At 44.5% G+C, this 288,358-nt stretch overlaps 4 protein-coding genes, 2 long non-coding RNA genes and 3 pseudogenes across 12 annotated transcripts in view; 4 read left to right on the top strand and 5 right to left on the bottom strand.

Moving 5' to 3' along the window:
- Positions 1-14,469, top strand: part of TGFBI (transforming growth factor beta induced) — a 32,459-nt gene extending 17,990 nt beyond the window's left edge. Inside the window, exons 7-17 of the mRNA XM_027096833.1 lie at positions 895-1,036; positions 3,606-3,818; positions 4,653-4,790; positions 5,355-5,500; positions 6,093-6,229; positions 7,070-7,200; positions 9,581-9,705; positions 11,147-11,249; positions 11,834-11,913; positions 13,308-13,332; positions 13,807-14,469. Coding sequence (XP_026952634.1) covers positions 895-1,036; positions 3,606-3,818; positions 4,653-4,790; positions 5,355-5,500; positions 6,093-6,229; positions 7,070-7,200; positions 9,581-9,705; positions 11,147-11,249; positions 11,834-11,913; positions 13,308-13,332; positions 13,807-13,847 — 1,281 coding nt within the window. The 3' untranslated portion in view covers positions 13,848-14,469. The remainder of the gene's footprint in view (positions 1-894; positions 1,037-3,605; positions 3,819-4,652; positions 4,791-5,354; positions 5,501-6,092; positions 6,230-7,069; positions 7,201-9,580; positions 9,706-11,146; positions 11,250-11,833; positions 11,914-13,307; positions 13,333-13,806) is intronic.
- Positions 14,470-75,046: 60,577 nt separating this feature from the next.
- Positions 75,047-125,611, top strand: SMAD5 (SMAD family member 5). 4 transcript variants are annotated; one of them, XR_003430774.1, is made up of 9 exons: positions 75,047-75,186; positions 94,673-95,226; positions 101,777-102,028; positions 105,392-105,511; positions 116,861-117,082; positions 118,847-119,103; positions 120,549-122,524; positions 122,858-122,896; positions 125,450-125,611. XR_003430774.1 is itself a non-coding variant. In XM_027096778.1 (7 exons), the coding sequence occupies exons 2-7, from the start codon at positions 94,824-94,826 to the stop codon at positions 120,690-120,692; spliced, it is 1,398 nt and encodes a 465-aa protein (XP_026952579.1). In that variant the 5' UTR covers positions 75,047-75,186; positions 94,673-94,823; the 3' UTR covers positions 120,693-125,611. The 4 variants fall into 4 exon arrangements, 1 of the variants encoding a protein (XP_026952579.1); XR_003430773.1 differs by having other exon boundaries at positions 122,858-125,611; XR_003430772.1 differs by having other exon boundaries at positions 120,549-122,896.
- Positions 125,612-134,248: 8,637 nt separating this feature from the next.
- SMIM32 (small integral membrane protein 32) lies at positions 134,249-135,466 on the bottom strand. The gene has a single exon (XM_027096793.1). It carries the CDS (start codon positions 134,828-134,830, stop codon positions 134,519-134,521), a length of 312 nt encoding a protein of 103 aa, XP_026952594.1. The 5' UTR covers positions 134,831-135,466; the 3' UTR covers positions 134,249-134,518.
- Positions 135,467-135,483: 17 nt separating this feature from the next.
- LOC113614934 (uncharacterized) lies at positions 135,484-166,254 on the top strand. 4 transcript variants are annotated; one of them, XR_003430785.1, is made up of 7 exons: positions 135,484-138,821; positions 152,916-153,015; positions 153,374-153,461; positions 154,204-154,366; positions 154,763-154,891; positions 165,727-165,824; positions 166,209-166,254. It is a non-coding gene; the product is annotated as an uncharacterized LOC113614934 (long non-coding RNA). The 4 variants fall into 4 exon arrangements; XR_003430780.1 differs by lacking the exon at positions 135,484-138,821 and adding an exon at positions 141,256-151,415; XR_003430778.1 differs by lacking the exon at positions 135,484-138,821 and having other exon boundaries at positions 141,256-153,015.
- Positions 163,047-244,344, bottom strand: LOC113614908 (short transient receptor potential channel 7). The gene is made up of 7 exons (XM_027096769.1): positions 244,183-244,344; positions 211,239-211,403; positions 205,735-205,951; positions 190,646-190,879; positions 185,039-185,303; positions 169,565-169,760; positions 163,047-164,408 (listed from the first exon to the last, which is right to left on the bottom strand). Exons 1-7 carry the CDS (start codon positions 244,342-244,344, stop codon positions 164,121-164,123), a joined length of 1,527 nt encoding a protein of 508 aa, XP_026952570.1. The 3' UTR covers positions 163,047-164,120.
- Positions 193,208-233,021, top strand: LOC113614942 (uncharacterized). Its single transcript, XR_003430786.1, has 3 exons — positions 193,208-195,461; positions 202,097-202,228; positions 232,929-233,021. It is a non-coding gene; the product is annotated as an uncharacterized LOC113614942 (long non-coding RNA).
- Positions 244,345-249,988: 5,644 nt separating the features above from the next.
- LOC113617625 (40S ribosomal protein S4 pseudogene) lies at positions 249,989-250,590 on the bottom strand (annotated as a pseudogene).
- A 25,240-nt stretch (positions 250,591-275,830) lies between these two features.
- On the bottom strand, positions 275,831-276,907 carry LOC113617624 (short transient receptor potential channel 7 pseudogene; annotated as a pseudogene).
- A 9,028-nt stretch (positions 276,908-285,935) lies between these two features.
- LOC113614903 (neuronal vesicle trafficking-associated protein 1 pseudogene) lies at positions 285,936-288,184 on the bottom strand (annotated as a pseudogene).
- Between the last annotated feature and the right edge of the window lie 174 nt (positions 288,185-288,358).

Genomic DNA, 288,358 nt, shown 5'->3' with positions numbered 1-288,358 from the left:
GGACACAGGCAAGAAACAGACAGGGCAGTCACAGGCCATGCTAAGTGCTGTGAAGTCAGGCAGTAAGTGGTGAGCAGAGGAGGGACCGGCTGGTCCAGGAAGGGTCTGTCTGGAAGAGGTGACCTTTCAGCTGAGGCCTGAATATTGGAAATGGCCAGTTATACAAGACACAGGGGCAAGAGCTGAGCTGGCAGAAGGGAGATCGAGAGTAAGGCTCCGAAGCAGGATGAGCAGGAAGGAGGCCTGCAGGGCTGAGTGAAGAGTACTAGGCAGCCGACAGGCGAGGTGGGAGTGGCCAGGCTGGTGAGGCCCGATCCTACGGGGCCTTGCAGACCCTGCGAGGAGTGTGTCTCATCCTGGGAGCAGCCGGACGCTTTTAGAAGATCATTTTCCTGCTCTGTAGAGAAGGGGTTATGTCATCCTTACGCTCACGGAGCCCACACAAATAATTATTGCCAGTAACGATTGACTCGCACGACGTGAGAAGGACAGCAAGCTGTGCAAGTGTGTCTAATAGACTCATTTTCATCTAGGGGCGGGGGCAGGGGCTGGGCAACGCCAAGTTGACTACCTAGAGAAACGACATTTTCGTCAAGGCCCAAGGAACGAATAGGAGTCAGAGAAGCAAAGAAGGGGGAAAGGGCAGAGGGAACAGCAGGACAACAGCCCCGGGGTGGAAAGGAGAAAGGCAGGGCAGCAGCTAAGAGGTGGTCAGAGCGGGCGGAGCTCAGGCTGGCAAGGCTCCTGGAGGCCGTGGGAAGATGTCAGCCTTGGTTCAGCCTATCTTTTCATCCAGGGCTTCTACAGAAGTCTGGATCCCTCCAGAGGAGCACTGGTGAGACCATGTGTGCCCAGAGCATTCAGGGAACGCTGCGTCTTCTCCCCTCCCCACAGGCTGCCGTGGCTGCATCGGGGCTCAACACCCTGCTCGAAGGTGACGGCCAGTACACACTCTTGGCCCCGACCAACGAGGCCTTCGAGAAAATCCCCGCTGAGACCTTGAACCGGATCCTGGGGGACCCAGAGGCCCTGAGAGGTGAGCACCCCTGGGCTTCTGCTGCCGCCTCATTGGAGTGGCCAGACTAAGGCCAAGGCCTGCTCTTGTCCAAGATAGACACGCTGCCTGCCGTCCTGTCCCATTGCGCCCAACTGGCTGTATCTCTGCAGAGGCCACAGCAGAGCGCTGGTCAGAGGGGCGGGTGAGGAATCCAGCAGCCTTTTTCCAGGGACACAGCTGGGCTGAGGAGGGAGGTGGAGCTGGAGGTCCAAAGCAAGCTGTGGCCAGAGTCTGGAAGAGTTCAAGGCCCAAATGATCAAAGCTAGAGTGAGGCTGCCAGAGTGGGCAGTAGCTTGGAGGTGTGGGGAGGGGGTGGCAGGTGCTGGCATCCTCGAAATGGAATCATCATGTTGACCCTTGAACTCTTCCTGTGTCTGGCCGGGGGCCTCAGGGATAATCCAAAATTACAATGAAAAACCCGAAACAGTCAACTCTTGACTCTTCATTGCTGAGTCCTTCCTAACCTTCTCAGTGAGCTGATAAGTTAGGAGGAGTATCGATTATTGCTAGAGGAGAGGGAAGGACCATGTGAGGGCATGTGAGGGAGATTAGGAGGGGAGGCCAGGCCCTGCCACCCCAGCTCCCCAACTCCAGGACCACTGAGATGCTGCTTGCGGGTCCCTGGGTCCCCTTCAAAGGGGAGTAGGCCCCAGGTCCCCTGTGCACTCCAACCCTCCAATCACACTTCCTCCTCCCAAATATAATCCAGGGATGACTTCATTTCTTTTGAATCTATTTAAACCCACCTTCGACATGCCTAATGCATTTCAGACACCCCATAAATGTAAAACGTTCTCCTTCCAGCTATGCAGGGCTGGGAAAGGGCACATTTCTGAAAGCACAGATGGGGATCTCTTATGTCCAGATATGGTGGTACCAGGAACCCAGGCCGCAAAAGTGAGCATGGTACAGTCAAGGAAGTTTAAACCTAGTTGGTGTAACAGGCTTAAAAACGGGTCACTGGGGATCTGATGTGCTGAGCGTAGTACTCAGAGATACTCCCAAGGTCACGGGGATGAGAGCAGAGGTGGGCACCCGCAGCCTGAGGGTCCTGAAGGCTTCCGAGGAGATGAGACTTGGGTGCCTCTCAGCATTTTAGCTGTTTAGTTAGAACCGTTTTCCCCCTAAAACATGTTTTGTACGGAGCACATTTTTATCTTTGTAGCTATCAGAACACCTTATTATAAAGTGAAAAAAACACCCCAAGTGTATCCCTTTTGCACATCTGCCTTTTCCCACTTTAAGCTGTTTTCTCAAAGCGAGGGAGCTGTGTGTGGGGCTGCCACTGCAGGCCGGAGGGCGGGCGGCCACGGTCCACCTGACAGCCTCCTGGTTGCTAGCGGGTCAGCAGATGGACGAGAAGTGCCCGTTCGCAGACTGGCTTCCAGCCCTGGCCTGGCTCACCCTCCGAGGGGCCCTGGCAGGTCACCCACCTCCCCACCCCCGGCCTTCAGCTTCCTTCCCTGAGAAATAAATCCCCAAGGCCTCATTCCCACCGCGATCTTGCCGTCCTTTGTCTTCCCCACCGGCTGAATCGGGTCAGCACTGGCCTTCAAGGCCCTCAGCACTTCTGCAGGGCCTCAGAGCTTCCTCCTGCCTGTGACAGTGCGGTTTTGGTTCCCACACTCAGGACACATTGGAACTCGCCTCCGTGGTGAGCACACAAGACAAAGGGCCCCAGGGACCCTGGTGAGCGACAGTCCCGGAACGGCTCTGCCTGGCTGGGGCTGGGGCACGTCCCCTCCACTGCTCCTGCAGCCTCAGCACCCCCAGCCCCTGCCCTGTCCCTAAAGCAGCACTTGGGCAAGTAATTAAACGATTCTATTTATGATTTACGGGTGGGGTGAATGGGGCTGCAGAGACCATGTCTTACTGATCACCATCCCCAACCTCTAACAGGCTCTGACAACTAAGTAGACCCTTGGGGTAAAATGAACAAAAACGAATAAAATGTATAAATAATTCAGAACTTTCATTTGCTACAGTTTTCATCTTTTTCTACCACACTTTACATTTTCATAAAGGTCATAGATAAAAAAAAAAAATCCCAAGGTAAACTCATTTGAGTTTTCCCCCTATCTGGGAAGTTCAGATACAAATAAGAGAATTTCACCCTGAAGTTCAGGTACTGAGAAGCTAATCACGAGCATTTGCTGGGCGTTTACTCTGTTGTCAGCCGCTGTGCTGGGTGCACACATTCAGAGTTTCATGTCCTCTTTACATCAGCCCTAGGAGATGAATGCTGTGCTTATCTCCACTTGACTGATGAGGAAGTTGAGACTCAAAGAGGCTCAGTGACTCGCCCAGGGTCCCCCAGCTGCCAAGTGGCCGAGCTGGGATTCAAACTCAGGTAGACTGCACGGAGCCCAACTAGTTTTAGAGGCTAGGAGGAGGAGAGAAAGAGGAGCATCCAGGCCACGTGGTACCCCAGGCTCGTCTGCTTATTGGCCTTGGAGAGAATGGAATCCTAGCCAGGGCAGGCGGCGAACTGGCGCCTCAGGTCAGCCCGGCTGGCACTGACTTGACCTGTGTCCTGTTCGGCCCCCAGACCTGCTAAACAACCACATCCTGAAGTCGGCCATGTGTGCCGAAGCCATCGTGGCGGGGCTGTCCTTGGAGACCCTGGAGGGCACCACGCTGGAGGTGGGCTGCAGCGGGGACATGCTCACCATCGACGGGAAGCCCATCATCTCCAACAAAGACGTCGTGGCCACCAACGGTGTGATCCACTTCATCGACGAGCTGCTCATTCCAGACTCAGGTGATCCAGGCCTCGGGGGCTTTGGGCCTGCCAGGTCTCCTGTCCCCTGTGCCGTCCACGGTGGCGCGGCTGGGGGAATTTGGGGATCTTGGGAGCCGCTTCCCTGTCTGCACCCAGCTCACAGCCTTCCAGGAGGGACAGCCTGGGCACCTGGCAGGTTGCAGTCAGATTTTGGAGAGCTGCAGGCTTGGGAGTCCAGGCGTTACCTTGTGGGCAGGGGAGAGCCATTGGAGGTGTCTGGGGAGGGAGCGACTCAATCACGGAAGCCTTTCGGAAGATCTGCCCGCGCTGGTTGGGCACAGAGGGCATCTACTGACTTCAGAGCATTTGCCTTCTCAGTCATGCGCAAGGATCCCAGGGGCACTGACCCAGGGAAAAAGGACTGAATGGACTTTGGCTTGGGTCCCCTTCAGCATCCTTGCCCCATCCTGGATTTCCAGGCAGTTCTACTGCTAACGAGTGAGGGAATTTCACAGGAAAAAACAAACCCAGAAGAACACTTTCTGTGGGTGTGGTCACTGGCATTGTCAGCTCTTCAGAAGCCATGACACAGACAAATGCTTTCTTCCTCCCCAGCATTGGACAGGACCCTGACCAAGGGCTGGGACAGAGGCCCTCTGCCCAACTGAGCCTCACCTCACTTCCCCAACCGGTGAGGTTTTCTGGGTGACCATTCCCCTGATGACACAAACCCGCTGTGCCCCAGCAGTGTTTAGAGGGGTTGTTGACTCAAGAGATGACATTCCTGCTGATGTATGTCATGCTCTGGGATGGACGAATAATAAATGAAAACAGTACTTCTAACTTTTGAACCCACGTTCTCCTTCCTTATAGCCAAGACGCTATTTGAGTTGGCTGCGGAGTCTGATGTTTCCACAGCCGTTGACCTTTTCAGACAAGCTGGCCTTGGCACTCATCTCTCTGGAACTGAGCGATTGACTCTCCTGGCCCCCATGAATTCTGTCTTCAAAGGTATCGTGGGGAAGGCATCCCTGTGCGTTTGTCTCTGGGGACAGCTGCCCCACCGCTGTCACCTCCACGGCACCCTCCCCAATTTACAGCTCCCCATGCACCATTCGTGCTTCCACCCAGCTCAGCCAGAAGCAGATGTGACTTCACCAGAAAGTGAAGAGGCTCTGCGATTTCATTTGGTAGAGCAGAGGATGCACGTGGCAGTCTTGTCCTCAGAATTCAAGAGTGTGCATCTGTTGGGAGAGCAAAGCACTCCCTTGTCTTTTTATTTGCGGGGTCAGTTGCCAATGTGATAGGCAGGACGTCAGAGTGAGGATACAGCTGAGCCATGGCCATGGGGAAGGCAGAGAAGGGCCAAGTTGTGTCCGTGCCTACCCCTCCCTCTTAGGGCAAAATTCCAAACACCCTTGATTATCTAGACATTTTTTTTTTTAGTTCTCAGAAGATGCCAGATGTTAAGGAATATTGGCAGCCTTGCTTGATTTCTCAATTTCTATTTCCAAATGGAAGGAGGGACGGGCTTTCTGCTGCATTGTCTGGATCTGACCACACCTTGTCTTGCAGATGGAACCCCTCCAATTGATGCCCGATTGAAGAATTTGCTTCTGAACCACATGATTAAAGATCAGCTGGCCTCCAAGTATCTGTACCACGGACAGATCCTAGAAACTCTGGGCGGCAAAAAACTGAGAGTTTTTGTTTACCGTAATGTAAGTTCTGGGTCCTAAATCGTGCTCTTTCTTTGTCTCAGCTCCAAGAAATGCAAGCTATATTCCTGTTAAAAAAAAAAAAAAGTGTTGAATAAGCAGGAGCTACACTCAGCCCTCCTTGGTCCAGAAGCTTCTCTTCCCTCTTCTCCTGTTTCTTCTCTCTCTTCAAACCCAGTAGTTACCCTGGAATATCAAATAGGAAGTACGACACAACATAGCCCTCGCTCGGGACCAGCCAGCACCATTTGGCTAAAGACGGTTGTCATCTGTTAAATAAATAAATGAAGAGACTCGATCTCTTTATTTGATCGTTGTCAACGGCCCTCTCGTGTCACGCAATAATCCCATTATGGGCCCTCTCTGTACATTTATTGGGGCCTCTATAGCTCTTCTTTCTTTGAGGAACGCCATTTTTATTTTCTTCTTTCCTGGAGGAAACACATGCTTTTATCCTAGTCTTGATGCTGCAGCCCCATATATATTCACTGATCTCTGCGGATGAAGCCGTCAGGACATGCCCTGAACAAATCGGGAGGCCCCTGCTTTGGGTTGGGGGGTAACCTGGCCTCTCTCTGCCCCTCTTTTTGTACAGAGCCTGTGCATTGAGAACAGCTGCATCGCCGCCCACGACAAGAGGGGCAGGTACGGGACCCTGTTCACCATGGACCGGGTGCTGACCCCCCCAGTGGGCACCGTCATGGACGTGCTGAAGGGAGACAGTCGCTTCAGGTAACCGGCCCCATCCCAGGGCGGTGCTTCTGCAAGTGGCCGTGCTGGGGCAGGACGGTGGCCTCAGCTGTCTGTCGAGCTCCCCACTTCCTCGGGGCTCCAGTGAACACCGGCCGTGCGCCCATGTGATCTCCCAAGCCGGGGATTCGGAAAGGACGAGGGTCCCCTTGGAAACTTAGGTTGAGAAGAAGGGTCGCTTCTGGGAGTGTAATCCTCACACCCGTGGGAACAGGGAGGGGGCTGCCCCTGTATTCCCGAAGGGCAAGGGAAACGTCCTGCTCTCCTTTTAAAGTCCCGGGGAAGCTGAGCACACCTGGCTTTGCGCGCGTGGTGAGTCTCGCTCTGTCGTGTCTGCTTACTGCCCCTGAAGTTTCCTTCCTTCTCAGGCTCCTGGTGTCCCTTTGTTTTCTCGCCTCGCTCTCTCCATTTCTGGTTTGCTCACTCACCCCTGGGTGCTGTGACATCGAGCATTTCCTGTCACTGAATTCAGTCATCTGCACAAGAGCCTAGGAGACCACCCACCCTCTTCCCCACCCCCATTCCCCGGAATCACATCCCTCGGGCCCTGGGGCTCAGTCAGTCTCTGGGTCAGCCATGGCACTGACCTCTCCCTACCTCCTTCCGCCTCTGGCCACTGACTTCTGGCTTTTAACTGAGCTTAGCATCTATGGAGAGAAGATGCAGACCGGAATCGTTTCCCGTCTGTACGAAAACCAGCAAGGGGTGCGAATGCCAGTGCTCTGGGCTCCACCTCCCCACAGTGGTGCGGTATTTGGGCAAATGACAACCCCCCCTCACACACACGGAGGGAGGTGACCTTTTCTGTGTATGTGTCCGCAGCATGCTGGTAGCCGCCATCCAGTCTGCAGGGCTGACCGAGACCCTCAACCGGGAAGGGGCCTACACGGTCTTCGCCCCCACCAATGAAGCCTTCCGAGCCTTGCCGCCGGGAGAACTGAACAAACTCTTGGGTAAAGAGCAACCTAAGTACATTTTTCAACTTCTCTAAAGTAACTGTATCGGTCAGGGTTTCAGCAGGAAACAGTTGGCACATTAGGAAGGGTTTGACTGTAAGGAATTTAATGACAAGACTATTTGCAGAGGTGTGGGCAGGGTCAAGGGAACCAGCAAAGGGTGATGGTACCCGGTGTTTACCGCTCCAGGCCTGGGGGTGCTGGGGGCAGGGGATGGTGGGGGGAGGGCCGGTCCAGGGAGACCCTAGGAGGAGGGGCATGGCACAGTGGCTAGAGCCGCAAGCAGCTGCTGTCAGAACCATGACAGGGAGGCCACTGGGTGCCTTGGCCTCCTTCAGCGGCCGCCTGGCGGCTGACCGCAGGAGGGTGAGGGAGCCTGGATGATGCACTTGACGGTGGTCGGCTTCCCCGGGCAGTGAACAAGCCAGAGGAGAGTAGAAGGGAATTGAGGGTAGATGACAACCAGCCCAATCAACAAGGCATGGCTTCCCCTGCGGGCCTGTGAGAACCTGCTCGTGAAGCCATTTACCTGCATCACATGTACCTCAGGATGAAAGCTTTACCGAGAAGCTCCTCAAGGCCCTGAGCAATTATGTTGAGTATGTTTGAGAGACAATCTAGTGGTGAAGAGCTTGGGCTCCCAGATTACCTGAAAGCAGACCAAACCCTGGCTCTGGCGTTTACCAGCTGACCTCTTGCAGGTTGCTTAACCTCTCTGGGCCTCGGTTTTCCCAGTAGTAAACTGGAGGTGGTAAGAGTACCTTGCTCAGAGTGTTAATAAGGATTAAATGAGCATTGCCCACAATGCTGGGCACACGTCCCCCATCGATAATGGGATAATGGCTATGATCGTGCGGAGGTAGGATGGGCCTGTGGTGTTTACTCTGATGCGTGCTTGTGAACGACGCATCCACCCAGTGCGGAAGGGTGAGTCTGAGGAGGAGGAGGAAGGATCCTGGCTGAGCCTTGGGACCCGAATCGTCTGCACCTCCCTTCCCGCTCTGGAGTGCAGAACAAAAAGCTCGGGGAGCTGTGAACTGAATTTGTGTCCTGTTTAATTTTCCTTATTGCTAAGTGAATGCCTGTGTCTGTGGTGCTGACGTATGTTCCTGAGGAGAGGGGAGACATTCATCCTGGACATAAACTTGCCATTCTCTCTCTGTTCAGGAGGAACAGAATATTCCCCAGGTGTCCCAAGCCTGCTTGGCTTGCCTTTCATTTTCATCTGTGCGGGAGCTGAGGGAGGGCTTGGGCAAAGCTCCCCCTACACGCCCTCCCTCAGGCCTGCGGGCAGGATTAGACCCCAGCACGCCTGGGGCACGGAGCCCACCCCCCGTGTTAGAGGTCTATCCAGATGTTAGAGATCTCAGGAGAAGGAGACCCCTCCCCTCCTGGGGGCTGGCTTGGCTCAGCACCTCCAGGCTGTATTTTGGTGGAAGGGAAACTCTTGCCAGCTCCAAGCTGTGGACGTCTGGAAATCCCTTTGTACCTGGTGGCTCCATCCCGTGGCACTCATGTGGATTCGTCCATAACCAAGTGAACTCCCCAAAATACTTTAAAACTTCCTCTGTTCTCAGTTTCAAGTTGCTGGAAATAGCCGTCCATAAGCCCTGGGGATACCCAGCCATTTGGCTGGTAACATGAGTATCAGGGGCAGCCCCGATGCAGAGGAGAGGGCAGCTGGCAGCCTTAAGATTGCCTCCCACTCTTAATTTGGGGACTGCCTGTGCACCTTTATGAGTAATTGGCTGCTTTCCGCAGTGGGTGGAGGAGCTGATGTGGGCCGGAAGGAATGCTGAGACGTGACGAGGAGGGACGCTGCGGAGGGATCTCCCCTTCGGCCCTGACCTCATCGGCTCCATAGCTCCTCCAGACCGCAGCTGTCGACTCTTTTAAGTTCTCCCTTCAGGAAACAGCCGTCTCAAAATATGCATTTGTGGGCAGAATGTGTAAATATTTCACTACTGTGTTATAACTATTGGGAGCCACGTTGATGATGAAATGTCTCAGATGCCAGTGCTGTAAAGGCCCCTGGCTTTCCAAGCAAATATTTAGTCATGGAAACATGAGTCATACTCACAGAAGAGTATAGATTAACTCCTTCTCAGCATCACAGAAGCGTGTCCTTAACCTAGCAGCCCATCCAGTGCACAGGTAGAGTCATGGCCACGGTCATATGCCTTGTTCCCCTGACCGTTATGCACATGGTGGGTCGGAGGGCTGAGCACACAGTAGGTGCTCAATAAGTGCTTATTACCTGGGCAGGGCGTCTTCCCCTCGGGGGTGACTGCTTCCATCTTCTCCTTTGGGCCCTCTCTGACCACACCAGTTACCAGCCTTTGGATTAACTCTGCTTTCTTTTCCCACAAACCTGCAGGCAACGCCAAGGAGCTTGCCAACATCCTGAAATACCACGTTGGCGATGAAATCCTGGTTAGCGGAGGCATCGGGGCCCTGGTGCGGCTGAAGTCTCTCCAAGGTGACAAGTTGGAAGTCAGCTCGGTGAGTACGTTGAACAATTGAAAGGCTGGCCGTGCCCTACCGCTGGGATTTAGGGCACATCTCATCCCTAGGATGGCGTTAGACACACACTCTGTGTTTAAGAAGCATCTTGAATCTCTGAGTGTATTTTGAAAGAAAAGAGAAGAAAAAAGGAAAGAAAAGAAAAAAGAAGGGGCTTCCTTGGTGGCGCAGTGGTTGAGAGTCCGCCTGCCGATGCAGGGGACACGGGTTCGTGCCCCGGTCCGGTAGGATCCCACATGGCTGCAGAGCGGTTAGGCCCGTGAGCCATGGCTGCTGAGCCTGCGCATCCGGAGCACAGAGGGAAAGGCCACAACAGTGAGAGGCCCGCGTACCGCAAAAAAAAAGGAAAGGAAAAGAAAAAGAGTCTTCAGGGAAATCAAGGGAGATTGTGGTTAGACCGGAATAAGAACTTCCAGATCTTCAGGGGAATGAAGCATCTGATTGGCATCTGGGAGAAGCTATTAAATTTCCCTTTCCTTAAGGAAATGACAGTTACTTACAAGTCTTGAAAGATCAATTCCCAGTCCCCTTCCCACTCTATCCCCCCCAAGTCCAGGGGTTCACTGAGCTGTACCATGAACCAGATCAACCCAGGAGGCTTTTTCTTCTGACGCTTGTTCGTGAACCTTCCCTTACTCTGCACATTCCACTTTGGAGCTCCCTCTGAGGGTCCCTACCTTGAAGAGAGGGAACAGATAGGCAGCCCAGCTCTGCGAAGCTGCCTGTGGCCTCCCTGGCTGTACCAGCCAAGGCCACTGACACCCCGTGGAGGGACCACCCTTGCAGCATGTGGCTGGCTCAGCTTCTGCTCCCTGCGCCTCTCTCCTGGCCTCCAGCCATCCCTGTGCTCACCAGCTCCTCCCGGGAGCACGGGAAGGCAGGCAGGGATGGCATGACTTGTTTGACTTCTGCAGGTCACCTGAGAATCTCCCAGCTCCTAGTTTGGGATGTCAGGGTCCTGTCGGTCTCAGGCTCCAGTTCCCCCTTCCCCCTTGGGTCATTCAGGAAAGCCTGAGACAGATTTACCCTGTGAGAAACTCTGAAGCCAGGCATGGAGGAAATGTGGAAAGAGCCCTTCACCCAGAGCTGGACGCCTGGCTTCTGTTCCCAGCTGTCCCCCCTGCTCAGCTTAAAGGAGGCCATAATATCGACCTCCTCACCACGCGCTGCTGTGAGGATAAGGGAATCACACAAAAGAGCACTTTGTAAATTGCAACACGCTGGGTCCACACAAGGATGAAATTGAGTCTCCCAGACCGAAGGTCTGTAGCTGACAGGTTCTGTTCCAGTCACCAGAGTGTCCCCAGCACTTAGCACAGGATCTGGCATCCAGAAGTGCTCAGTAAACATTTGCTGGGTTTAAGAATGGATAAGGGAAACGTGCTTGGTGTTCAACAATTGCTGTCTCTTTTTCTCCCAGAAAAACAACGTGGTGAATGTCAATAAGGAACCTGTTACTGAAGTTGACATCATGGCCACCAATGGCGTGGTCCACGCCATCTCCAGTGTCCTGCAGCCTCCGGGTAAGGCCCTAAAGAACCACGTCCCCGCTCATCCTGCTGCTGGCCCTTCTCGACACACAGCCGTTGGTGCTCGATAGACACCCTGCTGTAAGCAAAGATGAGAATGATGTGGGATGTGTGGACTGAGCATCTGTGGACGGCATTGCTGGGTCTGGTTGAAAAGTAACTTAGGAACTCTTGGTTCAAAGGCACTACACCCAGCACCTCAAGGACAGATTTCTCTTTGCTGAATTGCCCGGCTGTCCTAGCCCTGTTCGAACAGAGCCCAGTTGTTTGTTACATGTGAACGCTGTGAACGTGGGTCAGAGCACCCCTCCTGCAGCATCCCGCCCTGGGTGAGCTCTCTTCACCTCCAGCAAAGCTGCACTGGAGCCTAGCCTCTCTCCTCAACCTGTGCATTCACCTTTCTTTGAGCTCTCTCCCCACGGGCCAAATTCCACCACGAGTTATGGAAAGTTATAAAGGAAGACTTCCTCTGAGAATGTGAGCCAGAAAACCCAGCAGTGTCCCCTCAGTCCTGGTGGTTATGAATGACACGCTAATCATTTCTCTCTCATTGAAGCTGCCTTTCTTTTTATCTGCAGCCAACAGACCTCAGGAACGGGGGGACGAGCTCGCAGACTCTGCGCTTGAAATCTTCAGACAGGCATCCGCGTTCTCCAGGGTAAGATGCCTGCCTACACTGGCTCCTGCCCTGAACAGCCTTGGGTCCTGTGCTTGGGCTCCTGTCTTCCTTGGCTGTCCTCCCAGGGCTCTCCCGTAATTTCTCTCCACTCCCATGGGGCATCCTTAGCCCTGGCCCGTGTGGAGTTTGGAGAAAAGAACCCAGGCAGCTCCGGCTTCCTTTGTGGGCGACAGCCAAGGCCTTCCAAGCGAGGCCTCTGAGCCTCAGTGCATGGGGAAGCTGTAGCTGGTGAGAACGGACACAGCTCTGGAATCCAGCTGACCGAGAAGGGCACTCCATCTTGAATTTTCCTTACAGCGGACTGGCCTGCCCTGAGCCTGGGCTCCGGGTCACTCTTCTGTTTTCTGTGATGCAGCCCGCCATGGCCAGTGCTGGGGCCCTGCTGGGCAGAGGTGTGGGTGCCGGATCCAGGGCCCTGTCTGTGTGGGGCACCTCCCTTCCTTGCCTCAGCGCCACCTCCCTCTCAGAACCTCTCGGACTTTCTGTGCTTTTCCTCCCGTTCCCCAGCTTGCCCAGGGCCCAGGGGTCCCACTCAGGCTCCCTTCAGGTCAGGTGGAGCCCCTTGGGAATACGGGTCATGTTACAGAACGTTTGCATTCCCACAGAAGAGCCTGCTGGAGGTAGTCTTTAACCCAGAGGTATGGAGCTGGCATACGTCCCTTTACTTTTGGACATAGGGCTCTCCTTCGCGCCCGTTGAGGAGGGTTCTTGGCCCAGAGTTCCTATTCCTGAGAGCCACCCCCTGTACGGTCCCAGCTCCGCAAGCTCCAGCGGATAGTCTGGGGGGAAGCCTGACTTCGGGGCATCCCAGGAATGTCCGCCTCAGAGTCCCCTTGGTTGGGGCTAGCGCATCATCACTTGCGGCTGCCACAACTGACTGAGTGGCTCCCTGGGGCCCAGCAGTTCCACATTCCCCTTCCTCTTCCTCATTCCCACCATTTTTTCTTTTTTTTTAAGAAGATGTTGGGGGTAGGAGTTTATTAATTAATTTATTTATTTTTGCTGTGTTGGGTCTTCGTTTCTGTGCGAGGGCTTTCTCTAGTTGTGGCGAGCGGGGGCCACTCTTCATCGCGGTGCACGGGCTTCTCACTATTGCAGCCTCTCTTGTTGCGGAGCACAGGCTGCAGACGCGCAGGCTCAGCAGTTGTGGCTCACGGGCCTAGTCGCTCCGTGGCATGTGGGATCCTCCCAGACCAGGGCTCGAACCCGTGTCCCCTGCATTAGCAGGCAGATTCTCAACCACTGCGCCACCAGGGAAGCCCCCATCCCCACCATTTTTTCTGAGCAAGGATGGCAATGGGCAAAGCCACTGCCATGAGCAGGTGTAGGTATTACATCCACTAGAAAACTTGACACCTTGTGTTTTCTTTCAGGCTACCCAGAGCTCTGTGAAACTAGGTAAGTGTGGTCTGGGTTTGAAGTCCTTGTAGACTTGTTTGGGTCTTACCCCCAAGCAGGCCCAAACCTGCCATCTGCTGTCTATAGCTAAGAACATCATGGTGCAATAAAACATGGCTTTTGGGGTCAGACACAGAACACCTAGTTTCCTTCTCCCTAAGATGGAGATAATAAGAGTGCCAACCTTTTTAGGGTTGATATGAGTTTTTAGGTTTGAGAACCTGGGAATATTGCACAGGGGCTTGGCAGGAGCCCATGATGAGGTCGTGGCCCCAAGCTGGTAGACGTAGAAAATCCCGGTTCAGAACATCACTGAGTAAGATACGAAGTTTCACAAGCCAGAAAGCACCTGCTCTGTGCAGGAGAGGATGGCAGAAGAAGGCTGCTTGGCCCTCGTGCTCGTGATTCTGACAGTATCCTAGACAGACATGGGAAGCCTGCCCCTTTTTCACCTTTCACATCTCTCTCTTTCAGCCCCTGTCTACCAGCGGTTATTAGAGAGGATGAAGCATTAGTGCGAAGGACCGCAGGAGGAATGCATTTCAGCAGCTCCCCACCAGTTTCTCTCAGTTTGCCAAAGAGACTGAATGTCTTAGAAACCAAATATCACACTTCAATGTACCTGGGCCATAATGTACACCGTAATGAGATCTGAGCCTTGGGAGGGTGGGGGGAGGAGGGAGAGAGAGAGACTTTTAATTTTTGCCCCCTAAACGACACTGTTAGCCCCATTGCATGCAGAGACCTGGATGTCACTGCCTGACATTCAGTTCCAGGAAGGACCTGTCCCAAATGTGGAACTTCCTGCCTATGCTACTTACTCTGGAAAAGGGAGCCAAAGTTTCTGAAGCTCACAAAACATGAATCAAGCAATCCAGCATCATGGGGGTGTCGTGGCACTGTTTCTGTAGAGCTCTTTCACAGTTGGAGAAGTAGAAATGGCATCCTTATAAGCTATGAGTTGAACTGCTCTGTCAAACATTTCTTGCACCCACATGTGGCTTGGACCCTTCTGTGTGACCTGTCCAGGTAGAAAAGAGAGGGTAGGTAGAGTACCCAGAGCTCAGGCTTCCCCCGGTTGTGGTAGAGACATGGTGTGTCTGTAATAATAAAACCAAAGAAACGTATGCCGCTGTGGATGGGAACTGTGTGCTGGCTCGGGTATTTTACAGGGTTGGGTTTCTGCTTCTTGGGGCTGTGATGTGCCTTCCACGGAAATTCCACCAGGAGCAGCTAGGCGAGAAGCCCTGAGGGATGGTCTAGGGACGACCATAGCATCAGCTTCATAGGTCCGTCGCGAGGATGAAGGGACATGATTCTTGTAAAGCACTCGGCACAGCATTAAGTATCCTTATTCTTATCACGCTGTCTGGAGCTGCTCAGGATCAGTGTAGCTGAGAGCCTTTTTTTAGTGTCTTTCCCACAGGCAGCCCCCTTTCCTGGAGACTGGGACGCCCCGCCTTCCCCCACATCACTGCCAAGGCTGACTGAGAACTCATTTCACTTAGGGGACCAAATACCCAAAGATGGTGCTGCCGGGAATAGAGCAGTGGCGCGGCAGACAGCCCCTCCCTGGTGTGGCTTCCGGTCTGGGGAAAGACAGCCGTTAACACGGCATCCAATACGATCGTTCATCCATCCATTCCTCAGATGTGAGTGTTAGGCCTTGGGGAGCAGACATGGCCCTGTTCTCATGGGGAGGAGACTCATTCGTCAGCTAATGGCAGTGCTGCCTGCCCAGACACGTGGAGTCGGAAGGACAGCACCGTGGTTCTGTGACAGGAAGGAATCTGAGCACGTGGGGGCCGGAGGAAGGGACACCCAGGAGCTCCTGGATGTGGGAGGAGGTAAGAGGAGTTGAGGGAGCTGACCTGGAGGGGTGGAGGTCAGGCTGCGGGGGGCTCGGGAGACATCCCAAGAGGTGAGGTTTAGCCGCCTGCGTGCTCCCGCCACTTTCCCACCACTCTGCCTGGCTCCCCGCCCCCAGGGGCTCGTACAGGCTTGGGCTGCCTGGGATGCCCTGCTCCCCCTAGAGGTGCTGCTCTTAGAGCACCCAGAATTGTACACACCTGGACTCTACAGGATGCCATCAGAACCCAAAGAGGTGATTAGTATAACTTCTATAGATCCTTTCATTGAAAACAAAAATCACCACACATTTCCTTAGCAATGCCAAAGCCCCTCCACCTGTCCCTGTGACCCCAGCCCTGTCCCTACCCCAGCCTCCCCAATACGGGGGGCTCCATCCATTCTTTCAGTTGGAGAGCCCTCCTTGTGACTGAGAAGCATGCACAGTCATGGCCCTGCCTCCCCCTCCCAGCCAAAGAGGATTGAATTCCCTGTTGGGGTCCTAAACATCCCCACCCCTGTTTTTCCTGGAGACTCAGGCAAAGCATTAGGTGCTGCCATCTGAGGATGGACGCCCAGGGCCGAGGGGTCGGCCACTGGATGTCTCCAGGGAGGGGTGATCGCTGGAGGGAGGGGTGTGCTGCCCTATGTTGCATCAGAAGGTCAGAGAGCAGCCCAAGCCAGGAGGTTGCCCAGGCCTCTCTGAGCACTGCCTGTTGAGCACCAGCCAGGTAAAGGAAGGCGAAGGAGAAGGGAAAGGGGCTCTGCTTGGCTCCCTTCGCTCCCTGCTGTCACTCTTGGGCTCCCAGGGCTCTGGGCTAGAGAGGACCACAAAGACCCTCAGCACTGGGGCCCCGGGGCCTTCCAGGCTAGGGCGTGCGTTTCCCACACACAGGCCAGCTCAGTGATGGTGCCAGGGCCACTGCGTTGGGCTCTGCTCCTAAACGCGTTATCTTTTCTATTTCTTACATCAGTCCTCCTGTGAAATGGGTGAGGACTCGTGGAATCTCTATTTTACTGCTGTCGAAGTGGAAGGTTAAAGGGGTGAGGTAGTTTGCCAGGTCACAGAATAGGAAGAGGCCGGCGCACAAACCCTACACGCTTAACCATCCCTTGTGTCCCACCCGCCCCAACGTCCATTGAGGAGGAGCCCCGGCAGCCCCGGGCCAGCAGGACACGGGTGGCCTCCTGAGAAGTCCTCTGCTTGCACAGCCTAGACCATAGCTTGTTTACGTGCTGCTGGGGAGCCAGGAGTGGGGTCAGCGCCAGCCATGGACACCCCAGACACATGTATGTCAGCAAAGAAGGGAGAGGAGAGGGATTTCCCATGCAGAGGAAAGTACCTCTGTGCTTGAAACCATAATTCAATGTCATGGTCTGAGAGGAGCTGCCCGGAATATTGTGCTCAGAAATCTTTCTAAAGCCAGGAAAGAAGGCCACGGAATGAGGGTTGGGCGCGGTGCCCTGTCCTGGAAAGTCAGCTGGGGCCACCTCCCTGGCCGTCCCTGCCTGGCGAGGAAAGGAACACACCCGCTCCACGGGATCCTTTGTTCAAATCCCAGATTGAACCAGTTCAGAGAAGAAGCGGAGTGGCTGTGGGAGTCTGGTACAACCCTCTACACACACACACCCCTCCAATGGCCTGAGCGGCCCAAGACGGAGCCTCAGGCACAGACACCTTGCACTCCACACCTACTGCTGGGTTGGGGGAGGACTCTGGGTGGGGAGGAAGACAGCAGCTGAGGTCTGGTTGCCCCACAGGAAACTTCCAGCTCTGGCCTGCTGGGGGCGGGTTCCACAGAACCATCTGTACCCCAGGCAACGGAGCTCCTTGCGTGACAGGGGCGGTAGAGTTGACGCTGAGACCTGAAAAGTGAGGGGCTGGGGAAGAGAATTTGGGCTGAAAGAACATGAAGTGCATAAAGTCTCCAAGGCATGTGCCGGAGAGATTTGTGCGGCCAGAGTGGGGAGAGGAGAGGAAATTGCTGAGATAGATATCTGGGATCAGACCATGCCTGGCCTCGTGGGCTGCGGTAAGGATTTTAGACATTATCTTTCTGACAGGAGCCACAGTGGGCTATAGCTGGGAGAGCTGCGCCATGGTCAGATTTCTTTTATTGTGGTAAAATAGACATAGCGTGGAGTTTACCATTTTAACCATTTTTAAGTGGACAGTCCAATGGCATTAAGTACATTCACACTGTTGTGTGACCCATCTCCAGGATTCTTTTCATCTTTCAAAACTGAAACTATATCCGTTGACACGAATTGCTCATTCTCCCTTTCCCCCGGCCCCTGGTAACCACGGTTCGACCTTTTGTCTTTATGAATTTGACTGCCCCAGGTACTTCATATAAACAGAATCGTACAGCGTTTTCCCTTTTGTGACCAACTTATTTCACTTAGCATAATGTCTTCAAGCTTTATCCTCCTCGTAGCACGTGTCAGAGTTTCCTTCATTTTCAAGGCTGAATAATATTCCATTGTGTATATACCACATTTTCTTTTTTCATTCACTCATCAGTGGGCAGTTGGATTGCTTCTACCTTCTGGCTGTTGTGACGAATGCTGCTATGAATGTGGGTGGACAGATATCTGAGTGCTGCTTTCAGTTCTTTTGGGTGTATACCCAGAAATGAATGGGGGAGAAGCTGCCAGTGGAAGAAAAGTGAAGGTTCTGTTTCGGATATTTTACTTTGGAGAAGTCGTTCAACATCTGAGTGGGATGTCAGAAAGGCCTTTAGAGCTCAGGGAAGAGGTCAGGCCTGAGATGGGGTGTTTGGGTGTCATCAAATGCTGTAGGTGCTGTTCAAAAACACTGACTGGGTGAGATCACCTAGCGAGAGAATATGGAGAGGGACAGTGCCTCAGACAGAGCCTGGGGCTGCCCCAGCATTTAGAGGTTTGGCGGAGGGAGAGAAAGCAGCCAAAGGGGTTGAGAAGATATGTGAGGAGGCCTGGAAGTCACCAGAGGACAGCCTTTCAAGGAGGGAGCAACAACCGTGTGAAATCACTGGTGTGCCCATTGGATTTGGCCACGTGAATGTCATCAGAAACCTCGGCAAGAGGACTTGAATCTGGAGTGAGAGGGAAAGAGGGGTGAGAAGGTGCATTTTCCGGTTTGAGTGCTTGAAGGGATGCCATTTTCAAGGACTGATAAACCTGTAGGTAAATGAAAGACTGGAAATAATCTCTTTGTTCAGAAATAATCTATTTGTTCAACCTCATCCTTTATGCCTGGATCAGAAACCCCTCCCCTTATTCCCTGTGAATCCATTATCACAGCCCTAATAGCTTATTTGGAGCAATTCCCTAACTTCCTTTTCGGCTTCCCCTGCTAGCGAGTGATCTGCTGTGAGGGAGGGACTCTGTCCCACCCCGAGGTCGCAGCGCCTAGCACAGGGCCTGGCACACAGTGAGTATTCAAATGGTGTCACCCCAGAGCCTGGTTTCCAGAGCACAAATGGTCCCTTCATTCAACGTGGCAGGCTCATGGCCCTGTTGCTCTCTGAAAAGGAAGAGGAGGCTTCCTAGACAGTTGGGGTATCCTTCTGGGGGGCTCTCATGGATGTAGGTTGGAGGAAGCCTGCATCCAGCACCCTTCTCAGGTCTCTTCCAGAAAAGCAGACGGTGGCCTCGTGGGCATCCCTGTCCCCGAGGCAGCTTCAGTCCACTTTGGCTAAGAAGACTCCCTGAGAGAGCACACTCATGGGTCACCAGGCCCCAGGTCAGGGAGAACATCTGGCTCCAGAGAACAGACATATGGCTACTTAATCACATCGAAGGAGACTCCCCGCTCCCAATGCAGGGGGCACGGGTTCGATCCCTAGTCACGGAACTGAGATCCCACGCTGCACGGTACAGCCAAAAAAAAAAAAAAATCACACCACAGAACCAGTAACTTCATCTCAAGCAGGTGACCTGACCTTCTAACAACTTCGGGGAGGAAGTGTCATGCTCAGAGAGTTACTCCCCCTTTCCAGGATCCTCTTCCTCCAGTTCTGTTACAAGGAAGAAGGTCTGAGATTTGGGAGCAGCAGAGAGAGAGAGAGGAGAATTAAATATCCTTTAAATATCCTTATTTGGGTGGAAATGAGTTTTTAAATGAACAGATGGAAAACTACTCTCTTCACTGTCAGGAGGGCCAGTGAGTCCCTGTGGCTTCTTGGCAACAGCTCATACATAATTCAAGTTCAAGGAAGCCATCTGTACGCAGGGCCCTTTCCCTGATGACAGCTCTCAGTCGGGCTCCCAGACGTGAGGATGACGGAGGTGGAGGAGAAGGTCAGTCCCACCGTGGTGGGGGAGGAGAGTGAACACAGGGCCAATGTGTAAGCACCCTGTGACCTCCGTTCTTCAGTCATGCAGCTCCTCCACACGTGCCTGAGAACGAAGGAAGAAGAGTCTCTGAAGTGCCGAGATGCAGCTTCCAATCCCAGCCCAACTCGGAGAAGAAACACCTTCATTCAGATCCTAGTAACTTCCAGCCTAGAGCAGGTATTCCGAATCTTCCATAAACCAGGGACTCCTGACAAAAACTGGGGACCCTTTCCTCAGAGGAATGCACAGGGACCTACAACAGAGTTTTGATGACCACTCCCCCTTGAGTCCTATTCTGAACACTTTCACACGGGCCTGAATTCCACAGCACTGCACGCTTCTTGGTGCGGCAGGCCAGCCTGCCCCAAAGCATCTAGCTTAGATACACAGTAGGTCGTCAATAGATATCAAATGAGTAGGCCATCAAAGCACAACCCGTTTATGAGCCTACAACAGGGCATCGTGGCTGTCCCTCAGTGGGACAGTGGCAGCTTGACAGCAAGAGAGGAGGGAAGTCGTAACCCGGTGTGATGTGGAAAGGCCTTCAGAGAGCCTTCACAGAGCAGCCCACCTGGGCAAACCTGCAAACACACACCGGTGAGAAACCCTGCGGGTGTCAGGAGTGTGGGAAGACCTTTACTCAGAACCTAAACAGTTTGCAACATGGGAGAATCCACACTGCCGGGAACCCCTGGGCACCTGAGTAATGTGGAAACACCTTTATTTGTGGTTTACAGTTTACATACTTGAGACATTCATCTAGGAGGAATACCCCCTACAGAAAATAGATCTTTGAAGGTATTTATCAACCATTTTTGGAGATTATGGAATTTACACCAGTGGATGATTAAAAACAAAAGCCCTTTTTCATCTTTCTAACCTTATGTTTAGCTTTAGGTCTTAGTTGTACATTTAGTTTTATTTCCTAATATGTCTATCATTTTCGTGTTAACTTTTCAATCCAATTTGAATTTGATTTAGTCTAAGACTGGGAATTTCACCTCCAAATTTTTCTCTCAGCCCCAGGAAGCCAGCAGTTCCTTCCTTCCCCAACATTTTGTTTTGCCTTCTTGGAGATACATTTGATTATTGGTATCAGCTTATGTCTCGACCACATTTTTCTGTTCCTTTGATCCACATATCTGTGCTTGTACCTGTATCACACCACTTAAATTTGTGTTAATTTAGCATCTTTTAACATCTAATAGAGTCAGATGTCTCTGCTTTTGAAGATAACTTTTTCCCTTTTGTAAAATTAACACTTCCTCCTTGCAAAAGGTTCAGAAAATATAGAGAAGCAGAAAGAAAAAGTAAAGATGACTTATAACTCTAACAACCAGTGATAGTCTTTGTTAAGTTATTGCCACAGATTCTTCCAGATTTTGTCTTTGAGGAAAATGTGAGCATTCATCACATACTGTAATCCTCCTTTATTGTGCCCAAATAAATTACTAATAAGTTTCAAGATAAAACAGGCATTGTGGTAGGCCAAATTATAAGACGGCCTACTTGACCTCCTCACTCCCTTGATGGCCAAAGGGAGATTATCCAGGTGGGTCCAATGTAATCACATGCCCCTTATTTAAAAGCAGACTTTCTCCAGCTGGTGGCAGAAGAGGCAGTCAGAAGTTTGCAGCGTGAGGAGTACTCCGTGCGGAGTTACTGCTTTGAGGATGGAGGGGACCAAGTGAGAAGGCACACAGGCCACTCTAGGAGCAGGGAGCAGCCCCACGAACAGCCAGCAGGGAAATGGGGCCCTCAGACCCTCAACAGCCGCTACCTAAATGAGCATAGAACCCAATTCTTCTCCAGAGCCTCCAGGTAAGAGCCCACTGACACTGTCAGTTCAGCCCAGGGGACCCTGAGCAGAGAATCCAGCCATGCCCACCCGGAATTCTCATAGAACCGTGAAATAGTTGGTGTTGTTTTTTTGGTTTTTTTTGTTGTTTTTTTTTTGCGGTGCGCGGGCCTCTCACTGCTGTGGCCTCTCCCGTTGCGGAGCACAGGCTCTGGACGCGCAGGCTCAGCGGCCATGGCTCACGGGCCCAGCCGCTCCGTGGCATGTGGGATCTTCCTGGACCGGGGCACGAACCTGTGTCCCCTGCATCAGCAGGCAGACTCTCAACCACTGCGCCACCAGGGAAGCCCAGTTGGTGTTGTTTTAAGCCACTAAGTTTGCAGTAACTTGTTACAGGGCAATGGAAACTAACATAGGCATTTAAACGGGTAAACGATTAAAACGAAAAACCCTTTGATCAACTTTCTAACTGTATTTTCAACATTAGAAAAATCATGTTTGGTGATAAGCCTGAGTTTAGTTTCATTTTCTTTACTCAGCATCTGCGGGGGCCTCTGAATTGCCCTCGCTCCGTGAAAAGCCTGTGTCCTGGACCAAGATGGGGGTCTCTGGGGCTGGGCTTCAGGACCAGGCTCTGTGAAGCCCCACCGGGCAGGTCACGGCCCTTCCTCTGGAAGTGGGGTGATCCCCTGCCTCTAAAACTGTCCCAGACCCACAAGAGACCTGCTGAGAGCTGGGGGTGTAGAACTACCTTGGGTTGGCCACACCCCCTCCTCACATGTTCTAGGGCACCCCCCCTGGTGGGTTCGCTGTCACCCCAAGGGCACCCACACACAGTGGAACTACACTTGACTGTCAAATTATGATGCCCATCAGCTGGGCCTGTGCGTGTTCACGGGGGCTTCTCGGAACAAGTGCCCACCTTTGCATTTTAACATTCTTAACAGCCTGCAAGTTTCTAGCCTATAGTAGCCACAGGTGGCTGCAGAGCCGGCTAGTAAGAGGGAAATTGGATCACAAAGGGCCCTGGAGCTCCTCCAACCCGCGCCGCCCCCCCCCCCCCCGCCATGCCAACTATAATAATTTGAACGCTAGGACACATTCTCTTGGATTCCGACCCAGCTCTGACTCAGAGCTCTTCTAACCACTACTTTGGGTAGCCAAGGGGAACCCATACATCCAGCAGGGACCCAAGACCAGTGGTTCTCAATTCTGCTGCCTGTTAGAATCCTGAGGGACTTTTTAAAATCCCAAAGGCTAGACCTCATTGTCAGAGATTCTGATTTTAGTTAGTTTTAAGGGAATCAGGACCTCAGTAGTTTCAAGACCTCCCCTGGTGATTTTAATGTGCAGAGCAATGGTTCTCTACCACTGCCCTGCCTAAGAACCCCCTAGGGACCTTGTTACAGATGCAGATTTCCACACCCTGCCCTGTGAGATTCTGTTTCAGCTGGTCCTGGAGAAGACCAGGAATTAGCATATTTAACACACCCCAGGTCGGTTCTTCTCGGACTTGTTAAAATATGGCCTCTGATTTAATGGTTCTAAGATGGAAGCTCAGATTCTGCGTTTCAAATAAGTTTCCAGGTGACACTAATGCTACTTGACTGGGGGTTACACTCTGAGTGGCAAATGTCCCATCAGATTTGGAAGAACTGCCATAGACGAAAGTTCCTAAACTCGTAGTCCTGGGAAGTGTGGTCACAACAGCAACACCTGTGAACTGGTCAGAAATGAAAATCTGGGGGTGCCCACCTCAGACCTATTGGATTCGAACCTCGGGATGGAGCCAGCAATTTGAACAAGCCTCCCAGGTGATTTTGATGCAGGGCAGAGTTTGAGAACCACTGTTAGATAAATGGCCACATCTGCTGGGGCAGCAGCTCAGGGCCGGCAGAGAAGTGGTGTCTGGTTCTCTGTCTTCTCTGCTTTGGGCTCCAAAGGCAAAGGTTTGTTTCCCCAGGGGGTCAGGTCAGGTTGAGCAGGAAGCAGACGAAGGTCCTGCCAGCCTCATCTGGAACCCAGCATGAATCCCTCAGTTTCCAGCCATGTTGGTATCATCATGCAAATATGCAAAAACAACATTCTTAAAAGGAAGCCACTGACTTTATGATTTTAATGAGATCTGGCTCAGCCCTCTCTCAAGATGTCTATGTAGTGGTTCACCAACACCTGCCAGGGAGAGCAATACAGAGTTTGTTTGTTTTCTCAATTGAATGCATCAGTTTTTTGGAGCCTAAACATCCACTTCTGGAAAGCAAAGGGATTTCCCTGGCCTGAGGAAACAGGGAAAGTTAACACCTCCCTGAGAAGAGGGGGTGGGATTATCCCTCTGAACGTTCATTCTTTCAATTGATATATATCGGGTGCCTGTTGCATGCCAAGAACTATGCTAGGAAACGGAGACATGGCTCTGGTGGCAGGAAAGTGCGGAAATTCTCCTGGGTGTACGTGAACTTACTTTATGAAGTATAAGACGGGGCCATCGGTTGGGGAGGAGGTATGAAATAATTCTCCTAGAGTTCTTTACAAATGCAGACTCCAGAGCACCACTGAATGATCCTGATTCGGCTGCCTGAGGTGCAGCCCAGGAATGTGAGGTTTTAACAAGATCCTCTTGTGATGACGGTTGGGGGTGAGTCCTCTGAAGCATGGCAGTAAGGGTTTGCTGGTTTGTTTTGTTTTGGTTAAGTAATTTGTGTTCTTCAGGTAAAATTAGAAAATAAGGATTGAATAAGGTCCAGTTTAATCCCTCCCCCCTCCCCCATCACAGCTAACAGCTCAGCTTCCAAGCTGGACCTAGCGCACCAGTTCCCCTCTCACTCAGTTTCTCCCCCTTGCATGGTTCAAGGTCCTGTGGTTGGTGGGTGGGTGAATGGGAGAAGAGAGGGAAGCTCCTCTTTCTGCGCCAGGACTATTTTCCCCCAGATGAGGGGTGTTTGCTTTCGGGCTGTCCGCTGTTCCCAGTCCTCTTTCAGGATCCTGCTGCCGATCTGGTGGGGAGAAGAAGGGGTGCACGAGCCTCAGCTTTCTTCGTACCCACCAGCTTGAGGGGCATCAGGGGACCACACGAGGCTTGGTCACCCATCGCCCGAGGGCACGCAGTTCCAGGAATTCTCTCTGCCTGGGTCGCCCACAGGCTGAAGGGAGGTGCTGGGAGCCCCAGGCCTGAACCAAGCCTGCGGGCTGAGCAGTGTGAGGCGAGGGGGTGGGGGCAGCGGCCCCTGAGAACACTTGAAAGCGGGATAGATGGTGGCGTGATCCAAGGCGCGCCAAGGCGGGTGGAAGGCAAGGTCGGCTGGTGCGCGATCCCCATCCTTCAGAGCCAAGAGGAGAGTTGGAAATGGAGCTTGAGAGTGCCTCCAGGAGACCCTCTCCGTGCCCCTGGCCCCCTTCCCCCAGCGCGCTGTCTCCTCCTCCCCGGGGTCGCTGGGATTTCCTTCCCCAAGAACCAAGGACCCTCATAGCAACCGGCCTTTCCGGAAGGTAGCACGTATCTAAAGCCCTGAAGAAAGCAACTCCACTTCCAGGCATTTCATCTCAAAAATACTTGTGCGCGTTTGTGTGCTCAATCTGGCCTACAAAGTGCTAGATGGGGCAGACACTACGAAGGTCGAAGGTCCTACCTGAGTGCGGCTTAACCCCACATTAAACCATGTCACGTACAATGTCTGGAGATCATGATGGAAACCAGGTGGAGGAAAGATAAGGGCAGAGATCTTTTAATTGGGAGGGAGATGCGCAGCCGATCGTTCCACGGGCATCGTTCCACGGGAGTACAACCGCGTTGCAAGGGAGGGCCAGCTGAGGTGTAAGGAACGGGAGATCTCACTATGTGGTCCACTGACCGCAGCACACACAGAAAAAAAGTCGGCAAGGATAAGATAAATGGCAGTGATTGTATTAAAGTTGCAGAGGCGCTTTGTTTGTACTCGTACATGTAGGATATCCGTAATCCACACCATGGCCTCGAGGTCGGGGGCTCTGACCTTGACTGTAAACCTCTAGTCGCGTGCATTTCTTCTTTTTTTTTTTTTTTGCCGGCACCTATCCGACCTTGCAGTAGATGTTGGTCAGTCGGTCATCTAGGACCAGACTGACTTGGAACCCAAGAGTGACCCATTCCATGCACTCCATCCAGCCATCAAAGGATTTTTAATTCAGTAGACAAAAGGGTGAGACAGCACCCACGGGTCTCAAACCCCAATATAGGAATCAGAAAGTCCAATGGAACTGAGTAACCGCTTCAGCTAAAGCCAACCGGGATAGCTAGTAGCGATCCTAACCTCTAAAGGCTTAAGGAGTGACGATTGAGGGGCGGGGCTACATCTGCGCCACGCCCCCGAGTGGTTTGCGTCACCCTGTCCTTCCCTGCCCCCAGCTCCGTGCCTGAGAGCTTGTCCCAGGAGTAGGGAGGCCTCTCAGCCCCGCACACCCGCCCTTCTATTGGCACCACGGAAAGGGCCGGGAATCCGTGGCGGGAGGACGGAACCATAAAATAACCCATGAGCAGTCTCTGAGCTTGCCAAGGGCTGAGGCCAGGTTGTTTTAGCTCCGTGTTAGGCACTGAGCTGGGCCCTGGGGACACAGAATTTGTAGTCAGCAAGTGCTTTTTGTGTGGGAAGGTGAGTGAATTAATCAGGGTTTCGAAGTCCAGCCGAGATGGGGCCCACAGGCCCAAGAGTTTAAAGGCCCATAGCTCAGGAGAAAATCCATGTCTAGGATAAAGTAGCGGGACTTGTTTTTCCTTTCCCCCACCCCACCCCTTTGTCTCCACTTCTTTTCTTTTGGAGGATTCGGAAGCTAGATGGAGACCTTACCATAAATTGCTAACACAGGGGCTGAGACCTCAAGGATAACAATGTCTCAGTTTATTGAGCGCACACCAGGTACCAAGCTCTGGCTTAAGCATTTTCCTCATTTAATGGCCAGAAAAACTCGGTGAGGTTGTTAATGATGGCCCATTTTGCACATGAATAAACTGAGACTCAGAGCTAAATAACTGAAACATTAGAAATTGCAAAAAGTGACAGACTTATTCGGGAACACAACCAAAGTTTGGACTCTCAGGAACGGGGAAGAGTTATCTGTAGAATCTGTCTTTTAAAATATTTCAAATAATTAGTAAGCTCCACTAGACAGATCTATCATTTTGCTCTTTACTGTTTCCCTGTACCTAGCAGAGTGCCAGGTCCACAGGAGACACTCAGTAAACATGTGGTGTGTGAATGAGTGAGTGAGGACAGTAGAAACCCATTATGTAAGAAACCGTGCTGCCACCAACCTGAGTTGAACCCCAGTTCCCCCTACTTCCTAGCTATGTGACTTCAAACTCACACTTTGCACTGTTTTGTTTTGTTTTTTTGCTTTTGTTTTAGTTTTTTTATAAATTTATTTTTGGCTGCATTGGGTCTTTGTTGTGGTGCGCGGGCTTCTCAATGCAGTGGCTTCTCTTGTGGCAGAGCACGGGGTCTAGGCGCATGGGCTTCAGTAGTTGTGGCACACAGGCTCAGTAGTTGTGGCTCAGGGGCTTAGTTGCTCCGCGGCATGAGGGCTCTTCCCGGACCAGGGCTCAAACCCGTGTCCCCTGCATTGGCAGGCGGATTTTTAACCACTGTGCCACCAGGGAAGTCCCTGCACTGCTTTTTATATTCATGCTGTATGAAACAAAAACCACATGAAAAATTAAAACCATTACAGGCAATAAAAGCTATACTTGACATATTCCCGGCTACCAATACAAACCCCTCCCCAGAGGTGACAGCTATTTTTAGAAAGTTTGTTGTGCCTCCTTCTAGTCCTCTTTCTGTAAACTTACATATAGTAGTAAATAAAAACACATAGCTTTGTTGGAGTTATGGCTCTGTTTTGCTTTATATGATAGGACTGTACTGCACCAGCTTTGTGGGAAACTTCACTGTGTGTCTGGGAGATGTTCCCACAACAGCATCTGGGGAGATCTCATTATTTATAATAGTTCCCCAAGAGAACATGAACTATGATTTATTTTGCCATTCTCCTTGTAGGACTGGACATTGAAGTTGTTTTTGTTTTCTGCACCAGTTTACAAATACTGTTCCAGTGAACATGTTTGCCCAAGCCTCCTCACGAACAGAGGCAAATACATCTTGAGGATAAATTCCCAGAAGTGGAATTGCTGGGCTAACATACACATTTAAAATTGTAATTGCCGTGTTGCCATCCAAAAATGGCCTACTAATAGTATCTACCGGATGGAGGCCTGGGAAGATACACTGTCATAATGGGCTTCATTCAGGCCAGGCACGCGGTAGGCTTGGTAAGCATTTACCAAAGCAATTGCCAACGTTCATTTCTATCCATTCCCAGCCCCTGATCTGAGCCAGCCCTGGCTGTGGTGCCTTGAGCCAGGTTGAGGAATGAGAACTGGCCAGCAGAAAGGGGAGGACTCAGCGGCTGCGTTCCAGGCGCTCCCCCTGGTGGGCAAATGTCCCTGGACAGTAAGAAATCCCCCATCTTTGTAAACCCTAAAGCAGATGATACTCATTCCCGCTGAGAACCCTGATAGACCTCCTCTCATTCTTAGAATCCCACCCAGACTTCATTTTGCTGGCTGCTCTGGTGCCTTTGTGCCTGTCTCATAGTACCTCGTGCCACTCTCCTCTTCCCTTGTTTTGTTGCAAAACCACATTGCCTCCTCTAGTTGCTCAAGCATGCCCTTTCTACCGCCTTCATTCTTTCTCAGAGATCTCCCCACCCTACAAGCTCGTCTCTAATACTCAGCTCATATGCCACCTCTTCAGAGGGCCCTCCTGTAGACACGCTGTCTAAAGAGCCATCTCTCTACTCTCCGCATCCCCGTTCCCCACCCCTTACTCTTTGTCTAATCAGCCTGTGTATTTCCTGTACTAGCAAGTTCACGCCTAAATAAACCCAGACGTTTCCAAGTGTGGCAGAGTGCAGTGTTATGAGGGCAGGGACCATATCTGTCTAACATGTGATCCCCATCTCCCAATGCCTGCCAACAGCACCTGGCAGTAGCAAGCACTCAACATTTGTTGAATGAGTGGATGAATGAATAACTAAATAATACTAACAAGCAGGAATGGAATTGACATTGAGAGCTAACAGGGGCTAAGGCAGAACACGCTTCCCAGGGTTTTGGCTCCGTTTCTCTTTTAGATGCCCTTTATGATCAATAAGAAACAATTTTCCTGGGGTAGGTTTTAGCCAGGGCTATCATCCTGTGTGCTGTGCGGTGGAGTGAAGGCGCCAAAAGGCAGGGGTGGTTTTGACATCTTTGCCTCAATAATCCTTGCCTTAGACTACAAGGTAGACCATATTTTCTGGATGAGCAAACTGACACTCAGGTAGAGTAAGATTCACAGCTGGTATCAGCTCGAAGAATGGGAGTGTCTGGTGAGAGGAGGGTTAGCAAACAATCTTTTCCTCTAGTCCAAAAGGACACATTGTCTAAAGGAAGTACAGCCCCACACTTATGGCATGGTGGCCCTTGTCAGTGGAGAGATCTACACTGACTGGGATTGAGTGGTGGACACACCCTTAAAATCATCTACAGTGTGCCAGGCCCCTCAGACATGATTAAGAGGTGAATTCAGCCTTCAAAAGCCTCACAGCCAAGAGATGTAATAGACCATTGTTCTGTAGGATGTCAAGTGTTATGTTTGGACCGTGGACAAGCAGGGAAGCCACATGGCCATGTTGTGCATACTTCAAATCTGGGCATTGCCTTTCAGAATGACCACAATGTGAATGGGGCTCTCTGGAGCTGAGCAGTGTACAACCTGAGCAAATGTATGTAGCTCCTGATGGGGATGGAATAAGTCATCTGGAACTAGGTGATCAGTCTGAGAAGAGAGACTAGATCTCAGGGGAGCACCAGTATGTAGGAGACTGTGGAAGAAGCAAAAGCCAGAGAGGCAGGAGGAAGACCAGGCTGTTAGAGAAATCAACAGAAGAGGAATCAAGATGGAGAGGTAGCTAACAGCACCAAAGGCCCTGAAGGGTCAAGCAGAGAAGGGGTCCCAAGTGACTGGCAACAAGGAGTTCGTTGGTGACCTTGGCAGGAGTGACGAGGATGAGAGTCAGAGTCATGTTTATTGAGAGGTGAATAGGCTATGCGGACAGAGTGAGGGTGTTAAGTTCTTTCTGGAAGTTGGGCTGTGAAAGGAGAGAGGAAGCAAGGGTGGTGAGGGAGTGAGGAGAGCTTTGTTTTATTGTTGGGCTTTCAGATGAGAGCCTTGTGCGTGTCTCAAGGCTGTTGGGGAGGAGGTGGTAGCAAGGAGAAGTTGAACACTCCTCAGAGAGTGTCTTTACCTGCGTGATTCACAGAGGACAGTGGGAGGGGGGTGAGATTCAAAGTGGGCAAAGGTTCCAGATGATGGCGAGTCAGGATTCCAGAAGACTTCTTGGAGGTGGTGTGCCTTAGACCTGGGCAAAAGGGGCCCCTGCCCTACGCCTAGTGCTTTAAAGAGCCTTGTCTGCAAGGCTCTCCACGAGGCAAGAAAGAATTGTTGAAGAACCAAGGGAAAATGCATCCCCAGGACTCTTCTAGATCATACTGTAGGTGACTGGAATACCAAAAATCACCTGCCAGAAGGACCCTGATGGTCTTCCAGGGTCTATGTGGGCCTTTTTCTCAGGATATCCTCCCAAGAACAGACCCCACCCAAAGAGAAGCCAATTTATTTTTACATTGCTAGCATCACTCTAATACTACACCAGAAAAACTCATTATTAGAAAACAACAGACCGGCATACCCCATGAACATAGATAGATGTAAAAATTCTAAACAAAATCTTAGCAGAATCAAACAATCTGTAAAAGGGATAAAATATCATGACTAAATAGGGTTTATCCCAGAAATGGAAGGTTTGCTTAACCTTCATATAGTTGGTTAACTAACATATAGTTCACTATATTAACAAACTAAAAAAATATGTATACACACACATACACATGCACACACACAGATACATAAACACACATGAAATCATAGCAGTGGATACAGAAAAGGCATTCAAAAATCCAATATCCATTCCTGATTTTTAAAAAATACTCAGTAACCTAGGAACAGCAGGGAACTTCCTCAACCTGATAATGGGGATCTATAAAAGACCAATATCCAATATCATACCTAAATGTCAAAGACTGAATGGTTTCCCCCCTCTAAGATGAAGAACCAAACAGGAATGTCCAGTCTTATCACTTTTATTTAATATTACACTGAAGGTTCTACTCAATGCAATAAGTCAAGAGAAATAAGTTATCCAATTCAGAAAGAAGTGAACCTGTTCTTATTGGCCAATGACACAATTGTCTATGTAGAAAAGCCAATGGAATATACAAAAAGCTACCAGAACTAATAAGTGATTTCAGCAAGGTTACAGGATACAAGATCAGCATACAAAAATCAATTGTATTTTCATCTACAGCAATAAACGACTGAAATTGAAATTTTCGAAAATACAGTTTACAGTAGCAACAAAATTTATGAAATACTTCGGGATGAATATAACATGTGCAAGACCCATAGACAGAAAACTGTAAAACGGTGCTGAGACAAATTAAAGAAAACCTAACTAAACGGAGAAACATACCTTGTTCATGGCTCAAAAGATTCGATGTTGCTGTCAATTCCCTCCAAATTGTTCTATAGAGTCAATACTCTCCCAGTCAAAATCCCAGCTGGATTTTTTGTTGATAATCTGATTTTTTAAATTCATATAAAAATTACAGGACCTAGAGTAGCCAAAACAACTTTAAAAAGGAAGAATAAAACTAAAGCACTAACACTACCTGACTTTAAGATGGCAATAGTTAAAACAGCGTGATATGGGCATCAAGATGGACAAATAGGTCAATGGAACAGGACAGAGACTCCAAAAATAGACCCATGCATATAAAGACAACTGATTCTCCACAAAGTTGCAAAGTTCAGTGGAGAAGGTGGTAGTCTTCTCAATGAATGAGGCTGAAATAACTGGTTATCCACATGCCCCCCCCCCAAAAAAAAAGTTTGAGCCATTCCTCTCACCATATACAAAATGGAATTATTTTTAAAAGCTAACTAATGATGGATCATAGTAAAATCTAAAAACCATAAAACTTTTAGGAGGAAATATTTTTGACCTTGAGTTTGGCAAAGGTTTCTTAGGTGTGAGAGCAAAAAGCATACTTCATAAAAGAAAAAACTCATCAATTGAACTTCATGAAGATTTAAAACTGCTCTTTGAAAGATGCTGTTAAGAGAATAAGAAAACCATGGACTGAAAGTAAAATCTTTGCTAATCATGTACCCGATAAAGGGCTTGTGTACAGACTATAAAAGAACCCTTAAAACTCAGTAATAAGAAAACAAGGTCATTTTATTTTAAATAGGCCAAAGATTTGGACAGCTCACCAAAGAAGATATGTGGATGGCAAACAAACACATGGTAAAATATCCTCAACATCATTAACCTTTAGGGAAATGCAATTAAAACCACAGTAAGGGCTTCCCTGGTGGCGCAGTGGTTGAGAGTCCGCCTGCCGATGCAGGGGACACGGGTTCTTTCCCCGGTCCGGGAAGATCCCACATACCGCGGAGCAGCTGGGCCCGTGAGCCATGGCTGCTGAGCCTGCGCGTCCGGAGCCTGTGCTCCGCAACGGGAGAGGCCACAGCGGTGAGAGGGCCGCGTACCGCAAAAAAAACAAACAAAAACAAAACCACAGTAAGCTATCACTACACATTTGTTAGAACGGCTAGAATGAAAAAGCCTGACTATTCCAAGTGTTGACAAAGATGGGAAGGAAATGGACAACTCATGCACTGCTGATGGGGATGTGAAATGGTATGGCCACTCTGGCAGGGAAAGAGTTAGGCAGTTTCTTAAAAAAGCTAAATATATACAAATCATATGATCCAGGCCTTCCACTACTAGGTATTTACTCAAGAGAAAAGAAAGCATATATAGAAACAAAATCTTATACAGGAATATTCCTGGAACTTTCATTTGAAATAGCCCAGCACAGGAAACAACTCAAATATTCACAAACAGTTTAATGGATAAACAATCTGTTATATCCGTACAGTAGAATACTACTCAGCAATAAAAGGGAACGAAATATTATTGGTACCTGCATCAACATGGATGAACTTCAAAATAATTATGCTTGGCTGGAGAAGCCAAACAAAAGGGGTACATACTATATAGTTCCGTTTATATAAAACTCTAAAAGGCAAAGGCAGGGGCTTCCCTGGTGGTGCAGTGGTTGAGAGTCCGCCTGCCGATGCAGGGGACACGGGTTCGTGCCCCGGTCCGGGAAGATCCCACATGCCGCGGAGCGGCTGGGCCTGTGAGCCATGGCTGCTGAGCCTGCGTGTCCGGAGCCTGTGCTCCACAACGGGAGAGGCCACAGCAGTGAGAGGACCATGTACCGCAAAATAAATAAATAAATAATAAAAATAAATTAAAAAGAAAAGGCAAATTAATCCATTTTGGCAGAAAGCAGAACAGCGGTTGCCTGAGAATGGTGGGGGGTGGAGTGGGAAGTATAGGAGAGTGGAACTATAAAGGGCGGAAATCTTTGGGGAGTATTAGATGTTTTCACTATGTGATTGTGGTTCCATGGGTGTATGCATATATCAGAACCTATCCTGTGGAGTTTATTGTGTCAATTATACCTCAATAAAGCTGTTTAGTATATAGGCCCATAGTATACGGACCTCCCTTAATACTCTGCCTTTTGGTCCACGAATGTTAGGAACGAGCTTAATGATAGCCCATCAAAAGATAAGCGTGAAACATTTAGAAAGATGAGGAGCATATAGCCTTTTCTAAGCATGTATCTGTGAGTGTGCTGTGTTTGTGAGTGACAGAAAAAGACATTTTTCTCAATTGCCCAAGCAGCCAGAGATTTCAAATAGTTACCAGATAAACATAACTTAGAGCAAGTATTTTTTTACTTAAGTATAGTTGATTTACAGTGTTATATTAATTTCTGCTATATAGCAAAGTGACTCAGTTATACATATATATATTCTTTTTCATATTCTTTTCCATTATGGTTTAGCACAGAATATTGGATATAGTTCCCTGTGCTGTACAGTAGGTCCTCATTGTTTATCCATCCTATATGTAATAGTTTGCATCTGCTAACCCCAAACTCCCACTCCATCCCTCCACACCCCACCACTTGGCATCCCCAAGTCTAACAGCAAGTATTTATTTAGCAACCACCATAACGCCAGGCTTGAGTTTGATTCTTGACAAATATGTACAGTAATCCTTTTGACCCTCTCAGCAAATTTACAATATTTTGACGGTTTAGAAAACTGAGGCTCAGAGATCTCAAGTCAACTCTCCAAAATTACCCAGCAAAGAAGCAGCAGCACCAGGACATGTGGGGCTTGAAATGGCTGGACTGGTTCCCTCGCTCTTTGTGGACCCCTCCCTGCAGGCAGTTCCCAGTTGGGTGGCTATGGCTTGTGGCTGCATGTGGGCGGGTGTTAAGACAATAGACCAAGCCTGTCCAAGGGTTCAGCCCTCCAAGGTTTGCTATTGTATGTGGAGCTATATATAGCCAACGGTGGGGAAGAAAGAGAAAATAAGATTTACTTTTTGGAGGCTCAGAGGTTTGAAGCAACTTGAAAGGTCCTGACAGCTTTTGCAGACCGGAACTGAAATGTCTTTGGCTAAGCACTCTAGGACTGTGGTGTTTTGGCAAGGGGGGAGATGTCCTGGCCCCGAGGTGTGACACGTCCCTCCGCTCAAAATAGAGACCAGCCATTTCCCAGATCAGAGTCAGCTGGGGGTGGGAAGACAGGCCTAGCCCTAAGGCCTCTGACCATTGGAGGGTCTGGCAGCCCTGCTGGAGAGTGGGAAATGGGGTGAACATTCAGGGCCCCTGAGGGCCTCATGCTGGGTTTAGGGGATGGCAGACAAGGGCAGTGAGAAGGCTGCTGTGTCGCAGATGAGGGAGGTGCCTGGTATGGGGGGCGGGGAGAGAGGGGAACATGGAGGGAGCCTTGAGGACTGGGAAGGGTTTCCAGGGAGAGGCCAGTCCCTGCCAAAGTGCGATGGTGGAGGTGTCGCTGAGGCTACAGGTCGCTGGGTATGGAGGGAGATGATGTTTCCTATGCGGGTAGTGAACAAAGAAGGGTCCAGAGGCTGGATGGATGATGACCCTAGAGGTGTGAATGAGTATTCAGAGGTGATTTTCTAACTGGGCGAGAGTCAGTAGTGCCTGTGGGTTGAGATCCCCTGCGAGATCTAACTCAGTCCCAGCTCCAGGGCTGACTGTGAGCTGATTTGCCACCCTGTGGGTTAAATGCAGAAATATTTCTGAACTGTCTGGTAAATAGCCACTGCCCAGATCCCCTAAAATGACCCCCCCCACAGCCATCCCTGCCCTCCCCTGACCCATGGTAGCCTGCGCCTCGCCTCCCACAAATCCAGCCACCAAAAGGTAAATGCTTAGCCCCCCTCTGATTGGCTGGTGCCAGAGGAGTTAACTATTTGGATACCACCTTTGATGAACCCCAGAGAATCACAGGAGTCAACTGCTATTTGCTATGTGCCAGTTAACCACCATTCTAGATGCTTTACCTACTTCTACAAGAACAGCAATAACAATGAGATAACAATAGCTAACCAGTACTGGGGGGTCGTTAGGTGCCGGGATTATGCTAGGTGCTTTGCTTTGATTATGACGTTTTAATGCCCACTCATGAACTGTAACCCTACGTGGTAGGTTCTGATATTATATTATTCCTTCCTCCATTTTGGAAGGAAAAAGACAAAAACCCCAAGGCCCAGAGAGGTTAAGTAACTTGCTTTGGGTCACATAGCTAGTAACTGGCAGGTCTCGATTCAAACCCAGACCTTGCTGAGTTTAAATCCCTCGCTCTGGCATTAGTCTCTATTTGAGAAATAATTTGTAAAATGCTCAAAAAATGGAAAACCTTGGTTCTAATATTAAAAGCACTCCCTTCCCTTCTGGTCTGAGAGTCTAACACCTTAGTTAGGAAGTTTCTCCAACTTTGCTGCTTAGATGTTTCTAATGCATCCTCAGAATTTGATGGATACCCTCTCCTGGTATGAAAACAAGTTTGTGCCAGGAATTTCCCAGTTAATCTGGTTGAACAGTGGCCCTGAAACACTCTGTACAGAGGATGCAAGTGAGTCCTGGCCAAAGTCTACAAGAGACAGATGGGAAGATGGAACCTTCCCCAGGTCCATGCCATCCATTTGCTCTCCAGACTCTAGGCTGTTCCTGGAAACACTCCTTCCTGATTCTTTTTTTATTGTTGGACTGAAGTCAGTGTAAAGGCCATTAATCTATGCAGCGTCTCATTGGCAAGCCTTATAAGAGATGCCCTGTTCCTGAAAGCAGGCCTCTTTGTGACTGTGTTCCAGGAACTGTCCAATGTATTAATGGCTGGTCATTAGCCTGCACTCATCCATTCACCAACCATCTAGGGAGGGCCAACTATGTGTCAGGCACTGTTCTAGATACTGGGGATAGAGCCCTGAATGAAACAGACCCTGCCACTGCCATCACAGGACTTGTTGTCTAGGGAAAGGAAGAGATATTAGACACGTGATAGCAGAAATACAGCTAACCGTGTAATTATGCTTTATGATCAATGCTGTGAAAGAAAAGTAAAAGGTAAAATGAAAGTTGACGCCAGATCTTAGATGAGATTGTCCTGGAAACAGGAAGAAGGAATATCACGAGTAATATTCAAGCTGACACGTGAAGAGGCAGCCAAGTGCAGGAAGGAGGGGATCTCAGAAGAAAGAAAGTCCCAGGCAGGGGGAACAGCAAGGACGAAGGCTCTGGGGTCGGGTAAAAGTTTGGCACTTTTGAGATCATGATAGAAAAAAAACCCAAAAAACTCACATCGTATCTGGAGTTTAGTGAGCAGGGGAGAAAGTGAGAGGGGATTATGAGGTGGAACAGTGAGAGTGGGGGCAGATTTTCTATGAACAAGAGTCTCTATTTAGGAAACGCAGATGAGGATTTAGGGCTTGAGGAGGGCAGTGGAACCATCCCAAAACAACACTCTTGGGCGGAACAAAGATAATGATAAGAGGAGGAGCCCCCTCAGATTTTTTATACATAAGGAGAATGAGGACGGCCGTTGCTTTCATTAAAAAAAAAAAAATTATCTTGGGCTAAAATCATATCATGCTGGCAAGGGAAAGCATTCTTGATTAAAATAAACCCAGACAGGTCAAGTTAGTAACATATCCTGAACTTTTAGGGGCTGGGACATTGCCTTAGTCAGGTTTCTTTTAGTTAACAGTGACAGAGACCAACACTAATTATCTTAAGTTAAAAAAAAAAAAAAAAAAGGTATGGATTTAAACAACTGGGGAGCCTAAGGAGTAAACTGGCAGGGTAGAGAGAGTCAAGCTTGTCATTGTCTGTCCCTTTCGGTCTTCTTAGCTCCGTCTGTTCTCTCTTTCCTTCTCTCTCCTCACTGATTTACTCTGACGTGGCTTCATTCTAAACTAGGCAACGATGACATCATGCTACTTCAGATAAAAGAGCTAGATTATTGTGTGCATTCTGAGTCATAAAGTCACATATTCATGGATCTTATACCCATCCCTGAACCAACTGCCAGGAGGACAGAGCCATCTGATTGCCCGGGATCAGTTGCACCCAATCATGTGGATCAGGGAATAGGAGTGTGGAACTGGAGAGGGGTAGTCCCCAAAAGTGTCCTGGCAAATGAAAACAGATCCCTTGTACTTAAGGGGTGCAAAACTTATCCTGCCTCCACACATAGAATTTAATTGTTCCATTGTTTTTATAAATTAAAAAAGAAATGTTACCCATAAACCTACCATCAATTGTTAATATTTTGCTGTTTATCCCATCAATCATATACACACTTATGCACATAGAGATACACATATTTTATTCGCTTCGTTTTCCTCTTTTTTTTTTTTTTTGTAGTCATTTGGTAGGAGAATTTAACTCCAATGGCATTAACTTTTAATTTTTTTCCAAAGAAACTTAAACCTCTATTCCTCTAATCAGAGATCTCCCAAATGAAACTCTTGTTGACATTCCTCTATGTAAACCTCAATCCAAAGCTTTTACTCCTTCCCATCTTTCTTAACATTTAACACTGATATCAAAAGCCCCCGTCATCATTTGATTTTAGATTCAACCATAAAGGTTACAGTGCTCTTGTTCCCAAATGTTTTTGTACTTTTCATCTTACCATAGCTTACAATCTTTATTTCTGATTTAAATTTAACCTAGAGTACTTTCCGTAGTCCTTTCTCCCAGAAAACATGAGTGTATTTCTGAGTCCTCGCATATCCAGAAAAAATAGTCTTTACACATAAATGACAAGTTGTAGGATTCTTGGAATGTAGTCCTTTTCTTTCAGAATCTAGGATCACTGTTTCACTGTCTTCTAGTTTCCACTGTTGCAGAAGTTTAATACCAGTCTGGTCATTTTCCTTTGTAAGTAAGATTTCTGTGTGCCTGGAAACATGTTGGATTTTCTCTTTAACCTCAAATCTGAGAAACTTCACCAGGGTATGATGAGTTTGGAGTTCTTTGTGCAAGCTGAAAGTTGATGAGCCCTTTAGTTCTAAAATTGCAAGTTTTTCTATAGCTGATTGTTTTCTTTCATTATTTCCTTAATTATTATTTTTCTCCTTCTATGCCTTTTGCCTTAAGGCTCTCCTGTGGTATGCACACCACATCTCCCAGAGCTACCCTTTATGAACCTTATCTTGTACGCATGATTTGCATTTATGTGGGTTATTTTTGTTTTGTTTTGTTTTGGGTCTCTGGGTACATGTGCTGCTTCCCTCACTTGATTTTCCAGAACACCAATTCCATTCTCAGCAGTAACTGGTGCCTTTTCCAGTTTCTTGGTTAATTAAAAAAATTTTTTTGCAGTCTTCAGGCTATATCTTCTTTACAGTTTTCAGTGTTAGATATTTCTTGTCCTTTTTCCATTGGAACTTCTTCCATAGGTGCATCAGTACCTGCTGGGGACTTGGCTTCTCTCCTTTAAATGGCTGTGAGCTTTCTTTCCTCAAAACATCGACAGTTTCACTCCACTGTCTTCTGCTGTATTGTATTGTTGAGGAAAATTCTGATACAAGCCTGATTTTCATTCCTTTGTAGGACACCAGTTTTATTTCACCTGAGTACCTAGAAAGCTGCACCTATGCTGAGGTTGGTGACGGGGTGTCTTCTGTCTTTAGTTAGGGAAGGTGACATCTAACAAGCAGTGGACCACCCTAAGAGCAGTTAGATATCCCCCATTATCTTTTTTTTTTCCCCCCTACCCGTGACTCCAGCAATCAGTTATTGGGCTTTAGCCAGTTTACCATTAATGGAGAGTCCTCCTGATGTCTATGACCACTGCCCAGTAGTCTGGTGTGTAATATTCAAAATAGTTATTTTTCTGTTTGCATGGATAGTTCTGTGAGAAGATGTTGGGGGTGGGGGAGAAATGATTACAGACAGTAGTTAAGCTTCTTTATTGCTAAAAACATAAACTCTGTTTCCGTTGTGTTATTCGAAAGCCGTTGGGGAGCTCCAAGACTTGATGTTTGCATTGGAGAAGTAGGCTTGGAAAATTGGGATAAACCGATGGAGGTAGGATGGCTGGGGATGAAACGGGGAAAAGTCTGGTTACTACACTTTGCCAGCTCTGCTCTCCTGAAGACTCATCATGCTGCTGGATTCTTAACCTAGCTACTGCCACCGTGAATTGTTCCTGACGGTCCCTGGATCTTTGCACCACTCATTTGTTGCAAACACAGCAGGCAGGGTAGAAACATTCCCCATTTGGGCTTTCATGGTAGAAACGGGAACTATAGTTCCCTCCGGGAACTATAGCATAAAGGAGTCTCTCCCAAAAGAAAGGGGTTTTAGATGCTGCCAAGCCAAATAGGGCATGTGTCCATCTTAGCAAACATCAGTGGGTTTCTGATTTCTTCCACTAAGTAGGAGTTTTTAGTTCTGTTTGGGAATCGTGACACTTTCTCAGAAATGATGAAGCAGATGCTGTCATCGCCTTGCCTGCACCCTCTTGGCACTCATCTCTGCACAGCACCTGATTACTCCAAACATCTGCAGCTCTCTGCCAGCTACAGGGATGCACTTGACCTCTACCCAGGACAAATTGGAAGAGCCAGATACTTAATGCCCCTTGATTCACTTCTCAACCAAAGACAGGGCATAGCCATAATGGATAAGTACACCAGCTTCCATGTTCCATGGTTGGGGTATCTCTGGGATGTATTCCATACTCTTTCCTAGTGTTACCCAGCAGGGTTGAACCCCAGCTGCCCACAGTGGGAAATGGTTTGATAACACAGCCTTTGTTTCCTGTCTCCCTTACCCATTCCCCTACTTGTATTTCCTGAGATCACCTTCCAAATAAACTACTTGCACTTAAATACTTGTCTTAGGGTCTGCTCTCGGGGTTACGCAAACCCAGACCTTTGGTGAAGCCCTGTTTGGAGTGGGTTCAAGAGTACCTGGAATGAAGGGACAGGGCTGAGGAGTCCTGATCCTTTTCCCGCTTCTCACTTGGAGCTGCTGAGGAAGTATTAAGGCTTTATCCTGAAATCCCACCCTCTGTATACCTTTTGACCCAGTGTTTTCACTCCTACAAGTTTATCTTACAGAAGGACGCCCACTTGTGTGCAAAGACACAAAATGACATTTGTTTTTTGACTGTGATAGAAAACCAAATGGAAACACTAAAACATCCATTGGTTGTGTCAAACAAATTACAGTGCATCCCTACAATCTAACACAATGTAGCAATTAACAATAATGCTACCAATTTCCAGGAACTAATATGGAAAGATGCCCAAAGTATACTGTCGAGAGAAAAAGATCAAACTGTAGTTTTAATTTGCAAATCGGTATCTAAGTAAATATTTATGAAATGTCTATGTGACAGGCTTTCATTGTCCTGGTTTTTAAAAATTTCATCAGTTGCCTTACCTAGTTGTGTTTTACTTAAAAAATGGCTTCTTTTCTAAACGTATTCAAAGAAGATAAGAAAAGGAGGATTCAGGGTACCTTTTGAAAACTGTTTAGAGTTGATAGTTTGAACACCTTATATAGAAGAATTTTCCACCATTTTTTATGAAAGACCTGATTTGAAGATAAATATTATATATGAATATTTGTACATATATCTGAGTTTGACAGTTATGGAACATACGTCACTGATTCCCTTCTGTGCTGTTTGAATTTTTACCCTCACCCTGCCAGGGTTTTCTAAGTCTCCCTTCCTAGTTAGTGGCTTCCTACTCTTTGGAATCCTTGCCCTTTTTTCACTGCCAGATTCTTCTGTGATCTCCTCTGAACTCTCTATCCTAGCAGGGCAAAGAGCCATATTTAACCATCCTGACAGGACTGTTTTCCTTTTTCCAGTTCCCTCACACTTGCATCTCTTCCAAAGATATTCAAAGAAGATGAGGAAGAATGCAGGGAAGCATTTTAGAACTGTTCAGAATTCATAGCTTGAATACTTTAAAGCTTTAAGACACTTTTTTTTCCATAAAAGACTTAAGTTGAAGAAAAATATACTGTGTAATATTTTCCCTGCGCCCCATCCTATGCACGACTGGCATAAAGTGTTGCTTATTGTAAAGCAATTGGTTATTATGACTCCTTCCGCAATTTAATTTACCTCAGGAAGCCGCTTTCCTCCATAAAGTGGGAGAAACAATGGAGTCTTTTACATTCTCAGTAATATGGTGCTCATTAGCTAAATGCTGACTTTGTTGGGCTCTGGAACAGAACAAAATATCCTAAAGCAAGGTCATGGGTGTAGCACACTGTAGAGAAAGGGGGCCCTCACCCCTGTGTCTGAGTCCTGGGTGGGGACAGAGCCAGGCTGGGAGTCTAGTGCGGGAGGCTTGCTGCCCAGGAGGCCTCTTCGCCTCCTCCTGGACCTGAGCCCCTAGGGAGTGATGAAGAAGGGACAGAGGGGGACATTTAAACCTCCAGGGCCAGGTGTGCCAGAGTATCTTAGAGACTGGTGGTCTCCGTGGTTTTTTTCCCCATGATTTTTTTTTTTTTTTTTTCCAGTACGCGGGCCTCTCGCAGTTGTGGCCTCTCCCATCGCGGAGCACAGGCTCCGGACGCGCAGGCTCAGCGTCCATGGCTCACGGGCCCAGCACTTCTGCGGCATGTGGGATCTTCCCAGACCGGGGCACGAACCCGTGTCCCCTGCATCGGCAGGTGGACTCTCAACCACTGCGCCACCAGGGAAGCCCCCCCATGATGTTTTGATCGCAACTACCTCTATTGGTAAAAATGTCTGAACATATACTCCCAATATAAATCATAATGATACACTATTGAATATCTTACAAACAAAAAGAAGTCAACATCTTAAAGAATGAAATTTTAAAATAAAGAAAAATTTAAGTGTAAATACAAGACCACTCGATAGATAGGTCAGGAGCAGTCAATCCTACGGTCCCCAGATGAATCATGAAATGATCCCTGGAACTTGCAGCTTTAAATTCAAGCAAGTAACCTCATACCAACCCCTACCCCCAATATTGCACCAAAATATTTGTGAAGGTACAGAAAACTTCCACAGCTTACATTGCCTGAAGGATAACCTTAAACGGAATTTGGGAAGAATTTTCACCAAATTTAGGACTAATAGAGTAAGACAGAGAAAAAAAATGGTGACAAATCTTGCTTCATCCGTGAAATAGAGTATCCTTGTTTTCTAAAAAGAAGGCAGAAAGAATCTTCAGCAACCTCTGTTTTCTACCCTTTAGGAGTTCTGCAACACCCATGCAATCAGATAGACATTTCAGAACACCGGGAGGCTGTACTTTGAGGAGCCTGATTTCCCACACCCCACAACACCGTCTGTTCTACATCCATCCAAAGACTGCAAATCGCAGAAAGGAGGGCAGGGAGTTTGGGGGTGGGCAAAAGAGAGAGAGAGATGGTATGGAGAATTTTAGAGGGCTGGGGTCCCAAGGTCAATGCTTTGACAAAAAGAAAGAGCAAAGACATCTTCACAGCGGCACCAGATGAGGGTTTGCAATTCTCATTTATTCCATCAATTGAACACATCAGAGAGCCAGGAACTGAGAAGTAAGAGAAAATCTCCCTTAGGACAAGAAGCATATGACAAGTGATATTCAGAGCCCTTATCCCTCACTTAAATCAAGCGTTTATAGATTTTTTATGTCAGAGTTCCAAGTAAGATCTTACATGAAGAAAAAGTTCTGCTGAAAATCATAACCGGTATTCCTACTGGACACTGGAAATTGGATCATAAGCTATTACAGCCACCTACTCTACTGTTTTTCATCTATTGATGAAAAGTGGAGCTGGGCAATCCACCCACTCATCTGCCCCTTAGTTCTCTCTTTGTGCAGAACCAAGTGGGGAAGGTGAAGCCCGACAAGGGACAGCTAAAACCCTCGTGAAGAGTCACAGGAACAGAAATAACATCTTAAAAATTCAGTGGAAGAATGTAACAATAAACATGACGTTCAGCAAATCCCAGAAGAAAATTTTAGAAAACTGTTTGGCACCTTCAATAAACAAAGCTTCTATGAAATAGGAGTAGAAAACCATAAGAAGAAAATAAGATGAAAGGGCTAGAAGGAGGGCAAGGAAAGTACTATATTAATGGTAAGATTAAAATCATCTGAATTGGAGGCAATAAAAAACTAAATGACCAGAAAATTGAATCACTGACATGAAGGATAAACTCTAGCAGTCTGCAAAATGCAGAGGAAATGGGGAAAAGCAATAAAGATTAAGAGAAAGGAAATGATCTACTTGGAGGATAAATAATAGAGACTAATTCCAAGAAGAGTAGGCTATCCTAAGTAAGAATCAAAATAAGTGGGTGTAGAAGCAATAAAACATAATTGAAACATTGCAGAGATTTTTTTTTAACTATAAGGATGTGACTCAAAAACACAACCACAAAAGAAGAAAATATAGGTGAATGTTCATCTGAAGTTAGGAGGGGTAAGAGCTCTCTAAATGGATGAACAACATCAACAATAACAAATATATTTATCAAGCTATCAATGAGTTTGGATATATAAATTTTTTTAAGTTTAAAGAGCATCACAGGGCTTCCCTGGTGGCACAGTTGTTGAGAGTCCGCCTGCCGATGCAGGGGACACAGGTTCGTGCCCTGGTCCGGGAAGATCCCACATGCCGCGGAGCAGCTGGACCCGTGCGCCATGGCCACTGAGCCTGTGCGTCCAGAGCCTGTGCTGCGCAACGGGAGAGGCCACAACAGTGAGAGGCCCGCGTACCACACACACAAAAAAAAGAGCATCACAGAATTGAGGTGAATTACAAATTTTGAAAGCTGTCTCTGATAACTATGATAGAGGGCTAATATATTTAATATATAAAGAGCTTTCAAAAGTAAATAAAAATACAGATGCCCCCACCAAAGAAACTTGTGCAAAGATCATAAATTCATTAAAGAAAGACTCAAATATCTGATAAATATTTGAAGACATATTTAACGTATTTATTAAAGATACACACATACAAGACAGTAACGACATATAATTGTTTGCTTTTTACATTGTAGTTTTTATTTAAAGTGGTAATACTTAAATAATCAAGGAAATTCTAATGTAGTTGGTTTTGAAGAGTATATTTGATGAGTGCTGACCTTCTCCTATTTGAAGGATTCTTCTTACCCTTTAGGTTTCAGTTTTACATTCACTTCCTCCAGCAAATTTTATCTGACCACCCAGGCAGGGTTGGTTATGTTATCCTGTTATAATTTCTCATTACACTTTACACTTTGTGGCATTTATCTCAACCATACTGTGACAATTTGTGTGATGTATTTATTCAACATCTGGCACCTCATAGAGACGATAATAATAAAGTTTATATTGAGAATTTGCTGTGTACTAGGCAGTATTTAAGTGCTTTTTACAAGTTTTATCTCATTTAATCATCCCAATAACATTATGATGCAGTGGGCTTTTTTGTTTTTTTTTTTTCAAGTACAACTTCAAAATTACTTTTTTTTTTCTTTAACATCTTTATGGGAGTATAATTGCTTTACAATGGTGTGTTAGTTTCTGCTTTATAACAAAGTGAATCAGCTATACATATACATATACCTCCATATCCCCTCCCTCTTGCATCTCCCTCCCAACCTCCCTATCACACCCCTCTAGGTGGTCACAAAGCACTGAGCTGATCTCTCTGTACTATGCAGCTGCTTCCCACTAACTATCTATTTTACATTTTGTAGTATATATAAGTCCATGCCACTCTCTCACTTTATCCCAGCTTACCCTTACCCCCTCCCCATGTCCTCAAGTCCAGTCTCTATGTCTGCATCTTTATTCCTGTCCTGTCCCTAGGTTCTTCAGAACTTTTTTTTTTCCTGGATTCCATATATATGTGTTAGCATACGGTATTTGTTTTTCTCTTTCTGACTTACTTCACTCTGTATGACAGACTCTAGGTCCATCCACCTCACTACAAATAACACAGTTTCGTTTCTTTTTATGGCTGAGTAATATTCTATTGTATATATGTGCCACATCTTCTTTATCCATTCATCTGTCAGTGGACACTTAGGCTATTGTCCTGGCTATTCTAAATAGTGCTGCAATGAACATTGTGGTACATGACTCTTTTTGAATTATGGTTTTCTCAGTGTATATGCCCAGTAGTGGGATTGCTGGGTCATATGGTAAGTCTATTTTTAGTTTTTTAAGGAACCTACGTACTGTTCTCCATAGTGGCTGTATCAATTTACATTCCCACCAACAGTGTAGCAGGGTTCCCTTTTCTCCACACCCTCTCCAGCATTTACTGTTTGTAGACTCTTTGATGATGGCCATTCTGACTGGTGTGAGGTGATACCTCATTGTAGTTTTGATTTGCATTTCTCTAATGATTAGTGATGTTGAGCATCCTTTCATGTGTTTCTTGGCAATCTGTATATCTTCTTTGGAGAAATGTCTGTTTGGTTCTTCTGCCCATTTTTGCATTGGGTTGTTTGTTTTTTTGATATTCAGCTGCATGTGCTGCTTATGTATTTTGGAGATTAATCCTTTGTCATTTGCTTCATTTGCAAATATTTTCTCCCATTCTGGGGGTTGTCTTTTCATCTTTTTTATGGTTTCCTTTGCTGGGCAAAAGCTTTTAAGTTTCATTAGGTCCCATTTGTTTATTTTTGTTTTTATTTCCCTTTCTCTAGGAGGTCGGTCAAAAAGGATCTTGCTGTGATTTATGTCATAGAGTGTTCTGCCGATGTTTTCCTCTAAGAGTTTTATAGCGTCTGACCTTACATTTAGGTCTTTAATCCATTTTGAGTTTATTTTTGTGTATTGTGTTAGGGAGTGTTCTAATTTCATTCTTTTACATGTGGCTGTCCAGTTTTCCCAGCACCACTTGTTAAAGAGGCTGTCTTTTCTCCATTGTATATTCTTGAGTCCTTTATCAAAGATAAGGTGACCATATGTGCGTGGGTTTATCTCTGGGCTTTCTGTCCTGTTCCATTGATCTATCTTTCTGTTTTTGTGCCAGTACCATACTGTCTTGATCACTGTGGCTTTGTAGTATAGTCTGAAGTCAGGGAGCCTGAGATCCTCCAGCTCCGTTTTTCTTTCTCAAGATGGCTTTGGCTATTTGGGGTCTTTTGTGTTTCCATAGAAATTGTGAAACTTTTTGTTCTAATTCTGTGAAAAATGCCATTGGTAGTTTGATAGGGATTGCACTGAACCTGTAGATTGCTTTGGGTAGTATAGTCATTTTCACAATGTTGATTCTTCCCATCCAAGAATATGGTATATCTCTCCATCTGTTTGTATCATCTTTAATTTCTTTCATCAGTGTCTTATAGTTTTCTGCATACAGGTCTTTTGTCTCCTTAGGTAGGTTTATTCCTAGGTATTTTAGTCTTTTTCTTGCAATGGTAAATGGGAGTGTTTCCTCAATTTCTCTTTCAGATTTTTCATCATTAGTGTATAGGAATGCAAGAGACTTCTGTGCATTAATTCTGTATCCTGCTACTTTACCAAATTCATTGATTAGCTCTAGTAGTTTTCTTGTAGCATCTTTAGGATTCTCTATGTATAGTGTCATGTCATCTGCAAACAATGACAGTTTTACATCTTTTCCAATCTGGACTCCTTTTATTTCTTTTTCTTCTCTGATTGCTGTGGCTAAAACTTCCAAAACTATGTTGAATAATAGTGGTGAGAGTGGACAACCTTTTTTTGTTCCTGATCTTAGAGGAAATAGTTTCAGCTTTTCGCCATTGAGAACGATGTTGGCTGTGGGTTTGTCATATATGACCTTTATTATGTTGAGGTAAGTTCCCTCTATGCCTACTTTCTGGAGAGTTTTTATCATAAATGGGTGTTGAATTTTGTCAAAAGCTTTTTCTACATCTATTGAGATGATCATATGGTTTTTATCTTTCAATTTGTTAATATGTATCACATTGATTGATTTGCATATATTGAAGAATGCTTACATTCTTGAGATAAGCCCCACTTGAGCATGGTGTATGATCCTTTTAATGTGCTGTTGGATTCTGTTTGCTAGGATTTTGTTGAGGATCTTTGCATCTATTTTCATCAGTGATATTGGCCTGTAGTTTCCTTTTTTGGGTGACATGTTTGTTTGGTTTAGGTATCAGGATGATGGCGGTCTCTTAGAATGAGTTTGGGAGTGTTCCTTGCTCTGCCATATTTTGGAAGAGTTTGAGAAGGATAGGTGTTAGCTCTTCTCAAAATGTTTGATAGAATTCACCTGTGAAGGCATCTGGTCCTGGGCTTTGGTTTGTTGGAAGATTTTTTTAAGGGTGGCTAGCATTTTTTTTTTTTTTTTGGTACGCAGGCCTCTCACTGCTGTGGCCTCTCCCATTGCAGAGCACAGGCTCCGGACGCCAGGCTCAGTGGCCACGGCTCATGGGCCTAGCCGCTCCACAGCATGTGGGATCTTCCCGGACCGGGGCATGAACCCGTGTCCCCTGCATCGGCAGGCGGACTCTCAACCACTGCACCACCAGGGAAGCTCTGTTGGAATATTTTTAATTACAATTCAATTTCAGTGCTTGTGATTGGTCTGTTCATATTTTCTGCTTCTTCCTGGTTGAGTCTCGGAAGGTTGTGCTTTTCTAAGATTTTGTCCATTTCTTGCAGGTTGTCCATTTTATTGGCATACAGTTGCTTGTAGTAATCACTCATGACCCTTTGTATTTCTGCAGTGTCAGTTGTTACTTCTCGTTTGTCATTTCTAATTCTACTGATTTGAGTCTATCTCCCTTTTTCTCTTGTTGAGTCTGGCTAATGGTTTATCCATTTTGTTTATCTTCTCAAAGAACCAGCTTTTAGTTTTATTGATCTTTGCTATCGTTTCCTTCATTTCTTTTTCATTTATTTCTGATCTGATGTTTATGATTTCTTTCCTTCTGCTAACTTTGGGGTTTTTTGTTCTTCTTTCTCTAATTGCTTTGGGTATAAGGTTAGGTTGTTTATTTGAGATGTTTCTTGTTTCTTGAGGTAGGATTGTATTGCTATAAAGTTCCCTCATAACTACTTTTGCTGCATCCCATAGGTTTTGGGTCATCGTGTTTTTATTGTCATTTGTTTCTAGGTATTATTTGATTTCCTCTTTGATTTCTTCAGTGTCCTCTTGGTTATTTAGTAGTGTATTGTTTAGCCTCCATGTGTTTATATTTTTTACAGATTTTTTCCAGTAATTGATATCCAGTCTCATAGCGTTGTGGTCAGAAAAGATACTTGATACAATTTCAATTTTCTTCAATTTACCAAGGCTTGATTTGTGACCCAAGACATGATCTATCCTGGAGAATGTTCCATGAGCACTTGAGAAGAAAGTATATTTGGTTGTTTTTGGTTGGAATGTCCTATGAATATCAATTAAGTCCATCTTGTTTATTGTGTCGTTTAAAGCTTGTAGTTATTTATTTTCATTTTGGAAGATCTGTCCATTGGTGAAAGTGGGGTGTTAAAGTCCCCTGCTATGATTGTGTTACCTGTCGATTTCCCCTTTTATGGCTGTTAGCATTTGCCTTATGTATTGAAGTGCTCTTATGTTGGGTGCATAAATATTTACAACTGTTATATCTTCTTCTTGGATCGATCCCTTGATCATTATGTAATGTCCTTCTTTGTCTCTTGTAATAGTCTTTATTTTAAAGTCTATTTTGTCTGATATGAGAATTGCTACTCCAGCTTTCTTTGATTTCCATTTGCATGGAATATCTTTTTCCATCCCTTCACTTTCAGTCTGTATGTGTCCCTAGGTCTGAAGTGGGTCTCTTGTACACAGCATATATATGGGTCTTGTTTTTGTATCTATTCAGCCAGTCTATGTCTTTTGGTTGGTGCATTTAATCCATTTATATTTAAGGTAATTATCAATATGTATGTTCCTATTACCATTTTCTTAATTGTTATGGGTTTGTTTTTGTAGGTCCTTTTCTTCTCTTGTGTTTCCCACTTAGAGAAGTTCCTTTAGCATTTGTTGTAGAGCTGGTTTGGTGGTGCTGAATTCTCTTAGCTTTTGTTTGTCTGTAAACGTTTTAATTTCTCTGTTGAATCTTTTTTTTTTTGCAGTACACGGGCCTCTCTCTGTTGTGGCCTCTCCCATTGCGAAGCACAGGCTCCGGACGTGCAGGCTCAGCAGCCATGGCTCATGGGCCCAGCCGCTCTGTGGTACATGGGATCTTCCCAGACCGGGACACGAACCCATGTCCCCTGCATTGGCAGGTGGACTCTCAACCACTGCACCACCAGGGAAGCCCTCTGTTGAATCTTAATGAGATCCTTGTTGGGTAGAGTAATCTTGGTTGTAGGTTTTTCCCTTTCATCACTTTAATTATGTCTTGCCACTCCCTTCCAGCTTGCAGAGTTTTTGCTGAAAGATCAGCTGTTAACCTTATGGGAATTCCCTTGTATGCTATTTGTTGTTTTTCCCTTGCTGCTTTTAATATTTTTTTGTTTGTATTTAATTTTTGATAGTTTGATTAATATGTGTCTTGGTGTGTTTCTCCTTGGATTTATCATGTATTGGACTCTCTGCACTTCCTGGACTTGATTGACTATTTCATTTCCCATGTTAGGGAAGTTTTCAACTATAATCTCTTCAAATATTTTCTCAGTCCCTTTCTTTTACTCTTCTTTTTCTGGGACATTTAATCTGAATGTTTGTGCATTTAATGTTGTTCCAGAAGTCTCTGAGACTGTCCTCAATTCTTTTCATTCTTTTTTCTTTATTCTGCTCTGCAGTAGTTATTTCCACTGTTTTATCTTCCAGGTCACTTATCCGTTCTTCTGCCTCAGTTATTCTGCTATTGATCCCATCTAGAGTATTCTTAATTTCATTTATTGTGTTGTTCATTGTTGTTTGTTTCATTTTTAGTTTTCCTCGGTCCTTGTTAAATGTTTCTTGCATTTTGTCTACTCTATTTCCAAGATTTTGGATCATCTTTACTATCATTATTCTGAATTCTTTTTCAGGTAGACTGCCTATTTCCTCTTTGTTTGTTAGGTCTGGTGGGTTTTTACCTTGCTCCTTCAACTGCTTTGTTTTCTCTGTCTTCTCATTTTGCTTACTTACTGTGTTTGGGGTCCCCTTTTCACAGGCTGCAGGTTCCTAGTTCTTGTTTCTGGTGTCTGTCCCCAGTGGGTAAGGTTGTTTCATTGGCTTGTGTAGGTTTCCTGGTGGAGCGGACTGGTGCCTGTGTTCTGGTGGATGAGGCTGTATCTTGTCTTTCTGGTGGGCAGGACCATGTCCAGTGGTGTGCTTTGGGGTGTCTGTGAACTTATTATGATTTTAGGCAGCCTCTCTGGTAATGGGTGGGGTTGTGTTCCTGTCTTACTAGTTGTTTGGCATGGGGTGTCCAGCACTGGATCTTGCTGGCCGTTGAGTGGAGCTGGGTCTTAGTGTTGAGACAGAGATCTCTGTGATAGCTCCCACTGATTGATATTACAAGGGGCTGGGTGGTCTCTGGTGGACCAATGTCCTGAACTTGGCTCTCCCACCTCAGAGTATCAGGCCTGATACCTGGCCAGAGCACCAGGACCTGTCAGCCCCACGGCTGTCTCAGTTCTGCTCTCCACCTCAACTTTGGAGCATGGAGAAGGAAGACTGGGTTTCATGATGCAGAGTTTTTAATTGTGCTTGTTTTATAGAGGAGGAAATTGATGACGTTTAGAGAGGTTCAGCACCAGGTCCTCCGTTATGGGACTGGTAGCTGCCTCTACATACTAGAAGCTGCTGCTCCTGATGTGAGAGCTGTAGGCATCTTTTCTAAACCTTTTTCCATCCAGACTGATCAAACAGAAGCAAAGCTCCCTCGCTCCAGGAAGGGACTTGATCTTTCATTTTCTGAGTCTCAGGAAGCACTAAAACACCATCTGAGGCTCCACCAGTAGAGCAAGGGTACATCTCAAAGATACAAAGCAAGTTAGTTTAATTAGAAAAGACTCAAAATTCACCCTCATCTTCTCGTTTTAGTGAGCAAAACTTTTCCCCATGACAACCACCTCCATATTTCAAGATGCCACATTACACCATAAAGATACAGAGCAAAGCTGGGGCCACTGAGGAATTCATGACTCAAGTGTCCATATCTTTTCTTGGATCCGAAGGAAAATATCTCGCCACTTTCACATGCTGCTTTGTAAATGCCAAATAGCAAGATAAACAGCATGTTTTGAAGATACAGAACACATTGGAATTATTAAAAGTTTAATCAAGTAAAGAAAGGATTATCTCCTCTTGTGCATCAGGAGTAGCTGGGAGTTTCCGGGAGGGGGTGAACTGGTGCGAGTGGCTTCCAATTTAGGGGAAGGAGGGGAACGGGCAGCTGGTAGAGAGAGGGTTTTCTAATTAGCATCTGTAATCAGTAGGGAGTGGGAAAGAGTTGTTGAAGGTGTGCTGTTTCGTACAACTTGTATGAACTTCTAATCTGTCACAATCCCCCTTAATGCAGGATTCACACACCAAAGAAACCAGTGCAGCTCAGGGTCTGTGTGCCAGTTTCTTAACTGGGGCCCAACTCTCGCATCATTTGGGATAATAAAAGGGACTGTTTCATAGTGTTGTCACGAGTGGTACATGACATAAGTAAGCAAAGTGCTTAGCATCGAGCCTGGTTTGTCATAGGCTTTCAGTACATGTTAAGCATTATTATTTCATAGCAGCAGTGAAAATGAGCCTTTCCTTTCTATTTTCATTATTTTTCTTCATACCTTAGTTATATTTTATGGAAACATGCTAAACTGAAGTGCACTGTTTTCCAGGCTTTTTCAATGGAACATACGAAATATAGTGAAGGCTTTTGATTTTGTTGGGCACTTGTGCTTAATATACTTCACTGTACAAATATAAGCAACGCAGGAGTGTATAAAGTCGAAATTGGAAGTCTGCTGGGTCTGCTCCTATTCTCCAGATAAACACTCTTAGAGTTTGTGGCATGTCCTTTCTGATTTTGAATTTTCTTGAAGGTTTCATCAAATGCTGTGATGCAGGGCTGCTCTCGTCTACAGCTGTGACAGTGTGTGGCACAGGTTGCCCGTATACTAACTGGTGCCGGCCAGCCAAGCCCTCCAAGCTCCAGCCTGATTCTCAGTCTTTCTGCCTCTCGATGGGAGCCTATGGCTTTCCACCTACTGCTCCTTCCCACACTAGGTATACTTTATCATCCCCGTTGTTTAGAAAACAAAAATTCAAATCTATTATAAGAGTAAGCTACTAGGATAGCCATTTCAGCTATTTCAAATACATAATATATTTCATATTATTTCTGAGTTTATGATTATACCATAAAAATAGGGGTAGCATCCCAGGAAAAAGCCTAAATGAGACTCTTCTGAGGAACTGATTTCTAGTCCTGGCCCTACTATTTAGCATATTGCATGAACTTGGAAAAGTCAGTGAATCTTACTAAGCCTCTGTTGCCCCACCTATAAAATGGGATTCGTTAATTAGCTCACCAAACTCATAGTTACTGATTGCTTCCTATGGGCCAGGCACATTTCTAGGTGTTGCACACACAGCAGTGAACAAGACAGCCAGGGTTATCAGGCCTCCCAATAAGTTTCATCAAAGGGTTTTATAAACTCTAGCACATGATATAAAGTATAATTTAATTCTTGGAAAACAAAAAAGTACTCATGTATTTGTAATACCGAGCACCCAAGGTTCTGTGATTCTGAAAGGAGTGAGAAAGGGGAAAGGGGGATCCAGAAGACACGCAGCTGAGAAACGTCGCCTTACAGTTGATAAAATGCTTTGTCCGTACTTACTTCATCCCTTAAGTTTTCAAAATGTCTCCCAAATATGGTGGCAGAGAGTGAGATGAGAAAAGGAAGAACTTCTTTCCTACGTACAAAAGCCAGCCTTGTCTATTACGTGAGCTGGACCCCTACCATTAGCACTGGAAAGCTCACCAACAGGAAATTGGAAGGTGACCCTGGACTGAAGCTCTGCAGTGTCCTTCGGCAGTGCCACCTCTCACGTGTTTACGGATCGTTTAGCACTTTAATGGTAGGAGAAATTCAAAGCAAAATGCTCCAGCCACCGCTGATGAAGACCGGTGAGACATTACGATGAAGCAAATCTGGTAACATGATAGAGGCAGGTTTGCATACCTCAGGTTAGGATTTCCATTTTATTGGAAAATAAAATAAAATGATCGTTCTCTCAAATATCCAGTGATTTTGGTATCACTCTTCAACTTTATAGGGGATAAAACTGAGGTTCATGGTAGAAGCATCCTCCTACCTGTGTTGCTGAATGTGCTTCTTTAGCAACCTCTTTCAGAGTCTCCCAGGAGCTCAGGTCACACTGGTTTTCCTCTCGAGTCCCTAGGCCCCCTGACAATCTTGCCTGTCCCCAGAACTTCGCTCCTCATGCTTTCTCTCCTGGCCTACTTCCCCATCTGAATACAGGTTCTCCTATTAATTTTTCTCTACCATAACACTTTCCTTCTAGGCACTTATGAAGAAGTAGCATTATATTTTCAAATGTGTTAATTCGTGTATTGTCAGTCTTCATCATGAAGTCAAAGTTCATGACTGTTGGGTTCACCGCTGTATCCCCAGCACTGGGCACGGTGTTCAGTAAATATGTGTCGAATGATGAATGGAAGAAGGGAAGGAAGGCAGGCCAACTCATCACTTTTATTTATTTATTTGTTTGTTTGTTTGTTTATTTATGGCTGTGTTGGGTCTTCGTTGCGGTGCGCGGGCTTCTCAATGTCCTGCCTTCTCTTGTTGCGGAGCACGGGCTCTAGGCGCACAGGCTTCAGTAGTTGTGGCATGTGGGCTCAGTAGTTGTGGCTTGCAGGCTCTAGAGCTCAGGCTCAGTAGTTGTAGCACATGGGCTTAGTTGCTCCGTGGCATGTGGGATCTTCCTGGGTCAGGGCTCGAACCCGTGTCCCTTGCATTGGCAGGCAGATTCTTAACAACTGCGCCATCAGGGAAGCCCCAACTCATCACTTTTATTTGAAGGTTCAAACATAGAATAAAAATTATTTCCCCTGATATCATGTTAGGAAAATGTTCAGACGCATATGAAGTTGAAAAAATTGTGTAGTAGCAATTCATCCATTGTTAACATAAATGAAGGGCTATCGACTACAGTTCATTTCAGGGAAAATGGAATTTCAAGTTGGATTGGTTGGTTGTGACACAAATAGGCACTGGACCAGCATCACTAGCAAATACTTCGGAAAGCTCTCAGTTTCAAAGAATTGGTTCTACACCTTGTGGGCCAGAAACGGCACCTTGGACAGAAAGTTCCCCATGTGCCCACACGTAGGGCTCAGGCTTCTTCACAGTTCCTGGTGACTTATGAGGTTGGGCATTGTAGGGACAAGGACAAGTCTGGGCCTGGAAGCCTAATCAAGGCTGAATTACTTCTCTTTTCTGAGCCTGTTCCTTCTTCTGTGAAGTGGAGATTCATATCCCAGGCCTGACCCTCATGCCTCACCAAGACGGGATGATGGGAATCACATGTAGGACATTATCCTTTGTAAACGGACGGAGTGCTGTCATGATGTAAGGGATTATTGCAGTTGGGAGCACACACAGAGCATCCGAATATCTGTTTATTTTCCTTCTTGCTAATTTGCACTGTTAATGAAGAATCCCAGGTTAACTCCCAGCATCTGTTATCCGGCAGGACTTCGGATCAGAGCTGTACCGGCTCCTCCTGCAAACATGGCAAGGAGCCAAGGGCAGACCTGTGAGGGCCGCTTAGATACCGCTCACTCCCCGGAAGCCGGAGTGCTTTGAATGTTTTGCCAAATTTCCATCCCACTCTTAGAAGAATATTTGAGCTCAAAGAATACCAGAACAGTTGTTTTTGCCCACCCCTTCCCCCCTCCCCCAGCTGCAGGATTTCTGTCTCACATCTCCCCTCCTACTCTCTTTCTTCTCCTCTCTCCCAGACTCAACCTTGTAGGGGAACTTTTGCCCTGAATTTTAGCAGGAAACACAACCAGCAACCAGATGTCTGACTTTTTCACCCCATTGGCAAGGATTAGCCGTCTTCCCTGTAAACTTCCGGCCTTTTCTCCCCTTTAGCTCTTTCAGCTTCTTCACGCCCCATCTCCTTTGGCTCGTACACATGAACACCCTCCAGAGGAGAAACAAAAGGTAGCCTGCAAAGTCCTGCAAATGTGCTGAGTGTTTATATACCCAGCTCAGGAAGTGAGTTGCTGGATGTCATGTCGGAGGAGGTGGGGGTGGGTAGGGTCAGCTCTTGAATTCATCTTGTCCATCGTTAAATTCAGATCCCATGAACAATAGGGGGCCTTGATCAAAGACAGAGGTAATTAAGTGAATTTGCAACTTAAAATAATACACAAGTGAAGATCAGTGCAAATTCTGTTATCATCGAAGTGTTTGGGTGTGAAAAAATAATAGGTAAGGCAGCTTTCTCAACTTCTGGAATGACGAGAGCCCCGGATCTTCTTTGACCCAAAGCAGAGGACTTTGGAACTGGGAGAGACCCTAGGGAGCAGCCCAGCCTGTTCCTTCCCTTTGCAGGTGGAGAACCTGAGGCTCTGCCTGGTTAGGAAGGACTTGCCCTAGGTCCCTGGGTTGATGGCAACTCAAAGGCTCACTCTAGGCTCTAGTTATACCTCCCCTGAGATGTTTCTGGTAAAGTAGACTGACAGTCAAAGGTCTGGGCTTGGCCTGCCTACTGCCTCTGCCTCCTGTCTTCCTGCGCTTGGTGGTCTGGGTCTCCTTCTCAGGGGTCACCCTGATCTAGACAACCTGCAGCCGCAGCAGCTGTGATGGGGCTTCCAGCCACTCAATAAACACCTTGAGGGGGAGGAGACACAGAAGCCTTTGTTTAAACATAAGAGGAAATATACCCAGAAAAGACTCTGGTTTTCAAGTCAGCATGCTTGGACTATCTACAGGCCACAAGGATCAAGTGTTTCCCAAAGAAATCCATGAAAAGCAAGTGGTTATCACAGGAAGCCTTTCAAATGGGATTTTAAGGAATCTCACTCAGTTGTACACAGTCCTGTGCCCCGATTCCCCTTTCCCACAGACATCTGTGTTCCCTGGTGTACATCCTCTTTCCTCCAGCCCCGGGTGTGTGACTCCAGTCAGGTCTGCCCTCTCTGTGCCTTAGTTTCCTCACCTATAAAAGTGCAATGATAGTTCTTATTTGATATAGTTGCACAGGGATTATGTGAAATGAGGGCAATCACACTTAGTATGTAGTAGATGTTTAGTACATTTTAGTTCTCTTCCAGACCTCTTCCTTCCATAAGGGAGACGGTACATGCGGCCCTGAGGCCTTGGGTCCCCCCAGGACAGCCAGGTGTTTCTTCAGCAGGCCCCATAATACTCTGTCTCCTCAGGCACCTGCATCTTTGTCCTGCGGCCTCAGCTGCCTCCAACAAGGACTGATCTGGGCCCTGAAGGGTGTGTTTACCTTGTCTAGGTGGCCAGGGCCACCTGACAGCATCACTGTGAGAAACGTGTATCCCTTGTGTCCTGGGCCCACAACCAGGGACTCTAGCCTGGTGTTTCTAATTGTTCACTTCACAAAACTTGAAATTTTCTTCTAAAAAAAAAAAAAAAGAAGGAAAGAAACCAGGGCCCCAACATTAATGTAAACGAATCCCAAGGGGTTCCTGTTAGCTTTGGGCCCACAACAATGAGTTAATTGAAAGTGGTAATGAGAAAAAGCAGCTGGCACTCATAAAACCATGCGCCAATGAGCAGTTCAGTTCCTGGGCAGCGGGCGACAGCCGGGCTTTCTAGCCAACCAAGATGTCAGTGGCTTCTGAAAATAATTGCCCTAGGAATACCAGGCTGCCAGCAGGGACCAGGCTTATCTACAGATCTTGTCACCTGGCTGGGAGCTACCTGTGATGGCTGAGTGCCCAGGAATTCAAGTCCTGAGAATACCCTGTGCTTTGAGGAAATACGTGAGAACTAAAGACAGACAGTCAACTGGGGTGTCATGTGAGAAACCCCAAAGTCAAGGGACTTGCTTCTGGATTTCTTTGGGTGCATCTCTGGGCCTCAGCTTCCCCAGCTATCAGATAAGCCCGTTAATATGTGTCCTCCCAGACTCCCAGCATTGCTTTGTTTGGACATCAAATGAGATGATGTATTTGGCACTTGGAATGCTCTATAAAATGAGAGACATGGTGTGCAAACAGGAGAGCGTAGCAGGGTGAGCTGAGGATCAGACTGACTGTTTCACTCAGGTTAGACTCAAAAAATAATTCATAACACCTAAGATTGATGAGAGGATTAAATTTAGTTGTATATATATAATATAAATATAAAACATATATTAAATGTATTTGGAATGGTACTGAATTAACTATTACTGGTACTGAGTTAACTATTGTATATGAGTTATTATTTTCAGGGCTGCCTTGTCTTTTTTTTTTGCGGTATGCGGGCCTCTCACTGCTGCTGTGGCCTCTCCCGTTGCGGAGCACAGGCTCCGGACGCGCAGGCTCAGCGGCCATGGCTCACTGGCCCAGCCCCTCTGCAGCATGTGGGATCTTCCGGGACCGGGGCACGAACCTGCGCCCCCTGCATCGGCAGGTGGACTCTCAACCACTGTGCCTCCAGGGAAGCCCTGCCTTGTCTTATAGTGACTAAGCCAAGCTTACGGCCAGAGGCCCAGTTTGGGCTTGTACTTTGCTTCTTTATCTAATCATTTCTGGTCACGTGGCTCAAATGCCCGCTCTTCCCGAAGCAGTCCTGCATCCTACAGAGAGGGGTAGGCTGAATAGACAGGGCAGTGGAGGATTTTAAAGGCTTCACAATGCAGCTGAGATCTAACCAGTCAAGATGCCATTTCTTTCCAGAACCTGACAACCACACTGCATTGCAGGCTCACTACACACCTGTCGACTTGCAGGGCCAAGCAGGGATATAATGGAATCTACATTGAGCCTTGGACTGTTTATCTGGATAACTGATGGAGTCCAGGGCACAGGAAACTGGGAAAAGTGACTGTGTGTGTGTGTGTGTGTGTGTGTGTGTGTGTGTGTGTGTATGTGTGTATGTGTGTCCTGGAGGGGGGGTGCAGAACATCCAACAAGAAAAAGTGGTTAAGCTCCTTGGATAAGAGAGAGGACGCAGGGATCTCCCCAGCTATCTGTCTGTCCGCCTCCATTCTGCCTGTGTCTATCTCTCAGGGTTTCTCAGAAGTTTCCTAGGACCTTCTCATTACTCGTGTGCAGCCTCCAGTGGGACTTCCGGCAGGTGCTGAGTGATGTCGCCCATACTGTGCTGAGCGGAAATCCCACGGCAAGGGCAGGAACGGGGTCCATATAGCTGTATTTTAGCACATCCCCCAGTAAAGCCAAGGGTAACACGAAAGCACCTCTGAGTAATTCACACACTGCTAGTGGGAGTGAAGACTGCCACAGCCTTCTGAGAGCACAATTTGGAAGTATTTCAAAACTGAAGATGCACCCACCCTTTAACCCAGCTTTTATTTTGAGACATCTGCCTTGTTGAGAAACAAGCACACGCATGCCCAGAGGAAGAGGCACAAACCTGTTGACTGCAGCAGGCCAGTAAAGGAAAGGAATCAGAAACAGCCCAAGCGCCCATCCCAATGCCATGTTTGGAATCACAGAAAAGAGAGAGATCACGCAAAATCCATTTATACGAGCTGTTTAAAATATTGAGGTGATTTAGTATACAGACTAGAAAGGCACGGAAAGATTCCAAATATGTATTAAGTAGGAAAAGGTAGATTGCAAAATATTAGATGTGGTGAAATCCCCTTTGTTGGTATCCGCTTGGAGACAAGGTCTGGATGAATAGATGTGGAACTATTAACAGTTGTTACCTTGATGGGAGAGGGCGGTAGCATACAGGAGCTTTGCACTTTATTATTTACTTCTATAATGCTTAACTTCTTCAAGCTGAAGATATATTAATTTTGAATTTTAAAAAACCCAGTAAAGATGATTAAGGAAATGCACATCAACAAACCTGAGGGTAAATAAAGCTAAGGGGCTGAGGCTGCATGTCCAGCCTTGGGGTATTCGGCTAGGTGGGAGTGCAGTGTCAAGGATCCAGAGACGTGGTTTGATTCAGGCTCTTTTGTGGGATCTTTGGTAGGAAAGGTCAAGTTTTGCTGGACCTGGAGCACAGGCAGCTCAAGGATCTGTTCCCCCACTGAGGGCAGCAAACGCCAACCAGCTTCAGAGCAGAGGTCCGGCGCAGATGCAGGGACAACCCCCTCCTCTTTCCTCCCGCGGAGCTGGCATGTAGGCAGGCTATGGTCAGAGCTTGCTCCTCCTCAGGAGCAGATCTGGGTCTGAGCCAGATGGGAAGGAAGGGCTTCCTTAGGACCTGATCCATCTCGTAGGCTGGGAACTCAGCACAGCAGCTCTTTGCTTCTTCCCTTCCTCCCAGAGGCCCCAGAAAAACTTTTGTGTTTCCCCTCATGACCCTCTAATTCTTAACATTTGGGTTCCAGATGAGCTGGTCTAGAAAACTCTGACCATACACTGGGGATCATCAGTTCTGGGAACTGACCTTCAGTCAGCATCCTGAGTATATAATAGCAAAGGGACATACGTGCTCTGAAAGATGAAACAGGTTCTATGGGAACCTAGAACGAAGGAACCCCTCTAGTCCGGGGATCGGGAAGGGCTCTCTTAAGGAAATGATGCTGGGCTCTGAGAGGTGAGTAGAAGTGGACAAGTGTGGAGGGGCATGGGGAGGGAACACTCTGGTAGACCCTCCAGACAGAGAGAATGGTGTCATGAGCCGGGGGGGGGCAGCAGGGAAGACGGAGAGGGGTGGACAGGGGTGAGAAGGGGGACAGTGAGAGAGAAAAGAAATTATACTCTTGACTACGAGCACCACGAGCCCCTCTCCACACACACACACACAGCCCCTGAATATCTTACTTGGAAGCAAATGGAGGGTGAAGGGTCAAGACCAAAGGATTCCTCACAGGGCTGGATCCCTCCTTTTACTATTCAATACTTTACTGAGAGAGAAACTAAGAGTTGAATTGACTCAGGTGCCTGCTAATTAAGAAACAATGAGAAATCTACATAAGAGGATCTGAAGTAAATATGGTAAAAATATACACTTGACTGTCTAGTTTTAATTTTCATCCTTTTTACTGGACAGGAAGCTGAAATGCCAGATGGTCTGGTTCAAGGCCACGCACTCCTTGTCCGGACTCCTGGGCCTCCTTCCTTCCTCAGGAAACGTAGGCCGTTGCCCTTGGACTCAGATGCCCAGAACCTTTTCCTCTTGAACCCAAAAAGCTCCCCACTCCAAGCCTCAGGGTTTCTCTCTGCCAACTTTCCTCTCGCCCTCGCAGACCCTGGCTCCATTCCCTCTGGTTGACGCTGCACAGCCCCTTCCTGATACCACCTGCACCCAACCTCCAGCCTCCTCTGAGCTGCACAGAGTCCTTCCTGGCCCAGCGCTTCACTCCACCATTTTATTTCCTTTGTCCCAGACCAAACTACAAGGCCCCTGTGACCAGATCCCCCCAGGCTATGAGTAATGAGAGGGGAATGGGAAGGACTCTCTCAGGACCCCTGGGCCTCAACTACCCACCCACGTCCTGCCCCTTTCTCTCTGCCTCTTCCTCGGTAGCCAGCCGTCCATCAGATCCAGAGTGCCACCTGGGAAAGCAAAGGTGCTGTGAGTATCTGAAGATGCCTTCTTAGAACTGGAATCTTGGAGCTATTTGGCCTGAGGAGTGGCACAGGTAGAAGGCCTGGTCTGGGGCTAGAAAGCACCTCTCTGTGAGTTCTGCTTCGAAGGAGCAGGTATCTCCCAGGGAGAACGCCTTCCAGCCCCATAGGAAGCTTCATTCATGGATTCGGTGGGCCACCGTGGGCCGGCTCTCCTTATGAGGAGATGGTCTGAGACGGTCAGACCAGAATGAGGCCACGGTCATCTGGGTTTCTGCAAGATGAAATAAAATATAAAGAATGTCTTTTATAAAGATAAGAGGTTCTTAGCCTCTTGGCGATCACAAACCCTTAGAATGGATGAAGGGTCCTCTCGCCAGGAAGATGTCCATGGGCAAAAGTGCCCAAAGCTCTGCACACAGCAAGGGGTCCACCCTGCAGAGGGCCAGGGAGAGCCCGGGCCTCCAGATAAGCTGTGTGCCAGTGGGCGGGCAGGCACCCGAGTCCCTTTCCCCAGGCCAGAGAGGGCAAGGGTGACCTAGTCTCATCCTGGGTCCGGTGCCCAAGTCCTGGCTGCAGGGAAAGAGTGAGTGAATGAGCACCTTTCTTTTCTCTTTGGGGACAGTGCCATCACATAGGGGCCCTTGCTCTCTACCAACATTTCACTGTGGCAAGAATTTTCCTCCAGGTTGAGAGGTGATTGAAGTGCTATTTCCAATGCTTTCATAAGGGAAATGTCTACAGAATTCACCCTATGGCCTTGAAACAGTCTGCTGACTCCTGACCAGCCAGCCAGATCTAGGGCCTTCCTAGGTCACTCTGAGAGGAAAGTACACTCCTAGACACACACAGGGGTCGAGAGACCAGTCTCTACAGTAGAGACTTGTCTGGGCTCCAACCTTTGCTGGAATGCTGACCAGGGCAAAATAAATGAGGTCTCTGCAATTCAAATAAATAAGCAAACAAACAAAAAAAACCACGTCTCGTAAGGGAATGAGAGCAAAGTCTACAGGAGCCCTGGCTTAGTCTAAGACTTCTCTATCCATTTAAATTTTTAAAACAATTTTATTGAAGTATAGTTGATTTACAATTTTGTGTTAATTTCTGCCGTATAGCAAAGTGATTCAGTTACATAATATTCTTTTTCATATTCTTTTCCATTATGCTTTTTCACAGGGTATTGAATATAGTTCCCTATGCTACACAGTAGCACCTTGTTGTTTATCCATCCTATATATAATAGTTTGCATCTGCTCACCCCAAAATGCCCATTCTTCCCTCCCCCGCCCCCTCCCCCTTGGCAACCACAAGTCTGTTCTCTATGTCTGTGTGTTTGTTTCTGTTTCGTTGATATGTTCATTTGTGTCGTAGTTTAGATTCCACATATAAGTGACATTATATGGTATTTGTCTTTCTCTTTCTGACTTACTTAGTATGATAATCTCTAGGTCCATCCATGTTGCTGCAAACCCATTTCAATTTATAATGAACTTACCCTGCCCCAACCCAGAGGATAAGAAATGAAATTGTTTTCCCTGTCAATTTGGGGCGTTCCTCCCACATTTTTCCCTCAAGGTAATAAGCGAAAAAATTGCCTTTTGTATGTTTTGCATTAGGATTCAATTAACAAACGTTTGCTGCGGGTCTGCAATGTACCACTATACACCAGGCATCACAGCAATGAATTGGACAGATGTGTCCCTACCCCTTCCCTACACCACAGAAATAAGTCCAGGTGCAGTAAGTCTTCCCACAGGCGCTCCTGGAAGTCTTGTCATCTAGGAGTCATGGAGGAGTCCCCACCACCACCTTGGGAGGAAGTGACATTTAACACCTCCTGGAAGGGTGAAAGAAGCACGTGGGGCTCAGTCTTCCATGGGGCCTGTTTGCCCCAGACATACTTTCCCAGCTCTCCAATGTTCCATCTCACTCCTGCCCTTCCCATCAGTAGGTGTGCAGGGGGGTGTGACACAGTCCACACAGTTATGGGGCCACAACAGGAAGATGGTACAAAGCCCCAGGAGGGCCAGCTGGGGTGGGTCTGGGCTGGCCTTGGGTAGAAGCCACAAGTAGGACAGAAGTCACAGTCCTGAAATGTTGGTAGAGAGCTTGTCCTTCGAGTAACCCCATCTTCCCTTCTCCTCCCCACCAGTAGCCCTGTCTCTTCTCGGGGAAGGCAACCACCTAAGGCGCAGCTCTGACATGTGGAGCACGTTAGGATAATGCCACATCCCAGCCACGGCCTACAAAGCCCTGGGTTATCCTGCCCACCTCTCCAGGCCCAGCCCCACTGGCTGTCTGTGTCCAACGTTGGTCTTCTCTCAGTTTCTAACTGTTACCACCACGCTCCTTCTGTCCGTGGGGTCTTCACACGCTGTTCCCTCCTCTGCCTAGAAGGCTTTCCCCTGACTCATCCCCACCCAACCTTCACCCTCACTTAACTGCCTCTTGTTCATCCTTCAGATCTCAGCTCAAGCACCATTTTGTCAGAGCAGCCTTCCCTGCCCCCTGGTTCTGTGTGCTCCTTGGCCCTGGTTCCTTTTTATACAGCATGGTTATTTGATCGATACCTGTCTCTCCTACTAGTTCATACAATCTGTGTGGGCAGGGACTGGTCTGTTTTTGGTCACCGTGTGTGGCATCTGTCACAAAGCCTGTTGCATAGTAGGCTATCAGTAAAAGTCTGATGAATGCTTGGATGCATAAATGGATCAAGGAATGTCTTTTATGGAGGAAGCTGTCTGTACCAAGCTGATCCCCTGGTGCTTACTTTGTGTGCTGGGTTGGCAGTGGTGGAGTCCAGGGAGCCCAGGGTGTCTGCCATGCCTACAGCAACCTTGTCAGGAAAGTGGCCCGAGCCACTCCATCCCTGGAGAGGTCGTTGTGACTTGTGCCCTGTGGTTTGAGTGGAAGCAACCTTATAGCTCTGGCCACGGTTGCCCAGATGAGGTCTGACGCCCCTGCCAAGTGGCAAATGCACTGGATGCGGAGAAGGCAATACTTTTTGAGGAGGATTGGCATGAAATTCTACCCAGTAGAATTCATTTCGGGTGATGGCAGACTTGGGAGTTTCTCTTGAGAAGTCTAACTACCAGAAATTCTGGAAAAGTGAAAAAAGTAAAGGAGGATCGCTCTAGGGCTGGCTCAATCCCCAGCCATGCCCTGAGTTATTGTTCTAGAAGACTGCTGGATAACCCAGCCTTGGTAGCCCTGGGAGCAGAGCGACTCTGTGGCTGAGGAAACCACATCTCCTGCCACACTGTGCTGCCCCATAGCCTTGCAATACGCCTCCTTTACCACTGGTGATTCGTGTCCATCCCTTCCTTTCCATTTTAAGGAGTAAGAACAATCCTAGTGTGAGGATGAGGGGTGGGTTTCTCTGTGTGTCTGTCCTCATAGTGTGCTGAGTAGAAAAAAAAAAAAAAAAAGGACTTCTTTAGTTACTTCTTAAGGCTGTTCGGAGTCTCTACAGCCAGCAGCTAGGGACCACACAGCACAAAGACCTGTGTCTATTCTTCCTTGTATGCTCACGTAGCTGTGGCACGTTAGCCTGCTGCTCCAATTGTTCATGGCATCCTAGTAGTTCCAGAACTGTTGGGGTCCTTAAGGTGACATATCACAGCCCGGTGAAGACATGGCCTGTTTGTGAGTCAGTGGTAATCGCCAGCCCCCCAGGTGCTGAAGCTTTCAGGAGTCAATGCAGGTGTGGGTGCCTGGGTGTCTGGGTGCCTTTGTTACTCCAATTTCTTTGCGGTTATGTCAATGTTACAAAAAACAAAAAAAGCAAGCAAGATGTGAGTGTATCTATGTCCATGAGGTTGCTTATAGACCTAAAAAATGAATTCCAGATGTGTGATGATGAGATGCGTAGAGGGAGGGAAAAAATTTGCAGTTTAAAAGTTTAGCTCAGGCGGGACTTCCCTGGTGATGCAGTGGGTAAGAATCTACCTGCCAATGCAGGGGACATGGGTTCGATCCCTGGTCTGGGAAGATCCCACATGCCGCAGAGCAACTGAGCCTGCAGGCCACAACTACTGAGCCTGTGCTCTAGAGCCCGCAAGCCACAACTACTGAGCCTGCGTGCTTCAACTACTGAAGCCCACGCGCCTGGGGTCCATGCTCTGCAGCAAGAGAAGCCACTGCAATGAGAAGCCCGTGCACTGCAACGAAGAGTAGCCCCCACTTGCTCCAGCTAGAGAAAGCCTGCATGCATCAACAAAGACTCAATGCAGCCAAAAATAAAAAATAAATAAAAAGTTTAGCTCAGGCAGTGCTGATCAGAAGAATAAAAGGGTGTTTTTGGTCCATCTTAGTTAGGCAGACTGGAAAGGGAGCCATTTACACCTGTTGTCCTGGCTTGTTTGCAGTCCTTGTGAGCAGGGGCCCTGCCTGGTTTTGATCTCTAAGGCATTCCCAGCGTCTGGCCCAAGGCCTGATACATAGCGAGCCCTCCACAACTGTTTGTTGAGTGAATAAATGCATCAGAAAGTAGGTTTCAATCCTGAAGCCAGAGATCAGAATAGACAACTGACTGAAGGAAGAGATAGGGAGGGAGGGTCAAGGAGAGAGACGAGTATTCCTTTCTACTGATATCTTTATCTCCAAATAGCCTTATTTTTCATGAAAAAAATAGAGGAATGTTTGGGACCTTTTCCTTACCATTATAGTGCCTGGCATATAATAGAAACTCATCCAGCAAATCATAAACAAAGAAGATAAATATTTTAACCTGTATGACAAGTGGACTCCTTTCCTGTGGTCCTGAAAACCGGAAGCATTCCCAGATGGTTTTTGCTCAGACCCCAGAGACATCATAGTCAGGACCACATTGGAGCTCAGACATCGCATTTTTGGCAGAATGACCCGGCAGGGGGCTCCCACTACTCCATCCATGACACATTCAAGGCAGGCGACTTTGTTGACTTCTTACTTCATTTTTAAATCGTTTGAACTCTGGTTTTTAGCACGCAGTGCGATAGCACTCTTAACAAAACAGGTTTGTGGAAGCAACACAGATGAGATCAACCCCCCTGGACCGCTTCGCACAGCGCCTCTCTGCAATGGAAACGTTACACCGCATGACTTCGGGTAGCCAGAGTGGGCTTAGAGGAGCTTAACTGATTTGATTCATCAGTTCAAATCACCTTTAATGTGGCACATTAGCAATGCCACCATATTGTAAACGATACATCCACAGAGGCATTAGTCACTATACAAATAGAATTAATAGGTTTCACTACACTTTAAGATAAACATGTTGGAACAGTGACTCCATTCACTCAGGGCCTTTTGAGCTTGTTCCTTCAGGGTCCTTACCTGACTGTTAGAATAAACACAGAGTTTTATGGCCTACTTGCTCTGTGTGACTTCACCGTCACCAAATGACACACGTTCAGTTTAGAAATTGCATTTGTGTTCATCCACACGTTTATTTATTTGTTCATTCATTCTTTTATTTAGTAACTGAGATTGTTTTCCAGCTCAGTTCAGAGAGTATTGTGGTTCCCTGGCTATTCTCATGAGTCACAGGAACCATTTTGTTGGAGTGCAGAAGTTAAGAATACTTCAGTGCCGGTGAGTCAAGAGAGTAGGCAGCGTGCGTAGTAGTTAGAGCAGGAGTTTGGGTGTCAGACACGCCTGGATTTGAATTCTAGTATCATTACTAACAATCTGTATGAACTCAGACGTTGATTTCACTTCTCTGAGTCTCCATTTCCTTATTGTGAAGTGGCTGTGAAACATCTCACCTCCCACCATCTCTACATTGTATATCTCTTCCTTCTTATGCACCTCTCATAGGGTCAAGAATCATGTGAAGTCCATTCTCTATGTCTGCGTCTTTGGGATAGGGAGGGTGGGAGGGAGATGCCAGAGGGAGGAGATATGGAGATATATGTATATATATAGCTGATTCGCTTTGTTATAAAGCAGAAACTAACACACCATTGTAAAGCAATTATACTCCAATAAAGATGTTAAAAAAAAAAAAAAAAAAAGAATCACATGAAGATCCCTGAGAGATCAGGAGGACCAAGCAGGCCTCCTGAAGGAAGCAATTAAGTTGCCCTGGGAAGGAAAGGTAGGACAGGGTGTCGGAGGGGCCATTCCCTACAGAGGTTACTGTGAAAGCAGGAGTGTGTTGATGGGAATGTGATGGCATGTTGGAGGGAGTGGGGACAGCAGAGACCAGCTTAGTGACGGGGAAGGCGGGTGGTACAGGGGCATGGTGGGAGGAGTCAGAAGACACAGGGTCGTGGAAAGCAGAGAGTGCAAGACTTTATAAAATGCACAGAGTGAGGATTGGGGCCTAGGTACAGAATATTTCAGCCAGATTCTGTTATATCTTTCAATGATCAGCAAAGCATTTTTGCAAACATCAGTGCTTAAAAAAGACACCCTCCGCCGAGATGGAGTCAGAAACATTTCTGGGAGTTATAACCCCTAGCAGGCTGTAGAAAGATGTGCATTCACAACAGCTAGTTACTTAATGGCTTGTGCCTTAGTTACTTCATTGAGAAAAAGGAGGATGACGGTGTTAGCAATAGCAACTACATTGTAAATTTTCTGTGGTATTTAATAAAATATATAAAGCACACTATTCTGTACTTAGCATAAAGTATGAGTTTGATCAATATTAACTATTGTGCACATGAAGAGATGTCTGGCAAGATTTTCCGTCAACCGATTAACCATGGTTATTTCTGTTTGCGTGATTTCAAGTAACTTTTACTTTTTTTGGTCTTTTCTCTATAATTTGAATTTTTCTAAAAAACATGCAATATTTTAAAAAAGGATTTTAAAAATCCTTACTTAGCAATGAAACATTTCAGGAGATGTAGTCTAGAAGGATGCAACTCTGTAACAGCCTTTCAAATGATCAAACATATCCCCAAATGATATGTGGGGAGGTTTTTACAAAAGAAGAGATCCTTAAAGTATGAAAAATCTCCTCCATTGTAAATACTTGGGCTTACAGCTTTGAAATGACAGATTTTGATTTTCTAGTTTCTGACTTTTCCATCAAATGTTCAAGGATTGTGAAGATAGAAGACAACCAAACATTCCCCCTGGAGACTATGAACTTCACTTCACCAGGGCAGACCTTTGTAGTCCCAGTACTTGGCCCAGTGCCAGAGACATAGTTGGTACTACATAAATATTTAAGTTGAATGAATAAATGCATGAATGAAACCTAAATCTAAGGGCTGAGTTTTTGCTTGGGAGGTGGGGGGAATGACACCCTATTACATATTAAAATTTGATTAGGAAATTTTAAAAAGTTAAATGCAAGCAAAGTGATTTTACTAGGAGTAAATGTAAAACCAAAATTGAAGGAGAAAATCCAATGACTGTTTATTGAGGGCCTATGGCACTCCAGGCCCTGATCTAAGTGTTGAGGATTCAGTTGTGAAGAGGAGCTTAACTCCAGTGGGGAACGTAAACTTTGATCAAGTCATGACATGTGAGAAGAGAGTCCCATGAAGGAAAGAGCTGGATGCTCTGGACGTGTACACAGGGGTGGAGGGGCAGGTGGAGTGGAGTGGCAGGGAAAGCTTCTGTAAGGAAGGGACCTTTAAGCTGAGACTTGGGTTGGTGAGAAGGAGTGAGACAGGTGAGGAGTGGTGGGCAGGGCATTTCAGAAGTTACCAAGGTAGAGGGTGAGAACAAGCAGAGGGAAGCACAGGTATAAAGCCTTAAGTTGGGGAGTAGCTCGTGGCGTGTGAGGAACAGAAAGAAGGCCAGTGTGGGCAAGGTACATGTGAGAGTGTTGGCAATGGCAGGGACCACATCACTCGGGGCGGGGCCATGGTAGAGGGTTTATCCTAAATGCAATGGGAAGACCTTGAAGAACTTTGCTTTGAGAATGACCATAACCTCATTTACATTTTCAGCATGTGGTATCTATTGGGTGATCAAGGGATTGGAGCAAGGCTGAGTAGAAGCAGATGATGGTCCAGGTGAGAAATTATAGTGACCTGGACGAGGACGTGGACCTGACTATTGGTGGCTGGTAGATGTGGAAAGAAGTGGTTAGATTTAAGGTATGGCTTGAAGGTAGAACTGACGAGGCCTGATGCTGGATTGGAAGTAGAAGTATGACCTGATTGAACCCTGACTACTCCATCCAAACAGCAGCCGTTGTTCTTCCTTATCCCAGCACTCCGGCCCCCGACTCCCATTCGTGGTTTTATTTTTCTACCGAGTGCTCATTACCACGTGATATGCCAAATTTTACTTGTTTTCATATTTTTTAAAATTATCTGTTTACTCTCTGAGAGCCGGGATTTTTGTCTGTTTTGTTTAATGTCTTTTTCCTGGTGCCCAAAATTATGCTTGATGCCTAACGGGCATTCAATACACATCTGTCACATTCTTAAAAGAGGGAGTTAACAAATGAATAAATAAATGAGGATGAGAGATAGGGATAAGAAGAGAATGTTTTAGTTGGTTATTACAGCATACCAAACAACCCCAGAATATCAGTTGTATACCATAACAGACATTTTTTTTCCCACTTACGGGTCTGTGAATCAGCTTAGGTAGCTGAGCTTCAGGCTGCAGGTCTGTCGAGCTAGGCTCCAGGCTGTGGGTTGGGTATTTGTGTATTTTCATCCTCCTTGGACCAATGCCTACCTCAGGTCTATTCTCCTAATGGTAGATGGCAAAAGCACAAAAGACCAAACCAAATTACCAAGCACATCTAAAGATTTATGTTCATGTTATGTCTACTGTCCAAAGTCAACATGGCCAAAGTCAACATCAAAGAGGCAAAGAAGTATGCGCCACCTTTTCTAGAGGAAGTTATGGCAAAGTCACATGGCAAATGGTATGGATGTATAGTGTGTACTCCTTCCACAACAGGGAGGGAGTGACGTTTTAGAACAATAATCCAGTCTATCACAGATGACTGCCAGGTATGAGCAACTATGTGGATAGAGCTATTCATTGATATGGCAAAGATTGGAGAAGGACCAGGTTGGGGAGGAAGAATGAAAAACATCAGGAGTTACATCTGGACCTGATAAATCCAGTTATACTGCCAAGGGCAGACGTTACAAGTGGCAGACACATAACTAGCTTAAACTAAAGCAGAATGTATAGGGTAATGTGATTGGGAAGTGTAAGGGAGATCTGTTGAGCTTCAGGAACAGCCAGATGAAGGGGCTTTATCAGGGCTTTGTCTTCTCCTCTCTATCTCGGCTCTGATTCTCTCTTTTGGCCTCATTTTCAAGCAAACTCCCTCTACATGGTGGCAGGATGGCCCCTGGTAGCCTCAGGGTCACCCTTAGCTTAGCAAGGGTGACAATAAGAAGGAAGGCTTCTCTCTCTCAATATCCATACATCAGTCTAAGAGATGACACTTGTTACTTTGCTTGAGTCATATGTTCTTCTATGAACCAATCACAGTGGCCTGGCTAGCGGGGAACTATGGTAACCCTCCTGGGCCATGTACCCACCTCTGCGGTAGGGTGTCTGGTCCTGTGGTTAAAATAGAAAGGAAATGGTACCACAGAGGAAGCAGGAGAAACTGGATTGGAGAGTATGGCAGGCAGACAAAATCCACAACTACTGTAGCTCAGCAGAGACGTTAAGAGCATTTAGGTTTAAGGGCATTTAGGTTGCTTCCGTGACCTGGCTATTTTAAATAGTGTTGCAGTGAACATTGGGGTGCATGTGTCTTTTTGAATTATGGTTTTCTCTGGGTATATGCCCAGTAGTGGGATTGCTGGGTCATATGGTAATTCTATTTTTAGTTTTTTAAGGGACCTCCATACTGTTCTGCATAGTGGCTGTATGATTTTACGTTCCCACCAAAAGTGCAAGAGGGTCCCCTTTTCTCCACACCCTCTCCAGCATTTATTGTTTGTAGACTTTTTGATCATGGCCATTCTGACCGGTGTGAGGTGATACTTCATTGTAGTTTTGATTTGCATTTCTCTAATGATTAATGATGTTGAGCCTCCTTTCCTGTGTTTTGGCCATCTGTATGAAAATAAATGTTTTTAAAATAAGTGCTTAAATATCACTTACTACGTGCCAGGCACTGTTCTAAGTCCCTAACAAGTCTCTATTCATTTAATCCAAATAATAATCCTATTAAGTTAATTTTACTGTTACCTCATTTTACAGATGCCAAGACCGAGGCAAAGATTGGGTAAGAAACCTGTTCAAGGTCACACACGTAGTAAGCAAGAGAGTCGATGTTCAAACCAGGAAGTCTAGCTTTGGAATGCTCACCACTACGGTTTTATCTAGTTAAAGGGCATCCTGGAGAACGAGAAGTTTCTGTCTCCTTCCCCTCTCCCCAGTTCCACAACACTTCCAGATTTTCACCTGCTGCTCTGGATTTGCAACGGAGTGCACATGTGGTTTGGCTCATCAGAGACTATGTGTCTGAGGATGAAAACTGAGAATGTAGAAGCGGGGAGGTCAGTTGAGTTAACTCAGAGGGTGTTTGCCATCAGGAGGGACAGATGCTGTTTAAGTCAGGAAGAAATGAGCGTTCACTCCAAGTCTTGCTTTAGAAAGCCTCTTTGTTTTATGACTCTGGGTGCATGCAACCCTTTTAATTTTGTGTTTTGGATTCCAGCCATAGCTGGCCTTCTTTAATGTAACAGATGGCTGGAGACGGGCAAGCGGGTTCCTACTCTCTACATGAAGCAACCTTCCCTAGAGAGGAATCTCGCAATTATGTTGCTCTGCAAAAGAGAGGAGAAGAAAAGATTAAAATGGACACATTAAATTTATACCACACGTAAAGTAACCACTGCTTTAGGCATCTGCAGACATTTGGAGGTCAGGAAAACTTTTGAAAATCTGATGAAAGCTACAGACCTTTTCTGCAGAAACTTTGTACATAGGTATATATACAGAAACGTGCATGTTCATTCCAGGGGGGCTCCTGGAGGCTCTGATGTCTATCCCTGAAGCTTCAGGGAGTCTCTGGCCCCAAGATTCCTGTGCTTCCAGGGGAGACAGCTGTTACTCTTTTACTTTACTTTTCCTTTTTTCGATACATTAAGATTCTCAAGTTCTGTGTTGTGAAAATAAAGGACCTGTGGACTATTAAGGGATCATTTCACACCAGGACACTCACATTTTACTGGAAAAAAATCCTGTCAAATATTGGATAAAGTCACTTCAGTGTATTCTCTGGATGGCACAGAACCTTGGCTCATTCTGTTAAAAACTAACGAAGTTTCTTTTGAAAATTGTAACATGATTTTTTTCTCTCTGGGATCGTGGGGTATGTCTTTGCAGATCATTTCTTTGGGACTTCACTCTTCTCAGAACTTTTCTCAGTTTAGCTCTGCCTTCTACACCGTTTCCAATATTAAGGATGTGGGGTGGGGCTAGTTTGTCAGTTGAAGAGCATAGAATTTTCAGAACTTGGAAAGGTGGCTTTATTGTTTCCTGGACAATGTCCAGAGGAGTCACACAAACTTAGACATTTCTTCTTTTGATGTCCACTTGCCACGACTGTGTGAGGAAGTGAGAGGTTTCTTAGGTGGCTACCAGGACCCTTTATGGATCTCTGTGATGTCATTCACTGATACTTCCACACTGGGTGACCCCTCTGAACATCACCACGTCCTTCCACTTCTACTGGGTGTGCACTGGTCATTTAGGGAGAATCTTCTGAGCTATAGCAAAGGGTCGGAGTGAGATCTATATTAAATATATGGAAACCAAACCCAATTCGCCTCAATTACCCTACATTTAAAAATAAAAGTTTAAAAATATGGAAAGACTGAGTTAATTATTCCAGTTCTTCTTTTTCCATATATACTCCCACATTTCCTGAAAATTATCTCCATATTGGATCTGCAAAATTCAGGGTGGGAGTAGGTCACTGACCAAACATTTAGGCTGGTTCTTTACATCAAATGAATAAATAACACAGTTATTGGAAAAATTCAAAGAAAGGGCTCATTTTCTCCCTAAACATCAACTCAACTAGAGGGAAACTGTTTTGGGCTTAAATCAGGGTTTGTGAACCTCAGCACGATTGATATTCTGGGCTGGATAATTCTTGGTAGAAGGAGGCTGTCCTGTGTATCGTAGAATGTTTAGCAGCATCCCTGGCCTCTACCCAGTAGATGTCACTAGCACCACCCTCCTAGATGTGACAAGCAAGATTGTTTTCAAATATCGTCATATGTTCCTTGGGGGTCACAGTCACCCCTGCTTGAGAAGCATTGGCCTAAATTATCCAGAATTAGGTTTCTCTGTAAGTAATATAAAATTGAGTACTGAAGCTGCTTCTGTTTGATCTTTCTGATCAGGTGAATGCTAAACTGAAAAAGCAGATTGTCTATTTTGATGCCGCACTAACTATATGTATCTGTTCAGGTCATCCTGTTCTGCATTTGCTTTTAGATCCCATTTGATTGCCCAAAACAGGGACTTCCTTACTCCTTTCCTATGGCTCTGACAGGCCTGTTCATTTGCTGTTTGATAATCTTTTTCACTATACAGATCTTTAATGAGCTGTCTGATTTTTTTATGCCCTTTGAGGTCTGGGTAATGTCTCAGTTCTTTGGAAGGAGTTTGCCTTCCTGTCTTCTATGTTATCATCTGTTCCGATTTAAGACCTAAGCTGAGCCTACACAGCAACTTGGAGAAGTTGGTGTCTCTGGTTGATTTGATCAGTATTTGGACACATAGTTCAGGAAGCAAAACTGTTGGCTTTGAGATCAACATGTGATTGTCAGAAGGAATCCCGTAATCACAAATTGTTCTCTCCATATGTGGGTGCAGTGACTGCAAAACAGCGAACAGTTTGTTTTGGGAAGGATTTTACTGGCTGTTTGAAGGCAGGAGTGGCTGAAACATACAAAATATTTAAACCAAATTTTTATGTCTTATAATGTTCAACAAAGCTCTCTGCAAACATCAGTTCTGGGAAAAAAATAAAAAAGGCATCCTCCAAGGCAGGGTTGTGGGCACTTTTGGGAGTTGTAAAGCCATGCAGGCTCCAGAAATATGTGCTTTCCAAGGGCTGGAAACTTCTGAATTAACAACAAGTAATCAGTGAGTGTGACAAAGAGTTAAAGTACACAGACTTTACTTTCACAAAGTTTATGATGTAGTAAAGAGTTTTAAGACGTAGACCTGAGATTGCAAACTGATGGCCAGCAGGCTAAATTGGGACCATGGATTTGTTTTACTTGGCTTGTACAGGGTTGGCCTCTTGAATGTCTAAGAAAGAAAAAAGAGTGAAAGAAGTTGCTAAACTGAGATTTTTGTATTAAAATCTGGATTTCCAGCTGTTTTTGAAAAATCAGAAGATCTGCCAACACTGGGTCCTTATTCCCACATTTCCCCATGGTGACATTTGGCTGGAGTGAAATAGCAGCTGCTCTCTCTAGTTCCCCACCCTGGCGCACTACATTCCCTCACCAGGCCTCTGTCCCTATCTGAGATGACTACCCTTAATGCAGAGACTCGGACAACATTCACCATGCCTCTTCACTGTGGAAACAAACTGCTAAAGCCTGGAGCAAAATAGCAGATTCCCATTTGTTTCAGGAGAGATGACCCTGGCTCAGGCCACCTTGGTGGCACTAGAGGCAGTGAGCAGCGGTCAGATTTGGGATATATTTTGAACATGGCATTGGTAAGATTTCGTGATAGTTTGGTTTAGGGAATGAGAGAGAGGATTTGAAAATGACTCCAATTTTGATTTTTATTTAGATTAATTTATTTCAAAAGCAAACCTACAGTGGAATATTGGAAAACCAGGATTGAACTTTTAAAATGAAAACAAAATTATTTAAAAGTTTTTCTTCACTAGTACTCTCCGAATTGGGTGCCCTAGATGGTACTATTACCCTTTTCTGGGAAATGCTGACACTTTGGGGAATTGGGGAAGGGGAGAGCATTGAGAAGAGCCCCAGTAACTACAAAAAGAGAATTCGGCTCTTGCCCCCAGAGACGGAGTAGAGGGACATCAGTCTATGGATGGCCTCTGTGCACCTCAGTGTCCCCACCTGTCCAGGACGGTGTATCTTGAACTACTGGGGTGTCAGTACGTGGGCAGGCCTACTTCAGGGAGCTACAAGGTCTGGCACTGCAAGAGCAATGGAGGATGGTAGAGGCTCCAAGATTTCCACGTGGGAGGGGGCTTAGGGCATCCAGTAAGAAGCTGCAAGATGTTCAGAAGCTTGTTTTGAAGCTACTTTTTCACAAAAAGAGGACTCTCTTCTCTCAGATTTATATTACAAATCATTAAGAGTAGCAAAGTTGCATCCGAAGATGTTTTTATTTACACTTTATACGTGACTGGGAAAATCTCCAACTGTCCATGTCGAGGACAATTATTTTATAATGTGGGTTGATTTGGTTAGTGGAGACTACTAGTGGCTATCAGGACGGTGGGAACTAGCCGACTGCCATTTCTGGGGCTGGCCATGGACGAGAGAAGCCTCCGGCAGATCGGAAGCCAGAGTTTGCGGGCACCGAGCCAAGCGCGGTGGCTTCCTTCAGCCCCTGTAGCTAGGAGGCCCTTCCCTCGGTGGGTCCCACAGCGGTCACTCGGCAGCTTGCGCGCATGCGCCGACCCCGCGGCGTCCTCCCCGGCTCCTTCCCTCCTTCATCCGGGTCCTGGGCGAGCGGGCGCCGTGCGCGTGTCCCGCGGCCGAGCTGCTAATAAAGTTGCGCTGTGGGCAAGCGCAGCTACGGCGCCGGGAGAGCGCGCGTCGCCGGCCCGTGAGTGAACGTGGGGTCCCGGGAGGGGCGGGCGAAGGGGACCGGGGTTGCAGGCTGTACCCGGACGCGGCTCTGCCCTAGCGGCCGGACTCGGGCCGAGGCGGGGGCGTGCGGCCGCGGGCGGAGCGGAAACCACCCGCCTGAGGGGCGGGAGGTAGGCCGAGTCCCGGCCTGCCGGGGTCCAGGCGGGCGACGGTGGTGCGGCCCGTCTGGCTGCGGAGGCCTCGCCTGCCCCGGGGCGTCCCCGGACTGTGGCGGGAGGCGTTCGGGACGCCCTCGCGGGGATCCCCGGCCCCCCTTCTGTCCGGAGGAGCGGTTTGTTCTCCCTCATCCAAGCGCCACCCTCAGTACACACCCCTGGTAGAATTGCCGAGCTCGGCGGAGCAGCCTGGTCGGCTACATTGCAAAGCCGTCCAGTGGCTTGATGAATCCGTGCCGCCGTCGCTTTGTGTTTCAAGGATAAGGATCTACGCTTATCGGTGGAAATTACACTCTGGGCAGTTGTGACCTGCTGCTGCGCTCAGCTGGTAGTTAGACCCGGTTTCTGCCACTTGCCATGCCAGTTTTCATTATTGCAAAGATTTCTTCTACTTTATGTAAACTTTAGCTGCAAGGAAAACGACTGGCGAGGTCTGTTTGCCTTCACCATATTCACCCCCTACCGGGGTCCTTTACTTCAGTGTCTGTACTCATATTCCGGTCTGTCCCCCTCCCCCTCCCTCTTTCCTGCCTTCCCCTTTCAGCTGCTGTTATTACGTGGAGTTTGGAGCCTAAGCTTTGAAAACTCCCATGTGGCGCCTGTCTTAAGTCGGAGCATGCTCAGTAGCCAAAACAGATTTTGGTTGCAAAAAGAACTGGGGCGAGGATAGTCGGTTATTTGGACGTTTGCCCGCTTCCTAACAAAATGTTCCAATTCTGGTTTGGATGGCATTGGAGAGTGGAGCTGTAGGCCAGCCTAGAGGTGAGGAATGCCTGAACACCCTGGGCCAGATCTCTATCTTGATTGTAGAGACATTGTTTCCTGACCAGCTGGAGGTTTAGAGAGAGACTGGGGGGCCGGGGGAAGCATTCCTGGCTGCCTGTGAGTTTATATGGGTGTGGCACTCCCTGTATCTTGTTTACCTTATCTTTCTGTGGAAAAAGTTTTGAAGTCTGGTTGGGTTTGTCACATCATGCCTGTTGCCTAGCACCACCAAAAGTGTTCTTATCTAACAACGAAGACTGGATAGGTGGAAGGTTGTGGGTTGGCCTCACAGAAGTTGAGGGGAAGGGGTACTTGAGTTGCTGTTTTTTAAATTCTTATTTATTTATTTATTTTTTTGTTGTTGATTCGGCAGGTGAGTTGTTATAAATTCTTTTTTAAATTCTGTTTTTAAACGGGAGTAGTTAAATTTCCTTAGAGTACCTGAATTGCCCAGAATGGATTAGTTTTTAACTTTAATTTGAAAGCTGAAAGGTTGAAAACCTTAATCCCAATAGATTAGTAACTTTCCAAGCAGTTTAAAGTTGCTGCTAGATGCCAGTTTTGTGGGGAAGACAGTACCTAGACATGATGTGAACATTTATTGATCTGAATATTTCTATGCAATTAGTGTGTTCCAGATTCAGTAAATAGGAATTATTTATAGATCTGAACAAATTATTTTATATTCTTCCTTTTACCGCTACTTTGGTAACTTTTTTCCTCTAAGATGAATCAGAGGTTACAAGAATATGAAACAGTTTTTAAGAAACAAGTTAAGAAGGTGTAACCTTCGTAAAGGTTGTATTTATTATATTTAGATTTTTAAAGTTTAACCTTTGCATAATTGTCTCTATAGCATCCTCTGTTCTTCCCTCTCTACCTTGCTGCTCCCTTAGTCAGTGTGCCTTTCCTTTTCACATAGCTGCTGTTATCGCATACACTTTACCCCTTTATTTTTGTTAATAAAATCGATTTGTCATTTATGCTTCCATTCCTTTCCGATCACAGCTGAAATAGGCAATAAAAGTTTGATGAACCTTCCCAACTAACTTTCCTCTTAGATTTTTAAATGCATCCATATGATATGGTCTAGTTAAAAGAAGAGAACAGTGAACGGGAAGAGAAAAGAATAAAATATTTTTGTAGGTTCTGTGCAGATTTGATGGAATTATCTACTTGTCTGGTTCACTGAGATAGGCGCCACAAAAATGGGTCTATTGATGTGTGTTGCATTTCTTTCCCCTCTGGCAAAGTCAGTTATTAATTTCAGAGGGAGACAGTGGCAGAATGTTGTTACTAATGAGGTTTGAATCAGATTGACTGGTTATGTAACATGTTGCTGGGAGTATTATTAAAAGTTGCCTTCTGTAGCAAGGTAGAGGCAAGTAAATTCTGCTTACCCTCTTCACTGGGTTTTAATTCTTGGCTGAACCTGAAGGCACATTAGACTATAACCATAATTATACCTGGTCAGCCTGTCTGTTTCCTGTTTTCATCATGAACCCAAACATGATTTGCAGTGATGATCTTTTTTGTCCCTTGCATTAAGCAGAGGCAGTATGTTTTCGCTTGCTTCTGAAAACAGATTTGTAACTTGGTCAAATCAGAGATACTGGCTTCTTAGTGTTTTGAAGACTAGGCCGTAAAATATCAAAGTTTTTAATTTCTTTGTAACTTGAAATACTATCTTAAAAAATCTGTTTCACACATATTGTTTAATTGTAAATTTTAATATTACTAGTAGTTTGTAGAGTCTTTGAGTAAGAAAGCCCTTTTTGTTTATGACTTACCAGTGTTTATTATTAACCAGATGTATATGTTGATTCAGGCAGTGAGCCACGCATTTGGGTGAATTTCATAGCTGACTTGAGTACTCTTCAGGATATAGCTGCCTTTATTCCCCTGGTTTATCAGTCTTCCCTGTTCGCTTTACTTCTAGAGGGTCTATGTTCTTTGTCTCTCTTTTTTTGTGCTTCATACTAAGCACAAAAAAGAGACTGAAATAGTTTCTTTACTTCAAATGTTACAGGTGCTGTATACCCTATGGGTTTGCCAGTGTATTGATAAGGTCAAAGACATTGGAGAAGATTTCTTTTTGTTAGGGACAGTCTTATTAAAGGAAATCTTATAAACAGCCTGGGGGATGATTCTTATTTCTACCGGTCTGGATATTTTGGAGAAAAGAATATCTGGGAGGATAGGACCCAAGAAGACTGTACAGAGATAGTACGCATTCTCCACCAAAGATGATGATGAATGACCTCACAAAGTCTCTCCATGTTTTTTTATACCTTGTTTTTCTACTTCCAAAGTTAATAGAATAAAAGTAATTGAAATTCTTAGTGCTGGATTATCCAGTTCATTGCCATTACCTAGATCTCTGAATCTGAGAGGTGCATTTACTACTTGGAAGGTTAAGATATAAAATTCTCTTTGAAGAATTGTTAGAAACTAGATTGTTGTTAGGACCAGCTAGTTTTTCAGTCTCATATTCTAACAGCTTTTATTGTTTCACAACTTTGAAAAGATGGCATAATTACAGAGTTACTAGGTTTTTCATAAATAATCAGCTAGTTCTAGGCTCTGTAGTTTTGATACTTTTTTGCCTTGGGCACCTAGGTGGGAGATTTTTGTTCCTTTTCTAGTAGAGAGGTGGTTTTAGTGACTTTTCTTATTGTATCCCTAACTTGGTTATGATAGTATTTTAGAAGAAGGAATTCTTTATTAGATGGTTCTGTGTGTGCAATACTATAATTGTAATTCACTACTGGAAGATGGTTGTTAAAGTACATATTGTAAATAGGGTTTGCTCTTGAATTCTTTGGTACACCAGTCTCTGCTTATTTTATATATGTATATATATACATATGTATATACATATTCATATATATACAATTTACAGACTGGTATACTTTGGAAATTTGAAAATGGCCTTATCTGTTGTGAGATTTAACTGGATTTTTCTTTTTGGTTTCCGTTTATGTTGTTTTGTTATTACTGAAAATAATAGTAAGAAAAAAACTAGTGTCACCTTCCCACCTTTCTTTGAGCATAGCAGCTGGAGTCCTGTGAACAGTCTTACACTTTTCAAATTTAACTATGATCTCAGAATATGGCTGGTACTTTCAAGGCAAGTTTTGTTCTGTTCACTTCTGTTTTCATGATGTGTTAGGATTTGCCTAGCATCCTATCTGGTAGACTGTATAACTTCAGATCTAGTTATTCTGGTTTGTGTATTTCCAGGAAAAGGGGGGTGCTGCAGAACTTTTTCAAAGCTAGTCTTTTGTTGTCTTTCCCCTTCTTCACATCATTCTGCCCACTTAGGTGAGTAGGTGACTTGACCTCTGGGGTACACATGAGGTATCTGGAAAACATCTTCATAAAGCATTGGAATATATGTTATGTACACAAGTTAGCACTTTGTACTCCAGAGACATATTTTATAATGTAATGATTTGGTATCTGCCCTTGATGATTTTATAATTTAAAGGAAAGCACTATAAAGATTGACCAGCTCTGTGTCTATTCCTGTGCCTACAAGCCTCTACAGGTATACTCAGACACATCTGGCAGCAATGTCAGAAATCTTGCAGGCTCTGGCGGTGAGTGATATATCTAGATCAGGCTCTGCTTAATTAGAGGACTTAGAGGAGCAGGCGAGGTTTAAGGAGTGATTAAAAACTGGGAAACAAAAGTCTGGATGTAGGAGATAAAAAAGTAGAGACTTGTGTAGTCACAGAGAGAGACTAGGCGAGAGTATTATGGTGTGAGAAGTGTCAGGGATCATGAGTTCAGCTCCTGAATGGCTTTGAAATCCACTGTGAGAACTTTGGATGTCTTTGGAAATTGGGAGCCACGATTGGGAAAAGTGGTGATTTAAGTGTTTCTCTAGGAAAATGATTTTGATTTTACGATTGTGATTGTATTTCCTCCTCTTTGTAGATGTTCCAATAAAGAATAGGATTTCTGAATCTAGGGGAGTTTTGGAGCCAACGTGCTCTTGGTTTCTTTCTGTTACTTGAGTGTAGTCATGGATGTGGCTTACGTGCTTTATAGTAATTGTATACCTAGATCTAGGGTTGGTTTGACAGTGGTGGTGGGATGTCTACTTTTGCTGATACTTGGTGACTAAGGATGTTAGAACCACAGGGGTAAGACATTTTTAAAGCTTTACCCCTGCCAACCACAAAATGTTATCTTTGACTGTATATAGGCAAGTGACTCTCCCATTGCAGATGGTCCTAAGGGCCTTGGTTCTCAAACCTACTGCAGAACCTGGGACGCTTGTTAAAAATATGGGAGGTAGGGCCCTACTCTCAAACCTAATGAATCTGAATTCTGTGGAATGGTTATGAGGAATTTGCTTCTTTAAAGCCCCCACCTGTAATTCTTCTGTGTATGTTTGCCTGAGACGATGGTGGCTTGTGACCCATATGCACATTTATTTGCATGGGTTGATGTGCTCAGGAGATTGCCTTTTGGCTAACAGTGTTGGGTGAAATTTTTGGATTGGTTTGCTTGCCTTTTATTTTGGATTGAAGCAATTAGAGAGATGTCGGAGCAGAAAGTGAAGGAGCTGTTTCTATGAATTTACCACTGCATGAGCAGTGTGTGTCTATCTATCTGTTTGGGGGAGACTGTTGAGGGAAGTTTGTGTGTGTGTTTATGGCAGGTCGGAGGTTCTACTCAAGTAGTTTGAAGTAAGAACAAGACTTTCGGTTTTTTGACTTTAATAAAAATTCATTTGAATGGAAGCCTGGTAAAGTTTAACAACATTTTATTCATACACTTAATGTATGTAAAATGTAACTCCAGATCATCCTGTAGCTTCCCTATCAGCCTTTCCCAAACCATTTGATGACAAATCCTATTCTTTGGGTAGCCCAGGCTGACGCCTTGTAATCATTATTGACTCCTCTGTTCTCACATTCCCCGTTCTCTTCCATCAGGAAACCTTTTGTCTCCCAAAACATGTGAAATTGTCCATTTCTTACCACCCCACTGCTGTCACCCTGTTCTGAGCCATGATCATCTCTTACCTAAATTGCTTCAACTCTGAACTGATCTCCCCGCTTTTTACCCCTGCTGCCCACCCCGCCCCCATTATTCTTAACATGTGGGCCAGAGTGATTCTTTAAAATAATAAAAGTCTGAAAATGTCATGTCTTCACTCAGAGTTCTCAAATGGGTCCACATTTCACTTACCATAAAAGCCAAAGCTCTTATCATATCCAGCGTGGCTCTCTTACCTATTTGATCCCATTCCTTGTTTTCCCCTTCTTGTTTACTTATTCTCAGGCTTCATGGTCTTGCAGTTAACTTGAGTGTGCCAGGCATGCTCCCTCCTTGGGTTTTTCACATTGCCTGTTGCCTTTGCCTGTACTAGTTTTCCCCTAGGTATCTGCCTGGCTTACTCTTATTTCCTTAAAGTATTGACTCAGTTGGTACCTTCTCAGAGAGGCTCAGCCCAGCCACCTTAAAATTACACCTCCCCCACAGTGCTGCCCATCCACCTTCCTCTGCTTTATTTTTCTCCATACCATTTTTCACCTAACAAACTATACTGTATCACTTATTTATTGTCTTTTGTCTGTCTCCCTCCACTGGAATGTAAGCTACATGAGGACAAGGATTTTGGCCCCCTTTATGCACTTGTATATTCCCAGCTCCTAGAATTCTACTTCAATAAATAGACTTTTGAATGAATAACTTGAATCAATTTAACAAGTTCTCTGAATATGCTTAGTACTGTTTTTTAAAAATTACATTCTAGTGGGAGAGACAAAAATCAAGTAAACCAACGAATAATTACAAATTGGTAGTACAGTGAAGGAAATGAATATAGTATTGGATTAGAGATTAGGGAAAACCTACTTTATATAGAGTTAGATGATCAGGGAAGGTCTCTGGGATGATATCTAAAGCTGAAGCCTCAGTGATGAGAGAGCTAGAAATTAGTGGTTGGAGCTTGAGGAAAGTGGTCCAGGCAGAGAATGGCATTTGTAAAATCTGTGAGGAATCTGTATGGTACAAATGCCATACAGATTCCAGTACAGGAAGGTAAATGCGTTTGAAAAATGAATTCTTACTATTATTTATTGGAAGCAGAAAGTATTTGCCCCTAGTTTTTGATTGACTCTTAAATTTCAGCCTCCAAATTTAATTCATGTTTATTTTAAGATGTACAGAATTGCATGAAGCAGAAAGTAAAAAGTACCCTGAACCCCACCCTACCCCCATGGCTAATATCTTTTCAAATGCTTTGTATTCACGTTCTCTTTCATTCATTAGACAAATATTTATTGAGCATATGTATCGCTAGGCTTACAGTGATGAGTGAAACAGATATGGCTCTTCTCATTTACATTCTTGCCAGGTTGTACAGGTAAATGTAAAAACATAGATATGTTAAGTGCTACGAAATAGAGGTATGTGAAGGAGTAAGTGTGTATAATAGGGGAATTTCACCTAGGCAAGGTAGTCTGGGAAGGCTTCCCTGAAGAAGGGATGCTTGAGCTGAAATAGAAGTAAAGTATGTGTGTGTGTGTGTGTGTGTGTGAGTGTGTGTATGTTTTGTAATGTGATAGATTCTTTTGTAATGAATGATATCTCTTAATTTTATAAGATTTTCATTTATGGTTGAGATGCCAGTCTTTTTCTTTGGATTTCCAAGGTACTGCTCTGTATTGTTATTGTCCAGTTGATAGTTGCAGTTTTTCAGAAGAATTTCAGGGAACCTAATACACACAGGGATTTCTGAAGCTCATAATTAAATCCCAGTTTTCTTTCTAGCTGTCTGAAATGACAAAACACATTAGTGAAAGAGTCATCTAGTTAGGTCTTCGTAAACCAGAGGTGAACTATAAAAAGCCAAGGTAGGGCTTCCCTGGTGGCGCAGTGGTTGAGAGTCCACCCGCCGATGCAGGCGACGCGGGTTCGTGCCCCGGTCCAGGAAGATCCCACGTGCCGCGGAGCGGCTGGGCCCGTGAGCCATGGCCACTGAGCCTGCGCGTCGGGAGCCTGTGCTCCGCAACGGGAGAGGCCACAACAGTGAGAGAGGCCCGCGTACCGCAAAAAAAAAAAAGCCAAGGTAATAGCAGATAATGTATGTGTTCACAGTTTTCTTAAGTCCCTCCAAGTTCTGATGTACGAAGTAGCACACATTCCTATCTACTCAGTTACTGGCCTTCTGTGCTTGCTGTATGTATTTTTTACTCTGTTTTAATACCCCATCTCTATTGAGTATCGTATGGAAATCTATAGTAAAACTAAGTGATGTGCTAAACAGCATGTGAAGCTCTTCATAACATCTTCTCTTTTTCCCATTATTCTTTATGATCATTGAGATTACAGATAGTATCTTTTAAGCCTCAGTTCCTAGCACAGAGTATTCCTGGCTTACTAGGCACCCAATAAATTTGAATAAATCAAATTCAACTCTTCTCTTTGTATCATCCTCCAAATTTTTATATTCATTCCTCCTGTCTTGAGCTTTAAGTGTCACATCTGCTTGGACTTGGATCAGTACTTGCTTCCTTATACCCCTCCACCATCACCTTTTTGCTTCATCTTGGCAATAACTAGAATTCCCCTTTTTGGGTGAGCGGTGTCTAATTCTTTCAGCTTTTAAACCTTTACTTGCTTTTTTTTTTTGGCTGTGTATGTGGAGTCTTAGTTCCCCGACCAGGGATCGAATCCGCACCCCTTACATTGGAAGCGCAGAGTCTTACCGCTGGACTGCCAGGAAAGTCCTCAACCTTTACCTTTCTTGACTGCCCCGTTTCTCTTCTTGGTGGTCAGCAAGTCCTATGGATTGTTTATCTGTAATGTCCCTCATAACTCTTCCTTTTCTATCTCTACTACCGTCACTACCTGGTCTGTGTACCACCACCCTGGTGCGGCTTCCTCTCATAGTTGGATTACATGTTTTCCATTTACCCTCTCTGCCCCTTTTGGTTAAGTCTTTACTTGGCTATGTGCTATTGCCATCTTTGTCTTCTCAAAATGGCTCTTTGAATATGTCTTTCTGCTTAGATAGAACTCTGTACTGCATATAGGATTACTTCTAGCAGCCTGACTCCTTTGCCTTATATTGTCTTTCTTTGTTTGGCTCTCATTCTGTGGTAGTATCTTTCCCTTTAGCTTCACGATCTAGCTGATTGTCTCCTCCTAGTCTTTCTTGCCTCATTTGGCTTAATGATACTTGGTTTTCCTTATTCTTTTCCTTTATTACCAACTGGATCATGAATTACAGATTGTCATATTCCTTTTTGGATCTTGTGATAGTCATTCCTAAAATCTGTGCTAATATCATGAGCAATTATCCACACCTAATCATTAAGGCTTTTTTTTTTTTTTTTGCGATACGCGGGCCTCTCACTGTTGTGGCCTCTCCCGTTGTGGAGCACAGGCTCCGGACGTGCAGGCTCAGGGCCATGGCTCACGGGCCCAGCCGCTCCACGGCATGTGGGATCCTCCCGGACCGGGGCACGAACCCGCGTCCCCTGCATCGGCAGGCTGACTCTCAACCACTGCGCCACTAGGGAAGCACATTAAGGCTTTTATTCACTTAAGTGCTGTGTGTGTGTGTGTGTGTGTGTGTGTGTGTGTGTTTGGGTGGGGGGAACAGGGAGCCTGTCAGAGCTAGGTTATTGTACATTTGCTGAGCCCTCCCCTTTTTGCTGTCACCAGCCATTTGAAGCACAGTTAATTCCTTCTTAAGCAATCGTATTCATAAGTGTGTAATCTTTTCACCTTTTCCTCCCTTGTTTTCCAGTTATATTGGCATAATTCCTCTTCCTTTCTGTTTTTATGGTTCCCCTAAATAGGTAGAAGTTTGAAAGTGATCACTAGATATCATTATATTCACTCAAACTGCAATACTGATGAGAATTGACTTACTTTACACAGATTATCCTGTGTATTTCCTAATGGGATATTAGATTTTGGGAGATTCTCTGGGTTTTAAGCTAGAAATAGAAATTCTCTGAAAGATATCTTGGGCATTGTTCAATTTAGTTTGTGAAATTTGTTTGTTTGTTTTATTGACTTCTTTGTTAGCCTCCTGTGCATTGTTTTAAGAAGACTTGGCTTTTAAGAAGGCTCAGTTAATATTTAGCATTCAAAAAGGTTGGGTTAGTATGACTCCAGAAGAGCAAAAAGAAAACAGAATTTGTCTTCTGTGCCCAATTATGCTATTGAAGTATGGCTTTAACATTTATAAATAATAACTATTTTGAAAGAGCTTCTCGTGGAGGTTTATTGCAAAAGAAAATAATTCCATGATTTAAGTTCCTTGAAGCCTACTGATATTTTGGTTTTTGTAGGAACGAAATAAGTCACCTTTAAAGAGTAATAACAAATATTTTACTCCCAATGGTGTACTTTAGGAAAGCTTCAATGTATTAGGTGGCCCAGGATGAGGATGACAGAGGCACAAATAGAATTTGCTCAGAAGCCAGGTTTTCATGTAGGGTATTGTCTTACATATCTGGGCTGTTAAATGCATCTTCTCTTCTACTTAGAAGAAAACTCGGAGGTAAGCAAGCCCTGGAGCACTTGAAAGTACCAGAGGTACAAAATACGTACCCTGTGCTAAGTAGGTCCTTTTGGAGTTAGAAGAAAAGTTCATTTTCCTTAGGTAGTTTATACATCATTAGGTAGTAGCCAAGCTTCTCCAAAATCAACACTCAGGAATGTGGGAGAAGCTGTGAGGAATGGAGAAAGGGGAGGCAAGAAAGGAGAATGAGAATAAGAAAGAAGGGAGAGCAGTAGTACTGGTGGGAAGTGATGGGGAACATCAGAAAAGACTTTGGGACAGGAGGAAAGAAAAAGCTGCCTTATTTCTTCTAGATATGCATTTTTCCCAGCTCATAATATCTCTGAAATTGGTATGTGTCTTATAGCCGATGGCATCTGAATATTGGTTTCGGCTAGGTGGCAGTTTTGATGTTGTCATTGCACGTGCATGATGTCTGCCTTTGCTGTTTTCATTGCTGTCATTTCTTTCATTTACACCCTCTGGGAAGATCAAGGAAGCAGCAGTATCAAAACTTGCAAGGATGGGTGTCAGTGGCTTGAACAACAATCCTGGAGTAATATTGGAACACTCTTCAGACCTACAGTCTTGATGGCAGAAGGATGATATTATGAAGAAAAAAATCTAAGCGATGAGAAAGCATGGTGTGATAGTTTAATTTGCAGCCTTTTCTTCCTTCAAGGTTCATAAAATAATGGAACCTCTTAAGTAGATGGCTTTGTATATTTGATGAAGTAAAGTAGCCCAGGGCTTCCCTGGTGGCGCAGTGGTTGAGAGTCCGCCTGCTGATGCTGGGGACGCGGATTCGTGCCCTGGTCCGGGAAGATCCTGCATGCCGCGGAGTAGTTGGGCCCGTGAGCCATGGCAGCTGAGCCTGCACGTCCGGAGCCTGTGCTCCGCAACGGGAGAGGCCACAACAGTGAGAGGCCCGCGTACCGAAAAAGAAAAAAAAAAAAAAAAAAGTAGCCCAGCTGTGTATTTAAAATCCTGAGCCTGATGTCAAAAAATTTCATGATTATTGCAATAATAATGACTGCAGTTTCCCTTTGCTCAATATGTACTATGCCAGGCATTAAGTGCGTATCTCATTTAATTCTCAGAACTGATACTCATTATACAAAATAGGAAAAATGGATATTTAGGTGTGTTAGATTCAGAATTTGAACCCTAGTTCATTAGACTTCAAATCTGGTGTTTCTGTTTGTTACAATACATATATTAATATCCCTGTGTAGATTAGCCTTATTGTATGTATCTAGTCAGTTTTCTTGTTCTACCACCTATGTTCCAGCAAACTGAACTGTAGTTTTTCCCCGTCCTGGTAGATAAAAACTCTGATTTTATGTCTTTATCAGAATAGCATTTATGCCTTTTTGTCTCCCTCCACTCCCTTCCCCCAAGGGCCATCCCCTGAATTTCTTTTAGCATCCTATACACCCTAGGGGATCTGCCATTCTCCATGGTGTATTGCAGATAGGAATGGGCACATCTTAGTTGATTATTAATTTGTAATTCTTACAGTTAAGGTCTGGACCTGATTTATCTTTTAACCCTTTAGCATCTAGTTGAGTGGCTTGCCCTTTTTAGGTACACTCAGTAAGTGTGTGTTGTATAAATAAGAGTATAAGTCTGCTCTTGAGTTTAGCATGGGTGGTATATACTTGTGCCTCAGTAGACCCTGAAAGCATTGTAGAAAGGGAGTACAGAGGACCAAATTTAACTACCGAGCAATCTGTAACCTCTAACGGCTGAAGTTAGTGAATATAGCCTTTTTGGACTTCTCTATTACTGGGATAAGGTTAGAGATAATATAGAAGAGTATTGTTGTTGGTTGTGAACACAATCAGCTGTTTGAATTGAGGGTGGGTGTTCTCCATGTTTCTAAATTCATTTTATTTAGTGAAAGGCAAAGGGGGTGCGAAAAATTGAAACAACTTTTCAATAAGAGATTTAAAATTAAACCTTTTGGGTACTCGAAAACCTAATCATACTCTTATTTTCAAAGGTATTGCAAGTTCACTTGGGACTCATATTACATATGCTAGTATTTGCAAATCAAAAAAATTATTATTTTACTCTATTTTTTGTATACGTAATGAAAAAATTCTATCGTAATGGAGGACTTTTGTGAGGGTAGTAAAATAAATCTATTGCTCTATCCCAAGCACTCTGATACTTTTATTTCAATTTGTGGACCAATATCTGATTTTAAATATATATTTTACAGAAAAGATGACAGGAGAAAATTGATCTATCACATGGGTACCGTAAAACAGTTTTACCGGGACTTCCCTGGTGGCACAGTGGTTAAGAATCCGCCTGCCAATGCAGGGTACATGGGTTCGAGCCCTGGTCCGGGAAGATCCCACATGCCGCGGAGCAACTAAGCCCGTGCGCCACAACTACTGAGCCTGCGTGCCACAACTGCTGAAGACCATGCACCTAGAGCCCGTGCTCCACAACAAGAGAAGCCACCACAGTGAGAAGCCCACGCATCGCAACAAAGAGCAGCCCCCGCTCGTCGCAACTAGAGAAAGCCCACGTGCAGCAATGAAGACTCAATGCAGCCATAAATAAATAAATAAAATTTAAAATTAAAAAAAAAAAGAAAAGCTTATGCTATATTTAGGTCTTCATGAGCCAATGATAATTGGTTCAGGAAAACACCCATTCAAAATGAAACCACTTAAAATGCAGACCAGTATTTCATACTGAATTGTGAATAAAAGGTCTGATTCGGACTTTATCTTAAAAACTTAAAATTTTGGAAAATCATTAGGTTATAATTGTAAACATGCATTAAGTTTTATAACGAACAAAGACTGAATTGAGTATGGATAGGCTTAATTTTTCTCACAAAACAATTTAGTAGCATGATACGACATCCTTCATGTTTGACATTTGTGGTACTAATATTAAGAGCATTTTTATTTTTGTGAAAATATTCATTAAAATATTTATGGATTTTCCCATGGACTTCTGTTAATCCGTTGACAGTGAAGTTATTATTGCTTACTGATAACTATAAAAGTGGTGAATTTTCCAAACTCACTGTTCATCATAAGTGCAAACCACTGCAGGAGTACCGTCCATCTGGGTCATATTGCAATATTCCTGTGGGTCTCAGCGGCAAAGGGAACCGTACATCTGACGCTTACGTTGCTTGATGGGCCATGATTAATAAAGGAGTCTCATGTTCTTTGACAGTATGCATGAAACAACAATAGACTTATTTGTTTATAGGATAGTAAGGTAAAATTAAATCCCAGACCTTGCATCTTTTGCTCTCATTTTAATAAACTTTATGAAATGTTACAATTTTTGCAGAATTTGCAGTTTCATTTGTGGTTTAGAAGCTGTTACAGTAAGGGAGATGCTAGTGAACTAATTATAAGTGATCAGTACACTAGTAAATTTTTAAAAGATTTTTTAAATTGAAGTATATCTTAAAGTGTACAAATCTTATGTGTATAGCTCAGTGAACTTTTATGTATGTGTACATCTATACCACCATCACCCAGATCAAGATATAGAAATTTTCTAGCTCCCCAGAAGGCTGTCTTGTCCCCTCTTAGTAATATTCTTGCCTCTGATGCCATAGGTTAGTTTTGCCTGTTTTTGAATGTCATGTAGTTGGAATGATAAAATGTGTAATCTTTTGTATCTGACTTCTTCAGTATATCAGTGAGATTCATGCATGTTTTACATGTGTGTGTTCTTTTTCATTGCTGTGAAGTATTCTGTTGTACGAATTTATTACTGTGGTTTATCTACCCACTCTACTGTTGATGAATATTTGGGTTATTTCCAATTTGGGACTATTACAAATAAAGTTGTTATGAACATGTACTTGCCTTCGGGTTGACATAGCACTTGTTTCTGTTGGATATATACCTAGGAATGGAATTGCTGGGTCATAGGGACCTATGTTTAGCATTAGTAGATGTTGTCAAACAATTTTCCAAAGTGGTTGGGCTAGTTTATATTTTTGCTAGCAATATGTAAGAATTGTTCTGATTGTCATGAACACCTTCTCTCTCTCTCTCTCTTTTTTTTTTTTTTAAGTCTAGCTATTCTGGTAGATGTGTGATATCTCACTGTCTTTTTTTTAAATTTTTAAAATTTCTTTGATAACTAATGCTGTTGAGTCCATTTTACCATCTAATGGCAATTTTGATATCTTTTGTGAAGTGCCTGATCAGGTCTTTTACTTATTCATTAGTGAATTTTTATGATCAATTTTGCTCCCTTTTTTAACGTTAGATAACAAGTACTTGGATTACTTGCGCATACCAGTTATGCAGTTTGGAAAGTTATAAAACATTTTTAGAAAGAATTCAATTAAACATGTTTAAAATTTTTAATCATTCCATATTTAAAGAAGTGAGTGCAAAGTTTGTCCCTTCCCCTTTCCCAGTGCTAGAAGTTCATGTGTGAATAGCATGTTTGAGTTTATAAAGCATCTATTACATGTATGTATATGTGTGTTTTCAATACTTCAGGCACACATTATTTTATTACTTCATCATTTTAATGACTTGGGAACCATCATCCCTATTTTATAGAAAAATTAATAGGCTTAGAAAGAGTGATACCTGGTCATGGTCATATACCTAGTAAAGGACAGAATCTGATCCTCTTCTATTTTCATTACATTGATAATACTTAAATTAAAAATAGTGCATTTTTGAGTTATAAAATATTTAAATGTAGAAAAGTAGAGAAAATACTATATGTGATGATTTGTCAGATTTTCTTCAAATCTAGTTTTAAAAGAAACACAGCTAAAGCTTTTCCATGTGTTCTTCCACCTTCTTTCTTCTTTCACCAGAGATAGTCAGTATTCAGTATCCTGAGGTTGGTATGTATCATTTCCATGCATACTTTTATTCTCTTACTATATCTGTGCATGTCCATAAAGAACTCCTTTTTTTTGTTTTAAATTTTACACAGTTGCTCTTATAAAGGTATATATGTTTTTACAAATTGCTTTTTTTCAACTCTCTACTCACTCACTTATTTAATAAATAAGCACTATTCTAGGTCCAAGGGAGTATGATGATGGATAAAGAAGACAAGACTACCTGCCTTCTAACATTTCTGTGGGGAAGGCATGTAGTTAATAAATAAAATTGATATGATATCAGATTATTATAAATGTCATGAAAGAAAATTGAACAGGACGGGGGGATAGAGAATGATGCAGGAGTGGGATGTATGCTATTTTAGATAAAGTGGTCAGGGAAGTCCTTTTTCAGAAGGTGACTTTTGAGCAGCTGAATTAATTGAGAGAGAAAGCCATGTTAAGATCTGGGAGTGGAGAATTCCATGGGAGGGAACATCAAGTGCAAAGGCCTTGAGGTAGAAATGACTTTGGAGCATTTGAGAAATGGAAAGCCTTCAAGTGTGGTTGTGTGCAAAGTTAGCTAGGAGAATGCTAAAAATGAGTTTGGAGGAGAAGCCAGAGGCTGGATCATGTAGGTCCTATAAAGTAATGTTAAAGAATTTGGATATTGAGTGTAATGGGAAACTGCTGGATGATCTTTGAGCAGAGAAATGACGTAGTTTGATATACTCTTAAAAGATTACTTTTACACTGGAATTCTGTGTATTAGAAAAGAATATGGAAGCTGTTTCTATATAGGTATGGAAAGATCTTGAAGATAACATTGTTTATACATTTTTCTGTACCTTGCTTTTTTTCTTTTCAATATACCACTATTTGTGTGCAAAAAAGGTTATGATTATTTATATATCTGTATTTGTGTAAAATTTCTCTGGAAAGACATAAAAGACAATACAAGAGGGATTGCCTGTGAGAAGGGGACCTGAAGATGGGCAAAACATAGGAAGGAAGCTGACCACTCTGCACTTTACATAACAGGAAAATATTTTTAAATTGTTAACAGAAAGTGTGTACATCTTCAGTATTCAGCCAGCCAAATTTTCACAAAGTGACTCTCTCATAAAATCACCCAGAGCAAGATGAACTTTACCAGGATGGCAGAAATCCTCAAGCTCCCTTCCAGTCAGTACCCCCACTCTTCCCTTTAAAGGGTAACCACCATCCTGAGTTCTAGTAGCATGCATGAGTTTCACCGGTTTTTTTGTACTAGCACTCTTAACTCCATTCTGTTCTATAGTAGATAATAGATTCTCTCCTATTTTATTTATTTCTTTAATTTATTTGGCTGCATCGGGTCTTAGCTGTGGCACTTGGGATATTTGTTGCGGCACGTGGGATCTTTCCCTGCGGGGCACAGGCTCTCTAGTTGTGGCACGTGGGCTCCAGAGCACGCAGGCTCAGTAGTTGTGGCTCACGGGCTCTAGAGCGTGTGGGCTTAGTTGCCCCGCAGCATGTGGGATCTTAGTTCCCTGACCAGGGATCGAACCCGCGTCTCCTGCATTGGAAGGCGGATTCTTAACCCCTGGACCACCAGGGAAGTCCTTCTACTATTTTTATCTTAGAATTATGCCTTTGTTAAAAGATTAAAAAAATACAGAAGCATATAGAACAAATCATGCAGGACCCCTTTCTATTTTGCTTGTCTTCCATTCCATGCCTCTCCCCAGAGGTAACTGCAATGAATAATTTAGTATGTAGCCTTTTAGTCCTTGTTTTGGGTTTATATACACAAATAACTTTCCCCTTTTTTCTTGTTAGTACATAATATGGTTAGTATGTAATAGTAATAGTGATACTAGGTTAGTAGTTAACATTTATTAAGCACTTTCTGGTGGTTAACTACTAATCTAGTATCTGGTCTTAAAGCTCCTCTGCTTTTGTCTCTCCGTTCTTCAACATATCATTGCTCATACATCTCTCTCTCATACACATGCACTACTCTGTTTAGCTTCTGTTATATTCTAGTATTACAGAATAAGGTCTCAGTCAGCCAGGCCTATCTGCTCTCTATCCTAGGAAATGCTCTCTTCATATCTGCCTATGGATTTTTTTGCTTGTGCCCCTTTTCCTTTGAAATTTTCCTTCTCATCTCAGACAACCAAACCATGCCTTTACTTTCGGACCCAGATGGCTTATCCTATATCCTTAATGTTGCTACAAATGAAATAAGCCTTTCTTACAGTTTGTTTAACTCATAACACTTTATACTCTGTGACCTGTTACTGAAAAACGTGCTTTCATCTTTTTGTTGTATTTCTTTGGTTTAAGGTAGGCAGTTTTGCTTACCTGATGAAAATTATCCTGTGTAGCATTGGGAAAGATGTCCTGCATAGGGTTAGGCATATCCATCCATACATAAGGAGTATACCTTGACTTCCCTGTACCCTTCCTCCCATGGTTCCAGCATGGCAGTCTGGATAGCCAGTACTGAGCATCTGAGCACATGTGACTTCCCAGTGGCAGCAGGTTGAGTGGAATTTGAGTTTAGTGAAACGGGGTGTAAGTTGTTCTCTGCACTCTGTATAGTCTGGCCTTGCAAGTAGGGAGAAGTCAGTCTAATTGAAGATTGTGCAGTTCCTAGTGACAGGTGCCAAGAGGTTATGATACAGGTTTCTTGGGTGTGGTGTACAGTGTGAATAAATGCTTGCAGCTCTTAGCCCTTTTTGATCAATTAAGCACTTTTTAAAGGAGGAACTGTAATGTTCCATAGCTCTACATGTAACCCTTTTCTCCTAAAGAGGAGTCAGTCAGTGCTCCTATACTTTTCCTTTTCTGGATCAGCACCTAGAACAGTGCCTGGCACTTAGTAGGCTCTTACTAAGCACATATTGAAAGAATGAATCAGTTGGCTCTTAAGATGAAATTATTTGGTATATGACTTCTTTTTTTTTTTTCTTAAAGTACCATCATGGCTGTTCACAGTACATGGCGACAAGCACAGTACATGGCGACATATTTGTTGAATTTAACTCTGTTTTATTTTACTTTATGTTTACCTGAGTTTTAACTGAGCACATGTGTTCTTTCCTGGGAAGATGCACCCCAATCCAGAATAGGCTTGATGCTAGAATTTGCTAGTATTTGTCAAAGACAGAGCTTCAGCATTATTTGGCAATTTTAGGCATAAGAAAGGAAGCATCTTTTGTTACTGACATCCTTTTTCCAAACATTACTCCTGCTATTTCACTAGCTACTCATTGTCTGTGGTTGGCTGTATAGTGACCACAGGGGATTGTACCACTCTTATCGGTGGAGTACCACTGCATATTGCTTCCTCTTGTCACCATCACCAAGGGCTTCTTCAGGGTGTAGAATGTTGGTCTGTCTGGAGCAGGTTCATTAACTTAACATGCTTAAAATATCAGAGAAGGCAATAGGAATTATGAAATTATAAACTATCTTTTTTGGGATTAAACTTTGAATTTATTCTCTTTAAATCTAGCATTCTTCATTTTAAAAGTAGATACCTCCCATTTTTCTGGCAGTTAAGTATGTTATAATTTAGTTGAGGGTTTGGTAAATCTTACGACAACTTCTAATAAAATTTGCATCTATAATAATAATGTGACTTGAGTACTACTATGACTTTTGCCCAAATCTTACAAGTCTGTGGAACATTTTAAAGAGAATAATGACCCTAGGGAAGAGCTAGATTTCTCTTAAGACTTTTGTTCAAATCAGGATAATATCATGTTCAAAACTGACACAGCACATAACCTGGATATCAATGAAGAAAAGTACATTAGAATCAAACCTTAGATTTGGGGGCTTCTGACAGAAAGAAATAAAGGTCTAGGGGCTGTTTTTTTTTTTGGTGGGGGGATAATACATAGAAAGTAGAGCATCCTACTTTGCTTTTGGTTATCATTTGGCATTGCCAGTGAATTATTTGTTCATATTATGAAGAAGGAAGAGAGTGGTCACAGGACTAAGAAAATTTCTCTTTCTAGACGTAGGTTTTTTGTTTTACTTTGTAATCCTTTTCTGCTGTTATTTAAAAGCAATATGCTTTTCAAATTATATTGATTTAAATGTATGTTAATTGCATTCATTTAAATTTTCCCCCTTTCTCTTTCAGGACTTGAACCAATGAAAGAAGCTTATGGCACTTATGAAGATAAATGTCACTCCTCCCTTTTTAATTGGAACTTTTCTTTAGGACTTGTATATGACTTTTCACTTGTGATCTGACTTTGAGTTGCAGGAAGGTTTCTGAAGATTTAAATCAAATGACGTCAATGGCCAGCTTGTTTTCTTTTACTAGTCCAGCAGTAAAGCGATTGTTGGGCTGGAAGCAAGGTGATGAAGAGGAGAAATGGGCAGAAAAGGCAGTCGATGCTTTGGTAAAAAAGCTAAAAAAGAAAAAGGGTGCCATGGAGGAACTGGAGAAAGCCTTGAGCAGTCCAGGACAGCCAAGCAAATGTGTCACTATTCCCAGATCTTTAGATGGACGCCTGCAGGTTTCTCACAGAAAAGGCTTGCCCCATGTTATATATTGTCGTGTTTGGCGCTGGCCTGATTTGCAGAGTCATCATGAGCTAAAGCCATTGGATATTTGTGAATTTCCTTTTGGATCTAAGCAAAAGGAAGTTTGTATCAACCCATACCACTATAAGAGAGTGGAGAGTCCAGGTAGGTTTTAACCCTTCTGGGAAAAATTATAAAAACTTTTCTCTTTCTGATTTGCATTTGACTGAATTTAGTAATTTAGAAGGTTGTTTTAGCTTTATGTTTCCTTCTTAAAGATTTTAATCTTGGGAGGAGTACTGGATTTTAAATTGAGCTTAATATATGGATGATACAGCTCCCAAGTGGCTTGTTCTAATTCATTGTTCGCTGTAAGCAGCCAGTCATATATACACTCTGCCATTCCTCTATTTTATCTGAAGTCTAAGTTCCATGTGTGTACTACATCCCACTCCTTTTTGTTTATTTTTTATTTATTCCAGCATTGTATTTTCCCTCTCTGCTAGACTTTTTCTGAAAGCATACAAGCATGTCATGATACAGCCCAACTTCAAATAAAAGTTAAGAAAGAATTTCTGTCTTGACCTCAAGAATATGCCCCCACCTTCAGTCTACCTTTTATAGTAGCCTCCGTGTTTATTATCTCCACATTACTTTCTTCCTGTTCTTTCTTGATACCCCTCTAGTTAGTCTTCCTTCCCTACCATTTGACTTGTCAAATTCACTAATGACTGCCTTGTTACAGATAGAGGGGTCATTCATTCTCAGTCCTCATCTTACCTGCCCCATCAACATCATTTGATACAGTTGCTCTTTTTCCCTCCCACTCAAAACTTTTTTATATTGGCTTCTGAAACATTACACTCTCCTAGTTCTCCTACCTCACTGGCTGTTTTTGCTTAGTCTCTTTGTTGGCTGTTTTCCTGTTTTTACAGGAGTCAGTCCCTGGACTTTTTCTCCATCTATATTTTTTCTCTGTGTACTCTTATGTTATCACATGTCCTAAAACTATAAGCTTATGTGCACATTTTGAACTCCAGAGTCAGCTTCTCCTGACTCTGTATCCAGTTGCCTACTTAACATCTCCACCCGAATGTCTAATAAACATCAGATTTAATATGTCTAGATAGGACTTTGGATTTGTTTTTCCCACCAAGTCTTTTATTTCCTCCAGTTTTCCCAGTTGAAGTACATGGCGCTAGCGTTCATGTAATTGCTCCCTAGAAGTCATCTTTTATTTCTCTCTTAGGTTCTGTGTTTGAGCTATGAGCAAATGCTGTTTGCTGTACCTTCAAAATATATCTTGAGCATATCATCTCACCATCTCTAACACCACTACTCTAGTACAGACCATCATCATCTTTCACCTTAAGTAGTCTCCTAATTGGTCTCTCTTTTTTCTTTCCCTCAACCCATTCTGTTTTCTATTATAGCATCCAGAGTGATCTTTAGTAAATATATATCAGATCATGTCAGTCCCTGCCCAAAACACTTTAAAGGCTTTCTGTCACATTTAGAGCAGATTTCTACAAGGGCTTACATAAACTATCCTCAAACTTCCTCTGTTCCTTGGACTTGCCATATTCCTGCATCCAGGCTTTTTTCCAATGCTGTTTCCTCTACTTAGAGTACTCTCCCCCCAGGATCTTTTCGTGTCACATTTTCTCATTTCATTTAGTCCTTGCTCAAATGCCCCCATCACTACTTGACTCTATTAGGTATTTATTTTTTTTATTGACTGATGTGAGAAGTACCTTCCTCTGGCTCATTCTGTACTGCATTCCCAGTGCCTAGAATAGTATTATTAACTTGAACTTAGTAGGGAGTGCTCAGTAAATATTTTTTTGTATTGACTGAATTATATAAGCTGAGATACTAGCTGGGTACATTAGTTATCTATTGCTGCATAACAAAGTACTACAAAGTAAGTGGCTTAATACACATTAATTATCTCACAGTTTCTGTCAGTCAGGAGTCCAGGCATGGCTTAACTGGGTCCTTTGCAAGGCTGTACTCTAGGTATTGGTCAGGGCTTGGGTCTTACTGGAGGCTCACCTGAGAAAGGATCTCCTTCCCAGCTCATGTGATTATTATCAGGATTCAGTTCCTTGCAGGCTGTTGGACTCTGTCTGGTTGTTGACTGGAGGCTGCCTTCATTTGCTTGCCATGGGACCTTCTTCATAAGTAGCTCACATTCATGGCCACTTACTTCTTCAGAGCCAGTAAGAAAGTGTCTTCTTGCCAGAAGGAACATTGTATTCTTGTGGAATGTTATCGCGTACATCCTGTCACGTTTGCCATATGCTCTTGGTTAGAAGCAAGTCACAGATAATATACTCAGAGGGTGGGTGATTACTCCAGGGGTAAATACCTAGAGGCAGGAATCATGGTAGCCACCTTAGTCTGCGGGCCTCGCTGGATTTCACTGAAGATAATGTAAGAGCCCAGTATGGTAAAAAAGCTATAAAAATAACATTGATTGTGGAGTGGAGACTAGCAAAAAAAAAAAAAAAAAAAAAAAAAAAAAATAGTAGTAATGGTGCTGTCAGGGAAAGTTCATTTTAAGGGCTTTAGAGCTGCCAGGTGGTATTTGAGGTGATTCTCAGTTTCTTGTTGAATCCAAGGAGAGCTGTAGCCTGAGGAATTGATGAGGAAAGGAAGATGTGAGGATTTAATAGAGAAGTGTAGTTTGAAAAATTCCCAGGCTTGATATTTGCTAGAAGTTGTTGGAAAGAAAGTCGAGGAATTTAGTGTATTCCCCCATAGCTAGGGTGTGTCCAATAATCAGTCAATAGAAATGTCTTATTTTTGTAATATGTTTTTCTCAGCTGTGATTCATTCTGTAGAAAAGACTGGGGCTTAGGCCTGGTATGCTTAAGCAAGTTAAGCAGCTGTGGCACAGGATGGATCACTTTATAGTATCAGTATTAATAAAGTCATAATAATAGTAACAGTAATAATAATAGTAATGAACATTTATTGAGCACTTAAGGACGAGACACTTTCCTAATACTATGAGGTTATTCCTTCATAGGGTTAGAAAATGGTACTAACATTTTACAGCACTCTAAGTTTACCAGTAAGTTTACAGATAAGGAAACCAAAACTTAATAGGGAAGTACCTTATATAAGATCACATAGTTACTTATAGGGAAGTAACTTATATAAGATCACATATAGTGGAGCCAGAAAGTATTGCAGAATGGTAAAAAAAAAAAAAAGGATGGAAAATAGTTGGAAAGTGATAAAAGAAAAATAGAGGGCCAACCCAAGTGATCCAGTGTTTAATAGGCAGTATTGTCTACTGGTTAAGACTATGTTCTGGAACCAGACTTTCTGGATTTGAATCCTGACTTTACCAATGCTATCAGTGTGACCACAGGCAAATTAATTAGCCTTTCTGTGATTTTGTTTCCTCATCTGTAAAGTGGGAATAATAATATGCACTTCAGTTTAGTTACGAGAATTAGATGAGTTAATGCATGAAAAGTGCTTAGATAAAACATTAACTGGCTCAGAATAATTTTCAAATTAAATATTCCAATAAAATAATACATTCTAGAAATCAAGCATTGGAGAAAATGGGAAAGAGAAAATTATCAAAGAAATCATACTAGAACAGTTCCCAGAACTGAAAATCGAAAGGGCCCAGTGACTGAGTAACCAGAACAAGGGGCAGAAAAAAGACCCACACATGAAATTTTAGCATATCATGGATAAAAAGAAGATTTTGAAAGCTCTCAGAGAGAAAAGTCAGGGCACATAGAAAAGACTGGGAATGAGAATACTGGATTTCTCAATGCAGTTTTAGATTCTAGAAGAAAATGAAGCAGTGCCCCCCAAATTCAGAGAGAAAAAGTTATCTATTCTGGAATCTGTCTGCAGATAAACATAAGACAAGATATTTTCATATAGGCCAGGGCTCAAAATTTCTCTTGCTTACATCCTTCCGTAGGAAGCTAATAGAGAATGAGGTCCAGGAAATGGGATCCAACAGGAGAGAAGAGAAGGGGAAGTCCAAGGACCTCAGATTTGTAGGAGACTTAAGTAGCAGCCAGTCTAGATTATAGCAAAGGATGGAGGATCAGGGGAGAAAGTGGAATCAATAGATTATTTGTATATTTGTGGGATCTGGAAAATAATATTGATGGGAATTTGATAGATCTGTTGGACTTCTGGAAATTAGTGGTACAGACTTGAGATTAAGCAAATGAAGGACCAGGGCAATAATTAATAAAAACATTGTTCAAGGAAAAATATAATCATAATATATACTTGTATTTATTATTTATACATAATAAATACAATTCAGCAGTGAATTTGTATTTATATAATTTGTATAACATATAAAATATAAACCCTGGATATTGATTCAACCAAAATTTTTTATGTGACTTTATTGTGGGGAAGGGCAAGGGGAGTGGGATAGAGTGGTTTAAGAAAGCTACTTCATTTGCCATAAAAGCAAGTCTATGAATAATGTCTTGACCAACCAATAACAACAGTATAAGCATATTACTTAGTAGTGCACAAAGTGAATGTTAGAAGAAATGGCTAAGAGTTTAAATTTGTTGTCTCTGGAAGCAGTATGGGAGGAGGCTTAGAAATTGTTCTTTTTGTTTATAATCTCTTGTAGCATCTATTTTTTTTAAACTATCCATGTATTATTTTTGAATGAAAATTAAATAATTTCTAAAAAAAAGATGTGTATAGATAATATACAAGTAAGAGAGAAATCAGTGATTTTAGTTCTGCCTCAAAAAAAAAAAAAAAAGTAAAGAAATCCTTACTGGATTGAACTCCTAAGTAGTTATTTCACTAAGTCTTTCAGATTACTAGCCAGCTACACATAGACATTCTTACTGTCTCATGCCCTACTGTCCAGTGGCATCTGTCCCATCATTTTGTAAGGGGAACAGCAGTTAGTAATACACTGTAGAACAAAGCGATTGTAATCAGATGTTAACTACATAATCACAACACTAATTCAGTAAAATGAAAAGAGATAAAAAAACAGTACAAATTACAGAGCTTCTGATTCCTCAGGTTCATTCTTACTTCAGGGAGGGGAAGTGTGACCCAGTTAACTTAAAAACAGATTGATTTTGTTCCTGCTGACTGATGTCAGAGTCAAAGTGAGATTTTCGGAAGTGAAATTACACTGACAAATATAGGAAAGTTATAAAAGAGATGAATTAGTACCGTAAGAGTTTAGAGAAATCAGGTTTGTTTCAATTTCCTGTAGGGAAAGGTGATCAGATATTTGTATGTGGTTGACACTTGGGTCTTTAGTGAAATTGAATATTTGAATAAAGTGAATGTGCTAAGAAAAAGTGTATCTCTTAAGATGTTTAGGCTTTCTTGTATATATTTTCATTATGGTCGTGTTTAGAAAAATTATTTTGAATGGAAGACCTCTACCTAGGAATTGTTACTGTTTTCAGTTGGGAAAACTTTATTGAAGAACATAAAATGCAAGATCTCTCAAAGAAAGAAAGGTAAAATGTCCAAAATTGGAAACATGGAGGCTTTCAGGGCATGTGCATAGCTGATCTCAACTTTATTCTCTAGTCTTACCTCCCAGTTCAGTGCTTAGGCCACCTGACTGTTCTTTATTATCTTTATCCATCTCCTCCTTTACATTCTTTACACTCTCCACCCCTAGCACTTCCGTGTGAAATGCTTCCAGGTCTTTAAGGTCCAATCAGATGTTGTCTTTTCCATGGTATTTTGTTTGATTCCTTGCTAGCTGGGAATACTTACCTCTGTTCAACTCCCAGTGCATTAAATTCTCTGTATTATTGTTGTTTTTATCTATTTTTTAATTTAAAAAATTTTTTAAGTTATATTAATCCATTATTTTATTTCAAATTAATATTAGCTTCTTATTTCATTAAAAGCATCCACAGTCTTGAATGGTAAAGAGCAAACATGCAAAGCAGTAATGTCATGGAAATAGCTACCTTGGTTGCAAACTAAGGGATGATACTTTTGTGCACATGGTTCAGGATGTGTTCCCTGTTGCATGTAGACAAAGCAAGACCAACATCAGTAACATCTAAGGAGATGATGACATATTTACCTTTTTTTTTTTTTTTTTGCGGTATGCGGGCCTCTCACTGTTGTGGCCTCTCCTGTTGCGGAGCACAGGCTCCGGACGCGCAGGCTCAGCGGCCATGGCTCACGGGCCTAGCCGCTCTGCGGCATGTGGGATCTTCCTGGGCCGGGGCACGAACCTGTGTCCCCTGCATTGGCAGGCGGACTCTCAACCACTGTGCCACCAGGGAAGCTCCCTTTTTTTTTATAGGTATAGTTGATGTACAGTATTACATAAGTTTCAGGTGTACAACATGGTGATTCACAATTTTTAAAGGTTATACTCCATTTATAGTTTTTATAAAATATTGGCTATATTCCCTGTGTTGTAATTATGGTTGTTCTTAAATGTGCTTGATCTCTTATAGAATAGGAGTGATATCTTCTCTGCTTTGGATGTTCTGTCTTCTAGAGTATTTTATATAGGCTGAGTGCTTAGAGAATTTTTGGTTTAGTTATTTTGTAAATATAGATTCAAGGTTCTACAAAGCAGCCCTTCCTAAAAATAAATTGTTTTAAAAGGTTTACAGTCTTCCCTGAATCCTTTCTGTCTTTCCCTTCATGTGTATGAGATGTTTTGGTCGTTGCTGACAGATGACTTTTGATTTTTGTCTTTCAGTCTTACCTCCAGTATTAGTGCCTCGTCATAATGAATTCAACCCACAGCACAGCCTTCTGGTTCAGTTTAGAAACTTAAGCCACAATGAACCTCACATGCCACAAAATGCAACGTTTCCAGATTCTTTCCATCAGCCTAACAACACTCCTTTTCCCTTATCTCCAAATAGTCCCTACCCTCCTTCCCCTGCTAGCAGCACATATCCCAACTCCCCAGCAAGTTCTGGACCAGGAAGTCCATTTCAGCTCCCAGGTAAGATTATTTATTTTATTGATACAAAAAAATAATTCCTAAGAGTTAGCAGTTGTTCTAATACTGCTGATCCTCTGGGTGAACTGTTAATATGCCGAGAGCCAACTATTTTTGACTATTCTTTGGTAATTGTTTGATTTCCAGAAGAGTTTGGAATTTTATTTTGCCAAGTACCATAAGTTTAAAAAAATGTAAGTAGACATATTTTTCACAAAATATAGAAACAATCCTGAAATTTGTATAGAACCATAAAAGACCCCGAATAGCCAAAGCAGTTTTCAGAAAGAAGGACGAAGCAGAAGGCATCACACTCCCTGATTTCAAACTGTATTACAAAGCTGTAATAATCAAAATAATATAATATTGGCATAAAAACAGACACACAGATCATTGGAACAGAATAGAGAGTCCAGAAATAAACTCATGCAAAAATGGTCAATTATTGGGTGGGCCAAAGGGTTTGTTCAGTTTTTTCCATAAGATGGCTCTAGTAGCACTTAGTTGTCTTTAACTTCAGTTGGAACAGTTTTGTTAGATTGTATTTGACAGCCGTCATATCAGCATACATTTAAAAAGAGACTTATCAAAATTGGTCAATTTTTATGCAGTCATTTTAATATTGAAGATGGAAGGAAAAAAGCAACATTTTCAGCATATTATGCTTTATTATTTCGAGATAGGTAGAAATGCAACTGCAACGTGTTAGAAGTAACAAGTGTTGGTGAGGATCTGGAGATATGGGAACTCTTGTGCACTGTTGGTGGGAATGTAAATTAGTACAGCCACTTTTGAAAACAGTATGGAGTTTCCTCAAAAAATCAAAAATAGAACTACCATGTGATTCTGCAGTTCTACTTCTGGATATTTATCCAAAGAAAACAAAAACACTAACTCAGAAAGATATCTACCCCCACCATGTTCATTGCAGCATTATTTACAGTAGACATGATTTGGAAGCAACCTAAGTGTTCACTGATAGATGAATGGATAAAGAAGATATGATAACACACATACACACGCAGTGGAATATTATCCAGCCATAAAAAAAGAATGAAATCTTGCCGTTTGTGACAACATGGGTGAACCTTGACAGCATTATGCTAGATGAAATAAGACTGAGAAAGACAAATACTATATGGTCTCTCTCAAATAAGATATGTGGAATCTTAAAAAATAAATAAGAAACTAAGCTCACAGATACAGAGGACAGATTGGTGGTTGCCAGAGGTGGTGGGGGAAGTGGATGAACTGTTTTTATTTTTTTTAGTTTAAATAAATTGAATTTTTTAAAAAAGCAAACACAATTTGGGGGAGATCAGAGATTACCCATTAAGAATAATGACAATAAAATAAGATAGAATTTAAAAATTGCACTCCCTCCTCCCAACCCACCTTCCCTCTCTCATTGCTTGATCTTTCTCTATAGCATGTATTACAATCCAGTATAGTATATGTTGTCTTTATTTACAGTCTGCCTTTCCCCAGCCTCCCGCGTCTTGACTATAAACTCCATGAAAATAGGGATTTTATAGCATCTTTTGTTTATTGCTACATACCCAGTACCTATATCAGAATCTAGTATGCAGTAGATCCTCAATAAATATTTGTTAAATGAATAGACAAAGTTATAGTAACACATAAATACATTTACTGCTAACTATAGATATAACCATGTGTCAAGTGGTTGCCAGTGCAGCTTGAGAGATTGAAGCCAAATGCTGTTAATTTGAAAGGTTTCATAGAGAGGAGTCCTATATACAGTAAAGGCAGCGTGTAGTAAAAGCTTATCAAAAACATAAAGACAAAATGACTGATGAATGTGAAGTAAAGTAGCTAATCTGGAAACAAAATGTTGTTAGATGTCAACTGACCATTTATTGGACCAAATTACTAAATCCATATATACCATCAGGCTTTAAAATTAAGTTCTGCCAAAACAAGAGCAGCAACAAAGGAAGTAGCTATATTTGACGTAAAGTTAAATATTTTCGTATAATTTATAATACCAAGTACCATTTATCAGGTGCCTTTTATGTAACATACTGTGATGAAAGATACCACATTAAATTTAATCTTCAGAACAACCAAGTGAGATAGATTTTTTTTGTTTTATGGATGGAAAACAAAACTGGTATTAACCCCAAGAGCTTAAATACCTTGCGTAAGGTCGCACAGCTAGTAAGTGGGGTTCAGGCCCAGGTTTCTCTGACTCTAAAGTGTGTGCTTTTTTAACTGTGCTACATTGCTTGTCAAATCATTTTGTACTTCGGTAGGTTAAAATGAACCCCAGTTATCTTTAATTAGGTAACTGATGCACCGATTTGCCTGAAGATGGATCATAAGTGGATTTTTAAAGTTGCTAAATTTTGTTAATGGCATGCCTGTCTTATGTGAGTAAATCGTGAGGTCACTGTGTCAAGAAATATTGGGATGCTTACTGTTGTAAGTAGGGTCATATGTAAATATATACTTTGTAGTTTCTTTACTGCAGTGAAGTAGCAATTGATGAAGTTGTATTTTGTTGTGTTGTGTTTCTTTGAAGAGGATTTCAGTTCCAACTGTTTAACTTGCTGTTAGGTGTTTGTTCAAAAACTAATTTTCATCCTTTGTCCTAGATTCAGTGCTGACTGTAGCTCTGTCTCAAAATACATCTTATACAAACGTTGAGGTGAAAAACAAGTTATATTCAGTATTTACATTATGAGACAAATAAGTATAGCTGTAGCTTTTATAAAGGTTTTCAACCACAAATGTTGGAACTCAAAAGATATTCTAGTTAACTTTCAGTTTCCTAAGAGCCACTTAATAGGATTTAGCCATTTAATAGGACAGAGCAACCATTTTAAGACATTGCAGAAGAATTAGACAGCTGCTGTTAGTGTTGGCAAATTTTGAAAGAGCATGGTTTTATTTTCCAGTTTTAAATAACCATACAGTATGTGATGATCTTGATAATTCAGAAATGTCTCTGTAGATATCTATCTAAACAAGGATAATCTGTGGCCTTCAGATTGACCTGCAGTAGTTGCAGTTTCTCTGAGCATATGATTCTAAGCAAATGGAGGCAAAATTCTTGACCCTGAATTCTATTTTAGTGAATTTTAGCACTGATCTTACTATCCTGGATTGGAACAAATTCATGTGGACCTGCAGTAGGTTTCTGGTAGCTAATGGGTGTGCTGTCTTTTCTCCTTTTCCCTTGCCCTAAGGTAGCATCCTACATTTTTGTGTGTCTCTGATGTTTAGTAATGAATCCTGCTGGTAATCTTAAGAATTCACAGATGCGTTTAGATTAACTTTGAGCAGGATGAAGATTTTAACTATTCTTTTGGGACTTAACTTGTCTCATTTTCTTCCTCTTAGCTGATACTCCTCCTCCTGCATATATGCCACCAGATGATCAGATGGGTCAAGATAATTCCCAGCCCATGGATACAAGCAATAATTTGATTCCTCAGATTATGCCCAGTATATCCAGCAGAGGTAAGAGAAATACAATACTTTGTTGTTGCTCTTTTTTTTCTTAACTTCTTAGCCACTTTTAACAACCAGCTTTATTGAGGTGCAGTAATTTATTTTTTAAATTTATTTTTATACAGCAGGTTCTTATAAGTTATCTATTTTATACATATTAGTGTATACATGTCAATCCCAGTCTCCCAGTTCATCCCACCACCCCCCCACACACACCCCCACCGCTTTCCTCCCTTGGTGTCCATACGTTTGTTCTCTACATATGTGTCTCAATTTCTGCCCTGCAAACTGGTTCATCTGTACCATTTTTCTAGGTTCCACATACATGCGATAATATACGATATTTGTTTTTCTCTTTCTGACTTACTTCACTCTGTATGACAGTCTCTAGATCCATCCAAGTCTCTACAAATTACCCAATTTCGTTCCTTTTCATGACTGAGTAATATTCCATTGTATATGTGTACCACATCTTCTTTATCCATTCGTCTGTCGATGGGGATTTAGATTGCTTCCATGACCTGGCTATTGTCAATAGTGCTGCACTGAACATTGGGGTTCATGTGTCTGTTTTTTTTGTGTGTGTGTGTGTGGTACGCGGGCCTGTCACTGTTGTGGCCTCTCCCGTTGTGGAGCACAGGCTCCGGATGTGCACGCTCAGCGGCCACGGCTCATGGGCCCAGCTGCTCCGTGGCATGTGGAATCTTCCCGGACCGGGGCACGAACCCGTGTCCCCTGCATCAGCAGGCGGACTCTCAACCACTGCGCCACCAGGGAAGCACTCATGTGTCTTTTTGAATTATGGTTTTCTCTGGGTATGTGCCCAGTAATGGGATTGCTGCATCATATGGTAATTCTATTTTTAGTTTTTTAAGGAATCTCCATACTGTTCTCCATAGTGGCTGTACCAATTTATATTCCCACCAGCAGTGCAAAAGGGTTCCCTTTTCTCCATACCCTCTCCAGCATTTGCTGTTTGTAGATTTTCTGATGATGCCCATTCTAACTGGTGTGAGGTGATACCTCACTGTAGTTTTGCATTTCTCTGATAATAAGTGATGTTGAACAGCTTTTCATGTGCTTCTTGGCTGTATGTCTTCTTTGTTTTTCTTTTATTTTTTAAATTAAAAAATTTTTTTAACATCTTTATTGAAGTATAATTGCTTTACAATGGTGTGTTAGTTTCTGCTTTATAACAAAGTGAATCAGCTATACATATACATATATCCCCATATCCCCTCCTCTTGTGTCTCCCTCCCTCCCTCTCTCCCTATCCCACCCCTCTAGGTGGTCACAAAGCACTGAGCTGATCTCCCTGTGCTATGTGGCTGCTTCCCACTAGCTAGCTATCTTACATTTGGTAGTGTATATATGTCCATGCCACTCCCTCACTTTGTCCCAGCTTACCCTTCCCCCTCTGCTTGTCCTCAAGTCCATTCTTTACGTCTGAGTCTTTATTCCTGTCCTGCCCCTAGGTTCTTCATAACCATTTTTTTTAAAATTCCATATATATGTGTTATCATACTATATTTGTTTTTCTCTTTCTGACTTACTTCACTCTGTATGACAGACTCTAGGTCCATCCACCTCACTACAAATAATTCAATTTTGTTTCTTTTTTTGGCTGAGTAATATTCCATTGTATATATGTACCACATCTTCTTTATCCATTCATCTGTTGATGGACACTTCCATCTCCTGGCTGTTGTAAATAGAGCTGCAGTGAACATTGTGGTACATGACTCTTTGAATTATGGTTTTCTCAGTGTATATGCCCAGTAGTGGGATTGCTGGGTCATATGGTAGTTGTATTTTTAGTTTCTTAAGGAACCTCCATACTGTTCTCCATAGTGGTTGTATCAATTTACATTCCCACCAACAGTGCAAGAGGGTTCCCTTTTCTCCACACCCTCCCCAGCATTTACTGTTTGTGGATTTTCTGATGATGGCCATTCTCACTGGTGTGAGGTGATACCTCATTGTAGTTTTGATTTGCATTTCTCTAATAATTAGTGATGTTGAACATTCTTTCATGTGTTTGTTGGCAGTCTGTATATCTTCTTTGGAGAAATGTCTATTTAGGTCTTCTGCCCATTTTTGGATTGGGTTGTTTGTTTTTTTGATACTGAGCTGCATGAGCTGCTTGTATATTTTGGAGATTAATCCTTTGTCAGTTGCTTCATTTGCAAATATTTTCTCCCATTCTGAGGGTTGTCTTTTCATCTTGTTTATGGTTTCCTTTGCTGTGCAAAACCTTTTAAGTTTCATTAGGTCCCATTTGTTTATTTTTGTTTTTATTTCCATTCCTCTAGGAGGTGAGTCAAAAAAGATCTTGCTGTGATTTATGTCATAGAGTGTTCTGCCGATGTTTTCCTCTAAGAGTTTTAGTGTCTGACCTTACATTTAGGTCTTTAATCCATTTTGAGTTTATTTTTGTGCATTGTGTTAGGGAGTGTTCTAATTTCCTTCTTTTACATGTAGCTGTCCAGTTTTCCCAGCACCACTTATTGAAGAGGCTGTCTTTTCTCCATTATATATTCTTGCCTCCTTTATCAGAAGTAAGGTGACCATATGTGCGTGGGTTTATCTCTGGGCTTTCTTTCCTGTTTCATTGATCTATATTTCTGTTTTTGTGCCAGTACCATACTCTCTTGAATACTGTGGCTTTGTAGTATAGTCTGAAGTCAGGGAGCCTTATTCCTCCAGCTCCGTTTTTCTTTCTCAAGATTGCTTTGGCTATTCGGGGTCTTTTGTGTTTCCATACAAATTGTGAAATTTTTTGTTCTAGTTCTGTGAAAAATGCCATTGGTAGTTTGATAGGGATTGCATTGAATCTGTTGATTGCTTTGGGTGGTAGAGTCATTTTCACAATGTTGATTTTTCCAATCCAAGAACATGGTATATCTCTCCATCTGTTTATATCATCTTTAATATCTTTCATCAGTGTCTTATTGATTCCTTCTAGTGTATTTTTCATTTCAGTTATTGTATTGTTCATCTCTGTTTGTTTGTTCTTTAATTCTTCTAGGTCTTTGTTAAACATTTCTTGCATCTTCTCGATCTTTGCCTCCATTCTTTTTCCCAGGTCCTGGATCATCTTCACTATCATTATTCTGAATTCTTTCTCTGGAAGGTTGCCTATCTCCACTTCATTTAGCTGTTTTTCTGAGGTTTTATCTTGTTCCTTCATCTGGTACAAAGTCTTTGCCTTTTCATTTTGTCTGTCTTTCTGTGAGTGTGGTTTTCCTTCCACAGGCTGAAGAATTGTAGTGCTTCTTGCTTCTGCTGTCTGCCTTCTGGTGGATGAGGCTATCAAAGAGGCTTGTGCAAGTTTCCTGATGGGAGGGACTGGTGGTGGGTAGAGCTGGGTGTTGCTCTGGTGGGCAGAGCTCAGTAACACTTTAATCTGCTTGTCTACTGATGGGTGGGGCTGGGTTCCCTCCGTTGGTTATTTAGCCTGAGGTGACCCAGCACTGTAGCCTACCTGGGTCTTTGGTGGGGCTAATGGCGGACTCTAGGAGGGCTCACACCAACGAGTACTTCCCAGAACTTCTGCTACCAGTGTCCTTGTCCCCAAGGTGAACCACAGCCACCCCCTGCCTCTGCAGGAGACCCTCCAACACTAGCAGGCAGGTCTGGTTCAGTCTCCCCTGGGGTCACTGCTCCTTCCCCTGGGTCCCGATGCGCACACTACTTTGTGTGTGCCCTCCAAGAGTGGAGTCTCTGTTTCCCCCAGTCCTGTCAAAGTCCTGCAATCAAATCCCACTAGCCATCAAAGTCTGATTCTCTAGGAATTCCTCCTCCTGTTGTCGGACCCCCAGGTTGGGAAGCCTGACATGGGGCTCAGAACCTTCACTCCAGTGGGTGGACTTCTGTGGTATAAGTGTTTTCCAGTTTGTGAGTCACCCACCCAGGAGTTATGGGATTTGATTTTACTGTGATTGTGCCCCTCCTACCTTCTCATTGTGGCTTCTCCTTTGTCTTTGGATGTGGGGTATCTTTTTTGGTGAATTCCAGTGTCTTCCTGTCAATGATTGTTCAGCAGTTAGTTGTGATTCCGGTGCTCTCGCAAGAGGGAGTGAGCGCACGTCCTTCTACTCCACCATCTTGAACCAGTAATAATTTATATACCATAAAATTTATCCATTTTAACTGTATGATTCGATGATTTTTAGTAAATGTGTAAAATTTTACACCATCACCACAATCTAGTTTTGCAACATTTTCATAACCCTTTAAAAATATCCCTTGTGCCTATTTGCAGTCTATCCCCTCCTGTCCCCAGCTCCAGGAACCTTCTAATCTGTTTTCTGTACCTATAGATTTGCCTTTTCCGAACTTTTCATATAAATAGAATCACAAATTGTGTTGTTTTCAAGATTCATCCATGTTGCACCATGTATCAATAATGTTCTTTTTTATTGCTGAACAGTATTTTATTTTATGGATATACCACATTTTGTTTACCCATTTATCTGTCGATGGACATTTGAATTGTTTCTAGTTTTTGGCTAGTATGAACAATGCTGTAATCAACATTTGCAGATAGGTCTTTTTTAATTTTTCTGCGTCACGGGGTAAATTTAAGTATTTACGAGAAACTACAAAATTACTGTAAAGTGAAAGCACCATTTTACATTTTTACCAGTACCATATAAGGGTTCTAGTTTCTCCATATCCTCCTAAGACTTGTTATTATTTATCTTTTTGATTATAGTTATTCTGATGGGTGTGAAGTGGTGTCTCATTTGTTTTAATTTGTATTTCCCTAATGAGTAATGATTTTGAACATTTTTAATGTACCTAGCCATTCATGTATCTTCTTTGGCTTATTTAAATCTTTTGCCTTATTTTTTTAATTGGGTTGTTTGTCTTATTGTTGAGTTGTAAGAGTGCTGTATATATTTTATATAGAAGTCCTTTGTTTGTCTTATTATTGAGTTTTAAGAGTTCTGTATATATTTTGAATAGAAGTCCTTTTTCAGATATGTGATTTGCAAATATTTTCTCTCAATCTGTGGATTGTCTTTTCATTTTCTTAATGGTGTCTTTTGAAGCACAAAAGTTTTTAATTTTGATGAAGTTATCAATTTTTTTCTGGATTATGCTTTTGGTGTTACATCTAAAAAATCTATGTCTATCCCAAGGTCATAAAAATTATTCTCCTGTATGTTCTCCTAGAAGTTCTTTAGCTCTTATATTTACGTCTATGATTCATTTTGAGTTAAGGTTTTTGTATGTTAACGGTCTAAATTCATCTTTGCACAAGTAGACATCCAGTTGGTTATAGCACTATTTATTGAAAAGAATATCATTTCTCTACTGAATTGTCTTGGCATCTTTTTCAGAAATCAGTTGACTATAAATTTAAGAGTTTATTTCAGGACTCTCAATTTTGTTCATTGATCTGTATGTCTGTACTCACCATCTTGATTACTAAAGTTTTATAGTAAGTTTTGAAAACAAGAAGTGTTAGTCCTCCAACTTTGTTCTTCTTTTTAAAAATTGTTTGGCAATTCTGCATTCTTTGCATATTTTCATATCATTTTAGTATCAGTTTGTCAATTTCTGTCCCCCACCAAAACTCTTCCTTGGACTTTGATAGAGGTCACATTGACTCTTTAAATCAACTTGGGGAGATTTGCTGTCCCCTTCTAGTACACAGACATGGAATGTTTCTCTTTTCTTTTTAAATTTATTGCTAGGTGTGTGGAAGAATTTTTTAATTTCGAGTTTGGATTCTTCATTGGTAGATAGAAATAAAATTGATTGGATGAAGGCAGTCAAAAGGCACATACTTCCAGTTATAAGATAAAGAAGTACTAGGGATATAACGTACAACATGATAAATGTAGTTAACACTGCTGTATGTTATATACGAAGCTGTTAAGAGAGTAAATCCTAAGAGTTCTCATCACTAGGAAAAAGTTTTTTTCTGTTTCTTTAATTTTGTGTCTATATGAGATGATGGGTGTTCACTAAATTGATCATGATAATCGTTTCATGATGTATGTAAGACAGATCATTATGCTGTATACCTTAAACTTGTACAGTGCCATACGTCAATTGTATCTCAGTAAAACTGTATGAAAAAGACTTAAAAAAAGACTTGCGTCACCTGCATCTTTAATTGCTTTGCCAGTTTGAGCTGTAATTTTAGACATAATTTTTGCTACAAAGATTTAAAATATAAGAGCATTTTAACCACTCTAAAATTTAGAAATAGGAGCTTGAGACAAATTAGATTTTTCTAATAGAAATATTCTGAGCCTAAAGCCCTAAAGGAGAGTAAGGAAACCAATTAACTTTAATTTAAATAATCATGTCTTAAGTAGTGAATGAACCAAGTTCTGTTGTTAAAGAACAACTGTATTAAATCCCTGAAAGGTTAGTTTCAAAATGGCATTAATGCAGTGGTTTCAGGTCTAACTAATGAAATAAATTTCTATTGGTCACTATAAAAAAATTTTTTTAAATTAAAAACGTACAGTTGATTTTTGTATATTAATCTTGTAACCTGAAATCTTGCTGAATTCATTTATTAGTTCTAGTGGTAGGTTTTTTGTGTGTGCATATGTGGATTCCTTAAGGTCTTTTAAATATAGGAGCATGTCATCCATGAATAAAAAATAGTATTTTTTTTTCCTATCCAATCTGAATGCGTTTAACTTCTCCTTCTCTCTTATTATTAAAGGGCATATATGAAAAACCTATAGCTATCATAATTAATGATAAAAAACTGAATTACTTTCCACCTATAATTGGGAGTAAGACAATGATGTCGGCTTTTATTACTTCTGTTCAGTATTGTTCTAGAGAGTCTAGCCAGCAAATTGTTAGTTCTCTTCTATTCCTAGATTGAGAATTTTTATCATGAATGAATGTTGGATTTTGTCAAAAGCTTTTTCTGCATCTACTGAGATGATCATGTGAGTTTTTTGTTCTTTTTTTCTAGTAATAAGGTGTATTACATGAATTGATTTTCTGATGTTAAACCAACCTTGTATTCTTAGGATAAAACCCATGTGGTCATGGTGTATAATCCTTTTTTATATATTGCTTGGCTAGGTTTACTAATATTTTGTTGAGTATTTTTGCTTGTATATTCATGAAGGATATTGGTCTGTAATTTTCTTGTGATGTCTTTGTTTGGTATTGCTGTCAGGTAATAATGGCCTCACGGAATGAGTTGGGAAGTGTTCCCTCCAATTTTTGGAAGAGTTTTTGAAGTATTAGTATTATTTCTTTAAATATGTGGTAGAATTTACCAGTGAAGCCATTTTGGCTTGGACTTCTATTTGTGGGAAGATTTTAAATAATCGATTCAGTTTCTTTAGTTATTATATTGGTCTATTCAGAGTTTGTTTTTTCTTGAGTCAATTTTGGTAATTTGTGTCTTTCTGGGAATTTGTCCATTTCATCTAAACTATCTAATTTGACATAAAGTTTTTGGTAGTATCCTTTATAATCTCTCTAATTTCTGTAGGAGTTGGTAGTGATGTATTAATTCCTGATTTTGGTAGTTTGTGTCATGTTATTTTTTTCTCGTTGGTTTAGTTAAGGGATTGTCAATTTTGTTTACCTTATTTATTTATTTTTTTTTGCGGTACGCGGGCCTCACTGTTGTGGCCTCTCCTGTTGCGGAGCACAGGCTCCGGATGTGCAGGCTCAGCGGCCACGGCTCACGGGCCCAGCCGCTCCGCGGCATGTGGGATCTTCCCGGACCGGGGCACGAACCCGTGTCCCCTGCATCGGCAGGCACACTCTCAACCACTGCGCCACCAGGGAAGCCCTTTGTTTATCTTTTGAATGACAACTTTTCCCTCTTCCATTGAATTCCACTCTAATCTTTATTTCCTTCATTTTTCTTGCTTTGAAGAATGCAAGTTTACTTTTAGTTTACTTTTCTTTTTGTAGTTTCTGAATCTTACATTATTAATTTGAGTTGTTTCTTTTCTAATATGGGTGTTAAAAACTATTTCTTTCCCTCTAATCACACTTTTAACTGCATCCCATAAATTTTATTTTTGTTTGTCTTTATTTTTATTCAGTTGAAAATATTTTAAAATTTCCGTTGTGGTTTCTTCTTTGACCCATGGATTATTTAGTAGCATGTTTATCAATTTCCAAATATTTCAAGATTTCCCAAATTTCTTTTTGTTGTTGATTCCTAATTTAATTCTGTTGTGTGCTTTGAACATATTTGGTATGATTTCAGTTCTTTAAATTTGTTGAGACTTGTTTTATGCTTGTTTTTGTATAGCCTGTGACCTAAGAATGGTTTCTAGATTATTAAAGAATTGTTAAGAAGAAGAAGAATATATGACAGATAGTACGTGGCCTGCAAAACCTAAGGTATTGCATCCCACTTGGTCATGGTGTATAATCCTTTTTATATGTTGCTGGATTTGCCCATTTGGGTGGGTAGAAAAGGTTTGCCAACCCTTGGCAAAACATATAGTCTCTTTTAGACAATACTCCATGTGCCTTTGAAAAAATTGTATATTCTGATGTCGTAGGGTGTCATAGGATCTCTGGATTTCAGTTAGATGAAGCTGGTCAGTAGTGTTCAGATCATCTGTATCCTTGCTTATTTTCTTTCTAATTGTTCTATCAATTATTGAGAGTGGGAGATTGAAGTCCCCAGCTACTACCGTTGAATATTTATTTCCACTTCTAGTTCTGTTAGTTTTTGCTTCTTGTACTTTGGGGGCTCTGTTGTGTACAATTCAGTAGCATTGAGTACATCCACAGTATTCAGCAAACCATCACTCCTATCCATTTTCAGAACTTTTTCATCATTTCAAGTAGAACTCTGTACCTATTAAATAATGACTCCCCATTCCCCCTCACCTTACCCCCTTGGTAACTACCATTCTGTAATTTACATTAGGATTCATTTTTTGTACTAACATTCTTTGGGTTGTAACAAATGAATAATGACATGTAGCCATCATTATATTACCATATAGAATAGTTTCACTTCCCTAAAAATCCTCTGTGCTCTGCCTGTTCATCCCTCCCTCTCTCCTAACCCCTGGCAACCACTGATCTTTTTATTGTCTCCATAGTTTTGCCTTTTCCAGATGTCTTGTAATCGGAATCTTACAGTATGTAGCCTTTTCAGATTGGCTTCTTCACTTAGTAATATACATTTAAGTCCCCCACCAACCATGTCTTTTCATGGCTTGATAGCTCATTTCTTTTTAGTGTTGAATAATATTCCATTGTCTGGTGTACCACAGTTTATTTATCCATTCACCTCTTGAAGGATATCTTGGTTGCTTTCAAGTTTTAGCAGTTATGAATAAAGCTTCTATAAACATCTCTCTGCAGTTTTTGTGTGGACATAAGTTTTTGACTCCTTTAGGTAAATACCGAGGAACACATGTGCTGGATTGTATGGTAAAAGTTTGTTTAGTTTTGTAAGAGGTCAACAGACTGTCTTCCAAAGTGGCTGTACCATTTTACATTCTCACCGGCAGTGAATGAGAGTTTCTGTTGCTCCTCTTCTTCACCAGCATTTGGTGTTGTCAGTGCTTTGGATTTTGGTCATTCTAATGGTTGTGTAGTAGTGTCTCTTTGCAATTTTAATTTGCATTTTCCTGATGACATGTAATGTGGAGCATCTTTTTATATGTTTATTTGCCATGTGTATATCTTCTTCAGTGAGGTGTCTGTTCATGTCTTTGACCAGTTTTTCTCATTACCTTGTTCATTTTCTTGTTGAGTTTTAAGAGTTCTTTGTATATTTTGTGTAACAGTCCTTTAACCAAACGTGTCTTTTGCAAATATATTTTCCCATTCTGTGGCTTGTCTTCTCATTCTTTTGATGGTGCCTTGGTGTTGTATCTAAAAAGCCATCACCCTATCCAAGGTCATCTAGATATTCTCCTCTGCTATCTTCTAGAGTTTTATAGTTTTGTATCATAGGTCTGTGATCCATTTTTGAGGTAATTTTCATGAATAGTGTAAGATGTTGTGTCTAGATTCATTTTTTTGGCTGTGAATGTCAGTTGTTCTTATACTATTTGTTGGAAAGACTATCTTGTATCTATTATTGGGGAAGTAACCAAGATCCTTCATCAAAGATCAGTTAACTATATTTATGTGGATCTATTTCTGGGCTCTCTATTCTGTTCCTTTGATCTTCTGTGTTCTTTTGCCAATACCACACTGTCTTGATTCCTATAGCTTTATAGTGAGTCTTTAAGTTGGATAGTGTTAGTCTTCCAGTTTTGTTTTTCAATATTGTGTTGGTTGTTCTGGGTCTTTTGCCTCCTCATGTAAACTTTAGGATCAGTTTATCAATATCCACAAGATGATTTGTTGGGATTTTTATTGGGATTTCATTGACTCTGTAGATCATGTTGGGAAGAACTGACATCTTAAGAATATAGAGGCTTCCTACACATGAACATGGACTATATATCTCTGTTTAGTTTTTCTTTGAATTCTTTCTTTAGAGTTTCATAGTTTCCTCATATAGATTTTATATCTATTTTGTTTGGTTTTTACCTAAATATTTAATTTTTTGAGTGCTGATATAAATGGTAATGAATTTTTCATTTCAAATTCTACTTGTTCATTGCTGGTATAGGAAAGTGATTGACTTTAGTATATTAGCCTTACAACTTGCAGCCTTGCTATAAGTGCTTATCAGTTCTGGGAGTTTTTTTGTCAGTCATTTCAGATTTTCTGCATAGACAATCTTGTCGTTTGAGAACAGACAGTTTTATGTCTTCCTTCTCAATCTGTATACCTTTTATTTCCTTTTCTTGTCTTAGTGCCTCAGCTAGGATTTCCAGTGTGTTGTTGTAAAGGAGTGGTGAGCACATCCTTGTCTTGTTACTGATCTTAGCAGAAAAGCTTCTAGTTTTTCACCATTAAGTATGACGTTAGCTGTAAGTTTTTTGTAAATGTTCTTTATCTCAAGTTGAAGAAGTTCCCCTCTATTCCTAGTTTGCTAAGAGCCTTACTTAGTTTTTTAGTTCAAATTTTTGTTTAAAATAATTTTACAGATACTGGTATAGTTAAGTCTTTCAGTTTGCTGAAACAGAGGTTTGTCATCTCAAATTTAAACCTGGATTAGATTCTGCTAGAAAAATAACTTAAAATGTGATGTTGCCTATCCGTGTATATGTATAATTTTGAAAATTGTTATGATCAAGGCATTTCTGATGTTTGTTTTTTTGAAAACAAACATACAAACAGACTGAAAGTCAGGAAGGACAGTGAGACTTAAGTGAAATATCTGAAAATTTTCTTTTTCATATAGTGCTTGGGTTGGGTTAAAGGAAACAGAGCCTGGAGTTTCTGATAATCATTAAACATTTTTTCTGTCTGGTTTGTTCACAGATGTTCAGCCTGTTGCCTATGAAGAGCCCAAACATTGGTGTTCAATTGTCTACTATGAATTAAACAATCGTGTTGGGGAAGCTTTTCATGCATCTTCTACTAGTGTGTTAGTAGATGGATTCACAGACCCTTCAAATAACAAAAGTAGATTCTGCTTGGGATTGTTGTCAAATGTTAATCGTAATTCAACAATTGAAAACACCAGACGACATATTGGAAAAGGTACTTTTGTCATTTTGCTACATTCAGTTGAATTCAGTCATTTGTTGTGCTTGCTATGTAGTCTGCATTGTGTAAGGTTCTGGGGCATACAAAGAAGCTTAAGGCATGGTCCTGCCCTCAAGTTGGAGATGTTGAAGAATGTATTAAGTAAAGACAGACTTCTTTTCTTTATCCTACCTATTTTTTCTTCATAGTACTTAGGGTCTGAAATCATACTCTTCTGTGTTTATTTTTTTAATTTTCAGTCTTTTTGACTGAAATACAAGCTGTACAGAAATTTGCATTGTTCACAACAATATCTTCAGCAACTAGAATGCTGCCTGGCTCATAGTACATACACAAGAAATATTTGTAGAATATATGAATGCTAGTGAAGGATTAAAATTTTAAAATTATGGTATTTGTGGAATATTTTGGGTTGAAAACTTGAAAGAATTTCCATTATGTTAGAGGAACAGGGTTACTGGTAGGATATTCAGTTTGAATGACGTAAGTCTTCAATGGCTTCACTGCCACTTCTCCCACCTTTTAAATTCAGGTAACAGGGTTTTATTTATAATTCATCCTGCAAGATAGTTGCCACAGCAAACAAGGAACTTTTCACATTGCAGTGAAATGTCTCATGCATCAAGTGGTCAGAAAGGAAACCTATCCCAGGTAGAGCTGTTTGCCTCTCTTTTAAGAAGTTTTGTTTTTACCACTTGCTACTTTTTGCTTCTTTGACTTGAGGAAGTCTTGGTCCAAATTAGGAACAAAAGGTAAATAACTTTAATTGTAAAATGATTTCTTATAGAAGAGATTCAGAAAAATACTATGTCCAAAAATAAGTTGGAAAGAAAGTTTCCATTCTTTTTTGACAGAACTGTCAACTTGCCATGATTTTTTTAGGTAAAATGCCTCACTTCTATGCATTGATTTTTCATTCTGCAGTAGAATAATTTAAGAGAAATCTACTTGGTGAATTCTTAAATTCTAGAATCATTTTCCTCTTTTTTCCCAGTATACAGTTCTAGGATCCTTTCTTCCACGGCTCATTTTTATTTGCCCAGAAGCAAAACTAGTTTTTAATGTCATAGCCTGAAACTAGTCTGTGACTCACATGTGTGTACTATGATGGTCTTTTTAGTACTATTTGCAGTAGAGAAAAGTTGGGAACAACTTCAGCTCTAGCTATATAATTTGAATTTTTAAATATTGAACATTCATATATTATTTATATATATTTTAAATACCCAAAACATTTTTTTTAAAGGAAAGTAAAATACATCTGCCATTTAAAGGCTTTTCCTATGACCTGAAATTACATATGTGACTTAGCTTCTTTTTTTTTTTAAATGCTGCAGACCTTTCCATTAGCAAAAAGAGTGCAAAACGTTTTGCCAAACAGCTATTCATGATAGTTGATAGCACTAAGAATTCCTTTGAAAGGACTCATCATAAGGTGCTTTTTGGGGATTTTTTTTTTGCCATTGCTTTCTTTCATAGAGATGATAAATGATTGTTGGAAAAGGAAAAAAAAACCCTGAGAACTGATAACCTAATATGCTGCCAACTTGAGGCTTAAGTCTTAGTTATTTGAGGATCATTTTAGATTTAGGCACATTAACCTTGATTATCTTTGGCAGCATAAGGCCATCTAGTGGTAGCTCCTGTCTGAAGACCTGCTATAGTGTAGTGGTTATTCTTGGTTGCACCTCATACAACTTCCTCGATTTCATTATACTGCTTTGTTAAGTTTACTCTTGTAATGCCTGTCTTTTTAAGGTGTTCATCTGTACTATGTTGGTGGAGAGGTGTATGCAGAGTGCCTCAGTGACAGCAGCATATTTGTACAGAGTAGGAACTGCAACTTTCATCATGGCTTTCATCCTACCACTGTCTGTAAGATTCCCAGCAGCTGCAGCCTCAAAATTTTTAACAATCAGGAGTTTGCCCAGCTTCTGGCTCAGTCTGTCAACCATGGATTTGAGGCAGTATATGAGCTTACCAAAATGTGTACCATTCGAATGAGTTTTGTCAAGGTGAGTGGGTTGTGACCTGTAGTTTAATTTGAGTCACTGTAAATATGTATATTATATGTCTGTAGGTTATAATTTTAAAAAGTCTTTGTTAAATGAAAGGTAGTAACTATTTTTTACCTGATTTAATAGGTTTTTAAATAAAATTCTTGAATTTATAACTTAAACCACATGATTGGTCTAAGATTTTATTTTATAATCCAGACATTATAAAGTGCTCAGTATTGATATTGATATTGAATAGGGGCTGAGTTTATAAAAGAATTTCAGTTAAAGGCTAAATTGCTAGAAAGCATTTAATATTAAAATTGCTTTTTAAGTTCCTTAGCTTCAGCAGTTTCAATCATTATTGGATCCCATTAGGTTGATGTAAAGAATTCTTTACCATACTAAAATTATTTTCCTTGTTTTAAGCTCTGTTATTAAGGATTTGAAAAGTTCAAAGAACTTTTCAAATTTATCATTTGCTCTTGGCCTAATTTTATTGGTATTCCAAATGATGGTGCATAAGCAAAATTTAGAAAGAATTTTGGTGTTATATTTCAGCAACCTGTCCTGTACCTGCTTGTTCCTTAAGGATTTAGCCAAAGAAGAGCAATTGTCAAATGCTCTGTGTACGTTTTTTTTTTTTTTTGGCCCACAGCCCCACAGCCCAGTGTTTTCTTGCTATAGGCTTTGTTATAGGCCTGTTTATGCAGCAGTTTATCAATAGCCCTGAAGGCATTTCCCTTGCCTTCTATAGAAACATGGCTTTTGCATATTCAATTTAGTCTCCCAATCCACCCTCATCACAGCTGCTTACTTTTCCTGGGCCAGGACTACTGTAAGCAGTAAAGCAGAGAGCTAGTTAAATTCAGGCAAATAGAAGTGGAAAAATTCTGTTTTACTCTTTGGAGTTTTAGGCTAAAGTGGTCCAGCTCAATTCATCCCAGTAATTTCCCATCTTAAAGGATAATGATATGTGACTGCCACTTTAATTACATTTGTATGCATTGATCAGATTTACAACGCCTTATCTGATGTTTAAAAAAAACCCTGAAAATCGAAAACTTTTTGTTTACAAAATCTGATGTGAACTTACATGAGGTTATATTTGAGTTTTATTTATCCCATTAAGAGAGAATCTAGCTCACTGCAGGAATATTAATATTTTAATTATGAGGTATTTTACCATTATTAACTTCCTAAAAGTAATAAAAAAAGAATTCTGAAACATATCTTGTTCCAAGGGTTTCTATTAAGGGATTATATGTTATTATAATGATGCAGCTATTGTGTTGCTTTTAATTTCATGGTGAATGCTAAGATTGGTTTTGTGATAGTTTTTCCTTTAGGTATGTCTGTATATCTCTACTGTTAAAGTTTATTTTTGTTAGTGTGTTGAAATTGGTTTCGACTGGTTGACAATTTAAAACGTGACTTGCCATGTTATCTGTTCATTTTCATAGGGCTGGGGAGCAGAATATCACCGGCAAGATGTTACCAGCACCCCATGTTGGATTGAGATTCATCTTCATGGGCCTCTTCAGTGGCTGGATAAAGTCCTCACTCAGATGGGCTCCCCTCTAAACCCCATTTCTTCTGTTTCATAGTGTAGAAGTATTCTTTTTCAGTTATATTATTAGTGGACTTGTTTTAATTTTAGGGAAAATTTCAGTACAGATACTGTGAGCTTACATGGAAAACAGATATTACAGCTTATTTTTTTTCTACATAATTGTGACCAATACATTTGTTTTTGTGATGAATCAACATCTGTTTGTATTCATGTTCATGTGATTAACTCTCAAAAGTGTTGTGAAAGATGCAAAGTGAGTATTGTGCCCCAGTTCAGAAGTTTGGCATTGATCTTAAACTGGAACATACTTTTGCCTTATTGTCCCAGCAGTTTTTTTATTTGTTAAATTTTTTTGGAAAAGTAATAGATCGCATGATGAAAATTATAACAGTATAAGAAAGTGTTCAATGAGAGTCTTCCGTTCTATTCTTGATTCTCCAGAAGCTGTACTTTTACCAGTTTCTTAGTCCTACCAGCTTTAAAAAAGTGTAATTCATTGTTTTATAAAAGCATATGGTAGGGGCTTAAAGGAAACTATAAAAAAAAAGTCTTTTATTTGAAGGAACACTATGCACTGCTCTAACAGGTAGTGTTCAGTAAAAGCCAAGTGATAGTTTTCTAAGTGACATAAAATTTACATTTAATACAGCTAAATGTTTGTCAGTGTATTGTGACTTCACTCAATATTATCTTTTGTAAAATATTTCCTTTTTTTAAAAAAACTTACTGCAAACAACGGATCTCCAGTATATGTCATTTACTCAAATCTGTCATAAGTACTACTTTATAGCTAGTGACAGTGCATGCACGGCCTTGTTCAGTTGTGTTTGCTGCTTTTGGCCAATGTTGCAAGAACTCTAATTTTGACATGCATTAATCTTTTATTTTGCACTTTGATGGGTGATAGTTTTTAGAGTAACCTTTTGTGAAACACACTCAAGTGACTTGGACTTACATGTTCATCCTTGCTTCCTTGGTACCCCTTTTGTATTAAACACTGCAATTTATAGATTACAGTTATAGGAAGTTATGCTTTTTCTAGCTTTTGTTGTATTTTCAACCTAGATTGTAAGACTGTTATTCTGTAGCTCCAATTGAAGGTGCCTTTTTAATTCCCTGCAGGATGATATTAATGTTGGAAAATCATGTACTTCATCCCATTGCTCTTACTTGTGTCTGTTTCCCCATGCAAGGACCTGTGTCCTGTAGCCATAGGAGCCTCTTCAGTCTGGCCCCAAGGATGAGGCCACCTGTCTGATGCTTAAATGAATTGAGCTAGCTGATTTGAAAACATTCACATATCAAAGAATACAGACTATTCTCTCAGTTACCATGGGTGCTCTTTTTCCATTTTTTTTAGCACCTATGTGGATACCAGTCTCCACAATCCTCAGAGAGGAAAGACATGAAAACTCTAAAATATTCATTTAATCAGTCATGCTTAAGGGCTTTGAGTAAAGGACTCTTAACCTCTTTTTCTAGGGAGCAGTCAGATGGACACTTAGTTATGGCATGAAGAACAAATACATTATTTTGGAAAAAAAAAATCACCTAACTTACCTATTAGAAGAAGCTTATTTTCCAGTGCCTTTTAAAAATATGTGGAGCCATGTCAGTCTTCTGTTTAAAATGTTAGTTTCATTTGACTTTCTACTTTGCCCTTTCTGCTCTTATGAGGAAAAAAATGCATTTTTTGAGTAAAGGAGAATGCAGTTCCTTTTGTTTTCCATAACATTATTTATTGCTTTTATAAAGTGCAGCCAATGGATGGTTTTAGTTCTCTCAGATGAAGTGCCATATGTGTTCCAGCTCACAGTCCTTTGCTAAGTAAAAGGAAACTTTCTGACAGTCACCTGAGCCTTAAACGTAAGTTTTACATGACATGCATTTGCAATCTTCCAGAATTGTGTCAGCCACACGAAAGAGGTTTGTTTGCTTAGTGATAGAACTTAGCTACTTACATCATTCTTCTACTTAACAGGCTCATGGCACAATCTTTGGAACAAATTTGTAGAATAACTACCTAGGTTGACTGGCAGATACATGTAATCAACTTCAGTGGGCTTGAGCTGGTGGAAACTATTGAATTGTTTTATTGATGCTTACAACTGAGTTAATTAAAAATTGTTTTTATTCATGTAACAGCCTTTAGAGTTAGCAAGATTTTATGTGATTGGCTTTCTCTGTGTTTTCTCTAAGGAGCTGTGTCTCGAATGACAGTACTGAAGCAATTAACTGGTAAGAGTTTCATATAGAAGTATAATTAAGCCTGTTGTATTTCCTAAAAGTTGTTAACTCCACATCCCTGAGTTTTATATGAAAACTTCATTCAATCCAGCTGGTCCTATAATTCCTGAGGATGCTCAGTACAGGAATGGATGGGAAATAAAAATTAGCCAGTGAGATTAAAAAAACTAAGTAAAATTCTACCAATGAAAAAAGCACCTCTGAAAGAAACCATTTCATAAAATTACAGTTTTAAGCTTTCATTTAATCTCCAGAATGGTTTATAGTCAAATTTATGAAAACATCATCACAACCAGAAAAATCACATTTTATAGCATGTACAACATTGAAATAAATACATGCCAGCTGAAAAGACAGAGTCTGGGAATAATAAAACTACAGCCAGTTTGGTAAATGCAAAAAGAGGAACAGAATCGAAATTAATCTCAGTAATGTATTAAAGCAACAAAAAGATGCTGACTGGAAAAAATAATTTAAGAGGTGCATTTGACTAACATCTCTACATAATTACCTGGCTTACGTTATGGAATATAAACTAGTAGGCATGTTACTGATCTACTGAAGTGAACGTTTTTTCTTTAGAGAAAATTTAAGGAAGACATCAATCTAAATGTCAAATATATATATCAGACTATAAATCACTTTTTACATTTTCTTGTTATGTAAGTAAACTATCAGTATGATAATAGAATTGTCTGGGTTTCTGAGGTGAAATCCACAGTAAGATTACTGTCAATAGGTAGTTCAATAAGTTATACTTAATAGTATGGAAAGAGGGTGTAGCTATTTTATACTTTTCATAACATTTGAGAGTAAGACATTCTTTTAGGATGTAAAATGATCAGTAAGTATTCAGATTTGGAATCTATTGTTAAGATAAGGACTGGGGCTCACATTATATAACCTTCAGTATTATCTTAGAGTACCTGTGGGAAACAGTTCCCCTGTAATAATGTTCTTTTAAAGGAGAAAGTTTATACAAAAATGAAATCATGCCAGTAGCAGAGAAACTCTAAATTCAACTTTGATAGTACCTGTTTAAGTGTTGTATTTCTATTACAGAGAGCATCTAATATACCATTTTAGTTCCATTTCTTTATACTTTTTCTAGTTGCTTGCTTAATATAACTTTGGATCATTATCATTCTCCTACTTAAAATATATTAATATCTTTTATACTTTCTGAAGAAGGAAAAATCTTTTGATAATTATTAAATTCAGCTTCCGATGGTGATTTAAATTTTGGACCTATTAACTTTTAAGAGGCTCAGAGCTCTTCCTTGTCTTATTAGTTAAATCCTCACTTAATCTCTCTGGTAGGAATTATGAATGTGTGTCCTCATTATACCCATCAGCTAGATAAGCAAGAATCTTTTAAGGTAGTAGATAGCCTGCTGGTTTTAGAAGTGTTTGGTGATTTTTATTGGCAGGAGTTTTCCTAAGTATTGGTTTATGGGCATCTCCTCAGATATTCAGTAGCGCAGCTTTTTGGGTGGTAATCTCAGGTTTGATGCCTGTTTCAACCCCTGGAGAGTAGCATTTTCCTCATTAAAACAGGTGGGACTGGGGAGGTTTCCTTCTCACAGAAGATGCATGTATGGAGAGAGAATTTGAGGCATTTCTTTTATGTAAACAATTCTATTCCATACCTGCTAAACAGAAACTTAGTTAGTTCTTTGTAATTCACTGGATTGAAGTTTAGCATGTCCTAATTACAAGAGGTAAGAGTATTTGTCAAGCCTTTGTTATATTGGATTTTTCATAATAGAAACTTCTCTTCTAAAATGCAGTTATTATGATTGAGGTGTTACCCTAAAATTGGATGATTTACAAAAACCAATGAGAAGGATTTTACATACCAAATTTTTTAAAAAATAAGAGCTTATGCTGTAATATTTGCTGTAGCAATTGCTGTAAAACACATGGTGAGTTGTTTTGTTGAAAAGATCTAGTCTCAGAGCAGGATTCTTCTGTTATTTATGACAGAGTGAAAAAGGTTTGTGTCCAAATAATTCAGTTCTTAAAATTCCTAAATTCGTCATAAACCATTGTCCTTTAAGGATTTATTTGAAGATAACTGTTTTTTAAAAGTTTGAAATTTTGTGTAGAGGTAGATTTTGTTTTACCCCGTTGATAGGTAGTACCTTCTTAATACTAGCTGGTGTTAGCTATAACAAAACTCCAGTGAGGCCAAACAATCCCAAGTAAAGAAGAAGTCTTTTAGAATCAGATTTTCCCTTCTAATACCATTGGAGATGATGTTGCTTTGATTTATTCATAAAGTATTTTAACTGTAGGGACTCTTGGAGATAATAGTTGGGCAAGTGCTTTTCTTTTCAACGTGGTTGGTTAAAGTTGCATTTTGAAAATCACTTATGCTAAAATTGGGTAGGACTGTAATCATGAAAACTGGGTATTTGTGTGTAATCCTGCCCATGTTCTCTTAAAAAGATATTTCATATGCAGATGATAAAGACCAAATCACTGGCTGCACTCTAGGTCTGCTTCTTACTTGTACTTGTTCTTCTTCTGTTTATGTTGTAGAAAATGAAATTCTAGCAACATGCTTCAATTCTGTTATCTTTTTGATACTTATAAAAATGTATTAGGTTTTACTATATTGTGCTTTTCAAAGCCATAACTCTTAAGAACTTTGTTTTTGGATATTGTTTGCTAATACTTTATTTTAATAAATCTCAAAATCTGCTTAATGTGTGTTTTTGTTTGTTTTGGGGGCTATTCTTTTTTGATTTAACATGTTTCATTGAGTGAAGTTATAAAAAAGGATGAGATTATCAGTTGCTGTGACCGGCTGTGTTATCTGTTTGTGCACTAGCGATAGAAATTGAATATACTAGGCCTTTCCACCCAGCATGAGGTTTCCTCAGAAGGATCAGTATGTTTCTATTCTGTTTATAAGAGAGTTGATGTGTTTTTCTTTGTTAGTTTAGTTTTGTTTTGAAAAAGGATTTGAATCTAGAGTCTGGGGTTTTTTAGTTTAACCACTAATTTCCCTTCCCTAGCTCTATCTAAAATTAGAGGTCTTGACCAGATGATTGAGAGACAGAATAGTTGTTAGCAGAGCTGGCTTTGGAGTCTGCTTGCCTGCATTTGAGTCCTGGACCTCAGAGCTTCCTTAACTCTGTGCCCTTAGGCTTAACCACTCTGTGCCTCAGTTTCCTGATCTGTAAAGTAAAAGTCTACTCGTAGGATTTGGGGGAAGTTTAAATAAAGTAATACAAATATAGTACTTAGTGCCCGCCACATCAGAACTCTTTTGTTATTATTATTATCATAACCATCATCTCTTACATTTCTGCTACTTCTTTGAATCAGAGGAATTATTTCTGATGCTACTTGACCTTAGTAGATTAATCCTTGATTACCCACTTTGCGAATTAGCCTTGTTTTTCTTAATTTTCTCCTTTTAAAAGAAGTTCAAAATCACAGATTAGTTTTGTCATCCCCACCAAATGCCTGCCTACTTTTACGACCTTCTGTGTTGTATATACAAGAAGTACAAACTTATTCTAATTAGAAGGGGATGGTGAAAATCCATGTGTCCCCACTAGAAAAACCCAAACTAAATATTTTAACCTGAAAGAATAAATATAAAAGCTCTTATTATTCTCTTTAGACAAAAGGCTTCATCAAAAGAATCCATATCTGCAAATTGCAAATCAGTTTCTTCTTATGCTTTTTTTTTCTTTTTTTTTTTTTATTTCAAGTGTAAGGCGTTTAGTAGCAAGTTCACTGTTTTAGAAGCATACTTTAAAAACATTTGTTCTGGCAAAAGATTTCAGTGAACAGTGAGAGGTGGTGTTGGCTTCTCTCAGATTTAAGATAATTAGTTTTCAAATTGCAATAGCCAAAACAGTTCAGGTGACAGGGATCAATTGTGACAGCGGCTTCAATTTTCTTTTAGACGCGAGAACTCAGTGGCTAATGCTATTCCATATTACAGCAGTTTTGATGCAATTCATATTTTATAAATATTTATAAGAAGGCTATCAGCGGGCTATAAGAAAGTATTTCCCCCTCCCATTTAACATTTTAAATATTACTGTGTTTTTTGTTGTTGAATTTGTAAGCCTATCTTAATAAACTGACTTTTGTAAAAAAAAAAGTCCTGTGTTCTTTCCGTCTAAATCACTTTTTGTGGTTGTATTTTAAAGGGGCTATAGGGAAAATATAAGGAAGAGTTTTTGGCACCTTGCTTAACTATCTCCATCTTAAAGTATGTTGCATGGGGGTGGAAGGAGGATTTAGGTTGGTGGTTAAGATTATTATCAATATTGTTTCAAGTGGACGTGTGTTATAGTTGCTGTGAGGGGTGTTTCGTGAGGCAGTTTTTTGATGTTTGGGATGGATTTTGAAAGCCTTCTTATACTTTTTCTTAATCTCTTACCCCTTTCCTGTCACCTTTTATTTCATTTTAAATAATAGTTTTATCTGAGATAAATGCTGAGAATTTTAATAGTACAGAAAAGTATGAACTAAAAATCCCAAACCAATAGTGAACCACTAAACATCTGTGAATGTATCCTTCTAAACTATTCAGGTAGTCATTCTACATCAGTCCTTTCCTTTCTTTGACAAGAATTTAGCTGATTATGGATGAAGCTATAGCTCCTTTTTTGAAAGGGTTCTAAGAGAAATTGGTTTGGTTCCAAAGTGTTTCTTGAATTCTGTATCCCCAAGAGAGCATTGTCCTCTGAGCTGTCTCTTGTTTTGTTGAATGGCAGACCTTTCCAAAACATATTACATCAAGCTTAGCTCTCCAGATATTTTAATGAGACTGCTGAAGTGACAGAAGGAGCCAATTGGGATTAATCTGGGAAGGAGTTCAGAAAGAAGGAAAATAAGACTTTGGAAAAGAAGGAGAAAGAAAAAAAAGTTTTTCGTTCTCCATAGCATTTATCACCGTCCAACATCCTACATGTTTTATTTCTCTACCCTGTTTATAGACTGTGTCATCTCATGGGAATGTAAGCTGTGGTCAGATATGTGTTCCCACTGCTAGAACAGTTTTTGATATATTGTAAGCAGTCGAATATTTGTTGAATGAATGAGAGTACTGAAACCAGATATGATTTTTTATACTAGAATTTAGCTTTAAATTATGTAATAAGACAATACTTAATTGAATGGATTGGAGCTCAGTACTTTATTAGATCTCTTTATTACCCACCTCATAGGAGAAGAAAGGGGGAAACTCAACTAAGAACATTCATATTTATTCTTTCTCTTTGAGCTTTTGGACCTTTGCCCCAAAGTTATCAGGCTCCTGGATTGTTGCTTAGAGAACCTACAAAATTAACAGGCAACTTGGAGCTTTAACCTGTTGACATTTAATATTTTCCCAGAGAATCAAAAGGGCACAGTTTCCTTGATGTATTTGACAAGAGAAAATAACAACAACAACAAAAAAAGTGTGCTTTTTAGTTCATGGCTTACAGGGGCAGGGGCGGCAGTGTTAAGAACCCTGTAGTTAGATTTTAGTGCCCTGGTTTAGATTCCATAATATCACCCCCAACTGTTGTGCCTGAGGGTCAGGCCTTTAATTGCATTCAGGTGGGGCACCCTATGCAGTGCCTTTGAGAAACAGAACAGTGACCTGTGTTTGTACTTCAGAATAAAAGATTAATTTTGCTAAAGAGAGTGCGTGTGTGATTGTGGGGGGAGAGAAAGCAGAGGAGGGTTTGAAGGGCTATGCAGACATTAGTTAAGATTAATGGTAAACATCCCTTGGTTGTCTTTTCTTTACATAAAATTCTGTGAATTTTACAGAATTTGTTTAGGCCAAGTTAGTGATGGCAGTGAAGATGAAGATGATGAATGCAAGCACAAACTCGTTATGTATGAACAGGGAGCCTGCAAAGATGATCTTCATATGAAAAGAAAGGTGCTGTCCTTTTACTGTCTGTTTAATAAACTCCTAGACGTTTACCATACCCATTTTCTCTCCTTAATCGTTGAACACCTCTGTCCAGCTGCATACCACATTTCCCAGCCTCCCTTTCAGCTGTGGCCAGTCATGCGACTAAGCTATGACCATTGGCATAATAGCAGAAATGATACGTGTCGTTTTGGCGTAATGCTCCACAGAGGAGCCCTCTTGCTTTTTCCCCCCTTCCCTGTGGCTAGAATGCAGATAGGATGGCAGGAACTGGAGTAGCCACCCCAAGGTGGACACGGGAGCCAAGGGACGAGGGTGACAGAGTTGTGCTACTCTTGGAAGGTTATGTGGAAAAGAAACTTGGAGGTGGGGAGTGCACTTTGTTGTAACAGTCAGGCTGTAACCTGGTGAGTCCTTACTTGCTTCTTCACTTACTCTCACCAGACCTTTATTGCGTGCTTACTGCAAGTCAGGCTCCAGGCTCGGCAGCAGAGCTGTCGCAGGGAGTCATTCCTGCCCTCATGGAAAGCGAAACTATAACATAGTTTAGTGGTTTCAGTCTCTATCTAGTTAGGGTTATTTGATCAATTTTGGAGGGTGGAGGAGGGGCAGAAATGGAGAATCAAGGAGACTTTAAAAAACAGGCTCTACTCCTGTTTTTCCAAATATCTGGATTTTTTTCTGGTCCTACGTGAGCAGTATCAGGTTGTTTGTTCATTTGTTTAATATTTGAGGGCCTATTAGATGTCAGGCTGAGGAAAAACTGAATAAAACAAAAATACTTTCTCTCAAGCATCTTCATTCCGGCTGATGGAGACAAAATAAGACAAAAAATATATAGGGTAGTGGTAAGTTCTAAGGAGAAAAAGTAGGAAAGGAAGATTTGAAATGTCAGGGGTGGGAGAAGGAAGGTGGTTGAAGGTTTAGATCCAGAAACCAGAGACGGTCTCATTGAGAAGGAAATCTCTGATCAAAGTCCAAGAAGAGGTGAGGGAGTCAGTATGTGAAGTAGTGATTTAGTTGATTCTTAGTCAAGGCAATTCAGAAAGCATATGAATGACATGGTAAAGAACTCAGCTTCCCTGCAGGAAAAGGAGTAATTCAAGCAGAAATAGCTAAAGGTACAGACTTTTAAATTGCACATTCTTTAGTCTCTGCAGGATACAATAATAACTGAAGTGTTACATAGAAGGAGACAAGAAATGTCAGTTGCTAACAACTTGGTGGATTACTACCTCCAGGAAACAGGCCAGTTGGAGGCCCGATCAATGAGGAGCGTTCAACTCAATATTTCATCTGATGCAAGTTTAGCTTAAGGCAGCAAATCAAAGGTGAAGTGTTGGGATGAAGAACCCACAGGCAAGAGTTTACCTTAACCTCTAGCTGTCTTTCCATTATATTCCAGTCAACAAATACTTATTCAGTGTCTGTTTTGTGCTTAACGCTATGCTGGGCCTTAGGAAAGCAGCAGTGAGCAGAGCAGGCACATGCTGTCCCTGACCTCCTACAGCTTACACGGCAGTAGAGGGGAGACATTAGGCCACGAACTACCACACAGTTACTTGATGGCTGCAGTAAGGGACCTGATCGGTGTCTGTGAATGAATGTAACTGACCTCCTCTGAGAACTCAGGCAGATCCATTTTGAGGAAGAGATATTGAGACCTGAGGGATGAGGAGGCATTAGCTGGATGAAGGAAGGGGGACAAGCAGCTTAGGCAGAGAGGCTTTAGGGATCAACAGGCCACTGTGTCTTGAGCCTGGAGTGCAAGAGGAGTGTGAGAGGATGAGGCTGGAGAGGTTGGTGGGGGCCAGAGGATGCTGCATCTTGTAGGCCAAGGTTAGAGTTTTGTTTTAAATCCTGAGAACAAGGAGAAGCCACTGGAGTGTAAGCTGGGGCTGGAGGCAGATACTGGGATCGGATGCGTGCTTTGGAGAGAGGCAGAAGTGAATGCTGGGCTTTGAATTCAGGTCACGTTGGTGGAGATGGAGGGGAGTAGATGGAGCAGAGTGGTGTCTAGGATGGACTGCACATGGGAAGATGAAGAAGAGTTCGGGGTCAGGATGACCACCATGTGCTTTTTACTTTGGGCAACCAGATGATGGCTCAGTTTACTGAGATGGAGAAGACTGGAGGAAGGTCTAATTTATATGGAAAGGTGATGAATTTTAGTCACTGAGGGAAAGCAGTTGCTATTTTTGCTGCTGCAAACACTTCTGAAATGGTCACCCTGATGGCGAATAATAAGGATAGCTCACATTCGAGCACTTACCACATGTCAAACATGAGCTGAACGCCTTACCTCCAATGTCTCCCACAATGGTGAAAACCCCGTGAGCCAGGTACTGTTATTGTCTCCATTTTACAGATGAGGAAGCAGGTTTTCGGAAATCGAGAAGCATGAGCATGGCATGGAGTGGATGGCCAAGGTCAGGTTACCGGGCTCCAGGACTCTGGCTCTTGGTCTCTACATTATGCTGCTTCTCCTGGTTCCTGGCATCTTTAACCACTTCCCTAATTTCCACCCTACCCACCCTCTCACCCCCCATCAGAAATGTCTTCTCAACCCTCTCTCCTGCCCCAGTGACTGGTTATGGAAGAGCAGCCCAAAAATGTATGTCATAGGTCCTATTCCTCAATTTAGCTTGCAGGCCCAGCCCTTCCAAGGTAATTCCAAGATATCATGGGCTTGGTGGAAGAACAAAGGGCAGGAGGATGTGTGTGCATAGATCGACCTTCCTGATACCCATCTAAATGTCCAGTTACCACGTTATAGTCCACTTACCCTGCATATCAGCAGAAGACAGACATGAACTCAGCTACATCCTTTCCAGAGGAGAATCTGGGTCTAGGTCCCACATGACAAAGGACCCATTACTGCTCAACTAGTCTAACACTAGCCTAGAGATGAGAATGAAATTATTTAGGGTCACAGCCCTGGCAAAAAGCAGAACTCTAGTCCAGTTCTTCATACAGACCCTGCTTGGTTTCTAGATTCCAGATCTACACGGCGCAATTCCTTAGGAATTTCTTCCAGAAGTACCTGTTCATTTGAAGTGGGCAAACCTTTGGCTGAGGTGGCTAAGACCACTGAAACCCTGTAGAGACATCAGAAAGATGGTTTCCAAGTTATCTCCATCTTAGCATTTTTTAGCTTTAACCTCTTGCTGCCTTGGGACAGTGTTGTATTACGGGATCCCAAGAACCTCCTGGATCACTCTGGCTTCAACTGGTTCTGGTCCAGGAACTTCAGATGACCTCTAAGCCAGAAGTCCACTGATAATCCCCCCCCACCCCCGCATTTTTTTGTGGTCACAGTAGAGCTGTGGTGAGAGCACATCCTGTTTGTGGGTCAGCTTCTCCCTTCGGCAGTGCTGCCTCAAGCCTAAGGCTCAGTTACAATAGCAGCTAATATTTGAGTGCTAGCATGTTACACTGATTATATCATTTGACATTCAACCCTGTAGAGCTAGGTGATATAATACTCATTTCACAGATAAGGAAACAGGCTAGGATAGATTAAGTAATTTGCACAGGTCACACAACCAGTGAGCAGTGGAGCTGGGGTTTAAAGCCAGACAGACTCCAGAGCTTGTGCTTCTGACCACTCTGCATACTGCCTTGAGATCTATCCATGGGGAGATGTGGAGGCGGAATACGCTATCTCTACATTAGTCTCTTACCCCTCACAGACCCCAGACTAAAGCTGGAGGTTCCCGCATATCAGCAGTGTGTGATTTCATTATGCCAGCCAGGGCTCTCATACCTCCTTAAAATTTATTCCATTTTGTCTTCTCTGCAACCAAGGGTCACATGGATTAGCTGAGTTACCATTACTATAGGCTAGAAAGGTTTAGCTACATTTCCAAAAACCAAACTGTTCTGTGAGGTTATCATAGAATTAGCTCCATTAGGGCTTGGTTGGTGTTAGCTCTCCAAGACATGGGTAATCAAGCCCAAGATGAACTGTCAGCTGCTCAACTCTGCTGCTTCATGGGATAGGAGCAGGAGGGGATCTTGGGCACTGGCTGAGGAGGAGTGGTGGTGAGGAGCCCTAGCCTGAGACTGGAGCCGTAGCAAGTCTTTTCCCAGCCTCAGCTGGGGTCCTTAGATGGGTTTCAGTGTCAACCCTCACAAAAAGTTTGTAGCACTGTGTGCCTGTATGCATTTTGCCTGACAGGCGTCCTTAGTATTCTTCAGATTCTCAAAATCGGAGTGATCCCTAAATGGTTTAAAACTACTCGATTAGATAATCTACCAAATCTCCTTTAAGTCAAACATTCTCTAAGCTCCGGTGTCCTAATGAGCCAGGTGACTCCTGAAACTTTTAAACCACCGTAAAGAATTCTCCCTAGAATTAGATTAACTTTGAAAATGGTCAAGGTTATCACAATTCTTTCTATTCCCTCTCAGGTTCTTTGAAATCTGCTCCTCCAAGCTGGGCTTATTCATCCATTGCTTTCCTGCTGTGTTTTCCAGAGCTGGCCTCCCTGTCTACCTTGGGCAGAAGTGCTGAGCAGCTGCCCCCATTGCCTGACCCTCAGGCCCTTCCTTCACCAGGTGGTTCTGGTCCAGAAAAGGCTCCTGGAAGGGCTCAGGCCCAGAGAGGCTCTGAGAGCGACGGAGTGGATGCCAGGTGGGAGGAACCACCCCACAGGGAAGGTCTCCATGGAGCCCTATTAGAGGGAATTTTTTTTTTTTTCAGCAGATGAGGCAGCAATTCCTCTTTGAGACCCACTCGGAAGACACTTGCCAGAGCAAGTAACTGACCCTGGGGAAAGGTGGAGCTGGAGAGGAGCAAGCATCATTAAAACTGACCTGGGCCACAGGGAGGTGGGAGGCGCGCTGCGCTTGGGTCTCAGCCTCAGCTCAGGATCGCCCTGCCCTTTATCCCCCTTTCCCAAGTGGCGCAACCAATGACCAGAGCGTCGTCAGCACTGGGTCTAATTCGGTGAGGTTTTATTGTAGAAATGCGGCCTCTGGAGATGGAGGACACTATTTCCTGACCACAGGGTGCTGCAGGTGGGACCCTGCGCCTCTAGACCGGCTTCCCCTTTGCGCGTGCGGGCAGAGAAACTGGGTCCTCAGACCCGGGCGGGACCCATTGAAACTCGAGTCCCCTCCTTCCCCAGGGGACGAAGCTTCCGAGAGCCATCATTCCCAAGTCCGGCTGAGTTCACACTCAGATCCTAGTGGGACTCTCGGTGCAAAGAATGGGAGAGGTGGTAATAGCCGTAAGAAGACGGCTGCAGGGCCGGGGACTCCGGACAGGCAGCTCCGGGCTGGCTGCGCGCTCGGGTAGTTGCACGCTCACAGCGCCTGCCCCTTGGGTATGCAAAGTAGGGAAGTCAGCGGGCGGCGAGAAAGGCTCCCTTGTACGGGCAGGAGCGCCGTCTTGCAGGAAGGCACCCCCTGCCCGCCCCCCCACCCCTTCAGCTGGGCCCGCTGTCCAGGGAAGAGAGAGTCCTCCAGGGAAGACAGAGTCCTCCAGGGAAGCAGAACCTTAGTTCCCTGCGGCCACGAGGATCGGGACCTTCTACAGCCTCCTAACGCCTCCTACTCCCTTGACGCCCAGGGTGCTGCTCGAGGGCGGGAAGGGTGTTGGGGTCAGGGCGCAGTGTTCCCAGGGGCGTCAGATGCACCCTGCCTGGCTCACACCGGCTGCTGGTGGCGAGACCGGCACCGGGCGCCTGCCGGCGTGGCTGGCTCCGCCGCTACACCGGCCGCATCTTCCAGGGCGCGCGGGCGTCCCGCAGCGAGCGGTCGTGGGGCAGCGCGGCGAAGGCCGAGTGGCGCAGCTGGCAGCCGATGAAGAGGACGACGAGCGCCACGGAGAGCAGCAGCAGGAAAAAGAGCAGCAGGTAGGTAGGCAGGTCGGGCTTGGCGGCCGCGCCGTCCCGCATCCCGCGCGCGGTAGCTAGCTCCAGCGGCAAAGCGCCCTCCGCCTTGACCGTGGTTGCCAGGGCCAGCGCGCCGCCTACCGCCGCTTCGGGGCCGCCCGTGGCGTTGAACACGTCGCCGTACATGGCCCGCGGGGCCGCCGACCCCGGCCCGACCGCCTCACTTCGCTTTGCGCCGCCCGGCGCCGCCCCGCGCTTCCATGGCGTGCCCTGCTCTTCCCGCTACGGGTGACTGACCGTGAGCCAGGTGCCTGCGGGGTCGCCGGAACCGCGGAGCCCCCGGGCCGCCGCCGCTCCGTAGCCAGCCGCGCTCAGCTGCCCTCCCCGTGGGGTGGTGGACCCCACGGTTCGGAACTGGACGGCTCGGCGCCCGCGACCCCCGGACTTTTCGGGTTTCTCGCCGTCGCAACCCGCGGTCCCGAATCAGCGACCCGGGTTTACGGCCGCCCTCTCAGCTCGGACCCCAGCTCCGGTGAGCTCCGGGCTCCGGGGCGCCCCTGGGCTACAGCGGCGGCGAAAGCTGAGTGGTGAGTGTGGCCGCAGCTCGGGATCCCTGCTGGGCGCCGCCAGAAGCCGAGTGCACAGAGGGCGCAGACAGGGAGTCCTCCGCGTCCTCCCGCGCTGCCGCCGCTGAGTCTCAGAGCAATTCTGCAGCCTCGAGTCCCTGTTGAGATGCCGGGTGTGCGGAGAACCTGTCCCCGCTGGCTTCGGCTGCTGCGCTCCTGTCTCGAGCTGGAGACTGAGCTCTGAGGCGGCCCGCGCGCTCAGGTCCAGGGCGGGGGGGTGGGGAGGTTGGAGGGGGGCGGGACTGGCGGCGGCTGTCCCCGGGGAGCGGCTGCGAACCAATGAGAGCGAGAGAGGACAGGTATGCACCCCCCCCCACACCCCGCCGCGCCTGGCCTCACATCACTCTCGGACAGAAGGACACACAGAGAGGGAGGGAGGAAAAACACAGGGTCATGGAAAGACAGACAAAGAGACGATTACAGACCTGAGAATAGAGACACACGCAAAATAGAGACACTATGGACAGCCAACCGGTTCAGAGACCAGGCTCAGATAGGCATGGATACCTGTTTTTGTTCTTGTGGACATTCTCCTTCCAGGCACAGCCTGGTTGGCTCCAAGTCCCAAGACTGGGTAGTTTGGGGAGGGCAGGGAGGCCCTGGGTAAGGGCAGAGGGCTCCCAGACAAGCTGGGGCTGGTTCCGTGGGCCCAGGCTCCTCTCTAGCTGAGGACACATGTGCTTCCCCACCATGAGCTCACTTTATCAGCGCCCTTGGCCTGTTCTGCTCAGGCACAGAGGGCAAGAGGAAGACGTGATGCTGGCAATGGCCCACCTGCCCTTGGCAGCTCTGGCAAAGGCTTGGTGGCCAGGACAGGGGTGAGCAGTCAGCAGAACCAAGGGGTGTCTCCTTTCCAGGAGTCCACACTCTTCACTTCCTTTGCGAAGTTTTCCAAGCCCCCCAGATTAGAATGGGAACCAGTGGCCTGGCCACCGCAGCCCCTGCACTCTTCAAGAAGCACTGACTGCCCTAGACTGTCATGATCTGGCACGAAGCTCAAGGAGGCAATCGCCCTCAAGGTTCTGCAAGTGCAGGGTCAGGAGGGAGTGTGCCTCCTTCCATTTTGCACCCTGGGCACCTCAGTCCTCACCCTAGTCCCAGCTCTGAGACCCCTACAGGGTCAGCCAAGGTCACAGCCTTGTCTCCCTCCCCCACACCTCCTTCCCCCATCAAGGGGTACAGGATGTGGGAGAGCTTGGTGAGCACCGGCTGCAGGAACCTGTGGGAAGATGAGTTCGTTATTCGCCTCTTCCCCACTGCACCTCGCACCTGCCCACAGGCTTAACAAGAGCAAGCAAGGTGTGCAAGGCCATCCTCGGCCAGAGCGCATTCCCACAAAGCCCAGCTCAGCCCAGGAGAAACGCCTCTGCGAGCTCTTTGTATAACACTGAACTGTGGGCCTGTCCTGACCCTACAGAGGGTTTGACTGCTTGCTAAGTGAGGTGCAGAAATGCTCCGGAGACCCTCCTCAGTGTTTTCCTGCAGTTCCATGGACAAGGCCTGTGGGGAGCCTCCCTGAGCATGGGGGTGGGTGTGGGTGTGAGGTGGAGAGTGGGACCTGGCAGGACTTAGCATGACCCCATCTGCCCACCTTGGTCCTGGGGTGCTGCCCAATGTGCTCCAAGGGCATAGGGCCCTGAGCCCCTGTGCCCGGCCGCTGCTTAGGCCAACTTCTCATCTTCCAGATGGGAAAGCTGGCGCCGAGAGGGGCAAGGTTTATCCATGTTAGCACAGGACAGCCTCCACGTAACAGTGATGCAGCAGCCGTGGATGTGGGCTGCTCAGGCAGGGAGCAGAGTCCCTTTCTCTGAAGGCCTGAGCTATTTGGGATAGCATTTTACTCAGCCAGCAGGATCCCAGGGACATTATGTGAAACCGGAAGAAGCTTCCTCAGGGACACCGTCAGCCAAGGGGAGAGGCAGCATGTGGATTGGATGGAGGGGATTTTATCCAGGTGAAGCCCCTGCTGTCAGTAACCCTCTGGGTCTTGGGTTTTTTGTTTGTTTTTTAAGGTACAACAAAATTAAAATTTTCTTTTTCATTAAAGATTGTGCCCATCTGAAAAATATAAAATGAAGAAAAACATCAAAATATTTTTGGTTTGTAGCTTAGTTTGTGGTTTGGCCTGGAACTTCCTGCATATGTTTGTGTGGGGAGTCATGGTGGCCCTGCCGACCCCCGGCTTCCTCTCCACCCTGCTCATGAGGTCAGGTAAGACAACCAGGCAGTGGCAGGAAGGCTGGGTGCCTCAGCTGGGAGGTCCTAAGTGGAATCTGGGCCAGGCCTCAGCCTTTTGGGCTATAAAGTAAGGGTTTATGGTAAGTGATTTTGGTTTCCAAAATTGTGCTGTGATCATTCAGGAAGTGGGCAAAGAGTAGGGGGTGTCTGCAGAGGACTTGGTGTGGATGGAGGGTCACTGCAGCTCCATTGCTCCTGGTGGGGCAGGGAAATCTCTGCACCTGGGGTCCCTGGCAATGTGCATTCCTTCGTCAGAGCTGCTGCTTTTCATCATCATTTTGCATTTTGCAGGCCTTGCAGCCTGTGAATGGAGGAACTGGGACTTGAACCTGGGCATTGGGTTCCAGAGTCTGAAATGGAGGTGGTGGGCCACCTCCAATTTAGAGCAGTTCTAGTAGCCACGGTTCACACCTCTTTCCATAGGCCAAGCACTTGCTGCTCACAACCTGTGAGACAGACACGCTAGCACCTCCATTTTCCCAAGGAGGAAGCTGCAGCCCCGAGGACTGGTGTCACCTGCCAAGGTCACACGGCTGGGTCAGGGTGCCCTGGAGCCTCAGACTTGGCAGTCTGTTCTCATCTACTCAGTCTTAAGCTGCTTTTGCTAGTGAGAAACTTAACAGAGAGTGTGGCCAAACCGTCTTTCCTGTTGGTAAAGTTGGAGGAGGTATCTTGCCCTTTTTAGGGGGTCCTTTGGTCCCAAAGTGGGAGGGCACTGTTTCTTTTCCAAAAGATGTTCAGAGAGGATGGTCACGTTCCCTGAACATCCCCAGGCAGGAAATTAAACAAGGTTGGTGCTGAGTAAATGCAGAGATGAAGTTTACACAGCTCTTTACACAAGCCAGAGCGACCTTCCATTAGGAAGCTTTGTGTACCCATACATTTAAGTCTCGGGAAAGATTATAAAGGGCCTTGGAGGTTGGCTTTGACAGGCAGAGGTCACAGGGCTGGGATCCCTGCGGGACCTCTTCCCCATTACGTGGTCGCTGAGTGACACACGCTCCCTCCCTGCTGGCCTGTCTGCGGAGAGACCAAGAGAGTCGAGGCAAGGGTGCCTTTCCTGCTGCGATGGGGCCATTCGTTAGCTGTTAAATGGAAACTTGGGAGACTGCAAGCATTACAGCCCCAGGATTTCATAAACTGCTGCACCGGTCCTTGGTGCCTGGTAAAGCTATTTTTATTTCTTCTGCTCACTAGGGGAATTATTATTAAAGCACTCAGCATCACCAAGAGGCTGGGGTGAAGATCAAGGGTGAAGTGTTGCTGTCTGAGGTTGGAGTTCATTGCTGCTGGTGTTGGTTTCCCTGTGTACTGTGAGTATTTAACCGCTGGAGTGGAGTGGTCTCCGCATCCTCTGGGAACGCTGGTGGTGCCCTTGCTTGCAGACTTTTATTTTAACCATCGCCCTTGGCAATGTTTTTGTTTTGTTTTGTTTGGGTTTGTGTGTGTTTTTGGTTTTGTGTTGTTTGTTTTCATTTTTGTTTGGTACAGATGGCTTTGGCAACCATAGTGATTTGTGACTGAAGGTTGCATTTTAGAATGTCCATTTTAAGAACTGAATAGCAAGTAGGCCAAGCCCAGGCTCTGAAATGAAGTGATTTTCCAAATGGAAGCAGACAGCAGTGGGTTTGGAGAATGGTCATGCCAGGGCTTTCGAGGGGTTGCAGTCTGGTTTGTGAAACAGGAAAACTGGAGAAAGGGTGGGGTATGAGGGAGAGACGGTTCTGGAAGGAAAGAGCTCACAAAAGGTCTCCAATCCCAGAAAGGGCGTCTCCACCTCTGTCCTCTGATCCCACGGGCCTGTGGGTCTCTTAAGGTCAGGGGGTGAGATGGAGGGTCAGTGACATGATTCACGGGCTGCCTGGGACCTGGGTGTGCAGGCTGTGGGTGCTGGCTCTGTCTCTGGTGATGGGGTGACTCTGGACATTTTTTGGACAAAGTCTCACTGGTTAGTGCCTCAACATCCTTCTCTTTGGTTTCAGTGACATGTGACCTCGCCTGCCTTTCTGAGTCCCTCTGGCTGTGTGGCCTCCAGCCAAGTGGGTTCCAGTGACACAAGGCTTGCAGGCTGCTGAGACATATTGCCACCCCCGGGCGCCATCACCTAGCCTCCTGTGGGAAGGACAGGGGTTTGCGTGAAGGTGAACCTGCACTCCTGCTGCTGCCTGGGCCTGACCGGGTGTTGGGTGGAGTCAGAGTAGGGTCATTGCACACTAAGGAACAGGCCACTGCTCTGGCCAAGAGTGGGATGTAGGCTGAAGCTGGCATGGAGCCAGCCTATGCCAAAAGGAATGGGACTGTTGTTTGAGATTAGTAGCCAGGCTCAGGGGTACCTGGCCTTCTGGCTGGGGCCCTCTGGTCCCTGTATCAAGGCAGGGGGTACCTGGCCTGTGAGGTTACACTTGGAGGGACACTGAGAGCCAGAGGGGATGCCTGGGGCCCAGAAGTGGTGACCGGCAGCAAGGCAGGGTGGGGGTACGTTTAGTCAATTAAGAGGCCCCCCAACCCACCCCATCTGTGGCATGTTGGAGAACTACTTCATGCAAAGGTCTGGGGCTTGGTGGTGAGGCCAGGGCAAAGGAGCTCACTCAGGAAGAGCTGGCTCTTTTTGGATTGAATTGCCTAAGGTTTGGTACGCATACATCAAGTGGCATGCAAGATTATTTTAGATGGCACGTGGGTACGGCATTAAACATCATCGAATCACACAATGCGAAAGTTAATGTCTCATAATCAGCTTTAATTATTCTGATGATGGCAAGAGGAAAAATCCAGTTTGGTCCTGTGTCAGTCTGGATCCTCTGAGAAGCACATGCAAGAGATTTACTGGTAGAAATGCCTGTTGAGGATAAAAGGTGTGGGAGCTGGAGTACACTGGGAGAGCCTCCAGGTAACAGTGCGGGTCTGACACCTCTAAGAGGAAAGGGGTAGGAAGGACTTGGTAGGAAGCACCACAAGCTAAAAATGTCTCATGCAGGCCAGTGGGCGGCCTGTCAGAAGAGCCCCGTCAGGCAGGATGTATGCAGCTTTGCGGAGTTGGGCTCAGAGCGTGGTCAAGAGTAGCATCATCTGTCCCCTGCTGGGACTGGTGACCTTTCACATGGGGCTCTTGAGGCCTGAAGGAAGGGACAGCTGCCAGGGGTTGAAGTCCTAGCCAGACTCACCTCTCCTCAGAAGCCCCCCTCCTCGCCCCTAGCCCCTGGTAACCTTTCCTCTCTGGCCTCGCCCCCCGACAGTCTCCAGCTATTTACTGATGGCTTTGACTGGGTACCTCAGATTCAGAGTCTTCCAAGGGTGAGAGTTGCACCCTTGGGTTCTGAGTCTGGGCTAAGGTCAGAGCCCTGGGTCCCAGCCAGACCCCCTCAAAGCCAGTGCTTTGTTTTTGTGGTCAGTGGTATAAAGTTCACGTGTGTCCTCTCATTGCCGTCGGCATTGCCGCGGGGGCTCCTACGGCCCAGGTGCTGAGCCCGCTGCCCTGCCCTGTGCTCTGTGGTCCATCCTTAGGGGCAGATGCAGGTTTTGTGGAGCCTGCAGCTCCTGCATCTCAGGGGCCCTCTCTGAGAACAACAGCACAATATTAGGTTTTTTTGTTTTTTTTGCGGTACGCGGGCCTCTCACTGTTGTGGCCTCTCCCGTTGCGGAGCACAGGCTCCGGACGCGCAGGCTCAGCGGCCATGGCTCATGGGCCCAGCCGCTCTGCGGCATGTGGGATCTTCCCGGACCGGGGCACGAACCCGTGTCCCCTGCATCGGCAGGCGGACTCTCAACCACTGCGCCACCAGGCAAGCCCCCAAATTAGGTTTTAAAGTAAATAATTATTTAGAATGAGAAAGAATCAAAATAAACGAAAAAGCTGACCAAGATCCAACGTCCAGGAAAACAATCCAGACTGGCTTCTGGGGCCATACGACTCAAACCACAGTTCCCTTCCATCATCACATTCCTCGGTACCCGGTGTTTGGTGACAACTCCATATCTGGTCCCCCCTCTGACCCTGCACCTTCGTGTCCTGACACCTGTGAGCTGAAGTGGTGGGAGTTCTCCTGGGATCCCCAGTGGAGGGCTGGCGGTACCTTACCTCTAAAGTAACTGGAAACCACTTAGTTACATGCACTAACACTTGGAGGAAATGTATCTCCAACTTGGCCTCCTCTCAGCTGGATTGCCCGAGTTTCCACGTTTCCTTCAGTGCCACCCAACCTGAGGAAAAGTGTGATGGGGGAATTTGTAGTGGAAAACAATAGTCTTAGCTGTTGCTTTTGCAAATTTTATAAACACATGACAGGTCAATGTGAACTGGGTGGGGGGGTGGGCTGAAGCTTAAGCTTCATTGCCTCACCGTAAACCCAGCTGGATCCATCCTGAACACGTTCCTCTGCCAGAGGGAACCTGTTATCCTTAGGTCACTGTCCGAGTCAGTGACCTACAGTGGCTCCCACTGACCTTTCTAAAATGAAACTCATTCCCCTTGATTTTTATTCTGGTTGTAAAAGTAGTATTTGGTCATTACTGAGAAAATATAAACAAGGGTAAAGGAGACAATGAACGTCATCCTGGAGCAAACCCTGCAGGCAAGCAGTAACAATTTAGTTTCAGTCTTCCATCCTCTGCTAGGGGTTTGACAGGACATTGAGACAGGTTGGAATGTCCAGACGCCCGCACGTGGGCTCGCATTGTGCTCCCCCTTTCAGCCTGGCTGGTTATGTAGCACGGGGAGTGACAGGGTCCGGATCCTGGTCAGAGGCTATGAGCAGATGGGACCATGGATGTGGGGACAGGCCGGAGAAAGACCCCCTGACTGAAGAAGCAGCACATTGGTGTTAAAGAATGTGCTGATTCACATGAAGAAACCTGAGAGAATGTCCTTTTTGCTCTGTCAGTTCTTCACAGGGAGGGAGGGACAAATATGCCCATGGCCTGATTCATGAGGAAATGTGATTATTTAAAAAAAAGTTTTAAGTGAGAGAACTGAAGCTGTCCTTTAAGTGGCATTTTCAAACCTAAATTAGAAACTACATTAGCATTGCCATTTGATGCTGAGGCACAAGAAGTTTGGCCTGTTCCTCCCCTGGGGCTCAGGCTCCCAGGTCAGAAGTTAGGGGGCCTCCATCTGAGAAGGTTTCTTCTGGAGAGTCATGCGTGGTCCCTGCACCTCAGTACTGCTGGGGAAGGGGCTTTTCCCACCACTCCCTAAGGAGGCTGCCTGCAGGCTGTCTCTGCTGGATGGGAGAAGTGGGCTGGATGACTGGGAATCATCTGGCCCTTCTTTGAGAAAGCCTTTAAAATGACACTCCCCCAGATACAGTGTTGAGTGGATTTTCTCAACATCTCAACTGCAACCAAAGAGGGAAAACAGGAAGATGCATGGGGGTGTTAAGGGCATTCGAGAAATGACAGTCCCCCATCCAGCCCGGTGGGGTCCTGAGTTCACTGGCCCGGGCAAGTAAGGGAGTGTCCTGCACTGCCCCACAAGGGTTGCTGAGCCGTGGGGTAGTGTTCTCCAGGGACTGGGTCTGTGTCCCCTTATGGTACCTGTTCTCCCCAAACCCCTTCACAATCACCTGGGAGCTTTTAAAATGCACGTTCTGTCTCAACCCTGAAGATTTGCATCTAGCATTTGGAGCTGGGAGTGCACATGCGTGTTTGTGTGTGTGTGTGTGAGATATGTCCTCAAGCACTGACCAAGGCGTCCTCCTGTGTGCCCTGACACCTGTGATCCTTGCTTGCAGGCAGACGGCAGTCAGACTGCCCAACATTAACTGCCTCAGGGAAGGGATGACAGATTTAACAAAGGAGTCAAATTACTGGTTTTTGAGTACCAAAAGTCTAGGCCTTGGTATAAAGTTTGGAACAAGACATGATGAGTGAGGGCAGGGCCGTGGCTGGCACATATGGCACCTGTGGGTGAATTGTGAGAAGGTGCCTTTCTGCTTGCCAGGGCAAGGGCAGATTTTAGCCTCTGGTTGTGCCCTACCCCATAGCAGGCCACATTTGTGCAGTGCACACACTGCTTAACCTTATGTGGTAGCCCTTAGAAGAGATCTCCCTGATTTGGGGGCAGGGCCGGGAGGGAGGTGAGGAGAAGAGAGCTGGTGGGAAGACGAGGCGACCTTAGATGCTGGTGGGTCCCTGAGAAGGGAGCACAGGGGCTCTCTGCCTTGGAACAGAGAACAGAAACGCAGAGGGTTTTGGGGAACAGGGTGCGGAGGGAGATAATAGATAGCTTTCTTGGGTAGAGTCCTAGGGAGGCAGAAGCCCCAGAGTGTGGATGGCTCCCCCAGCCCCACCGGGTGCGAGGCGGCAGAATAACTCCTGCAAGCTCAGCTTAGCATATGTGGAAGTGCCAGGGGAGGGGGCACAGCTAGCTTCCTCCGGCTCTACAGCGGTTGGGAGACAGAGGAGGGCTTCTGTGCCAGTGCTCCAAGGAGGCCATGACAGTGGCAGGACGTGCCTGAGGACGTCTTTGGGATGGGAATGAGGGTCTGTGTGGCAGGGGCTTGCAGGGCTGACCTTTCAGAAGCAGAGAGAACAGCGGTGGTGGACACCGGTGCAGGGAGGACCACCCACCTTCAGTCCGCAGAATTTAGCTCAGGGCCAGGAAAGTAGGTGTGGGGACTCGGAACTTTGATTTCTACCACTTCAGGGGCAGGATCCTTGCAGAAATCGACTCATGGAAAAGTAGCGGGACATTTCTTACCCACTTGAGGTTGTGGATTAAGACTGATATAATATGCAAAGAAAACCATAAGTAAATACCTCCTAATAATGATCTCTGCATGGTAGGATTAAGGGCAATTTTCTTTTTCTCCTTTTTGAGTGCTGAGGTTTTTGAAAATTTTTCCAGTGACCATGTTTGCTTATTTAAATGAGAATAATAATGTTTTAAAAACTGTAATTTGCTTTTTTATCTCTCTCCCCTCTCTGGGGTCCTCGTTCCTTAAGTGCCTCATCCGTCACGCTTCCTTCAGCCCCTCTGAGCCTCCTCCCTGCCCCAACCTGGCAGGCACTGGCTGAAGGTGGGGCTGGAGCCCAGGAAGGTAGCGGCCCTAGTCAGGAGTCCTGGAGTCATGATGACACCGACAACACCGTCACCAAGGACACTTTCCTGTCCTCTCTGCACCCACTTGAGAGGACAGCCAGGGTGGAAGAGATACTCTTATCATTTTTGGCGTTGGGGAGATTGTCTCTCCTCCCCCCCAGGTAGGAGGGTGTAGGCTGGGCTCTGCTGAGCCAGAGGGTGAGTGGGCTGGGCCTTTCCACTGTCCAGACTCCCAAATGACACCCTTTCCCAGAATCTGCTGCTCGGGCCCCTCAGAGCCCTTGCTCGAGAAGGCCCATGTGGGCCAGTCAGGCCATTTGGAGAGAAAGGGAGAAGATGCCAAGCCAGTGGGCCCCTTTAAGGCATCCCTGCCTGGGAGGGGGGCCGGGATGAAAATAGAGCGGTGGCCGGAGCAGGGCTTAGTGAGCTGGAGGGAGAAACGTGCTGATTATTAAAGACCGAATTACCTGGGTCTAATTACAAACACACTTAAGCAGCACATTTCTTCCTGATACACAACAGAAGTGGCTCAGATTCTATCACAAAGAGTCGGAAAGGGTGATAAAAATAAAAAACGGATCTCAGCCGTGTGTCTTTCCCCGCTCTCCCTCCCTCCCCCAATTAGTTGTGGTGGGAAGAGAAGTGGACCTCCCCCCGCCCCCCAACCAACTTGCTCAGCCTGGTGGGAGCTTGGAGCGTTCTCCCTGCCATTTCTGTTGGCAGAACCCGCCTGCATGGGGATGGAGGAGATGGAGGGATGAGGGGTCCCTCCCAGGACATCCAGGAAGCTTGCTGTCCTCACTGGGGCAGGTTGTCTGCTCAGGGATCTGCTCTCTGACTCCAGGTGAGCCCTAAGGTCGCAGGACAGAGGCATCTCTCTGCCTGTGCCCCCGTGCAGGCATGACATTTCCTCACCTCCAAGAAACAGGACACCAAATCCAAACAAGGCCATCCCTGGAGAATGTTATTACCCAGCCCCTGTTAGTGTTTCCAGTCCCTTTACTGTGTTTTCACTTCATAATGATGCTGTTTGATAATGGTTATGCAACATAGGATAGAGTGGGGTTGAACTGCCCATCCCTACTTTTTTTCTTAGTGCCTCCAATTCTTTATGCCCCATCTTTTCTACATGTCCAAATGTTACACATCCTTCCAAAACTTCACCTTGGTGAAGACAAGAGAGCTAGCAAGAGCGCTAGACCATGAGTGCCCATCAGTCAAGCAACTTGATAACTATACTGTTTGGCAACGGGGCTTCTGTAGCAATGGTGTCCAAATACAGTCGACCCTCAGGAGCATCTTAAAATATAGATTCCTAGGCTCACTCCCTGTCTGGCAATCTACAGTATCAGCAAGTGTCCCCAGGGATTCTGAGGCAGGGAGTCCTAGGACTGCACTGAGAAATGCCCTGAAAGACTTGTCCCTCCTGCCCCAGGCTGCCTCCCAGGACAGGGCTTCTACACATGTTGTCCAGCCGAAGGGCACCCCTCCCATTCATCTGTGTTCATGGGCACCCACCCTGCACCCAGTCCCGTTCACCAGGCTCAGGGGCCCCGGGGGTTGAACTTCCACTCAATGGGACCGTTGCATCGCATAAGCTCTTTTCTATGCAAAGAGGATAACAAATCCTGCCCTGCCCACCTGGCTGGGTTGTTGTTTGAATTAAGTGAGATAAGGGATGTGAAAGTGCTCTGAGAGCTGTAAGGCTGGGAATCGAAGGGAAGGTTATCTGTGCCCGCTAGGCAACGATTCACTGACTGTCTTGTGACGTCGCCTCTGTACTGTCCACCACGCTTATTAAAAATCTCACAAATCTACTTAACCACTCCCAGCCGAGGGCTTGGCTTCGCTGACTGGCTGCATTCAGCTTGTTCAGCAAAGCCTGCCTCCTTCCACAAGATGGCCAGAGCGGTGTTGTTGGTTTCTGTTGGTGGACAGAAACAGGATTTCTTCCCAGGTGGAGCAAAGCTGACCTGGGTAGATGGGAGCCCACACTGTGGCTTCATTAACACTTGCTGACTTGTGTTCTTGGGCTGTTGATTGAGGCCCCAGGAGTAAGTCATTCCCTTGGGGTGAATGGGTAAGATGCCTCTCCTCTGGTGGGGGGACCGTGCTTTGGTTCCTTTGTTTGAGTTATCTACCGCTTGGGTGAGACGCCACCTCCAAACTTAGTCTTAAAACAACACTCTATTGTTTCCCGTGATTCCGTGGTTGACAGGCTTCAGCTGGGCGGTTCTGCTCCCCGCGGCTGACCCGCTGCCGAGCCTACTCTCAGTTGGGAGCTTGGCTCCACTGGAAAGGACCAGAGGCTTCTCACCCTCCCAGGTTTCTCTCCACGGCGTCTGCACAGTGAGTTGTGCAGCCGAGCTTCTCCACGACGTAGCAGCCGCCTACCACGAGGACGAGCCCCTGCTTACGGAGCCGCTGCTGGTGCTCAGCCGGACCCCCCGAGTCACAGGACCAAGCCTAGCGTCCACGTGGGAGGGGAAGAAGCAAAGGCAGGCGGCCGCAGAGGCATGCGTCCTGGGGGCCCCTGATGTGCTAATTCCCCACAAACTCACTTTCTTTCTTGGGAAGTCACCCCCGTACATCATAGAAGAGTGCAGCAGCCAGGCTTGTGTTTACCTGCTCTCTTTCCACTGGCGCCAGTGTTGCTGGGCTTGGAGGCCTGGGGTGTGACTTGGGGAAGTTCCAGAGACCCCCGCTCCTATGCTCTGTGCCAACGGTGGCTTCTGTCCCTGGGCGACCACAGCCTGTACAGAGGAGACTCAGAGGCCTGACAGGTAAGCAGTTTCTCTGTTACTTTCTGCAGTAGCACAGCTGCACACGCATGCTGCCTCTTGCATGTCAGTTCTGGTCTTCTCTTTCGGGGGTGGCCTCCGCAGAGGCCTGTGGGAGCCCCTGCACAGGCTCCATGAAGATGGTGCCACAGACCTTGTCACTCTTCATGTTTGCTTGGGTTGCCTCAGGTCTCTGCCGCCAGGGGACCCGTGTGACAGTGTGTGGGGGGCCCTGCCTCCTCTGGCTGGAGAGTGCTGGGAGCCAGATCTCATTCTCACCTCCAAACCCCTCTCCTCACGTCTCTGACCAAGTGGTGGGCGCCGGGGGTGACGAGCGGGGTCTTGGTGTGGCCTCGGGTCTCTTCAGAGCTGCGGGCACCTGGCCCAGGACCCTGTGGGTAGATGTGCACCTGGGCTGTGGGAGTGACAGTTCCTTTGGTTTCCTCACACATCTGGGCTTTTGTCTCAAACCTTCGGCTCCGTTTTCTGGAAGAGGTCCCTTCTGTTTCACCTCAGGCTGAATCTTTCATGTAATATGTATGTATGCAGGGAGAGGACAGACTGGAGGGTCTTTAAGAATCAGCAAAATGGTATTTCTACCCTTTGGGAGAAAAATTGAGGATGTGTCCAGAGTGACTAGAATACTGATCTGTACCAGCCTCTCGCTGCAGCCTCAGCACAATGGGAATCACTCACCTCTGAGTCGCTGCCATTCACCTGGAGGCTCGGAAGTCCCAGGGCGCGGGAACACATCCGTGTGTCTTTGGAGAGGGACATCATGAGACACTCTGGCCCCCCAGCCCCATGGCCTTTGCTGAGGCTCAGAATACACATTCTGTTCATGCTTCTTGTGACAGACAGTGATGATGCTGTGAGCATCTTTACGTGAAGACGTGTCTGAAAAAGCAGCTATGCTCTCAGAACATTCACCTTCATCCGGGCTCCACAGGCCTTGGGGGCTTCTAATTTAGTTTTGCAGGCTGGGGAGCCACCAGAGGCTGTGGTTTGCGGGGATGTTTGTCTTGTGATTGATTGGAGCTGAGAGTGAAACCCTGGGGCTCTGTTCTGTTGTACCCTTGAAGGGATCAGGAGTTGCTTCCTCCCTCGAGGAGACTGACCCAGCTCCGGTCTGGGGTGGTCACTGCTCCCCCAGCACCACCAGTCTGAAAACCCTATGAGTCACTGGTACAGCTGCTGGGATTCATGCTACTCTCAACGATCTAAGCTCACCGATAGCAGCACAAGTCCCCCAAATCCAGTATTGAGTTGTATCGTTACTTATGTAACCTGAATAGTCCACTTCACCAGCCTGCACCTGCAAGTAAGGCTACATTTCCTCCTTAGAGCAGGAACCTCGTCAGCCAGAAATTGGTTATCCTCAAACTCTTTGCTGGTTGTTTTGGGGGTTTCTGAGTGGTTAGCCCCCCAAACAAGGGTGATAACTGTAGTCACTATGCCCGCTGCCTCGTCCCGCTTTCTGCTTTGGCCCCCCTTGGTCTCCCCACTACTAACTGCCAGCAAAGCTGTTGAGAGGTGCCTCACTGGGGCCACTGTCCATCACAGAAGTGCCCAGGGTGCCAGTTCTGGATCCTCTCCCGGTCCTGAGCTGCACCCATCACCTGGGCCCCAGAGCAGCCAGTATGTCCAGCGTCTTGTGGATTCACTCTTGAACAGTTTAACCAGACTGATACCATCACCCACCGTGTCTTCTTTAGAGTCTCAAGAAGAATAACCCTGACAGTTTCTGGCCCTTGCTCCTCTAACTACAGAAATGCAAAACAGCCCCAGGGGGAGGATGGGGCAAATAAGTCCTGGAGTCATTTGTGTTCATCAGGATTCTGAGGATGTAAATGACATCCAGAAACCCAGTGGAAACTAGCATCAACAAACATGAGACTTTATCTGGCAGCAAAGCTGAGAAGGCTTCTGGAACAGTTCCTCAGATGTAGGAAGAGCTTCAGGAAGAAGGGTATCAGGGGTGAGAATGTGGCACAGCTCCCCTCTCCACCTTTCCTCTCTTCCCTCTCCCTCTTTTTTTCTCCTCTCCCCACTCCCCTCCAACCTTTACTTCTTCCCTCTCCTTAATTTCTCATCTGTGACCTCATTTGCAGACAGCCTGTCTGTGTGGCAGGGAGGGGTCTACTGGTGTCCCAGATTCACATTCCCCTGTGCAGCAACCCTACTGGAAAAAAAGATCTCTCTTTCTCAGTGTGTGCATAGATATCTCAGGGCAGGCATGTGATCACCCGGCTTGGGGCTGTGTTGGTTTCAGGGGCATGGGGTACTCTGGTAGGTTGTGTTGCGGTTGGGGTGAGATCTGTTTCCAGCCAAAGAGGGGTCACAGCCACTACAAAGCCTGCACGCTCGTGCCCTCCCCCACTCCACTCCTGCCTGCCCTGCCTTCATCTGCTTTATCCACGAGCACACAGGGCCCTGGAGGTGGTTGGGTGGAAGCGGCACAGTTAGCAGTGCTATCTACCCTGTGAGTGTTGAGTCTGCACTCAGACACCTGAACGAGTCCTGGCGTGCTTTTATTTGCATATACGAGGCCTTCTCTGGCCTTCTGCTTCCCCAGCGCACTGCTGGGACGGCAGGCCGCTGGCCTGGGAGCGTGTGGGGTCAGTGCCACGGGACCCACGGCCTCGTCTGTCAGTGGGCACAGCTGATGGGCTCGTTGGGCCCAGTTATTCCTGATGCAGACACTCTGAGGACGTGGAATCCGTACTTTTTAATCGTACTGTAATGAGAGTGCCCTCCACGCCTGTCCCGCTTGCTCCGGGGAGCCCCATCCTTCCCCCTCCTGCTCCTGCCTCCCTGGATGCCTACGGAGGGCGGCTGGGTGAGGACCTGGTCTTCCAGCTGTGGTCCCAACTCTATGGCCCTGAGCACTGTTCCTCCACAGGCAGGGCCAGGCTGCCTTGGCCTCTCAGCTCTCAGGCCCTCCCCTCCATCCCTCTCCTGCCCCCTCTGAGGGAAGCAGGGCTGGGTAGGGGAGAGCCCTAGCTCCTCAAACACCGCTTCTCTCAAACGTTTTGATTCTTTCCTCAATCCTCTCTCTTCTTTAAAGACTCAGGCCTTTGGGAACCTAAGATCTAGACACCTTTCTTTTTTCCCTGCGTCTCTGTCATTTTTTCCCTGAGGTAAAGGGCCTGGGACATCCCTGTGGCTTGACCGGTGGGAAAGCAGAGGGAGAAACCCGGCTCCTTTACCTAGGAAGAGCCAGCCAGGCGGCCTCTGCTTCGAGGCTGGGGAACCTCGGAAGCTTGCTGTGTCTGCAGAGAGGGCGGAAGGGGGTTTGCTGCCTGGTTAACCAGCCTGGGTTGATTGAGGTCCGCGTGCTTCTCCTGGAGTCCCTTCTCGCTAGTAGATCACCCTTCAAGGGGTAAGAGGAAGGGATGGGATAAACATAGAATGGGGCGTGGCCTGCCTGCCACAGCGGGATCAAAACTCCTAATTCCTGTCAGCCCCCCAGAGCCTCAGGCTCTACCCTTTACAGAAGCATTAATGAGTGCTTTCAGGAGCGACAGGCCGTGAGGCTGCTTATTTTTAACCAGACAACGGAGGCTGAGCTCCTGAGTGGGACAAGGTGTCTCAGTCTCCCTGAGGCAAGCAGACCTGGAGGTGTCTGTCCCGGGCTTCCCAGGCCTGCAGCCGCTGGGAGGAACATTTGCAGAGTCGCACCCAGGTTAGGGAATCTCCTTCGGCCTGGGCTGCTTTGACCAGTGTTTTGTCTCCTGGGCCTCCTTGGGACGGAGGGAGGTGCTCTGTGATGGGCAGAGGAGGCCGGCTGTGCTTTCTCAAGTGTGTGAGCTCTCCTGCTTCAGAAATAGCTCTGGGTACTAATTGGGGGTTTTTGCCCAGGAAGTGTTACTAGGATCTGTCAGGTCCTACTAGGAACCATCGGAAGGTGACAAGTCGCTGGAGACCTTGACACTTAACCACTGGTTACCCAGAAACCTGGACAGGGCCGCCTCTCCGGAGCCCCACAGCACTGGGAGACAGGTTACAAGCATACACTAAAGTTACAGACTAAATAATGACTGTTGTGTAGAGGGCTGCGAGGGGACAGATCGGGTGCTTTGGGAAGTGTGAGTCTGGGGGGGGCCTGGGCCCTTTCTCCTCCCCCTCTCTGTACTTGTGCCTTTCCCAGACTCCGTTCCTCTGTCTCCTGCTTCGTCTCTCCAAGAACTGCTTCTCCTGCCTGGCTAATTCCACAGGAGCCAAGGAAATGGGGGAAAGTAAGGGAGGTTGTCAGTGCCTGGAAAACCACTAAGCCCCTGCCTCCGGCTCCAGGCTGCCAGCTCTGCCAGCCCTCGGTCCCAAGGCCTCTCCAGCAGCTTTCCATGAAAGAGACGTCCCTCCCCGCCTCCACCACCCTCTGGCAGCCATGAATCCGTTCCTGGACTACCGTCACCCCCCCTAGATGTGGCAGCCAGGGCCTAACGGGCGCTGCTAGTTTTCGTTCCCAGTTTTCAGTTACTTAGTGGGACTTGTTTTCCTTTATCTCCTTAAGGGGCAAATTGGAGACTTGGGTTTGATAGGAAAAGATCACCCCAGGACTTGAAAAATAGGGTTGCCAGCTGCCTCTGGTAGAAAAGGCAGATAGGGAAATTGAATAATGCATCTTAGAAATGTTTATTAGCATTCTGATGATGATAAGTGAGGGATCGGAAAGGAAATCTTCCACAAGTGTTGGCCATTTGTCCCCTGGTCAGGGAGGCTGGTGTGCTTTGTGGGAAGAGTAGTTGATGTATCCCCCACTGGACACATATGTGTCTCATCCCCGATACTTAGCAAGGGACCCGGGAGATTCTGCTGAAGGGATTCAGTCATCATCTGCAGGCTTTTGGGGGTGGTGGTGGTGGAGCCTGGATGAGCCTTTGAGAAAAGCTGCAGGTATTCTCTCCATAACAACGCACCCTCACAAAGACAAGCTCACAATTTGATGGGCACTTCAGGATTCGCAGGTTCTTTGAAATCCATCCATGGACCCTCACATAGACCCCAGGTGAAAAACTCCTGGACCAGAGCTTACATCTGTAAGGCCCCCTGCACATACATGTGCCCCCGATCCCTGTCGGACGCCTCTGCTACCTTCTTGCTGAGCACTGGGTACTGGTGCCAGGAAGGCCTGGGTTGGAGTCCCATTTCAGGGCAACTTCTCCAGTCACCCATCTTGGCTGCCAAGGCCCAACAAATGTGGGCTTTTCTCCCCCTAGAAATGGGGAAGATTTGGCAACACTGGGCCTGCATTCCTTATGGCAACAATTAGCTGGGCTTGGTGTCTGTGCCTGCTTTAGGTAGGGCATGGCTGTCTGGGTTGTCATGGCCTCTTCCCGCCACCTCAATGCTGGGACCAATTCAGTTCTGTTTATCACCCCAGTTGATCTGCACTTTTCTTAGAGCAGAGTTAAGCAAACAGTTTTATCTCTGAAGATATACTGCATATCACAAAACACAAGTCTCCTCATACGTATGCATATAGAAAACACTCATATATGCACATGTACACGCACATACCTGTTTGGCCCACCCAGGTTGTCTGCAAGGCATCTGAATTTGTGACCTGATCCTCTTCCTCCTCATAGGGTTGCTGTGAGGGTTCAGTGGACTGATGCATGCAGAGCCCTCAGCACAGTGCCTGGTACACAGCAGGTGCTCACTCAGCACATCCAGCTGGTGTTACTAGTAAGTGATCCTTGGGGCCCAGTGGCATCTCCTCTAGCCCGCTCAGAATGGGCGTTGCTCGGGACTGGGGCGCTCTCTTGTGGCTGCTCTCCCTACTCACACCTAGGCCCCGCCGGAAAGATTTTAGGCTCCTTTCATCAGGCTCCCCTTCCCCTGCCACTCAAGGGGAGAGCGGGAGAGGTGGGATGGGAGAAAACGTCCCGCTTCCCTCACCATTTCCTTTGCCTCCTTTCTGACCTTGGGGAGGTTGGGGTCACTAGGTCTGGAGACAGGAGGAGACGCCTGGAGGTGGGGGTCCTGGCTGCGTGACTCCCATGGGTGGTACCTGCCCCCTCCCACTTGCTCATTCTCCTCCCAGAGCAGCAGATGCCCAAGGCCACCTCCAGAGAGGACGCAGGACAACAGGAGGGCAGCGCATCCACAGAGGCTTCCCAGGCTATTATGAGGTAATTTTATTTCTTTCCATTTCAGGTAAAAATAGTAAATACAAGATAATTTTAATAAAGGTAAAAATACATCATTTGGATTTTGTCGTTGTTCTCTGAACAGTGCTACCTACAGTACAATTTTTGATTTAGGATTTTTAAACCTTTTTTTTATATAAACAAATAGAGCGCTTTTGCTATTAGGCTATCTGTGTTCTCATCTGGCACTTAAGAATAGATCACAGGTCACCTCCCAGTTCCTTTGGATGTATGTGGGTGGCGGGGAGGGAGTGAGCAGGGCTGCGTGGGATGAGGCATGATGGCCTCATGAGCCATGAGCCATCCAGGATGGCTTCCTGGATGCAGACAGCGCTGCGGTCCGTGTGCAGTGGGAGGGCACGAGTGTGCATCCGAGATGGCCTTTTCCTGCGCTGGTCACAGGGACATGTGTCACTGTGACTGGCCTGAAGGTGTCACATGCATCGGGGGGGGGGCACTTCCTCCCCTCCTCCTGTGGTCTAGTTTCTCACCCAACAGCCTAGATTCACAACAGTTCTGGGTCCAGGCAGGCCACTGGGCTGCAGATGTCAGCAAGGCTGATCAGGACAGAGCCAGTTGGTCCCCTTAGAGTCCTAGAGGAGTGGCCCAGGGCCCTCCCGACCGGGGCTGGTGGCCAGGGCTTCCCACCTGGCCTTGGAATGCTGGTAGAAGTCACAGGTGCCGATGCAGGCTGTTAAATGTCTTTGCCCTTGTTCGCCCTCAGGTGGTCTTTGTTTAAGTTCTTTCCAAACTTCTCGCTGAGCTGTTGGATGAGGTCTGCCAGCTCGCCGGTAGCTTGAGATTTCTCTTCAAGAAGCTCATAGCGCAGGCTGGAGATATCTTGCTTGATTTCCTTCAGTTCGCCTGCAAGGACAGATGAGATTTTGGTGAGATGAGCCTGCTGAAGGAGCTCAGCCCATAGGCATTTGGGGCGTGCATCCTTCCCACAGAATGTCAGGCTACTGGTCCAGCCCACCAAGGGTGGAGGTGAGGGGACGGGAGCTCTGTTTTGACCTAAATCCCACTCAGCTTCTACCGACGAAGGACCATTCATTCATCTGCTTAAGACCCCTCTCCCATTCCTGGTCACACTCTCCATTAGGGGTTTGGGGTAGATGGAAGAATCAAGATCAGGGTTGTGACCTGCTAACACCGATTTATCACGGTTGTTAGAATGCTGGTTTTGGAGCCATTAGAAGCAGATTTCAAGACTCTAAGCAACACCCTCGTTAACTGAAACATTTTTTTCTCATTATGCTCCATGTTTTGTTCTGTCGTCTCAGGGAGGAGAAGCTCCCAAGCGTCTGAGGGGATCAGCTCAGCACAGTGGCTGCGGCTGTGGAGCCAGGCCTCCTCACAGGGGCAGAGTCTGTCCGCACCACGCAAGCAGCATCCCTCACCGGTGCACCACGGTAGGCCTGCCTTCTCCTCTTTCTCTAGCAAGGGACCACAGGTAGGGTCTTCCGCTTCTTTCCACAGCGAACCATGTGGTTAGGAATCCACATGGGCCTGGGCTGTGGGAATCATCTTATTAAGCACAAAGGGAGTCGAAAGGTTCTCTCCTGGTTTGAGAGATACTGGACTTGGCTCAAGTGTCACATTAGCCATACGTGTTTTTTAAGTATGCCTTATACACAGAAGATGCAGAGGTCTTAAAGGTACCGTTTGGCCAGTTTTGACAAAAGCATACATCCCCTATTTTCTTTCCATGGGGGCTTCTTTGGGCCCCAGTTTCATGGCGTGATTCTAGTGGCGTGAACCTGGGCAGCCCCACCTTCTATGATCAGGTATCTTCCTGTCAATCACGTTACACGCTGTGGGGAGCTGGCTGCCATGACACCCGGCAGTTTTGTATCTGAGACCCAACAGTAGGGGTGGGTAGGTGGGCTGCTGCTCGGCTCCTAGACAGTGTCAGCCCCCGGGGCCATTCGGTCATTGCGGACCTTGAGGCCGCACTGTGGATGTCCCAGGATGAAGCAGAGGGTCACTCAATGACTAGGCTCCTTCCGGAGGCCCCTGGGGCCCTGGCAAGGGAGAGCCTTCATGACTTCACTCTTGCAGGAGGCTCTTTCTAGGTGGCAAATACTTGTCCCAGGTGTCTCATGAAGATTAATTACCTGGTGTATGGTAATTTGCTTTTCGTTTAAGAGTAACTGCTTAAAATAGACTGGAAGATAACCCACACAGGGAAAATAATGTAGTTTGCAAACTTCAGTGGGCATCAGGATGACCTGGCATCCTTATCACGACGCAGACCCCCAGGCCACGCCGATTCATTAGGTCTCGGGCTCTAGATCCGCATTTTTATCAAGTGCTTCTGAGCTGGGGGATTCTTTGAGAAACTGCTGGTTGGTAGCTTCTTAGAGCCAGGAAGTGAAACAGGACAGAGCTAGCTAGAACCGGGGCTGCCGCAGAATCTGAAAGAGGTGTACGGTCTGCTGCTGTCTGTATGTGTGCTCAGGGGATGAAGAATTCGGGGCCATCCTGAGCTCCAGGGACATGAGGCCGACTCACGGCAGCCGTGACTGCACAAGGCAGAAGAACTGTTGTGAGCGGGGCTCCACGCCCTGTTGCTGGTGCTGAGATGGAGGCGCTACACGCCAAGACTGGGGGGCGGCTTTAAGGTCAGAGCTAAGGGCAGCCCCAGCTGATGGTCAGCCAGGGGACAGAGACGCCAGTCCTACAACTCCGTGGACCTAAATTCTGCCAACAGCCCAACGAGCCTCCCCAGGGCCTCCAGACAGGGACGTAGCCCCACTACCAACACCTAGACTTTAGCCTGGTGAGACCACGTCTGGCTTCCGCCCTACAGCAGATGGATCCAATCGCTTACCTTCATTGACTTCGTCATTTTCTCTATCCACCTGGGCCTTCAGGACATATCTTTTTATGAGCCGTTTCATGATTTTCTGAAATGTGAACATAAGGAAGGGATCAAACCAGCCCAGCAGCTGTGCTGTAGGTGTGAGTGCCTTCCCTCCTGCAGGGCCCCTGTCAGCACGGGGGTCCTCCCTTGTCTGATGCCTCACTTTCGAGGGGTGCCCTGCCTAGTGGGGAAGCTTCCAGTATCTCTGGATTCAATACCACCTGAGCCCGGGTTGTGAAAACAGGGTACTCTCAGTGGCAGAAGGCCCAGCCACGGAGAGAGACAGAATCACCTGAGATCCACGGGCACTGCTTGAGGGTCCTTAGGCCTGCCTGTACCCTGGCCTTTGTGACCTTAGCCCATCATGCCCTCTTCTCGGGGCCTGAGCTCCGAAACACTTTCTTGTATTTCAACAACTGATGCGATCACGGGGCAGTAAGGAAACCTTAGCAGGCCAGTGCCGGTGGAACCGCCTCCGTCAAGCTGCTGGGCAGGAGGGGAGGTTCGCTTAGCCCACAGTCAGAACCAGGCACGGAGGACCAGTCCACTGTACTTTGGAAAATTCCTACCAGAGGCAGAGACAGATACAGCCTTGGGAGGGTTGGCCAAGATACCGCTTCCCTGAAGTCTCACCACATGCCCAACACTGTCACACTGTCAGTCACGCTGGAGGTCCCACTTATTATGCAGATTCTATGAGCCAAGGAGGCAGGAACACACAGTTAAGAGCCACCAAGAATAGAGCCAAGTGTAAGAAAGACCGCAGGCGGTGAACTTTGGATTTTGCCAGCTGGTCGGTCCAGGGTTCCTGCGATATCGCAGGATTTAAAAATGTTCTGGTGGCCGAGCCTTCTGAATCTGTTAGGAGCCAAGCAGCACCGTGAGGGGGGGGCTTCCCTGCTCCTCGGCATCCCTTCTGGTGACCGACTGGCCTGCTCACTCTGAGGACCGAGGGGGCAGAGGTGGCATTTGCTAGGTTGAAGGGCCCCGAATTCTGTCCCCAGCTTTGCTGTGTGAGGTCAAGCAGGTGGCTAAGTTCTCTCTGACTACCTGGGCTCAGGAAAAGCTTCTTGCAAGTAGAAGAGAAGTGAGCTGCCGGGATGCAGAGAGCTGGAGGATGGATCTCATTATTATCACCAACTGGTGGTCCCCTCAGGGCCTTTAATGGTGACAGCCTTGCCAAGGAGGCGTCTCCAGCCCTGTGATTCCATGATTCGGTGTCCCGGGACACTGAGCTCTGAGCCAGCTCCTGTGGGCCACTTCTGCCCCTCCTCAGCCCCTGCTGGTGGTCCGCTTGGCTCTGTGGTTTGGGTCGTGCTCTAATTTCAGGCTGAACAGTTCATTAGCGAGTTGCCTTCATGCTGCTGCTTCTCTGAGAGGCCTGGGTCTTGTCCTGTTGGTGGTTAAACTGCAACGCTAGATTTCTCACCGATGGTCTCGTAGTCAATAAGGCAGGTCACCTGAGTTTTAAGAATCTGTGCCTTTTGTGGGACTCGATGCTCTTTTCACTTTGAATTGGAAGAACAAAACAAAATCAACTTTGTCCTGAACCAGTTCTCATGGGGGAAAACCCCAACAAACCAGATACCCAAGTACCTGACATTCTTACTGAATAGGAAATTTGGAAGTATTCTACTGCAAACTTTCAGGCCGACATAAGACAAAGGGATCTAGCTAAAGTTTGTTGCCTTTTTAAAGGAAAACGTCAAGAATTAGAGGTCCTTCCATTTCTGGATCCATCAATTAAACAGACTGTATATTTACGACATAAAATTATAAACCAGAGAATGGAAGTGGAGAGCTCCCTTTTCTGTGATGGAGCTGAGCAGAATCCTTTCACAGCTACGGCAGCAGCTGCCATCCTCCTGGCTTCACGCACACATTGTGTTTTAGTGCAACATGATTAAACTGATGACTTTATAAAAGATTTCATAGTATGTGTTTATTATTAAGACAAATTCGTTGAGTACTTCCTGCAGCCCAGGAGTTGTGTTATCCTCCTTGACAAAATGACCTCATGGAATCCTCCCAGAAACCAGGTGAGATGGGGGTTGTCGTCTCCATTTACAGATGAGGTCCCTGAGGCTCAGAGAGTGAGGTGACTTCTCCAGGGTCACACAGCCAGAAAGTGGCAGATCTGGGATTTAACCAAAATGGAAACCAAAGCTGGGGCTTCGTCCAAGCTTCAGAAAAAGGTTAAATGCACGATGGTTTTGGAGATGAGGTGCAGGAAACTGGCTCCTGTTGGTCCCAGGGGGCTGGGACTACTTCTGGGTACCAGTCTGTCCTTTACAAAGCACAAGGTCTTTTATGCAAGAAGAAGCCTCAGCTAGATTTCAGAGGATGGATTGCTAGCCCGCAGAAGAGGGTCACTGGTATGTCATTGTCCTAAATGCCCGAGGCTTGCTCTTGAACCCTGGCATGCTTGATCTGAGCTGTGGTTTCTGCAGATCTGCAGCTCCAAGGGGAGAGCAGCAAGGGTTTGCTTTTAAGCCTCTCACCACAGATTAGGATTTTAGAGGTTTAATGTGGAAGCAGAATCGCGTGAGCACAGCAAACATGCAGGGACCCTCTAACCTTCCTCCGCACCCCAGGAGTGACATGTACCTTAAGCGAGAACAGTGTGACCACCTGTTGGTTGCTCAGAGACTTCATGCTCTGATGATGACCTAGCTTCCCCTCTGGCATGTGCATGTTAGACCACTTAGGATCTGTGGGAGCAAGATGCCAGTCTCGTCCCCAGCAAGTCTGAAATGGTTAGAAAATGACCAAAGTTCTCTTAACGTGGATGCTACAGAGGATCTCTGTTTGCAGAAAAGATGGACATCAAAAGCCTCCCCTACTTCACTATGTGGAGGAAAAGCATGGTCCTTTGTGATGAGTTTGCGACCCTTCCTGGCCATCTTCCACAGAGTTTTCACTTCATGGAGATAATAAACTTCCCAAATTAACACGCCCTCGTCAGTGCCAACTTGGCCCACTTTGCCCTGAGGCATTTAGCAAGTACTGGAGATGAGAATATTCAGTGATCTTACTCAGGAAAAATAACTAATACTGAGGTACCCGATGGGTAAGAATGGTTGTGACACCGAGACCCACATCCAGGGAGGGAGGCACACAGTTGCTCTGCCCAGACTCCAAGAGCCAGGTGGCCTCTGGCTGCTGCTGGTGAGGAGGGAATGGAAGGGACCGCTCTGTGCAGCCAGGGCAGCTGAAGAGACAAGGAAGAGAATACACATGCTGAACATGGCAAACAAAGTAGCATCCCGAGGAAGGCAATGCTGCCACCTAGGAACAGAGAAATTGAGGAACATTTGGAAGAGAATGGACAAAAGGGATCACAGGACAAGTCATCTGTTAAACTGGGGTTTATCAGAACCCAGAATGGAAGAAATCAGCACTGGCAAGCTGGCTATCCTGTTGGCTTTAATCTCTACAGAAAAGGTCATCTAGAAGGCAAAAAAGAGGACTCCCCACTGGGCTTTGGGGAAGGGATTGCATCATAAAAGTTGGGGCTGTTTTCAGTGATGGACTGTGCCTAGATTCTACGATGCGTTTGTGATGCAGCTCGTCTGCTTTGCCCATGAATGAAATGTATCCTCAGAGACTGAGTATATGAAGTCTGTACACACCCCAACAGGTGGACATGCCAGATGTCTTGGAACAGGTCAAGGGTAGCTTTGATAGGAAACACACTTTGGCCATTTTGCTGGTATCATGGTTTTGTTCCATTGTTTGGTCTCATGTCCACAGAGCCCAGATTGGAAAAAAAAAAATTACAAAAGCAAGGAAGCAATTTTGTGAAAAATGACAATTCAGACCCCTGGAAGCCTAAGAAAAGCAAAGCACAGAGAGCCTCTGAAGTTTGGAGGGACTGCCTTCCCTTATAACAGACAGCCCTAAAAAGTTGAAGGAATGACAAGCTTAAAATAAACACCCAACCTGCTAAATTTGAGCAGTCAAGCAGATGCACTAGTGACACAAAGGAAACAAGCTTAACAACTACACACGTATCAACGGCCGCTTTTATCTTATCCGGATCAACAACCGGGCTTTTCTCTTACCCGGATCGCTCCAGAATGTCTCAGAACCTCGATGGTGAGAGGCTGACAGCATACGGGCTCCGAGAGTTGAAGGCTGTGGGTGCAGCCTGGATGGTAAGAAAGAGGGCGTGAACTGGGTTCCTCACCTCTTGGCACTTTTGGAAGTTGCTTTGAGAGGAAAGCAATACAGCGTGGAAGGCCACCAGTGGGCCCAAGAAATCGGTTGAGCCATTTTTAGATCCCTGCCCAAATCCTTCGTTCTGTACCGGTTGCTGCCCCGTGATAGCAAAAGCACCTTCTGTTCCTAGCTTCCTCCCCACAGGCTCAGATAGAGCTCTTCCCAGGGCCTGTCAGACACAGACAGGGCAGGTTCCGACACTGTGAAGAGGAGTAAGGGGCCAGTGCCCTGGCAGCGTGATGGGGTGCAAGAGGGGTGCCCTTCTGAGTCAGACAGATCTCACTTCAACCATCCGTGTGACCTTTGCCACGAAGCCTGAATTCCCTCATCTGTTCAGTGGGGGTTACAGATCCTGCCTCTCTCACATGCCCTAGTGTCTAGTCTGATCCAGCTGCCTGGCTGTGTCAACTCAACGTTTACTCCTATTTGAGCAGATGATAGCTCAGGAAGATGCCCAGACTTGACCTTGAAGGACTGAGCAAGGTGCCAATGTACAAATGCAAGATGCTTTCTGCTCCATCCACTGTCCTCTCAGCCCTCTCCCTCTGACGCCCACTGGCCCAGTTTTTCTGTCTTCTTTCTGGTGATAACGATTTGAATAAGTCGCCCGAGGCTTTTCTTGCTGGATTCACAAAATACAGGGTGAGCCTGCTTTCCCAGGCCATCAGTAGCCTGAAGCTGCAAACCGGCTAATCTGTGTAATCATAGCAGGAAGCTCTCCGGGAGACTGAAGGCTGCAGGGACTCAGCCAGTGATGATGAAAGACAGAAATGGGATTGCTCAAGACTGCGGTGGAACAGGGCCTCGTTCATAAGGGATTCATCCTGGGTATAGACACTCACCACACCAGCTGCCTTCCTTGATATCAGCTGCTGATTCTGCTCAAAACCCAGGAGAGATCTGGCCCTAATCCATTAGGGTTTTCTTTTCTCTTCTTTTCTTTTTTTTAAATAATTTATTTTATTTATTTTATTTTTGGCTACATTGGGTCTTCATTGCGGCACGTGGGCTTTCTCTAGTTGCGGCGTGCAGGCTTCTCATTGCGGTGGCTTCTCTTGTTGGGGAGCACGGGCTCTAGGCGCGCGGGCTTCCGTAGTTGTGGCACATGGGCTCAGTAGTTGTGGCTCGCCGGCTCTAGAGCACAGGCTCAGTAGTTGTGGCGCGCGGGCTTAGTTGCTCCGCGGCGTGTGGGATCTTCCCCGGCCCAGGGCTCAAACCTGTGTCCCCTGCATTGGCAGGCGGATTCTTAACCACTGCGCCACCAGGGAAGCCCCTGCTAGGGTTTTCTATCTTTTCCGTGACACAGATAATCTCTACTTCTCTCCGAGAAGCTAAGAAATAAAAATCCTTCCCCTGACCAAGGGATTTGGTCCTGTAAAATAAATCAAAGCAGATCCAACTGGTCAGGTCCAATTTTGTGCACAATTAAAGACAAGACTTGCCCTTTGCCAATTTTTAGCCCATGTCATCTGTTAAAACTATAAGTACTATGAGGGATGAGCTGTTTCTTAATTGTACACTTAACTCCTCCGAACTGCACAGCTAGCTTCTGAAATATGGATGGAAATTCAATTAGAGACCTGTGTCTGGAAGATGCTAAGTCTGTAATGGCTCCCTCGGCGATAGTGGCACCAGGGTCATATCACCTTGGCCTGAAGGAGCACTCAGGACAGCTTCAGATTTACATCTGATAGGAGATGGTCAGCATGGGTAAAACTGCTGGTCATTGGGAGTGGGCAAGCAGGAAAAGAATGGCCTGCACTTTTATAATCAATAACCTGTAATAACCATTTATCACTGGCTGATGCAAATGGATACAGAGATTTTGCATTAATTTCCAAAAGCAAAGCAAGAGCTGTACGCACATAAGTTCTCCTAATTTTTATAACAACAGACTTTGCCTGCGGGCAGTCTAAGGTCAGGTGCTTACCGGAAACATCAATATCCACCTGGTTGCTTAAGACAGATCCCTGGGAGCCATCCTGCATGCCTGCCTCTCCCTACCCGGTGCCCGCTGGTTTGCATCACATCCCTTTGGCCATGCATCCCAAACGTATATTTATTTATAAATATATAAATATATATTGAGTCAGTCAGTATATTGAGTCAGTCAGTCTTTCTCCCTCACCCTTCTCACACTCCAAGTCGCCATTCCTTGTACCTGGGTGACTGTCACATCCTCCTCACTGGTCTCCCTGCTTCCACTCTCGTCCTCACTGGTCTCTTCTCATTATAGCAGTTAGGTAGTCTTCTTAAAGCATAAATACAATTTTATCATCTTCTCCCTCCCCCAAGTTAAACTCCTCCCACTGCCTTCCTGGGTACATCAGAGTGAAATCCACCTCCTGACCTTGCTCCAGGCCCCTGATTTGGACTCTGACCTCATCGCCCTCCCCTCTCCCCTACTCAGAGCTCTAGCTGCTGTGGACCCACCAAGCTTCTCCCCTCTAGCTTTTGTTGCTGCTCTTCCTCTGCCTGGAAGGCCCCACGTGGCTGCCTCCTTCTCATCTCTGAGGTTTTAGCTAACTGTCCTCTCCTTGAAGATACATCCTCTGAGAGCCATATCTAAGCAGGGGCTCCCTATTTTTCTCCATTTTAACATCTGATTGTTTTCTTCTTTGCACTTTTATCAATTTGAAGTTACATATTTATTTGTGCATTTACTTGCTCATTGTATCTCTCCCTCTATGGACTGGAAGTGCCAGTAAGATAGGAACCATGTCTGTATCCCCAGGAAGCAGCATGGTGCCTGGCATACAGTAGGCACTCAATAAATATTTGTCGAATGAAGGAAGGAATGAAGCTGTGTTCTGGGGGGAGTGACACAGCCATGTGACTTAATTGATGTCTGAACGGAGTCCGCTTCTGCCCATACCTGGGAAAGGGGTGGTTACCTGATATCTGGTGGGCTTGCTGTAAGTGTTATTTGCTGTCAGGTTTTCAGAATTCCTCATGCCAGCCTGGTAGCGAGTCTTCTGGGAAAAAAAAAATAGAAAATACATAATATATAACACATAATCCATGATACACGATTGTACATACATACATGCTAGGACTCGAGGAGGACCTGCATACGGGGCTGTCTCTAAAATGAGGACCCTCAGGAGGTCACTATACCCACTGCTGCTTGGCTTTCTAGAACGTGTTCCTGGGGCCTCTAGTTCTGTAGGATGTCAGTGGGTTACAAATCACTGTTTGGTCAGCTTTGTTTGGAAAGCACTCAGTTAAAGTGATGTGGGTGTCCTTCCTCCAAGACTCCCCAGAGATTTTAATTTGCTAATAATTGAGAATCTCCAGGAGCGGGAGATAATGGGCAGGGAACCTTTCTTCCCAGTCATCATGATCCAGATACTTTCTGGGAAGAGCTAATCTGCTTCCCAGTCCACTAAGGAGTCCCTCAGTGGGGTCCCGGCTCGGCCCGCAGGAGGAGGGGCACTGCGGCCGGCCGGCTGCCCCTGCTGGGGCTGCAGCTTTGCTGACGCGCTGGCTGATTCTGGAAAGCACGGGGTCCCTCCGGGCTCCTGACTTCCTTTGTATCAGGGGCACCATCTGAATCAAACACACAGCTCCCCCTCCCCCTCCTGCTGCCTCTCTAGCCCCGTAAGTCCCACGCTACCTACCCTGAATTTAGAATTCAGCATGCCCATTTCAAGGTCATTTTCACAGCTTTTGGCCTTAGATTTGCAGAGTTTTATGAGGCACATCTTGATTCTCATTATGAGATAATAAAATGATTTAGGACTTGGCACTAGATTAAAAGGAGCAGGTAGAGTTCTTCCTTCATCAAAATAAGACAGCCAGAGCTTTGCTCGGGCAAACTTCCACTCCACATCTGCATCCTCCTGTGAGGCAAGGAAAATAACAGCACACCATCAGAGGCAGTGCTATCCAACAGCACATAACGTCAGCCGCAAAGGAGAACCACACAAGGGCATTTAAATGTTCTCAGAGCCACATTATAAAAAGTAAAATGAAACAAGTGAAATTAATATCAGTGATGTTTTTTTATTTAATCTGATAGATCCAAAATGTTATCATTTCAACATGTAATCTTTATAAAAATTATTTATGAGATAGCTCAGATTTCCTTGGCATACCAAGCCCTCGAAATTGGCATGTATTCTACACTCATAGCACATCTCAATTTGGACTGGCCACATTTCGAGTGCTCAGTACGTGTGGCTCGTGGCTACCATGTCAGACACCATCATGTGTTTCCTATTAGAAAGTGTATTTCTCATGGGTCAGAGTGCTGTCAAACGATGTTACGAGGTCTAGTGTATGCCATTCAAGGGGAGCAAACCTGATGAGCTGGCAGCAGGTCGTCTGGCCATGCCCTCTTCCCTGGTGGTGGTGGTGGTAGATTTAAAGCCCAGATCTGTTACTTCTGAGTTGGCGGCAATGCCAGAAACGCTGAGTGGGCCCCCCTGAGAGGTAGCAGGTGTGTGTTTTCTGTAGGGAGGCGCCTTGGGCCCCTGTCCTAGGAGGGTAGTCTGAGGCCAGGAAAGAGGCGTGGGGTTTGGAATCAGCTAGACCCCTACTAGCTGTGTGATGTAGGCAGTGGTCTTGGGCTCGCTCCTCTGCTCATGGTGATAGCCTGCTTCCCGCAGCCCTGAGGTCGGCACTGCATATGTGTGCTGTGGGCAGTGGGCTTTTCTCCACACGGGCCTGAGCTACACTTCAAAGGGTTGTGAGCCCAGCAGGGGCCCACATGAGGCTGCTGAGATGTGCCAGGAGAGTATAAGGTCATTACCAGCAGGCTTGTTTTTACTGAGACCCCCTCAGCACCTGGCCTGCTCTATGGGGACATGCTATACAGGTCGTTTAGACTGGAAGCTTTGTGAGGACTGGGGTTGTTCCTGGTCTCGGCTGTACAGCAGAGAGGTGTGGGAGGGACTGCCGACCTGAGAGGAAGGGTGATGCACTGGAGGGAGCACAGGCTCCGAAGCCTGGCTGGGTTCAAACCCTGCCTCTGTTCCTTACTAGCTGTGTAACCATGGCAGGTGACTTAGCTGCTCTGAGCCTCAGTTTCCTCACCTGTAAAATGAGGATAATAATACCTACCTCATAGGCTCTTGTGGGAGTTAAAGAAGTTAATGCGGGAAAAACAATGTCAGATACTTAGTAAACCCTCAGTAAGTATTATTTGTATCTCCATAGCTTAATACATTGCCTGATGTTCAACCTTCAGTCATTCAGCAAACCTCCTAATGTGTGCCCACCTAGCGCTCACCTACTGTGTGCCTGGCCTGTGCGAGGTAGGTACTGGGGATGGCAATCCTGCCCTCCTGGGACATGCAGCCTGGCCAATGACACGAGTATGTTAACTCATCAGCTCTTTGTATCTAGAGCTGGGCTAAGAGCTGGGGGAGGCGCTGGGTGCTGGGGGTCCTGCCCCTGGGGTCAGGGAAGGCTGCCCTGAGGGCTAGCATTTGAGCTGAGATCCAAGGGGTGAGTAGTTCTCAACCAGGTCAAGTGCGGGTGGGCTGGGGTGGAGAAGAGTAGCAGTTAATTAGTGGAGAGGCAGTGAGAAATGTAAACAACTCTTCGTAGGCAGTAAAGAGCAGGAGACAAAGAGGTTCAGAGCTGGAAAGTGAAATGGAGGGAGGATTGTTTGTAGTTACTTTTTTTTTTTTTTAAAGATCAAGAGATGGGACTTCCCTGGTGGCACAGTGGTCAAGAATCCACCTGCCAATGCAGGGGATACTGGTTTGAGCCCTGGCCTGGGAAGATCCCACATGCCGCGGAGCAACTAAGCCCGTGTGCCACAACTACTGAGCCTGTGCTCTAGGGCCCGTGAGCCACAACTACTGAGCTCCCATGCCATAACTACTGAAGCCCGTGCGCCTAGAGCCCGTGCTCCCCAACAAGAGAAGCCACCGCAATGAGAAGCCTGCGCACCACAACAGAGTAGCCCCACCCCCGCTCGCCGCAACTAGAGAAAGCCCGCGCACAGCAACGAAGACCCAATGCAGCCGTAAATAAATAAATACATTTATTAAAAAAAAAGATCAAGAGATGCATTTAAATGCTGACAGGCAGGATTAGCTAGAGAGGGGGAGAGGGTGAGGATGTAGGTGGGGAGGGCTAATGTGCAGTAGCTGATCCCGAGGAGGAGAGAGGGTAGGGGGCCAGGGCGCATGGCTGGGGCTGCTCAGGGGGAGAAGGCCTGTCTGCCTACAGGAGGACAATGGCGGGGGAGGGGGGGCGTGGCGGGCACAGAGGCAGGCAGGTCCATGGATTTGGATGTAGGTGCTCAAGATCTGTTGAATAAATAAGTGTTCTCCTGTAAGAACTGACAAATACGTGCTTCATTAAGGTTCATCATGACCATGAACACTAGGCACGTCCCGGCAGCCGATCTTAGGGTCCTTGTACACGAATCACCAGTGAGACGGTGGGGACATTTGCTCTCACCAGACAAGGAGAAGCCCAGCGCCCAGTGGGCTGCAGTGGGCTCTCTCTGTCACCTGTCACCGCCCTGTGGTGGATAACTTGACGTCATAAGCCGTGGGCTTGCTCACTAGTGCCCCAAACTAGTGGGCATCACTCATGCTAATCACGTGACTTCCCATGTTATGTTCATTTGGACCAACGCACAGTGTGCTCGATAGGATGGGGCAGAACATCTGGGGCGAGTGCTCCAGAAACCCATGTATTCCGGGGACCATCTGGTTTCTCTTACATGTGGGGAAGCTGAGGCCCAGGAGGGCAGGGAGGGTTAGTTAGCAACAGCTCAGTATTCACATAGGTGACCAAGTCTGTAAAACACTTAAATATATATATATGTATATATATATATATGTTGTTTGTCTGCTGGCACAGTGCTGCGTTCTCCTGTAGGTGGCGGGGTGGCAGGGTGGTGGGGCTGGGGGCTAAGACTAAGGCTGCATGCTGGCTCACCTCTTCCTTTCTCCTCTTACCTCTTTTTCTTGCTCAGCCTACACTCTTGCAGCGCAGTGCTGAGTATACCACATTGTTTTATCCCTCCCTGCCTTGGCACATGCTGTTCCTACGGTTTAGAATACTCTTTTGGAGGGATTTTATGGACCAAAGCTTTCCCCTAAAATTCATATGTTGAAGCCCTGACCACAAGTATCTTAGAGTGTGATTATATTTGGAGAGAGGGCCTTTAAAGAGGTAATTAAGGTTAAACGAGGCTGTAAGGGTGGGGCCCTAATCCAATATGACTGGTGTCATCATAAGGACAGGAAGAGATACACAGGGGAGAGGCCCTGTGAGGACACAGCAAGAAGACAGTCATCGGCAAGCCAAGGAGAGAGGCCTCAGAAGAAACCAGTCCTGCCAGTACCTTGATCTCGGACTTCTAGGTTCCAGAACTGTGAGAAAATAACTTTTTGTTATTTAAGCCACCCAGTCTGTGATATTTTGTTGTGGGAGCCAACAAATACATGGAAGTCTTAATTTTTTTCTATACACAGATAATTGTTTCTTATAAAAGACTTAAGTACAGAGGTATACCAAGCAAACGCGAAAGTCCTTTCAAATCTCCTTTCTTGTTTCACTCCCCTCCCCAGAGGATACCCTATTTCTACCTTTGCTTTCTGTGTCTGCACATTTGTATTATTACGTACATGAGACTTGCCTATGGATATTTTTCTACAGCTTGCATTTTTTCACTTAACAATATCATAGAGATTTGCTCTGTCAGCACAGAAAGGTCTTTCTCAATGTTTATAAACAGTATTTTAAAGTCTGTGCTATATCAGTTTATTTAAATATTCCTATATTGATGGGCTATTTCCAAGTTTTTCTTGTAATGAACATCTATGTAAAATCATATGTCTGCACGGATTTGCTGAGTCAAAGGGTCAGTGCATTTTATTTTGTTTTAATGTTGCATTTATTTATTTGACTTTTAATAGGTAGAACAATGACATGATTTCTAAGCATCAGAGCGTATAAAGAGAAAGCCTGTAAACCCACCATGACCTCTAACCCCTACCTCTCAACAGGCGCCCCTTGCTGTGCCCTTCTTGTGCACCCTTCCAGGTTAGTTTTCTTTTTCAAATGATTATATGATCAAAAAGGAATACGTGTTCCTTTTTCTTCCTCTCTACATAGAGTACAATATATACATTGTTCTGCAACTTGCCTTTTCTCTACTTACCATTATAATTGGAGGTCTTTCCACATCAGAATATAGAGAAAGTCCTCATCCTTTTTAAAAGCTGCACAGTTTCCCACTGTTCAGATCCATCATAATCTATTTAACTAGATTCCTAGTAATGCTCATGTAGTTTGTTTTTCATTTCTTGCTGTTCCAAACAAGGCTGTAATCAATAGTTCACGGTTTGTGCATTTTAGATTTTGGTAAATTGCCTCCTGATATACTGTCTTGACTCCTTTGTCTGTCTAGCAAAACAAGGCTTTGAACGGCCTTCAAGTATCACCTCTGCAAGCCTCGGCGCCCCCATCGTCATGCACTCTCTCTATTCTGCACCTCCTACACCTTCTAGGACTTCTCTGGGTGCACTGGCCCCACTGCACTGTAATTTGTTGATTGATGTATCTGTTTTCTCTCACTGGACTGAGTGAGAATCTCTTCAAGGGCAGAGATCATGTCTTGGTTATCTCTGTATCGCCAGTGCCTAGCACGGGCTTGGCTTTATTAAGTAGGTACTTAATAAATAACTCGGGAGAGGCAGAAGTGAATGTAGGGTGGAAGAAACAGTCATTCCCATTTGCCATGGGTCACCTGCATGCTGTCCTGAGGGGACACATGTAAAAGAGGAAAGATTCGTGACCCTGTTTCTTTCTGCCCTCATTGGGCCATTGCATGCATGGTGCCTGCCGTGTATCATGGCAGGTTAACTGGAAGTGCTTCTTGGAGCGATCCAAGGAAAATGTCTGTTGTTTGCTGTTCTGGCTTCACATTTAATAACACATGAGCTTCTGACATCATTACCCCATTGCTGAAAACAGTGATGCAAATTAAACCGAGGGAGAGAGAGCATTTTCAATTAACTGGTCTTACCTCAATTTCCTGATACGAGTTGTTGATCATGGCTATTAGCATGTTGAGCAGCACGACCACCATGGTGACATTATAAACACCGTAGAGAACATAGCCAATGTTCTCGATGAATTTGTGGTCATATTTCAGCACCACCGAGATCACTTCAGACAAGCCAAAGATGGACCAAAATAAGGTTTTGAAGCTTTCTTCAACCCTGCAAGGAAACAGACAGTCCTCTCAGGAGGTTTGCATCTGCTGACACTTCTCACAGGAGAGTTGCCACTACCCAGACATCCGTGGTTACCCTGGAGTAGGGCTGGGGCTGCTAGCTGGTATCTGTACTCTGAAGTCATGAGATATTCAGGTTTCTAAGAAGACTTTGAAAGAACATGGTAAAGGGTAGACTCTTTCTTTTCCATTCAACCCTTTTATTGGGACCCTTGGCTGCAGCATCAGTTTTTATCTTGTTGCAATTACTTAAACATTTAAAATTAACCACCAGGGCAAATGTTTGTCCTTGTAGGTTATTAGCTTCAGAAAGCACACTCTTCCTTCAGTAGTCTCTTGAGTGTCTCTTCTCAGACTACCCAGCCCCACAGGAGAGGGAAGAGGATGGTGTTCGCTAATGGAGCCAGCATCATTGGCGACTGGGGCTTGCTGGGCATTTGACACAGGACAGCGCGCTTAAGCCCTGTGACCACCTCTGTGGTGGGCTGGCTTATTCCCTCCATTTGACAGCTGGAAGTACTGACGCTCAGAGCCTTCCATGCCTTTCCCAGGAGCACTCAGCTGGCAGGTGGGTGCAAATCCAGGCATGTCAGAGGTTTTCAAAAGCAGGTCCTTCTAACCACTATGCTTTACCGCCATCCTGGCTCTGGGTAGTGAGGCCAGCCACATATATCGGGTGCTCTAAACTGGGGATGAATTTTCAGGAATGAGAGTGATGAGTCTGATGTGTCCATGTTGATCAAATTCACCAGGTAACTGCCCAAACCTCACCCTGCAGCTCACTCAAGGTAGACACTGCATGTACTGTAAGGGCTGCCCAGGGAAGAGCTGGCTTTTAGGACACTGCTCTTTGACACTTGAGGTTATCAAGTCACCAAATACACTGGTTTTAAGAGTAAGGCCCAAGCACGTCTCACAGTCTATACTTTGTGGCTCTGACCCTATATCAGGTTTGTGACACAGAATTCAATTAGAAAGCTGGATTTTGGTTGGGTGGTTTAGAACATGCCTGTGTGTGATAATATCTGAATGGTTAAGTGCAGGTCTTTTAGTTTGCATCCAGAGTTTGGGTCCTATTATGAGAAAGCACTTTCTTTTTTCTCTTTAACATTTCAGATTTTTAGCACTTACCACAAATGGCCAGGATTAGCTAGATCTCGGGAAAAAAAATCAGCGTTTTTTAAGGATTGGTATTTATATGACAAGATGTACAAAAATACTAGTACTTGTCACTTTGGCTAAAAGTCCAACACTGACTTGCATGAATTTTCAGCTCTCCTGTGTGTGAGAGAGTATGTGTGTGTGTATGTGTGTGTGAGTGTGTGCGTGTACGTGTGTGTCTAGCCAGCTGTTTGCTCATTCCCTGTGCATCTCAGAGTCTGAAAACTGAACACTGAACTGAGTTTTTGTTGTCATTATTTGTTTTTGTTTTCTTTTAAATCTGTGAGTTTGGACTATTTAATTTATCTTAGTTTTAGTAAGAAGGAATTTAGTTAGGGATTTAGCAATAAAGACTGGGTATCGAGCTATTATTTTAGAGCTCCAGATCCTGATGCTATTCTGAGAAAGGGGCAAAACTGTTTCCTCACTTGAGATGCAGCGTCTATTTTGTGTGAAAAAGATGCCGTTCCGTGTGTGGGCATGATTCACTGCAGGTATTGCCTTCCATTAAGAAGCAATCTTTCATCTATCACCCTAGTGGAAGGGGACAGTGGCAGAGAGAATCTAAAACCACTGAATGAGCCCCAAATCAAAACTGAAAGGAGATGGCAGGACATGATTTCTCTGACACTTGGTCCCTTCCTAGCAGGGTCAGGTGAAAACCAGAGGACACGCTGTCCAAGGGAGGGGCTGGGCAAACAGGTACTGGTGCAGGATAATGTACTTACCAGGAACAACTTAAGAAGTGGATGATACATCCAACTGAGGGACATTTAACAGAAATTCATTTTCCCTTTCTTAACTTGGAGAACCCCACAAACCTTTGGCTGACATAAATGAAGCAAGCAATTCTAAGCAATTCTAGAACGCATCCAGGGAAAACCTTCTGCATTTTGATGAGGGAAAATGGCCTAGATTCGGCATGCGTTTTGTTCTCATTTGCTTCTTGCTGTGAATTTTGTTACTAAGCTCTGATTTATCCCTGGTGCCTTCCCTTAGGCATTCTGTGTTAATAATCTGGAGGGGACAGAGCCAGCCCACTAAGCAGTATGTGTTCCAGTAAAAGAAGAATATTTACAGATCCCTAAACCTATGCCTTTGCCCCTCCTCTAACACCCCACCTCCACTCCCAAGGCTTGGAATGCTCATCTGTTCAGTTTGTTGTCTGGGTGTCAGACAGTCTTCACACCTGTTTCATTTCTATTCTATAGCTTCAGGACTCACCTCTGGACTAGTATTTGGTCATGACCTCCAAGAGAATCTAATTACAAGTGGCCCAGACTCACTGGGATTGCCTGAGTGGAAGTAACCCCCCTCCAAAGCAATAATCCTCTGCATCAGGCTGGGCAGGAAGGGATCTTAGCCAAACTATGCCTTTTTAACAAACTCTTCTATGTTCTTTAGGGAGTGTCTATAGCCCTTGCTTCCTCTTATCATGGGGCAAAATGAGTTGCAGTGACAAAAACTTCCTTTAAGGAAAAGCTGGGTTCATTGTCTTGGATCATCCACAATGGCTAGATTCACTTTTGGGGTCTCTTGGGACTTTCATTTGTACTCACGCCCCGTGACATGAACTTTCAGTGGACTAACTGAATAGACTATTTTTGCTGTTGTTGTTTCTCAGAGGGGATATTATGGGCTGAGTTTATGTCCAGTTAGCTGGGCTAAGTGGTAAGCAATACACTATTTTATCCATAGCTCAAACCACCTAACTAAATAAATTCTAAATGGAATTGAAGCATTTAATGTTTAAAAACTACATAGTCAAAGCCAGAGTAAAATATTAGTAGTTATATAATCTTGGCCTGGGAGACGTTTCAAAACTACAGAGGGAAAGTTTGAAAGATATGCTCACATAAAACTTTACTTGTAGATATTGAAAACATATTAAGTAAACATATAAGGCAAAAGACTGAGGAAAGGATTTGTATTTGCAACACATATGACAATGGATGATGTCTTTCTTACATAAAGAGCTCTTATAAATCAATATGAAATGATAGACATCCTTGTTGAAAAATAAAAGGAGGACAAAATCTTTCAGGAAAACTTGATGCTTTTTGTGGTGACAAGAGCTCCACAAGTAACTTGATAGGTCAGGTTGGTGGTGTCTTCTGGTTTAATATGTAGTGGGAAATAAGTGAAACGTGTCCTCACTGCGTTGTGTTATGTTGACTTTGGAAACCTATAATAATATATGCTTAGAGAGAAGGCTGGCCTTGGAGAGGAGTGAGTAGTACATTCCTCATCCCAAGAGCTTGGGCACTGGAGTGAGCCCCAATGTCTTGTGAAGTAATGATACTCTCAGAGTCATGTACCAGCCATCGCCCATAATTTTCAGGAGCTATGGGATACAGGGCATGGTGCAGAAGACCAGTCACTGAAGAGGTCTGGGACTGTCTTTCAAGAAGAAAGTATCTTGCAGTTGAGGTAGATGATATTCACCATGAAGCCACTTGTCTCACAAAAAGTCCCCATTGTCAGATAGCTGGTCTCTAGGCTAAATTTGAGGTTCTTTACTGATAGAGATGGTGGCTGCTCGTTCCATATCCTCCTCCCACCCACTCTGGCTCTCTGCCAAGTTTGCCACAGATTCCTCCAATTGCGTCAGTCACAGGAATCTTCACAGAGATAGCCGGAGGAGTAAGAAAGCAAAGGTGCATACCTGGTTCAAATCCCAGCCCCATCATGTACCGGCTGTGTGAGCTTGGGCATCTTACAAAACCTGCTTGAGCCTCAGTCTGCTTATCTATGAAAGGGCTAATAGTACCTTATTATTAAGTTGCTGTGAAGATTAAATGGAGCAACCCATTTAAAGTGTATAGTAAGAGTCCAATAAATGGTACCTGTTATTTTTATTCATGTGTTTATTTGCCAAACATTCACTGAACTCCAGCTATGTGCCAGGCACCATACAGAGCAGGATGCAGGGGGCACAGAACTTGTTTATCTCTGTGGAGGTCCCAGTCTACAGCAAGCCCACTGGTGTGAGCCAGTACTATAAGGCTGTGGGCAAGGATGCTCTGGTCGCCTTGCCCTACCCAGGAACACATACAACCCCATCAACCTTCGGGTGCCTCCACACAGGGCTGAATGGAGTTAACAATTCAGCTGCATACTGACTTTTCTGAACAAGGCCCGTTTTCCTTCCTATCTGCAAGGATCATCACCAACCCTTGATTTCATGCAAATCCTCTTTCTGATTTCTCCAGCCTGTGCTGTCTTTGATTGTTTGACTTCTGGCTTGCAGTGGAAGGGGCTGAGGTTTCATCAATAGGCCACCCTAGCCTAAGAACTGCTCCTAACGAAGTCAAAGGGGAAAAGTGCCTGAGAGTGACGTTGACTAGATCGTGATTCACCCTCCTCTTACCCGGTGGGGGTGTGTGTGTGTGTGTGGGAAGGTTGGGGCTGACTTATCATGCAGACGGCAGGAGCGAGGTAATCCGTTCTCTACCAGGTCTGTCTCGCCTGGATAACAGCACTTTAATAACGGGTTGTCTGAAGAGGCAGTTGTGTATGGGCCTCAGAGAACAAACGGATTAACAAGGCGAGGGTTTGGGGCAATTGTTATGGAAATTGCTGCTGCTTCGGGGTGCCATGAGGCCCTCCCCTCAGTGTCATGGAACTCTGCCCCCCACCCCAAACAGTTCAGTTCAGGGTTACCTACCCAAATCTGCAAGTAGCAGCCTCAAATTAAGCAGGAGGAATCAGCTCCTGAAAGGCTGTCTTCTCAAGTTCGAAGACAATAGCTGGCCTTGAGCTAGAGTTCTGCTGAAGCAGAAGCAATGCTCACTTGCCATCCCAGTGGGGACTGCTAGAAGGTGTTTGGAATCTAGAAAGACCTCCGCACCAGGGCTGTGCTCCTCTAATGCCCAGACCTGGAGACTGAGAGCAGTTGGACCAGCCTTGAGGGCAGTCAGGGCAAGAGTGTCCAATGCCTGAGGAAGTCTGGACCTCACCCCCACCATGGTCCTCTGAATCACCTCTTGGTTTATCCTGGGCCCTAAATGAGGCGTGATTTAGACGGTCCAGAAGTAGAAGAGTCTGGCCCCAGAATCAGGGCCGAGGAACTGGGATGCACAAAGCCCGGATTTATTCATACTGAGGGTCCAACTCTCCCCCTGATAGCCCGGTTGCTCCTTGAGGGCAGAGTTATGTTTTCTTCCCCCTTGAAACCCCAAACCTAGTGCAGAACCTGGCACACTGAAGGTGCTAACTAAATTCATTGTTCTTTGAATGAATGAGTCCCCGTTGCATATTCTGATTCCCTGTTCCTGATCCCAGTGTTGAGGTGAGGCTGTTGTAAAGCGGAGTACAGGTTCTGGGTTTAACTGTGAGCTTTTTGCTAAATAACTTTGTCTCGCTGTGCCTCTTTTTTTCTAGCTGCGGAATGGGAAAACAATAACCTCTACTTCACAGGGTTGTTGTAAATAAGTTAACAGAATGTTTGTGAGGGGTGCATAAAACACTGCCTGGCACAGGGCCTGAAAGACTCTTATACCCTACAATCAATTCTCAGAATAATCCTTTAAAAATATGAATCAGATCCTGCCTCTCTCATTTAGCAGCTTTCCACAGGCTAACAGTCAAACCTAGTCACCCAGCCAAGGCTCCCCTGACCTCACTCTGGCTCGCCCCTCACTCGGGGTGCTGTGCCCCTGACTTTAAACTTAATTGTCACATGGTCAGGTCAACCTTCTCCGACCATGTCTGAAGGAGGTCCGTTTCTCATTATTCTTTTGCATGACACTTTTATTTCCTTCCTAGCTGTCAGCACTTAACCTAAGATGTTCTTATTTGTCTATTTGTTAATCATCATCATCATTGTTATTATTTTGCCTCTTTTCCCATTCGCAGAGCATTGTGACCTCCACAAGGTCACGACTGGCTCACGTCTCTGCCATCAGTGCCCAGAACAATGTGTGGCTCACAGTGGGGGCTCAGGAAACATCTTTTGTCAATGAATGGTTGAAGCTGGGAAACTGAGGCACGGGGTGATGTGGTCTTAGCTTGCCTCAGACCCACTTAACAGATGTTTTTCTGCTGATATTCTAGAGCGAACCCTGGACAGTCCAGTTTCCTGTCCCTGTCACTTTGAAGAATGACAGTTTAAACCTTATTCCCATCCTAGAATTGAATTTTAGTGAATAAAGGGTCAGAATTTCCCCGTTGAAGATGCTACACTCAGTCTTAGAATAAGATAGAGGACTTGAGTCCCTTGAGGATAAGATAGAGGGGAGTGCCTGCAAATATGCTGTGAAGGCCTCATCCAAAAGGGCACATTTTCTATGGACCATCAGGTCTTTTTCCTCAAAACTTTGTGGGCTTTCAGCCCGTTCCGGAAGCGCAAAGCTACCAGGCTTTTAAAATTCATGTCATGAATAAACATGAGGAGAGGGTATAAATAAACATTATATGATAGTAGAATGTCTGCTGTAATAGGTACAATCATTCTAAAGTAGCTCAGGGAAAGATCTATATTTTTATCACTTATTGGGGAATTATGTGAAGATAAGAAATTACATTAGACCCAAACTATCTTTTTGACACATAAAGGTCATTTCCAGATGCCCAGCCTGTATGAGCCTGACCTGGGCCACAGCATTGACCACTGCCATCTCCTCCATCAAGTCTCAGACCTCTCTGTGCTAGTTTCTCCACATGAAAATGGGCATAAAGAGTTCTCTCATTCCCCCCAAACCCTTATGCCTAACTTGAATTCATAAGATGAAAGGTGAGATTATAACTTTCAAATATGATAAAGTATGATGATAATGCTTCTGTATCAGGGATGCCCATATTTCAACACGGGCCCAGGATCCTGGGAAAAATCTCTCCTCGTTAAAGCCCAGGAGGCTGACTGCATTCCACATTCGCACCTGCACACACATTCAGCATGCAGAGGCCACGGTCCCATGATGCTGTGCTGATTTCTCTTAACTGGCCATTGGTTATGATGAGTTTTATGAGGGCAGACGGTATAATCCAGCCTTGGCTGCCCTAGTGGGACCTCCTCTGCAGGTGAATCCTTGTTGGGACTGTGGCCCTTTGCTGTCAGAAGGCCCCTCTGGCTCATCACTCCCTTCTGGATGTTTCTGGGCCTGTATGGCTCGCCTGACCATCTCCCTTTTCTCCCTTCCTTGGGCCAGGGAAGTCTCAGGCTCTTTTGTTTGTAAAACACAACATGGCATTTTTAGCTTAAGGGCCCCATTCACCCCTTCAGCAAGTCTCTGCTTGTCCCTTGGTGCTGAGGATGGGCCCTCTTTACGGCCCCACTGCTCCTGTAGTCCTTTAGGATATGGACCACTTCAGCCATGCTTTTGGGAGGTAGATCTGAGTGTTTGACTTCAGCTCTGCTGGGTATGGGTCCTGGGGAAGGTCAAAGCCCCTATATCTTTCCTGAATCACCGGGACCTTGCCCTCTTCCCCATCATGCTCTCCTTGATTCCCTCCCCACATCCTTTTAGGGCCTTACCGATGTCAAAACCTGGAGAACGTCCTCCTTCTCCCCCCCTCCCCAGCCCCAGCCACGTGCAGGCAGTCACCGTGGTTCATCCATTCTAACCTCAGCCTCCTTCTCCATCCCCTGTCCACAGCCTCTTCATGGATCTATCAACTCCCTTTGGGGCTGCATTTCCTTCACAACATTTGCTCAGTTGTAAACGAGCCCTCATTCCTGTGACTATTTGATTAATACCTGTCTTCCCAACCAGTCTGCAAGTTCCATGAGGGGAGGAATCCCGACTTCTTATGCTTCTGCTCATAAAACCCCCAGCACCAAGCTCAGGCATCCCCTCCCATCCTCTCCCATCCATTCCAACCCATCCTTTGCACTGTTGCCACAGCACTCTTGCTGAGGGCAGATCCGACCATGCTTCCTCTTTTTTATTTTATTTTATTTTTTTTTGCGGTACGCGGGCCTCTCACTGTTGTGGCCTCTCCCGTTGCGGAGCACAGGCTCCGGACGCGCAGGCTCAGCGGCCATGGCTCACGGGCCCAGCCGCTCCGCGGCATGTGGGATCCTCCCGGACCGGGGCATGAACCCGTGTCCCCTGCATCGGCAGGCGGATTCTCAACCACTGCACCACCAGGGAAGCCCAGGAAGAGCTTACTTTTGGGCAGATTTCTTACTTGCACCTTGGCCATGGGGCTTTCCCCTCAGCCTTTGCTTTTAGCTCCTAGAGTTTCTTCTGCTCCTCTTTCTGTTTCTGCATGAATATCTTATCTCATCCATCTTCTTGGTCTGTTTCTTGGGCTGCTTTAGGGGCTTCTTCTTGCCACCTTTGTGGCCAGACATGGTGTTTGTTGTCCCTTCCCCAGACACTGCCACTGGAAGCGGCTTTTGTTGTTGTTAAGAAAATTTTCACGTATTATGAGGCATTGAAACATCTGAACAAATCCACATCTGGGCAATGAGGCAGCTGCTTTCTCCTTCACTTAAAAATGCCCTGCTCCTTTACCTTAAACAGGCTGGAGTGCCCTCCTCCAAGACCCTCCGTTTAGGGTCACCCCCTCCATGAAGCCTCCCCTGACCCTGCCAGGCAGAGTTCAGTGCTTCCTCCTCACTGTGCTGCCCAAGTACCCTTTGATGATGATCACATGGTGTACAATAACTGATGCACCCCCCCCCCCTTTTTTTGGAATTCCTACTTGTCTGTGCATTCCTCAGGGATGGGAGGATTGTCTTATTAATCTCTATGACGCCAGGGCCAAAACAGAACTTGGCATGGAGTATCTGCTTCATAATGTTTGTCAAATGAATGAGCATACTTTGGAAAAGAAACCTGCTTTACCCAGGGGACAATCACAGGCTGATTATTGAGAGTTGAGATGCAGAATCATCAGGTTCTCAATGATAATCAAAATCTGAATTTAGTATGCTATTCTTTAGAATTTCGTGTCACAGGAAAGTGACGCAACTTTTAAAGGCACTCAGCTTCTACCTTAGAGCATAGGGCCTGGTATGGGAGTGGGGGAATTTCAGGTAAAAAGGTGGACGACAGGCTTGGAGCCATGCAGATCTGGGTTCAAATCCTCTTTTGGCTCTGTGGTCTTGGGCAAGTCCAATGTCTCACGGAGCTTCAGGTTCTTGGTGGTAGTATCTATGTCATTCTGTTGTTGTGTGGATTAAATGAGAGGGCAGATCATGTGTCTGTCATGAGTTGTTCAACAGCAGGGTGGTGCGGTGGTCCTGGGGTGGTGTATGTGTGGGCAGAGTCTCAAGGAGCCTCTGCCTCAGCCCCAGTGCCCATCTCCAGGTTCACTGGAAGGAGGAACTGGCTTTCCTGCAGCCCCACTGAGGTGGGTGGAGCTGAGTCAGTGCCTTCTGCCCCTGGTGTGCATATAAGTCTCTCTGTAGGGTATGGAAATTTTCCATGACTGTCATGGAAAATAGAAACTTCTAATTTTGCCTAGCACTGCTGAAGTTCCTTCCATTAAAATGATCCCTGGGGAACGGAATAACCTTAAGAGAGGTATTTTTTGATTAGCAATGTCTCCACCCGCCTATGCTATGAAGCTGACTCCACAACAGCCTTTACAAAAGATTAGCTGGGATCATCTTTTGAGGGTCAGGGCCTACATTTTTTTTTTTTTTAATTTATTTTTGGCTGGGTAGGGTCTTCGTTGCTGCATGCCGGCTTTCTCCAGTTGCGACGAGCGTTGCAGTGCACAGGCTTCTCATTGCGGTGACTTCTCTTGTTGCGGAGCACGGGCTTTAGGTGCACGGGCTTCAGTAGTTGTAGCATGCGGGCTCAGTAGTTGTGGCTGGCAGGCTCTAGAACGCAGGCCCAGTAGTTGTGGTGCACGGGCTTAGTTGCTCCGCGGCATGTGGGATCTTCCCGGACCAGGGCTTGAACCCGTGTACCCTGCATTGGCAGGCGGATTCTTAACCACTGAGCCACCAGGGAAGCCCAGGGCCTACATTTAATCTCCAGTCAAAATTAAGTGGGGGAGGCCAAGTTCACCCAAAGAGAAGACCAGTAGCCCATCCTGGGTTATGTTAGAGAGCCCTTCACTTCCCTGCTCTGGGTCCCTTCATTGCCCCCAGCCCCTCCCATTCTTCTTTGTGTACCTGTCCTCTTATGGTCACCAGTCCGAGTATAGGGAAGGCCACCCTTTTCCTACACATTCTCACCCAGCTGTATTTCATTAGTGAGCCAAGGATTTTTGTCTCTGTTTTTCCAACACTGAAACTAGAGTGCTGGACCCCAAGGTTCCATATGATCTCTAAGCAGAAAGCCTTTGCCTATGGAACATGTGCATTCCAGCAAAGGTGGCTGCACAACAAAACTGCAAAAAGCAAATCCTATTTGTCTACTGACTTCCATGATAAAAATCAAAAGTATGTTCCCAATAAGAACAAAATTTCTAACAGTTGGAATTGAGAACTTTAAGACTCTTTGAAAGAAAATGCATTTTTAGGTGATTTCACCTCCACTTCCTTACCCCCGTCTCAGGACACTTAGATTTTATACTCTGGGAGCATAAAACTGGTCTGCACACCTTCTCCTCCTCACCTCTGGTCATTTTGCAGTTTCTAACAGAAGTGACTTAGAGACAGTGAGCTGCCAGCTGGTGCCCATCTGTCACGCGCAGGCAGGCCCAGCTCACCACCCAATAACCCGTGCGCACACGTGCCCCTTTTCCTGCTCCTCCCTTCACGCCAGCCCCCGACACTGAAGCAGCTGTGAAACATAACCAGACCTTTGGTTCTGAAGGGAGAGGAGGCTGGAAAGTTGCCTCCTAACTGCTCCTAGGATGTGACGGCAGACCATGCTCTCCGCTGGAATCTGGCTACGTATTCTGACTGCACAGAGCTTGAAATCCTATCAATAACACACTCACTTAGGTTAACAAGCTCTTTTTGTTTTTCAGTGCGCAGAGCTGAGCGTGGTCTGTCTCCCCATCTGAGTAATGATGAGGTAGAGTCAGGTCAGCATTTCTCCCTGTGTGGTCCTAAGACCACCTATATCGGAATCCCCCAGTGGATTGTTTGTGCTGACTTCTAGGCCTACCTGGAAAGGAGGTAACTAGGCTCTCTCAGGGGTGGGGTCCGGGAAGACTCAGGTTTAGCCATCTCCCTGGATGATTCCGGTGTGGCCTGCGTAACGCTGGTCTCAATGAAGACTGTTCACACCGTGTGTTTATTCATACCTTGGGCAGAATCAGTTCAGTCTGTCTGTTTTCCTCTACCTCCCCTCACTGAGGTCTGCCAGATGGACGGGATGGGAATTTGGGGGTGGGGAGGGAGGTATGGTGATTCCGGAACTGGAACACACTGGAGGTTAGGGCGGGGCCTGGCTGAGGGCTGTGGGTCTGTTGCTGGTGGAGAAACCTTTCTTCTTCTCTTTCCTTTTGTCCCAGGTTGTCTCTCCCCCTTCCATCTGGGACAGGACTATAACTCAGTGGGATTCGGGTGGGACTGGCTTTTGTGAGCTGGCCTGGGCCCACACCCCTAGGTGAACAGGGCTCTTGTGAGACAGCTAGCTGTCTGTTGGTTCCTAACAGCTGACTTTCAAAGTGGACTCCCTTAGGGACCCAAGCTGTCCTTGAACATGGCTGGGGTGGGGTTGAGGGGGGCCAAGATAGGGGAAGAGTACCCACAGTGTGCTCCAGCCCAAATTTCCTTTCTGCAGCGTTGAGTCTTCTGACTCGATAGAAGCAGCTGAGAGGACCATCTTACCCTAGAGCTCTAAATTCCACACACAGACAGAGGGCGCCCTGGGGGTGGGCAAAAGGGATGATCCGGAGCTGGGCAGGGTGGCCCGGGTGTGGGCTGTTATGAAGCATTCACCAAGGGAGTCACTGGACTTCATCATCAACATTGCTGGAGCTCAGAATAGCTCTGCGTCCCCCTCAAGCACGAGCAGCCTTTATCCTCCTGTGGCTTTTTGCTTATCAGAGAAGATCTCTGGGGGCTGGGGGTGGGGGGTGATACGCTCCAGAGAGCAGTCAAAAGGTAAGAGATGACATTTACAAAAATCCATTCTTTCCTCTCCACTTCACCACTCTGTTGACTGTTTTCCTGTTCAATCAAATCCTATTCACAGCTTCACATCCCATTTTAGGAGTTGCCAAGGCGATAAATATCCTGTCCTTTCTTTACTGTGCTTGCTTTCGCCTTTTTCTCTCCCTTGCCCATCCTGGAGAGCCTGAATCCTCTTTGGTTGGCTTTCTCACATCTAGAAAGCTCCATTCAGTTCCCAGCAATGGGACAAGCCAATTGCTTTGGCCCTTCCTCCTGCTGTTACCTTTCCCCATGACTTTTCCTGATCCCAGAGACTCCCTTTATAGATTGGCTGTGCTGTGTCCAGCTGAGATCTGTGGCCTGGACAGCCCTGCTCTTAAGTCATGACCTTTTTCATTTTTCATGTGTCGCGCTACCAACTTTCGGAGGGACTGTGGGCTGACAGTGCAGCCTCCTTGTAGGGGGAGCAAAGGGGAATTGCACAGAACACCCAGGGCAGGAGAAATGGGACAGAGGTCCTCATGGTCAGATTCCTAGTCAACTGCTTATCCTACTGCCTCGAATCTGGCTTCCTTTCTCCTGTTGATTCCCTCATTCTTCTTTACGAAGCATTTAGTGAGCAATGCTACGTACAAGACATCGTGCTAGACTGGAAACACAGGAGGGACATCAGGGCTTACCACGGAGGGTGAGAGTCTTTGTGTATTGACTGACATCTTGACATCAATAAACGATGCATCCCACACTGAGTGTGTACAGTTAGCTTTGCCTCTAGCAGATCCAGAGCAAATTTGCTTTGGGGTGATTCAAGCTTATTTCATTCCTTCAACAGTTAATCACTGAGTGTTGGAGTGCTATAAAGTAGTCCAACTGATCCACTCACGCACTTGGCCTGATCTGGTGGACCGTTGGTAGGCTAGGTCCCTGTCCAGAAAGGTCCTATAGAGCCAGTCGGTCCCCAGGTGTCCTTTCTTACAGCTCATCCTGCCCCCTCCTCCTTATTACTCATCATTCCCATTATGATCGCTATTATTCATTGAAGGCTTATTATATGCCAAGCACTATATTCAATCTGATTTCTTCCTTTTGGATCCTTACGACAATCCTGTGAAGCTGGCCATCTTGGTATTCTCACTTCAGAGCTGGGGACATGAATGCCCAGGGGGCTTAAACACTTGCCCGAGGTCACACAGCCAGTAAGAGGAGAGCTCAGACTGAAACCTAGTCTGTCTGAGCCAGGGGTGTGTGGTGTGCTGAGACACAGAGCTAGGCACCCCTCGGGTGCATTTCTCAGCGCTGGCCAGGCACCTGTTCTCTGTGAACACAAACTACTTCTTTGCCTCCGCGAGTAACAGCTTTTGTGCTTCAGCAGCATCAGAGGCCCACCCTTCTGGGCAGTTCTCCTCGGGCAGGGCAACGCTGTCCACGATTCTGAGCTGAGGGGCACAGGGTCCATCGCACCTGGTCTGGGTTTTTCGAGTCATGGACCGTCCCTTGAAGGGTGATTTCTCTGGAAGAAGGGTCAAGTGGAGGCCCCTTGCAAGGTGAGACCTGCTCAAGGAGCCTGCATGGTACGGCTCCGCCACTGTCACTGGCTGGAAAATAAATTCCAGGCCGCTCAGGGGTTCTTGGGGACCAGTGTCCGCAAGTGCTTAGCCCTGTGGGTTCCAGCTGCCATGCTTGTGGCTGGAGACCTGACTGTCCTTCCCTCGAGACTCTGGGCCGGAGCCTGATGAAGGCAGGGAGCAGTTCTGGGACCAGGTGAGCCTGGGGCAGGACCTGGACTGGAACGCGTCTGAGCTTCAGGCACTTTCCAGAATCCCTTCGTTTATGTATGAAGGTATTTATGAACAAGGGTGGGAAGTCTTGTTTCCATCTTGCTGATGAGGCCACGGAGGCTCAGATCAATCAAATCCTATTCACAGCTTCACCTCCCATTTTAGGAGTTGCCAAGGCGACTTGTTGGCTTAGGGTCATTAGCTATGAAATGCCTGTGCCAGTGTAAACTCAGATTTGCCAGATCCTTCTACTGGACCACTGCTCACGGCTCCTGATGGCCCTCCAGGAGACCCCCTAGCATCCCCCAGAGGGGGGGGAGCTCTGGGTCTTTGTGGACGTAGGCTCAGCGAGCTCCGACACCACCCCGTGAGGGAGGCGGCAGCTCCTTCGGGACCCCGGAGTCAGTCGGCCTGACAGTGCCTTGTCACTCGGTCACACCGCGTGCCTCTAGCCTCCCTCGCCTGGGCCTTCCCTACTGCTTCTGAGGCACGTGGTCCTGCAGGACTTGCTCGGTGCCCGTGCACAGCACTGGTTTGCCCAGCCAGGCACGGAGAGCTGCTGACCTGTGCCCACAGGCAGACCTACCTCCCATGCTGTGCAGATATGGCTTCCCCGGGGGCGGACCTAGAAGTGTAGGTACACTAATGTTCTGTGGAGTGAATCTGAGTAATGAAAGACAAAAGACAGCAGATGGAGAAGGTCTGGCTGATAAATTATCTAATTCTATCCTGATGGGCTATTCTGAGACGTAGTACTATATGTCTCACCGTAGAAGTCTGTGGTGACCAAGTTGTATGCCTTGGTAGACGGTGGCCAGGTCAGCAACCTCTATGTGCTTTCCCTCCCCCCACACACGCCATTTCCTTTTTTCCTTTGATCTTATTTCATTTGGATTACAACTCCCTCTCTCCAGTGAAATATTGGCATGCAACACCTGCCCAGGGCTTTGTTTTCTAGGTAACATAGCTAAGACAATCATAACAGTAATAATTCCTTCCATTTATTTAATTTACTGTGTGGCAGCTAAATCAGCTCATTGAATCCTCACACTGTCCCTATTAAGCACGTATTATTAGTTGCCTCATTTTAAAGTTGAGGAAACTAAGACTCAGAGAAGTTAAGGAACATGCTCATGGCCACACAGCATGTAAGTGGCAAAGTGAGGATTAAACCCAGCTCTTCTGGTTTTCCAACTCCAGAACCTGAACTCGAAACCACCCTTGAATAAAGTTGCCTTTAAGCTTTAGAAATGCCAAGGAAACCCGAGCCTCCATGAGGAGACACTTGCAAGAGGCTGCCAAGGATCCCTGGGAAGCCCGCAGAGCCCCTCAGGAGAGAGCAAAGGGGGTACTCACGTTGTAAACGCTGGGTTGTACTTTGCACCTCGGTAGTAGGAGTACAGATTGAACATCCCAATCATGAAGGCCACAAATACCATGATGAAAATGACCATGAACTTGAAGATATCTTTCACAGTTCTCCCCAGGGAGATCTGCAGGGGCCCAAAGCTCTCGTTGGCTGGCAGGATGTACGCGATTCGAGAGAAGCTCAGCACGACAGCTATCGCATACAGCCCTTCCGATATGATCTGAGGGTCTGAAGGCCACCACTTGTCCCTGGCTAAAAGAAAACGATCTGGGTTACTCACTGGGCAACAGAATCTGCTCTGGAAGAGAAACCAGTTAGGCATCTTCAGAGGCCTCTAACCTCATCCCTTGCCATTCCTGCCCTTGTCTTTACATTAATCCTAATACATTGAAGGTGCCACCCTCCCTCTTGGAACATGCTGGCCCATCTGCCTGGAACACTCTCCCCTCACTTCAATCCCAGTCACCCTTCAAGACTCTGCTCAGGTGTCATCTCTTTCAGGAAGCCTTCTGTGCCCTGCACAGGCTGGGGCAGCCTCCCTGTACCCGTTGCTGCTCCCACAGTATCCTGTGTGCCCTCTTGTCATGCACTCGCCATGCTGCTTGCTATCCTGTCTTCCTTCCCAGTGTTTGAGCTCCGCAAGCAGGGGCTGTCCCATTCACAAGGAGGTGGTGGGGAGGCACACAGACTTAGAGTCAGACAGACCTGAGGTCGAAAGTGGCCTTTCTATGCAGTGGCTGTATGTAAAATATGACTCTCGGCAAGTCAATAAACCTTTTTGTTTTGCTTTTAAAATCTTTTATTGTCATTTAGAAAATTTTTAATATTTTAATTTTATTGGACTATAGTTGATTTACAGTGTTGTGTTAGTTTCAGGTATATAGCCAAGTGATTCATGTAGTTATACATATACAGATATTCATTCTGTTTTAGGTTCTTTTCTCATATAGGTTATCACAGGGTAGAGTTCCCTGTGCTATACTGTAGGTCCCCGTCAATCATCTATCTTATAAATAGTAGTATGTGTATGTTCATCCCAAGCTCCTGATTTGTACCTCCCCTCCACATTTCCCCTTTGGAAACCATAAGTTTGCTTTTGATATCTGTAAGTCTGCTTCTGTTTCATACATAAGTTCATTTGTATCTTTTTAAAAAATTAGATTCCACATATAAGTGTTATATGATATTTGTCTTTCTCTGTCTGACTTACTTCACTTAGTATGATAATCTCTAGGTCCATCCATGTTGCTGCAAGTGACATTATTTCATTCTTTTTTATTGCTGAGTAATATTCCATTGTGTCTATCTATCTATCTATCTAACTATCTATCTATATATACCACACTTCTTTATCCATTCCTCTGTTCATGGACTTTTAGGTGGCTTCCATGTCTTGGCTATTGTAAATAGTGCTGCAATGAACATTTGGGTGCATATATCATTTCAAATTATGGTTTTCTCTGGATATATTTTGGATTGGGATTGCTGGATCATGTAGTAGTTCTATTTTAAGTTTTTTAAGGAAACTCCATACTGTTCTCCATAGTGGCTGTATCAGTTTACATTCCCACCAACAGGAGGGTTCCTTTTTCTCCATACTCTCTCTAGCATTTATTATTTGTAGACTTTTTGATGATGGCCATTCCGACCCATGTGAGGTGATACCTCATTGTGGTTTTGGTTTGCATTTCTCTTATAATTAGTGATGTTGAACATCTTTTCATGTGCTTTTTGGCCATCTGTGTGTCTTTTTTGGAGAACTGTCTATTTAGATCTTCTGCCCATTTTTTGATTGGGTTGTTTGTTTTTTTGATATTGAGCTGCATGAGCTGTTTGTATTATATATTTTGGAGATTAATCCCTTGTTGGTTGCATCATTTGCAAATATTTTCTCCCATTCTGTGGGTTGTCTTTTTGTTTTGTTGATGGTTTCCTTTGCTGTGCAGAAGCTTTTAAGTTTAATTAGGTCCCATTTGTTTATTTTTGTTTTTATTTTCATTACTCTAGGAGGTGTATCAAAAAAGATTACTGCGATTTATGTCAAAGAGTGTTCTGCCTATGTTTTCCTCTAAGAGTTTTATAGTGTCTGGCCTTACATTTCGGTCTTTAATCCATTTTGAGTTTATTTTTGTGTGTGGTGTTAGAGAATGTTCTAATTTCATCCTTTTACATGTAGCTGTCCAGTTTTCCCAGCACCACTTATTGAAGAGGCTGTCCAATTAACTTTTTAAGCCTCATTTTCCCCATCTGCAAATTGGGGATAATATCAATGTGGTGAAGATGAAATGAAATCATTTATGTAAAGTGCTTAGCTGGAAAACAAATTGCAGGCCACTCAGGGGTTCCTGGGGGCAAGGGTCTGGCACACAGCAGGTGCTGATAAATGTTTGTTAAATGGCTGAATGAAATCCTAACCACAAGTTTAGCCATAAATCAGAACAAATGAGCTCACACGGGGGCCAGGAATCTGAAGGTTCTTGCCTGAGAAAATGCTCTTGGGTTTGGTTCCTCAGGCAGTGTGTGTCTGCGAGTTGCTCCCTGACTGAGCTAAGGCCCCAAAGCTGGTGACCAGTCATCCAGGTTTGCTATGACATCCCTGTTCCAGGTGGCAAGAGTCCTGGGACCTGTCTTGTGCTGGGGAGATTCTGCTTGTGGTCACTGGTGAGGGTCTGAGCTGCCCTGGGTATATTCCTTCAGCAGAGCAAACCTGTAAAGTGTTTCTATTGTAGTTCTAATGGTGCAAGGAGCAGCAGCTTTCTTTAATAAGCTGCCTTCTATGTGTCAAGACATACAGTGATTTTCAAGTGCGGGTAGAACCTTCCTCCTGGGGCAGAGTGTGTGTGTGGGCATCTGTGGTTGTTACAATGACTGGGTAGGAGTCTTATTGGGAGGCTAATATCCTGCAATGCTCCAGACAGACCTGTTCCATAAGAACTGCCCAGCTGAACAAGTCAATTGTGCCCCTGTTGAGAAATACTAAGTGAAACTTAAACTGAGAAACATAGAGAAACCTAAATTAGCCCCTACACTTATATTAGCTGCAGTTTTCACGACAGCCCTGTAGAGGAGGTATTATTACTGCCATTCTAAAGACTGGATTTGGGGTATGTGGTCCTTTTCAGAGCCAGGTAAGTGCAGATAGCAAGGATATTACATAGGGATTCTTGGCACCCCAAGGGAGATGGAAGAGAATAATTTTCTTCTTTATTTTCAAAGCTAGACTCTGTTAAACAATTATAATCATGAAGAGCAGTGAGAGATCTTTAGTAAGGGGAGCCAGGCCTCCATTTGACACAGACTCTCATGTAGTGCATTCTAAATTATATGCAGAAATATATAAAGTTATAGACTTTATGTTCTCATCAAGGTCATAAAACTCAGAAAGACAAGTAAGGGGAACAAATGTATTTTTCCAATATATCTGTTGCCCTCCATGGATATAAATAACACATTTGGATAACATGAAATAGGACTCAGATTCTTCAAACAGACGCCAAAAGGAATTCCTTTTTTCTCTCCCCTATAATTTATCATCTTAAACCTCAGTCGTAATAATAAAAGCCATTCCTATAATCAATATATTAAGATAGATTTAGCTGTTGTCAAACCCTGGTGACTCGGTCAGGACTTTTAGTGAAAAGTACTCTGCTTTGATTGGCTTGTAAGAATTTTGATGGGTGTAAAAGCAAACAGCACTTTGATGATTCAGACAAAGGGATTTTCTTCCCCTTGGAGCTGTTTCTAGGAGAAAAATTGCCCTATTATAACCTGGAAAACACCTGCCTACTTGGTGCTGTAGAGGTTGGAAGGGAACCATTGCCTGGCTGACCACTAGAGGGCGCTCTGCCTCCATAACTGGGGCACAAGCCAACCCTTTGAGATGCAAAAGATTTCAAGGGTACCTGATGAACCACAATGCAAGGGCAATAAACTGCAAAGCTTTGGGTTGGGTGAGACTTTAATGGGTGAGACTTTAATACAATCCAGAAAAGGAATAGAAGTCCTTTTAGAAGCAATAGGAATAGGAAAATTCCTATTCTATTCCAGAAAAGGAATAGCAGCAATACTGTGGTTTGAATCACAGCCCTAAGAAAAGTATTCAATGCAGTATCAAGATTCTCTCATCTTTCCTTAACGAACCCTGAGCAGCATAGAGGGGAAAATATGCAAACCCATGCTTCTAAAATGTCTGGATTTGCTAAACCAACAAATGAAGAGTGGATGATTTGTAATACTACAAGGCTCTCCATGTCTTAGTGTGTGTGTGGGGTTCCCTACCACATTTACATGTAACATAATCTGTGTAACACAATCTACATTGAATATGGGCAGCAACTCAAGTTTTGTGTTAAGTGGCCAAGCTTCTGGAGATCATTGCTGTACCTGATTATGAAGATTCTGTGGTCACACACACCACGTATCTTCCATCTAACAGGGACATTTGACACTCAAACCTTTCCTGCCACTAGTGAGTGCCTATTAAATGTCCAGCTAATTTACCAGTAACAACAAATATCTATTGTTTCTTCTCCCCACTCATCTTTCTTTTAGTACAGAAGCTACAGTGATTGAGCCAGAAAATGACCCCAGAGGTAGTAGTGATAATAACTTGTTACTATTAGTGAGCATTTAATATTTCAGAACACAGTGCAAAATTCTTCATGTGCACTATTTAACCCTCGAAACAAACTTTCTGACATGTATTATCCCAGTTTTACATATGGGAAAATAGAGGGTCAGAAAAATTTAGTAAACAAGTCCTTACAGTAAGCTACAGAAATAGGATTTGAATCCAGGTCTCTCTAACTCCAAAGCCTGCGAACATAAACACTATGCCATTCTGCATCGTTTTCATTTCATGTTGGACCAGGATCCCTTGCTATCCAAGGCAGTAATGTATTTCTGGGAACATTGTAAGCCATGCCACGAAAACCTGTTTCTTCCTCTATAAAATAGGAACAACAACAACAAAATCCTTTCTGTGGGGCTGTTGCAATGATTGGAGTTTATGGTGTAAAATGTCTATACAGTTCCTGACACCCAGAGGATCCTTGATAAATGGATGCTTTAACTCTTATTACTAAAAATTCAATCTAGCATCTCACACTGTATGGCCTTGTGGTTTGAAAGAATTAAGCCATCTTCTAAGAACCTATCTTGCCATGAGAAAATAACTTTTGAACTGGGAAAGCAAGACTTATTTTTGCAGAAAATACAGGGATCCAATATGTAAGGAAAAGCTCCTGGATCCACATCAGAAATGAGATTTCTTTAAAAAAGAAAAGAAATAAAAGGATCGCCCCCGAAACGCTCCAAGAACCTTCTCAAAACAAATCCATCCTTTCCAACACAAAACGATTCATTTCTCGTAGTCACTAATTACACGTTCTATTCAGCTGGTTGTATTGCAGGGACTAGGGCTTTCTTGGAGGGTGGCGGGGCGGTGTCTGCTTTGACAATAGAAACCACCAAAGTTGGCCACACCCATGTTACAAACCGCCAGCTGCGGGACAAGCCACGCTGACGGCCCCTGGCCACGCCCCGGAAGCGCGCGGAGCGGAAGGCGTAGCCGAACAGCCGCCGACTGGACTCACCGTAGGTGAAGTAGGCCACTTCTGGTGGAAGTGAGACGTTGTGGAGCGTGTCGTCCTGCACGTGCTGGTCCACGTACACCTGGGCCTCGCTGGCCTTCAGGAAGGCCATGAACCTTGCGGTGAAGGAGGCCACGAAGATGGACAGCATTCCGAAATCCAGCAGGTTCCACAGGTGCAGCACGTACTCCCGCGGCCCCTCCTCCCAGATTTCCTTGCATTCGGACCAAATCATTCCTGCGGGAGAGTGAGAAGGTGAGGCTCATTTTGCATTTCCGGGCGTGTGTGACCATAGGGGGCACGAAGGGAACCAGGGTACAGATGTAAATGTAGGTTCTTTGGAGCTGGGAACGTTGAGAGCCAGCAGCAAACGAAAACATGCCTTCAAAGGCAGATTTATAGTCAGGAAACCCACAGACGGCAAGAATTCGTGTCACCTGTCTCTCTGCTTGCAGCTAAACCATCTCCAGGTGAGAGGAGAGAGTTCTCATCCATTGATAGATTCTTAGAGGAAATATAGGAGAAATGTAATGGCTGACATTTATATATTTTAAGAACTGGGAGGTTATAAGGAATCATCCAGTTCTAAACTAGGTATAACGAAACTGAGGTCCAGGAATGGGAAAGGGTTTTCTGAAGGTCCCACATATGTCCTAGAACCCAGTTCTCCTAACTCCCTGATTAGAATGCTTTCCTTTATATTTCTACGAATTTTTCAGTGAACATTAGTTTTGGGTTATTAGTTTTTCTTTTCCTTACTCTTTTATAACTTATTGGATTTTAAAGACATATGTCTTCACTGTTACATGTTGATGTAGAAGTCAACGAGATGTTGCTGTTTCCCCCATCCCACCTCTAAGCCAGCCTCCTGAGGTAGCTGAGACTAACAACTGGGTGTGTATCCTTATATACCTGTACTATCCAGTATCGTAGCCACCAGTCACATGTGGATACTGAGCAATTGAAATGTGGCCAGTTAAATTGAGGGATGCCGTACAAGTAGAATACACACCAGATTTCAAAGACTTTTTACAAAAAATGTAAAATATCTCAGCATTTTAAAATCTGAAATGATATTTTAGATATACTGAGTCAAATAAAATCTCTTATTACTAATTTCACATCTTTCTTTTTATAATATGGCTATTAGAAAATTTTAAATTAAATATGTGGCTTATGGTGTGGCTTGCCTTATATTTCTATTGAATATTGCTATTCTCTCCCTTTATCTTCATTGATTATTAAATTAGTTTAGATTATTAAAAATTAGTTGGTAACATTTTGAGCACCTACTATGTGTACATATTATATCTGTTATAATATATACACATTATGTACATGTATGTGTACATATTAACTCCCTCAAATCTTTGCAGTAACCCTATGAAGTACATTCTCTTATTATCCCAGTTTTACAGCTAATATTTCCTTAGACATAATGAATTGTAATGTGCCCAGTTAGGAGGCAGGAGATCTGAAATTTGAGTCCAGAAGGTCTCCTCCTAGAGTCCCATGCTCTTGACCACTATGCTCTTTGCTTCTCCAGGAAATAGAATTGAGTTGAAAGCAGATAATGAAGAAAAAAGACTCTTGAATGTTTTCTAATTAACATCAGAGAGTTCACAGCTACTCAGACATAGGAAAGATTTGATTCAGAACTAGCCCATTCTGTGTTACGCCGTGCTACACTTCACCTGCATACTTAGAAGGTTAATATGGTAAAAGAATCAGTAACTGATTGGTTAGTGAAACAATTCCAGCTCTTTGACCACATATCCCCTAAAGGTTAACACTGCCAGCCCCTCGGCACTCCCCTGGCTCTCGTGCATCAGACATCATGGCCTGCCTTCCCAGGTTCCTCCTGCCTCTTCCACAGCTGTTTAGAGAAGTTGTGGCTTTGTTTGACGAAACAGATTCTAAGAGCTGCATGTCTGTATCACATTGGAGGGGGACAGCAGGAAGTGTCCCCAAACATCGCAGGTCTGTTTACAAGACTACCCCCACCACACACACCTTGCTCCCCCCTTTTTTTTGTTTAACAAAGCCATACTTCCCAAGCTTACACTTTGAAAATTTTTGTGGTAATTCAGTGAAGTAAAATTTCCTTAACAATGAAATGTACTTTCATCTGTGCCTGTTCAAATAGATATTTAAAATATGTTATTGGAAAAACCATTACAGGCTGGAAAAAATGTTGTTACTTTCCTCTATGCCCTTGCCCCCCCATTAAAATTCCTGATGTCTTAGCGGAACTGCTTTTTGCTGAGCACTAGGAGAATTACAGGTTATCAATTATTTTAATTCAGGAAGCCCTGGGTTCAGTTCTACCTTGGTCACTCTTACTGGGTATGTGACCTTGGATAAGTCCCTTGATTTTCTTGAGGCTTTGGGCTAATTTCCAGCACTAAAAGCTCTATGAATCTGAAATGCAAATTATTTACAGTAAACTGACTTTTCTGACCAATACAGAGGCTCCTCATTGGGCATTGCAAATCACTTCCTCGCTGGTCCAATGCCCACATCAGTCTTCCTAGATTTACATATTAACTTACCCAGACTAATTTAAATTATTCCAAGTCCATGAGTAAAAGTAGCATGGGCCCAAGGGTTTGAGCAGCAGGAATGCTTAATTAAAAAAGAAATGTGTGAAATTAAGTACTTCAGTGAGTGAAATTAGGTCCCCTGCTTCCAGGGTGCTGAGGGTAGTTCAGCATTTTATATCCAACCTGAGCCCCCTGGACTTTTGCCTCTAGCATGTCAATCAGACGAGTATATAGAGCCCAGGGGCTTAGAGAGTAAGGATGTTGGGCAGTGGAGCCTCCTTCAGGCAAACTCCGCTTCACTGAGGGATGCTTGGAGCGCAGAGAGCATGGTCACTGATAATTAATGAGGATGACTAGCAGAGGAACAGGTTGGGAAATGCTGGGAGGCCTTGAGGGAAATGAGTAGCTTTATTTAGGCAGGTTCTAAGTAACGGCATGCAGGCTGCTGAGATGGGGCTTGACAGTTCCAAAGGTGGTTCACTCCCATTCCTGCCTCAGATGCTATTCAGAAGGGATCCCCCTTCAAAGTCCTGTTGGACTTAACTGTGTGCATTCCTTAAATGGTCATAGCCCCTTCCTCTACATAGGGCTTCTCTACACTGTCCCAATGCCCCCTAACCACATCTTGGGAGGCTTGTCTGTTGTTTTGGGTCAACTTCTGATCACTGGGTCAGGATATAGGTGTTCTGTTAACTCACAGGTGGGAGAATATCCCTAGAAACCCTCAATCCTCAGGCCCTAACATCCAAACACCATCTCAGTGGCAGGTCCTTTGCAACAAATCTGGGCCTCACACACATTCAGGGTTCATTTGTTTTCCAGGCAAGGAGAGGATATTAATAGATGCAAACATTTTCTAAGAAAGCTCATCCCCATCTCTAATTTTAGTAGCTGACCATCGTTGAGGACCTGCTAGGTGCTAGGCCCTGTGCTAAACACTTCTCCAACACTAAAGCTTCCTTCCAGCTTGATAGGTACCGACTGTCATTATCTCCACTTTACAGATGAACAGGCTCGTGTATGAAGATGGCAAGTAAATTATCCAAAGTCACACAGGCGGTTCAGGACCTTCTTTCCACTGCGCTGTCGCTCACCATGGCGTCTACTAGGCACAGACTTACTCTCACTGGTCAGGAACTCATTTACCACTTAACGGACAGTGTTGAGCTCTGACTTTGTGCCAGGCACCATTCTGGGGATACCACAACCAAGAAGATGCTATCCCTTCCCCAGCAAGCTCGGTCTAGTGCTAGAGACAGATGTGTCCACAAACAGTAGTGCTATAGGGTGACAGATGCTGTAATAAAAACGTCCAGGGGACTGTTTGTGGATACACAGTGATAAGAGCAGTCAGTATTACAATCATGAGACCCAGCAGAGTGCCTGGCATAACATATATCTGTTGACTGAATGAAGGAGGAGACACCTGGCGTGAGGAACCAGGAGGTAGCAGAGGCTGAAAGGTGTTCCACATAGTGGCTGTGGATGTGAGGGAGAACAGGCTGTTGTAGGGGACTGCAAGAGGCTTAGTATGGTTTCGGGTTGGTGGGGGTTCGGGTTGGGGCTGGAGGTCGGCAGCAGGGAGGCTTAGTGAAGGCCCAGTAGATCCTGAAAGGCCCTCCTTCAGGCCATGTGTCACCCTAAGCTAGTTAGCTCCTAGAGGTGATAAGTGGAGGAGCAGCGTGGTCTGACTTGCGGGGAGAAATTTTGGCAGGTCAGCTGCAGTAGTCTACTTGGAAATCTTACCTAGATAAGTGAGGAAACCATCAAAAGAATGATTTAGGTGAGGAACACAGCCCATTTGATTTTGCAGTTTTATTCTTGGTCAAACCTAGATGTGTGATTCTGGAGCTAAGACTTAGCACTGCCCTCGAAGAGTCTGTAATCCTTGGTGGGTGACGTGAACGAGCAGCTTGATCCTCACATGTTACACATGTGAAAGCTGAAATTCAGAGAGGCAGAGCCACCAAGGCAGAAGGGACACAGTCAGGACTGGGCTTCTTGATAATCAGTCCCAATCTCTTTCCTTCTCTCCCTCTCTTTAAGTGTATTTTCCTACTGTGCTAGGCCTTTACATCTCACTCCATCAATTGAGCTTTCAACTGGGGCATCTGTTTAAGAAAACACTGCCAGGTTCTCTGTAAGAGTTGGGTTGAGAGAGTCTTCATGACATAATTCTCTTCCTAGATGGAGAAATGACATGCGTGGTGAAGAGGCTTCCTGCCCTCCAAGCTCCATGGCTTTGTGTGAACCACTAATGTTGTCACAGTCCTCTGGTGAGTGTCTGTATAGACACACTCTCCAAGTCACAAGCTGTATTATAAGCTCTTTCCTCTACCCCAGAGTGGCTGCTCATGATACAGGCAAGAAAGATATATTCCTATGGTATGAACTGATGTTGGAGATTCTCCAGGCAGAAGAATCTGTGATCTCTGGTTCATTTGGTACTCCCCAAAGCAAGTTGTCTTACAGCTCTGGAGAACACACACGCCTGCTAGCAAATTCACCCCTCCTTCCTCAGTCACGCTCTTCTCTTGGCTTCCTTTTTTTTAAGTTTTTTAAAAATTAATTTTAAAAAATTTATTTGTTTGCACCAGGTCTTAGTTGTGGCTCATCTTCTCCTTAGTTGCGGCTCGTGGACTCTTTAGTTATGGCAGGCAGGCTCCTTAGTTGTGGCTCATTGGCTTCTTGGTTCTGGCACGTGAACTCTTAGTTGTGGCATGCATGTGGGATCCAGTTCCCTGACCAGGGATCCAACCCGGGCCCCCTGCATTGGGAGCATGGAGTCTTAACCACTGTGCCACTGGGGAAGTGCCTCTTGGCTTCCTTCATACTGTGTCCTGGTTTTTCTTCTACCTTTGCATGTGATCTTAGGCTCTTTGTGGCTTCCACCTCCTCTGCCCCTGCTTTAAATCTCCTGCATTTACAATCTAGAAGCTTCTCAAAATTCTGCTAGTAATCAAGTAAAGCATCGGGAGTTCAGGAAGAATATATTTCTGATTGGGTTTTACCCTTCCACAGAATTGTACAGCAGAAGAGGAACAACCTACATATCCAGTAGGGGTTTGGGGAAGTAATAGAGTATTGTCACACTATGTGGCCATTGAGAGAGGGCCTTGGGAAAACCAGGTACCTACATGGAGCAAGAGCTACCAGAAGATGAAAACAATCAACTACAATTTGTATGATTAGAGAAACATTAATATTAATTGAGACAGGCTGGAAACAAAGGAAAGTGTGTAGTATTTATTGTCAGAGATATTAACTGTTAGGAAGAAAAAGAGAAGGGAGAATGGGAGGACAGTGAGGGTGGACAAACTTGCAATTTTAAACAGGTTGTTTAAAAAAGTCTTCACTTTGAGGAGACTTTTTTCTTTTTTCTTTTTTTCATTCTCAGTTTCTTCTTTTTTTAAAATTTATTTTTTAACATCTTTACTGGAGTATAATTGCTTTATAATGTTGTGTTAGTTTCTGCTGTATAACAAAGTGAATCAGCTATACATATACATATATCCCCATATCCACTCTCTCTTGCGTCCCCCTCCCTCCCACCCTCCCTATCCCACCCCTCTAGGTGGTCACAAAGCATGGAGGTGATCTCCCTGTGCCATGCGGCTGCTTCCCACTAGCTATCTGTTTTACATTTGGTAGTGTATATATGTCCATGCCACTCTCTCACTTCGTCCCAGCTTACCCTTCCCCCTCCCCGTGTCCTCAGGTCCATTCTCTATGACTGCATCTTTATTCTTGTCCTGCCCCTAGGTTCTTCAGAACCAATTTTTTTTAGATTTCATATATATGTGTTAGCATATGGTATTTGTTTTTCTCTTTCTGACTTACTTCACTCTGTATGACAGACTCTAGGTCCATCCACCTCACTACAAATAACTCAATTTTGTTTCTTTTTATGGCTGAGTAATATTCAATTGTATATATGTGCCACATCTTCTTTATCCATTCATCTGTTGATGGACACTTAGGTTGCTTCCATGTCCTGGCTATTGTAAATAGTGCTGCACTGAACATTGTGGTACATGACTCCTTTTTTTTTGAATTAAAAAAATATATATTTATTTATTATTGGCTGTGTTGTGTCTTTGTTGCTGCTCATGGGCTTTCTCTAGTTGTGAACAGGGGCCCTTCTTCATTGCAGTATGTGGGATTCTCATTATGGTGGCTTCTCTTGTTGAGGAGCATGGGCTCTAGGTGCACGGGTGTCAGTAGTTGTGGCACGTGGGCTCAGTAGTTGTGGCGCACGGGCTTAGTTGCTCTGTGGCATGTGTGATCTTCCCGGACCAGGGCTCAAACTTGTGTCCCCTGCATTGGCAGGTGGATTCTTAACCACTGCGCCACCAGGGAAGCCTGTGGTACATGACTGTTTTTGAATTATGGTTTTCTCAGGGTATATGCCCAGTAGTGGGATTGATGGGTCGTATGGTAGTTCTATTTTTAGTTTTTTAAGGAACTTCCATACTGTTCTGCATAGTGGCTGTATCAATTTACTTTCCCACCAACAGTGCAAGAGTGTTCCCTTTTCTCCACACCCTCACCAGCATTTATTATTTGTAGATTTTTTGATAATGGCCATTCTGCCAATGAGGTGATACCTCATTGTAGTTTTGATTTGCATTTCCCTAATGATTAGTGATGTTGACCATCCTTTCATGTGTTTGTTGGCCATCTGTATATCTTCTTTGGAGAAATGTCTCTTTAGGTCTTCTGCCCATTTTTGGATTGGGTTGTTTGTTTTTTGGATATTGAACTGTATGAGCTGCTTATAGAATTTGGAGATTAATCCTTTGTCAGTTGCTTCATTTGCAAATATTTTCTCCCATTCTCAGGGTCGTCTTTTCATCTTGTTTATGGTTTCCTTTGCTGTGCAGAAGCTTTTAAGTTTCATTAGGTCCCATTTGTTTATTTTTGTTTTTATTTCCATTTCTCTAGGAGGTGGGTCAAAAAGGATCTTGCTGTGATTTATTTCATAGAGTGTTCTGCCTATGTTTTCCTCTAAGAGTTTTATAATGTCTGGCCTTACATTTAGGTCTTTAATCCATTTTTTGATTGTTTTTGTGTATGGTGTTAAGGAGTGTTCTAATTTCATTCTTTTACATGTAGCTGTCCAGTTTTCCCAGCACCACTTATTGAAGAGACTGTCTTTTCTCCATTGTATATTCTTGCATCCTTTATCAGAAATAAGGTGACCATATATGCGTGGTTTTATTTCTGGGCTTTCTCTCCTATTCCATTGATCTATATTTCTGTTTTCGTGCCTGTGTCATGCTGTCTTGATTACTGCAGCTTTGTAGTATAGTCTGAAGTCAGGGAGCCTGATACCTCCAGCTCCATTTTTCTTTCTCAAGATGGCTTTGGCTATTTGGGGTCTTTTGTGTTTCCATACAAATTGTGAAATTTTTTGTTCCAGTTCTGTGAAAAATGCCATTGTTATTTTGATAGGGATTGCATTGAATCTGTAGAGTGCTTTGGGTGATAGAGTCATTTTCACAATGTTAATTCTTCCAATCCAAGAACATGGTATATCTCTCCATCTGTCTGTATCATCTTTGATTTCTTTCATCAGTGTCTTATAGTTTTCTGCATACACATCTTTTGTCTCCTTAGGTAGGTTTATTCCTAGATATTTTATTCTTTTTGTTGCAATGGTAAATGGGAGTGTTTCCTTAATTTCTCTTTCAGATCTATTGTCATTAGTGTATAGGAATGCAAGAGATTTCTGTGCATTAATTTTGTATCCTGCTACTTTACCAGATTCATTTATTAGCTCTTGTAGTTTTCTGGTAGCATCTTTAGGATTCTCTATGTATAGTATCATGTCATCTACAAACAGTGACAGTTTTACTTCTTTTCTGATTTGGTTTCCTTTTATTTCTTTTTCTTCTCTGATTGCTGTGGCTAAAACTTCCAGAACTATGTTGAATAATAGTGGTGAGTGTGGGCAACCTTGTCTTGTTCCTGATCTTAGAGGAAACGGTTTCAGTTTTTCACCGTTGAGAACGATGTTGGCTGTGGGTTTGTCATATATGGCCTTTATTGTGTTGAGGTAAGTTCCCTCTATGCCTACTTTCTGGAGGGTTTTTATCGTAAATTTGTGTTGAATTTTGTCAAAAGCTTTTTCTGCATTATTGAGATGATCATATGTTTTTATCCTTCAGTTTGTTAATATGGTGTATCACATTGATTGGTTTACGTACATTGAAGAATCCTTGCATTCCTGGGATAAACCCCACTTGATCGTGGTGTATGATCCTTTTAATGTGCTGTTGGATTCTGTTTGCTAGTATTTTGTTGAGGATTTTTGCATCTGTGTTTATCAGTGATATTGGCTTGTAGTTTTCTTTCTTTGTGACATCTTTGCCTGGTTTTGGTATCAGGGTGACGGTGGCCTTATAGAATGAGTTTGGGAGTGTTCCTCCCTCTGCTATGTTTTGGAAGAGTTTGAGAAGGTTAGGTGTTAGCTCTTCTCTAAATGTTGGATAGAATTCTCCTGTGAAGCCATCTGGTCCTGGACTTTTGTTTGTTGGAAGATTTTTAATCACAGTTTCAGTTTCAGTGCTTGTGATTGGTAGAAGGAGACTTTTGAACATAGACCTGAGTAAGTGAGGGTGTGAGCCATGGTGCTGCCTGTGGGAAGAAATCTTAGGCAGAGGGGACAGCCTAAGCTAAGTTTCTGAGGCAGAAACCGTTTGAAGCAAGGAAGCCAGTGGGGCTGAAAGAGAGTGAATGAGGTGGGAGGTGATGTGAGATGAGGGCATAGAGGTGGGGTAGAGAGGTGGAGGGCTTTGTAGGCCTTTATAGTGACACTGACTGTCATGCTGAGGGAGAATGTGATATCACTGAAGAGTTTTGAGGCAAAGAGTGGCAAAACCTGATTACATTTTAAATGGATCTCTAGCTCCTATGCTGAGCATCTACTGAGGCACAGGGTGGGAAGGGCAGAAGCAAGGACACCTGGACAAGGCCCTTCATCTCTTAGTGGTCAACCTCTCTGTCCATCACTGGGGGACCAGTTTGAACTTGTTAGGGTCCTAAAGTCCTGTTCAGCTCTAGGGCTGCTCCTGGTGGCAAGGCAGTCATGGTTTGTATAGCCAGTCTGTCCAAAGGACTGCATTCGTGAGTCATGGGGGAAGAGAACTGTGTGTTGTGTTTCTAGCTGCTCCAAGGCCTTCCTGGCAGTGCCCGGGAGTAGCATGTGAGGACTCGTTCAGTAAGGGCCTGTTACCATTTCAAGCCTCTCCGTGTCTGAGCAGAATATATCAGGTTGTGGACCTTAGGGTGTGCCAGCACAAAGAACACAGTGAACACAGTGCTCAATGTCTTCCTCTTAAAAGTTGTTATTATTATTAGCAGTATTTTATAATTAAAGAGCTCCAGAAAATAGAGACAAGATAGTATTAGTCTTATTTTATAGCTGCTTCCCCAGTATCTGGCACAGTGCCTGGTACATAATACAATGCTTAATAACTACAAAATATGGAGAAAAAAATTGAGAAAATAGAAACAACACTATCAGAAAACTTGCACGTTGTAGTCAGCACTGCATTTACCAAGCTACCTGCTCTGTGCCCTCAACTCCACCTTCCTCCTGTTAGAGTAGATGAAGTGTCCACACTCCTGCTAAGGGCAAGTCCTCTGCTTGCCTGGTGGATCCCATCCCCTCTTGCTACTCAGGAACTTTGCATCCAAAGTCAGTGGTCAAGTCTCAGGCCGCATGTTACTTGATCTGTCAGCAACACTCGACATAAGTGATCACTGCCTGGGTCTTGACACAGTGACTTTGGTTGGATTCTGGGACACCACTCTCTTATCTCAGTCTCCTTTGCTGGGTAAGATACTTCTCATTTTCCCATCCTTGAAATATTGCTGTGCCCGAGGGCTTGGTCCTCGGGTCATCTGTCCACATTCACAGTTGAGGCATTGCATACAGTTTACTTTAAGTAGACTGACATGCCCCAATTTATGTGTCCAGCCCCATCCTCTCTGACCTTCAGCATCTGTATCCAGTTGCTACTTGATGTTTCCACTTGGAGATCTAATAGATAATCTCAAACCGAACTCTTGATTTCCATATCTACTGTCTCTCCAAACTGCTCCTCCCCTGGTCTTTCCTGCCTTAGAGGAACTCTCTATTATACCATTACTTGAGCTAAAAAACTTGGAATTTTCCTCGACTGCTCTCTTTCTTTAACACCCCACAGGCAATCCAGTAGTAAATATTATTGATTTTACCTCCAAAATATAATAACCGTCAACTACCTCCTCAAACCCAGCTATTTCCTGTCTGAATTACTGCAGTGGCCTCCTAACTGGTCTCCCTGCTTCTGCTCTTGTCCTAGAATCATCTGTTCTCTACACAGCAGCCGGTGATCCATTAGAAAATGAGGTTGTAGGATGTCACTTCTGTGCTCAGAACTGTCCAGTTGTTTCCAGTCATACTCAGAGCAAAATCTAAACTCGGTACCATGGCCTCCAATGCCTTGCATGATTGACTCTGCCTATCCTGTGACCTCATCTCTGCCATCTCCCCCTTATTTATTCTGCTGCAGCCACACTAATTTCTTTGCTGTTCCTCGAACTTGTCCAGCTTGCTCCTGAATGCAGGCCTTTAACACACACTGATCTGTCTTTCTGGAATGCTTTTCACCCAGATGTCTGCAAAGCTTGCTTTCTCTTTTCCTTTAGGTCTCTGTTTACATTTCACCTTATCAGAGGAGGGAGGTAAGAGAGCTTGCTCTTACCTGCTCAACTACTCTGATAAGGTAAAATGTGAACAGAGACCTTAAGGAAGAGAGAAAGCAAGCTAGGATATTTATTCAACTTGTCTTCTCAGTCAAAGAAACTTGAATACTGACTGGGTATTTGAAAAGAAATGATTAGTTTTCTTTTATGTTTGTAGTTCTGTTTTAGGAAAAGAATCCTGATTTCTATTACCAGTCATGATGGAGCAGTAAACTGGAAAAAAAAAAAGAAACTATTTTCAGACGTTGGAAATAGCAGAGCACTGTGATCCTTAAGAGAAACAAGCAAGGTAAGCCACATGATAGCCCTGTCTTTTATTTTTTTCTGGAAGCACATTTCAGTCTGCAGGGTATGGAGAAGGATTCCAGAAGCACAGAAGGCGATCCCAATGAGTTGAAGACACAGAGATTAGAGTTCAGGAAGGCTGAAGTGATTAGATGTTATATGGCAGAGTTCCAGAGAGAAAGGTACTATACAGAACCAAAACCCAAAACCAAACACAAACAAAAATAGTCCAGAAATGTACACAGGTGTCCTTTTGAATGTTCCCTGAATGCTAAGTCATGAATGCATAGAGTAAAACGCCACAAACAACGGCAAGAGAGCTGCAAGCTGAACAGTTTCTAGAGCTCACCCAGAGTGGAAAGATGTTTGAGCTGTGACCATCCACAGTTGAGAATCCTTGTTGATTACCCTGAGCATTTAGTAGAGACCCAGATGTGTGTCTCTATAGTACAAGGATAATCAATTCTTATGGTAAAGTTTTTCCAGGTCCACTCTAAGAAAGTTTGAAAAGGACCAAACTCATCTGTAAGAATTTAACAGCCTGTCAGAATAAAGCAAAAAAACTTTTTAAAGGAAGACAACAAAATCTAGATGCTCACCAGTATAACATGTAATGTGCCCATCATTCAATCAAAAATTACTAACACACCAAGATGTAGGAAAATATGATCCATGTCACGAGAAAATTTAGTCAGTAACCCAGAAATGATAGAGATGATGAAATTAGGAGTTACGGACTTTATAACAGTTCTTACTATAAATATGTACATTATGTTCAAGGATTTAAAGGAAAATACAGACATCACGAGGAAGGAAATGAAAGATGTAAAAGAGAACCAAGTGGAACTTAAAGGGTTGAAAAATATAATATTTGAAATGAAAAATTCAGTGGTTGGGCATTAAAGTCACAGATAATGGAGAAAAAATGTCAGTGAACTTGCAGCACAGAAAGATGAGAGAAAAGTAAAAGGAAAATTATCTTTTAGGATACACAGAAAAATGTTTGTAGATGAAATTTTATGATACCTGGGATTGGATTCAAAATTCTACAGGGTTGAGAGAAGGGAAGTAGGATGAAACAAAAATTAGCTTTGATTTGCTAATTGTTGAAGATGAGCGATAGGTCCAAAGGGTTCAGTATAATCTTCTCTCGAAATTTGCACTTCTTAAAATTATTCATCATAAAAGTTTGAAAAATATAATCTAGTAAGAAAAAGTAGTTAGAATCTTTCTTCTGTCTAAAATGTAACAGGAAGTAGGTCAATGAAAAATAAGTCTTCCCCTTTACAATACTTCTTACGTAATGGTCTTGAAAACTCAGCTTTGCTTTGATGGGTAGAAGCTGGGACCAGACTACAAAAGCTGGGACCTCTGTAGCTAGAGATGCTTCCCTCTTATTGGGGTAATACTCTGACACCCAGGAAGAGAAATATGAGGGTGCAGAAAGAAGTCGTGGGTCAGTAGGAGTACCGTGGTCAACATATGGTAGCACCCACTGAATGGGGAGTATGCTTGGACTCACCTGTCTTCTGTTTGCAGCCCAGGTGGGGAAATGTGATGGGTGAGCGATTGGTGCCATAAATACTTTGTTTTATCCATAAACCCAACATGTGAGTTGTTGTTTTTTTTTTTAACCGTGTCATAGTTTGAGTTGCTATAACAAAGTTACACAGATTGAGTGGTTTATACACAACAGAAATTTGTTTCTCACAGTTCTGGAGGCTCTAAGTCTAAGATCAGGTGCCAGCATGTTTGGGTTCTGGTGTGAGCCCTCTTTCAGGTTGCAGACTGCTTGTTGTGTCCTCACATGGCACAGGGAGGGTGAGAGAGCTCTCTGGGATATCTTTTAAAGGGCAGTAATCCTATTCATGAGGGCTCCACCCTCATGACCTAAGCACCTCCCAGAGGCCCCACTTCTAATACCATGACATTGGAACTAGGGTCTTAACATATGAATTTTGGGGGATATAAACATTGAGTCCATTGTAAAGTTCCTAGTGTTAAAGTGCTTAATTTAGTTAAATTGAAGGTGGGGCCGGTATACTAGGGAGAATTGGGATAGACTCAACTGTGAAAGTGAAGCCACAGAACTTACTCTGCAACAGGCTTTAATCTTCCTTTCCAACTTGAGTACCAGTGACTCTACAAAATGAACCTTTGGCTACAGACTTGCCGGTTGATTAAAAAAGCACCTGGGAAGCATGGTGTGCTTTCCTGTCTCTGCCCTTTGGGTCAAACCATTCTTCTCCTCATTACCTTCTGCCTATTGAGAGATCCAGGTTAGAGACCATACTCGCAGTTGTTCTCAGTTTGGGGATCTATGGGATATTCTCCAATGGTTCAACTCTCGTGGCTCTCTTAGGCAATATCATTTAATTAGCACGGGGCATGTACTGGGCTGTCTTTTCAGGTATTTGTTCTTTTGTGAATTTGTTGATTGAAAGTACAGACACTTTGACCCTGAATACATTTTGACTCAATGTTTGTGAACATAAACATAATGAATATTATGCCAATGTTGAATTTTTGTTAAGAAAAGCAATTGGGGGCAAATACCATTAGGACAGTTTAATTAATTGATAAAATCTTGATACTGCATATATTTTTTGCCTTTTTTATTTTCAGTTTTGTTTTACTCAAAACATTCCCATCAAATTCAGATCTTTTTGATGTAAATCTTATAATTTATTGATCAAGTTTTGGTTATTTACAATATCACTGATTATAGTTTTTGCAGTTTTTTATTGTTTCCTACGAAATCTGATTTTTTTACCAATAAATTTTGCAGTTTTCAGTGTTAGAAAAATCTGTAACACAGTTGGCCATGTACAATTTTAGCCATTGCCAGTTTTATCTTATCTTGCTTATTTCTACTAGTAATAGTTCTTGTGAGTTAGGCAAAAGAGAGATAGCCTTTCTTGACTAGTCAGTGAGGTAATTTGGAAGGATTTCCTTGGCAATTCCAGTGGCAGACCTTGGCAGCACAAAATAGCACCACAAAGAGGAATTCCACAGCTTCATTACGTTCACTAACACAAATAATGAGAACACGTTACTCCCCTAACTTTTTAGATTTGTATTATTACTATTCTACTATGTATCAGTATTCAGTGGTAACAAAAAATATCTTGGAAGCTATGCAATCTTATACCTTTTTTCAGAGGCAGAACTTGATTTCCTAAGGCTTCTAGTAGACTGTATTTAAATGAGCAAAACCATATGTCCCCCCACACACACGCTTCACAGTCACTTTCAGTACACACATAAGGAAAGGTACAGAACGAATCTCCCCCAAACACCTGCTTTCAAAATCGGGATTTATATTACAGGTGTGTGCATCTTTTACACCAGCACATACAGAAGTTGACTTTGGCTTCCTTGCTGGTCATCTCCTCACCATTTTGTCTGCCAAGAGTGCATTCAAGAGGAGAGGAAGAGCTTCTGAAGTCAGGGTTTAATAATGTCCTGTTATAATTAGGGGAGGAGACATTAAAAGAGTGACTTGCTTACCCAAGACCCACTTCATGATGAGCATTTCTGTCCAGGAGAATTGTGTAGTTTTCACTCTGAAGATCTGTTTTGGGTAGTCTGTGAAGGTTTCATTGGGCAGGGTTTTAACACCTTCGAAGCGGTCTGATGCGTTCACAACTAACAATCCCAAGAAGATTGTAAAAGAAACTGCATGTGCTACAAATTTCATGAAAGGGCTCCTCAGGGTTCGTCCTAGCTGGAAACAAAATATATACAAGACATGTTAATCTGGCAGCTCCAGGCAAGTTCAGGGCTCTCTTTAAAAGGCTTTTGCTGAAAGTTGAACCAGAGAATCCTCAGTTTTGGACAGAAGCTGCTAATTGAACCCAGACATTTTCTGTAGAGCTTTTATGTAAGAGGCTGCTTGACCAAATCCATTTTTCTACTCACTTTAATTTTTTCTGTTTAGAAGACTTAATGGGAGTGGTAAGAGAAAGGAGTAGAACACACTAATATGACATCATTTTACAACATCATTTTACAATCTGACTGCACAGCTACCCCCAACCATGTGGATATGAATTTTATGCCTTATGAATCTAGAAAAAAAATCTGTTTCAATAGAGTTCAGAATTTTTTAAAAAAACACTTTGGATATGCTCTGTTGCTCTTCTGTCTATTTTCTTGAGTTTTAGCTTAGATGACTTATTTTCCACATTTCTTATATCTTGGTAAATTTATTTAAAGGTATGCATTTCCCACTAGGTACTGCTTTAGCTATGTTCCTATAAATTTTGACATGTAGCATTTTCCTTGATACTCAGTTATAAATATTTTTATAATTTCCCATTTGATTTCATTTTTAACTCAGAGGTTATTTAGTTTCCAGATATACAGGACTTTTCCCCCCTTGCTTTAAAAAATCCTGTTTTTATTGCAGCGTGTGTTCAGATCATAGCCTCTGTGATACTACCCTAAAACTATTGAGATTTTCTTTGTGGCCTAGTACATGATTAACTTGTGCAGTTGTTCCACGTGAGCCTGAAGTGATCCAAAAGATGCCCTTTTAGGGAGTAGGTATTGGTCACATCTTCTTATCCCTGGCTTGCCATCCAAAGGCCACTTGGACTTTTGAGGACTAAATTGGGGGCTGCACAGTCAGTCTTTGCTGACCCCTGTAAATGAATTCACTTGGGTCTCTTCCAGGTCACTGCTGTCACCCTCACCTAAACACCAACTCTAACCCCTCACCAGGTATACTGATAAGACAAGAGCAAAGAGGGGAGTCTTTCCTGGATCTCAGTTCCTTCTCCAGGGCAAATGTTCAGTTATAGCCAGTGACTAGTTAATTGATGTTCATGTTCTGCCTCATTCAGGAGTCCTAGAGTGAAATGTTACCCAGCATGCGGAGTATTGGTTCAGCAAAAGATCAGCTATAGGATTTTCTCCTGGTAAAATTTCCCTAACTGTCATTATGTTCAACATAACATTTATAAATCAGATGGCTTGATGATGTTCTTTCAGTAGGCTTCAGTATGCTAATCATCCACGTTAATGGTGCCAGTAATTATTGTAACGCTCTAATGTCATAGAACCCATCTGTTGAAATTTAAAAAGATAATTTTAATCTTTTTTTTAAAAAAGACTGCGTTTCAAGTCTGAGCGTTGGAAATCCCTATTTGTGCTGGAAAGAACTTGTTCGGATTCACCTGCATTGTCAAATTGTCATATGGCACTAGAATAACTTCAGAAGTGTTGAAAAAGATGTTTACCTGAAAACTAAGGGGCCCACAAACATCTTACAAATGACATTTCTTAGTAGTGTTTAACCTTATTATTTACAAAATAGGGACTGTAGATTATTTTTAGCCATAGGTAGATGTACTAAATTCAGAATGTAGAGATTAAATATAAGGACAAATAAAATACCTTACATAAATTCAGTAAAAAAAAACAAAAAAACGGAATCAAACGATGTCTCATATTGACCTATGTGATGTCAAATACATACTTTGAATTTTTCCACATTTTATCTGACTGTGTTGGCATCTTGGAGCCCCAATTCCCAGCCAAGATGCTGGGATACTTTGGTGTATACAGACGACATCCTTAGATAGTCATTGCATTGTTTCTTGTCACTGTGTCCTAGCTGAGGTAGTGGTGAGAGGCGAGGTAAGTTGGAGAATGACTGCAGAGTGGGGAGAGGAAAGGTTGAGGAGAGGGCAAGGGATACCAGATCTGTGTGTCCCAGCAGGGTCCCAGAAATGTCAGAAAAAGGTGGAGAACACGGAGGTAGTCACAGCTCTTAAGGGATTGATGGCCAAGTTTCCCCAGCCCTTTATCAATGGGCTCTATGTAGCATCTTCCAATGACTACCTGGATGAGGACCTGGGGACACCTCTCCATCTTCTCATCTAGGCAAGGCACCTGATGTCAGGAATCTGCACGCAGCTGTGCCCATGCTGGCCCTGGGATTCCCCGTAAGAGCTGCTTTGAGGAATTTAATGTTCTCTTTGTTCCCTCCTTCAAGTTGTTATCTTCCGGCAGAAGATGCATATGTAAAAATTATTGTATTTATTGCAGACGATAAGAAAAAACCCTGATAAGGCCCTGCAGTGATGTAGAAGGTTAACCTGGGCTCAGTCCCACTTGATTTAAGCCATAGGGAGGAAAAACGAGGTTAGGAATTGATGCACCTTTCCTATTTTTCTTCTGGGCTTGAAAGCATCTTTTTAACTGGTAAAACTTTGATAAATGTCAGATGAGATCAAATCATTTCAGGGATTTCCTTTTCCTTTTTTTTTGTGACATTCCATATTTATCTCAATTTTTTGAAGCAAATTATGCTTGGGGTAAACTTCCTCCTTTCACAAGGCCACCAAGTGAACCAAAAGAAAGGAGAAAAGTCAACCAATATATACCAGCAGCTCTTAGCTGGGGAATCATTAACGCTGAGTCAGGTAACAGCGTTAGGTATAAAAAGAGATGGTAGAGCTTTGGGAGACATAGGTCTTGTCCTCCTCTGCCTGAAGAGCAAAACTGGTGAGTCTGAAACATGGGCTAAAGCAGCTCTGTCATTACTTGGCCCTTAAGAGCTGAGAACATATCGGGAAATCCAGGCTTGCTGTACTCAGTCTCTGGCTCAAGCCCAGACTTCCTGGGTACTATTCTTTTACTCTGGGAAATAGGTGAATGTGAGATAACTGAGTAGTGCTCCTGAATTAGCTCCAAATGAACTGCATTCTCAAGCCCTCAGGGTGGACACCTGCTTTTACTTGTTGACACACCTCTGTGTTCTGTGGCACTGGGCTCTTAGCCCACAAGTGTAAGCACCTAACTGGGACCTGGTAGCCAGTTGCCCACAAGGTAGGCCATGACTGCAGTAGAGCACCCAGAGAGTTTCCAGCACCTCTCCCCAGTCTGAACTTCCTGTCTTCCTCATCAAATGCCACCCTCTCTTGCCACCAGCTGCCAGTGGCCGCAAGCAAGGGCTTAGTGTACAAGCTGTTTTTTTGTCCTACTGGACATTCCAGGGACACAAAATGTCAGTCAGAATAGTCTCTGAACAGAGGAGAGGAAGCAGCAGCCATGGGGCCAAACTTTCCTGCAATCATTACTTCTAGAATATTCCAGAAGACACCATAGGTCTCACCCCTACGTTCCATGGTGGCATCAGTCTCTTGAATTTACTGGGTCCCCAGAAAGTCCGGGATTCCTCCCCCATCCACACATCCTTCTTTTTGTATCACATCTGCATGATATTGGCCAAGATTCTTCTCAGACCTACTGAAAATCTAAAAAATTTAGTCAGCAGCTGGCATATCATCTCTTTCTGAATATTTCCCCAGGCAGGTAGAGGCAAACCAATTTGCTGGTGTTGCTTAGTCCCAGTTCCCTGGAAGCTGTCACATTTAGTTTTACAGCAAAAGTGAGGATTGGCAGTGTTTGCCTGTTATTTTAATGATTGATGCCCTAGAATCAGTTTGTGGCTTAGAGAGTGTGGAGGCAGCATCCCTGTCCATCTCTGGATGAAGGCAATGATCTAACTTGCAGTACAGACTAGATAATACTACTATGAAAACAAGTGCCTAAAACAAATGACCAGCGCTAATCCAGTTTTCAATCTGGTTAGTCTTTTTTCACTCACTGTGCTTTTTCCAGCTCATGATAAAGGACAGAAAAAAATAGCCTTACCCTACATATGTATCATTTGGGGAATACCGATTTAGAAATCTGTGTCATGGTAGAGTGCCATAGAAACAAAATCCTCAATAGATATGAGGTTGAACACCACAAATATTCAGTATGAGGACTTTTATTTTTAACACTATCCTACAGAAGAAGGAGTTTGGGTCCTAATTTCTTTCTCTGACACCCCTTCTACTCTAAGGCAGTCAGTTCCTTGCCTGCCTGGTTAGGTGGCCTCGTTAGCAGATCTGAAGTCTTGGGCCCATCGTCCTGGCATGAGTTTTGTCTTGGTGGAGTTGACAAGAGGATCCATTCACTGATGACACTTTTATTAACTGCCTTAGATGATCAAATTCCCTGTGGAACTAATCTCCCTGTAGTCATATTTCTTCTACTGAATGTTGATTACCTAAGCTTAATTGCTTTTTTTTTTACTATATCACAAAGTAAATGCAGCTTTGGAAACTTTAATGACCACTTAACCTACGAAATATATTTCCGAATTTCGACATGATTTGTTTTTATAGGCGCTAGCTCTTGCCTGAAGCTGGAGTGACTGCTGATGCCTTTTGTGGCTTTGGGTCAGATGGGCTGTAGGGAGGGTGGAACAGGAGGGGGAGCAGCTTGGCTCTTGCAGATTCCACTCCTTCCATTACAGGCGGGCACCAGACACTCCCTCTTCCTGTGAGAAAAGAACCCAGCTTTGCACCTTTCCAGCTCTCCTCCTTTTTGCTTTGTCTTTTTTCCTTCTAGTGACCTACTTAGCTGCCCATGTGGGCCAGAACCCAGACAAGGTAGTCAGGAAACCAGGAAGATGTTGAGATGGGTCTGCAGTGCCCCAGTATGAGAAGCCTTTGACTCTCAGCTCCTAGTTGTTTCTCCTTTCTGAACCTGCTTAGAAAGTGTGTGCATCATAATGTAATTGAGAGAGTGAAATGACGTGTTGCATGAAAAGGGCTTAGCGAAAAGAAAGTACTCAATAAATGTTGGCTCTTCCTATTATCATTGTTATAATTATTACTACTGTGGGTTTGGAGGCCATGTTTAGGACATTGCATAATCAGAAAAGGAAAAGTGCCTTTATTCCCCCTTTATTCCGTTATTGATCAGATTATGCCTTGTGTGTATAAAAGTTTCCATTTTATCACTCCTCTGTCTTTTAAGAAAATGATTTTAAAAAGCAAATCTTAGCATTTTCCCTCTTAAGTGGTTTTCTACTTTTGTTGGGTCTCTCAGGGCTATTTTCTTTAAATGTGGGAAATGGTCAGCTGCATGTTTGGACAAAATGGACTTTAGGTTATGCTAAGTAGAGAGAAGAAATAACCGCAAAGACATGCACCTTAAGCAGTCTGTACCTTGCTGCACGGAGCAATCCAATAGGCTATGGCGAGAAAAGGGAGGCCTAGGGAGACTCCAAAGACAGCCAGGAATTTCACAGCGATAGACTGTTGACGTAAGCCTGAGAGATTTTCATACCACATGGTAAGCAATTGCTGTTGACAGTTAGGATGAGCAACGAACTGTAAAAACAAAACAAAAACAGAAACAAAATGCAAACAGGAAAATGGCATCAGTAGCACTTGAACAGTATATGACCTATGAGTAGCTCAGGGCTGACATGTTCCCCTGGGGAGGGTGGCCTGGGTGTTCGAGCCAGAGCAGCTAGGTCAGGTACCTGCTGGGCCCTTCTGACTTGGGGATGCTGGGGGTCTCTGTGCTATAAGCCCTCATAGGACTGGTCCTCATAGGACTGGCTGCATCAGGGCTTGGTAAGCTGAGGGCCTTGAGAAGTCTCAGGCACAGAAAATGACAGTCAGCTTCTGGGTAGATGCTTGTCTCCAATCCGAGGAGACTTATCTCTGGGCAGAGTTCATCTGGGAGTCAACATATTGGAATGGATGGAGCGTGAATGGGATTTTAGAATCGACATGCGTTTGAATTTTGCTCTACCATTTACTAGGCAGGTGGCCTTGGGCCAGCTACTTCACCTCTCTGAGCCTCAATGCTGTCCTCTGCAAAACAGAGCCTGTCACATTGTCTTGTAGAGTTAAATGAGATATTGTAGAAAAGTTCCTCTCTCTTTTCCTCTGTTGTCTAAGGTAAAGTTCTTGCAGTGGAGTTTCCAGAGGACATGTTAAAACTCCTCAGTATTTCCGCACTGGATTTCAGTGGTATTTGGCTTGCATCCCGGTTGCTTATTGTAGCATGCTGGAGCGCTGACACATCGTATCCCCATGCAGTAGCTTCTCACTGCCACCTCCCTCTCTTGGATCTGCCTTGCCCTCATGCCAGGTTACAAGGTGGGCCTTTTGTGGACATTTTGTATTGTTGACCTCACCCTTCTTGATATATGTTGGACTAGGGTTGGAACCCAGACTTAAACTGGGTCCATTAGGTTTTCTCAGCTGGCTATTTTTGTTTTTTATTCCTCTTTTTATTTATTTATTTTTATACATCTTTATTGGAGTGTAATTGCTTCACAATGTTGTGTTAGTTTCTGTTGTACAACAGAGTAAATCAGCCATATGCATACATATATCCCCATATTCCCTCCCTCTTGAGCCTCCCTCCCACCCTCCCTATCGCACCCCTCTAGGTTGTCCCAAAGCACTGAGCTGATCTCCCTGTGCTATGCGGTTGCTTCCCACTAGCTATCTATTTTACATTTGGTAGTGTATATATGTCAGTGCTACTCTCACTTCGCCCCAGCTTCCCCATCCCCGCGTGTCCTTAAGTCCATTCTCTATGTCTGTATCTTTATTCCTGCCCTGCCACTAGGTTCATCAGTACCATTTTTTTTTTAAATTCCATATATGTGCATTAGCATATGGTATTTGTTTTTTTCTCTGTCTTACTTCACTCTGTATGACAGACTCTAGGTCCATCCACCTCACTACAAATAACTCAATTTCATTCCTTTTTATGGCTGAGTAATATTCCATTGTATATATGTGCCACATCTTCTTTAGCCATTCATCTGTTGATGGACATTTAGGTTGCTTCCATGTCCTGGCTATTGTAAATAGTGCTGCAATGAACATTGTGGTACATGTCTCCACATAATTTTGAATTATGGTTTTCTCAGGGTATATGCCCAGGCTACTTGAGACTGTGATCGAGAGAGGCAGTCTTTTAATTTACTGAGGAGTTAACATGTAACCTTCAGGGATCTGGGCAGCTCCCTTCCACTGTGTAGACTTAGTAGCAAAACAAGCCAGTTAAAAAGAGAGAAAGAAGGATGAAGTTGTATAGAAAGAGGTTCTATAGTGTCCTACCCTCTCTGAGGTCCAGCTCCACTCTGCACACATGGTCCACGAGACACCCCTAGATTCATATACAGCATCTTCCTTTTTCTGATTGATTCAGCAGGTTGACTTGAGTTGCTGTAACCAAACATCCTTTTTCTGCAAATATTTGGTGCTACTTGGCCATTTGTTTTTAGTTGATTCTGAGTCTTGGCCAGTAGAAACTGGTAGTAGGCAATATGTAAGTAACATTTATGGGAATAAAGTTTACACTTGAGAAAATTATGCTCATTAGCTTATTTCCTCCCTGTGACAAAGGGAAGCCATTATTTGCTTTAGGCAGCCTGCTCTTTGGCCCCGTCAGGATAGCCATATGCCGTAGGAGCTGGGACGCATGGACTAGAGCAGACAGACTGGGCATTCTTCAAAGAGACTGCATTTTCAGTAGATTACCCTGGATCATAATGTCCCAATTTTCATCCCATTTGCCTCATTGGGTATTAAGAGGATATATGCAGCAATTTCTGGGAAATGCAAAACATTCCCTTTTCATTATAAGAACAATATAAATAGAGCTATTTAAAAAATTCTCAACGCAGATGGCAACATCTTCTTGTTTCCAGTTTCTGGGAACTCACAGTAGCAACCAAATGATTTGCGAGGATGCTATCAAAGCTTCATTTGGCCCTGCAGCAGCCCCTGGTGATACTGTTACTCAATCATTAGCTGCAAATGAGGCTTTTTTGGGGTAGCATTATTGGATTCATGTCAACCATTGTGGCTTTTCCCTTCAAGAACAAGAGCAACAGATTCTCCTCAACCCAGGTAGGAACCCTCAGGCCCTCATATGCTTTCCTGTGCCCTTTCTGGCTCACAACAAAGTGGAGCAAACAACAGAACGTCATGCACATGTTTCAGTAATTCTCAGAGCCTGATCCCAGCAAGTCGACCCGTTGCAGGTCAACTTGCAGGCCTGGAGGGGGGGGCAGTCAGTTTTGTTTTTCAACAGTTAGCCTTCCCTCGGTGCTGAAATGGTCCTGCTCTGGAGAAACACACAGTCTCATGAAGGAATGGAAGACCACTTGGCTCACCCTGTGGCTCCCTGCACTGTAGCTGCTCTGGAAAGACTCCCGTCCTGACCCCTGCCTTTGGCCTCTTTGTCTTTATCTGGGGAGAAGCCCATCCATGCTTCTTCTGCTGCCTCCTGCAGACAAATCTGCACAACAAATTGGGCAGCAGAGCAGGAGGGGAAGAATTCTGAGAGGGAACACAGTGGGAACAATTCCCACTCGCCCTTACCTGCCTCAGAGGACAGTGGTCCCGACTAAAACAGGGGGGTCTCTCTTGAGACTCTGTCCTCTGATTAGACCTTTGTTAGTTTCCACAGTGGCCTTTCTTCCTCCATAATAAAGCAACCTAGCTCCAAACATGCTATTTATTTGTAGACAGACTTTATAATACTCCCAGTAAGCTGACAGCAGCTGATAGCTGAAGCCCAGATTGTTATTTATCTTTATGTGGGCACTTTTCTGTATTGGTAGCAGGACTTCAAAGATAACTTCGTGACGCACAGTTCAATGTGCATCAGAGGATTTTTCTCCACTGTGCTTTTGAAGCACAAAGAAACATCATTCCTGACCCAAGGAAGATGAGAGTAACACGAGGCACACCATCAAGACACAAAGAACACCCTAACCAGAAGGGCACTCAGTCAGGGAACAAAGGCAGGAGCAGGGGGAGGGTTTTTAAAAGCAGGGTCAGAGAGGAACAGAGGAAGGAAAGCCCACAGCTAGATAGAACAGAGTGGGAACTCAGAAAATCAGTGTTGTCTTGGGCCAGATTTCTTTGGCATCTGGCTCACAATAGGATGGAATGATCTGGATCCTAACAAGAGGATTGCCCAGGCCATTCCTGCCCCTAAACCATTCTGGACTGAGAGCATGGTACGCATTTATGAAAGTTCTTCAAGGGAAGAACTGGTTTGACCACCTCAGCTTTCCCATCGACATGATTCACACTCTTCCTAGTAGGGAGTAGTGGCCTGGAGCTGAGACTGTTAAGGTAGACTTACATGGAGCAGAGCAGCCTATCAAGAGAATACACGTCAGACCAGACCCACAGCTGGGGTGGACTGTTCCAGAGGACTGGGTTGGGGCGGGGAGCTAAGAAGTTAAATTGCAAAGAGGGATAGGAGGGAGCTCTGAGACAGAATTCCCTGTAATGGAGAAGGAGACTGGAAACAGGACCTGAGGGTCAGGAGGGCCTAGAATTCATGTGGCTGCCGGTTCGTGATTCCATCTCAAGCCAGTTATTCTGGTGGCATGTTTGACCAGCCTTCATGTTTAGTATAACAACATTTGTACCCAAAGCTGGTTTTCTGTTAATATCTCACCTAAACTTCCTATTCCTCCCAGACCTTGGTGACACTGAGAATATAATGCTGGCATATGGGAACTTTTGGGCATATTGGCCAAATCTTGGCTCTTTCTTTGCGTTCAGTTGGTCCATGGGCTACTATTTTTCTTCTATAGCCTGAAGGAAAATTATCCCCTTCATTCTTTTCCCTGCTTTGTATTCATTTATAAGGAAATATCTGATATTTTAAGAATAGATAGTTGTTGAAGAGCTATCAACATTCCTTAAGTAACTGTTGAGTATTTTTAGGGCTGTTTCACAGAATATTAACACCCTTGGGCCATACATTCATATTACAACAGGGCTAAGACTTTCCTGATGGGGGATGTTTAAGCGTGTGGACGGGTACATGGCTGCTTGGGTTCAAGTCCGGGCCCTGCCACACCCTGGCCATATACCCTTCGATCATTGACTCTTTCCATGCTTCACTTCCTTTTTCTGTAAAATGAGGCTAATAATGAAGATTGAGTGAGTAAGGATTTGTAAAGTGCTTAGGACAGTACCTGACAAATAGTAAGTGCTGTATTAGTATTTGATAAATAAAAATAAGCCCATGACTCTCCTTTCCCTTCCTGTTTTCTCCTTTCCCTCTTCCTCTTGTTTCTCTGTCCTCCTCCTCACTCCCTGAGGTTCTACTCCACCCTCCTTATCTTTATTCTGACCTCCACATTGTTTTGGCAGATTTTCTTGAAGTGTTGTTGCCTTTGGAAAGGTTCATGTAGCCTGACAGGCGCGTGAGGCCACTCCCTCTCTATCCAGTACCTCCCTCTGTATCCTCCAATGAAAGCGCTTTATCCAGGCAATTAGGTAAAAATGGGCTGGTCTCTGCTAGGGCAGTCAGGGTCACCATCCAGTCTACTCAGCTCCATGTTGATGCTCCCCCTCCACTCTGGAGCCCTCCATCAGTGAGGCGCAGTACAGGTTCCTGAACCTGCAGAAGTACTTCTCCTCCGTCCTCGATGCCCCTCCCCTCCTCCACCTTAAAAGCTGTTAAATCCTGCATTTCCCGTTTAGTGGGGAGGGGAAGAGGGCTACATTTGAGCTGAGGCTTTGAGGCTGCTTGATTTCCATAATCCTTAAACACAGATTTTTTTCTCTGACACTGGGCCTCATTTACAGAATAATGAGATGTGGCAATGCATGATCTGATAAGCCGAAGAATAAATTAGCTGGAGAAAAATTTATGAAATCCAATGCTTATAGAGAAAATGACTTATTTTATACAGATAGACCATCAAAGGCTGATGTCCAATGTGACTGTGGTCAAGATTTTCCACTTAGCTCATCACTAGCCTTTCCGTCTAGAAATCTTTTTTTCCTCCCTCTGGAAACTGTCTACATAGGCAAAAAGAGACAGATACTGTACCAGTTGTCAAGTGGCTGTTCTTAGTGTGGACAGTGAGACTGAATTAGTATAGTTCTGTGGTGCCACTTCCTGTCTGCTGCATCTCATGGGATTTGGTTCAATGGTGCTAATGTTCTTCCCTCCCATTTTGTCTTGGCAAAGCTCTCAAGTCATGGAAGTTGACGAGGGAAGAAGAGGAATGGAAATGTCAGTTGTTGACTAGTTTAGTTTGTTGGTTTGTCCATTCATTCATTCATTCATTCATTCAACATATTTTTCCTCACTGCTGCCCCTTACCAGGCACTGTGCTCAGCACTGGAAATACAGAGAAGTTGCAATCCTTGTTCACAGGGAGCTCTCAGCTCTGTGAGTCTGTGCATGGAATAGGGCTGAGCAGTAACACCCACCAGTTTACAGACTAAGCCTTCCGTGAATGAGTGAACACCAAATGCTCATCCCATCAGTGTGCTTTCTCCTGGGTCCCTCCCTCTTGTGAGACCTACTATTGAGAGCCCCACATCCTTGGCACAGCTGGTTGCTTTGTCTACACTGATAACCTTCAGACTCTTCTTCTCTGTGCAGGCAGTTAGCAGAGTGGTTACATGCACAGGCTCTGAGGCTGGACCATCCTGGTTCAAATCCCAGATACGACATTTTCTAGCCGTGTGACCCTGGGCAAGCCACCTCACTTCTCCTAGCTTCGTGATCTACGAGAGAGGAAAACATGTGTTGGATGCTCAGTACGTGGCCTGGTACTTACACTTTAAGGTGGACATTGGTGTTACTGCTGCTGCTGTTCCTACTACCACTTCTGCTCTCCCTCCAGGGCTTAAAATAGTTCTCTTTGCTCTTCCCTTTGCTGAGTTTATCCATCAGCAGAGTGTTGAGTGACCATGTGATTTTAGAGTTAAACATTCCTGAAGAACTTAGTATGCTTAATTACAGTAGAAAAGAAAGCAGAAGTTGCCATTGTTTTATTAAGTTTTCAATCAATAGAGCATTCTAATATAGAACCAACATTGCCACCATGCCTACTGAACCTATTTATTTAGCCATGCAGCTCCTGAGAGGCCACTACAAGAGTATGATCCAGGATAGTTCTGGGTAAATGGTGGTGGAGAATGAGAAGGAAAAGGTGTGGGGCTTGGAGCTTTGGGTGGGTAACCCCACAATTCATACCTCTTTCAAGTAGCCTCTAAGCATGGGCACTAGACAAAGTAAAATGTTTTAAAATCACAGCTTGAGTGTTTTTTTACTGTTAATAATTTAGGACCTAGTCTATGAAGGAACTTTGGTTATGTTATCTGTAATCTTCACAATAACCCTCCCCAAATGGATGTAGTATCTACATCCTCATATACAAATGAGGATGTATTATCATACCCATCTTGCAGTTGACGAAACTGAGGCTGGGTCAATTTAAGTCCCACAGCTAGAGAATGGTGTAGTCAGGGTTCCAGCTCAGGTCTGTCTGATTCCAAAGCCTGAGGTCTTTTCATGTGTAAGCTCCCTCTGAAATTCTCTTGATTTGGTTGGCTTGGACTCTAGCCCTTCCCGGTCTTAGTTCTTTACCATAAATAAAACAGTAAAAGCAAACACTTATTGAGCACTCATATGGATCAGGCCCTTTGCTTGAGCACATTATGAACATTGTCTCATTTAATCCATTATGCCCATTATAGAGCTGATGGCACTGTGACTGTCAGATCCAAAGTGGACATTTCTTAACCACTTCCTTATACCGCCTCTCTCAACTGACGTTTCCTGCGTCTTTTCTGGGTCAGGTCTCTGGCATATTCTATCTGCCAGCAGGAGGGCCTCTCTGTGAGCCTACAGATTTCACATGTGCTGCAGAGATGCTCATACCCCCAGCCAGAGTTTTGGGTGTCTCCTTTCACCCTGTGGCAGTGGGCTGTGTCCTCTTGGGGAGGACAGTTGATCTCTGACTTCCTTCTCCAGAGCAGTAGATGTTTTATGATAATCCCACATCCACTCCATTTGCACTGTTTGGGTTGGATGGGAGGATGGAGGGTTAGGGTTAGATGGAGGGGATTTTGGTTGGGGAGAAAGGAAGCAAGTGAAAGGGAGGGAAAGGAAGGAAACAGAAGAACAGAGCAAAGGATGGGAGAGTAAGAGATAGAGTTTAAAACCTGACTTCCAGCTGCTGTTCCAGCTTCTGCTCATTTCCTCCCCATCCCTAGTCTCTGGCCAAACTCCAGCAAAGCTGTTCTCAGAGCCTTCCCAAGCTTGACCATCTCTGAGCCTCTGGTCAAGGTATCGCTGCAACCTGGAGTGCTTTCCTTCTCATCCCCCCATAGCCAAGTTTTGTCCAGCTCAATAACTGTCTCTTCCGTGAAAGTTTACCCTGCCCATTCAGGTGAGAATCTTTCTTTCTCTGCTCTCAAGTCATTTGTAGTCTCTCTCATTAATCGTAGTTATAATGCCTGTGTAACCCTCTACTGGAGAGAAAACCCCTCTGGAGGGCTCTTATGGTCCTTAGGGTGGTGCTCAATGCATGGGTACTCAGACAGTGTCATCTGAACGAGTGAATGGTGCAGCAAGAAGTTCTCCGAGTTCAGACTGCAAACCTGGCGCCATCTAGAGGACCAGAGTGGCCTTCCAAACATGGTCCCTGTGGTGTGGCAGAGTCCAGCACTTGCGGCCATGTGACCACATCTGGAAGACACACATGGGTACAAGAGGCTGAAAGTTTGCTTGCTATCCAGGAGACATGATGAGCAGATAGATGACTGAATTCATGTCTCCACTGAAGTTGTTCTCACTGCAGAAGTGCCAGGAGATTGGAAAATGACGACAACAGCAGCAACAACAACTTCTTCATTTCCAGAGGTAACTGAGCTAGGAGTTCAAAGATCTTACCAGGAAAAAATTCATACCATCATCTGCAGGAGGTGCCCAAGAGTGGAGCCAGGGAGGCAGGCGGGGATTGGAGCTCAGCTCCTGGGGAGTTCTGCTGCTGTGTTTCACGTGCCTTGCCTCCACACCTGCCTCCCTCTCCTCACCTGTTCTGCAGCGCTGTCTTCAGAATCCCCCATTTGCTAACTGAGTGTGTTTTAAACACTCCCCTCTTCGCTGGGAGATTCCATCTGGATGCCTGCACAGATGGCTCTCACTCGATTCCAGCTTCCCCTACCTTCTCTTCCACTTGTGCATCTGCTAGCCCAGCCAACCCTGGCGTGTTCTTGGTTATTTACATAGCGGAGGGTCCTGCCAGGCAGCTGCTGATTGAGCCATTCTGGAAGTCTACAGGGCAGCAAGAGGAGATGGGCACTTCTGAAGACTCTTCGCGCCCACAGAGACAGAGATTTGATACCGTCTTTTCAGTTGAGTAGTTTGCTTGTTGTTCCCAAAGATAACTCTCTGTTCCTGTTTCCCAGGGTCAGCAGGACGTGGAAAATTCCTCGACCTCAAATTAGTCAAAGCTTGAATTTTCCGGATCAATAGGGATTACTTAACACAAATGCCCCAAATTGGTAGGTTCTGAGGTCTGTATCTGTGACATGATTTTCTCATGAAGCACCCTGTGCTTCAGTCTTTGGGGTGCAGTGACCCAAACAAATGGTTCTGGGCTTCTCCCAGAGCTCTGAGCGAGCCATTTCCTGAGTGCAGACACAGTGGCAGCGGGCTTTGGCTGGCCCTCCTGGAGGCGAATGCTGACTGTGCGATTTTCTAGTGCTCCTGGGAGTCCTCCCACAGCACTGAGCCCTGAGGGTGCTGATGAAGTGACTTGGTTTCCAGTCTGGCTGTGTTGTCATGGCCAGAGTCACACTGTGTGTGGACGCAGAGTGAGCTTCCAGCTGGCTCCAGATGACTGCCTCTGCTCTTTCACAGTGTCACAAAGAGGCCACTCTCCATTCCTGGGCAGTGACTCTCTCGACCCCACTTAGGGCTGTGCCCTAGCCTGAAACTAAAGGAGAAATGGAAGCAGCTTCTAGCAAACCTTCTTGGATTATCTTTAACTACTCACGTTCCCGATCACTCCCTTCCACCCAAACTGCTCTACATACTGTTCCTAAACATGGCCTGTGTAGTAGCCCTCATGCCTGTTTCAAGGAAGGTCCATCTAGTTTCTCTCTGGTTCAGTTCCTAATCAACCTTCAACATCCAAGTTTCTCTTTGCTTTCAAGTCCTACTAAGTCCTTCAGCCCCCTGAGATACCTTGGACTTTTCTGGGTCTTGTTGGACAGCCAACTCACTTGACAGTCATGGTCATGGGTCAAGCTGTGAATAGCTGTATTATTGTGTTTACATCTGATCTCTTCTGCTGTTTTTAAGCTCTTTGAGGGAACCAACTGTCTTTGTATCCCCAGGAGTGTGCAGCCTTATGTTTTGCACACAGTAGGTACTCAGTAAACATATTTTGAGTGATAAATTGTACTCTGCTGAAGCCTCTAAGATCTGCTCCGTCATTTTCTCTGTGACTCATATTCCCAGAATGATTTCTAAATATAACACATCCTCTCTCACTCGCAGGGTCTGACGAACATTTAACCGTCTTCACGTCTTTAGTAGAGGGCAGACAGGGAGAGATGATGAAAACTAAACCAGGCTCTTGTCTTCTTGTGCAGGAGAAGATTGGAATGGGAGGCTGAAATAGGGTTCGAGGATTCTCTTTTGGATTGAATGAGGGTTGTTTAATTTCTATGTATGGCATTACCAAACTGACATCAATCTGGAAAATATTTATGTAATAAAAATAGTAATAACTATTATCATTATAAAGAGTAGCTAATGTTTATTGATTATCTATTCTGTGTCAGGCTCTTTGCTTAACAATCCCTGTTATTTAACCCTCATATCAATTCCTTGAGATAGATATTGTTATATGCCTATTTTAAATATGGGAGCATGAGACACAGAGAAATTAAGTAACTTGCCTATAAACACGAAGGTGATATAACAGGGTATGGACCTGAAGCCAAAGACAATGTTTTGAACTATTATCCTGTATTTCCACAAGGCAGATTTTAAACACCAAAGCATGAGGAACCACAGTGATTTCTCCAAGCTTACAGAGGCCAGGGGACCTCCTGATTCAAGTTGTTGCTAGACCTCTGATCTCTCTGTGCTTCTGCCTGTGGGCCAGCCAAGGGCCAGTAGAGATAAAAATCAGGAATACGCAAGGGGAACGGCTTGAAGCCAGCTTCCTCGACAACCTCATCTTCCTAAAAGGAGCGAGTCATCATGCTAAAGATGAAATCCTGGGCTCTCTCTCCTGCATACAGACAAGAGTGGCAACAACTGATTCAGCCGTGGCTCAACTGCCTGGTCAGCACTTTGCTAGGAACCAGGTTAATGTGGACGTCACCTAAGCCCTGATTTACAGCCTTGAAACATACAGACTCCAGCCAAAAACCCGCTTTGCTAAGGATCTTTTTAGGATCTCCAGCCTCTTGCCATATCCCACCTGATGCTGACATTTTACTAGGAAGAGCTGTAGTTTCAGATAATTCTTTGAGCCTGAGAACTTGATAATATTCCCAAGTTGGATCCGTAACTCTTGTCCCTTAGGTGCAAGGTCGTAGAACATGCACAGGGTCTGGAGTCAGCCCACCTGGCTGCCAGTCTTGGCTTTACCACTGGTAAGGGACAGGGTAGCTTAAGTTTTCAGGCCTCAGTTTCTCCATTTATAAAATGACCATAAGCGTGACTAACCCAAAGGAGGTTTCAAGGGTTCAGAAAATGCACTTCCAGCTTTTGGCTTATGGTTCAGTTTTCAAGTGCCACAATACTGTTTTGTTGTTGTCAATACAATATTTTATTTCTGTATTAAAAGTCAGAAATGTAAATCATTTTTATCTTAAGCCCTGTCCAAAGAGTTATGTCATGCATTAAAATTTTTAGTCATTCAAAAGTATGTCAGTTACAGAGTATTCATCTATATATTTCTTATGATTCTTAAGTAGAGAAAGAAATTTGATTATCAATAACAGCAAAGTTTTCCTGCAAGAATAATTCTAACTCAAGTTCAAAGACTTCATCAACTAGGAGAACATACATCCAAAGGTATTGATATTGATCCAGGAAATCAACATTTATATACTCTAAACAAAAGAAGACAAAGACCAGAAATGCTTTCTTGAACTATAAACACAGCTTCCAGCCAATAAAAAATTGTAGTCCTAGGTTGATGGAGCTAGTGCTAAGTGGTAGGGTGAAGTAGTCATACATTTTTCCAGAAAATTTTCTCCAATTATGGAATGAAATATTAGATCAGTTGCAGATGAAAGAATCACAGGGAACTGTCTTGAGTTTACCTATAACTTTCTATTATGATTCCCAAATTTCCAGGTTTCTCTTGCAGAGTAATGTGCATATAACTCAGCAATGATTTATTTCATACACTTTCCTTTTTAAAATCACACTTTACGTTTTACTCTTATGTAATTATTTAAAAATAACACTTAAAATTAATTTCTCTCCTACAAATATATTGTTGATGTATGTGTAACATGTATTTTGCCCATGTTTTCGTTTTACTTGATGCTTTTATTTCTATATAGTTTTAAATTTGACACATGCTTAGGATTTTTGTGTCACTTTTTTAAATTTATGAATTCTCAACACTTAAAGAATGTTAGTATTACCAGTATTTTGATGATAATGAGAAATGCTGAAATAATGGCATAACCATTGGTTGGAGGATTAGAAGTAGCATGTTTGTGACCCACATGTTCCAGGTATTGGCAGCTGGCGAGCACAAACCTAGCCCTATCGGTAGGCATGCTTACATTCATCCACCAGACAGATAGTAAGTGCCAGTTGATACTGTGCACCAAGCATTTTCAGACACAGAGGACACAGCAGTGAGCCAGGTGGTCAAGGCCTCTGCCTTTGGGAAGCTTGTTAATTCCCAGATCTTGATGGTTCGTAGCCCTTTCAAGCTAGATGGCAGGGATTTTGTTTGATTGCCTCTTCCTGTATATTTCTGCTTGATTCCAGTATCCTACACAAGTCACTTTATCCGTCACTGAATGTTTTCTGAACTGTTCCTCGGTGGCTGGTCCAGTGCACAGGCACAGCTGTTCCTGGGCCTCTGCAGCCCTGCTCTGGCTGCCCCACCATCAGCTCTCTGATCTCCTGTTCTGTTTGCATTGAAGCCTCCTGGCTGGTCCATGCCTCTGAAGAGTGTGTCTATCCTTCCGCTCTCTGCTCTCAGGGGCTGACTTTCTCCTGTAGTTCTGCCTCTGGGCTGGTGGGCTCCCACCTGGTGGTGAGCGCTGAATTCCTCAGGACTTTGAATGTCTCCTTGGCAGATGGGACATCTGCTTCCTTGGCAGAGATGACCACTTGCTCTCCATCATGCCTGTCTCCAGATCTCCATCTGTTTACCCTAGAAATGTCTGTCTCCTCTCACGCTCATCTTTTCTAGAGGGCAGCACCCCAACAGAGTCTCTGGAAGTGATGCCTAGGGTGAAGTAATACCTTCCATTGTCCCGCAGTTTCTCCTTCTCAGGGTTCAGGCCTGCCTGATTCTGCTTCTGAGATCCTAAGTGGAGGATCATTGTCATATTTCGTTTTACCTCCATCTGGCTATATGAGTTAGCCTCCCGAAAGCTGGATGGAGAGAGGTGTCAATCCTGAGCCAGTACTCTTAGCTCCCTACACACAGCTCATCTTGGCTTGTGGGGAGGCCAGGGACGATCTGAGGACCACCGTCTGCTGAGCCCGGAACCCCTGCTTATCCCTCACACTCAGGTCTTGGCCAGACTTCTCCTCTCTTCTAGGAACTTTTCTCTCAGACCTTCCTTAAAAATTAACCTTATTTCCTGCTCTTCCACCTTCTGGCACCGACCTGACCAACAAAGTTAAGTCCCGTGTAGACAGTGTTCAAGTGCTCTTCCATGTGGCTCTGGGCCCTGTGCAGACAATAGGGTGTGTCTGTTATGAGCACCCCTCCCCAACAACCAACGTAATTGTTCCCATCTAGAGCACACAGAGAACTTTTAAAGGGTGTCTCCTAATCCCATATGTCATACTGCTTCTTTCTGTCCTCTGATACTTTAAAGGACATTGGTACGTAGACAAAAAGCCGGGCACATACCTTAGCTAGATAATTAGTAAATGTTGGGTTCTTTTCTCTTGGTGCCTGCTGTCACACAAGGCTTCCAGCCTGAACATCCTCAGTTGGTCCTTTCCCTTCTCTCGGAAATGTGGAAATCCATCACACCCCAAACACTGGGAAACATGCAGCGTTAATTTCTGGTGAAGGCACATTCTGGTCAGGCAGGTGACCGCTGGCTCTGTGTTCTTAGATGCCAAATGAGGGGTATGAATATTCAGCAACCAATGCAAAGGTCCCCTTGACAATATGTTTGGTATTTGAAGAGACAGACGTCTCCTTTGTCATTCAGGGGCTAGTGATATATATATATATATAGAAAATTTCTTGATAGGTTGAGTTAATTTTGGTCGTACTTTGAATGCTGGTTTTTATCAACCTCTGGCAAATAAAATCTCTTTAAGCATGTTCATATTCTTTAGAAGTGGAAACTGAGTCTCATAAGTTATCATGATATATTTAAGGTTACACCTACGTATACATAAATTTATGTTCATCCATCCATCCATCCAGAAAATACCTACTGAGCCAGATAGCAGGAAAACAAAGTTTGCAAATAATGTCTCTCAGTATTGCTCTCATGACCCTCAAAGTCTACTTAGGGAAACAGACAGGTAAGCAGGCAAATTCAGTGTAGCTCAATCAGTGCCATAACAGGGGTTAGCCATGCATGCCATGATATAGCAGCCCAAGAGGGGATATGGAGGGATAGTGAGAAAAGGCTTCCTGGAGGAAAGATTCTTGAGCTGAGCCATGAAGGCTATAACCAGGCCACTGAGAGAGTCAGGAAGGGCATGTTGAAGAGAAGCAGTTGCAAAGAGTTTGGGCTCGGGAATTAGATAGATCTCGATTTAAATCTCACCTCTGCCTCTGAGCTGAATCTGTTTCATCTGTAAATGGGGATGGCAGTACTGATGGTTTACATGGAATGAATGCATTCAAAACACTTCACATGGTGAAGGGGACAGATTAAGCACTTAATACATTATGGTTGTTGTTATTATTAGTGATGCCTTGGAGCCTGGTGTGTCAGGAGAGGTGTAGGTATCTCAGGGTGAATGGACCATTGGGGAGTGATGGGAAATGGGAGCCTCTGAAGGGGTCTTGCCTCATGCTAAGATGGAAACTAAATATGACTTGGAAAAGCAGGTACCTGGCGAGCTAGAGAGAGTTGTAATAGACTTTCATTTTTAGATATATGGGCCAGATGCCCATAGTGTAGATTGTATGTGCACACACATTTGCCCCCACTTACGCCCCTGCTGTCCACTCATTTACCAAAGAGCAGAACAACGTCATTTAAATTACATCGTCAGTTTCAGAAGGCTCCAGGGCCACCTGATTCATGGAACCTGCCTAATAGACAATGAAAATAATGTCCAGGATTCATTTTGCAACCTCTTTAAATGTTAATGATCAATAATGGGGAAAGTTCCTGGGCCAGTTGTGGGTTTAATTTAATTTACAAAGCCACCTGGAGCTATGCAGAATACTTTTTACATTTTTTCCATACCAAATTTGGATAGCTTCTAGTCACTGTAATGTCAAATGTATAGCAAAGACACTACCCTAAGGTCTGAGAATCTAGAATGGAAGCCAGGTGACCTGGGTAAAGGGACAGGAAGGGACAGAGTGGTAAGCAGAGGGAAGACCTCTGTTTGGTCAGGGTGGTCAAGGAAGGCTTTGATGTGTTTCAGGAAGAATGAGGCTGCCAGTGGGCTGGATCAAAATGAACAAAGAGGAGAGTGGCAGGATGTGAAGTAGGCAAGAGCTAGATTATCCAAAGTCTGATAGACTTGGGAAGAAATGTGATGTTTGTCTAAGCATAGTGGGCACTATTGGTCTGGCCTCTTGTCCAGCTGAAGGAGGCTCAGTTCTTAGCAGAAATCCATCCTTCCTAGCCAGATAATGTCTCTTCCTTGTTCTTGGGGAGATGGGGGAGGGGAGGTTACAGAATCCACCATCTTTCTTGCACTCTCATCCTCAGGTCACTGAGTGTTGGACAAGCAGTCTCTCCTTGGTCCTCACTTCTTCTCTGCCTTGATGCTCATCCTCTGCTCCTCTCCGTTCTCTGAGGAAGAAGCCTCTCTCCTAATCACAGCTGTGCTCTCACCTGTGTTCCTGACCTTCCCTGTGGCTCCCTGACCATCTGAAGCCTGGCTCCTGAACCCTGCTGCAATGGATTTCTCAAAATTTCTTCTCCTTGTCCGATCTGCGAGTCTGTTCTGTGTCTTCCTTCCCTCTGACAGGTCTGTAGTCCAGGCGTAGCCTACCGCCTGCTGAATCATAAATGGGACCCCCTCTGTATCACTGGGTGTCTATATAACCTGCCTGGGAGAATCGAGCCTGTCTTGTTTTCCTGGCTGAAGGCTCATCATGGGAGAATGAGTGGAATTTTGCCTTCTACCTCCAGAGGAGGTGGCCAGGAGGGCTCTAGTGAGCCAAGTGGTCCTAGCTCAGGGGGAAATTCACAGTTTCTGGGGGCTTTAGGGATGGCTTTGAAGACCATATGCTGGCCTTATTTTCGGATCAAGGCCCAGTGAAGGGGAAGGGCTAGAGGGGAGGAGGGTACCTGGTGGTGGAGAGATACTTCCTGAGACTAGGAGAGGGGAGTGGGCTTTGGGAGTTCTCTGTGGGGTGTAGGCATCAGGTTCTACTTGAACTGTCTGCCCTGGAGGTAGAAGGACCCCCAATAGGGGTAATTTCAGAGTGCTAGTATTGACAGTGGCCAAGAGGCTTTTTTTTTTTTTTTTGCAGTACGCGGGCCTCTCACTGTTGTGGCCTCTCCCGTTGCGGAGCGCAGGCTCTGGACGCGCAGGCCCAGCGGCTATGGCTCATGGGCCTAGCCGCTTCGCAGCATGTGGGATCTTCCCGGACTGGGGCACGAACCTGTGTCCCCTGCATCAGCAGGCGGACCCTCAACCACTGCGCCACCAGGGAAGCCCCCAAGAGGCTTTTTTAATGGAAGTTGAGGAGAGGGTCCCGGCATCAGTCTGACCTAGAGATCTTGCTTCACTGGCAGCTCCATGAGGGCAGGGATTCTTGTCTGTTTTGTTTTTGTTATTATATTCCCAGCACCTGCTATAGTATTGGGATACAGTGCTCAAAAAACAAACTGTTGAATGAATAAGATGGAGCCACGGTTTGTGGACAGATGGAGGTGATCAGTGCGTCTTAGTGGTATCAGGTGTCCGCAAAGAGAAGGGCACAGGCTAAGAGCCCTCTTTGGGTATACAGGTGAGTCTTCAGGACTGTGATAAGACACAGAGGAGGATGCCCTAGACTGACTGAGGCAGGATTTCCTGTCAACCTGGGTGTAGGAGACCCTGGGTTAGATCTGACATGATTTAGAAAAATTTAAAAATGATAAGAGCCAACATTTATGATGCACCAGACATTTTTTAAGTAATTAATTTAATCCTCACAATAATCCTGTGACATAGATACGATGATTAACTTTTTTTTTCAAATGAGGAAACTGAGGCATAGACAGGCTAAATGACTTGTCTAAGATCACACAGCCAGGATGTGAACCACCCAGGAACTCTCACTCCAGAGTTTCTTCTATACCAAGTTAAGATGTGAGATTTCTTACCCCTGAGAGTCATGAAGCAAATTCATACTGGTTATACTTGTTTCTTCACTAATTACATAACTTAATATTGTATATACATGTATAATACTATATGTAAAATTTTAGTAATATAATAAAATAATTCTGACAGAACAGATTATGGTTAGAAATAGATAATTTGTTTTCTAGTAATAGAGTATAACAACTTGGAGTGAGCTGTGCCTTGTCTGCCAACCAGGTAATACGTAGCCAGCTCCCTAATTACTAGTACCTGCTACAGATCAGGATAACTCCTGAAAGATAACATTTGTAATGTGCTATACTAGTCCACATTTATACAGTACTTACTATGTACTGGAACTTTATAAGGCAAGTATTATTACGCCTGCTTTAGAGATGAAGGAAGAGCAAGGTTAAGTGATTTGCCAGGGTGACCCCAGGCTGTCTCACTCCACAGCTCATGATTCTAACCACTGCGCCACACAGAATGTTTTTTTCCACATCATGTGGAAAGGTCTGTTTTTCAGTAGAAACATTCATTCTTTAATTATCTGGAAGGGAGTCAATTATTTCAGGAAGAAGTCTTTAACAACCACGTAAAGAACCTTTAGGATATGTGTACACTGTTTACGAATATACAATTATAATAGAACACTGCATATACGTATATGTATATGTAATGTATATGTCTCCCACCCTGTCGGTTTTCACTGGGCAGTGGTCTGTTATCAGTTAAGGATTTGTAACTAGTGCTAATGGATTTGGTTGTTGGAATTTTGTTTTTATAAATCCTCCCTAATGGGTCTTAATTTTACTAAATGCCAGGCTGATGGTCACTGAAAGCAGCTTCCAAATTAGCAAACATTAAAAAATTTCTTTTAATGTTTAAGAGTGCTCCCCACTCTTCCCCTTTGGGGATCCCACTGGTAACCTCCTAGGCAGAGAGAGCCGGTCTTAGCCCTGTGGGTCTCAGCACAGTGTGGTAGTTAAGAACAGAGGCTTTGGGACCAGGCATGTAAGTTGAAGTCCCTGCCTGCTTCTTACCAGCTGTCTAATTTTCAGTGACTTACTCTCCCTCTCTGGGCCTTGGTTCCTTCATCATTTAAATGGGGAAAACATGACTGAGGCTTCTGTGAGTATGCAGCATGCAAATGACAAGTGGGAACAGGATTGGCACTCAATGCCACAGAGCTACTCTACGTGCCCTTTTTTTTTTTTTTTCTGTGGTACGTGGGCCTCTCACTGTTGTGGCCTCTCCCATTGCGGAGCACAGGCTCGGGACGCACAGGCTCGGGACGCACAGGCTCAGCGGCCATGGCTCATGGGCCCAGCCGCTCCGCGTCATGTGGGATCTTCCCGGACCGGGGCACGAACCTGCGTCCCCTGCATCAGCAGGCAGACTCTCAAGCACTGCGCCACCAGGGAAGCCCTCTACGTGCCTTCTTTCTGAGCATCTTCTCTCCTTGCCTTCTGGGTCCTGATTCTTTTTTCCCTGTCCTCTGCCCAGTCCTTCCCTCCATCCATGTGGGCCCAGGGCTCTGAGGTACCCCATCCTACTGCAAAGTCCTCCAAGCTCCTAAATAGCCTCCAATTTCATCCCTCACCTACATGAAATCTCTGTTAGGGCAACTTAGAATCTGAGTAAAGCAATTTGTCCTATGGCAGGCCAGACTCCCACAGAAGCTTCTAAGTTAAACTTGTGCCCTGGGTTACAAAGTCCTGTTTTTTACCTCCAAAACAGCAGTTACAGAGATTCCTTCCTTTCTTGGTCATAGCTACCACCTTACTTTATTTAGGCCCTCATCACCTCCTCCTGGTTCATCTAAAAGCATCTTAGGTAGTCCCCGTCTCGTATACACCATCACATCTTGCTACCTACAGTCCTGACATACCATTGACTTGGCCACACATGTGTAAAAGTTTCTGTATTGCACAAGAGCCATACACGTCAACACGGAGAAGATGAAGGGTCCAGTATGGAAATGCTAAAGGATATTGGTGGTGTGGTGTAGTGAGTGGCTGTGGGCAGGGGGAATTCACATAGGAAATGCTTATCTGCCTAGTGACCAGGGGAATGAATTTAAAAATTTGCATAGGATAGTATTTTACATCTCTTAAATTAGAAGAAAAAATCCCAATAATACTTCATGCTTGCAAAGTATTGATGAAACCAGTTTAGTTGTATAATACTGTTGACATTGAGAAATAGTATTGCCCTTTGGGAAAATAATTTTTCAGTGTGTTTCACAAATATTTATGTCCTTTGACCTGGTAGCCTCACTGTCAGAAATCCAATTTTAGGAAATAACAGAAAAGAAGGAAAGCAAGTGACATGTATGGAGATGATAGTAAAATATAAATAATGACAAGTGAATGTGTAGCTGGTGGGAAGCAGCCGCACGGCACAGGGAGACCAGCTGGGTGCTTTGTGGCCGCCTGGAGGGGTGGGGTAGGGAGGGTGGGAGGGAGGCTCAAGAGGGAGGGGATATGGGGATATCTGTATGTGTATAGCTGATCCACTTTGTTATAGCAGAAACTAACACACCATTGTAAAGCAATTATACTCCAATAAAGATGTTAAAAAAAAAGTGAATGTTTACCAGTAGAGAAGATATAAACAATGGTACATTAATGTTATGCTGGCATAAACATGATAATTATAGGAAACTGTTTACTTTGTAATGCTTGGTAAATCCAACCACAAAATTAGTTACCCTATAAGTATGTATTATAAATACATGCCTACTATGGGAAAGAATGGGAAGAATGTTAAACAAATGAAAGCAACTGACATATGAGGCATATGAATGTAGTCTATTCCTTTCCTTTTAAATATTTTTCTTATTGTTAAAATGCTATGTGTACAATAAGTAAAATTATCAAGGTAAACTGCAAAGACAACTCAAGCATTCCCTTTCTGTTACGGAATGAAGGCGGAACACTTCAGCATGGCTTCTTCACAGCCCATCAGAGCTGGCCCTGCTTCCCCAGCAGGTCGTATTTCCTTCAAGCCCAGTCTCCTGAACAACGCCCCCCACCCCACTCATTTTTGTCCCCTTCACCCCAGCCTTTCTTCCCATGTGTCCTTACCCTGACCACCTCTGATTCTCCAAACATTATCACAGCTTTGTGCTTTGCCCCACTGTTTTCTCCATCTGGAATCCCCTTTTCTTTGGCATTCTGACCCACCTTTCAAGGTCTGACTCAGAAGCTACCTATTCTGCCTCCCTGAGGGTTTCCAACATCATTTTTTGTCTAAATTAATCTTTCCTTTCCTTGTTAGACAGAGGGCTGGAGTCAGAAGTGTGTAGCCCTTTAGGATGTAAGCTTCTGATGGCAGGGGCTAGGTCTTTTATTTTATTTATTTATTAAAAATTTTTTTTATAGGAGGTTCTTATTAGTTATCCATTTTATACATATTAGTGTATATATGTCAGTCCGAATCTCCCAATTCATCACAGGCGCCCCCCCCCCCCCGCCACTTTCCCCGCTTGGTGGCTATACGTTTGTTCTCTACATCTGTGTCTATTTCTGCCCTGCCAACAGGTTTATCTGTACCATTTTTCTAGGTTCCACATATATGTGTTAATATACGATATTTGTTTTTCTCTTTTTGACTTACTTCACTCAGTATGACAGTCTCTAGATCCATACACGTCTCTACAAATGACCCAATTTCGTTCCTTTTTATGGCTGAGTAATATTGCATTGTATATGTACCACATCTTCTAGGGGCTAGGTCTTTTAATCTACAGATTTAGCTGATAATAGGTGTCACATGATTATTCTCTCCTTCAAGCTTGCAAGTCGGCCTGTTCAGGAAGAGCTAACACCTATCAGAGGGGAAGCAAGCAAAGCAGTCAGATGATGATGTATCCAATGGTTTTATTTTGGAGTAATACATATAAAAAGATTAATTGGGGCTTCCCTGGTGGCGCAGTGGTTGAGAGTCTGCCTGCCGATGCAGGGGACGCGGGTTCGTGCCGCAGTCCAGGAAGATCCCACGTGCCGCAGAGTGGCTGGGCCCGTGGGCCATGGCCGCTGGGCCTGCGCGTCTGGAGCCTGTGCTCCGCAACGGGAGAGGCCACAGCGGTGAGAGGCCCGCGTACCGCAAAAAAAAAAAAAAAAAAAAAAAGATTAATTGATTTGTAATTTCTTCAGGATGCAACTTGCTGGCCAAATTGCTACTGATTTTATTAAACAATGGTATTTTGTATTTAAATGACCTTTAGTTTTAAATAAAATAAGGCTATTAGTTACGATCTGAGTTTCCGTGGACTCTGTGCCAGTAGTTGTAGGACTTTAAGAATGAGACAAACCATGCCTAATGTCTAGTAGCTCATCATGGACTCATTTCCTATTTATCTCATTTTGTTTCTCAAGAGAACCCTGAGTTTCCTCAACAGCTTTTAGGAATGCATCTCACCTTGAACGTGGGATTTTGTTGAATTTGAGAAAAATGAAAACTGGAGGAAAACTCAGGTATGGTACATTCATTCACTCAGTCAATCATTTATTCAGTAAATATTTTTGAGTATCTTCTGCTTGCCTGGGTCTGCTCTAGGCTAGGAATACAGTGGTGAGCTACCACCACAGAGCTTACTGTGTTGAGGGAAATAGACAATAAACAAGTAGACGAATGACAAATGATATTTGCTACAGAAGAGGGCACTGGGATAGACAGTGGCTGATGAGGGAGGGAGTCACAGGGCAACACGTCTGCCATGCTACTCAGTGGGGCTGCACTGAAACCACGCCTTAGCTTAGCTTCTCCTGCCTCGTCCTGCTTCTGCCCCTTCATTGCAGGCTTCTCACTCACTTGCACAAGGACCCTTGTCTCCAGCTCTGCTTCTGGAAGTGATGATCACGAGCCTCAGAACTCCCTGGAGTCAGGGACTGTGCCTTTCTTGTTCACTTTTAGATGGAAGGTTTAAGTGGGAGGCTGATGTGATCTGACTATTTCAGAAAGTTCTCTGACGGTTGCTTGTGCGTGTTGGTGAGGAGGAGGGGAGGGTGAGGTCGGAGGCAGATGGATCAGTTGGAGGCTACTGTAGTAATCCAGGCAAGACAGGACTATGGCTTGGATTATATAAATTAAAGCATCTCTATTAAGCAAAGGTTTTCATCCACAATTACACTTACAAGACTCCCCTTCCATCAAGAAATTTGTAGGTGACCTTAGGCAGATGAATGTTAATAAAAGAATAATGCATTATGGTACATAATGGGAGGAATATATAAAAGATTAAATGCTTGTTAACACTCTGAATCCATATATGAGCATTTAGTACAGAAATAATAAGACGGAAATGTGTAGTTGGTCTTTAGCTTAATTGCTGGAGTTAGTTACAGGTCCTTGGGCTGGGGGGACTGTAATTTCTAAGATCTGTTTGACTGGGATAAAAGTGACAATTTGAAAATGACTCTTGTTCTTTCCACTTTGGGCTGGTAACTGCATTTGGTTTGCGTCTATTTCTTGGAGGCAGTGGCGACTTATGTTCCTTTGTTGAATGCTCCTCAAATTCCTCTCTTCCTGTTAGTCCCTAACTCGGAATGTAATAATAATCAGCCTCTGAATACCTTAACAAATGCATCACATGATGGATATAAGGATAGGTAAACTAAGGCTACACAGCTTAGGAAACATGATAACCGAGAAGAAGAAAAATGCTTTAAAGGATTATCCTTCCATGCAAATATTTATATATTCAAAGAGCTGAACAGAAGGCAGCAGAATAACCAAAAAGGCAGTAGTTATTTTGTCTGGTTGTGCGGACTTTGAGGAAGTGAAATCTCTTTTGCAAATGTGCAGTAGTATTTGCTCTTTAGAGAAAATTGTGTCAGATGATTCAACAGCAGGCCTGAGGAAGGGCAGAGAGGAGGCATCAGATGCTCTGCTTTTCCCTCTTAAAGCTGAGCCAGGCGGGGGGGTGGGGGGTGGGCAGGTCAGCAACTCAGGCCAGTGAGTGGAGGAGCACTCCTGAGACTCACTGTGGAACACTCAGCTGAACTCCACTGTGGAGGACAGAGGCCCCATTGCCTCTCCCTGCCGTGTGGGGCCATCCTGAGAGCCACCTGCTGCTCTCCTCCATCCCTAAGACTGCCAGACCAGAACCACTGTTAACGGCATCTCTGCATAGGAAGAGCTCTTTTCCAGAGTTACAACCCCAAAAGGATACACAGGTCGGCAATGGAGGGCATGGAGATGATGGCCCCATACTCTCAGGCCAGCCTGGGACATCATCTGAATTCTGTTATGTGGATTTTTGATCGTGAGGGGAATTACAGATGTTTGGAGTACATTAAAGCCTATGGCTTCACATTTTACACCCATCTGTCTATTCATTTGCTCACCATGGAGACTGCACATGATGTGTTGGGTGAGTACTATTTCTCAGTCTTCAGAGACCAGGATGAATGAGGAGAGGTCCCACCGGCCAGGAACTCAGTCTTTACAAAATTTAGAATCATTAGAGAGCCTTTTAAAAACACAGTCCCTGGGCTCCCACACAGGAGAATTGGATTAGAAGCTCTGTGGGTAGGGTACTGACATTTTTTTTTTTTTTTTTTTTTACAAAGCTCCCAAGTGGTTTCCTTTATGTAGCTAAGTATGAGAACTTAATTTGTTCTAGGGAGATACATTGAGTTTGATTTCGATCTAACGTTGGGTTTGGTCTAGACAGATGCAGTGCATCCTTGGGGAACTACAATCCCTGTCCTCAGTGGTTTCCAGTTAAGGGGTTATAGCCTAGATCCTGAAAACTATCCCAGAGGTTCTCAACAGGGAATGATTTTGTTTCCACGTCTTCCTGTGGAGACATTAGAGACCGTGTCTTGGAGACATTTTCGGTTGACAAAACTTGTGAGGAGGGTGCTACTGACACCTAGTAGGTAGAGGCCAGGGATGTTGCTAAATATCCTCTAATGCACAGGACAGTGCCCACAGCAAAGAATTATCTGGCCCCAAATGTCAACAGTGCTGAGGTTGAAAAAGGCTGGTTTTGTCTTAAGGGTAGTTTCTGCTTGTGAAACCAACATGGCATATAGTTTCCATTAGCTAGCATTATGCACTAACTGTGTTCTAGCTACATTATGTGTTAATAAACATTGATTGTCATTTATTAGGTACTATTGTTTGTCCCCACCGTACAGATAAGAAAACTGAGCCCCAGAGATGAAATAACTTATCTAAAGCCACCTATCTAGTAAATGAAGGACTTGGGATTTGCACATGTGTAGTCAGGTTTCCAGCCATAACAGTACGCTGCTGCCCAACAGGTTTTATTTTTCTTCTCCTGAGAGTTTTTCCAGGCAGAAAAGGGGTACATACATACTTGCGTTAGTTCTTCTTAGGATTGTTGCTTGAGAAAAACAAGACTACTTTTCCTAGGCAAAAGATAGCCGCTCTGAGCCAAGAGATTAATGGACGTTGGTCATTTTTGTGCCAGCTGGGGCCACGAAAGTGCTGAGAGGAATCCCCGAAGAGGACACTGATTGATGCTTTCAATACCGATGGATTCCAGCAGCGTTTGGCAGCTCCTGGACCTCCTGCAGCACAGTTTGGGGTAGTGCCTGACCAGCCAGACTGTGTTTGTGACAGCTCTGGTCTTCTTAACTCTGAGCATCTGTTGAAATGATGCCTCAGCAGGAAAACACAGTGGGAGAATGTCTGCTCAGAGCATGTGAGCGTCTGATTGGCCTCTCAGGCGTCCTCTAGAAAGCCCCAGTGTCCCCACATTACCTTTGCTCGCTGGCCCTGTGCTCTCTGCAGGCGGAGGAAATGAAACAGAACCCCAGTAGAGGTCAGCTGCTGTCTCTAGTGTCCCTACCTGTGGTCACCACACTAGGGTGAGGGGTTTCAGCCAGTTGTGCATCTACTGCTGAGCCTCATTGTCTCTCTTAGCACAGATTTAGGCCAGGAGGCTTTTGAGGGTTGGAGTAGCATCTGCCTTATCCAAGGGGCTCCTGCAGGCCAGCAGGTTAAGTAATTTGAGACAGGTTAATAAAGCCACATATTAGTAAGTGGAGAGTGTGAGCCGGCATGCTCCTGGCCATGACACTATAAACTGCTACACAACACGTTCTGTTTTCTTCTTATGGGAGTTTTTCCAGGTAGAAAAACGGGCCAACTTACGGCATGACTGTCAAATGTGCACAAGATGGTGATTTTTGGAGGAAAGAACAAACAGACTTATGCTGTTGTTAGAGGCCCTGGCCCAGCTTTAGACAGGGTGGTGATGCTGGGGGAATGTTCCCCCCACACCCCTCCCCTCTAAGGTTGCCCCTCCCTCCTTGGTATTCTCCTCTGTGGGCACATTTTGTGCACTTCTGGGCTCCATCTCTATGAAGGAATCTTGAAATGAAGTTCACAGCAGGGAATTGAGGTTCATGGAGGACACTGACTTCGTATGTTACCATTTTTTGTAGAGATTTTCCATTTTTGTTAAGAGCACAGGCTGTTGCAAAGAATTTACAGTCTCTAGTATTGGCTGGGCTATTGGGTCTACTGTTCAGCTCTCTCTCCTCCCATCTCCCACAGAATTTTTCTCAAACCTTTTTAAAGAAAATTTTTTCAGGCTGCCTTCTACCTCAGAGGGTGATTCTGCTTCCGATTTATAGAGACGTTGATGCTTTTAATATTAATTTCCTCAACTTTTTTTCCTGTTGGTGGTCATTAGTGCTATTTACCAAATAGCTCCATTTTTTTGTCTCCTTTCAAACACGTGGCAGGATTATTCAGCACTTCCTGGCCCCTTTTGTGGTGGGGTGGGTGATGTGACTAATTGTTGACAGTGAGTTGTAAGTAGAAACAATGTGTGTCAGTTCCAGGTGAAAGCATTTAATTGCTGATGTGAGACTCTCCAGGGCTGGATTTCCCTTTGGCAGGGTGGAAACATTTGAGATGGTGGCATTTCTATCAGCCTGGGTTCCTGAGTGAATTCCTCTGAATTCTGTTGCAAGATGGAAATAGGATGAGCAATAAATAAACGTTTTTGTGTGTGTGTGTGTGTTAAAAGCCAATACAACTTTGGTTTTGCTTGTTAACGCAGCATAACTTCACCTGTCTTGATTAATAGTCTGTCCCTTTTGCTCAACAATATTGCTGCATCCATACCGACCCTTTTTTTTTTTTTTTTTTTTCCGGTACGCAGGCCTCTCACTATTGTGCCCTCTCCTGTTGCGGAGCACAGGCTCCGGACGCGCAGGCTCAGCGGCCATGGCTCATGGGCCCAGCCGCTCCGCGGCATGTGGTATCTTCCTGGACCAGGGCACGAACCCGTGTCCCCTGCATCGGCAGGCGGACTCTCAACCACTGCGCCACCAGGGAAGCCCCATACCCACCCTTTTTGCTTTTCAGCCTTTCTCAGAGGCTTTCTATCCTGAGAAAACCACCCCTGATTAAATTCCTCTGATGGCTTCCTAGTGTTCCTTAAAAAAGAACAAAACCAAAATCCTTCAGCATGGTCTGCAAGCCTCTGGTTCCTGTGTGCCTCTGTAGACTCATCCCACACCCCACTCTTCCTCATGCCTTCTGACTCTGCCACATTCACATTCTTTCAGTTCCTCTTATAGGCTGTATTTCTTCTCACCACAGGGCCTTTGTACAGCTTTGAACATGTGTTTTCCTGCCAGAAATGCCCTCCCCACCTCTGGCTAACTTTTCTCAGAGCAAGCATTGAGTTCTTCTGAGAAGCCTTTATTGACCTCCCCAATTAGGTCATATCTGCCTTTAGAAGTTGTAATACCATGTTTTTCTGCTTCATAACACTGACTTCAGTTGGAACATTACAATTTATTGGTGTGATGTTCTGATTAATATCCATCTTCCCCACCATGGTTCATATCACGTCATTTTTATTCACTACCACATCCCCAGTGATTAGCACAGCATACTTTGTAGTCACTCAGAGAAAGCTTGTTAAATGCATGAGTGAGGATATATAGTCATACTGTCCAGTTTAGTAACCACTGGCCACATGTGCCTATTGAAATTTTAATTAATTAAAAAATTAAGAATTCAGATTCATAATTACATTAACTGCATTTCAAGTGCTAATTAACCATATGAGGCTAGTGGCTACCATATTAGACGGTAGAAAACAGAACATTTCCATCATCATAGAAAATTCTATAGGATAGTGCTGGCAGGATAAAGTCCAAGTTCCTTGTGCGTGGCATATGATACCCTCAAGGATCTGCTGCTGACAAACTCTCCAGTTTGTTTCTTTCCCACAATAGCACAGCCTCAGCCACATCCCCCTCTAAACATGTTCCTTTCATAAACGTGCCACTCTTCCTAAGATATCTGTGGCTTTTTAACTTTAACCTCTCTCTACCTAAATTGCCATCCCTTCCAGAACCTCTCATCCTTTAAGCCCTACCTCAAGCATTTCCACTTCTGGGAAACATTTCCTGAGGTCTAGACTGAGCTGGTCAGTGCTTCCTCTGACCCCCGTGCTGCCCCCTTCCCATTCCTGTTTGCCTTGCTCAGACAGGATTGTGACCCTGTGTTCACACATCTCTCTCCAGTGCTACATGAACCCCCCTCAAGGACAAGGCCTGGGTCTTCTCAGTCTCTCCAGTGCTGAACACAGAGCTGGTGATGTAGTAGACATCAGTGAATGTTAGTTAAATGATGAGTCAGCCAGTGAATGAAAATCACAGGGGATATTATTTCCTGAGTACAGCAGTGTGAAGAAAAAGGGAACTGTGTTACTAAGTAGGGCTAGTGAGGGTTCCGCCTGCATCCTTCCCCCTCCCATGGTCTTGTCCCAGGTCTTTATGTCATGTGATACTAGCTTTCTGGTCCAGGAATCACCCAGGAGCTTGGCAGAGTCAGGAAAGGGCACCTCTGAAATTCTGGGATCTGGAAGGCTCTGCTGAGTGGTGCTGCTTCTTGAGGAGAGTGGGTGGGTCTCATCAGCTGGAAGGAAAGATAGCTGGTACCATAATTGCATCCTCCAAATCAAGCCACATGTCAAGACGCTAGAACTGGGGGCCACCTGGAGTCTGAAAGAGGCAACTGCTGTGAACTCTGCTTTGCTCAGCTAGCAAAGTGCAGAGGCTGTTGCTGCTGTGGTCAGAGCCTGTCTGTCTGCACCTTACCCACCACACTGATGGCTCTCTGAGGGCAAGACTGTGTCTTACTTTCCTCAGGATCCCCTGCAGGCTGATCAGTGACTGTAGGGCTTACAGGCCATGGCTACAACAACTTGTCAGATTAAACTAACCACCCTTATTGGTGACATTGACTAATAATGGACATGCTTTCTGCAATGACAGTGATATAATTTTGGACAAAATATTCATGTGTTCGCATGTTTTTTGGTAGCAGACCTTGGCTTAATTATGTCCAGAGGGGCCTCCATCTTCTCTACAGGTGGAGTTAAGGCTTCTATTGTAGCAAATAGGACCTTCCAGGTCTCACTCTCCTTTGGCGCTTTGAACCTGGAGGACACACGCCCACAAAGTTCTTTCAGTGAATGGAGATGCACCTAATCCCCATTAAGGCCAACCTGAAGTCAGGAAGGAGGAAGAGATGACATAGGGGAGAGAAAGGAAAATAGCCTCACTGTAAGCCTAGGAATGAAGAAGCGATAACGAGGAGAGAGAGGAAGGGATGAGAGTGAAGGGCTCCGAGGTGAGCCTTCAGTTAGACAAGTTGAAAAGGGCATGAAGCATCTTGTCTCTGTAAGCAGTCAGTCAGCAATGACCTTGTGCCAGACACTGCACTGATCTTCCTTTATGGGTGCAGACTGGGCCAGCTGAACCTGAATGGATCACAGACTGGTTAGGCCTTCCCAGTTGGTGTGACTCAGAGTCCCCAAGTGTTTATTTAGAGTTGATATGCAGGGGGAGGGGAGAGTCTTTAAGAAGGATATTTATGCATGTTCCCTGGAGACAGAGCTAGAAATGGAGGAGTCTGCAAGGTGTCTGTCACTCAGGTTGGCCCTGGGGGAGAAGACCAAGGCCTGTATATATACTGGGGCTGTAGGGCCAAAGCTGGAGGGATTGTTTTCTTTATCTGTGAAGCATAGGTAGAGTTGCTTCTGGGCTGAGCTGTGACTCAGTATGGGGAAGAAGCATCCTTGCTTCTTCATGAGGCATGCTTGGCTTCTGAAGGGACTGTGGCCTGTAAAGGCTTAGGGGGACTGAGGTGGATAACAGAAATGTCTTAAGTAATGTGAACACTGACTCTAAGCCAGTGCAATGTGTGTATTAATACTGCCTCATTTATACCCACAGGCTGGTGAGGCCTGGAGCTATTTGAGGCACACATGCTTTATTCCATTTGATTCTTACAACAATTCAATAAAGTAGGCATTATTAACCAAGCTTTATAGATGAGGGAAGTGAGACACAGAGAGGCTAAGTGACTTGCTTAAGTGACCCCATTAATAAGTGGTTGGACCGTGATTAACTTTTAAGGGTACCTTCTTAGCCACTTCTCCAACACTGCCTTCCAAACACAGTGGGAAGGCTGAGTCACCCTATTAATTAAGGCAGAAGTCATGGAGAACAGCCATATCCTCACAAGGCCTTTTGGTCTTTGGGGGAGGAGTTTTAGGCTATAGGGATGATGTCCTTACCCAGGGGGACATTTCTAGCATTCTCTGGGAAGATAACAAAGGACAAGCTAGGGAATATCTCTGGGGATAAAAGGACCCGTCTAGTCCCAAGGAAGGGGGAGCATAGCATTACTGAATGACAGTGATGATGCTTTCCTATGGAGCTGTAGAGACCTTTTCAGTTTCCAAAGCATTTACCCTCATATCAGTTCATTTGAAAGTTCACAGAAACCCTGTGAAGCAAAAGCATATATGCCTATTTTTCAGAAGGGGAATGAGGCCCATAGAGCTTCAAAGACTTATCCAAGACCATGTGGTCATTAAATGTAAGAATCATGCTAGACATCTCCTGACATCCCCTTCATCATTCCTTCCTCTTTACCAGGTGGTCCCTCGTGCCATGGTGGGGTAATTGTCTTTATGTAACAGAGACTGACATTATGGCTGAGGCAGTCAGAGGACCAGACATGAGGGTGATGCCCGAAGAGAGGCAGACATTCAAATGAAGGACATGATCTTGGGTGCAGTGCCAGCCACAGAGTGGCACCCATTTCACTCAGATCTATGCATTTCATAAATATAAAGGCTGATTCTGTATTAGAGTTTCCCAAATACTGTTACATGGAAAACTAGTTTTACCAGATGCTCCATGAGAAAGGGAGTTCTGTGGTCAAGTAATACACATTGTACCCTTCTTCTTTTACAGTAGCAATGCATGATCAAGGTTCTGTAATGTCTTTAAGCAAAGAAACCTTTTTGACTCTGCTTAACTCAAGGTCTCTAAATTTATTTGAACACAAAAACTTCTTTTAAGGCCACCTATTAGCAGCTCATGGAACTACCAAGAACAACTAGTTTGTTTTAATCACTGAATTAATGGTTTGATTTGATATGTGGCAGAGACTTAGGAATTTTTTTATGGCTTTATATTCCAGCCTTATGACACATATATATGTCAGGTGTAAATAAGCCTTGGTGCTAGTTGTTTCATAATTAAAAGACCCAGGGTTAGATTGTGCCCATGCAAGCATTCTAAAGTTCATAAATTAAAAATGAAATCTCATTATAATATCAATAAGATTTTAAAATATTATGTATTTTCGCTGGTAATTCACGATAGAATAAATGTCAAGGAAAACTGTGAGTCTGCTCTCTATGATGGCATATGTGGTTTGAGAGAATTACCTATTGGAGATTTTTGAAATGAGCAAGGCTGACATTTTATGCAGGTCATTTATCATCTTCCTACCTATGGATTGCAGCAGACACTTGACATTCATGATGAGTGTTTCTTGAGACCTTTATGATTCTCCTAATTAGCAAATACCACTAGAGTAAATAATTTCCCTCACAAAACCTCTTTCTTCTGACCAAAACTGTCATGTTCATAGAGTGTTTTCACTTTTTCTTCTCATCCATCACCAGGGCTGTTTTGTACTTGGTAGTTGACAATGAGAAGGAACATATAGGCTCTGAAGTGGTAGCCAAACTCTGGACTTGCTCAGTGATTTGCCCTCAGTGACTGTGTTGCTCAGTTGGATTTATGTTTCAGAAAAATGGTGAATGCTTGCATTTTCATGGGCTGTTGGAATTGCTTGTGAATAGCCAAAACTGTGAACGTAAATCTGCAAATGCCAAACATTGTCTTTTCTTTGGGGTGTCAAATACATCTTCACCTTTCACCCTGTGTTGGGAAGCAGGAGAATACTGTGGCTTGGGGAAGGAAGGAAATGCTAGAAACTCAGGCTTGTTACCATTCATTACCAAGCAGTCTCTTCCGCAGGGTTTCTTTGAACCCCAAGATCATGGATATCTCAGCACCTTTAGGAAGGGATTGCTGTGCTTTGCTGAAGCGCCTCAGTGAGCCCTTGAGATAAGCTAAAAAGTGAGTTTCCCTACACTAAGTAAATAGGATTGTACATACTTGAAACTGCAGCCTGACTCCTCCCTTCCTGTAATTCTATGCTTCTGAAGATTAATCTAAGGCCACATTTCCCATGATTTATCAATTTTATCTTCAGGACTCAGAGTCTTTGAAAAAAGCTCTTTTTCCTAGAAGTTTTGATTATTATTAAAAGGACAGGAAGATTTTTATCAAACTTGGAAGCTCTCTCTAGATGAATACCACAGATATACATGGTTTCTTGAAGGATGGTTCATCCTACACAAATTAAGATAATCAGACAAGAGGAGAAATGCCAAGAGGCCAATTTGGGGGCATTGGAAATCCCCCCCAGTAGTCACCCTGTAAAAGAGCTGGAAAAAAAAAACCAAGCCCTTGAAGACTGATCAGCCATCTTGCTTATGTGGAAAGCACATTGGTATTTAAGCATATGGGTCTTTGGAGCTCTGCAGTTTTCATCAGGATGAATGATGTCGTCTAACATAAGAGCAGATTCTAAAGAATCCAGAGTATATCCAAAGTGGAACCCTAATTGAATTTTGCTCCTTAGGGACTCAGTCTGACCAGCCACTGTGGGTGTGAGGGCTACTGGGTGCTGGTGGCCATTAAAGACACCTTGAGGTTGATTGAGGAGCTGGGACTTACTCTTTTGAAAGTCTAGTCATGCTTCCTATTAAAGCTTTTCATAAGCCTTGAGAGTGAAATTCCTCTGAGCCTCCCAGAACCGTGGATCCCACAAATCCTCTACACTAAGACATTTTCTACACAAGTCCCCAGGCACACAGGGAAAGCTCAATAAATGCCGTTCACAGAGCTGAGTGATATGTTTTTCATGAAAGCTTGGGAATCGGCCTGCTAGCTGATGGGAGCGTTCACTGTAATCTTGTCCTTGCTAGTGGCTTGGAGGTTGAGAATCTGCTCTATTGTTCTCCAGGCTTGAAGCCTGTTCACGGAGTAACTGTCATGATTCACCTCTCTCTCCTGGTGGGCTGGGGGTGAAGAAAGGAGCTCTGAGCAGTCCTGCAGGTCTGGAAGTTCTGTCTAGAGGCAAGTCGGGTACTCAGTGTTGTTACCATCCCCTTGTGGGAACAGAAAACAAGCATGAACACAAAGGTAGGCCAACAGCCCTGGAGCTGGGAAGGCCGGGAGCGGTGGGGAAGCTTACCTTCTTGACTTCGTATTTAATGGCGAGTTTGATCCGGCTCAGACTTGGACGGTGGTGGTCGGACCAGACTTGGAAGTTCACATCACCATTTAAAATCGCTTCCACCTCTTCTGTGTCTCGGCACAGGTCCAGCACGCCCACCACAAAATCCTTGCATTGCATAGATAACTTCCTGTAATCGTTCTAACAGAATAAAGAGAAATCAGGGGTGTGTCACACTGAGCCCCACAGGTGGGCTTGCCTAGCATAGCAGTGTCGCTCAGCAAAGCTGTGCACCAAGCGTGAGCTTAGAGTGCGTTGGAACCAGAGGGTGTGCTGGATCCAGAAGGCAGGGCACAACAATCTAGAGGGCATCTTCTCTAAGCCAAGAGTCGTCAAGGTGTGCTCCTCAGCCACCTCTATCAGAGTGACCTTGGGTGCATGCTATAACTATGATTTCCAGGCCCTGTTGCAGACTTACTGACTTAGAATTCCTGGGGATGAGGCCCAGGAATCTTTTAACCTTGTTCTTTAAGTAATTCTGAAGCCTGCCAAAGCCCACCCTGAGCTCTTTGAAAGCAGCAGTTCTCCTTGCCTAATTTTGAGCCAAATCTGAGGGAGGAGTGATAAGGAAATGCACTTTTAAGGCTGATGGAAATATCACTTAAATCATTTACTACCGATCTGTAATGGCAACTGCTCTACGCAGGAAGTTTACTGGAAAGATACGGCTGATATGCTAAATTTGGGGGAAAAATGTACACAGGTGTGCTTTCTTTTAACGTGCTGGAAAATCTGCTTGTAAATTATAAATTTAAAAATCAAATGTAATTTAAATCTAACAGAATCCTTTCCTACCACAGATCCTTTTGTACAGCAAATCATGACACCTTAAATTACTTGCCTGTTGAATAATCATTTTCAGACCTTGACCTCCTTTTTGTTTTGTTTTGTTTTTTTTAATGAGTTGCCTCTGGGTTTCTCTCATCTCCTCCCTAGGCATACGTTTCTAAATTATCTTTCAGAGGCTGACTGCCTTTCCTAGTGACATGCCAACTTCTCTCTCCCCTAAAACACACTGCTTCAATTCCAGATAACGATCCGAAATGTTGGACAAAAGAATGTTTCATGTCACCTTCAAACCACTACGCCCCCAAAATATTTTCCCCTAAAGGCTTCCTTATTGGTTTCTTAGTTGAAACAAGTCTATTCAGAAGCAACACAAGAACCAAATGTCACTTTCAGTGTTAATCAATGTCGAAAGCCCTGAGAGTAGTAAATAGTAGTTGGTAGATAGGAGTGCAGTTTTGCTTTTCCAGAACCTGGATTCCTCAGCACATAGATGGGAGGCTGAAAAACTGCAGAAGCTCAACAATTTTTCTAAATTAATGATTCGTTTCTCCTTGCAGCACTGCTGCTTCAAAATGTCCCTTTACGTTAGAGAAAGAAGTAAGTGTTGATAAATGTCTGTTTGCTAAAAGGAAAAGGGTCAAGAAAATGTTTTCAGACAAGAGTGGCTGCCCTTCATTTCTATATATCATTTAGGGATAAGCAGGGTGTTTTGGAAATGCTGGGTAGAAAAATGACGCTCAGCTCAGGCAGACTGTCATGGGCAAGTCAGACTGTGCCGTCCCAGAGCCTCTGCGCATTTCTGGGTTCAGTGCAGTTCAGAACAGAAGGTACCACCTCATTAGAGACTTGCACTTCCCTGGGCTCTTTCAGCTAGCCGGGCCATAAAAAAGGGATACACACCAGAGCAACCCAAACGGCTGGTTTGCTTTTTGCCTTCTGTATCAGTCTGCAAGGCAACATGCCTGGTGTCTGCAGATGGCTGGAGGAGGCAGGCCTGGGCCTGCCAGGAAGACAGAGATGACCTGGACATGGGTAGATGGGACATGGAATAGATGCAGACGGGAGGGTCATGCCAGGCCCAGGCCTCCCAGAGAGAGCCATGGGCGCACATCTCTGCGGAGTTGTGATGATTAGGAGAAATGGGTCAACCCTGAGCTCAGCGAGCCTTTGAGCCACACTCCTCAACTTGAGTTGGAAAGATGAGACATATACCTAAGCCTTCACAGGTGCCCTTTTACAAATAATTCCATATTCCTGCACACTGAAGTCTGCCAGGCCCAGTGGGTGACAGCTGTTCTACCTCCATCATCTTACTTAATCCTTATAAAAACTTCATGTTAGAAGGACTGTCAGCATTTCCAGCTCACAAGCAAGAAAACTGAGACTCAGGGAGAGAAACTAACAGGCTGAATCCACTTTTCCTTATATTGGTCACTTACTCATCTCTGGTTACTCTGTCACCTTCCTTGAAGATTGTAGCTTCTGTCTTACTGTCGCTCTCCCAGCATTAACTGCTGTTGTTATTGGTGGTTTCAGTACCCAAGAAGATGTCCCTTCCATTACCCTGCCCTCTCATTTCCTCGACACCATCTTTTCCAGTGACCTTATCCTCAACTCCAACTCAACCATTCATTCTCTTAGTTATTCCCAGTAACTGCAGCTCCTCCACGACCCTAACTTTAGGTCTCCCTCTCTCTGACCACTACCTCCTGTATGTCCAGCTTTCTTCATCTGGGATCCTAATTCTAGCAGTCCTTTGATTCCATGAAACCTACAAGCCATTGACCACACCACCTTTTCACTGGTTTTCATCCCCCTCAGGTCCCTGTCTCCCTCCTTGCAGAGCTTCTCTTTTATGGGTAGTCTTTATCATCATCCTTGCACACATCAACTCTCTTACCCTCCTCTTATTTTGTCCTCCTCACTGGATGAAAGCCTGACCTTGGTTGCGTCTAGCTCTCCACTACTCTGCTCCAGCCTCTGCACAGTTAACGCGGCTGGAGAGCACACACCTGCACCAAGCAGGCGTGCTGTAAACTCACTACCTCCAACCTCAAGCAGTCCGCAGTGCTCCTGGGCAACTTACCCTCCTCCCTGTCCCAAACAAGCGTTTCATACCTCTCTAGTCTCAGTTTTCTAACACGTCACCCCCCTCCTAGTTTCCTATTTTACTTGGAAAATAGAGCTCATTGGAAGAGAAGCTTCACATGTTCACACCATCCACATAGTCTACTTTCATCTGTGCTCATGGACTCTCTTCCCTCTTCTTACTCTTGCTGCTCCTATCTAAGGCCAGCTCCTCCACTTGTGTGTTGGATATCAGTCCCCTACGCCACTCAAGGACATGGCTCCTGCGCTCTTCCTTTCTCTCCCCTGCACTGTTAATTTCTCCCTTTCTCTGTTGGCTTAGTATACGAACATGTTGCTATTGTCTTGTCTTAAGAAGGAACTCCTCTTGACTCCACTTCCCTCTTCAATTACTACTGTAGTTTTCTGTTCCAATTTATAGAAAAACTCCTCATTAGACTTGTTTACACTCATAGTTGACAGTTGTCCTCCTTACACTCTTTCTTATTCCATTCAGTAAGGCTTTCACACTCTACCCATTGCCTCCACTGAGACTGTCCTTCCAAGGTCACAAGTGACTTTCATATGCTAAATCCAGTGGTTGGTTCTCACTCCTCATCTTACATGACCTGTTAGGTGCTTTGACATAGCTGATCACTTCCTCCTTCTTGATACACATTCTTCACTTGGCTTCTAGCATAACATACTTTTCTGTGGTTTTTCTTCCTGAATGAGTACTTTTGCATCTTTGTTGATTAATTCTCATGTCCCTGATGTCTTAGTTTTAGAATGCCCCAAAGATGTGCCCAGTCCTTTGAATTCTCCCGTCTGTTTACACTCATTGCCTTAGTGATCCTGTCTAAGATCATTAGATACCATCCATATGCTGAGGACTTCAAATTTTATGTCTTTAGCTCAGCCTTCTCTCCTGAACTTGAGTCAGATATATCCAATTACCATCTTGGTATTTCCACTTGGATGCCAAATAGGCATTTCAAACTTAATGAAACTAACTCTGGACCTGGTCTTCTCCACCTTGTTAGTATTCCCCAACTTCTCAGTTGTCCAGGACAAAAAATCTTGGATTTATCCTTGATTCCTCTCTTCTTCTCGAAACAGACATATAATTTAGTAGCAGATCCTACCAGCTCTACCTTCTAAAAAAATATATCTATATATCTATATCTATCTATCTATCTATCTATATATAAAAGATCTGACCTCTTTTCACCAATTCTACTATTTCTACCTTGGTCTAAGCCATTATCATCTCTTGCTTGGACTAACCAAGAGACTCTTAACTGGCCTCCCTGATTCTATGATTCTATCCTGGTCTTCTATAGTCTATTCTCCATACATCAGTCAGACATTTAGGAAAAGTAGTCAGGTCATGGCACTGGTCTGCTCAAACCCTCCAGTGGCTCCCCATCCACTCAGAGTAAAAGTGGATTCATTATACTGTCCTATAAGGACATACATTATCTAGCCTCTCCATTCTCTCACTGATTTCATTTCCTGTGGTTTTCTCCCTCCCTCAGTCCACTCCAGCCACTCTGACCCCCCTGCTATTCTTCAGACACACTTGGCATGGACTAGACCTTTGTACTAGTTATTCTCTTTACTTGGAATGCTCTTTCGCCAGGTATCTACATGAACAACTTTTTTAACTCCTTCAAGTCTTTGCTCAAATGTCACTTTCTCAGAAGACTTCCTTGACTGTCTTTAAAAAATTGTAACCCTTCTCCATTTGCAATCACCCTTTCCTGCTTTTTTTTCTTCATAGTACTTATGACTATATGACATCCATTATTTATTATAATTATTGTCCATATCTTTCACTAGAATGTAAGCTTCTCGAGGGCAGGAATCATTGCTGTTTTGTTCACAAGTATATCATTAGAGCCTAGAATATTTCCTGGAACATGATAGGCGCTCAGTAAATGCTTGTTGAATCTGTTGGAGCAGTGTACTTGTCTAAGATGACATAGCGACTAAGTGGTAGAACCAAGATTCAAGACAGGTCAGTATGACCCAAATCCTGTGCTCTTCCCTCTCACCATGTTTCCTCCTCTTGGTGAGCAGCGTGTTCCCTTCTACTTAGCACGCTTAAAACTAGAGACTTAATTGGGGCTGGCTCTCAACTAACTTGGAGAAATAAAGGGTGGGCTGGGATATGGATATTTGAATACCCCGCAGATTCTGTAGTGTAGTAGATGAGTGCACAGGTTTTGAAGTCAGAAAGACCTGGAGTTTGAACTTCTTTTTTACTACTTGTCAGTTGTGGGAAATAGAACAAGCCATGTAACTCTTCTGCATCTCAGTTTTTAATCTGTAATACTATACATACCATATAATGATTGGGAGAATCAATACCAAAACAATGTAAAATGCTTAGTGTAGTTAACAGGAAATAACACGAATAACAAAATAAATAAAAACCTAAATAAATATTGATAATAAAAATAAAGCCTGTAAATGGTAATTTTAATTAGTTACCACCTTATTTTGACCACTGATTTCAAACTCTAGACCTCTTGCTTTCTGTGGTTTTTAGTTACTGGACTGGGAGCAAGACTGGCCCTTGGAGAGGAGAACACAAAATGCTGGAGAAACCCTTGATTCTTCTCTCTCTCTCACTCATGTCTAATCCATATATTAAAAATATACTCTGGGCGGGCTTCCTTGGTGGCGCAGTGGTTGAGAATCCGCCTGCCGATGCAGGGGACGCGGGTTCGTGCCCCGGTCCGGGAAGATCCCACATGTCGCGGAGCGGCTAGGCCCGTGAGCCATGGACGCTGAGCCTGCGCGTCCGGAGCCTGTGCTCCTCAACGGGAGAGGCCACAACAGTGAGAGGCCCATGTATCGCAAAGAAAAAAAAAAAAAAAAAAAAAATATACTCTGAATTTGTTCACTTCTCTTCATCTCTGGTGATCACATCAGTCCTTCCCAGGGTAGCACCTCCAGTTACCACACGCAGGTTATCAGTATTGAACTTGATTCAATCTGTAATCTTGCCCATCCCCAAATCAGTCTGAATGATGTTCACCTTGATGAGATCAGAGTAGTGGGTAGTGTCAGCATCACGGCTTACCAAATGAGAGATCTCTTTTTGTACCCACAAAGATCTTTCTCATTTTGCACAACTTACACTTGGCCTCTTTAGGAGTAATACAGTGAACAACAAAGGGACCCTTGGTGTGATAGTCAGATGGAAATTTTCTCTAGTCTTGTCAATACTGATGATATCCAAAAAACCAGCAGAGTAGGTTATATCAGTGTGGACCTTGCCATCCATCTCAGTGAACTGCTCTATGCACATCTTCTTTACTTACTCTCCTGTTAGGGCATAGTCAAGTCTCTTCTTAAAGAAAGTGACAAGGGACCACCATTCCTAGCTTGTGGGGACTGCTGGATGGACACAGAGTTAGCAGACAAGTCAGTTTGTCCAGATTAAGGGCTTTGAAGCTGCTACATGCTGCAGTGCTTCTTGGGACCATGAGCTGTAGCTGTGCTGGGCATGGAACAAAGAGGCCCTAGAGTTTTGCCTTTTCCAGAATGCCATATAAGTGGAGTCATATAGTATATAATCTTTTGAGACTGGCTTCTTTCACTCAGTATAATTCCTTTGAGATTCATCCATATTGTTGTGTGTGTTAATAGTTCATTTCTTTTTATTTCACATCTGCATGCACGTATCAGTTTGTTTATACGTTCACTCATTGAAGAATTTGGTTATTCCCAGTTTTTGACAATTATGACTAAAGTTTCTATAAACATTCACGTACAGGTTCTTGTGTGAAGATAAGTTTTTAGTTCTCCAGGGTAAATATCTAAGTGTGGGATTGCTGAGTATAGAGCAAGTATATGTTTAATTTTAGAAGAGCTGCCAATTACCACCAACCAATTATGAGAGTTCTGGCTGCTCCATGTTCTCTCCACAGTCAATTTATTTTCTGTGTTGTGGTATCTCATTGTGGTTTTGATTTGCATCCCCTAATGGCTAATGATATTGAGCATCTTTTTATGTGCTTATTTGCCATCTTTGTATCTTTTTGATGAAGTGTCTGTTCAAATCCTTTGTTAGTTTTTTAAAAAACTGAGTTTCTTATTATTGAGTTTTGAGAGTTCTTATATATATTCTGGATATAATTCCTTTGTAAGAGATAGGGTTTGTAAATATTTTCTCTCAGTCTATGGCTTATCTTTTCATTCTCTTAACAGTATCATTCAAAAATAGAAGTTTTAAATTTTGGTGATGTCCAAATTTATCACTTTTTATTTTATGATTATGCTTTTGGTGTCATAAGCTAAGAAATCTTTTTTAACACAGGGTCTCAGATGTGTCCTCCTGTGTTTTTGTTTTCTGTTTTTGACATTTAGGCTGAGTTTTTAAGAAATGATTACAATAAAAGTTTTCTAAGCATTGTAGTATTTCATTAAATGGTTACAGTTACCTTATAAAGCTGATAGTATAATATTATTCCCAAATAAGAGGAGGACAGAGAATTGATCATTGGATATAGCAACTTGGAGGTCATTGGTCACCTTGATGGGAGCAGTTTTGAGTGGAGGGTGTGACTGGTGAGGATTAAAGAATGGGAAGAGAGGGAAGAATTGAAGCCAGTAATACAGACAGAGAGGAGTTTTGAGGAGTTTTATTAAACAGGAAGGCAGAGAAATGGATAAGTAGCTGGTGTGAGAAGTGGAGTCAAGAGAAGCTTTCTCTTTTCTTCTCTCTCACTCTTCCTCCCTTCCTTCTTTCCCTCCTTCTCCTTATGGGAGAAACCATAATATTTTTTATGTTGATGGGAATTTTCCAGTAGATAATTATGCTGGTCGTTGTATATGATATCAGTATATCATTGTATGAATCCAGTAATTCAACAGTGTATATGACAGAAGATTAGGTATAGTGTATAAATAGAGGAATGAATTTGGATAGAATCACATACGGTTTATCTGTGGTGGGAGGGAAGGTCAAGTATGTGAGTGAGGATGCTAGTAGATGGATGCATTGGTGGTAGGACTCTGTAGACATTTTCTTCTATTGTTTCAATTTTTTTTCTAGTGAAATAGGAAGAAAAATTATCAGCTGAGAGTAAGAATTGGGGAGAAAGTGATGGAAGTTTGAAGAGAGGAGGTCTGAAATAGATTTTAGGGAGATTTAAGAGTGAATTGATTAAGGAGACAGGACATTATTGCTGAAGAACAGTAAGAGCCCATTTGAAATTCATGGTTAGAAATTTAAAATGAGACCAGCTAATGTGGTTGATTCTCTGTAACCACATTCACCTCCCTGGGTGCCAGCAGACAATTAGATTTTACCAGGATTGTATTTTTTTGCCAAAAGATAGAAGAAATCAAGAGAGAGGCAGTGGAACTGAGCTGTATGTGGGGAAGATTGTAATGATAGTCCATGGAATTGAGGCTGGTATGGAGGGAGACAGGACTTCCAGGGGAGAAGGAATGTAGAAAGACCCAACTATATGTTGTCTACAAGAAACCCACTTTAAACATAAAGTTGGTGGTTTCCTACAAAATGAAATATACTTTTGCCATATGATCCAACAGTCGTGCTCCTTGGTATTTACCCAAAGGAGTTGAAAACTGTGTCTACACAAAAACTTGCATACGGATGTTTATAGCAGCTTTATTTGTAATTGCCAAAATTTGGAAGCAAGCAAGATGTCCTTCAGTAGGTGAATGGATAGATAAACTGTGGTACATCCAGACAGTGGAATATTACTCAGTGCTAAAAAGAAGTGAACTATCAAGCCATTAAAAGACATGGGGGAGCCTTAAATGCATATAACTAAGTGAAAGAAGCCAATTTAAAAGGCTAAAAAATACTGTGTGATTCCAACTATATGACATTCTGGAAAAGGCCAAACTATGGAGATAGTAAAAAGATCACAGTGGCCAGGGGTTGGGGAGTGAGAAGGATGAATAGGTGGAACATAGAGGGTTTTTAGGGCAGTGAAACTACTCTGCATGATACCACAATGGTACATATATGTCATTATACATTTGCCCACATTCACAGAATGTATAAAACCTGGAATGAACCTTAATATAAAGTATGGACTTTGGCTGCTAATGATGTGTCAGTGTAGGTTCATCAGTTGTAACAAGTGTTCCACTCTGATGGGGGATGCTGATGATGGGGGAGGCTACGCGTGTGTGAGGGCAGGGAGCATATAGTAACACTCTGTACCTTCTGCTCGATATTGCTGTGAACCTAAAACGGCTCTAAAATATAAGGTCTATCGAAAAAAAGATGGTTAGATTAGTGAGTTGGAAGTCTTGGGGGTAGGCAAAAGATTGACAGAGTTGGGATATTAGAGGGAGATGTAAAAATTTGAAGTAGTAGTCAGAGATCATGGCGAGTTTGCATTGATTGATCATGACAGGTATAGGCTCAGGTAGGCTCATCGTGACTAAAGTAAGACCACTGGAGGAGATGAGCTCATAAAAGTGAGTCAGGGCGTTAAAAGGATGGTCTACGTATATATTAGAGCATCAAGAATTTAAGTAGCAGTAACTAAAACCATGGAGAAATGACAGGGATTGACCCATTGTTGCAGATTCCAATGATATGGAATTATGGGTGACATAGTCTGATGAAATACGGTTCAGAACTCAGTGTTCTTAGGGAGGAGAGAAGGAGAAAGGTCTGGAAGTCATAAGGAACAGCAAGAGAGATATGTGCTCCCTCCCCCGCTTCTCTAGGCCCAGTGGTATGAGGACTGTGAGAGGAAAGCCAGCCCCCCGCCTGGGAGGACTGCAGGGGAAGTGTGTCCTTAGGGGAGCCTGTCTGCAGAAAGAGCAAGAAGGTGACGCATCTCTAAGAGCAGGGGGCAATGACACGGGGGGTTTTGCTGAGGGGAGACTATGCTTTTTGGAGGGTGAAGTAGGAGCGTGTCTGGAGATGAAGAAGCGGGGTGTGAGGACAGAGCGGGGTATACGAGGAGCCTTGTGGAGAATCAAGTGCAGGTTCTGAGGGGTTACCTGGGAGGCAGCAATGACATAAGGGAGTTTAAAACAATTACTGAAATTATAATGTGAGGATTTAGTGAGGTAAAGCAGGTGAAGTGCGTGGCATGTGTTGGGCACATAGGTCTGGATCAGTACAGTTTAGCCGAGAAAGGACTTCAGAGCCTCATCCTGCCCTCCAGCCCTCCCTTCTGCACATCTCCCACTCAGCTGATGGATGAGAAAACTGAATGTTAAGATTTAACACACATGGCTGAATCCTTATTAATTGTAACTGGAGTCACTGAAGTAATTAATGGATGTGAAATGCAGGGTAAGAACCTGAGCCTAGTGCTCATTATTGCAGATGAAAATTGAAGAGTTTCAATCCGTGTTTTAGCTTTCATGCATACACTTGATTGTTTCATTAACCTTCACCATATAAATAAGCCCGGGCTCCGGAGGATCATAAAAGGCAAATATCCTTCAGCATTTAATTTCCATTTAGGAGCTCAGATCCAAGAAAGGTGGTTCAAGTCCAGCACATGAATCAGCTAGCCAGCATTTCTTGCCTTGGCTTTCCCAGGGGGCTTTACACAGCCCCTAGGTCCTCAGAATCCAGGGTTCTGACCCCAGGGTGGGGTGGGTAGGGCTGGCTCCCTGCTCCAGTGACCCTCTCAAAGGCGTGACTCTCAAACTCTGACACTGGTTACTCCCTCCCTCCTTGACTTTATTATCTGTTCTCTGCAGGAGCCCTCCCCTTATTCATCCTAGACTTACTCCCTGCATTTCCTAATGGGTTCTCTGTGTCCTAAGTGTTTCAGAATTTGGGAAGGGTGATTGTGTATGAGCCATTGGTGATCTTAGAATTTCTTGGGACGGGGCTGATCAGTCTTTGCATGAGGGAGATGACTGGGTGATTAGTGTTTGGTTGGGCTCTAGAATCAGAGTGTCCGAATTCAAATCCCAGCTCTGCTGCATACTGTCTTTGTGTTTGCGTGTATAACTTAAGCTTCCTCTGTGTTCTGGCTTAATCTGTATAATGGGGATTATACTGTTTTCTGCCTCATGGAGTTGTTGTAAACTAAATAAGATAATCCATATAAGTTGCTTAACACAATATGTGGCAAGTATCAGGCAATATTAAGATACATGTGGCTTGTAGGTTAGCAGAGAGTGTAAACATGGAAAATTTGTCTTTCAGGGTGTTGGTCTTCAAGTGCCTTTTCTAACAAAGCAGACACACCCATTGTTGGATTTAATTTCGCAGCTTCACCTGTGTCAGTCCTCAGGTGGAAGGTGCAGGTAGCAGGACGGAAGCTCGGAGCAGGGCATTGGAGCAGAGTCCTTGATAATTCACAGTGAAGGTGCAGGCCCCTGGGTGCTGAGCTGAATCTGCAGGTGACTGCACCGCCTTTCTTAGCCAGGCAGTGTTGACAGTGTCTCTGTTGACACTTTGGCTTCCATCCTGATTTTTGGTTTACTTAACTGGCAGCTACTGACACCGTTAAGGGGCTCCTTAAGCCATCACCATGACGCTGTGAAGTCCCAGAAGTCATGGATTGCTCTGCTTGTTGGTTTTATAACAAGTCCCCTCGGATGGATTCAGAGGCTTGCCTAAGGAGAATAGAGGCTGTCTTTCAAGGAAACAGATGAGCAACTCGAGTATTTTATTCTAATTCAGCAGGTATATTTGAGCACCCACTGTGTGCCGGGCACTGGGGATAGAGACCTAAATAAAATACAATCGTTGCCTCTGAGGAACTCAGGGTCTTGCTAGAGAGAATGACAAGTGACTAGGTAAGGACCACAGGGTGACGTAAGTGTCTTGGGATATGCCACCCAACTACAAATATGGGGGACTTCTAAGAGGAGGCAGAGTGTGAGCCCTGAGGATGGGTAGAAGCTAACAGGGGTGAGGCAGGTGTGGGGAGGAGAGTGACAGGGAATGGACGTTCCAGGAAGAGGGGCTGGCAAGTGCAAAGGCCCAGAGGCCAGAGAACGTTCACCAGCGGGTAGACTGTGATGGGTATCAGCTACTTTACCCACAGATGGTTACGCATAGGTTATGCACCTTATCCAGCGTTTTACATAACTTCTCATAATTAAATAAACACGAACACACTCATGTATCCAGAGAGGAATTCACATACACTCTGCACATCCTTATCCAGATTAAAGACGCTGCTTGGTTCTCATTTGCTGAGCTCCCAGAAGAGCCCTTCCTCAGCTTTCTGCTTTTTCAGCTGGAACCACAGGGAACAGACACAGGAAGGCAGGTCTGCCTGTGTGAACCTTGCCCCACCCCAGCGCTTCACAGCTCCAGGCCTCCCTGGAGGCTCCAGGGCTCTCTTCCCTCGCTCCGCACACTCTCTGTCTTTGTCTCTCTATCTCCTTCTCCTTTCCCTTTCTCTCTCTTTCTCACACATCACTCTGTCAACCACAGGTCAGTGCTCCATGGTAGAGGGATCGCTCAAAGCTGTGACTCAGGAAATTAGCCAAGAGGTGCGAGTTGAAAGAGAAGGAGGGACCCTCAGGAAGCTCCATGGTTCGCTTACATAGAAGCAGCCCCACCTTTCCCCTGCCTTCCTGTCCTACCCCCGCATGGGGTCGACCTAAGCATGATCGGTTGGTCTCTGTGCCGATTAGAATGGGAGGCAGTATTAAAGCATATGACTTACAGTTTTTGCTACTGTGGTATTATTTATTGAATGTTTCCTATGTGCCAGACCCTGGGCTGAATGCTTTACATATTTAGCTCATTGCATTCTCATGACAAACCTCGGAAGTAGATACAGTTATCATTCCTCTTTATAGAAAGGGAAACTGAGGCCCAGAGACTTCAGTGGCAGCTGGGATTTGAACTTGAGTGTGGCTGACTCCAAATTCCATAATACTAACACTGGGAAGTGCTCATCTGATAAAAATACCAGCTGCTCTGGCACGTGCTCTGAAACCCTGAGCGCGACCCTGAAGGGGCAGGTTCAGGGTCCCTCCTGGTGAAGAGGAAGAGAGAGATGAGGGTCTGTTGCTAAGAGTCAAAGGTGCTGAAACCGTGTGAGGCAATACCCTGTGTATCCACACCCAGGGGCAGGCCGGGAGTAAGACTGGCTGAGCCCAGAGAGCTGAGTTTGCCCCGCGCTCTAAGTTACCAGCAGGTGCGTTGGCATCAGAATGTTGGGGGAAGCCATCCCTAATGGGATGTGCCATTCCTGTTGCTCCCAAGGCCCTAAGCCTCTTATTTAAGTGCCAGTCTGTCCACTCCCCCCACATCCTTTTCAGTCTTATGACTTTCACCAAGGGGCCATCCACCTCTATTCTGTAACAGGTCCCCCTCCCCCATGCAGGACCACTGTCTTCATGGTGAGAAGTTATGGGAATGGGTGGGAAGCAGAGGGTCTGCAGAATTTCCCCCTGCGGTGGCTGGGACACCTTGCAGCTCACTCCTCAGATACACAGAGAAACTGAGAGTGGCGGGATGAGGCTGCATTGCTTTTGCCATCTGAATTCCAAAGTGGGCAGCACGGTGACTGCTGTCCATGGTGCACTGGCTTTTAGCAAGCATGATTTTCGGGTCTGTTTACTGTGTTGGAGCTGAGGCATACTGTATAGCTGCAGAGTGATGCTGAGTTAACAACTCTCTGTTCCTCGATCCTTCCAAAGCTTTCGTCCACAAGCACACCTAAGCCACTTTGGTCCGTGGATTGGTTCATAAAAGAACTCATGTATTCATTTATTTATTCATTTAATCAACAGAAATGAATAGCGCATTTACCCCATGCCGAGCACTGTGCTAGCACCCTGGAGATAAATGAGGAGCAAGGCAGGCATGGTCTCTGCCCATTAGACCTGCGTTTCTTTACATTCAGCCTCGTAGTAATTCCTGGAAAAACATTACCTTCCAAATAAACCCCGTTGGCAAGCAGTAGAAACAGTAAGAGTCTGTTAGATGGAAAGCTTGAGTGCTTTCCAGTAATCCATCCTTACAAAATGTTCCAGCCAGTTCAGCCTGTGCTTACTGTGCTTTCTGTGTCCTAGAAGCTGTGCCCAGCTCTGGAGATGCAAGGAGAAGTGAGATGTGGTCACTGCCTACCCATGGTGAGACTAGACGTAACTCAGTTGTTCTAATATTATATGGCAGTGCTGGCCGCTCATTCAACAAATAGTCATTGAGTTCCCACCCTGTTCCAGGCACTGTTCTCAATCTTTGAATACAGCCATAAGCAAAACAGACTCCCTGCCCTCGTGGAGCTTATGTTTTACTGGGGGCCTGGGGACTTCAGGTTTCTGTTTTACATTGGTGGTTAGGCAGGAACTCCCTGAAGAGGTGATTTTGTACAGAGAGTTGGTGAAGGAGGGAGCGATCTATGTAGATATATATGAGGAAGGAGCACTCCAGACAGAGGGTCACCGGTACAGAGGGAGAAGAGTGCAAAGCAGAAGAGGGAGAGCATCTGGTGTTTCTGAGGACCAGCGAGGAGGCCAACTACTGGGGCAGAGTGGGTGAAGAGGAGAACGAGGGAAGAGGTGAGGCCAGAGCAACTGCAGGAGACAGATGGCCAAAGCCCTAAGAGGCACTTGTAGCACTGTGGCTTTTTCTCTGGTGAGATAGGGAGTCACTGGAGGGTTTCAAGAAGTGGCGTTAGCAGGATCTTCTGGTGTATGCTTGAAGGGAATCACCCTGGCTGTTGGGATGGGATGAATTGTAAGGGGCAAGAGCAGAAGCCTGAAGACCCAGTAAGAGGTTGTTGCAATTATCCAAGGGAGAGATGAAGGTGGCCTGGACCAGAAAAGTAAGTGCTCAAGGGGGAGAGAAGTATACAATTCTAGATGTCTTCGAAGGATAGAGCCGAGAGGATTTATTGATGGATTGGACATCAAGAAAAAGGAAGAGAAGAGTTAAGGATGAATGAGGTTTTTGGACCAAGCAACTGGAAAGATAGTTACCATTTATGACATGAGCACTGTGTTAGATGAGCTCTTTGTTTAGCAGATGTTTCCTTCCTCCTTCCCCATCTCATTGAGACGAGCACACTTCCTTCCCCATTGGTAGGGAACTTGGTCATGGACTTGCTTTAGTTCATGAAATTACAGTGTGTGACCCTTAAACTTAGGGCTTAAGAGGCATCATGTATTTTCCGTTGTCTCTGTGGGAGTTCTGACCTCTGCCCTTGGAGTGCCCTTGGTTTCCACTGTCCATGCAGCCTGGATCCCAGAATAAGACATGTAGAGCAGCCTCCTCCTCTGACCCAAAGACTTGTGAACCTGACAATAAATGTTGACATGTAGAGTGCTGCGTTTTGGGGTGGTTTGTTACACAACATCATTGTGGCAATAACTGAATGTTAAAGGGACAGAAGTAGGCTGAGTGCTTCGGGACATCATCATCAAAGATGGGCTCTTAGCCCTGCCTGGGTATTCAGGGAAGTTGCCCTGGAGAGAATAAGTTGTGACTGGATCTTGAAGGATAAATCAGAGTTACTGAGTTCAAGAAGTGGAGGAAGTGTATTCCAAGTTGAGGACATAGCATAAACAAAAGCACAAAAAACATGCTATATGAATATACAGGAAACTATGCAAGTAGAGGCACAGGGCAGCAGAAGATGAGTCTGGGGAAGTAGACAGGACCATGGAGGGCCATGGAAGGTTTTGTCCTCCATGATAATAAGCTTGAACTTCATTCCACAGGCAGTGGGGAGGCACCAAAGCTTTTTAAGTGGGAGAAAGACACGGTCTGATTTGCACTTCAGTGGGATCCTTCTGGCCCTATGTGGAGGACAGCTTCACCTATGTGGTGGAAGCTCTTGTGATCATCTGATCAAGAAGAGTGGTGGTAAGGATGTAGGGATGAAAATGGATTGGGGATATATTTTAAGTTTTAGTACCAGCAGGATTTAAGGTACAGAAGGAAAGCAAGAACTCAGTATGTGGTGTGCTTTGGATGTCAAACGCTGGAAGGAAATTAGTATCTGATGGGATTATAACATGGTAGTATCTGATGGGATTATAGGTGAATTTTCTTTTTCTTATAAACAGTTTCATCTTCTACATTAATTGCACATTTACCAACGTAAGCAAAAAAATTTGAGTGAGTTATAATGTTTAAACCTGCCTGTTTTCCTTTGGGTGAATTTGCTAAACCCTTAAATCTCAGTGCTGGAGAGGAGTATTCACCTTTGATGCTGTCTTGGCCAGGACTGCAGTCTTGTCTATTTGATATCTAATAGCTTTGTTGTTTTTAAATATCAAATTAAAAGGAGATCCAAAATGAGATTCAGAGCAAATATGACCTATGCATCTTATTTGTATTTACCGTATATTGTGAAAACATTTCAGAGAAACACTAATTTAGAATTGGCATTAGCAGATAACATACCCTTCCAGAGGATTATGTCATGATTCACCTGATTATAGATTCAGAATAGTAAATGTTCAGGAAACTTTTTTTAAAGAGTAATTATAGCACAGCATATGTATAGAAGTAATTTTTTAAAAATTTACTTGTGATTGCTGAAAAATGCTATTGATTAAGAGGGTCTAATGACTAGATGGCAAGGTAGGAATTAAAAAAACGTAGAGCCCTGCTAATTATAAAACAAAACCCCAAAACCAAATTAGGCACATCAGTACTTATGATTTCTCTGATCAAAAGAGCATACACCGTTCTTTTCACCTCAGTGCCTTTGTCCGTTGTGTTCCCAAGTCTGGACTGATGCTCCTCTTTACTTCCTCTAAGAACCCTACTCTTCTTAAGACCAGGCGGAAGGTAACTCCAGGATGGCTTTCCTGATATCCCTGGGGAAATCCACTGTTTCATGCTTGGGCATCCACTGCATTTTATTCTTGGGGTCCAGTAGACCTGTCAAAGTGCTCTCTTTGACAGGTATGACATGTTCATACTTGACTAATTAACTTCATTCATTTGTATATCTCAGCCCAGGGCATGCCACATTATAGGACTTGATAAATGTTGCATAAAATGACCATACATATACTCTGATTCAAGAATTTTATTTATGGGAAGCTGAGGCACAAGTAAGTGCTGGTGTGTGGCTACCAGGGAACAGATCTAGGAGGTGCGAATGGGGGTCTATTCTTGGCTCTCAGAGATGGTCTTGGAGCCAGACTTGCCTGTTCAAGGCTCATTATCTTGTGCATAGCAAACTGCACTGACTTTCTAAAAGTCCCGGAAGACACGGGTAAAAGATGAGTAAGTGATTGCATTTAAATAAGTTCAAATCTAATCAGGAAAATAAGATTCTAGTTTTTTGACTGATTTCTCCAAAGAATGACTTAATAACACTTGGAAGTAGGACTTAAAGCTGTTTTGTAAAAATATAAAAAGAGAGAGACCAAGGCTTTGATATGCTTTCATTTCTCTCTACAGCTTCCATTGTTACCTATGTGCTGATGAGTCCCAGGTTTTTACCTCCAACCCCAACCTGTATTCTAAGGAGCAGATTTCAATATCCAACTGCCAAGTGGTCGTCTACACTGGTAAGTCCCGCACACACTTCAAACTCCGCATGCCCCAAGCTGAACACATGGGTCTTCCAAACATCCAGACCCGATGTTCTGCTTTCTGCTTCAGGAAATAGAGTCCCCATCCACTCAACCTCCTGAGGTAGAAGTCCTGGGTTCATCTTTGTCTTTGCCAATTAGTTACCAAGATCTGTGGATTCTGATCTAAACAATCTCTACTGTCTGAGCCCTACTGCCCACACTCACAGTCGTGATCTTAATTCAAGTCCTTAGAATTTGGTCTCTAGGCTTTTGAATTAGCCTCCTGATTGGACTGTTTACCGACAACAGTTCCTTCTACCCTGATGCCAAACCACTATCCCCTTGGTTAAAAAGCTACAGGATAAAATCCATGCATCTTTATTACCACATTTCAATATACTTCCCTAAGATTAGCCCCCTTCCCTTAAACCCATCCAGCTGCACCTGTCCACCAAGAACACTGGGCCGTTCACGCCTCTGCACATGGTATTTGTCTGCCTTTATGTCTTTCTTTCCCTTCTCCATTTGCCAAACTCATCCTTCAAGAACCACTTCAGAATATCATCTTTTCCAGGAATCTTTATCTCACATCACCAGGCAGTTTGCTGCGCTCTTCTTCGTGTTCTCATAGCATATTGCTCCTACTCTACTATGTTCTGTTTATCCCTCAACACTCCAGTCTCTCTCATTGCTTTGAGGACAGAGTTCAGGTCTCTTCCACACTTGTAGACCTAGTACCTAGTACAGTATCTGGCACACAGAAAGAAGACCACCATTTGCTGAAAACCATTTAACCATTCTCAGTCCGTTTCCTCAACTGTAAAATGGGAATAATCATCTCTTCTTAAATCTCAACTTAGATGTTGTTTATGAAAATGCCCTGTAGAAATGAGAAGCAGAAAGGCCTAGAGAAGTGGGGACTCAACAAGGGATTGTTAGTAAAAGTACCTGGTCTTATGCATGAGGAAGATGAGCTGCAGAGAAGTAAAGTGACTGAGCCAAGGTCACAAGTCAGTTCCTGGTGGAGCCCCGGGTCTCCTCACTCAGCACCCCCCATGCTAGCATTGCCCCCGAGGATCGTCTTTTATGGTGGCAAATCACCTGTGTGACATATGCTGTGCCCTGGGCAGAGTATGACCACAAGGCTCCAAGCTATTTGGTTCCCTCAAGTAGTCTCTGAAATCTGACTACCGTGAGCACATGCCTCACATATTTGCTTTAGGTAAAGAAAAGATCCAACCCTGTGTTTAAAATCTGCTTTCTACTTTTGTAATCTTAGAGGGAATACCATTTGGGGAAATAAACTCTTGCTCCTAGTTTTTTTAAGCCAAATTAAAACATATTTTCCACATTTCCTGGCTCTCATCTCCATGCTTACATTAAAAATATCAGGTTTAAGCACATAAAAAATCAAGTTTCTGATGTGCTGCGGGAAGGTATTAGGTGAATTCTTTGGAGAATAAACTTTAAGCAAAATTAATAATCACCAGAAAAGAGAACTTGTCATCAGAAAGATTCTTGAGCTACTGCTTTCAAAGTATATGTAGGAGAAGCTGGAGAGAGCTATTAACTCAACAGGTAAAGCCCTGGTCTTCAACATGTATCAGTAAAAGGCGTGCTATCCTTCCCCAGAATGCAAACATGAATTCTGATGCCCCAGGTCCAAGCACCTGTATTACTGTAAATGGAAGTGTATTGTATTTCCAGGATGTGTGTGTGTGGGTGAAGAGAGGAAGAGAGAGAGAAGCTTAGCATCTCAGCATGGCCCTTCTTAATGTTCAAAGCACTTATCCATCAGTAATTAGTAAACCTGCTCTGTAGCCCCCCAAAACAGGTCATTATTATTAATTTCACACTGTAGGTATGGGAGATGGAAAGAACATCATAATATGAAAGATAATCATGCTACCAAGCATTTGGGGAGTGCTTTTCTGTCTGAGAATTGATAGTATTTAGAAAATTTTAGCCTCAGTCATTCTTACATCACTGTAATTTTAGGACTAGGTACACAAGATTAGTTTCCTTATTTTTCCTGGGCCTTATACCATTCTGCATCTGCGGTGACCAGAGCCTGTACTCCAACTCCTCCAGGCTCCTGGGGTCGGCAAGAGTGCAGAAGGTACCATACCACCTGATCTGTCTTACTGAGAGCTGATGGAAAAGTCCATGGCCTCCTAGTGCTAAGGTAATACACGTTTTGAAAGGAAGCCTGTGCCAGGATATTAAAAGAGTGTTTATTATCCCTACACTGTGTTTGAGTGTATAACACTTACGGTAGGTACTGATCACATAGTTTATAAATGAGAAAGAAAGAGAGAGAGAGAGACACTAGTTCATCAATGCCTAGCGAGATTTCTGAACAATGGAAACTTTTTTCCCTTTGCAATCAAATGCAGTTCTCTCCGTTTTCCTAATTGGTACTAAATGGAACTCTACCTGGAATTCAAGAGCTGCTATGGTATTTTCCAGCTTCTTACAATTCATGGGCTTGAAGGGTAGCAGATTCTGCCACCCTAAAATGGGCTGCTTTGTCATAAGGATTCTTCTCAGCTAAAGGCAATTAAGAAGAAGCAGATACAAGAAAAGCTCTCTGCCCTCTCCTACTTGGCTAAAAGCAGAGCATAAATTTGTAAAGGGTGTCCCTCCTCCGCTCTCTAACAAGGAAAGCAGATGTTAATCACCAGAGACTAGACCCTTACCAGCCCAGAGACAGCACCAGAGGTATCTACGCAACAACCTTGTTAAAACTAGCTCTCATCTACCATTAGTTTCCCCATATATTTACCTTCCCACAATTTGATGCCCCTAGAAGCTCAGAGTTCTTTTCTGTTGTCTTGTCATGTGTCTAAAAATTTATCCTTTTGTTACGATGTTATATAAGCCCGAGTTCTAACTACCCCTTTGAGTTACTCATCTCTGAGTTCTCTCATCTGTTTGCATGATACACTTGAAAAAACAGCAAATGCAGAGAGAGGCTTTCTCTGAATGCCCCTTTTCTGCCTCAAGACAGATCCTCCAGAAGGAACTTGATGGCCATAAATCCCTTCCCTGGGAGCTTCTTGAACCAGGGAAGATGGGCTCTTGTCACAGGAGAGGAGGTACTATACCCAGACAGACTTTGTCACAAACTATCATACCTCCCATCTATTCTTCTACGCGCCCATTCGTGTTTCCTAAAATTCATTTACTCTCCCCTAAAAGGCCTGCACCCCTGCCCCCATCCTCCATACCTTTCCCTATTAGATGGTATTTAATCCTGAGTTCTAAGCCGCTTCAGAGAGTTACTCATTTTTCCCTGGGTATTTCTCATGTATACACAAGGTATATGTGCTTCTCTGTACTTCTGTTTGTTTTTCTTTTGTTAGTCTTTATCACAGGGGTCTCAGCTCTGCACTCAGAAAGGTGGAGGGAAAATTCCTCCCCTACACAGGCAAATCTGTCTCTCCCTGGGCACGACTCAGAAACCCTTCTTCACATGGCCCTTCCTTAGTCCCTGGGGCCCAGCTTCACCTCATACTGGTCCACAGGAGTTCTGTGATGGGGCTCAGAGGTTTAGTTTTCATGAGTACGTGCAGGCACTCTCAAAATCATCAAAATGACATGAAGATTATTTTAAGTTAAAAACATCTGAACAAACAGTAACTAAACTTCTTTTGCTAACTTGAGGAGAGCCTCCCAAAAATACAGTTGCCATAAATCCCCTCTGTGGAGGGGCTGGGGGCGTGGTTTACAGCCAGAAAGGAGACTGACCACCTGGATGAGAACAAACTTCACGAACTCTCAAGCCTTCCCTTTGTATCCCTAAAAGCCCATGTGTTTCCTAAACATCCTGTTTTTCCTTAAACCCTTTTCTCCTCTTCCTTACCCTGCTAGGTTGGTATATAAACCCCTGTCTTTAGCTGTTTAGGGAGCCACTGCTTTTATGCACTTCTGTGTGCGTGTGAATAAACTCGGTCTTTTCTCCCGTTAATCTGTCTTTTGTTAGTCAATTCACAGGCCCCCAACCATGGCAACCTAAGATGGTAGTGGAAAAGTTTTCCTCAGGACACATGACACTAAAATTTTCTAGGAACTGTTATTTGTAATGTGTTGATATCACATGGGGGAATGCCACAATATTCGGTGTAAATACATTAAATACATTGAAGTGGGTGCTTTTCTTGGGGCTGAGGGAGAATAGGGGGTAAAGTATGAAGGGAAACAAAAATATGATAGTAATGATCCATCAAGTAGTTGTAGTATTAATTCAATTTTTGTACCTGGGGGTAGAGGGAGCACTAGGAGCAAACGCGGGCATCTCGCTGCTGCGGCCTCTCCTGTTGCGGAGCACAGGCTCCGGACGCGCAGGCTCAGTGGCCATGGCTCATGGGCCCAGCCGCTCCGCAGCATATGGGATCTTCCCGGACCGGGGCATGAACCTGTGTCCCCTGCATCGGCAGGCGGACTCTCAACCACTGCGCCACCAGGGAAGCCCAATGCTGACGTTTTTGTTCCCTCTACTTTTCTATATTCTCTAAAAGTTTTCTAATCCGTGTGTTTTATTTTCATTATCCCCAAACCCAACACTTGAAAATGTTTTTCTCCTACTGGATAGGGGTCGTGGCCCATTACTGTCTCCCCTATTGCTTCTGTCAGCTACCTCCCACTTCTTAGCCACCCTGCCTCTCCTAGACACACACACGCACACACACACACACGTACACACAACCTACACACACGCACAAACGCGCACACACACACACACGTACACGCACACGTACACAGACGCACACACACACGTACACACACGGAGACACATACACATATGTACACGCTCACACACGTGCACACGTACAAGCACACACGTACATGCACACGTAAAGATGCACACACGTACGTGCACACGTACACAGACACACACACGTGCACACACATGGAGACACACACGTACACACACACACACACACACACACACACACACACACACAGTCTTTTACAGAATTAGCCTGTCTCAGCTTGTGCCTTGGTCAGTAGAACGCATCAGTAGTCTCTGTCCTTTCTTCCAGAACGACCTCCTAGTTTTAGGACTGTTTTTGGTTCCCAGAATAACTGACCTTTGCACTTTTATCCTGCCCTGCTCTGTGGGTCTGCCTAGATTCCTGGTGTCAGCCTTCCTCAGTTTCTCAACCTGCTGCTACCTATTGTATAGGGTTGAGTAGTGTCCCCGCCGAATTCACATCCTTCCTAGAACTCCAGAATGGTACCTTATTTGGAAATAGGTTTTGCAGGCATAATTAGTTAAAACAAAGTCCTACTGGGATAGAGTGAGCCCTTAATCCAAAATGGCTGGTCCTTTTAAGAATGTCCTTACAAGAAGACGGCAAGAGACAAACACACAGGGAGATCACTATGTGGCAACAAAGGCAGAGATTGGAGTGACGTATCTATAGGCAAAGGATTGCCAAGGAAGCACGTATCCTACCCTGGAGCCTTCAGAGCCAGCATGGCCCTGGTAACACCTTGATTTTGGACTTCTGGCCTCCAGCACTATGAGAAAATAAATTTCTGTTGTTTTAAGTCACCACATTTGTGGTACTTTGTTTCAGCAGCCCTAGGAAATTAATATATCCACCTAGACTCAACTGGGATTTCACCAAGGAGGATTCTGGGTACCCAGAAGAGCCTCATCTGCCTGCAGTATCCTCCTGGTCTGGTATTCTCAACATCCAGAGTCTTGGAGGAAGACGAGGGAGCGGTCTCCTTTGTGCCTTTATTTGTGATAAAATGAGCTCCAGTTGAACACAAATCAGAGATGAGATTAGATATTTTCCTCTACTTTAATGTAAACTTTACTTGGGCCATGCAGCAAGCACAGGGAGAAAGATGTCTTGAGAATCTGCAAAAGCGCAGTGGAAAGATTGAAATCTAGTGGAAAACTTTTTATACTGGGGTTATCACTTCTGAACCCACTTTCCGATACCTTTCTGCTGGCGGTGCTATGCCGTGAATAGTTTGGCCAAGCCTGGGGCACACCCTTCTGTACCTCCAAAGTTCAAGGTAGAAAATCAGAATCCTCATCACTGTCCTGCCCTCCTGCTACTCCACTGGGCTTCCACCTTGGAGAAGAAATAAAGAACTGGCTCTGTGCTCCCTCCCCTCCCTGTGTCTCTCTGGAGAGCACTGAGAGGCCCTAGGGACAGAAGAAGTTCCTGGGAACTCCTAGATAAGACAGCTGTCCTGGAAACGGCCAGGAGCCGTCTCCTTCTCTGACTGTGCTGTCACTCCAACTGCAGTGAGTCACCTGCTGGTTGAGATGTGCTGGTCCTTCTGCCACTCCCCCCGCCCCCTTCCTGGGAGGACTGCCCCTTCCTACAGCAGTTGTCCAACTCCTGCCAGTCTTGTCCCCTCCCAGCCACTTAGTACCCTAGGCAGAGTGGATCTTCCCAAGCTGAGTCACTCACTCACCTGCTGAAACCTTCAGATAGCTCCCCATTCACCCTACAGTGAATTCCAACTTCTTACCGAGGCTGCCAAGGGGTAAGGCCACGGCTGAGTGGTTCTTTAGCACCTCTGTCACCTGTCACCTCTTCTGTTTACTCCCTATGATAGGGAGCTAGTCACAGTTCTCTACACAGGCCTCTCTTTTCCCTCTCTTCACTAGGCTTTTTCACGTGCAGTTGCTGTGCCTGGAACCATCTTTCCCATTCCCTGCTGTCTAGCTGTCTCATACCCTCCATTTTCATTTCAATGTTGTCATCTCTGAGAAATCGTTCAACACATGCACACACTCACACAGAGTCAGCTGTCCCAGTAAGTCAGTGCGTTTAAAATTGCTCTTCTACTGCTTAGCACTCAGCATGATTTGTAAAGCTATTTGTGTGATTATATGAAGAACGCCTGTCTCCCCCACTAGACTGTAAGGTCCTGAGGGCAGGAACTTATCTTTTCATCATTTCATCCCAGCACCCAGCCCAGAGCCTGGCTCATACTAGAGGCTTAATTAAGTATTTTTTGCATGAATACTGAATTTTCAGATAGCTCTGTAACTAGGGTCCATCCAGTTCTGATATTCTACAGGTCTACAGACCATATTTCCATCCACCCTCCTGACATATATTTTCCACATTTAATCTACATGTGAATTTGCTGCTAGTAAAACACATGCCTCCCTGTTGTTGGTATATTATGATTAATTTATATATAGAACTGTAACTTTTTTTCAGGGAAAAACTCTACATTTTCATCATTTCCTTTTGATATAATTTGTGCTACTACTCATTGCCTGATATCCTCTAAGAACTGCCTCCATTTTCTCCATATCTCTGATATTTCAGACTGATAGTTGCACTTGTATAGGAAATGATTTTTTCTCAGTTTTTTTGTGTGTAGTGATGAATCTTTAACACAGAGATATTTTTCAAAAAATAATCTCCGTCTGTACTTGGCAGGAGCTCAGCTTGCCCATTTTCTCCCTCCCCCTCTTTGCAGCCTCTGTCTTTCCTGCCCATGTTGCTTCTTTTCACAGCAATATTTTAGCAGCACGCCAGCCTTCTTCAGTTTCAGTGGTCTGCATTTTTCCAATTGGAGAATACTCCCTTGACCTATTGTTAATCATGGAGCTCATACGTACAGCCTGTACTTTTTCTTATTCTGGAAATATCTTTGGGATTGGGGAGGGATTAGCAGAAATCAGGAAGACCCTCTGAACAGAGGAGGTGTTGAAATTTAAGTTGTGTTTATTGGGAAGAAAAGTTGTGGTGCTGAAAATCCAGTGGGCTTTGGGGAACAAAAAGGGATCCCCACTGCGATCTCTGGGGAAAATTATGTACTTACTATGGGTCAGGTCCTCTTCAAAGAGTTTTATATTCTTCATCTCATTTAATCCTCACCAACACCCTCGGAGGTCATTATTCATTAATTCACTCACTGACTCATTTTTTAACTGAACTAATATTTACTGAGTACCTAATATGTGCCAGGACATTCTGGAGGTTGAATAGGATGAGGCATTGAAAGCTCATAACAATGGGGTGAATCGAGATGTCATTTACAGAGATTAGGGGTAAGGGCAAGTGTTTGGGTGGGGAAAACAAACATTCCATTTCCCACACGTTGCAGTTCTTTCCTAACACTTGTTCCCTCCCCCATCTCCATTTTTCAAATAAGAAAACAAACTTCCAACAGATGCCCAAGATTGTATGGTTGCTAGGAGAAGACTCTGAACTGGAACCCAGGTCATTCTGCTTCTGGAGCCAAGCTCTGTGCTTTCGACTCCATAGCCTTGAGAAAATGAATCATGGCTGCACTGGGTGCTCACCCAAAGCCTGTCCCCTGTCCTTGTCCTCGTCTAGCATAGTGGCCTCCTTTTTCCCATCTGAATACCTGTCACCCAACTTACACTGTCTGCCTGTATTTTAGAGGCTAATACTCTTGGCATAAAGAGTAGAAGAGGAAAAATCATTTAAGGCATTAGTTGTGACCCAATGAAAAACTGTCATTAAAGGACACATTAATTAGCTCATTTTCCTGTGATGACTCATTAATGAATGCTCTGGTGAAAGTGCTCTTCCAGACACTTAGGTAGAAAAATAGAAAAAGAGAAAGCTAACGTGGGCAGAATCACCTGTCTCTTCTCCTGGGATAAGCCAGTCCCTGGATCTTTCTCTCAGGTATGGAGACCAGCGCACATGCTCTGGCCGCATTTTACCTGTGCGTGCTTAGTGGGGGGGCTGTCCCATTATAGCTCATCACCTGACATCTGTGATCTATCTCTTCTGTGCTTACATTCTGCATCCTCAGATGCTCAAGCAGAGGGATTGGGTGACACAGTCAGATCCCTGAGGGTCTTTTGGATGGTATATAAACGAGTGCTTTGAGGAGGTTTCTGCCTGATTCTCTTAAACAACAGCAAAAACAACTTGCTTTTAAGACCTGTAGCCTTCACAGCTTAAAAATATTTTCCCAAAGGAAAAGGAAACAATTTTCAAGTCATTTCCTGCATATTAAGCAGGCATTTGTTTATACTACCAGCCAAGCTTTCAGACTTCAAGGAAGTGTATTTTCCCAGGATGTTGGTCTATAAAATTTAAAAATCCTAAAAATATTCAAAGCATATGAGAAACAGGTGCAAACACAGATTCCTCCGGAGGCTGGGGGCAATGGGCTTGTTCAGCTTTCAGTACTGCCCGAGGCCCAGAGAGGGCTTTGCTCAAGCTTCATGGCTCCAGACTCCAGGGTTCAGATGTGTTCCACAATAAAAAGTCACTCCTTCACCTTCTCCCCTTCTCTTCCCTTTTCCATTTTGATAAGTTTGCAAGCAAATTGCAAACTGTCATCTCAACATCTTTACCTTCACAATGGGATCTCACTAGAGATCGTAGCAGGTGGCAAATTGGTCCGATTTATCATTATTTGCATTTTTAATTTGTGGTATTTTAGGCCCAGAGAGTTTTTTATGGGTCTTAAAATGGCAACAGAAACCTTGATACATAATTCATTATCTGTTTTTCGTAATGCATGTAGTTAACAACCCATCGACAAACAGAAAAATCATCAGCACTTCAAGCAAGATGAAGTTATAGCTTTAGCTTTCTTTCCCCCCTACTCTTCCCCTCTGTGGTCTCTAAGAATAAATTGCTTGTATCTGAAGCACAGTCTGCAGCCGCCATGCTGATGTGTTGTCAACAGGAAAAGCCTTCTTAGTTGCAGCTTATTATTCAGAATGACCAAATCTTAAATAACTAAGGTAAAGTGTTTGTTGGGCTTCCACAGTTTCTTGACTTGGGAACACTGGGTACTTTTTCAATTTAAGCAAAAGGTGAGAAAGCAAGAGGAATACCTGCAATCCTGATCCTGCTTTCTCTTTCCTTCCAAACCCCTAAACCTCCCTCTACAGTATTCCTTTGTCATACTTTCCTTCCCCATCCCCTCCCCACTCCCACCAGACATTGCTGTTGGCATAACTCTAAGTTGGAAGAAAGAGAAATCCTATTGAAACACATCTGTAATCCTTTTGAAATAACAGCTCCACAGATAAACAATACACCTAGACAGGATGCCCAGGAATTTGACTGAGAAGATACCAGCAAAATAAAGGGGACCTTGAGCAATTTTATCAGAAGGATGATCAGTGAAGAAAACCATGCAGGCTAATTCAAGAGAAATGTAAAGACCTTATTGTGTTCATGGTGGCAGAGCTGTAACTCAACTGAGATAGGCAGATTCCTTATTTTTCCAGGCTACTCCAGGCACCTCTACACAGGAAGCCCGTTCCATCAGGATGAAACACCTCTGAAAAGTCTATCCAATAGAGTTTCCCTTTCTTTGTCTCCTACTGTGTAGATAAATCAGTTAACCAAAATGCCATTTGTGGGCAGTGCTCCAAGATGACACATGATCTGTTCTGTGTGGGCAAGACCAGGAAAACACTCTCTGCCCTCCAGGAGTTGAGTGGTCATTGACACCAGACGGTGCAGCACATGATTGGTCTTCAGTTATTTAACGTGTGTTAGTTTTCAACCACCATGTAATCTTTAGAGCTTCCTCATTTCACCAGGTCCATCACATACCTCTGTTAAATCCATAGTTGTTGGAAGAGTTTAAATCATAGATAAAAGTAATCACTTGCTTCATCAGTGATATGATTATCCTTCCAGGATTTCCTTTATTCAAGGATTTATGGCGTGCTTACTAGATTACTGGGCACCATTCATGGCATTAGGGAGGCCTCACTGCCACATCAAGTTTTAATATCTTTGTAGACCCAAGAAGATTAGAGAGACGTAAGAAAATATGTGCATAATTTCCACACTGCAAATAATGGCTTGCTAGCAGGCACCTGACTCCAGCCAGAATTTACTGGAGACCTTGACATTGGCTCTATTTATTGCTAATGACTAAACTTTCTTCTGGTGGTAAATTAAAAAGACTCTAAAAACAATAGCTTGGGGCTTCCCTGGTGGCGCAGTGGTTGAGAATCTGCTAATGCAGGGGACACGGGTTCGAGCCCTGGTCTGGGAGGATCCCACATGCCGCGGAGCAACTAGGCCCGTGAGCCCCAAGTACTGAGCCTGCACGTTTGGAGCCTGTGCTCCACAACAAGAGAGGCCGCGATAGTGAGAGGCCCGCGTACTGCGATGAAGAGTGGTCCCCGCTCACCGCAACTAGAGAAAGCCCTCGCACAGAAACGAAGACCCAACACAGCAAAGATAAATAAATAAATTAATAAACTCCTACCCCCAACATCATCTTTAAAAAACACACAAACAAAAAAACCCGATAGCTTGGGCAACTGAATCCAGGTTTTCCTGCATGATATTTTCTCGTCAGGAAGAGTCACTCCCAGAATGAGTGTTTTAGAGGATCTGGAGGACGACTTGTGACATCTCCAGTGAGAACCTGATAGCTTTTTTATGCAGTTGATGGCATTGGGTCATCTCCGTACCACATGCCTGCACTCTTCAATGTGTAGTCCCTCTAAAGCAGAACAGACTCCTGAGGAGTCCATTTTAGAACACATCACTTGCTCTTTATTCTTTTATCGCAGTTCGACTTCCCTCTTGCTAATAAGCTGCTCTTTTCTCTGGGAAGATTTATAATGCCAGGAATGCACATGTAAGGACAGTTTAATAAATAATAAAGTTCTAAAGGAAGGCTTATGTTAATTTATAATGCACCATTTGTCGACAATCTGAAAGACATTATTTCAAACAAAGGTAACTAGGGGGATGTTAATAGCCAGCAAATGTATTTATGCTAACTCTTATTCATTGCATTGTAGAAAAGATTTGTCATTATGTTAGTCATGTTCTTAATTGTACATAATTTTCATAATTTACTTTTTTTTTTTTTTGCGGTATGCAGGCCTCTCACTATTGTGGCCTCTCCCGTTGCGGAGCACAGGCTCTGCACGCGCAGGCTCAGCGGCCATGGCTCATGGGCCCAGCCACTCCGCAGCATGTGGGATCTTCCCAGACCGGGGCATGAACCCGCGTCCCCTGCATCGGCAGGTGAACTCTCAACCACTGCGCCACCAGGGAAGCCCCATAATTTACTTTTTAAATCAAAATATCATAGTAGATGCTTTCAACAAACTTCCAGTTTTAGATTATTATATATACTAAAATATGCCAGACTTTGGGTTTTAGTAAAGAAAACAAATGGCTCAGATGTACTTCCAAATGTTAGTCTAGCATCATTTTATTTAGTAAGGCTGGCATGCTCCCAGATTCCAGATAAATAGAGAATTGGGCAATTATCCAGATAATCTGATCCAAAAAACATTTTTTTGCTTGAATTGTTTTTTTCTTGGGCAGAAATATCTAAGTTAATTGGCTTAGCCATTTCTTTTATATGCTTGTGCATATTCAGTCTGAAGCCTAGGGAACAAGCAAAATTCCACTAAGCTTCCTTGGGACATCACTGGACTTATTGCTGGTAGGTGGAGTTTATTGTACAGAAACAAGGAAATGAGAGGCAATAGCCACATTCCTTGGGAGCTTCTTTGGTTAATCTCTACATCTACATCCACCAATTTTTCTAGATGAGGCTATGAATGTTACAGGGTTTATGGAAGTGGCTCCAGTTCAGTAGATGGATCCAAGGTAAGGGGACAGATGGAGTGAAATTAGTTTAATTACAGGATTTTTCATCTCTTCATCATTTGCAGTGCCCTGCAGCTTCCTGTAAGCCTGGTTCTTCAGTGCCTGGCTCTGGGTGATCCCATTCCTACAGAGAGGCTTCAATGGCCTCATGCATGCACAACTAAATTGTCCCCCTCTTCAGTCTCAGTGTCTCACACTCCAAATCCTCTAATTCATGTTACCTACCAGTCAAGTAAATTTCCAAAACCCTAGCTTTCATTTTAGTCTCCAAATCACAAACTTTCAGGGGCTCTCCATTTCTAAGAGGATAATATCCAGACTGCTCAGCTTGACATGCAGGGCCCTCTGAGGTCTGCCCACTCATCTCTTCAGCTTTCCTTCTGGTGCCCCTACAGGAAATCTTTATTGTAGTCACATGGAGTATCTCATCAGTCCACTGCCTGCTGTGGGCCATTCTGGACCTCACCTTCACTTGCCTCCTCTGAATGCCTACATCTCTCTTCCCACTGATTCAGTTCCTTCTGCTCATTAAAGCCTAGCCCAATTCTGTTTCCTCCTTTGAGATCTTCCTGAACAGGATGGTCCATGAGGCCTCCTTTGCTGTGAGTTGGTACCAATCCTTCGCCACCTAATTGTGTCCCATGCAGGGGCAACTCTTGCCCTGACATCTTATTTGGACAATGAACTCCTTTCCTGCCGGTGACATCTTGTGTCAGCCCAACATGTGAAACCTTTTTGCATGCTTCATGGCATCATAGGCTCTGACTGAATGGCAGGATGAGAAATTATGAGCCCAGTTGTATTTTCTACTCTTTCAGCCACACCGTCTGCAGTGGAAGGTATCTTTCAGATAGAGACAAGTAAAACTCTGAGAAGCCCAATGTATGAACAAGGCCTCTGGCTCACAACTTCCCAGAATGGCTAAGAGCTGGCTCTGGAGTCTGAGTGCCTAGATTAAAACAATGGTTTTACTACTTATTGGCTACATGATACCTCTCCACCTCTGTGCCTTCATATAAAATGGGCACAATAATGGTACCCATACCAATGGTTGTTGAGGGGATTAAACATCATATAGGTAAGGAACTTAGTGCTTGGTACACAGTAAGTGCCCACTAAATATTTGATTTTAATTTATTATTAAACTGTCAAAAGAATTAGGTCCCAGTTTTCTCTTTCAGGGGGAGTGACAGTTGACAGTAAAAGCACAGGACCACTATTGAATAATGGACTTTGGAGGTGGGTCTCCATCTCCTGGACTAACCTGGCAGTTCCAAGTATTCTCAGGGGGTGTCGCCTTGGGCCCATCTACTGGGATGACAAGCCCAACTCTACAGAGAGAGTTTTATTTTTATTTTGGTGTACCTCCTCCTCAGCCCTTTGACATAACTGCAAGCCTTTCTCAATTTAGCAAGCTATTGCTATTGAATCTAGGATCAACACAGTAGTCTAGGATGGGTTAGAGCTATGAACAAAACAAATGTGAAAACTGTACAGGTGAGACAATCAAGAAGTCCAAGACCTGGACTAGGAAACAACCAGAAGTATCCTAGACATTGCTGAGCTGCCTGGGGCAGAGCTGAGACATTTACACTAGAACCACAGTATAATCTTGCCTGTGTGCTGCATGTCTTTTACTGTATGGATTTGCATTTACGTCACCTCTTTGCCACATTTATGTGGTTTCAAATATTTCACCTAATGGGCTGCTTTTCCTTCAGGCCTACATCTGCCACACCTTGAGGAAGTTCCCTTCCTCCCTGTGAGCCTGAATAGGCAAGACCCAGTGTTAAACCAGAAGACAACCCATTTGGCTCCTGGACACACCTGGAAGAGCCCACAGGGCAATCTGCCTGCAGGGTGGTAAGTGGGAGAGTTACCTTGAATTCAGTCTCAATGTTGGCTAGTCTGGCTAGCTCATTGCTTAGCTCCAGCGCGGTGAGGACAGGGTCTTCGCTGGACAGGGACAAGTAGGCAGCACTTGCCAGTCCCTTGTAGGCATTCATGCGGGAGCGCGAGTGGCTGAAGGAGTCCTTCCGCTGCTTCTCGGTGCACTCATTGCACTTGCAGAAGTAGTCGTGGGGCCGCTCGATGCGCGCGCCCTTTAGAAGGAGGATATGCACGATCTCATACTCCTGGCAGTGGGCCGCCAGGATGATGGGCGTGATGTCGTGGGAGAAGCGCGTGCCGTCCTCGTCGTAGGCGTAGAAATCGTCGTCCCGCAGCTCCTGCTCCAGCGGGCTGAGCGTCAGGCGCTGGCCCTGCGCGAAGGCCGGGTGGCTGAGGATGGCCTCCACGATGCGCACGTAGCCCTTGCTGATGGCCAGCAGCAGCGCGTCCCCCACCCGCGCCAGGTTCTCCTTCTTGAGCAGCAGCTCCGTGACCTCCAGGTGCTCGTTGCCCACTGCCAGCTGCAGCGCGTTCTGCCCCATGTAGTCCACGCAGTTGAAGTTGAGGGTCTTGGACTCCTCCAGCATTTTCCTGACCACCGGGATGTTGCCATACTCAGCCGAGTCCAGAAAGCGCTCCTCTTCGGGCGTCAGGCTAGTGCCCTTCTCGTTGAACATGTAGGCGGGACCGCGGATGGCCTGACGGCGGCCCTTTTCCCTCAGTGTCGTGTGCCGGCGCTGCATGTTTCTGAAGGTGCTGCTTCCCAACCTGTGGGGTGATAAGGCAAAGATGCTAGTTACTCTCTCAGGATCCTGCAGGTTCCCCAGGGGCAGAGCAAACAAAAATTGTTGAGATGAAAAAGAATATCGTGATTGGAATATTTTGAGAAGTTACGAAATCTTGCTAGAAATTATTGTCCTATCACTGAGATTAAGACAAATTTCATAACCCAAACTATTCTTATACTAATGGAAGAATATTGGTTAAGTTACACAGCAGTCTATCCGCCTTGGGTGGAGGAGTGTCCGAAAAGCTGAAATGTGGGTTTAGGCCAAGCTAATGGTGGACGTGGAGAGTGTGAGGTCATGATGTGGTGGAAACAGGCCGAGGGCTGTATGTTTTATTTCCATTTGTGCAAAGTTGAGAATGTCACTTAACTTCTCTGTGCTTTAGTACAATGCTTTTCTGTGCTTTTACCTGTACAATGTGGATAACTTTTGTGGGCCATAGAGTCGGTAGGAGGATTAAATGAGGTAACGTGCATGTAGAAAGTACTCAGTCCACGTTAATTTTATTGTCCCTTCCTGCCTGTTGATGTGCCTAGTTCTTCAGGGGTTTGCCACAGAAATGGCCACCATGGATACTGCTGCCTTTGCTTCAGGTGTATTACCCCACTGAGCTCCCACACTATGACAAAACTGCAGCAACATGCAGGCATGGCCACACCCCTCTGTTTCAGTGCTATACCATAGCGGGACTGTGCTTTTGTGCTCGTCCCCATGCAGACTGAGCACCTACTAAAGGGCAAGTATTGCACGGAGCAGGCCTAGACTCATTGCTGCTTACTGATGGCCGCTGAAGCAGCCTTCCTGAGGAAGTTCAGCCACAGTTTCTTAGGATAAAACCTAGATTTTTATGTGGATAGAAAAACAGGTTAATTTATATGCTGGGTTCATTTCTTTCTTTTTTTTAAAATTTAATTTAATTTAATTTTTTTATACAGCAGGTTCTTATTAGTTATCAGTTTTATACATATTGGTGTATATGTCAATCCCAATCTCCCAGTTCATCCTACCACCACCATCCCCACCCCGTAACGCCCCACTTCCCCCCTTGGTGTCCATACGTTTGTTCTCTACATCTGTGTCTCTCTTTCTGCCCTGCAAACCGGTTCATCTGTACCATTTTTCTAGATTCCACATATATACTGTATGTTTTGGAAGCACATTTCAGGAAACAGTAATGGAGTTGGCCATGACCACCATGCTTGTTCGCAACAGATCTTGCACTATTTGTCATTTATTTTTGATGTAAAAAAACACTGAAACTGTTGACATGTCCACCAGAAACAACACATTTAAATAACGTGGAAAAAAATTTCCGTGAATGTCTTTTTTCTGTTTAATCATCTTACACACTTAGTTTATCTAACTGGCAATTTCGTAAACATATACTTTACTGTCAAGATTCAGGTTGAAACATAATTATCTTAAAAAGATTGTGAATGAAAATGTCATAATTGGACTTGCAAGGTGCGACGCCAGCCCTCCTCCTAGCCTTTCCTGCCTGTTTCTTTTTAACATCTTTATTGGAGTATAATTGCTTTACAATGGTGTGTTACTTTCTGCTTTATAACAAAGTGAATCAGTTATACATATACATATGTTCCCATATCTCTTCCCTCTTGCGTCTCCCTCCCTCCCAACCTCCCTATCCCACCCCTCTAGGTGGTCACAAAGCACCAAGCTGATCTCCCTGTGCCATGCGGCTGCTTCCCAATAGCTATCTGTTTTACGTTTGGTAGTGTATATATGTCCATGGCACTCTCTCACTTTGTCCCAGCTTACCCTTCCCCCTCCCCATATCCTCAAGTCCATTCACTAGTAGGTCTGTGTCTTTATTCCTGTCTTATCCCTAGGTTCTTAGTGACCCTTTCTTTTTTTTTCCCTTAGATTCCATATATATGTGTTAGCTTACGGTATTTGTTTTTCTCTTTCTGACTTCACTCTGTATGACAGACTCTAGGTCCATCCACCTCACTACAAATAACTCAATTTCATTTCTTTTTTTTTTTTTTTCCTTCAATGTATCTTTTTTTTAACATCTTTATTGGGGTATAATTGCATTACAATGGTGTGTTAGTTTCTGCTTTATAACAAAGTGAATCAGTTATCCATATACATATGTTCCCATATCTCTTCCCTCTTGCATCTCCCTCCCTCCCACCCTCCCTATCCCACCCCTCCAGGCTGTCACAAAGCACCGAGCCAATATTCCTGTGCCATGCGGCTGCTTCCCACTAGCTATCTACCTTACTACGTTTGTTAGTGTGTATATATCCATGACTCTCTCTCGCCCTGTCACAGCTCACCCTTCCCCCTCCCCATATCCTCAAGTCCGTTCTCCAGTAGGTCTGCGTCTTTATTCCTGTCTTACCCCTAGGTTCTTCATGACATTTTTTTTTCTTAAATTCCATATATATGTGTTAGCATACGGTAATTGTCTTTTTCTTTCTGACTTACTTCACTCTGTATGACAGACTCTAGGTCTATCTACCTCATTACAAATAGCTCAATTTCGTTTCTTTTTATGGCTGAGTAATATTCCATTGTATGTATGTGCCACATCTTCTTTATCCATTCATCTGTTGATGGACACTTAGGTTGCTTCCATCTCCTGGCTATTATAAATAGAGCTGCAATGAACATTTTGGTACATGACTCTTTCTGAATTATAGTTTTCTCAGTGTATATGCCCAGTAGTGGAATTGCTGGGTCGTATGGTAGTTCTATTTGTAGTTTTTTAAGGAACCTCCATACTGTTTTCCGTAGTGGCTGTATCAATTTACATTCCCACCAGCAGTGCAAGAGTGTTCCCTTTTCTCCACACCCTCTCCAGCATTTACTGTTTCTAGAATTTTTTTTTTTTTTTTTTTTTTTTTGCAGTACGTGGGCCTCTCACTGTTGTGGCCTCTCCCATTGCAGAGCACAGGCTCTGGACACGCAGGCTCAGCGGTCATGGCTCACGGGCCTAGCCACTCTGCCGCATGTGGGATTGTCCCAGACCGGGGCACGAACACATGTCGCCTGCATCGGCAGGTGGACTCTCAACCACTGCGCCATCAGGGAAGCCCTGTTTCTAGATTTTTTGGTGATGGCCATTCTGACAGGTGTGGGATGATATCTCATTGCAGTTTTGATTTGCATTTCTCTAATGATTAATGATGTTGAGCATTCTTTCATGTATTAGTTGACAATGTGTATATCTTCTTTGGAGAAATGTCTATTTAGGTCTTCTGCCCATTTTTGGAATGGGTTTGTTATTGAGCTGCATGAGCTGCTTGTAAATTTTGGAGATTAATCCTTTGTCAGTTGCATCATTTGCAAATATTTGCTCCCATTCTGAGGGTTGTCTTTTCGTCTTGTTTATGGTTTCCTTTGCTGTGCAAAAGCTTTTAAGTTCCATTAGGTCCCAGTTGTTTATTTTTGTTTTTATTTCCATTTCTCTAGGAGGTGGGTCAAAAAGGATCTTGCTGTGATTTATGTCATAGAGTGTTCTGCCTATGTTTTCCTCTAAGAGATTGATAGTTTCTGCCCTTACATTTAGATCTTTAATCCATTTTGAGCTTATTTTTGTGTATGGTGTTAGGGAGTGTTCTAATCTTATACTTCTACATGGACCTGTCCAGTTTTCCCAGGACCACTTATTGAAGAGGCTGTCTTTTCTCCACTGTATATTCTTGCCTCCTTTATCAAAGATAAGGTGACCATATGTGCGTGGGTTTATCACTGGGCATTCTGTCCTCTTCCATTGATCTATATTTCTGTTTTTGTGCCAGTACCATACTGTCTTGATTACTGTAGCTTTGTAGTATAGTCTGAAGTCAGGGAGCCTGATACCTCCAGCTCCATTTTTTGTTCTCAAGATTGCTTTGGCTATTCCGGGTATTTTGTGTTTCCATACAAATTGTGAAATTTTTTGTTCTAGTTCTGTGAAAAATGCCAGTGGTAGTTTGATAGGGATTGCATTGAATCTGTAGATTGCTTTGGGTAGTAGGGTCATTTTCACAATGTTGATTTTTCAAATCCAAGAACATGGTATATCTCTCCATCTATTTGTATCATCTTTAATTTCTTTCATCAGTGTCTTATAATTTTCTGCATGCAGGTCTGTTGTCTCCTTAGGTAGGTTTATTCCTAGATATTTTATTCTTTTTGTTGCAATGGTAAATGGGAGTGTTTTCTTAATTTCATTTTCAGATTTTTCAAATTAGTGTATAGGAATGCAAGAGATTTCTATACATTAATTTTGTATCCTGCTACTTTACCCAATTCATTGATTAGCTCTAATAGTTTTCTGGTAGCATCTTTGGGATTCTGTATGTACAGTATTATGTCAGCTGCAAACAGTGACAGCTTTACTTCTTCTTTTCTGATTTGGTTTCCTTTTATTTCTTTTTCTTCTCTGATTGCTGTGGCTAAAACTTCCAAAACTATGTTGAATAAGAGTGCTGAGAGTGGGCAACCTTCTGTTGTTCCTGATCGTAGTGGAAATGGTTTCAGTTTTTCACCATAGAGGACGATGTTGGCTGTGGGTTTGTCATATATGGCCATTATTATGTTGAGGAAAGTTCCCTCTATGCCTACTTTCTGGAGGGTTTTTATCATAAATGGGTGTTGAATTTTGTCAAAAGCTTTCCCTGCATCTATTGAGATGATCATATGGTTTTTCTCCTTCAATTTGTTAATATGGTGTATCATGTGGATTGATTTGTGTATACTGAAGAACCTTGCATTCCTGGAATAAACCCCACTTGATCATGGTGTGTGATCCTTTTTAATGTGCTGTTGGATTCTGTTTGCTAGTATTTTGTTGAGGATTTTTGCATCTATGTTCATCATTGATATTGGCCAGTAGTTTTCTTTCTTTGTGACATCCTTGTCTGGTTTTGGTATCAGGGCGATGGTGGCCTCGTAGAATGAGTTTGGGAGTGTTCCTCCCTCTGCTATATTTTGGAAGAGTTTGAGAAGGATAGGTGTTAGCTCTTCTCTAAATGTTTGATAGAATTCGCCTGTGAAGCCATCTGGTTCTGGGCTTTTGTTTGTTGGAAAATTTTTAATCACAGTTTCAATTTCAGTGCTTGTGATTGGTCTGTTCATATTTTCTATTTCTTCCTGATTCAGTCTCGGCAGGTTGTGCATTTCTAAGAATTTATGCATTTCTTCCAGGTTGTCCATTTTATTGGCATAGAGATGCTTGTAGTAATCTGTCATGATGTTCTGTATTTCTGCAGTGTCAGTTGTTACTTCTCCTTTTTCATTTCTAATTCTATTGATTTGAGTCTTCTCCTTTTTTTCTTGATGAGTCTAGCTAATGGTTTATCAACTTTGTTTATCTTGTCAAAGAACCAGCTTTTACTTTTATTGATCTTTGCTATTGTTTCCTTCATTTCTTTTTCATTTATTTCTGATCTGATCTTTTTTTTGTGTGTGTGTTACGCGGGCCTCTCACTGCTGTGTTCTCTCTTGTTGCGGAGCACAGGCTCCAGACGCACAGGCTCAGAGGCCATGGCTCACGGGCCCAGCCGCTCCGCGGCATGTGGGATCTTCCCGGACCAGGGCACGAACCCATGTCCCCTGCATCGGCAGGCAGACTCTCAACCACTGCGCCACCAGGGAAGCCGTCTCCGTGTGTTTGTATTTTTTACAGATTGTTTCCTGTAATTGATATCTAGTCTCATAGAGTTGTGGTCAGAAAAGATACTTGATGCAATTTCAATTTTCTTAAATTTACCAAGGCTTGATTTGTGACCCAAGATATGATCTATCCTGGCGAATGTTCCATGAGCACTTGAGAAAAATGTGTATTCTGTTGTTTTTGGATGGATGTCCTATAAATATCAATTAAGTCCATCTTGTTTAATGTATCATTTAAAGCTTGTGTTTCCTTATTTATTTTCATTTTGGATGATCTGTCCATTGGTGAAAGTGGGGTGTTAAAGTCCCCTACTATGAATGTGTTACTGTCGATTTCCCCTTTTATGGCTGTTAGTATTTGCCTTATGTATTGAGGTGCTCTTATGTTGGGTGCATGAATATTTATAATTGTTATATCTTCTTCTTGGATCAATCCCTTGATCATTATGTAGTGTCCTTCTTTGTCTCTTCTAATAGTCTTTATTTTAAAGTCTATTTTGTCTGATATGGGAATTGCTGCTACACTTTCCTTTTGATTTCCATTTGCATGAAATATCTTTTTCCATCCCTTCACTTTCAGTGTGTATGTGTCCCTAGGTCTGAAGTGGGTCTCTTGTAGACAGCAAGTATATGGGTCTTGTTTTTGTATCCATTCAGTCAGTCTGTGTCTTTTGGTGGGAGCATTTAATCCATTTATATTTAAGGTAATTATCGATATGTGTGTTCCTATTCCCATTGTCTTAATTGTTTTGGGTTTGTTATTGTAGGTCTTCTCCTTCTCTTGTGTTTCTTGCCTAGAGAAGTTCCTTTAGCATTTGTTGTAAAGCTGGTTTGGTGGTGCTGAACTCTCTCAGCTTTTGCTTGTCTGTAAAGGTGTTAATTTCTCCATCAAATCTGAATGAGTTCCTTGCTGGGTAGAGTAATCTTGGTTGTAGGTTTTTCTCCTTCATCACTTTAAATATGTCCTGCCACTCCCTTCTGGCTTGCAGAGTTCTGCTGAAAGATCAGCTGTTAGCCTTATGGGGATTCCCTTGTGTGTTATTTGTTGTTTTTCCCTTGCTGCTTTTAATATGTTTTTTTTGTATTTAATTTTTGACAGCTTGATTAATATGTGTCTTGGCGTGTTTCTCCTTGGATTTATCCTGTATGGGACTCTCTGTGCTTCCTGGACTTGATTAACTATTTCCTTTCCCATATTAGGGAAGTTTTCAACTATAATCTCTCCAAGTATTTTCTCAGTCCCTTTCTTTTTCTCTTCTTCTTCTGGGACCCCTATAATTCGAATGTTGGTGCATTTATTATTGTTCCAGAGGTCTCTGAGACTGTCCTCAGTTCTTTTCATTCTTTTTTCTTTATTCTGCTCTGCAGTAGTTATTTCCACTATTTTATCTTCCAGGTCACTTATCAGTTCTTCTGCCTCAGGTATTCTGCTACTGATCCCTTTTAGAGTATTTTTAATTTCCTTTATTGTGTTGTTCATCGTTGCTTGTTTCCTCTTTAGTTCTTCTAGGTCCTTGTTAAATGTTTCTTGAATTTTCTCTATGCTATTTCCAAGATTTTGGATCATCTTTACTATCATTATTCTGAATACTTTTTCAGGTAGACTCCCTATTTCCTCTTCATTTGTTAGGTCTGGTGGGTTTTTATCTTGCTCCTTCATCTTCTGTGTGTTTTTCTGTCTTCTCGTTTTGCTTATCTTACTGTGTTTGGGGTCTACTTTTTGCAGGCTGCCGGTTCATAGTTCCCATATTTTTTGGTGTCTGTCCCCAGTGGCTAAAGTTGGTTCAGTGGGTTGTGTAGGCTTCCTGGTGGAGGGGACTAGTGCCTGTGTTCTGGTGGATGAGGCTGGATCTTGTCTTTCTGGTGGGCAGGTCCACGTCTGGTGGTGTGTTTTGGGGTGTCTGTGGACTTATTATGATTTTAGGCAGCCTCTCTTCTAATGGGTGGGGTTGTGTTCCTGTCTTGCTAGTTGTTTGGTATAGGGTGTCCAGCACTGTTGCTTGCTGGTTGTTGAGTGAAGCTGGGTGTTGGTGTTGAGATGGAGATCTCTGGGAGAGTTTCGCCGTTTGATGTTACATGGAGTTGGGAGGTCTCTTGTGGACCAGTGTCCTGAAGTTGGCTATCCCACCTCAGAGGCACAGCACTGACTCCTGGCTGCAGCACCAAGTGCCTCTCATCCACACGGCTCAGAATAAAAGAGAGAAAAAGTAGAAAGAAAGAAAGAGGATAAAATAACGTAAGATAAAATAAAATATAGTTATTAAAATAAAAAATACACAATAATTATTAAGAAAAAAAATTTTTTTTAAGTAAAAAAAACAAACAAGAAGAAGAAAAAACTGGTCGGACAGAACCCTAGGACAAATGGTGAAAGCAAAGCTATAGAGACAAAATCTCACACAGAAGCAGACACATACACACTGACAAATAGAGGAAAAGGGGAAAAAATAATATATTGTTGTTCCCAAAGTCTACCTCCTCAATTTGGGATGATTCGTTGTCTATTCAGGTATTCCGCAGATGCAGGGTGCATCAAGTTGACTGTGGAGATTTAATCCGCTGCTCCTGGGGCTGCTGGGAGAGATTTCCCTTTCTCTTCTTTGTTCACACAGCTCCGGCGGTTCAGCTTTGGATTTGGCCCCGGCTCTGCGTGTAGGTCGCCTGTGGGTGTCTGTTCTTTGCTCAGACAGGATGGGGTTAAAGAAGCAGCTGCTTCGGGGACTCTGGCTCACTCAGGCTGCGGGGGACGGAGGGGCACGGATTGAGTGGGGAGCCTGCGGCGGCAGAGGTCAGCGTGATGTTGCACCAGCCTGAGACGCTCCGTGCGTTCTCCCGGGGAAGTTTTCCCTGGATCACAGGACCCTGACAGTGGCAGGCTGCACAGGCTCCCGGCAAGGGACTTGTGGATAGTGACCTGTGCTCGCACACAGGCTTCTTGGTGGCTCCAGCAGCAGCCATGGCGTCTCATGCCCGTCTCTGGGGTCCGTGCTGTTAGCCGCGGCTTGTGCCCGTCTCTGGAGCTCCTTTAAGCAGCGCTCTTAATCCCCTCTCCTCGCACACCAGGAAACAAAGAAGGAAGAAAAAGTCTCTTGCCTCTTCGGCAGGTCCAGATCTTTTCCCGGACTCTCTCCCGGCTAGCCGTGGTGCACTAACCCCTTCAGGCTGTGTTCACGCCGCCAACCCCAGTCCTCTCCCTGGGATCCGACCTCCGACCTCCGAAGCCCGAGCCTCAGCTCCTTGCCCTGTGCACCCCTGTTGCTGCACTCTCCTCTGTGGCTCCGAAGCTTCCCCACTCCGCCACCCGCAGTCTCCACCCACGAAGGGGCTTCCAAGTGTGTGGAAACCTTTCCTCCTTCACAGCTCCCTCCCACTGCTGCAGGTCCTGTCCCTATTCTTTTGTCTCTGTTTATTCTTTTGCCCTACCCAGGTACGTGGGGGAGTTTCTTGCCTTTTGGGAGGTCTGAGGTCTTCTGCCAGCGTTCAGTAGGTGTTCTGTAGGAGTTGTTCCACGTGTAGGTGTATTTCTGATGTATCTGTGGGGAGGAAGGTGATCTCTGCGTCTTACTCTTCCGCCATCTTCCCCCTCTTCCTGCCTGTTTCTTACATCAAAGGAGTTACATCTGTCCCACAAAATAAAAATTAAAGTAGCCTTGGCTTACCAGCGATTACACTTTCACTTTTCTCACCCAGCTAATTAAAACTAAGTAGCTAATACGGCTGTTGGTGCAAACTTATTCATAATAGATGTGAACAAAAGGGCCAGTAGGTTTCATTCGTACTCAGCCCATCACAGAGCAGATGGACTAGCTACAGGGAGATGGGTTCTGCAACCTGTGGCCCCGGATTCCTTCTTCCCAGAGTCCCCACCTCACATGCTCTGACCCAGTCCACATGCACTGAGGGAAACATGGCTCCCCTGCCCAGTGGGCGCCCTCTGTACTGAGAGGGAGCCTTCTGCCCGCAGCAGTGACCACGGCCCGAGCCGACCTGCTGCAGCGCCTGCACACTCAGTAGTGAGCACGGGGCAGGCGAGGGCACAACTGTGACCTGATGGCATCTTTCCTTCCTTCCCTCTGCTGCTCACTATGGTGCGTCTTGACCATTGGCACTATTGCCATTGGCGGGAGGTAGGAAGAAACGTGCAGTACATCTTGCTCTTAGCAAAGCAAGGGATCACTCTAGATATGGCTATGGAGTCAGGTTTGCAAACGGCAAGGTAGTTAAAAAAAAAATCAATCCCACAAAGTGCATATTTATCTGAAGTCGAATCCCTTGCATATCCAGTGTAAATTTATTTTTTGACAGCATCCAATAAATCCCAGTAAAGTCGCTAAATTAAGATTCTCTAACATGGCAAGTGGTGTCAGAGCTCTTTAAGCAATGCTGATATGCCCTTGATTTTATGCCATGGTGGTCCGCAGCAAGCTGTATTTGCAAAGCAGCATTAGCAAACAGAAGCAGTTGCACCATACCTGAGTAACCTCTAAATTATCAGTAATTCTATCTAATGAAATCTCCCTCAGAGTCCCTTTGTTACCTTCCAGTGACACTGTAAGGAACCTGCCCATCTCGCTAAGCAGATTTCTCAGCAGCCTCAGTCTCCTGCTCTGAGAGCTTCTCTTTGGACAGAACTGACATCCACGGCGACACCGAGTGGGTGATGCTCTGCTTGGCCAGGTTGTGGTGGTTGATGATGGTGTAAAATTTCTCCTGGACATTGGAGTCTTGCTCCGCATGGTAGCTCTCCAAGCCTCCTGGGATGCACTGGGTGTTCTTGAGGGTGAAGCCATCGGGACAGGCACGGTCATAGTTGTACACCTTGTAGACGACCAGGAAGATGACACAGGTGAGAAAGACCAGGGCAAAGAAGACCAGCACAGACACCTTGAACCTCTTGGTAACACCCTCAGTGATGCTGACAGTGAACTTGGCTATGTTGGGAGGACGTGCTTTGCCTTTATTTCAGTCAGGTTCATTTTCAGTCTTAGTTTTCACGACCACCTTATCCAGGGGCGGGAACTGCAGCTGATTGACATCAAGGGGCGTCATCAGGGGGGTGGTGTCGAAGCCATCCTCCAGCAGCGGCTGCTTGGTGCCCTTCTCCGTGAAATTGTTTCCCACCTTCACCATGGTTCCGGGAGACCCGAGGCTGCCACCCCACGCCCGGCTCCGGCAGGTCTGGGCTCCGACCGTGCTCTGAGCCTCCGTGTTGCCCGCTCCCGCTCACAGCAATCTCAGACGAAGATCTTGAGACAAGTGGGGCTGAGAGACAGGCTTTCAAGTTGAAAGGTCTAGAGTTGGAATGCTAGCTCCACCTTTTGCCAGCCTTGTGACTCTGGACAAGTTACTGAACCTTTTAGTTTGTCAGGCTTTTAAAATGGCAGACTGGAGATAATAATAGCTGTCGTGTAATTTGAGCTTGAGCTGGATATCCCATCTCTAGCTCACTTGGACTCCTTGAGCAGGTTCCCAGTTCAAGATGCTTTAACTGTAAAGTAGAGAGTCTGGACCAGGTCCCTAAGTCTCTACAAACTTGAACCTCTCAAAACTTTTTTATTCTCCAGTTGGCCCTACCCACATTTTCTAGCCTCTTTTTCTAGTCTACCCACACTCATATTATTCAAATAATATTAAAATGGCATACATTTCAATAAGAAAGTATCTGTTCTAAAGAGTAAGCACTTGGGGGTTGGTTTTGAACTATTTTCCATCTTCCCAGTTGTCTTTTTGTTATTGGTCATGTTTCCATGCATTGAGTATTTCACTGAAATCATTTGTAAAAGATAAACAAAAGTAATCACAGAAGAAGGCTTTTAAAATATACCTAGTATTTTGAGATTAAAAAAAAAGTATTGTCATTCAGTCTTGTGATTTTTAAAAATTTGGGCTCTATTTAGTTTTCTGCTCATTTTACCT

The sequence above is a fragment of the Aethalodelphis obliquidens genome, unplaced genomic scaffold, assembly GCF_003676395.1.
Source record: "Aethalodelphis obliquidens isolate GAN/ISIS:26980383/991018 unplaced genomic scaffold, ASM367639v1 scaffold4, whole genome shotgun sequence".
Classification (NCBI taxonomy): Eukaryota; Metazoa; Chordata; class Mammalia; order Artiodactyla; family Delphinidae; genus Aethalodelphis; species Aethalodelphis obliquidens.
The sequence above is the reverse complement of the archived record's forward strand: the minus strand, read 5'-3'. Positions and strand labels throughout refer to the sequence as shown.

What these genes read in the sequence shown, in the direction of transcription:
- SMAD5 (XM_027096778.1), top strand. Translation starts at nt 94,824, where the DNA reads ATGACGTCAATGGCCAGCTTGTTTTCTTTTACTAGTCCAGCAGTAAAG. An exon ending in GCCCAGTATATCCAGCAGAG is followed by an intron (nt 105,512 to 116,860) that starts GTAAGAGAAATA and finishes GTTTGTTCACAG; the next exon opens with ATGTTCAGCCTGTTGCCTAT. An exon ending in CAGACGACATATTGGAAAAG is followed by an intron (nt 117,083 to 118,846) that starts GTACTTTTGTCA and finishes TGTCTTTTTAAG; the next exon opens with GTGTTCATCTGTACTATGTT.
- SMIM32 (XM_027096793.1), bottom strand. Translation starts at nt 134,830, where the DNA reads ATGTACGGCGACGTGTTCAACGCCACGGGCGGCCCCGAAGCGGCGGTA.
- LOC113614908 (XM_027096769.1), bottom strand. Translation starts at nt 244,344, where the DNA reads ATGCAATGCAAGGATTTTGTGGTGGGCGTGCTGGACCTGTGCCGAGAC. An exon ending in GGATTGCTCCGTGCAGCAAG is followed by an intron (nt 205,952 to 211,238) that starts GTACAGACTGCT and finishes TTTTGTTTCCAG; the next exon opens with CTAGGACGAACCCTGAGGAG. An exon ending in ACTCGTATCAGGAAATTGAG is followed by an intron (nt 164,409 to 169,564) that starts GTAAGACCAGTT and finishes CTTGCCTCACAG; the next exon opens with GAGGATGCAGATGTGGAGTG.